This window comes from Odontesthes bonariensis, chromosome 11, assembly GCF_027942865.1.
Source record: "Odontesthes bonariensis isolate fOdoBon6 chromosome 11, fOdoBon6.hap1, whole genome shotgun sequence".
Lineage (NCBI taxonomy): Eukaryota > Metazoa > Chordata > Actinopteri > Atheriniformes > Atherinopsidae > Odontesthes > Odontesthes bonariensis.
Window position 1 is genome coordinate 36502592 of NC_134516.1, and position 288358 is coordinate 36790949.

The following is a 288358-nucleotide window of genomic DNA, read 5'->3' on the forward strand; positions in this document are numbered from 1 at the left end:
CAACAGACTGCAACTTGGCTCGTAACTCCCCGCTGATGGTGTGAGCGATGCTCTGCATGATCCGTGTGCCCCCTTCACGTGAATGATATGCACCTCCAACATTTACTCAGTAAAGGAACATCCACAGAATAGGAAGACATGGGAAGTGCCTGTTTGGTGTGGGCGACTGGACATTTCTTCTCGGCTAGCTTGTTTATTAGCAATGTTCTAGCTTCCGGTTTGCTTGTTTATTAGCAATGTTTTAGGGTGTCTGCCTCCCAGACTGGAAGCTGGTTCCACAGAGAGGGGCCTGATAACTGAAGGCTCTGCCTTACGAACAATATTACGAAGGTGAGAGAAGGCAGTCCGAGAAACCTGTTTTATATGCGAGTCAAATGATAAATTCTGGTCAAAAATAACTCCAAGGTTCCTCACTGTAGAACTAGAAGCCAAGGAAATACCATCAAATACCAGCAATGCAAAGTAACATTTAGTTTTGATACCAGTGCAACTGCCATTGTCTCGTTCTCAACGTGTGTTGTGGTGAGATCAGGTGACGTGCGTTGATGGTGGTGGCCCATCATGGATTGCGGTGGGCTTCTTCATATTGCGATAATTCATTTTTGCCGTTACCGCGACAGCCCTAACGTCACCCCTCTGTTCATTGAGCTCCACTGGCTACCCTTAGCCGCCCGGATCAAATTCAAGTCCCTGATGTTAGCCTACAGAGTCCTTAATGGAACGGCTCCCATCTACCTGAATGCTCTCCCAAAGACTTGCGTCACATCTCGGTCACTCCGGTCATCACAGGATTGTCGTCTAGCAGTGCCTACACCACGCTAAAGATAATCCAGACTCTTTTCATGTGTCGTTCCACGATGGTGGAATGACCTACCGAGCGCTACCAGAACAGGGGCGTCCCTGTCTATCTTCAAGAAAACCCAGCTCTTCAGAGAGCATCTCCTACCCTTGCACTGACCCTGTACCTCCCTCTATACCTGCACTCTATCTCTACCCTGTCACCTCTGACAGAGTCTGACTGGTGGTTTCCTTCTACGTAGCTTATTGTTAGCTTTGACGTTAGCTGTAATGTTATATCTTCATTTGTAAGTCGCTTTGAATAGAAGTGTCTGCCAAATGCATAAACATAAACATATAATCATGAGGCAGGGATTTGAATTCAAATAACATGTTTGTCAGTCTGTATCAGGTTCTTAGGTCCTATGTGCCATGTTATCAGAACATGCAACTATCTATAACGATCACATTAGTATCCGAGGTCTATAAAGATTTGCTCATTGGTATTGGGTCAAACGGCTTGGTCTGTCATTGGTTAAATGTGGCCAAGGACATAAGAAATATAATTTTACCCCTAATACAGAGTGAGATGTGTATAAAATATGTGGAACAAGAGTGGCAGTGACAAGTATTATGTCTCTCTAAGTACGTTAAACTTGAATGTGTGTGAGTGGAACCAAGAAAGAAAGGAAAACCAGATGGTGTGCACGTATCAACACCTTTTATTACTAAATACCTGTCAAGTCCCCAAGAAGTAGGGTTTAGTCAGATAGGGAACTCTGCTTTGTCTGATTTGGGAATGACGGTGGGGTTGCTCCCTCCCAGCTACCACCAACTCTATAAAACCGGTTCTTTAGCTACGAGAGCGAGCAGCACTCAGTCCTTATACTCCGCCGTCCTTGTGCTACACCGGTTAGCCACTGCTAGCCACCGCTAGCCGTCCTCCGCTCCAAGTAGCCTGAAGATCTTCCATGCTGCCCCCATCCGTCACACGGCCGCCACTTTGCCGGAAGCTCCCGCTGGCGACACCATGGACCTGGAACCCAAGGCGGCCCCCATCCGTCACACGGCCGCCACCTTGCTGGAAGCTTCCCCTGGCGTGGCATGGACCTGGAACATAAAAAGGGCCAGCAGTAGGGATGGGAATCGAAAACCGGTTCTTGTTGAGAACCGGTTCCCAGTGTTTTAATTCCTTGGAATCGTTTGGCGATTTTGCAAACGATTCCCTTATCGATTCCAGTGGGCGCGAATGACGTCACCACGCAACGTTGTGTGGTGTGGGAGAGAAATGTCATGACATGTCCTAATTACATCGTGTGCCTTGTTGACGGGTTCATATGAATATTGTTGATAGTTAGAATGAGCTTGTTTATGATAATGGTGAGAGCTAGGCGCCTCCAGAGAGGACCACGTACGCTTGTTATGATCCAAGGCAGTATAAAAGGGTGTCGCAAAATGAGTTCATTGGACATTTGTGAACATTCTGTAAGCACGTTTGCTGTGACGACTGTTCCAATAAATTCCCCAATGGAAGGCTGACCGACGCGTATTCGACTCCTTTTCTCCACAACATAATGGTGACCCCGAATTCGTGATATTTTGCATCTGGATCCCGGCGGAGCGTGTCCTCTGTGCCCCGACAACCGACATCAGCTGTGAAAAGCCGGCCGGCAGGTGGGATTTTTTTTTTCCTACCATCACACAGCGGATTTCTGTTGGTGGAGCACAGCTGACGGCTTTTTCCGGTTTCCCCAAATCAAAAGAGCACAGGAGAAAGGACCGACTCTGCATTTGGTAAGCATTTCATTGTTTTCCTCTGCGCAGGGGGGCTGCTGAAATTGTTTTGGAAATTTTGGGCCAAGAGGAGCCGAATGTTTGAATTGAGATAAAAATTGGGTAAACAGCAGCTTATGTGAGAGCAGACAGCTGTGAGCAGTTGGTCTGGCTAATGTGTTGTTGTATTTTTGTGGTAATTTAGAAGGGCTAGTTGCTAACGCTCCGGCAGGTAATGAATCGGATGAATTCAAACTGGATTAATGAATAAGCTTTAAAGAAGCGAACAGGTTGTCGAGCAATCGCTCATGGTGTTTCTTGCGGCCACCAGCCATCCTTCAATGCATTGGGGTGAGGAATACTGGCAGAAGTACGGGGCACATTATAGTCATTAAATATATGTGGAAATCATTTTCACTAGTCAAGGAGTAGACGAATACTGATAATTGATTGACTTGCAAACATGAAAGTTTGACGGTTGGATCAATAAGACTTTCTAGAAAACTCTGAAATGAAAAATCCAGTTCTATAGGGGCACATTTTAAATATATGTTTATATCATTTTATATTTGCTTAGAACTCTTTGGAGTTATCCGAGACCTCAGTATAAAGACATTTTGAGAAGAAAATTCAAATTCGTTCATGAATTGGCCACAGGAGATTATTATAAGAGGTCACAGGGAGGCTGAAAGTACACGTCAGCGTCTGTTGCTTTGGTCAGAAACCATATCACAAGGCTTGTAGAGAAAACACATTTTGTATTTCATATATTGCCGACACCAAAATCTCCTGAAAAATGAAAAGTCTAAATGAAAGAAATTGTTAATTTAAAACTGTAAGGATTTGAACGGTGACTGACACAAAACTCTGATCGACTGACGTGGTGTGTATGTGACCGGTCTTTGTCTGTCAATGTGTGTGAAATCCTGCTGTTTTATGTGAATCTAAAAAAAGAAGAAAAGAAAAAGGTATTTTGTGTGATAAATCAAGGTTCCAACTCATCTCATCCCTTGACTTTTGAGTATTTTTAGTCATTTTGAGTTAACACAACGTCTTACATATAATCTTAGGCTAAATAAAAGATTAAGCGAGTGCAGAGACACTCAGATTTGCTTCATTGTTATGATTTGCTTCATTGTCATAGTTGCCACATTGATAGTTTGTTGAAATAAGGTGGTGTTACAGTGATGAGCTGTGATTTTTAAACGCTGTGTGCTGATTTCTTTAATAGTGTGTATTGTAATAAGGTGTTGTTACAGTGATGAGCTGTGATTTTTAAACGCTGTGTGTTGATTTCTTTAATATTGTGAATTTTGGTTGAATGCATCTTATTATTATTGAGTTATTGAATACTGCTGTGATATGTGTTAGGTTTCTAAAGTTCTATTGTCAACAGGGTAGTTGAAGGTGTTTGGATTTCAGAAGGGAGAGAGCGAGGTGCTGCGCGTGCACGCTGTTCTGTCCTTGACATTCTTATGCTGTTCCACAATGTTCGTGTGTGATCACATTTTCTTTACTTTTTGTCTTTCAGGGCACTTTATGGTTGAACTGTAATAATTATTAGTTTTCTTTAGGTAATGTGCTAATTGCAGAGTTGTTATCAGTCGAGTAAATGAGGGTTTTGCAAACTTAGGGGAGAGTCTCTGTCCCTAAGCCGAGTGTTGGTCACGCCATTCGACGTGATTTTTGACATTCCTGATAAAGAAAGTTTTTCGCTTATGCATCGTTTCTGTATCTTTTGGTCTGTATTTCTCCCTGTCCACAGCGTGTTAAATTGCATTTCTTTCTCTTTCTTAACAAACGCGATTTTGAGTTGAAGAATAGTGCAGTTGTTATTTCTGTATTGTTTGGTTTGTATTTTTCCCTGTCCACGGCTGGTCAACTTGAATTCTTTCTCTTTCTTAATTTGTTACAAAAGTGTGACAAACGCCATTTTGAGTTAGGGTGTGGTTCAATTGTTATGTCTTGTTCATAAGATTACAGATTGGGAGGAGTTAATAAGAGCCTGGGAGGCAGGCTCAGAGGTGTGTTCATATTTGATTGGTTAGAATTCACGTGGTTCATTGGAGGCAGGCTTAGAGGTGTGTTCATATTTTATTGGTTAGAAGTTACGTGTCCCGACGTGTTTCATTGGAGGTAGATTTAGAGGTGTGTTCAGATTTCATTGGGCAAAAAAATTTTTCATGTCATTGGTCAGAATTGACGTAGCTGTGACGTGCATTGTATCATCTGGATTGGTGGAGAGACATTGTGTATGGATCGGATCGGAAGCATCCGGATGTGAGCAAAGGTTGGGGCAACGCCTTTAGCCTGAGTCACTTCAAACAGAGTAAGCATTAACTGAGCTTTCGATTAGCAATAAATTAACATTGGGTAGTATTAGTAATACAGCTTGTATTGATTAGCAAAAATTAGTATTGATCAGCAATAACTAGCATAATTAGCATTGATTAGCATTGGTTAACAAGGAAGCTAGTATTGATTAGCAATAAGTAGCATTGATTAGCAATAGTTAGCATTGGTTAACAACAGCAATAGCTAGGAAGCTAACATCAATTGGCATTGGTTAGCAAACATTAACATTAGCAATAATAGTAACCTAACTCCAAACTAGAAATCAAAATAGCAACAAGTTAAATTAGCCTAACATTGAATTAACATTGGTTTAATTTTAAAACCAACCTAGAGCATAAGCTTTCAAAGCTAACATAGGCTAACATTAGCATTAGCATTGACAATATCCAATCCAACAATTAACATAATTAGCAGCATCTAAGCTAAATTTAGCTGAGCATTAAATTAGCATTGAGTAGAGTTAGTTTAATTTAAATTGACTTTCAAGAGTTGTTAAAAAAAGCAAAAAAAAAAGGGAAAATAATAATAATAAAATAAAATTAGGAAAAATAAATAAGTAAATAAAAAAAGAAAAAGTCAAAAGAAGGGAACTAACTAGGTGAAACAATGGATGTAACACCAACAATAATCATCAGCGCCAAACATCCTGAACATTCCAAAGATATTAAAAAGATATCTCTAAAATGGGAAAAACGAACAAAAAATAATTTCTCACCCTGGCCAAAAGGTGGCACTTTTAATGGGGCTGCCTGTAAGATTATGGAACAAAGGATTAAAGGTTACAAACCAAAGGACAAAAGCAAAAAGAGACAGGAAAAGAGAGAGCTTGAATTAACAGTTTTACATTTCTTTGAAAATGCAGAGCTATATCCAACACTGCCAGGAGCAGTAAACATACAAGGAGATTCTGAAATAAAAAATCATAAAATATCTCATGAACGTCCAGAACCACAAATAGCTACATCAAGCAGTCATGGAGCTCCTGAGCCAGACGCCGTCTGTAATTCAGATCAGGCAAGGGGACAGCTCCCACAATACCAAAAATCACCAGAACTGGCACCTCCAGTTCAAAAGGCATCTCCTGAAGAACATAAGAGTCCAACAGCGTCAGCACCGAGTTTGATAGAAATGACGCAGGGACAGTATGTGCCGTGGCAGACGCTCGACCTAGGGGGGCTGGTTGCTCGATTGCCGGACATTCACACAGGTGCAAGTAGATGGATAAGAGCTTTTGAACAAGAAACTGTGGATAAACTGTTGACTGTGGGACACATTAAGGCAGTGTGGGCACTGTGTTTTGGAACTTCTACCATGGAGGGCATTTTGAGACACAGTGAGAGTGACTGGATGTTAAGCCACCGAGCTGATGGAACTGACTTTAATGCATATCGAGCTGCACTCTGGAGAGCGTTACGAGCTGAGTTTCCTGTAGGAGTGGACCTCGAAGCATTAAAGGGGGAACCACTGTCAGAAACAGAGAGTCCGGCTGTGTACATTGCACAACAATTGAAGAAATGGAGACAAGGGTCTGAGGGAGAAATCGAGAAGAGCCCAGCTTGGGTGTCATTGTTCAGAGTTTTCATCAAAGAGGCTCTGCCTCCCCCAGTTCAGGGGAGGCTGGAGGAGGTGGTGGGGTTGAATTCAATGTCACATGGGCAATTTCGAGACCACGTTGTGCATGCAGTAGACAAATACAGAAAAGAACTGAAACGGAAGGAGCAGGAGAAGGAGATGCAAAGGGAACTTGCACGGTTGCAGTTAGAAGAACTGCAAGCGAAGCAAGAAGTACGATGTGAGGCCATGACAGCCGGGGCCGCTGAACAGCCATCACAGGGGCAAGTCCATCGTCGACCCTGTCAAAGGTCAAGAAGAGGTGCACCTGGAGGACGAAGGTCCTCGGGGGCATGTTGGGCCTGTGGCGAGAGGGGACACGTTGTTTACAGCTGTCCGAGGGCACCGAGAAACCCGAGTGTTCGGCAGGACCGTGGCCAGTCCCTGCGGGGCGGAGCAAGTGGCCCGGCAGGTCCAAGGCGTTCCTCTGGCAGAGGAATCCCAGTATTGGTTTACATTGACATATAGAGGTAAGAAGTACACTTACATCAGACGTGCTCAAAAGGGTTTAAAAACCGCCCTCAGGTGTGTCACTATCATTATACAAAACAAAACAAAGTTTTTTTTTTTTAAATGTGTCACTATTACTATTACAAAACAAAATAAAGTTTCTAAATTTTAAATTAAAAGTGCCACTATTACAATATTTCTAAAATTTAAACAAAGCAAAGTTTCCAATATAAATTTTAGCATTGATAGCCTAAATTAGAGTATCTATTTATCCCATAGGGAACTACTGATATCTCTCCATCCCACGTGGAGGGAGGAAGTAAAGCGCCATGTCCAAAATAAATAAATGTATTAATAAATAAAATTAAAATAAAACAAGTATGATCTTCTTTTGGGAGGATTATGCAATAAAATGTGCTTCCTCTGGAAGGAATCATGAAAAATCCAAAGATCAAAGGTTGAAAGCACAACTGGAGAGGACAACCGAGGCTAAGTTAGCCTTTGAAAGTTTGAAACACAATTTGCAAAAGTCATCCAAAACGGGCAACACTAGACTATGAGAAGCCATTTTTCTTATATGTCTCCAATAGACACCATAAGATTTCAGAACTAATAAATCAGAGAAGGTATGTTCAAAATGCATTATTGCAGTTAAAATTAGCACTAAACACAAATAAAACGAAGTATATGTTTTTCACACGATCAAGAGCATGTCCTGATGGTAACTTAACAACACTTGATGGTACCTTCCTGGAGCGGGTTATTTCTTACAAATATCTTGGTATTTGGTTAGACCAAAAGCTCACATTTGAAGTGCATATCAATAATCTTTTAAGAAAGCTAAGGCCTAAGGTTGGTTTTTATTTTCGTATGAAAAAATGTTTTTCATTTTTAGCAAGAAAAAGGCTGGTCCAGAGTACTTTTCTCTCAGTGTTGGATTATGGTGATACAATTTATATGCATGCGCCCTTATGCTTCCTCAAGAAGCTGGACGCAGTTTATCATTCTGCATTGCGATTTGTAACAGGTGCCCCCTCAAGAACTCACCATTGTGATCTATACTCTAAAGTCCAATGGCCATCTTTGTATTTAAGGCGTAAATTGCATATGATACTTTTTATTGCTAAGGCATTGTTGGGTAAACTTCCCCATTATATCCGTAATTTATTGACTCTTCGCACTTCATCTTATGGTACACGTTCCTCACAAAAGTTGTTACTTCAGTCTTGCACTCCTCGTACTGAATTAGGAAAGACAGGCTTTTCTTTTTATGCTCCTCACCTATGGAATGAGCTGCAGAATATATTGTGTATGGATTCTCTGCCCTCTTTGGAGACTTTTAAGAGGGAAATTAATGCTGTTTACACAGAGGAATGTCATTGTTTTTAAACATACACCACATAACCTTGATCTGATGCTATGTTTTATGTAGGCCTAAGTTTATCATTATTATTTTCTCTCTTAATGTAGTTTTTGTAAGTTTATTTTCCTTATTATATGTTTTGTGTCTGTCTGCGTCTGGAACTGTATGTAAGCTGCCATTTTGACCAGGACTCCCTGGCAGAAGAGACTCTTAGTCTCAATGGGACAATCCTGGCTAAATAAAGGAAAAATAAAAAAATAAAAAAATGTTGTGACTCGGACAGGATGTTTGCAGGTTGTGCATCTTTTGACACGTCCAGATGTGAATACAGAAGTGTACTACATTGGATCCTACAGATGTCATTCCACGTGAGTTTGAAGGAGAACCACATGAGCGTGTGTCAGAAGCTGTGAGATACATTAAACTGAGACCTGACTTAGAAGCAACTTCACTTGTGCAGGCTGACGTCACTTATGTTGTGTATGGTTCATGGGGTGAGACCATTTGGGTAATCATGCAGGTTTTGCAGTTGTGAAACAGGACGGTGGAAAACTTTGTGACGGTGAAAGCTGAGAAGTGTGAACAGCCATGTTCGGCACATTTGGCTGAACTGAAGGCACTAACGGAAGCATGTCTACTGGTGTAAGGTAAGGTTACGAATGTGTACACAGATTCTGCATATGCTCATGATATTTGCTATTTGTTTGAAGCAGTTTTGAAGCAGAGAGGGTTCAGGAGGTCAGACGGAAGTCCAGTGCGACAGGAGGTCCAAATAAAGGAGTTGATTGCAGCCACGATGCTCCCTGCGAGACTGGCAGTGATAAAGTGTCAGATAATCGTAAAGGTAACGAAATGGTCGGTAAAGGTAATAACGCGGCTGATGAAGCAGCGAAAGTAGCATCAAAGTGCCAGCTTGCTGTTTTGGCACCAATGGTGTTACTGGAGCCAGAGGTCACGCCACAACATGGATATTGGTCATACATATTGGGTAGATAGTCGTAAAAGTTTTGGGTAAGAGAATTGATTCATCTGTTTGTCATTCCATCAGAGATTAGCTCAAATAATGGTTAAGTGTTTGCTTAGAGAGTTGCAAAAGGGCATTCTGCAGCAGCTGCGAATCAAGCAGCGCTGTGGGGCCGTTTATCATCCACAGAGTCAAGGGATGCATGAGAGGATCAAAGGAACCTGGAAAGTGAAATTGAATGGAATCTGTGCTTCAACTAAACTAAACTAGATGCTTTGCTGCTTGCACTAATGAGCTATCGTATGCAGACTCATAGAGTCACGGACTAACACCGCATAAAATGCTAACGGGTCGACCCATGCCGGCACCTCAGGGAGAGGTCCCTTTAAAGGGCCCCCACTTGAGCAGTTGAGAACAGAGTGGACAGTTTACATGAAGCAATTAACCGCAATCCACAGAACAATCTATCTACAGGAGGAGACCAGAGACTCAGGTCTCGAACAGTGCCAGTGGTTGGGGAAAATGTTGTACATTTATACCCGGGAACACTGCAGCTGATGGGACGTTTACAACGGTCATGAAGAAGATCAGAGAACTGGAAGAGGAGCTGACGTGTGAGGCTGGTGGAGGTGAACGGTGGTGGACTGGTCTGTTTGGGATTTTGGGAGAAGGGGGAGCGATGACAGTTAAAGCGGGAATAGCTATATTGTTGATAGTGATAATGGTTTCCCTATTGGTGTGTTGCATGCGAGACCAGGTCTGAGGACCAACGCATGGGAGAGCGGGTCAACGAATGAAGGTTACCAACGGACGGTTCACAAGATTCTTTCCTGGAGTGTGGAACCAAGTATAGTCTGATAGGGAGAAGAGATGCTGAAGATCTCTTTGATTGGGAGTGACGTACTGGCGACCTCTCCTCCCAGAGTTAGCTTAGCAGTTCCAGACCCAGCCGGACGGATGTTCGGCCAGAAGCAGACGACACCAGAGTACAGGAGATAGGACGGGACTGGAGGAGCGGCATTACATTGCATTTTATTACTATTGTTGTGTGATAATCCATAATTTTATGTATTGTACTTGGTACAAAACTGTGATTAATTGATTTGATGGTGGTGTATTCATTCTATGTGTATTATCAATCAGAACTGATCACTAATGTGTTCATTGCCAGTTGTGTTAGTCAACTTGCAAAGTGAATTTTTCACCAAAAGGAGGAAATACTACCAATATGCAATAACTATGAATGAATGATTAACGTCGATGAATCTGAACCCAGCAACGTTAGCAATGTTAGCATGTCCTCGGCTAACACTGCAGGTAACTAACTAACTAACAAACACTGCCTATCATGTTAGCACCATTTGCCTCATTGTAAAACCTGCTGTTAGTAACGGTTAAGGTTAAATGAATGCCTTCTCATGCATTACATTTAGATGAAATCATGAGAGACAGAGCCTGACTGGCTCAGAGCCAGAGGCTGGTGGTACTACCCCCAGTTCACCTCTACCTCCAGCTTCTCCTTTCACCAGAGCAGGGAAGAGTTAAATTACCCAGGCCATGATAGACCAATGTGGACCTCACCGTTGTTGGGTTTGTGAGGTCATGACTCGTGTTACTTCTAAACTAAACAAAGCTGATGCTAATCGACCGGTTTGTTGTCCTTTTTCTCCAAATGAGAATCGATAAGGGAACCGATAGAGAACCAAATCGTTAAGCAGAATCGAAAATGGAATTGGAATCGTAAAAATCTTATCAATTCCCATCCCTAGCCAGCAGTCTGCTCAACAAACACAGGATCGACTATCTCTGGTCTCAGGATCCTTCAGGCTACGGCTAAAAGTGTATCGGTCAACGACTCACAGCTTTCTTCTGCCACTTTGCGTCGAAGCCCTCCAATACACCGATGCTGACGGCTCCGGACGGCTCTCTCAGGACTCTTGTAGTCTTCTCCGCTCTTTCCTGCCCTGCTCCCCACGCTCTCCCCCACCTTGTTTGGTGTTTCAGCGTCCTTTAATAATAATAATAATAATAATTTAATATTAAGGAAACAGTCCACCCACATCCGGCTACCTATCAATTACTGTGTGGGCCAGCTCCCGGGCAGAGGATGCATTTGCTGCCTAAAAATCACAATTGGCCATTCCAAAACATGCATGTAAACTTAATTCAAAGGAAATAACCACACCAATAATAACCAAAAAAATGGATTAAGCAAAACATGCAGTTAACAAAATATGGCACATAATAGAAAACAAATATAAAACCAGCAGTAATGCATTCCACCTGACACGCCGCCTGACAGATTGATATCATGAAATGACTCTGGCATACTGGCCGATGTTTTTTCAGTGCTGTAGAACCAATAAAAGGGTGAGTCCCACAGTGTGTGGTCTGGTTAGGGGTCCCTATAATGCCATAAAGACAAGGATGTGTGTGTGTGTGTGTGTGTGTGTGAAAGAAATAGAAATCACAAGGCAACGCAGAATAAAAACAGCAAAATACAACCCAAAAACATCAGTGTAGCCACATAATCTAAACTTTTTAGATACACAGTTAAGCCAAAATCTTTCGTGAACTCTGTCTCACAACAGTCTATCCTTGATTTCATGACATGGACCTTCTCATCGAATTGTGTTCTGACATAAATACCTTTATCAAACTATAACTGCACTCCATTTCACACTTTTAGCAACACAGCACTTCAGCGAAATCATTCTTTAACCACTGCACTCTGCTCTGTCTCAGGGAAGCCTTTTCTCTTTTCTCATAGAAACACAGCTCACAGCACCCTCTGAAAAAGCACTTCCACTATGTCTCATTTACATAAACCTTAAATAAACCACTTTTAATTACATTTGCTCTCTTGTCATTCTGTTCAACACTATGTGTTTTTAGGCTGCATGTACTGAATCTATGTGTGTACTTTAGTCACATAATGAGGAAGGAAAAAGCCAGTGAGGAGAGTGAAGGGATGGAGGGAGTTGGAACCTTGATTTTTCACAAGAAAAACCTTCAAATCCACACACAGCAGCAGGATTTCACACGAGTTAATACAATCAAACCAGTTTACACACATACCAAGTCAGCTGTCAGTCAGGATTTACATAACTGCATAACTTTACATAACTAGTATTATTAATATTACACTTTTCAAGAGATTTTGCCATGGATATATGAAATTTATTGTGAAAATTGAATATGAATTTTTTATTTATTTATTTTATTATTATTTTTTTTCTCTTTCAAAAATATTTTTATTGAATTTTCCATATCAACAGCAATGTGAGGGCAAATCCAGTATAAAGAGTAGAAGTAATAATAAATAAATACAGCAAAATAAAAATGAAACAAACCCCTTGGGTACGCAGGTGGTAAAATAAAATAAACAACACAAACCCATTGGGTATATAGACAGTAAATAAAAAAATAAAAACACCTTGGGTGAAATGTTTCTTTTTTAAGAAATCGGAGGAAGCTTACGTGCCCTTTATTGGCTTCACATGTGACCTCTTATAATATCTCCTGTGGCCAATGAATGATCCATATATATATCAACATACAGATCAATACACAACCCTATAGAACTGGAATCAAGTTTTCTTGAATACAGCAGATTCAACCCTCCAGCTTTTTGTTTTTTTGCCCTCAGGATAACTCGGTATCATCAGTATCAATCGACTTCTCAGCTCATGAAAAATAAATTCCACAACCCACCCGTGGGCTATCCCCCTGCTGTGCACTGAAGGTTGGCCTCTGGCACCAAGACGGACGATTGACGTCCTCTGACTGCACCTTACTCGCTAAACAGCGTGCCCACAATTCCAGTACCCAAGATGATTGCCTTAAGGCGAGACACGGCAGGCAAAAACAGCCATTTTTCATGCAGTGGTCAATTTTGAGATTTTGGGCCAGTCTACTCCTTCAATATGTGTTCTTTCAACCTGCTATAAAGAATTTTAATACATTTTGTTTACTCGCGACAGAATACATTGAGCTTGTATTTTTTATTAATAAGATTATTTTATTCAATATTAGTAATACGAAGGGCCTGAGCATTTATTCTGTTTTTGAGCAATGGTTTCTTATACAAATGTATTGAATTCCCCTATTTAAATCTTTAAATGCCGTTTTCTCAAAATCAGTTTTTTGTATTTTTCCAGTATCAATATCTCAACCTATGGAGCACCTACTAACACCAAACTTTCCAGTTATACACTTAGCAGTATTCTGAAGATAATTACAGAAGCATTTGTTGATAAATCATTCCTGGCCTGATTTATGTGACATTATAATAAAAAAAACATGGCGTAAATTGATGTTTTTTAGGCTATGGACAGTATATTTTCATTTCCTATGAAATTAAAACAGATATCCTAAAATCCCTCTGTAATTTTCTTTTAATTTTGTGTGTAAACAAAATGAAAAAAGAATTTTGCACCTGGCTTTATCATACGTTCAGATCTATCTTCTGGAAATATACGCAAATGTGCGCATATTTAATGAGATAATGCCTCATTTGCATAATTAAACATACACATTTCTAAAACTTGTAATACATTTTTTTTCATACTTGTATAAGTAATCAACTGAAGAAGTTTCATGGTGATATCTATTATTCTAAAATATTACCCTATTCACCTGTTGTGTCTCGCCTTAAGTCATAGAAACACAACCTGCCGAAGCCAGTAGCCCCTTTCACACTGAGACCTGCTACCTTAGCGGGTCCAAATTGCACCTTGGACCCGCGTCGAGCAATGTGAACGCTTGGCGTGTCAGGGTGACCCGTGTCGCCTGAAGCCGAGTTCAGGGGAAGTTGCCTAGTGGCAGAGCGTCACACGAAACACATAAAATGCTGGGCGTGTACAATGACGTAGGCACAAGCCATGCGTCGGAGGTAGGGTGAAATACAGAGTGGCTTCCTCCCCAGATGGCGTGGCACATGTCAAAATATGGCTAGTCCAATCGCCCTCTGCCACTCCTGCCGTTGTGGTCATTAACCGCATATAACTTTTTCCTCATGGCTTTCAGTTTGTTGGTCACCTGCGTCTTGCTGCGTGGGAAACAGCGCTCTCCCATCTTTCTCGCCATCTTTCACCGTCCCAGACATGTGGCGGTAAATAACGTCCTCTGCTCGGAGGCTGAAGAGCTCGCGGACCTCCTTGTCTCGCCAGTTGGCCATCTTCAAAAATGTCTCGAACTTGATGTAAAACAGAGTGAAACTTGTCCTCACCTGTCACTGTTGTTCTGAATCAGCTGTCCATTCTGTCTTTTAAACTCCTCACGTCACGCCACACCCACGTCCGACCAGCGTCAATTGCTTTCACATCAAACTCGGCTCGGCAAAAAGACTAGGGTCCAACGCGAGTCGAAAGGCGAGTCAAAAGGCGAGTCAAAAGGCGAGTCGAGTTGACACGACAGCCCGGATCGTCAGTGTGAACGCAACAGCGGACACGCTAAATTCGCGAATTAAACGCGGGTTATTCCTGTGTGAAAGGGGCCAGTGACTAGTCCTTCGTTCACAGTTCACAGTGCCCTCACATGACCTCACATGACCTCACATGACCTCACGACCTCACATAGCAGCACGGCCGGCTTCCTTCACAGCCACCTCTGCAGTCCAGTTGCTTATTCGAGCTCTTATGATTACAAGTTAACAAGTTATGCTGTATGCATCTCCAGGTTGGTCCTTTACTGTTGATCAGAAAGCATTGTTTGCTAGCATCTGCTGCTAGCTTACAGCTACACTGCTAAACTATTTCCCTCTGTGATCCATAGAGTGCCTATCTGGTGCAGTATTTTTTATTTTACTTGAAGAATAGCTTCCTTATGTTTGGATTTACTGCATTAAATTGCTGAACTGGCTGGTTTTTGGTATTGCTAAGCTGTCTGAAGTTCGATCATGACTATGTCTCCATCTGCTCTGTGTTTGTTTGTTTATTCAGTCACTCATTAATCAACAAATGTGTTCAGTACAATCATAGCATTTTTTAAGTGACTGAAAAGGCACAGGCTGAAGCGTAATGCTTTTATTTAAGCCTGTCCTGTTGACCAAAATGAAGCTACCCATCAACCTATATTTTTACAAATACTAAAGTAAGAAGAAAAATAATAATAAAACGAGAAAAGACAAAAAACAGAATTGTATCTAATAAAGTAAAAAAATAGAAGAATAATGAAGCAAAATAATAAATAAACACAGAATCCTTCACAAATTATAAATACTTGTAACCCTCAAAAATTGCTTTGGAAAGCATCCTTTTGAAAACCAAAAATTCTTACATTTTCTTACATTCTTACAAGTTCTTACATTTAAATTAGCATAATTCCATAATGAAAGCCCAACAACAGATATGCATCTCCTTTTCATTTCTTTTTTGGCCTTTGGTGCAGTAAGTTTGTCTCTTAAATTATACTTTGTTTCTTGAGATGAGAAAAACCTTTCTATGCTGACTGGGAGCCACTTTGATTTAGCTTCATACATTATTTGCATTGTTTTGTAATATACCAGGTCATTGAATTTCATAAACAGTGGGGGAGTATGTGCATAGTAATCAACCTTATTAATATTTTATTAATGTGTGGTATGTGAATCAGAGAGGATTAAAGCTGTGGTTAATTCCTGTAATAATGACACGTGTTTACATGTCATAACCTTATCATTACGGTCACATTCAAATCCGTCGTTTGTGTATGGTATTGTGGGCATTTTTGCTGTACACATATATTAAAGTAATTGAAAATAAGCAGCCTAATTTTTGTTAGGTGCCCTAGCGTCACCCTAATTTATCCGTTGACATTTTTGGTGGCTTCTGGAAATGTCTTTAATCAGTCTTCAAAGAACTACAGCGAGTTTACACGTATGGCTGTGCATGTGCAGGGCTTGGATTGAGGTTCGTTTTTACAACATTGATGTTACATCCCGTAACCATAGGGAGCGCTTAAGAGCAAAGAGAATTAGCCAAATCCTCGAATTATACTTTTGAATAAAAGCTGAAAACCATTAGTCAGTTGGTAGAAAAGGACTTGATAAAAAAATCTATGTGCGTTTAGTCAGGATAACCAACATTATGTTTCTTATACATGCATTGTACATTATACACACAGTCTAATTTGTATAGAAACATAACCCTGTCCTGTCCATCATCACGGCAAGTAGAGTGAATGCCGAGCTCCCCTTGATGCTAAAAGTACATGTTAATGCCAAACCTGACAGGGAGAACAAGGAAAGGGGTAAAGGAAAGAAAGAAAAAACAACACAGAGATAGAAAAAGGAATAATATAAGAAAAACAAGACAAAATCAGACGACCAGCCGACGCATCTTTAGAGGGAACAGAATACAGCCTCTGTGGGGCTGAGAACCATCAGAAGAAAAATAAGACACACAGAGAAAAACACAAACAGCTCCACAATACCAGCAGCAAGAATATGAAAACAGAACTGTGGACAGTCCTGGTTCTGTTGGACCTCAGCGCTGTGTTTGATACTGTAGATCACAGAATCCCTTTGAGAAAGACAAGGAGAAACTCATCCATGCATTCATCTGCACTTTTATTGTCACTGTTACTTTCATTTTATTTTATTTTAGTATGACGAGGATAAGCCTGTCCTCATTTGCTGTCGCCTGTGCACTTTAATGTTTACTGTCATGTGTTACTTGTTGGTAAATGTCTTTTCCTGTCTTCACCGTGGGATAGTTAGGAACGCAATTTCGATCTCTCTGTATGTCTTGTATATATGAAGAAATTGACAATAAACCTGACTTTGACTTTGACTTTGATTTCCAGCAGACTTCATCACTATAACACTCTTTTAACTGGACTTCCCAAAAAGAGCATTAAACATCTGCAGCTCATCCAGAACGCTGCTGCTGGAGTTTTAACCCGGACTAAGAGATCTGAACACATCACAGCAGCTTTAAAATCTTTACTCTGGCTTCCAGTCAGTCACAGAATAGATTTTAAAAGCCTGTTGATGAAAATCCCAGAATGGTTTAGGCCCAAAATACATCTGTGATATGTTCAGAGAATATAAAGCCACCAGAGCTCTTAGATCCAAGGACTCAGGTCAGCTGGTCCAGTCCAGAGTCCAGACTAAACATGGAGAAGCAGCATTTAGCTGTTATGCTACAAACAAGTGGAACAAACTGCCAGTGGAGATTAAACTTTCACCAAATGGAGACATTTTTAAATCCAGGTTAAAAACATTTCTTTTCTCATTTGTCTATGCATTGTTTCTCTTTATATTCTTTTATGTACTTTTAATGCTTCTTCCACTCCCCGCTGCAATGCTTTTATTTTGTGTAAATCCCTTTGTTTTGTACATGAAATGTGCTACAAATAAAAGGAAAAAATAAAAAAATAAATTTGACTTTGATACTGAAGATTTGAAACCACAGGGTAACAGCTACTGTATAATAACAACCATGTGAGCAGAGGTGGGTAGTAACGAGTTACATTTACTTGAGTATGGTTTTGAAAAAATTTTACTTCTAGGAGTAGCTTTAAATCTCTGTACTTTTTACTTTTACTTGAGTAGATGTGTGCAGCAGAAGCTGTCCTCTTACTCCGCTACATTAGGCTACAATGAGATCGTTACTTTTCTTCTTCCCTCTTTGGTATTCTGCGCCTCATTATTTTTATCCCCCCGCGTACGCCTCATTTTAATGTTTTACTCTGACAGAGAGAGAGACTTTAGCCAAAGGCTCTACCACCTGACTGTGTTCCACCAATCAGACGCAGCCGTGCAGTCTGGTCACGTGACCATACTCAATCTTAGCGGCGGGACGGGTTAGCTTTAGCATTAGCAGTCGTAGCAACCAAAGAAAGAAACAGATGAAAAATGTCAGAATCAACGGTGGGAAATGAAGACGCAGACGAGGCCTCATACTGAAAGCATGTTTACCTTACAAAGAGTGCCAAACAGCAGCTACATTATGTGTCTTCTGTGTCAACCAAAACAAACGCACATTTCAGCAGAAACTCAACATCTAACTTGAGGAAACATGTAGCGGTAAGTTTCCTAAACTCGTTTTTTCCCCCATGGATAGGTGAATGTTTGTTTTTTAGGTTACATATGGGTTACATATGTTTTAAACATTTCCTAAGTCTCTTTTATTTTTTATTAAAGTACTTGAATTTACCTGGATTGTTTTAATTTAAGCTATTTTGTAATTGTTTAATTAATTTGAATTCATTTTATCAATTGGATGAACTCTAATTTGCCTAAAGATGATTATTTAGTATTTTTGTCCGTCTGATTGAATGCTTGTGTTAACAAATAAATCAGACGTTACTCAACAGTTACTCAGTACTTGAGTAGTTTTTCACCAAGCACTTTTTTACTCTTTCTCAATGACTCGATGACTACTTTTTACTTTTACTTGATTCATATTATTCTGAAATAACAGTACTTTTACTTGAGTACAATTTGGCTACAATGAGTACAATTTTTGGAAGTAGCTTAACGTAACAGAGTAAATGTAACTCGTTACTCCTGCTTCCCGCTTCTGAAGAGTGCAGACGTGTCTCTGCTTCCTCCTGCTGGATTTCGCTTTATTTGCTTTTAAATCATTTTACTTCTTTCCACAAGTCTTGGATATAATTTTATTCTTTTTCTTTTAAGTGAACCAAGACTTTTTAAAATCATTTGTATTCTTTTTACAACTTATCTGACGAGCCAGCAACGACAATCCTTTCAACATGCCCTGTGACAGCTGTCGGATATATCAACAAGAAATTTGGGCGCTACAAGTAAGGAGTTTTGCCTTGGAAACTGAAATGGGGCTTCATGAAACGCTCCCAATGGAATCCTGTGGTAAGAAGTCCACATTTACTTCCAAAGGAAAGGGTGAAAAAACTGCTACCTCCAACTTAAAGTTAAATGATACTGTGTATTTTCCAAGACTCTGTAAAGACACGTATGATGGACTTGGTTGCTAAGCCGAAGAATTGTCAAACTGTTGGTATCAACAGAGAATATGTAACATCACCCGGAATATAGTTAACAAACAGATTTTTCACTGTCAGAGCCAAATGTGACTGAGTGTAACAGACAGAGAGACGGTACAAAGCAGCAGATGGACAGAGAAACTGTGCCGAGTGTCAAGGTCAAAGATACTCTTGTGCTTGGAGACGGAGCCATATCTAATATAAACATAAACAGAATGGTTACATGCAGCTATCCAAGTGCCACTGTCTCTGACATCACAAAACTACTACCTGAGGTACTGGCAAAACACCAAGGGGTGAAACAGCTGATTGTGCACGTGGGTGCAGTGGACATCAGAGAGAATCAGTCTGAAATCTTAAAAAAAGACTTTGAGAAACTGTTTGAGAGTCTTGCTAAAGTGACAATACCAATATTCATAAGTGGACCTCTCCCAAACATCGACAGGAGGATCAACAAATTCAGCCGGCTGCTTCAGTTGAACACATGGCTGTCCAAAGTCTGTGAGTCCAGAGGACCTCATTTCATCGAGAACTTTAATCTTTTCTGGCAAAGAGATGATCTGTTTCAAAGAAAAGGCCCCCACCTGAACAGAGGGGGAGTGAGACGACTGACGGATAATCTTCTCCACGCTCTGAGGCATAAGAATGGGCCAGGGCCAGGACCAGGACCAGGACCAGGACCAGGACCGGGACCGGGTCCTGTGCTGCCGCAGAGAGAGAAGACGAGCCAGAGAAGAGCTCCTGCCTCGCCACCCAAGGACCCAGCAAAGGATTCAGCCACAGCAGCCACAGCAGCACCTCCAGCATCCCGAACACAGGATTCAGCAGCTCCACCATCGCCTTCACCACGGGCCTCACCACAGGCCAGGGACCCCCCTGCTGCATCTACACCCTCCAGAGATGTTTCACCATCGTTCTCTTCTCCACCATCACCCAGGAGATTTCCTGATCACCTTGAAAGCTTGGTGAAATCGGGGATTAAAATGGTTCCTCTCACGCCAAACATGGCAAGATCAAGAATTCTATCCTCAAAGAAGCATCGAGCCCCTCTCCCTCCCCAGCCTACTCCATCGACCAAAGCCCCCCCAGCTTGGCCCCCACCACCGGTGCCCACAGCTGTCATTTCCAACAGCGTCAATGCTGTTGTCTAGGACACTAAGGGCCTCTGTGTTGGTAAACACCATCTCAACCAGAGGTCCAAGGATGGAGTGAAGAGAGGGACAATCAGACTGTCCAATCAGAGAAATCTTATCCATATCCCTTGCAAGAACACAGCATCCAGTTCAACTATAACTAATCTCAAACACGCAGTCCTCAATGTCAGATCTTTAAGTAACAAATCATTCTTAATTAATAGTTTTATTTCTTCTCACAATCTTGATTTTATGTTTTTAACTGAGACATGGCTCGACAAAAACACAGCTAATGCAGTCCTGATTGAGTCTAGTCCACCTCACCTCAATTTTGTGTCTGAAACACGAGAAAACCGGAGGGGTGGGGGTGTTTGTGCCATGTTCAGGGACAATATACCCACCCACAAGTTGTCATTTGGGTTTTTTTCATCATTTGAGTATGTGTCATTCAAAATGGAGATAAAACAATCTTCCATACTTTATATAACCATTTATAAACCACCACAGAATTGTTTTATTGATGATTTTACTGAACTACTTTCAATTGTGTGCACTGCTTTTGACTGTTTAGTCATAACAGGGGACTTGAATGTGCATGTGGACGTAGCGCATAACAAGGAAGCTAAAGAGCTCACTGCTGTCCTTGAAATGTTTGGTCGAACTCAGCATGTGACTAAGCCCACCCACAACAGAGGGCACACTCTAGATGTGCTCATTTCAAGGGGTGTTGTTATTTCAAACGTGAATGTCGTCGATGTTGCTTTATCTGATCATTTCTGTGTTTTCTTCGACCTTTCTACTTTACCCAAAACACCAGCTGGGTCTGCAGTTGTTCGGGGAAGACTCATAAATGACAGAACAGGGACACAGTTTATGGAAATGATTAGGTTTGAGAACACCCTGTGTTCTGATGTTGATGATCTGTTGAACTCTTACACATCAAGTCTCTTAAATGTTTTGGATACCATTGCTCCTGTCAAGGTTAGAATGGTTAAAAGTAGGCAAAGGGCGCCATGGAGGAAAGAAGAGTCGGTCAGGGCACAGAAAAGGGAGTGCCGGAGAGCCGAACGGAAATGGCGCAAGTCAAAGCTCCAGGTTCATTTTGAGACTTACAAAGAAAAGCTATGTGTGTTCAACCAGACTTTACTTAGAACAAGGGAGAGTTATTTTTCTGAAATCATCAAAAACTGCAGTAACAACTCTCGTGTCCTGTTTGCTACAGTAAACTGATTAACAAACCCTCCAGTTTCACTGCCTTTAGGACTCATTTCTACATCCAAGTGTAATGAGTTTGGAACATTCTTTAATGACAAAGTTCAAGGCATTAAGAATGCAATAATTTCCACAACACAAATAACTACTCTGCAGCCAGCTGGACACCTAGAGCTGACACATTTCACACCTGTTACTGACAAAACAGTCGAAGAGACCATCTGCAGTCTGAGTTCATCAAAGTGCTGCCTTGATGAGTTGCCCACTAGATTCCTAAAGTCTGTGCTGAGCAGTTTTTTACCACAACTCGCTCATCTAGTCAACATCTCACTCCAGACTGGAACATTTCCAAAGGCCTTAAAAACCGCTGTCATTAAGCCCCTTCTACAGAAGAGCAATCTTGATGCCACAGTACTGAACAACTACCGGCCCATATCAAACCTGCCAGTCTTAGGGAAAGTCCTAGAAAAAGTTGTATACCAACAGCTTAGTGACTTTCTCCTGTCTAACAATGTTTTTGATACTTTCCAATCAGGCTTTAGGCCCCACCACAGCACTGAGACAGCTCTGATCAAGGTGACAAATGACATCCGCCTGAACACAGATGCAAGTAAAGTTTTTATTTGTTTTTTTTCTATTTATTTGATATGGACAGCAATTACATTGGACGTACCAGATGCATTGTTTAAATGTTATAGCACAAGTGCTAATTCTCAACACTTGTCCATAGGCAGCTTTGAGAGGATAGGACAGTTGAGATATAGGACAATAAAAATAAAAAGGAAAAAACAGACAGAAATATGAAGTCACTGTCTTAGTTCTGCTGGACCTGAGTGCTGCCTTTGACACAGTTGACCATGCGATCTTATTACAGAGGTTAGAAGACTGGGTGGGAATCTCTGGTCGTGCTTTAAACTGGTTCAAGTCCTATCTGGAGGAAAGGAAATATTTTGTTGAAATTGGTAACTGTGTCTCAGACCAAATGGCTATGACCTGTGGGGTTCCCCTGGGGTCAATCCTGGGACCCGTATTGTTCAATCTGTACATGCTTCCACTAGGCCAGCTAATACGCAGCTATAATGTGTCCTACCACAACTATGCAGATGACACTCAGATCTACGTGTCACTGACGGCAGGAGAACACGGGCCTGTAGATACACTGTCGCTGCATCGAACAGATCAGTGTGTGGATGCAAAACAATTTCCTCCAGCTGAACTCAGACAAAACTGAAATCATTGTCTGTGGCCCACAGAAACAGAGAAAGTGTTATCAGTCACCTTGAGACTCTCTCTCTAAAACCTAACTATCAAGTTAGAAATCTCGGGGTAATATTGGACTTAGACCTGAACTTTAACAGCCACATTAAATCTGTAACATCAACAGCTTTTTACCATCTAAAAAAACATTGCCAGAATCAAAGGAATAGTGTCTAAAGCAGACTTAGAGAGACTGATCCATGCGTTTGTCTCCAGCAGGTTAGACTGCTGTAACAGCCTGGTCACTGGGCTCTCTAAACGGGCTGTAAGACAGCTGCAGTACATCCAGAACGCTGCTGCTCGAGTCCTGACTAGAACCAGGAAATACGACCATATTAGTCCGGTGCTCAGGTCTCTGCACTGGCTTCCTGTCGCTCAGAGAATAGACTTTAAAACAGCTCTGCTTGTGTACAAGTCTCTTCACGGTCAAGCGCCAAATCTCTGACATGTTAGAGCCACATGAACCAACTCGGGCTCTGAGAATCTCAGGGAGGGGTCTCCTGCTGGTGCCCAGAGTCAGGACTAAACAAAGTGAGGCTGCGTTTCAGTTTTATGCTCCTAAAATCTGGAACAGTCTTCGAGAAGATGTGAAACAGGCCTCAACTCTGACAATGTTTAAATCCAGGCTGAAAACAGTTCTGTTTAGCTGTGCATATGACACCTGAAAGTATTTTATCTGCACTCTTCACTTTTTAATTAATTAATGATTATTTTAATGGGTTTTTATTATATTATTTTTATTTTATTTTTTATTTCTTTTTAATGATTTTATTGCCTTCTTGTGATTTTATGTAGCTGTGAAGCACTTTGAATTGCCCTGTGTATGAATTGTGCTCTATAAATAAAATTGCCTTGCCTTGCCTTGCCTTACTACCCACCTCTGCTTCCTAACTACTAACTACATAAGTAATAAATGTACCTTTTAGGAGACAACGATGAAGGAATCATACCTTTCTTACTGCAACCACAGATCAAAACAAAAGGATGTTGTAGCCATCTCGCAGGATTACTTTTCTGCCAAACAATTAATCCATCTTAATCCAGCATGGCAGCTGTGCGAGTGTGGCCTCCCACCGTGCCACTTTCTCTCCAACAGACAGAGCTGTAATGCAGCTATAATGAACAGTTGACATAGTTTGTTTCCTCACTCCTGTGACTCACACAGCCTGGAGACATGTGTGATTACACATACTAATGCCAGCAGCTTATGATTTTAGGTGATTAAACAAAAGTCCTAAAATCCAGGCAGTGTAACTGCTATATGCAGCGACTAATGGGCTGTTAGTGACCACAGGCAAGAGAGCAGAACGCTGTGAGGTGGAGGTCAAGGTCATGGACTCGTTTTGTTTCCCCACATCCCACCACAGGTGATTTGGAGTGGTTATACTGGTGGCACAGATTCATGTTTTCTTTTCAGGCACTTAGGCTGTGTTCGAAACCGTATACTTTTACTACTCCTACTACTACTCCTACTAACTTTTTGAGTTAGTATGCGAGTTTGAGTAAGCAAGAAGTTCCCGCATGCATACTAGATTTGCTGAAATATTGGGTATGCATCATGAGATTACTACTCATACTCAAACTACCCAAGATGCAACGTAACGTGATGTCGCCGATCGTCATTTCCTGTCAAAATGGCAGTTTCAAGTTAGATTCAGTGAGGGTAGGTTCCCTTCCTGTTTTCAAAACAAAAGCACCAATTGTATCGTGATGGATTTCCCTATGATAAAAGGCAACGGGTATTTTATTTTGTGAAAATAACCGGAAGTGCAACGAAGTTAAGTGAAACGAAGACACAGAGGTGGACAGTCAACCCATAGAAATTCCAGGTTCCCAACCCATATTGAGCTACCAAGACCTAATGCCCCTTTATAACTTTAAGTGATTCTATCCAGATTCCAACCCCACTTTAAATGAAAATATCTCAAGAACACGTCAGGACAGGACTTGAGGGGCGCATTATACCAATTCATCTGTCCATCAGATGCTCAAATTAAATAGGAGATAGGTGAATGCGAGGGATTGGCATGAAAAATGATTGACATCCTGGCTTATATGATGCGACAGAATAGATGGTATTACAGCACAGCTCTGTGACGGGCCCACATCAAGAGTGAACCCTGGCTTAGATATTTCCATGACCTGAGATCAGGGGAAAACTGTAGGCAACATCAGTCCGATTTCAGGAGCCTCATGGGTGACACGGAATACCTGTAGGGGCCTTTCTTTATGTGGGAAGCAAGTATCATATGCTGGTTGAGTTGGGCGTGGGGGAGATGCTGTTTTTATAGGAATAGAATTCAAGATAGAGATGAAGAGAAACGGTGATAAGTGCAAACCAAAAAAAACAAGGGTCATTTTCTTCAGCTGGTTTTAACATGAAGTAAACACTGGGGTAATTCATCTGCCCTGTGAGCAGGACAGATCACTGGCCAAATTTAGGACTCATCAGGAAGCTCTAATGATATAAGAGAGTTTCACATTGTTTTTAAAAAAGAATTTCAAGAAAGACAGAATTCAAATAAACAAATACATGATTGGTACTCTGTTAACTGATTGCTGTTCAGTCCGGGCAGTTTCAGGTTGTCAAGTTTATAATAACTATCTAATAACCGTTCTCTGGGCAGTCAGGGACTGCCCAGATAGTTATTATATTAGTTTTTACAAACTTCACAGCCTGTAACTGACCAGGACTTACAGAGGCAAGTCTGTAAGCAATGATTGGCCACTTCCTTTTGTCTCCGGCAGCACTCCACTGAACAAAAGTGGTAAGATATTGATAGTCGTAAAAGTGCCGCAAATCATTTAAGTTGAAGTTATCTCCAGCTAGTTTCCAGTTGTCCTTGAACTTCAAGCGTTCATCAAATCATAGCCTTTATCCCGTCAGCACATCATCCCGCCACAAACAACAACGAACGAAGCGCAAGATAGACATTCGCAAATGGCTGAAAAAGCCAGAAACTACACCATCGGCGGCGTCCCCGCCGCCTGGCAGCAGCAACCGGAGCCCCAGAGAAGCTGAGGAGCACCTGCCGACGCCAAGTTGTTTGGAGAAGGGGCCGCGGGTTCAGCCTTCAAGTGAGGAGATGGAACAGCGTGGCCGGCCGGGGCTGGCACCCCTGGGCCGGGTTCAGCGGGAGCGAAGAGCCCGCCGTGGCGCTCACAGCGATGGCAGCAGTTTGCATTACCAAAGGACCTCGGCGTTGACAAGCCAGGTCAGGTTCATCTCAGGCAGTTTCCAAAGAAACAACAGCATAATAATGACTGTAAACGTTCATTTTCGGGTAATTAGTACAATGAGAGAGACTGGCTTGAATATTCGCAGCAAGCACCGCCCCTCCTCGGTTTTCAGGCTATATGGAGATATACTGTGGTGAACTGTTACATTAAGTTTGTTGCTCTGTGTACTAAAAATAGTACACTGCACAATTGTTAGCTGATTAGCATTGCGTTTATGTTGGTACATGTGACTGCAGGCAGCACATAGTACATGTTGGTCAACCATTTGTGTCAATACGTGTGATTAAAGGGAATGCTTTGAGATTTATGTTCTCATAATGGATTAAAGAGGGGAATAAGTTTATTATTTTGTAATAAAAATTATGTAATAATATAAAAAATGTGAAGGAATTTTCTTCTTTCAGATTAACCCCTATCTAAGATAGGGGTTAATTTGATGATCCTTATTACAGAAACTCGTGATGAATGAATATATTTTGCTCATGATTTAAATCATAATGTCTGATATGTTATTGTTTTTGAATGAACCTAATGATTCATGAAAGGACACTTGATTTCTAGATTTTGAAGTTATTAAGCTTTAGTGTAATGCAAGGCCAGAATGTTAAAGATGATATTATCATTATACTTTAGTGTTATTGTTGTACAACTGTTAGATTGTTTACTTAAAGGTCCTCTTTATCAAATTAAACCCTTAGTCTCTATAGAAACATTCAGTCGGTTGGAGAGGATTCAGAGCCCTGGATGGAGTGATTCGGGATCATTCTGTGAACCATAGATGGCGAGCCTCCCAAAGATCCTTAAGAAGCTGGATTGACTCTTCGTCACTAACTCCAATTGGTGGTAGGGCCAGCCTGGTTGGCAGAGTTGCTACACACCCAAAAGAGTTGGCACGTGACTCTAATCACCCTTTTAGAAGAACATTTGGAAGGTCGGCCCCTGGCCCCTAGAGGCTGTGCAGTCTCTTTGTTGTTTTTTTTATGCAGATTCAAGTGTGGGAGCCAATCTCCGCTGATTAGCTGCCTTGGAGCTGCAGAGCACCCCTATTGGACCAGCAGGAGATGACAAGCCAATTAGTCGATGGTGAGGTCCACCTGCACTCTATAAGAGGCTGCAGCAAACAAAGTGGGGGATCAGCTGTACAACGTATAGCGCCAATGGGTTCAGGGGCCTTTTATAGACTGTTTTGGGAAACTTAAGTGGAATTTGTACTTCCACCTTTTGCTCTGCTTCGCAGTTTGAGTTAACTGACTCTAGTGTTTCTAACTACCCTGTTTGCCTCGATTATTTAGAGTTTGAATTATATTTGCTACTTTGGTTATTATCGGTTATTCTATTGCAAGGCTCTGTATATTATTTTATGTATTTTAATGATTCTTCCACTCCTTGCTGCAATACTTTTATTTTATGTAAAGCACTTTGAATTGTTTGTACATGAAATGAGCTATATAAATAAATTTGATTTGATTTGATTTATTGTTGGGGTTTCACCTTAGTAGTTTGTGTGGTTAAAGTGTATCCCCTGTCTAGTTTATGGAACCTTTTTCTTTGTAATAAATTATTTTAAACTTTACTTTTTCCTAGGGCTGGGCGAGTTAACTGGTTATTATCGCGTTAACTCGTTAATTATTTAACGGCGATAAATATTTTATTGCGCATTAACGCAGGTTTTATTTATTTAATTTTTTTAAAGTCTGTTGCTCACAGGCTTTTATTTTGTAAAAGTCTGCTGCTCATAGGCTTTTATTTTGTAAAAGTCTGTTGCTCACAGGCTTTTATTTTGTAAAAGTCTGTTGCTGTCTGCTGTGGAACCGGAAAAGAAAGTAATCGGCGGATCCACCAAACATGGAGAAGGGTACGGCACTTTTACTCGGCCATTTTCATTTTAAAGTTCTTCCAGACGGCGGAGTCGACAGAACCAAAGTCATCTGTAAACACTGCCAAGTTGAATTGTCTTCTCAGCGTAGTAGTTCCAGTCTAAAATATCACTTAAAGGCAAAACACACAACTGATAGCAGCAAGTCATTCAAGGAAACAGACAGTGGAGCAAGGCTTCTACATAAAAACTACAGAAAGATGCTGATGTTAAAAGTGTGTTTGCACTTTCATTCATATGGCAGTACATTTAAAATAAAACTAAATGCTAAAAGCTATACACTACTTTTGGATTCATTTTTGGATTTTGCGTGCAAATGCGATTAATCGTGATTAATCAGGGAAATCATGTGATTAATTAGATTAAACATTTTAATTGTTTCCCGGCCCTACTTTTTCCCTCTGGACACATTTATGTTACCACCCTGATCCCCTAGACCTGGGGTCGTAACAAACACAAACTAAACAGTACCGGTACTAATAAAAAACAAGACTCATTATTTCAAAGGCGCCAGTTTCTTTTCTTTATTATTTTTCATATCATTGTATGTATAAATGTTGTAAACTTTTGTTACGGTACATACTAAAAGAGTTTACTTTTGCAATTTACTTTGCGTTGGTGTTGTTCATTGTTGGGCTATTCAGGTCTATGGTAATAAAGCTCTTACCGAACCTAGCTATTCAGTATATCTACTATAAGTGGGTTACAGTGTCAACAGGTGAATCAAATCTTTTAGCGTGTTTTCTCTTCATCCCAGTCTTGCTAAAGTGTGTTACCCTGTGGACAGGGGTGCAGCCAGCCCAGGCTTTTAGGAGCTTGCTCACATGATCATACAGTAGAACCCCATTCAATGTGCAAATGGTACTTGGCCTCGCGCCACTCAGTTTTCCTAACACAGCAGTCTCTTGCCGCACTGACGTCATCACGTGCTGCATTCACGACAGTCGGACATTGGAGATTCGCGCTTGTAAATATCAAATTGGTCATGACACTCTTTTGATTTGTTGCTTCCATTCGTTTAGGGTGGCATTTGCCACCCTATGCCACTCCGGTAGATCCGCCCATGAGTACCGTAAAGGTGTACAGTCATACCCAAGACAGTTTACGATGATAAAGATGAGTTTTAAGGGTTTAATTCAATTCAATTCAATTCAATTCAATTCATTTTTATTTATATAGCGCCAAATACAACAAATGTCATCTCAAGGCACTTAGATAATAAAGTCCAATTCAAGCCAATTGGAATTCAATTAATTGTAATCATAATTATTCATAAAATAATCCAATTCGTTCATATAGAGCCAATTCAAAAACAATTTCCTAGCTAAGGAAACCAACAGATTGCACTGAAACTTTTTTTTTCGGTCCAATCTCCCGTCCTGAGCGTGCCTGAGGCGACTGTGGAGCAGAAATACCTGCTGGAGTGGGACTGTAAGCTTTCAAAGGGGATCAGGTCAGGATTCCTTTACTTTTTATGAGGGAAGGTGTCATGGGTCTATGTTTTACGTCATGTTTGGTTTTTAGATCATGTCTTAGTTTAGTTCTTAGTTTTCTCATGTTTTAGGTTCAGGTCTTGTTTAGTTTTTTTTTTTTTCATGTCATGCCATCCTCTCCTGCCCTGCCATCAGCCTCACGTCCCTCACCTGTGTTTTCCCCATTAGCTGCATTCAATCCCCGTCAACACCCTCCATGCCATGCCATGCCACGACCCAGTTAAGTGTTTTTTCCATGCTATGCCAAGTGTTTTGTTTTGTTAAATATTTTTCCACAGTTTAGGTTTTTGAATCCGGCTCAGCCGCGCTTTCTGTTGGTACTTTGTTTTTGTTAAATAAATCAAGTTTGCTTTTTTCAATATCCGCATCTGTGTCCTTTAACACCACCCAAACTGACAGAAGGCAGTGTGAAACATTCCTCTTTCATCATTATCATTCAATACAATCACTCAACAGCATGCAAAAACAATGCTCCTATTGTCTTTTTTAAAATACCTTTTTCATGTTTCACATGTTAGAGAATAAAACACTAACATTTATCACCCGGGGCAGATAAGTTTGATAAGAAAGCGTTTGGATCTTAGTTGTTTTACACAGAATATCCACAGAGTAAAGCATATTAGAATGTATACGCAACCGAAGTTCTGTTCTGTCATATGTAACTACACACAATAGAATCGTTGTTCCTTCACGTGAGCCTAAATTCCTTTGCATTGTCCTGGTCAGGCTGCCGTGCCTCAGCCACTGGCGCATGCGCCACCAAGATATAGTGTGGCAATATAAAAAAAAAACACCAAAAAACAAATATATATACATATTTATATATATTTCTTTTTTTAAACAGAAAGTACGGCGCAGGTCAGTGACGTAGAGATTAGCGCAGCGTCCATAGCAACCGCCTTAACAACGGTACAAAACGTTTTATTATTACGTTTTTTCAAGGAGATACTAAAATCTTCGGCAAAACTAATAGAACGAAAGATCGTCTACATTCCTTGAACAAAGATTCTGAAAATGTTATGCATAGTGCATTTGTATGCATAGTTTTCACTAGAAATGCCATCGAAATGCAGATGAGTTCATAAAATTTGATGTTTTTCACAGAAAATAGTTCGACAGTCGGCCAATTTCTGTTTTTCGCTGAGGGAAACTCGATAGTCACGTGACCTGGTTGCAAGGCAATGTCAACGAATAGGCCAAATAAAACGTGGTATTGTCCCAAATTTGGGGGCCAAATTGTGACAATACCACGTTTTCTCTTGTGGACCAACGTAGCTATTACACGTTTCGCTGTGAGACGGGGTTGCTTGTGGAGCAAATACACATCCTCAGCAATGAGACTGTAAAATATGTCGTCATCAATACAGAGATAACAATTTACCCAAACTCCAACCAAGCTAAATCCACACTTGTTACCGAGCATTCGCTGAGGAGACCCCATCCTCATCTTCATTCATCATCAAGAGAACTGGCTGCTCCTGAGGAATCCCATCATCATGCCTCAGCAGTCCCTTCACTGCCTTTATGTGTCTGATGGCTGGCCTGAGGCAACAGGAATCATCTGTGCTGAAACACAGAGGAGAAGAGGAGTCCTGGCACCTCCATTTCCCCCCCGGCCCCTGTCTTTTTGCATTTGATTACTGCCACTGTTTGTCTCAATCATCAGTTTGTCCTCAGTGAAGTATTAAACGCTCATCTTATGGTTCTGCCCGTCTGCAAGTCTGACAGTCTCTTCATTTTCCAAGAGCCTCTCATCCAAATGCATGCAATACACTGCTGGAAGTGGATCCTGCTTTAAATCTCATGCTGCATTTATCTGATGTAGATGCACACTGTACGCTGGCAGGTGTCTGTAAAAACATGTCACATACGATTATGGATGCATGACAGACTTATTGTTTTCATTTAGTGATACTCAGAGGTGGGTAAAGTAGCCAAAAATTGTACTCAAGTAAAAGTACCGTTACTTGAGAATAATATGACTCAAGTAAAAGTAAAAAGTAGTCATTCAAATAATTACTTGACACTGATATTTAAGCATGGTTATTATGTGGGACCATCTATGTGTATTGCATGTTCATGCACTCACACTCACACTCACACACACACACACACACACACACACATTACATTACATTACGGTCATTTTGCAGACGCTTTTAACCAAAGCGACTTACAATAAGTGCGTTCAACATCGGTAGGCAAAAGAACTTCAGGTCACAAGAAATCATAAGTGCATTTCCTTCTAATACCAAACAGCTAAGAGCAAAACTAGTGCTAGAGTAAGTGCGATAAAACAGATACCTCAGCCTCTCACCATTTGCACACCAGTCACAGCGGGGTGGGGATGCAAACCCTGGTTCGGGTAGGGGAAGAAATAAAAGAGGTAAGAAAAGAAGGAATGGGATACAAACCCTGGTTCGGGTAGGGGAAGAAATAAAAGAGGTAAGAAAAGCAGGATGGGGTTTAAACCCTGGTTCAGGTAGGGGGTACTGAAAATATAGAGGGTGCCAGTGGTGGAGGAAACAATAAATGCGTAAGGAACTAGGACACACACACACACACTCACATTCATTAGCCCAGTAGCATGCTCACTAAGCAGTTGTTGTACTGTCCTGTGGTTTAAGGTCACCTGTGTATTATATGAGATTGCTGCTGCTTGTGTTTTTTTGTTTTTTTTTGTTTGTGTGTTTGTTCTCTGCTTGTCTGCTTACAGGTGCTCCTGGTGCTTCTAAGGTTGGATTCCCCACAAAAGCCGTGAATCGTCTTCAGTTTTTTTTTTACAGGTGTAGCAGCTGGTTGTCGGATTTTTCATTGTTTTTTATGTTTGTCTCTTCATGTTTCTGTGCTTTTTTTCTCTTCTTCGCGTTCCCTCTCTCTCTGTCCACCGGTCCGGTTCGGCACTATTATCATATCATGTTAAATATTGTAACAAAAATAAATAAATAAAAATGAGGAGTTGATGGGCGTCAAGGGGAGCTTTACATTCATAAAGCTTCCCTTGGCATAGCAAATGTGTTCAGCATAAACGGTATTCACATTACAATTCTGCTGCCATAAAGCTGAACAGGAAAGGAAAAAAAAAAAAATAAAAATTACTTGAGTAAGAATAAAAAAGGGCTTGGTGAAAAAACTACTCAAGTACTGAGTAACTGTTGAGTAACGTCTGATTTATTTGTTAACACAAGCATTCAATCAGACAGACAAAAATGCTAAATAATCATCTTTAGGCCAATTAGAGTTCATCCAATCGATACAGAAAATTAAAATGAATCAATTAATTACAAAATAGCTTAAATTAAAATAATCCAGGTAAATTCAAGAACTTCAATAAAAAATTTAAACTGTAGGGCGAGTTCGATCATGGAATCGGTCAAAAATGGCACAAAAACGCACCTTCCATCCAAAATGGCCGCCTTCCTGTGGACGTTGGACCATGGGGGCAAGAGACATTTTTGTGCGTCTGGGCATGATGAATGAGTGTACCGAATTTTGTTGTCCCATGCGAAACTAACCCCAATGCGGGGACCATTTTTAAGCATCGTAGGGGGGCTACAGAGTCAATGAGCGACTCCCGAAAATATAAAGTTTAGATTCTTTCATGTCGTCGACTGGCAGGTGGTGCTCGCAAAATTTCATGAGTTTTCGAGTACCTTTTGCAAAGAATAAGAAAGAAAGAAAGAAAGAAAGAAAGAAAGAAAGAAAGAAAGAAAGAAAGAAAGAAAGAAAGAACAACTCCTACAGATACAATAGGATTCTTGCAGTTTAACTGGTCGGTCCCTAATAAAAGAAACTAAAAACAAACATTCACCTATCCATGGGGAAAAAACGAGTTCAGGAAACTTACCGCTAGATGTTTCCCCAAGTTAGATGTTGAGTTTCTGCTGAAATGTGCGTTTGTTTTGGTTGACACAGAAGACACATAATGTCTTTACACGCATATGAACTGAAGTAACATCCCATTGTTAATCCATAGAGTTTAATATGACATCAGCCCACCCTTTGCAGCTAAAACAGCTTTGCGTGTGAAGTGAATTCGATAGAGGAGAATCGCCGAACCGGTGTAAAAAATGAGTGATGAAGGAGTCTGCTGACAAGAACTCAGTCGAACAAAAGAAATCTTTATTTCTGTCGTCAGGTTCGTGTCTAATTTACAGAAAGATGCATCTTCTGGAGAAAGTCTGTGTCCAATAGCCCTATGAAATCCTTTCTGCTCTTGGAGAGATAGTCCCTTACTTTTAAAGAAGATTCAAGGCCACTGGTCCAGGCGTAAAGCCAAGAGATATGGTCTGACTGCACGAATGTCTCATATCAAATCTACCTTATTTGGTAAAATGTTAAGGGCTTGTTTTTCAGTGTATCTCAGTGTCTTGCACGGAGACGCGCGGAGACGTCTTGAAATTAACCAGCTATGGACTCATTAAACTCCGGTTCGTCCATTTTGTCTGTGGACTCAATGAACTCAGTTCAGATTTCCTCATGTGCTTTGGGCCCCATTTTGCCTGTGAGTCCATACACCTCACGTGCTAAGCTAGCTTCACCCCACATAATGTGCCTTTGACTTTGTTGTCCAATTAAATGAAACACTGCCATACTTTGCTTCATTTTATCGCTGTAGGCGACATCTCCTCTGGTCTGTTGCTTCTGCTATAGGTGTAGACTCCATCAGAAACGTTCGCTCCGCATCTCTGCGTAGTGAAACACAAGCCTCCTCCAAGCCGACACAAACAACTCTCAAGTAGTCGAAAATTTACTTAATTATGTTATTTGGACATAATTTTTTCATCGATTAGGCAAGGCAAGGCAAGGCAAGGAAAGGCAATTTTATTTATAGAGCACATTTCGTACACAAGGCAATTCAAAGTGCTTCACAGCTACATAAAATCACAAGAAGGCAATAAAATCATTAAAAAGAAATCAAAAAATAAATAAATAAAAAATAAATAAATAAATAAAATAATAATAAAAAATAATGATAATAATAAAAATAAAATTAAAATTAAAAAACCCATTAAAAATAATCATTAATTAATACATTTAAAAGTGAAGAGTGCAGATAAAATACTTTCAGGTGTCATATGCACAGCTAAATAGAACTGTTTTCAGCGTGGATTTAAATGACCTGAAAACACAACTTGAGCAGGATCATATTTCTTTTCTAAAACGTCTACACTTGCTGTACTTGATGAGGAAAATGAACAATGACATTTCCATCATGCAGTTTTCATGCTAATTCCGGTGACGACAGGCCATGGATGCCATAGTCAGAGGAGGACTGCGACGGGTTGCAGGTGAAGTTGTAATCCTGCTGAGCATTTGATCTGGCTTCACTCAGGCAGCTGTGACCTACCTCCGTCAGTCTCAGCAAAGTCACCCAGTCAATCTTGGCCAAGCCAGTGACTGAAGCCGAGATATACTTAAGAGGCGTGGAGGACACCCCCGACTGCTGAGGCTTATGATGTAGGGAGAGGGAATAAATGATGACGATATCAAAGGGAGGCCTGTCCTCTGTGCAGCTTTCAGCCTGGCTCTGACTCCACTTTTCAGTCCGGTTGTGTGTTTGCTTTATGTAACGTGATGAGAGCTGCTGATTGGAAATGGGTTTGGCCTTGATATTGAAAGGAATTCCTTTCATGACTTTAAAATCTTTAATGTCAGTTTCACATTTAGACAGTTGAAGGAGAAAGATCCCATCAGTCATTTACAGAAAACACTTGTCCCTTTGTGAATGGATGCAGTTGTACCAGTGTTCATCTGAGCACTGGGGCCATGAACCCAAACTGGGAGAGTGGCTCCAGTAGATCCCGTGAACAACATCAGACATTTCTGTCCAGAAGAGCGCAGTTACAGGAACAACTAAGATACTGTGTAGAAGTTGGGGGATATACACCTTCCTCAGTCGAATTAAATGCAATATGGGGGCACTGGAGACCCATCCAAGATGGCGGCCGCGCTGATCCGTCAGCTCCAATAGTCAGTCTATGAGGCGTCTACGTGTATTATGTCTATGGTTGAGACGGTCTGTCTCTGTACCACCACATAACAGGAAATACTAATATAAGCTGTTATTTTTCCCCATTTGTTTTGAAATATTATAGTTCTGATAAAAAAAAATAATGAGAATAAATATACATATAAAGACAGGCTATATATCCGATCCCTGATCGGGATTGAACGTCCGATTTCAAGTCTGAAACCACGTGATCGGATCGGGACATCCCTAAATATATCTATCTATATATATCTATATATATATATATATATATATATCTATATATATATCTATATATAGATATATATACGCAAAATCCAAAAATGAATCCAAAAGTAGTGTATAGCCTTTAGCATTTAGTTTTATTTTAAATGTGCTGCCATATGAATGAAAGTGCCATAACATTTGTTGTGCAAACACACTTTTAACATCAGCATCTTTCTGTAGTTTTTATGTAGAAGCCTCGCTCCACTGTCTGTTTCCTTGAATGACTTGCTGCTATCAGTTGTGTGTTTTGCCTTTAAGATGAAAATGGCCGATTAAAAGTTCCGTACCCTTCTCCATGTTTGGTGGATCCGCCGATTACTTTCTTTTCCGGTTCCACAGCAGCAGACTTTTACAAAATAAAATAAATAATAAAACAGGGGTGGTCCGTGGCATAGTGGGTTGAGCAGGCGCCCCTGTGCTGCGTGCTGTTCCCCCTCTCTCTACTTCCTGCTTCCTGTCTCTCTGAACTTTCCTATCCATTAAAGGCATAAGAGCCGCAAAAAATAATTAAAAAATATATATTAAAAAACTTCGTTAATGCGCAATAAAATATTTATCGGCGTTAAATAATCGACGAGTTAACGCGACAATAACGAGATTACTTTTAACCCAGTCCTACTTACGAGTAATTGTCAGTCCTGTAAATGTGTCTGGTGTGGGGGCTGGTGGGGCTGCAGGAACCAGCTGGTGATGGTCATGGTGGGCACAGAGGAAACTGACTCTTCTTCTGCATACCTCACTTTGGATCTAATAGAAATAAGAAATACATGCCACAGGTTTTACATTAACTGTATGAAAGTGTCCGTTTCCCCTCTCGGAATACATATATTGAATAAAATCCAAACAGAAAAAACACAAGATGGTTGCTCTTCCTGACGATGTATCACACCATCAGAACAGTTTGGATGTGTGGACAGACAATTCTTTGTAATCTGTTCTTGTTTCAGAATCAGGATCATACACCATGTTTCACTGTCCTATAGGTGAGATTTTGAAGGCTTGATTGTAGGGTTCCAACCATTCTTGTTTTAAAAGGATGTGAAATGAAAGAAACTTACTGCCTTTTCCGGTTGAATTTTCCCAGCATGCCGTCACTTTCAGAGTAGAGGCCCATTGTTGTCTCTGCTTTCTTGGCTTTTTGCCTAGCTTCCTCATAATCCGCTGCAGGCAAAGACAGTGAGAGGGAAGGAGACCTCTTAAAATTAAAGAATATATACTAATCTTTTTCTATTAAGTATGGATTAAATGTTTTTTTGGAGCTTTAGCTGAGAGCCAGATGTTTCTGTGGATGTCTGGTATGTCTATATTCAAGTAACAGATCTGGCAAACCCCCCCTGCCTGGTTGGGTGGGGGGCAATGTCACTTAACCAACTTCCATTACTTACTTGTTTTATAAAGTGAGCGAACGCCGTAAATTTCACAACTTTCATCTGGCTTTTCATGTCGCTGTTGAGCTCGTTTTATGATATTTGTAAAATCGATACGGGGGCGAGCAGCAGGCATCCTCTCCATTCATCCACATGCTGCTTACCACTTCCACTTCTTCCTGTCCCAAAAAAATCCACCACGTGAAAGAAAGGGGAGCTCCTCTGGTTGAATAAATAAAGTTAAAACACTTAAATTAATGGACACTGTAAATAAACAGATTTAAATGAAAACAGAAAAGGTTCAACAATTCTCTTTGAATTTCAGTACTGGCCTGACAGAGGTCACGAGGCCATGTTATCTAGTAGTAAAAGCAATACACAGTTATTGTCTATTCTAGAAAAAAAAAGATTAATGTTATATACAGCATATTTTCCAGACTATGAGTCACTTCAGTCAAAAATTGCCGGATGAAGAGGGAAAAAATTAAAAAAATTCACGTGTGTGTCGCTTTTGAACAATTTTGATAGAAGTCACACCCGACAATAAGTTGCAGGACCAGCCAAACTATGAAAAAAGTCTGACTAAAAGTCCTGAAAATATAGTATGTAACTTAAGAACAATTAACCACTGTATCAGTCTTCAATCACTGTGCAGTATCGTAGCTCTTTTTCTCGTTAACTAAAAAGTAGGGCTGGGCAACGATTAAAATGTTTAATTTAATTAATCACATGATTTCCCTGATCAATCGCGATTAATTGCATTTTTCCGCAGAATCCAAAAATGAATCCAAAAGTGGTGTATAGCTTTTAGCATTTAGTTTTATTTTAAATGTGCTGCCATGTGAATGAAAGTGCCATAACATTTGTTGTGCAAACACACTTTTAACATCAGCATCTTTCTGTAGTTTTTATGTAGAAGCCTCGCTCCACTGTCTGTTTCCTTGAATGACTTGTTGCTATCAGTTGTGTGTTTTGCCTTTAAGTGATATTTTAGACTGGAACTACTGTGCTGAGAAGACAATTCAACTTTTACAAAATAAAAGCCTGTGAGCAACAGACTTTTAAAATAATAAAACCTGCGTTAATGCGTGATAATATATTTATCGGCATTAAATAATTAACAAGTTAACGTGATAATAACAAGTTAATTCGCCCTGCCCTAAGTATTTTTTTATAAAAAAATAAAAATCACCTCAACTGCAACTTCAGCACATCAATTTCTTCATAAAAAGAACTGTACTTATACAAATCGTGAACATCAGCTCATGTACAGCACGTCCTTGTACATCTAACATTGCGCCCGGAAGGACGCGATCAACTGCCCTTCTTCACATAAAGCCAAACACTTTTCTAAAATGCAAAACTCGATTCAACATCTCTGTACATTTACAGTTGAATCGGATTTTTTTTTTGATAAGGTTTCAATATTGCTTAATCATAATCGAACTGAAAAAGTTACCCGTACACGTCCATCAATAGCATAGCATGCTAAGCTAACACATAACGGAAGTCCTCGGTCAAACAAAACAAAAGAAAGCGAACCTCCAGTCCCAGCGGTCTGGAACTGTGGTTACAATTTCAGAACAATTTCATGTAACAAATGAACAAGGAACAACCTGCGTTTTTTCTTGAAAAATGTCATCAACCTCACTCGTGGCTGTATTGTGGTCTCCCTAGCAAAAAGCTGTATTTTAGGGACTATGGTTGTTTCGAAAAGTTAAATACATTTCTACTATAGCCAACCTTAGCTGAAGAGGTGCAATGCCACAGAAGGTTTTCTGTGGCCCACAGTAAACCCATCCTTATCCCACAGAAGGTTTTCTGTGGCCCACAGTAAACCCACCCTTATCCCACAGAAGGTTTTCTTTTGCCCACAGTAAACCCACCCTTATCCCACAGAAGGTTTTCTGTGGCCCACAGTAAACCCACCCTTATCCCACCCACAGAAGGTTTTCTGTGGCCCACAGTAAACTCACCCTTATCCCACAGAAGGTTTTCTGTGGCCCACAGTAAACCCACCCTTATCCCACAGAAGGTTTTCTGTGGCCCACAGTAAACCCATCCTTATCCCACCCACAGAAGGTTTTCTGTGGCCCACAGTAAACCCACCCTTATCCCACAGACGGTTTTCTGTGGCCCACAGTAAACCCACCCTTATCCCACCCACAGAAGGTTTTCTGTGGCCCACAGTAAACCCACCCTTATCCCACAGAAAGTTTTCTGTGGCCCACAGTAAACCCACCCTTATCCCACAGAAAGTTTTCTTTGGCCCACAGTAAACCCACCCTTATCCCACAGAAGGTTTTCTTTGGCCCACAGTAAACCCACCCTTATCCCACAGAAGGTTTTCTGTGGCCCACAGTAAACCAATCCTTATCCCACCCACAGAAGGTTTTCTGTGGCCCACAGTAAACCCACCCTTATCCCACAGAAAGTTTTCTTTGGCCCAGAGTAAACCCACCCTTATCCCAAAGGAGGTTTTCTGTGGCCCACAGTAAACCCACCCTTATCCCACAGAAGGTTTTCTTTGGCCCACAGTAAACCCACCCATATCCCACCCACAGAAGGTTTTCTGTGGCCCACAGTAAACCCACCCTTATCCCACAGACGGTTTTCTGTGGCCCACAGTAAACCCACCCTTATCCCACAGAAAGTTTTCTTTGGCCCAGAGTAAACCCACCCTTATCCCACAGAAAGTTTTCTTTGGCCCACAGTAAACCCACCCATATCCCACCCACAGAAGGTTTTCTGTGGCCCACAGTAAACCCACCCTTATCCCACAGAAAGTTTTCTGTGGCCCACAGTAAACCCACCCTTATCCCACAGGAGGTTTTCTGTGGCCCACAGTAAACCCACCCTTATCCCACAGGAGGTTTTCTTTGGCCCACAGTAAACCCACCCTTATCCCATAGAAGGTTTTCTGTGGCCCACAGTAAACCAACCCTTATCCCACCGAAGGTTTTCTGCGGCCCACAGTAAACCCACCCTAATCCCAAAGAAGGTTTTTTGTGGCCCAGAGTTAACCCACCCTTATCCCAAAGAAGGTTTTCTTTGGCCCACAGTAAACCCACCCTTATCCCACCGAAGGTTTTCTGCGGCCCACAGTAAACCCACCCTAATCCCAAAGAAGGTTTTTTGTGGCCCAGAGTAAACCCACCCTTATCCCACCGAAGGTTTTCTTTGGCCCACAGTAAACCCACCCTTATCCCACAGAAGGTTCTCTGTGGCCCACAGTTAACCCACCCTTATCCCACAGAAGGTTCTCTGTGGCCCACAGTTAACCCACCCTTATCCCGCAGAAGGTTTTCTGCGGCCCACAGTAAACCCACCCTAATCCCACAGAAGGTTTTCTGTGGCCCACAGTAAACCCACCCTTATCACACCCACAGAAGGTATTCTCTGGCCCACAGTAAACCCACCCTTATCCCACAGAAGGTTCTCTGTGGCTCACAGTAAACCCACCCTTATTCCACAGAAGGTTCTCTGTGGCCCACAGTAAACCCACCCTTATCCCACAGAAGGTTTTCTGTGGCCCACAGTAAACCCACCCTTATCACACCCACAGGAGGTTTTCTGTGGCCCACAGTAAACCCACCCTTATCCCACAGAAGGTTTTCTGCGGCCCAGAGTAAACCCACCCTTATCCCACAGAAAGTTTTCTGTGGCCCACAGTAAACTCACCCTTATCCCACAGGAGGTATTCTGTGGCCCACAGTAAACCCACCCTTATCCCACAGGAGGTTTTCTGTTGCCCACAGTAAACTCACCCTTATCCCACAGGAGGTATTCTGTGGCCCACAGTAAACTCACCCTTATTCCACAGAAGGGTTTCTTTGGCCCACAGTAAACTCGCCCTTATCCCACAGAAGGTTTTCTGCGTTCCACAGTAAACCCACCCTTATCCCACAGAAGGGTTTCTTTGGCCCACAGTAAACCCACCCTTATCCCACAGAAGGTTTTCTGTGGCCCACAGTAAACCCACCCTTATCCCACAGGAGGGTTTCTTTGGCCCACAGTAAACCCACCCTTATCCCACAGGAGGGTTTCTTTTGCCCACTGTAAACCCAGCCTTATCCCACAGAAGGTTTTCTTTGGCCCACAGTAAACCCACCCTTATCCCACAGGAGGGTTTCTTTGGCCCACAGTAAACCCACCCTTATCCCACAGGAGGGTTTCTTTGGCCCACAGTAAACCCACCCTTATCCCACAGGAGGGTTTCTTTTGCCCACTGTAAACCCAGCCTTATCCCAAAGAAGGTTTTCTTTGGCCCACAGTAAACCCACCCTTATCCCACAGGAGGGTTTCTTTGGCCCACAGTAAACCCACCCTTATCCCACAGGAGGGTTTCTTTTGCCCACTGTAAACCCAGCCTTATCCCAAAGAAGGTTTTCTTTGGCCCAGAGTAAACCCACCCTTATCCCACCGAAGGTTTTCTTTGGCCCACAGTAAACCCACCCTTATCCCGCAGAAGGTTTTCTGCGGCCCACAGTAAACCCACCCTAATCCCACAGAAGGTTTTCTGTGGCCCACAGTAAACCCACCCTTGTCCCAAAGAATTTTTTCTGTGGCCCACAGTAAACCCACCCTTATCCCACCCACAGAAGGTATTCTCTGGCCCACAGTAAACCCACCCTTATCCCACAGAAGGTTCTCTGTGGCTCACAGTAAACCCACCCTTATTCCACAGAAGGTTCTCTGTGGCCCACAGTAAACCCACCCTTATCCCACAGAAGGTTTTCTGTGGCCCACAGTAAACCCACCCTTATCACACCCACAGGAGGTTTTCTGTGGCCCACAGTAAACCCACCCTTATCCCACAGAAGGTTTTCTGCGGCCCAGAGTAAACCCACCCTTATCCCACAGAAAGTTCTCTGTGGCCCACAGTAAACCCACCCTTATCCCACAGAAGGTTTTCTGCGGCCCAGAGTAAACCCACCCTTGTCCCACAGAAGGTTTTCTGCGGCCCACAGTAAACCCACCCTTATCCCACAGAAGGTTCTCTGTGGCCCACAGTAAACCCACCCTTATCCCACAGAAGGTTTTCTGCGGCCCAGAGTAAACCCACCCTTGTCCCACAGAAGGTTTTCTGCGGCCCACAGTAAACCCACCCTTATCCCACAGAAGGTTCTCTGTGGCTCACAGTAAACCCACCCTTATCCCACAGAAGGTTCTCTGTGGCTCACAGTAAACCCACCCTTATCCCACAGGAGGTTTTCTGCGGCCCACAGTAAACCCACCCTTATCCCACAGAAGGTTCTCTGTGGCTCACAGTAAACCCATCCTTATCCCACCCACAGGCGGTTTTCTGCGGCCCACAGTAAACCCACCCTTATCCCAAAGAAGGTTTTTTGTGGCCCAGAGTAAACCCACCCTTATCCCACAGAAGGTTTTCTTTGGCCCACAGTAAACCCACCCTTATCCCGCAGAAGGTTTTCTGCGGCCCACAGTAAACCCACCCTTATCCCAAAGAAGGTTTTCTGTGGCCCACAGTAAACCCACCCTTATCCCACCCACAGAAGGTTTTCTGCGGCCCACAGTAAACCCACCCTTATCCCAAAGACAGTCTTCTGTGGCCCACAGTAAACCCACCCTTATTCGACAGAAGGTTTTCTGTGGCCCACAGTTAACCCACCCTTATCCCACAGAAGGTTCTCTGTGGCTCACAGTAAACCCACCCTTATCCCACAGAAGGTTCTCTGTGGCTCACAGTAAACCCACCCTTGTCCGACCCACAGAAGGTTCTCTGTGGCTCACAGTAAACCCACCCTTATCCCACAGAAGGTTCTCTGTGGCTCACAGTAAACCCATCCTTATCCCACAGAAGGTTCTCTGTGGCTCACAGTAAACCCACCCTTGTCCGACCCACAGAAGGTTTTCTGTGGCCCACAGTAAACCCACCCTTAGCCCACAGAACGTTTTTTCTGGCCCACCGTAAACCCAGCCTTATCCCACAGAAAGTTTTCTTCGGCCCACAGTAAACCCACCCTTATCCCACAGAAAGTTTTCTGTGGCCCACAGTAAACTCACCCTTATCCCACAGGAGGTATTCTGTGGCCCACAGTAAACCCACCCTTATCCCACAGGAGGTTTTCTGTTGCCCACAGTAAACTCACCCTTATCCCACAGGAGGTATTCTGTGGCCCACAGTAAACTCACCCTTATTCCACAGAAGGGTTTCTTTGGCCCACAGTAAACTCGCCCTTATCCCACAGAAGGTTTTCTGCGTTCCACAGTAAACCCACCCTTATCCCACAGGAGGGTTTCTTTGGCCCACAGTAAACCCACCCTTATCCCACAGGAGGGTTTCTTTTGCCCACTGTAAACCCAGCCTTATCCCACAGAAGGTTTTCTTTGGCCCACAGTAAACCCACCCTTATCCCACAAAAGGGTTTCTTTTGCCCACTGTAAACCCAGCCTTATCCCACAGAAGGTTTTCTGTGGCCCACCGTAAACCCACCCTTATCCCACAGAAGGGTTTCTTTTGCCCACAGTAAACCCCCCTTATCCCACAGGAGGTATTCTGTGGCCCACAGTAAACCCACCCTTATCCCACAGGAGGGTTTCTTTGGCCCACTGTAAACCCAGTCTTATCCCACAGAAAGTTTTCTTTGGCCCACAGCAAACCCACCCTTATCCCACAGAAAGGTTTCTTTGGCCCACATTAAACCCACCCTTATCCCACAGAAAGTTTTCTGTGGCCCACAGTAAACTCGCCCTTATCCCACAGGAGGTTTTCTGCGTTCCACAGTAAACCCACCCTTATCCCACAGAAGGGTTTCTGTGGCCCACAGTAAACCCACCCTTATCCCACAGGAGGTTTTCTGTTGCCCACAGTAAACCCACCTTTATCCCACAGGAGGTTTTCTTTGGCCCACAGTAAACCCACCCTTATCCCACAGGAGGTTTTCTGTTGCCCACAGTAAACTCACCCTTATCCCACAGAAGGTTTTCTTTGGCCCACAGTAAACCAACCCTTATCCCACAGAAGGGTTTTTGTGGCCCACAGTAAACTCACCCTTATCCCACAGGAGGTATTCTGTGGCCCACAGTAAACTCACCCTTATCCCACAGGAGGTATTCTGTTGCCCACAGTAAACCCACCTTTATCCCACAGGAGGTTTTCTGTGGCCCACAGTAAACTCACCCTTATCCCACAGGAGGTTTTCTGTAGCCCACAGTAAACCCACCCTTATTCCACAGAATGTTTTCTGTGGCCCACAGTAAACCCACCCTTATTCCACAGAATGTTTTCTGTGGCCCACAGTAAACCCACCCTTATCCCACATTTGGCCCATGTGGGCATGTTTGCTGAGCTATGCTTAACCCAACAGGTATTTTGACCAACGCCTGTCTCATAGATCCCAGTCAGACCTCAGAAATTTGTTTTAAAAAAATGAAACTTTGAAATGATAACCACGAACTCCATTCTTTTTCTTCATTTCTTCTCTTTCCTCGCGCTCCTTTTTCTCTCATTTCCGGTGGCATGTGAGTGATGATGAGTCTGGGGGGCTGGTTGCTTCTGTAGCGTCCCCCTTGCAGCCGCCAGTGTCCACTGGACCCCAGGGCCATGCAGAACAATGCAAAGCAATGCAAAGCAACCAGTGCCGTAACCAGCATTGAGGACACACAGGTCATGACCTCGGTATTTTCCCCGTTTTTTTTTTAAATTTTTTAAATTTATTTTTTTTATTCAGAGAAATGTCAAATTAATATAAGATGAAAATCGTTCTGACTTTGATTGGTGGAAAGATCAGCATGCATTCTCATTTGTTTTTCTGAAAATAAAGTCCACATAATCCCTTTATCATCACGTTATATTTTAAAACTGAGCGGAAAAATGCCACCCGACTTCTTTTTTTTTTTTTTTTTACGCCACCCGGCATTGGAAACATGTTTATCATATTACGCAGCTTCGACGCGAAAGTCAGCTAGGAAATGGAAGCAAGATGAAGAAATCTACTAAACAAACTAAACTCAGCTTTTGAAAGCCAACTGGGCAGGGGAAAAGAAAGAGAGGAGGTGAGTTCATTTCGCCAATCGCCAGTGAGAATGAGTGACGGTTCATAATGTTCATATGCGTTCAAAGCGCGGCTAGGAATAGGAGGATGCTAGATCATTGTCCTCAGCATTTCAAGCAACAGTCACAAAGCCCCTTGGTTAGGATTTCGTTTTCCAGTCGGCACAAACACACTGCACACAAATCTCTCTCTCAATTCGATTTTCCAAAAAAAAAAGTAGCGACCTGTAATGAAATTATTGGGAATCGTGACACGGCTTGGGCTGTTAAGCTAACTTTTTTTTTTTTTAATCAGGGCTTGACAGTTTTGTGCCAACTGTGGCTAGTGGTCATTCAGCCTCACTAGCTACAGTTTTGTTCAGTGCTATATGGCTTCCTACATGTAAATAAAGCAGACTAATAGAAACTGGGTCAGAAACTTATATTTTTCATTTTACTTAAAACAATTGATGATGCACACGGGGCAAAATAACAGAATGAAATACCCCGTGTACTCTCTCATATGACACAATCTTGAGGTTAGTTGTGCTGCTCATGGTGTATTATGAAGCCAAGTTTTACCAGCATTTAGCTAGTTGTCAGGCCCAGCATGATACCTATGTCTTCTCTGTGTTGAGTGAATGGATTGAATTGAGACTATACATCTAAAATACAGCCAACATCTTGTGGTCTGTTTAGCACATTCTACGATGTTAATTTAGTTGGTGGATTCAACCAGTTACTTAGGTAAAATGATTGCATTTTTCCTAATGAACCATTTGGATTTTATTGCAAATGGTGTCTAAAATTTTGCACATCGGTTAGACCAATAACCCAACTCATTCATTTGACCTTTTAGTGGGTCATGCACATGCATGGTGATGATGGTGACAATAGTAATAATAATAATAATGTAATATTAATAATAACAATAATATTAATGGTGATGCTGATGATGATATTTTAAAACAGATGACACAGGAGAGGATGAGAATGAGGGAGTTGAAGAGAGAGAGTCAGTAGAGGAAGAAAGGGGAAGAACTGAGTCTCACTCACTCACTCACTCAAATACTCTACTTTTGTGATCACATTGTTATAATAAACTTGTTCACCTACATATTCACCTCCTTGATGGGCTTGTGATTTACCTCTGTTCATTCACATTTCCAAACTGTATTTTAAAAAGTCACCATATTAGGATGGTTTTTTTGTCAAATAAGATTTATCGCAATATTTGACCTCGGTATTTGAAAAATCCTGGTTACGGCCCTGAAAGCAACCCCCCCTCCATCACCGTAATGAGTGCTTGGTGTTACCGAGGCATCACAGCGGAGCCCCGGCAGCACGCGGGTTCCACGTCCCGCTCCTCGTGCCGGAGCTGCCACAACACAGCAGCTGGTTAAAGGTGATGGAGAGAATGCGGCAATCTATTGGCTGCGGGCTGAGTAAATTTCAGTCGGTGTAGTCCAATAGCGAGCCAGGGAGAGAGAGAGGGGGGAGAGAGAGACCTGGTTTCTCTATCACTAATCTCGTGCGCGCAACACACTCGCGCTATGAGAGCAATTAGACTCAGCAGCGTTCCGGTGCCTCTGCAATGACTCACTTGAAACATCTCGCGTGCTGATAGAGCCGCATCTCCATCCCTCCATCCCTCCACCGCGCGCGCACACACCGACACAGCTCGGCGGAATCCTGCGCGCACGGACCGCGCTTCTCACTTTGGATTGGGAGAGCAGCAGCAGCCTGGACGCGACTTTATTGTGTTGGTTTTTTTTTCTTCCATGGTGAGCACGTTCACCCGGCGCGAGGCAGGCGGCGGATGGTCCAGGCTGAGGTACGTGCGCTTCTGTGACTTTACCGGGAAACAGTTTGTGTTTAGAGAGATTTAAGAGGCTGAAGCGCTGCGCTCCGGGAACTGGCGGCTGGTCCGGAGCCGCGCCAGCCCGCGCGGATGTTAACTTCATCATTCTGAACATGAAAGCAGCATCTGGAGCCCCCCCACAGAAGCGCTGCCGCCGCCGCACTTTTCTTTGACTTTTCCCCTCCTTTGGCACGTTGGTGGCCGAATAAAAACCAGCGCCATACATATAAGATCAGCCATACATGTTAGAATAAAACACCACATTTTTTTGTTGTTGTTGTTAAAGCCTCATCCGCGTGCAGAGAGAGAGGCAGACTCGCGACACCAAACTCTTGTGTTTAAGTAACAGCCCAGTTAACGAGCCACACAATGCGTCACAGCGGGCAAGAAACGCTCATTTTAACGGTTTCCCTCTACCTGAGATGTAAAAAAAACAAACAAAAAACGCTTAAAGACCGGTCACATATGGGCTTGTCGTTAACTCAAGCGCGTGTGTGCGCGCGCGTGTGTGTGATGGTGACTGACAGCCTCCATCAGCTCTGCGCACATCTCGAGTCAAGCAGCCACAAGATGGTGGTGTGGATATCTGGATGTGGCTTTTGAGGTGGGGGAAGTAATAAATGGATAACTAAAGGTGGGCATGTGTCAGGGGTGGGTTCGTGCTTAATATCACCGGCACCGGGGGGTCTGCATCTGCACGCGGGGCTGACTTAACACGCGATGACGCACACGGGGAAAGCATGTACAGAGCCTTGAACTTTTGTGAGGCCCATGAACACAGACTCAGGGAAACAGGAGGTTTCTGGGTTTATGTTCTGTGAGATGTGTGCACGTGTCCAGCCCAGAATCAGGAGGTGGTGAGATGTAAAAGCTGTAAAACAGCTTTAAAGGTGCAGCCTGCTGTCCTGTCCTCAGCAGGCAGAGGGAAAGGTGTGCAGAACATGCTCATTTCTGCCCTCTTTCAATAACCTTTTCCCTTCCTGGCTGGTGATTACCCTGAGGCTCAAACTTCTTCTCTAAATGAACACCAACAGGCATTGACACACTGCCCCATAATCCATTTTACTGTTATTTTACAGTGCAGCTACTGTTATTCATTTTAACAGCATATTACCGTTTTTTGGATTACAGTATATGACCGTAGAATTATGGTAGGTGTTGTGCTTATTTTACAGTGCAGCTACTGTTATTCATTTTAAAAGTATATTACCGTTTTTTGGATTACAGTATATGACCGTAGGATAACTGTGTTTTAGTAATTTTACAGCGCATCTACCGTAATTTATTTAACAGTATAATAACGTATTTTGGATTTGGACAGCAATTCATTACAAACACTGTTTTATGCTGTTAAATTACAGTTATCTACTGGTAAAAAACAAAACAAAACTCTTCATACTGTAGATTTGTATATGCCTAATGTTGATTCACTATTTTATTTTATTTTATTTTATTCTATTCTATTTGCTTGTTTTCACTTTAATTGTTTACATATCTTTTATTGTATGCTGCTGCAACACAACAATTTCCCAAATTGGGATGAATAAAGTACTTATCTATTTTTCTATCTATCTATCTATCTATCTATCTATCTATCTATCTATCTATCTATCTATCTATCTATCTATCTATCTATCTATCTATCTATCTATCTATCTATCTATTGTTAAATGACTGATTTAAAGCAATACTATGTAACATTTCTACCTTAAAATAACAGCTTGAAAATTGTGCGGCTGGAATGAGTTTTAATATTACGATTGGCCTGTCTCCTATGCCCTTCGGGGGTCTGAGTTGGAAAAACTGCGCTATGTAACTTTGCTGGAGCGGCCCGGGAGCTGAGCGGAAGTACTTCGACTTGCTTTCTGGCACACCTACCGCAAAAACAAATAGACCCCTCTCACGCTCCCAGGTACATTTGATTACTCTCACCTTCTCGGTCGACATAGCTTGCACCTTCTGACTCCTCGCCGGTTCGTCAACAAACGTGAAACGTGAAAGGGTGTTGTATTTACGACAGTGTAACCGTACATTACCTCCAAGCCTGTAGGGGGAGCTCCATAGTGGGCTTTTTGAGAAGTTACATTGTATTGCTTTAACTGTTAATTTACATGTGAGGGATGAATATTCAACAGTATTTTACAATTACTGTAAAATACAGTCGGATACTGTTGTAAATCCCCCGTAAATCCACAGCAGTTGGTTACAGTGTGGTCCCTTGTGGTTTGGCTGACTGTGCTCTGCTTCCATAATGCTGAACACTGTCCCCGCGGGCCTCCTTTCACCAGCACAACCCCCCCACAGCTCAGGGATGACCTGTGGATGCTCAGCTAACTACATTCACACACATCAACAACTTATGTAAGGTCCGCTGACACATCCGAGCTAACGGATAACTGGAAAGGGCTTTTTTATCGTCATCATGTGGATGCCGTGAGCGGCCACTTCAGGGCTGTGTGCGTTAAACATCTGGAGCATCTGGGAGCCAGCCTTCCTTGGACTGGGCTGGTGGTGTTTCTGCTTCCATGCACAGAAGCTTTGCTTGGGACGTGTTAGCTTCAGCGGTTAGCTTGTTGTTCTGCTCCCTGGTCTGAGGAACTGGAAGCTGGGCCACAGGTCAGCTCGGCTGGTTGTCCCATTAGTGGGCACAAAGTATCTTATTGGCATTCGCCTGATGCTAAAGAGAAGACGTCTCTTCCCTGGCACATGCAGTAGCACTCCTACCTGCTAACCTGCCACACGAGCAGCTTCATTCCTGCTGTGTTCTGATTTTAAAGTTTTTTTTTTTTTTTTTTTTTGTCAGTTATTCAAGTCAAGTTTATTTCTTTTTTTTTGTACACCAGTTTTCTGTCCCTTTTGAATATATCACATGAACATTAACTCAGAATCCAAACTAGGGAGCAAACAAACAACATATATCAAACCTTGATCTCTGAGCAAATCAAATCGGGACAGGAGTATCACATATATCACATTTATCTAGTCATGTCTTCTATGTAATTCCAAAATACCCCTAAACCTGATTGAACAGATCTTCTCTCCCTCTACTACTGAAGGTTACCCTCTCATATAAGGCCATTTTTGTCATCAGCTCTGTCCATTCCTTAAAACAGCAGATGTTAGCTGACTTCCAATGCCTCAGTATTATCCTACATCCAGTTAAGGTTGCTAATCATATCCAAAGCCTCTGGTTTTTAAAGTTTTGAAAGTTTCTGAGCTCAGAGCTGGTGAGAGCTTGATACCAGGCTTTTCCCACAATGTTTGACTGGACAGGGACTGGTTGCTGACAGCAGGCTGGATGCTCCTTTGGCTCTTTGCTCCATTTCTTCCGACAAAGATCTGGAACACTGACCACAGCACACGTTTCCATCATGTGACGCTCCATCCCAGACGCCTCCGAGCCCAGAGAAGTGGACGCTCCATCCCAGATGCCTCCGAGCCCAGAGAAGTGGACGCTCCATCCCAGATGCCTCCGAGCCCAGAGAAGTGGACGCTCCATCCCAGACGCCTCCGAGCCCAGAGAAGTGGACGCTCCATCCCAGATGCCTCCGAGCCCAGAGAAGTGGACGCTCCATCCCAGACGCCTCCGAGCCCAGAGAAGTGGACGCGGGACAAAATAAGACCTTTTTCTTTGTTCATACTGTCTGCAATGCAGTTAAATGATGGAAAAAAGCCTATTTCCTTATTATTTGTCCTGGTAAATGATCTGTGAGTCACTGATTTCATTCTCTCGTTCGGAAGTAAGATCCGTGTCCAACTCTGGGCCGTTGTCTATGACCCCAATGCTGTATCTGACGCTTTGAGGTGAGACCAATGTGCTATTTAACCTTGTAGCACCCAAGCATATGAATAATCATTGAAAAAAATCTTTTTGGCTCTTCTTGCATCTTTTTGGGTGGGAATAAACCAATATTTTTGGAATTGGGCTATTTTTGATAATTTTAGGCAATGTTGCATATTTGCAACTGTGGGCTTTCCTGATTAATTTTGTTCACAAAACCAAGTCATTCTCTGCAGATCGTTTGGCAAAAAAGGTATAGTGAAATTTCACCAGTTACTGCTGCTACCACAATAATTTGTATATAATAGACCTTTATTGAACATTCTTAATACAAAGTGCGGAACACAACCATCATAAACTTTCCATTCAACAACAAATCAAACAGATTTCACAGATCTTTGTTGTGAAACAGTGAAGCACATATAAAATGCAAATAATGTAATGTAAATAAAAAAAAGTGCATATGAAGCTAATAAAAAAATGCAAAAAAATAATCATAATAATACAATTTGGAGAGCTGAGCTCCCATTACCGCTGTGAAAGGTGGACAAAGCAGAGCACACCAAACGAGAGCAGAACCAACTAGAACAGAGCACCGCAGAGCAGAGTGTAATTCACTGAGCCAAGAAAATGATTGCTGTGACAACTGTCGGCACATAAAATGTAATGTAAAGAAATATTACACATGAATGTAAATAATGTATGTAAATTTAAAAAGTCAAATAATGTAATGTAAATAAAAATATCATGTAAATAAATAATGTAAATAAATAAAAAGCTTGTTGCATATCTGCAACTGTGGGTGCTACAAGGTTAATGTACTGTGACATCACAGAATGGGAGTTAGGTGTGACGTAACGTTTCTCCGTCTTTATGGGCTCCCCTGAGGCTTCCCACTGGACAGCACTCAACTGTTTCTCTTCTGTGTTGTTGTCCAACTGCAGAAGAATCGATAAAACTCGTCTTAGTGTGCATTTATTGGAAGTTTCCCAACTTTCCCAGTAATAAAAACAGTTGGGAACTACACATCAAGGGCTTGCTTGCTGAGTCAAAACCACTGTGGGTGTGATAAAACTATATTAGGTAGAAATGGAAGTATTATTAACTTGTCCCACATCCAATCCTCTCAGGGATTCAGACAGTTGGAGCATTGGGTTTCATTGTTTAAGGGAAGAAAAACAATCTGTTTCCTGAGTCAGAGCCAGAAAAGCAGCTACAGAAAACTGAGAATGAGATAAAGGTTATCGTGAGTCAGCATACTCACTCTGAAATGAACATTTTGAACCACTGCTTCCAAGTTTTAATGGTCAAAGATTTGAAAGATGTGCTGAGCTTGGAATGTGATTTACTTGTGTGGTTTATTCTCTCTTTGAAAGGACACCGTGTAAATAAACCGAATTGGACTTGAATGAATCGGAATCAAATGCTGATTCAGATTCAGGAAATGCTGCCTCACCAGTTGAGAAAGGAGAGAGGAAGACATGACGCAACACGAGGAGAGGGTGACCGTCAAACTTTGTTGTCATCTTATGACTTTTTGTATAAAGTCGGGGGGGGGGCTGAAAACCAAGGAGGGGCGGTGACATGTGACATGATGCTGCATAGAATAAGAAAACATAGCATAGCATCGTATTTCCTTCTCTTTCCAGCTAGCTATGCATGCTAGATGCTCTTTTCCGTTACTGTGCCTCCTAAATCCCTTTGCCTTATCATTAGCGTGCTTCCAGTTAGCATACCCAGTTCTTGTGAAAACGGAGTCACTCCTTCCAAATTTCCTGCAGGGAAAACAAAAAGGCTCCATCTGCTTGCTGCAAATATTCAAGCCAGTCTCTCTCGTTGTACCAATTAGCCGAAAATGAACGTTTACAGTCATTATTACGCTGTCGTTGTTTCTTTGGAAACTGCCTGAGATGAACCTGAGCTGGCTTGTCAACGCCGAGGTCCTCTGGTAATACAAACTGCTGCCGTCGCTGTGAGCGCCACGGCGGGCTCTCCGCTCCCGCTGAACCCGGCTCAGGGGCTGTGGGCGCCAGGGGCAGGTGCTCCTCAGCTTCTCTGGGGCTCCGGCTGCTGCTGCCAGGCGGCGGGGACGGCGCCGATGGGGTAATTTCTGGCATTTTCAGCCATTTGCGAATGTCCATCCTCCTGAATTAAAATTAGGGCTGGGCAAGTTAACTCGTTATTATTGCGTTAATGCATTAATTATTTAACACCAATAAATATTTTATCGTGCATTAACGCAGTTTTTTTTAGATTAAAAAAAAAAAAAAAACATTTTAGGGGGCTTTTGTACTTTTAATGGATAGGAAAGTTTAGAGAGACAGGGGGCAGAGAGAGGGGGAACGACACGCAGCACAGGGCCGTATTATTGTAAAAGTCTGTTGCTGTCTGCTGCAGAACCGGAAAAGAAAGTAATCGGCGGATCCACCAAACATGGAGAAGGGCACGGAACTTTTACTCTGCCATTTTCATTTTAAAGTTCTTCCAGACGACGGAGTCGACAGAACCAAAGTCATCTGTAAACACTGCCAAGTTGAATTGTCTTCTCAGCGTAGTAGTTCCAGTCTAAAATATCACTTAAAGGCAAAACACACAACTGATAGCAGCAAGTCATTCAAGGAAACAGACAGTGGAGCGAGGCTTCTACATAAAAACTACAGAAAGGTGCTGATGTTAAAAGTGTGTTTGCACAACAAATGTTATGGCACTTTCATTCATATGGCAGCACATTTCAAATAAAACTAAATGCAAAAGGCTATACACTACTTTTAAATTCATTTTGGGATTTTGTGTACAAATGCGATTAATCGTGATTAATCAGGGAAATCATGTGATTAATTAGATTCAACATTTTAATCGTTGCCCAGCCCTAATTAAAATATAGCTGCTTTCTTGTGCTTCTTTCTTTGTTGTTTGTGGCGGGACGATGCGTCGACGTCTGACGGCATAACGTATCACGCTATGATTCGATGAACGCTTGATGTTCAAAGACAACTGGAAACTCGGAATTTGGAATTGCACAACTATACCCAGGCTGTTCATTTTGGTTTGAACAAGTCAGTGGAGTTTTCTGTTGTTTTTAACACATCATAGACTAAAAACTATTTTTAATAGGCGGGACAGTCCCCCCTCTTGACGCCCGGGACTGTTTGTAGCCCTTTTGTTTACCAGACTGCGTCCACAGACGGTACAAAAGGAAGCAGCTACACACATGATTATAGATTATAGGTCTTTGTACATTCTCTGCTGGATGTTCTAGCATCTCCCTGCCTCCTGATAAGCTGTGAGCTGCTCTTGATTGTGTCGGAGCTGTTGTTGGTCTTTTTTGCTTTGCTCTGCTGTGGAAAGAATAGAAGTCAGAGCGGATAAAGGTCTGCTTTGTTATGGAGTCAAACTATGTGGTATTTAATCCAGCTTGTCCCGTGGTTTTTCATATCTTTGATATTTATTCTCTTCCTTTTGTGAAATTGGTTGTTAGCGGCCCCTCGTGACTCGAGCTGGCTCCAGCTAACTTTCTACCCATCAGCTTATAGCGCTGTCTCCGCATCCTTTTTATTGGAGGAGTGGGGGTAAGAAAATGGTCATAAATGATATTGCTAATATGGGATGTCATACAGCTTCATGTCAAAAGAGGCAAACTATCCCTTTAAACTCTTAGCAATGGCCAAATGCAGACGATGGCCAAAACAGGCAAGTCTGACCCAGTTGTTGAGTTCGATGGCTCTCACAACATTGGCGCCATCGTAATACGCACAATCACCTAGGAGCTGTATTTTCACAGGTAATAGAAGAGACATTCCAATGTATAAAATCTCTTCCTAGGGTTAAATGTAATAATATAATAATAAAACAAAATGAGTAACGTCAATAAGCACAGTACTTACCAGTTAACTCAAGAATATTACCTTGTTTTTTACCGCTTAGATGAAAGAAATGATGAAAACGTACACAGCTTTAGGATTCCTTCCCAATGCGACCCTATTTTGACTCAAGGGGGGCGGCTGTAGCTCAGGGGAAGAGCAGTCGCCCACCAATCGGAAGGTCGGTGGTTCGACTCCGGCTTCCTCGGGCTACATGTCGAAGCGTCCTTGGGCAAGACACTGAACCCCACGTTGCCTACCGATAAATCCATCGGTGTATGAATGTGTGTGTGAATGATTAGAAAGCACGTAGTGTGTGTATAGACATAGACGTGCTGTATGAGTGTGTGTGAATGGGTGAATGTGGCATGTAGTTAGAAGCGCTTTGAGTGGTCAGCTAGACTAGAAAAGCGCTATACAAGTACAGTCCATTTACCATTTACCATTAAGCAGGTATAGAAAAAAGGCTGGATGGATGGATTTTGTGCATGCTGAAATCATGATGATACACGTGAATTTTCAATATATTGTGCAGTCCTACTGTCTATGACGGTTTAGCAGTAAAACACATCTTATTCAATCTTCTGGAAACCTGAAAAGTTTTCCATTTGCCTTGAAAAAGTCTTACAGCAAGTTTCTTTGTCACGAACCAAATGATGATCCGAATGCTTTTCATGTGGAATAAGAAAACACACAAGAGGTCGGCCCATCTCACAAGAAAAAAATTTAATATTTGATATTATATTAAGGCTCAGAAACTTTGAGATGGGACTTTTCTGTTGTTTTGTGCTACGAGGCATTCAGGTAATGTGATGCAAACCTGTAAATATGTACTTAAATATATGTACAAATTTTGAAAAATTAAAAGTTAGGTTGAATGGCCTGCTTTTCATGTGTGCCATAGTTGTGCAATATATCATTTTTGACAGTTTCCCACAATGCAGAACATAAGCATGTTACAGTTTATCAGCAATGTAGGCATGTTATGAAGCAGATGTAGACATATAATGATGTTGTAGCCCAGAGTGTTCAGGTATTTGAGCCATTATTGAGAAACTGCAACACTTTGCGCAATGAACCAACCCTGTTATTACACACTATGACGTGACACAGTAGTAGCATCATATATGTTTAATATTGGTTAATATGTGGTTAATATTGGTTATTATATTTAATATGTGGTTAATATTGGATAATATGTGGTTAATATTGGTTATTATATTTAATATGTGGTTAATATTGGATAATATGTGGTTAATATTGGTTATTATATTTAATATGTGGTTAATATTGGATAATATGTGGTTAATATTGGTTATTATATTTAATATGTGGTTAATATTGGTTATTATATTTAATATGTGGTTAATATTGGTTAATATATTTAATATGTGGTTAATATTGGATATTATATTTAATATGTGGTTAATATTGGATAATATGTGGTTAATATTGGTTATTATATTTAATATGTGGTTAATATTGGATAATATGTGGTTAATATTGGTTATTATATTTAATATGTGGTTAATATTGGTTATTATATTTAATATGTGGTTAATATTGGTTAATATATTTAATATGTGGTTAATATTGGATATTATATTTAATATGTGGTTAATATTGGTTATTATATTTAATATGTGGTTAATATTGGTTAATATTGGTTATTATATTTAATATGTGGTTAATATTGGTTATTATATTTAATATGTGGTTAATATTGATTAATATTGGTTATTATATTTAATATGTGGTTAATATTGGCTATTATATTTAATATGTGGTTAATATTGGTTAATATATTTAGTATGTGGTTAATATAGGTTAATATTGGTTATTATATTTAATATGTGGTTAATATTGGTTAATATTGGATATTATATTTAATATGTGGTTAATATTGGTTATTATATTTAATATGTGGTTAATATTGGTTAATATATTTAATATGTGGTTAATATTGGTTATTATATTTAATATGTGGTTAATATTGGTTAATATATTCAGTATATGGTTAATATAGGTTATTATATTTAATATGTGGTTAATATTGGTTAATATTGGATATTATATTTAATATGTGGTTAATATTGGTTAATATTGGTTATTATATTTAATATGTGGTTAATATTGGTTAATATATTTAATATGTGGTTAATATGTGGTTAATATTGGATATTATATTTAATATATGGTTAATATTGGTTAATATATTTAATATATGGTTAATATTGGTTAATATTGGATATTATATTTAATATATGGTTAATATTGGTTAATATATTTAATATATGGTTAATATTGGTTAATATTGGATATTATATTTAATATGTGGTTAATATTGGTTATTATATTTAATATGTGGTTAATATTGGTTAATATATTTAATATGTGGTTAATATTGGATATTATATTTAATATGTGGTTAATATTGGTTATTATATTTAATATGTGGTTAATATATTTAGTATGTGGTTAATATAGGTTAATATTGGTTAATATATTTAATATGTGGTTAATATTGGTTATTATATTTAATATGTGGTTAATATTGGATATTATATTTAATATGTGGTTAATATTGGTTATTATATTTAATATGTGGTTAATATATTTAGTATGTGGTTAATATAGGTTAATATTGGTTAATATATTTAATATGTGATTAATATAGGTTAATATTGGTTATTATATTTAATATGTGGTTAATATTGGTTATTATATTTAATATGTGGTTAATATTGGTTAATATATTTAGTATGTGGTTAATATAGGTTAATATTGGTTTTTATGTTTAATATGTGGTTAATATTGGTTATTATATTTAATATGTGGTTAATAGTGGTTAATATGTGGTTAATTATCGTCCACAGTGGTTTGAAATGCAGGCCACAGTCTATAGTTAGGAGGACAGTGTGTCTTTGACAGACTCATTTCATAAAGATAGAAATGCAAATGACAGAGAGTGCCTTGGTTGGTATTCATCAGACTTATCACATATAATCATTAAGCATGAGTACATTGTTCACAGTGTCCTGCATGCTTCTGCCAAGGAGAGCCACAGAGCTCAATCCACAAAAAGGGCTGTTTATCCTAAAACATCAAGTTATTGCAAATTCTGTAATAACCGTGTCGATTTATCACTGAAACATTTACAAGCAACTAAGCTCAGTTAACAATGAGCAACAATTTCATTTAATTTTCCTGTCTGATGCCTCCTGTGCTGCCGTGCGATGCAGCACCACTCTCCATTTCACAGTGATATATATATATATAGCATATATATGATGCTCTAATGGAAGCATACCTGCACAATATCCATATGTTGTTGTATATTTATAATCAATTAAAGATATTTTCATGGGTACAAAGTGTTCCAGCATAATTGCTTAATATGTTAAACAAGTGCAGCCACTTAATGAATCAATGGGCACTTAATATTTGTGGTCAAACAATCCTTGTGGTGTTAATTTGCCCAAAGCATTTAGGACACCAGTCTGCCTTGTTAATGTATGTTTAATGTGCGCCGTGCAGAAAGGATCAGGGTAAATATTAGGAGTCGTTATGCTCTGTTGTTGGCTTTTCCGGTAACCTACGATCACATCAACACTTAATTAAGAGACGCGTTTTCAGAACTTACTGCTGAAAATCATTTGGTGTTTGGAGGGTAGTTTAAAGCTGGCTACATGAAGACAGTGTGCCTTGAAAGGATCAAAACCAACAAAGTTTTAATCTACAATTGAATATTCTCCCATGGTTTATTAATGAGTGCGTCTATCTTCTGAATAGCTCACTGAAAACAGCTGGACCCTGTAACTTCCAGCACATGTAGAGCCATCACAGAACTTTATCCCCATTGTTGCAGAGGTCTGGACCCCATCCCAGCTGTCATAGAGCCAGAGGCAGGTAGCATCCTGGACACCAACCCATCCCACTGATTTCCTCATGTTTCATTAACATAAACATGTTAAACGGATCTTTTATTAATCAGTGAAGCGTATCATGTTACATCCAATTTGTAAACACAAAGATAACACAACAGAATCTAACATAACTTTACTCAAATTGCACAGGGGACAATAATGATTTGAGCTTTTTGGAAATTGTTTTCTCAAATCTTTTAAGTTGAAAGTCTGAAACGACACACAATCAGCAACACAAATTCAATTCAATTCATTTTTATTTATAAAGCGCCAAATACAACAAATATCATCTCAAGGCACTTAGATAATAAAGTTCAATTTAAGCCAATTGGAATTCAATTCATTGTAATCATAATTATTCATTAAATAATTCAATTCATTCATATAGAGCCAATTCAAAAACAAGTTCCTGGCTAAGGAAACCAACAGATTGCACTGAAACTTCTTTTTTTTTTTTTACGGTCCAATCTCCCGTCCTGAGCGTGCCTGAGGCGACTGTGGAGAGAAACGACTCCCTTTTAACAGGAAGAAACCTCTGGCATTGAATTCAATTCAATTCAGCTCATTTATACAGCGCCAAATCACAACAAATGTCCCCTCAAAGCGCTTCAATGATACAGTCCAATTCAAGCCAATTAGAGTCCAATTCATTATAATCACAATCCAATCAAATCCGATTAATTAAATAAAAAATTAGTCCAATTCATTACAAAGAGAGCCAATTCAAAAACAAAGGAAACCAACAGATTGCACTGAAACTTGTCTTCAGTCCAATCTCCCGTCCTGAGCGTGCCTGAGGCGACTGTGGAGAGAAACGACTCCCTTTGAACAGGAAGAAACCTCTGGCAGAACCAGAACCAGAACCAGGAAGGGTGGCCATCAGAACCAGAACCAGGAAGGGTGGCCTCCACCAGCTGGGGTTTAAGAGGACAGAAAAGAGGGGACAACAAACACTGTAACACCATTCAAAGGATACCTGTTGAGAAAGAGAAACAAGTTAATGACAACACTCAGTGGGGTTACATGGCACGGAAAGGATCGGACATAAATGTTCCTTGTAGGACATCCTTAACCATTACATATTTGCCATATCTGTCTTTAACACAGTCCTGCACTAAAAAAATGAAGCCACTTCTCTACTTCCGGAGGTTTATGAGAAGAAAACACTGGACTAAACCCTTCCCTTTTCTAACAGGACCCCTTTTATGTTCCACGTGCACAGATGTAAGGTGATACTCGCCATAGTCTAGTCTAACTCCATGTAAAGAGATATGACACTGAGCTGTGAGAGAAAAGAACACAACATGAGAACAAAAACAACCAAAGGGGACGTCTTCCTCATCAAGGCTGGACGTCTTGGAGACCTTACCATCCAACATTAAAACTAGTGTTGTGTGGTGGCTTCCCCGGGGGACTGAGAGTGTTTATGCTTCCCATTCACTGTCACCTTTAGTGCAGCCAATGCATTTTCTGTTGTATTGTATTTTGTATGAAAAGGCTTAATGTTGTCCAAAAATGATAATTATAATAATGGTAACAAAACTAAAAGTAAACTTAAACGATCTAAAGTCAAGTCCTGTTTTTGTGACTTTTTTCTCACTTGGTAATTGTGAGATTCTTGTGCAGGAAAAGGAGCTCATTGACCTGATCTGGTGTTAGGCAGCTGCTTTATGCAGTGATGATATCATCTGATGAGCGGAGTTTTACCTGCTTGTGCGCTTGAATGACAAGCGGATGTAAACGCGCCACTGTTGCATCACGCACGAGACTACTGGGGTTAACTTCATGGGAAGAAGAAAAAAAAAGAAAAAATCGATCTCATGCCCTACAAATCGCTTTTGCAAAATTTAAAATGAAATCGATTGAATCGATTTTTTTTTTACCCAGCCCTATTGGCTGACACATCCAGATGACGCAGTTGGGGATGAAATATCTCCGCTGGACTCAAATGAGAGATAGGAGCTCCGTACGGAGTGTTTTCATACAACCAAACCCTTTGTGTGTGTGTGTGTGTGTGTGTGTGTGTGTGTGTGTGTGTGTGTGTGTGTGTTAGATGACTGCATTCCTCTTTGTTCCTGAGTCCCAATGCCATGAAATGTAGCCGTTTACTTTTCTCCAAGAGAAATGGGCCGACATGACGGACCCCTGCACAGATTCATCCTGTCCGCCGCTGGTGCACGTTGGACTATCGTTCACTTTAAAAACCTTCCTTGCAAAGACGTGCGTATGCTTTGACCATGTTCGCAGCGTGCCACGCTTTTCATTCATATTTGATACCAGATGGGAGTCGCTGCTGGTCAGTCTGGGACTGAATAATTGATTTGACCTGACTTTCAGTGGCACGCGGTATCACCGAAGTGAGATGGGAACTAATCAACAGTTTTGGATTGGAGCAGTCAGGCATGTGATTTTCTCCGACCGTACCACTTAAGATATGCAAAGTACACAGTTAAAAAATGTCTCAAGACCTCAAGCAATGAAATGAGATTGAAAGCTATAACAGGAAATAGCATGAATAAGCAGCATGCCATCTGGTTTTAGCAGAAATGTTTATGAGATACCTCCAAACACGCAGTGCAAAGGGCTGCCCGGTCTCTGTGTTCAACAGACACCCCCTATATGTACATATGTAATTAGGGACCGAGCAGTGAAACTGCAAGGTCCCTATTGTATCTGTACTGTTTCTTATTATTATTCTTTGCAAAAGATACTCGAAAACTCATGAAATTTTGCAAGCACCATCTGCCAGTCGACGACATGAAAGAATCTAAACTTTATATTTTTGGGAGTCGCTCACTGACTCTGTAGCGCCCCCTACGATGTTTAAAAATGGTCCCCACATTGGGGTTAGTTTCGCATGGGACAACGAAATTCGGTACACTCATTCATCATGCCCAGACACACAAAAAAGTCTTGTGCCGCCACGCTCCCACGTCCACAGGAAGGCGGCCATTTTGGATGAAAAGTGCGTTTTCGTGCCATTTTTGACCGATTCCACGCCTTGCATATGATCGAACTCGTCCTACAGATTTAATGCTACAGACTTCAAACTTGGCCTGATTACTATTAAGACATGGGGGAAAAATCATGGAGAAACTTTTTCAAAACTTAAAGGGCGTGGCCGTGGCGACGCCTTAAAGTTCGATGACTCGCCATCACTCCCCACAAAAAATGAAGTCGCTTATAACTCCCACATACATTATCCAAACTGTCCCAAACTTCATACGGTGAATGCTGGACCCAAACTCAAACCAGGTCAGCTGAATGATGCCACCAAACACAGTTTTATAGTTGACATAATTTTCCTCCCTGTATATATGTGACTAGCATTTTGTGCACTGATATGTCTGTGCTCTCATCTACTATCAGGGTATGCCAGGGTGCATTTTTCACACTGCACATAGTCTCATTCTGCACTATCTCATTGATTGAGTTCACAAATTCAAAGGCATAGTTTTTGCTTGGCCAGCTTTCTGGTATACTCACATACTTTGCCGTGTGATTGTGGATTTGTTGAACTGACAGCATTGGTGCATTCATTTTGATGGCAATTAAAATATTGTCAATGAGAACTTTAACTTGCTTGGGGTCAGATTTTGTTTTGTGTGACAGCTCGTTGCGTTTCTCTCGGTCTTTTGCGCTCTCCCGCAGTAACATACCAATCCCCTGTCCCATCTTGAGTCTTCGTACAATTCCAACAGCTTTCAAATGACTTTTCCGCTGAATGTGACGCTTGAGGTAGTCCAACTTCCATTCAGTCCACATTTTTTCCCGCCAAAAGCTCACTTGGTACTTTGGCTTCGCTGCATGTTTTGCAGAGTAGACCTTTCTCACTCGAAAAAGAGAAAAATCTCCCCCAGTTTCACCGCTTGTTCTTTTGTTTGCACATACTCAGACAGCCATTCCATCCTCAAAGAACCGCATTTCTTTTTTACTTTGGCTTGGTGAGTGGATGTGTCGCTGGCGCTGCCCGTTCGTTTCGTTTCGAGGCTTTAACTAAACCGTATCGTGTCATTGGCTGAACACCTGTCACTAGGGATGGGAATCGAGAACCGGTTCCCAGTATTTCAATTCCTTGGTATCGTTTGCAAACGATTCCCTTATCGATTCCAGTGGGTGCGAATGACGTCACCACGCAACGATGCGTGGCGAGTCCAGTGCAGCCAGCAGTCAACAGTAAACATGGTGCCCAAGCGGTACAAACGCTCGAAAGAGGCTGGTGGTACTACCCCCAGTTCACGTCTACCTCCAGCTTCTCCTTTCACCAGAGCAGGGAAGAGTTAAATTACCCAGGCCATGATAGACCAATGTGGACCTCACCGTTGTTGGGTTTGTAAGGTCATGACTCGTGTTACTTCTAAACTAAACAAAGTTGATGCTAATCGACCGGTTTGTTGTCCTTTTTCTCCAAATGAGAATCGATAAGGGAACCGACAAAGAACCGAATCGTTAAGCAGAATCGAAAATGGAATTGGAATCGTAAAAATCTTATCAATTCCCATCCCTACCTGTCACTCACTGCGTTATTGAAAAATGGTACAGAAAAACACGTTATTGGTCTAATTAATTAGATTAGGTCTCGTAATAGATATTAATTAATACCTTTATGGTGAATTTTATTTTATGCGCTGCATAGATTTTCTGAGAATGCTGAGAATGTGCGAGCAGTGCGCAGGCGCGCAGCTTAGAGGGAACATTGGTCACTACGTCGATTTACGTAAAGACGTGACGGCATATAATCTGCGACACAAGCGGAACAACAACAACGTTTGGCACAGCGCCATCGAGCTCGGTTGTGCTTCGGATATCCGTTGCGCTGTGCGATGACGTCATATGCTCGACCAATCACCAGCTCGCAGTGCTTTGGCTCCTCCCCAAGGGAACCGGTCCTGTGTGCTAGGTACCCCAAGCAGAAGGGCTACAAAAATGGTAACAGGTACCATGAGACCCGTATGCTTTGGTGGTAGTGGAAACACTGAAAGAAGCGAACCGTTCTGAACCGACCCGTACCGGACTGCATAGTGGAAACGAGGCTATAATGTACATGGGAATAGTAATATTATACAGAGGATGACCCCCCTCAGTAGTATAAAATAATCCAGGATACATTCATTTCCAAGGTTGGCTGGACCAAAGCTGTGGTGCAAGCCCGATCACCGCTGTGGTTCTTCTGACATAGATGAAGTCATTTATTGTACATGCTCAAGTGGATAAACTCTCATTTCCCTTTTGTTGTTCTTTTAGGATACACCATCAAGCTGGAGTCCAGGTAACCTGAGTGTCCTTGGCTATTTCCTGGATAGAAGAGTCCCACAGCACCCATCAGTGTCCATGCACGCCCTAAAGATGGGGAGCTGTGAGCAAGCTGGTTGTTTTGGCTCCTTGGGCTCCTTCACGCAGCTCAAAGCCTGAGGAGAAAGCAGGAAGCATCTTGGAGGAGGGCAGAGGAGCTGCCAAGTACCCACAGGAGGAGCACAAGCACAACGTGCCCGGCCCAGGCTCAGCACAGCTGGAGTATGTCAGCTTTCGTAGGCCCTTCGTGGATGTGTCGCTCCATGGCCAAGGCCAGCCTCGTGCTGTCGATGCTGCTGGTTTCCATCTGTATGGTTTCTATTCACGCCCAGCAGCATCCTGTAGTCACCACCAATTATGGAAAATTGCGGGGAGTCAAAGTGACTTTACCCAACGAGATCCTAGGACCGGTGGAGCAGTACTTGGGAATCCCGTATGCACTGGCCCCAACGGGGGAGCGGAGGTTCCAGCCGCCGGAGCCGCCCATGTCCTGGCCAGGCATCAGGAATGCTACTCACTTTGCTCCGGTGTGTCCTCAGTTCTTAGAGGACCGCTTTTTACTCAACGACATGCTCCCCGTGTGGTTCACGGCCAACTTGGATACAGTAGTGACCTACGTGCAGGAGCAGAGTGAAGACTGCCTGTTCCTGAACATCTACGTCCCCACGGAGGACGGTAGGTGCTCCGTCTTCTTTCTGAAATGTCTGTCCTGAACTTTTTAGCAGCATTTGAATGAATTGAGTCCTTCTGGATTTGTTTCTTAATCTTTTATGGCATCATGCAGAGCAAAGATTTCCACTATGGCTTATCATCACATGGATGTAGACCCATTACTCAGCTGGTTGCTCCTTGTTTTTTAATCACAGAGTAGTTTACAGATTTCACTCTCATCTGTCGAGTTTGACTGCCGTTTCTCAGAGTGAGGGATTTACTGTCAGTGCCACTCATCGGTGCAAAAAGGTGGCAGATAGAAAAGGTCTGTGAACAGTATTTGTTAGAATATATACGTGACCACACTGCATTGCGAATGCATGAATATTTGCAACGTGATCCATTCACTTTTACTGGGGTTTGAAGATAGAATGATTGACTGAATTCACCCGTGAGTCTCTCCATGCCCTTCATTGGTGATCTGGAGCAATGAAACTCAGAGGTCTTCGACATTTGCCCTGATTCAGCTTGGGTTCGGACCCTCGGGCTACAGCACAAACCGTCTAAAATCTGTCAGAAACCCTTGGTCTCAGAGTGGAATCTGATGCCAGGAAGTAAAAGATGTGATGATAGGGATTATAATGGTAAAGAATTAGGTGCTGGATCTCTATCATACTTTTAAACTTCTGATAATATTATCTATTATCAATTCAGTGTTTAAAAAGTCAAAATGTGTACAATATGAAGATCTATCTCTTCTAAAATGACATTTGTTGTATTTTGCGCTATATAAATAAAAATGAATTGAATTGAATTGAATTGAATTGAATTTAATTGAATTGAATTGATGGTTTATCTGGAACATCACAGGTTAAATGCAGGTTTATACTAAACCATGTTTTTCCTCATAGCCCTAATTTGATGTTTTATCACCTAATCCCATCAAGGTATTTGATTGTCTTCCTGCCACCAAATGGAATGGGTGTGACCAAAGTTAGTGGGGAAAAAATCACCAGCGACAGGATTTAACACAGAATGAAACAGTGATATCCAGATTAAGAGAAGATTAGATAACACTTCCTCATGGGTTCAAACTGATGAAACTGACAGTCACTCATGAATTTATGAATAAATAGTAGGGCTGGGCAACAACTACAATTTTTAATCTAATTATTCACATGATTTCCCTGATTAATCACGATTAATCGCATTTGTACGCAAAATCCAAAAATGAATCCAAAAGTAGTGTATAGCTTTTAGCATTTAGCTTTATTTTAAATGTGCTGCCATATGAATGAAAGTGCCATAACATTTGCTGTGCAAACACACTTTTAACATCAGCATCTTTCTGTAGTTTTTATGTAGAAGCCTCGCTCCACTGTCTGTTTCCTTGAATGACTTGCTGCTATCAGTTGTGTGTTTTGCCTTTAAGTGATATTTTAGACTGGAACTACTACGCTGAGAAGACAATTCAACTTGGCAGTGTTTACAGATGACTTTGGTTCTGTCGACTCCGCCGTCTGGAAGAACTTTAAAATGAAAATGGCCGAATAAAAGTTTCTTACCCTTCTCCAGGTTTGGTGGATCCGCCGAATACTTTCTTTTCCGGTTCCACAGCAGACAGCAACAGACTTTTACTAAATAAAAGCCTGTGAGCAACAGACTTTTAAAAAATAAAATAAATTATAAAACAGGGGTGGTCCGTGGCGTAGTGGGTTGAGCAGGCGCCCCATGTACAGAGGCTATAGTCCTCGCTGCAGCTGGCCCCGGTTTGAGTCCCGCATCGGACGGCCCTGTGCTGCATGTCGTTCCCCCTATCTCTGCTTCCTGCTTCCTGTCTCTCTGAACTTTCCTATCCATTAAAGACACAAAAGCCCCCCCGCCAATTTAAAAAATAAAAAATAAAAAATAGATAAATAAAATCAAAAATATTTATCGACGTTAAATAATCGACGAGTTAACGCGATAATAACGAGTTAACTCACCCAGCCCTACTATAAAGTATTGTAAAAAAAAATATATATATAAGCAGTACTTGAGCAGCAAAGGGAACTTTACATTCATAAAGCAATGCAAATGTGTTTGGCATAACACGGTATTCAGATTACAATTCTGCTCTCCTCTCTTCAGTATTTACTGTGCACTTGTGTATTTTCTTGCCATTTTTGATACACCATCATAAGTCTGATCCCAGAGGCAAACAGTTTAGCAGTGTAGCTGTAAGCTAGCAATAGATGCCAGCAAACGATGCTTTCTCATCAACAGTGATGGACCAAGCCGGAGACGTACCCAAAAAATAATAATAAAAATAAATAAATGAATAAAAAACTGCGTTAATGCGCGATAAAATATTTATCGCCGTTAAATAATCGACGAGTTTGTTAAAAATAAATAAATAAAACCTGCGTTAATGAGCGATCAAATGTTTATCAGCGTTAAATATTAACGAGTTAACGCGATAGTAACGAGTTAACTCGCCCAGCCTTGGTACTTGGGCACCAAAAAACCCAAGAATGTACCCAAAAAAATAATAATGAAAAAAATAAATTAAAAATTAAACATATATACTCATGAAAATATGAGCTCGCCTTGCAGGATTGTATTAAAAGCGGAACTGTGGTCAGTAAAGAGCATGTAGACATAGTTGTTCTTAAGATTCAGGAGCTTCAGGGAGTTGTGAAGCAGCAGGGCCACTGCATCCTCTGGTGACCTGTCCCCACTGGTGTCAAACTGGTGGCACGATGCTTCTGATGTGTGACCTGTCCTCACTGGTGGCAAACTGGTGGCAACCTGGTGGCAAACTGGTGTCAAACTGGCGTCAAACTGGTGTCAAACTGGTGTCAAACTGATGTCAAACTGGTAGCAAACTGGTGTCAAACTGATGTCAAACTGGTGGCCGATGCTTCTGATGTGTGCCATGACCTTTCCTCACTGGTGTCAAACTGGTGTCAAACTGGTGGCAAACTGGTGGCAAACTGGTGGCAAACTGGTGGCAAACTGGTGGCACGATGCTTCTGATGTGTGACCTGTCCTCACTGGTGGCAAACTGGTGGCAAACTGGTGGCAAACTGGTGTCAAACTGGCGTCAAACTGGTGTCAAACTGGTGGCCGATGCTTCTGATGTGTGCCATGACCTGTCCTCACTGGTGGCAAACTGGTGTCAAACTGGTGTCAAACTGGTAGCAAACTGGTAGCAAACTGGTAGGAAACTGGTGTCAAACTGGTGTCAAACTGGTAGCAAACTGGTGTCAAACTGGTGTCAAACTGGTGTCATACTGGTGGCCCGATGCTTCTGATGTGTGCCATGACGTGTCCTCACTGGTGGCAAACTGGTGGCAAACTGGTGGCAAACTGGTGTCAAACTGGTGTCAAACTGGTGGCACACTGGTGGCAAACTGGTGTCAAACTGGTGTCAAACTGGTGATTTGTGCCATGACCTTCCTCACTGGTGTGAAACTGGTGTGAAACTGGTGTCAAACTGGTGATGTGTGCCATGAGCAGCCCCGAACGTTCAGCCGGTATGGGGGTGAGAGCCACAGGCCTATAATCAGTTCAGCATGTAACTGCAGACCTTTTTGGGCACTCTTATGGCGGTGGGTGTTTTGAACCCTCAGGGCACACATGACAGAGTAAAGGAACAGTTCAGAAATCTCCTGGTCAGCATAGCAACTGATCTATGACCTGACCCCCTTCCTCCTACCTCCTTTGGTGAAGTTGTTTGTGCGTCCAACATCTCACCCCAGCCTGCCTGGTGTCCACATCTCAGTGTCTTTGTGTCGTAGCATCAACACACTTGTTCCAAGGCTTCGTTTACCATCATCCACGTGGTTTCTGTTGGGATGACACAAGCTTACGAGCTGCCTCTGGAGTTGTTTTGTTGCATGAATTCAACACGTGACGCACAGCTCGGATGTGCTGCAAATTGCTGCCCGCATCATAAATGGAGTTATCTGCTTGTGGTGTAATTATCTGGGAACCATCTGTCCCATTCCTCGCTGCCTTGCATCCCAACCGATGCAATAGCCTTTAATAAAGACAGATTCAGCTTTACAAAGGCCCTGCATGTCTTGTTTTCAGATGAGCAGCATTTGTGACGTCCTCTCTTGTTGAAGTGAGGGAGTAGGTGTGATAAACCGTCGTCCGTTCGGCCCCTGCTGCTGCAGCTTTGTTCAGGACTCGTGGTGTAAAAGAGCACAGCAGGTTGAACATAACCTGCGGTCGTCGGGGATCAGGTGGAGCAGGCTGGCGCGCAGATAGGCCGCAGCTGGACTGATGGAAAGGCGCATTAATGTGTGTGACTGGCTGAGATCTTTGACAGCTCTGTGCTAAATTTAGTCTGAGCCCTTTAATACGTGGTAGATTAATAAATACAGGAAAGGGATAATCTGACAATCCCACATTCAGTGCACAGTTGGGAGCTTCTCTGAAGTAAAAAAAAGAAAAAAACAACATTGTAAGTAGGGACTCGGCACAACAAACTGCTGATATCTCTTCATCTAAAAGTCAGTCAGGCTCCTAACGGAATGAAACTCCGGCTTTATTTTACTCTGCGCTGACATTTCATTCAGTATGATTAGAGCTGATGATGCTTCGGTATTATAGAAGCTGCAGGAAAAGCATTGCGTTGGCCACCGAATCAATGCAGCTTAGTCAGCCTTTCAGATCGCAGTTAGAAATGAATAATAACTAACGCCGGGCTGCGGCTCATTGTTTGCATAAAGACAAAGAAGCTCTGTCATCACTGGTAAATATGCTGGGATAAATATGGAACTATTGACTCTTTTTTACAACAAGCAGCGCCGCTCTTTGCTTGGTTTTTCAGGGTGTTAATGTTCCTTTAAAAAAACAACACAGCCGCTATGATCGTGTCCATTAATCCAGCAGGGTTTGATGGGACGTCACCGGTCTCTCTCGTGGTTGAGGAGGAATCTCGGCCCACTCTTCTCTCCAGCGCTGCTTCAGCTCATTGAGGTCTGCAGCATTGGTTTCTGCACAGCTCTCTGAAGGTCCCACCACAGCATCTCAGTCAGGCTGAGGTCTGGACTCTGACTGGACCATTGCAACACATTGATTCTTCTCTTCTCCACACATTCTGCTGTAGATCTGCTGCTGTGTTTGGGATCTTTGTCCTGTTGATGAGCCAGTTTCAGCCCAGCTTCAGCTGTCGGACAGACGGCCTCACATCTGACTCTGGAACACTTTGGTATCCAGAGGAGTTCACGGTGGACTCAATGACTGCAAGGTGCCCAGGTCCTGTGGCTGCAGAACCAGCCCAGATCATCAGCCCTCCACCACCGTGCTTGACAGCTGGTGTGAGGTGTTTGTGCTGATATGCTGTGTTTGGTTTCCTCCAAACGTGCTGCTGTGCATTATGAGCAAACATCTCCACTTTGGTCTGGTCTGTCCAAAGGACATTGTTCCAGAAGTCTTGTGGTTTGTTCAGATGCAGATTTGCAAACCTAAGCTGTGCTGCCATGTTCTTTTAGAGAGAAGAGGCTTTCTCCTGCAGCCCTTCCACACAAGCCATACCTGTTCAGTCTGTTTCCAACTGTGCTGTCATGACCTTTAACCTTTAACATGCTAACTGAGGCCTGCAGAGTCTGAGATGTAGCTCTTGGGTTTCTGACCTTGGGGTGACCTTTAACCTTTAACATGCTAACTGAGGCCTGCAGAGTCTGAGATGTAGGTCTTGGGTTTCTGACCTTGGGGTGACCTTTAACCTTTAACATGCTAACTGAGGCCTGTATAGTCTGAGATGTAGCTCTTGGGTTTCTGACCTTGGGGTGACCTTTAACCTTAAACATGCTAACTGAGGCCTGCAGAGTCTGAGATGTAGCTCTTGGGTTTCTGACCTTGGGGTGACCTTAAACCTTTAACATGCTAACTGAGGCCTGCAGAGTCTGCGATGTAGCTCTTGGGTTTCTGACTTTGGGGTGACCTTTAACCTTTAACATGCTAACTGAGGCCTGCAGAGTCTGAGATGTAGCTCTTAGGCTTCTGACCTTGGGGTGACCTTTAACCTTAAACATGCTAACTGAGGCCTGTATAGTCTGAGATGTAGCTCTTGGGTTTCTGACCTTGGGGTGACCTTTAACCTTAAACATGCTAACTGAGGCCTGCAGAGTCTGAGATGTAGCTCTTGGGTTTCTGACCTTGGGGTGACCTTTAACCTTTAACATGCTAACTGAGGCCTGTATAGTCTGAGATGTAGCTCTTGGGTTTCTGACCTTGGGGTGACCTTTAACCTTAAACATGCTAACTGAGGCCTGCAGAGTCTGAGATGTAGCTCTTGGGTTTCTGACCTTGGGGTGACCTTTAACCTTTAACATGCTAACTGAGGCCTGCAGAGTCTGAGATGTAGCTCTTGGGTTTCTGACCTTGGGGTGACCTTTAACCTTTAACATGCTAACTGAGGCCTGTATAGTCTGAGATGTAGCTCTTGGGTTTCTGACCTTGGGGTGACCTTTAACCTTAAACATGCTAACTGAGGCCTGCAGAGTCTGAGATGTAGCTCTTGGGTTTCTGACATTGGGGTGACCTTTAACCTTAAACATGCTAACTGAGGCCTGCAGAGTCTGAGATGTAGCTCTTGGGTTTCTGACCTTGGGGTGACCTTTAACCTTTAATTCAATTCAATTCAATTCAATTCAATTCAATTCAATTCAATTTTATTTATATAGCGCCAAATACAACAAATGTCATCTCAAGGCACTTAGATAGTAAGTCCAATTCAAGCCAATTGGAATTCAATTAATTAATAATAATCATAATTCATAAAATAATCCAATTCGTTCATATAGAGCCAATTCAAAAACAATTTCCTAGCTAAGAAAACCAACAGATTGCACTGAAAACTTTTTGTTTTTCGGTCCAATCTCCCGGCCTGAGCGGCGTGCCTGAGGCGACTGTGGAGAGAAACGACTCCCTTTTAACAGGAAGAAACCTCTGGCAGAACCAGACTCAGGAAGGGTGGCCATCCGCCTCGACCAGCTGGGGTTTGAGAAGACAGAAAAAGGGGGGGGGAGGGGGGCAGGGGGCCACCGCGACGGCGGCACTGTAACACCATTCAAAGGATATCTGTTGGAACAGGGAAACACGAGTTAATGACCACAATAATATCACATATACATAAAGAGAGTAAAGTGAGGAAAGGTGTGTCAGATGAGGCCCCCCAGCAGTCTAGGCCTATAGCAGCTTAACTATGGGATGTTTCAGGATCACCTGAGCCATCCCTAACTATAAGCTTTATCAAAAAGGAAAGTTTTAAGCCTGGTCTTAAAAGTGGAAAGGGTGTCTGCTTCCCGGACATTTACTGGCAGCTTATTCCACAATTGAGGGGCCTGATAACTGAAGGCTCTGCCTCCCATTCTACTTTTAGAAACTCTGGGAACCTCAAGTAAACCTGCAGTTTGGGAACGAAGTGCTCTGTTAGGAAAATATCTTACAATGAGATCTTTAAGATATGATGGAGCTCGGTCATTAAGAGCTTTATATGTGAGGAGAAGAATCTTAAATTCTATTCTGAATTTAACAGGGAGCCAATGAAGAGAAGCTAAAACTGGAGAAATATGATCTCTGCTGTTAGTTCTCGTCAAAACTCTGGCTGCAGCATTTTGGATCAACTGAAGGCTTTTCAGAGAATATGTAGGACAGCCCAATAATAAAGAATTACAGTAGTCCAATCTTGAAGTAACAAATGCATGAATTAGTTTTTCTGCATCACTCTGAGACAAGATGTTCCTGATTTTAACAATATTACGAAGGTGAAAGAAGGCAGTCCTAGAAACCTGTTTTATATGCGAGTCAAATGATAAGTTCTGGTCAAAAATAACTCCAAGGTTCCTCACTGTAGAACTAGAAGCCAAGGAAATACCATCTAGAGTAACTATATAGCTAGACAATTTCTCCCTGAAACGCTCAGGTCCAAAGATAACGACTTCAGTTTTGTCTGAATTTAGCAGCAGACAGTTCTGAGTCATCCAGGTCTTTATGTCTTTAAGACATGCTTGTAGTCTGACCAACCTATTGGTTTCATCTGGTTTTATAGATAAGTACAGCTGAGTATCATCAGCATAGCAATGGAAATTTATGCCATGCTGTCTAATAATGTTACCTAATGGAAGCATGTATAAAGTAAAAAGAATCGGTCCAAGCACAGAACCCTGGGGAACTCCATGACTTACTCTGGTGTGTGAGGAAGATTCTTCGTTTACAAGAACAAACTGAAATCTATCAGATAAATATGATTTAAACCAGCCTAATGCAGTTCCTTTAATCCCAATAACATGTTCAAGTCTGTGTAATAAGATACTGTGATCGACCGTATCAAATGCAGCACTGAGATCCAACAGGACAAGCACAGACACAAGTCCGCTATCAGAGGCTAAGAGGAGATCATTGGTAACTTTCAGCAGTGCTGTTTCTGTGCTATGATGCACTCTGAATCCTGACTGAAACTCTTCAAACAAATTATTTCTGTGTAAATGATCACAAAGCTGAGCTGCAACTATTTTTTCAAGAACTTTAGACATAAAAGGGAGATTGGATATAGGTCTATAATGAGCCAACACTTCTGAATCAAGAGTAGGTTTTTTAAGTAAAGGTTTAATTACAGCAACCTTAAAAGTCTGAGGTACATATCCTGTCAACAAAGACAGATTGATCAAATCCAATATGGAAGTGTCAATTAAGGGGAAAACCTCCTTGAACAGTCTGGTTGGGATTGGGTCTAAAACACAAGTTGATGGTTTAGAAGAGACTATTGCTGTTGTTAGTTCAGAGAGATCAACTGGGCAGAAGCCGTCTAAATACAAATCAGGTTCTAAAGATACTTCTAAAGCTGCTGTACTTGATGATACATCACTGATAATAGTGGGAAGGACTCCATCAATCTTCTCTCTGATAGAAACAATTTTATTAATAAAGAAGCTCATGAAATCATCACTGCTGAGAGTTAAAGGAATAACTGGCTCAGCAGAGCTCGGACTCTTAGTCAGACTGGCTACAGTGCTGAAAAGAAACCTGAGATTATTCTTATTCTCTTCTATCAATGATGAATAATAAGCAGTTCTAGCTTTACGAAGGGCTTTCTTATACATTGTTAAACTATCTTTCCAGACTAACTGAGACTCTTCTAAATTAGAGGAACGCCACTGTCTCTCCAGCTTTCTTGCGGTCTGCTTTAAAGCACGCAGCTGTGAATTATACCAAGGAGCCAACCTCTTCTGACTGATTACCTTCCTTTTCAGAGGGGCAACATTGTCCAGTGCTGTACGCATTGAAACTATAGTGCTGTCAACAAGAGAGTCAAATGCTGCTGGAGTAAAGTTTATGTAGTCGTCCTCTGTCATATCTGCACATGGCAGTGAAGAAAAGGATGATGGAATTAATTCTTTAAATCTGGTTACAGCATCCTCTGATAGACACCTTCTATACGTAAATTTCTTCTCAGAAACTGTATAGTCAAGTAATGTAAACTCAAAGGTTATCAGAAAATGGTCAGATAAGACAGGGTTATGAGGGAACACTGTTAACTGTTCACTCTCAATGCCATAAGTCAGAACAAGATCAAGGGTGTGATTAAGGCAGTGAGTCGGTCCGTGAACACTCTGAGAAAATCCAATAGAGTCTAATATAGAATTAAAGTTCATATTCAGGCTGTCATTTTCAACATCTACATGAATATTAAAGTCACCCACTACAATGACTTTATCTGTACTCAGCACTAACTGGGATAAAAACTCTGAGAATTCAGACAGAAACTCAGAATAAGGGCCAGGTGGACGATACACAACAACAAACACAAGAGGTTTCTGGGATTTCCACTTTGCGTGGGAAAAACTGAGAATCAAATATTCAAAAGAGCTCAAACTAATCTTGGGTCTGGGACTGATGAGTAACCCTGATCTGAAAATAGCTGCCACTCCTCCTCCTCTGCCTGTGGTTCGAGGAACGTGAACATTTAAACAGTCAGAGGGAGTTGCTTCATTAATGCTAACATGATCCTCCTGCTGCAGCCAGGTTTCTGTAAGACAAAATATATCAATATGATGATCACAAATCAACTCATTCACTAACAGAGACTTCGAAAGGAGAGATCTGATATTCAGCAAACCACATTTAATAGTTTGATGTTTTTGTTCAGTTAAGTTAACATGCTAACTGAGGCCTGTATAGTCTGAGATGTAGCTCTTGGGTTTCTGACCTTGGGGTGACCTTTAACCTTAAACATGCTAACTGAGGCCTGCAGAGTCTGAGATGTAGCTCTTGGGTTTCTGACCTTGGGGTGACCTTTAACCTTTAACATGCTAACTGAGGCCTGCAGAGTCTGAGATGTAGCTCTTGGGTTTCTGACCTTGGGGTGACCTTTAACCTTTAACATGCTAACTGAGGCCTGCAGAGTCTGAGATGTAGCTCTTGGGTTTCTGACCTTGGGGTGACCTTTAACCTTTAACATGCTAACTGAGGCCTGTATAGTCTGAGATGTAGCTCTTGGGTTTCTGACCTTGGGGTGACCTTTAACCTTAAACATGCTAACTGAGGCCTGCAGAGTCTGAGATGTAGCTCTTGGGTTTCTGACCTTGGGATGACCTTTAACCTTTAACATGCTAACTGAGGCCTGCAGAGTCTGAGATGTAGCTCTTAGGTTTCTGACCTTTGGGTGACCTTTAACCTTTAACATGCTAACTGAGGCCTGTATAGTCTGAGATGTAGCTCTTGGGTTTCTGACCTTGGGGTGACCTTTAACCTTTAACATGCTGACTGAGGCCTGCAGAGTCTGAGATGTAGCTGTTGGGTTTCTGATCTTGGGGTGACCTTTAACCTGCTAACTGAGGCCTGTAGAGTCTGAGATGTAGCTCTTGGGTTTCTGACCTTGGGGTGACCTTTAACCTTTAACATGCTAACTGAGGCCTGCAGAGTTTGAGATGTAGCTGTTGGGTTTCTGACCTTTGGGTGACCTTTAACCTGCTAACTGAGGCCTGTAGAGTCTGAGATGTAGCTCTTGGGTTTTTGACCTTGGGGTGACCTTTAACCTTTAACATGCTAACTGAGGCCTACAGAGTCTGAGATGTAGCTCTTGGGTTTCTGACCTTGGGGTGACCTTTAACCTTTAACATGCTAACTGAGGCCTGCAGAGTCTGAGATGTAGCTCTTGGGTTTTTGACCTTTGGGTTAACTTGCTGGGACGTCCACTCCTGGGCAGATTGACAGCTGTCCAGAATGTTTTCCACTTGTGAATAATCTTTCTCTCTGTAGAACGATGGACTCCGGATAGTTTGAAATGGCCTTCTAACCCTTCCCAGGTTGATGGGCAGCAACAGTTGCTGGTGTCTTTCCTCCTTGGCATCGTGTTAACACACACCTGAATGTGTATCTCAGTTAGAGTTTCCTTCACTGCCCATCAGCCTAATATCCCCAGAGTTGGCCTTTTCAGGAATCCAGCGTCATGTCAAAATATTACTACTCCTACTGGCTCCTGAGGATCAGGATGGGATTTATGTTTTTTGTATCTCTTGCTGAACCCATTGTGCTGGCTGTGCCTCGGAGAGAGGGTGGAGTGTGTATGAATGAGTATTGCTGCATTGAGGCCATAAAGTTGCTGTTACTGGAAGCAGAGTTTGCATGCTGCTGCTCAGAGTGAAGAGGTTTCCTTCCAGAGAGAGATGATTAATCGTTTAACTCATCAACACTCAGCAGTTTGGTGTCAGCTGCTGAAACCTTAAGATGTTTTTTTTTTAACCAGAGACATTTCTGAGCTTACTGCGTGCAGTGGAGCGCGCCGTTAGGTAAACTGAAGGCTTTGTAGCAGCACTTTCTGCAGCTGCTGAGGTTTACGCTGAGAAAATGGCTCCGACTGCCTTTTCCAAGCTGCTGCAGTGGAGCTTTACTCAGTTACATCTGAACAAACACATGGAGTGATTATCATTCCCTGAATGCACACATTACTGGCTCCAGATGTGTGTTTGACTGTGATTGGTAGGCTTATGTCTTTATTCTAAAGGATAAGAAATCAAATAACCTGACTTTATTTCTATAAAACGTCTGTTTTTATGGTTCACAGTCAGATAGAGTCAAGTTCATATGTATTGGGCTGGAACTATATATTGTTCTATTTTATATTCTTCTCAAATTGATTAATTGATTTTTTTATTTTATTATTATTTTTTATTTATTTACTTATTTATTTATTTTAAATTTTAAAAAAATTAAATTTTTTAATTTATTATTTATTTAGTCATTTATTATTATTATTATTCATCATTATATCATTAGTATTAGTTAGTAGTAGTATTTTTTTTATTAGAATTGGTATTATTATTGTTGTTGTTAAATATTAATAATTTTTTGAGCTACTTGACTAATTTGAATTTCCCCCATTGGGGGATGAATAAAGTATTTTTCTATTCTATTTATATTTCTATAAAATAACTGCTGATAATCAGCGTTCATTAAATGGCTGGAACTATATGTTGTTCTATACTATGTTCTTCTCAAATTGATTGATTTTTTATTTTGATTTTTTTAGTCATTTATTATTATTATTATTAGTTTGTGGTAGTATTTTTATCAGAATTGGTATTATTATTGTTCTTGTTAAATATTAATAATTTTTTGAGCTACTTGACTAATTTGAATCCCCCCCATTGGGGGATGAATAAAGTATTTTTCTATTCTATTTCTATTTCTATAAAATAACTGCTGATAATCAGCATTTATTAATCAGAGTGTACTTTAACTCGACTACCTGTTCGGATAAAACTATCCAACAAGCACTCTTTGGCCCAAAAACCAAAGTTATTTATCAGCTCGGCTTTGATGAATCCTGCATGAGCGTCATAAGTCGTCGCTCTTGAATTCGAATGCATTCCCATCTGTTATCGTCTTGGTCCTGATTTGGGATCAGAGAAGACTTAAATAAATGAGGATATGCAGTGTGCATGTATAAATGTGGATATTCAGCATTAAAACCCTCCTCCCTCTGCGTTTCTGCGGCTAAGTACAGGTGCTGTGCCACAAGCTTTGTTTTTTAATTAATAAGGCGCCGTAATACATTTAAGTCAAGGCAAGTTGATTTGTTTGGCACGTTTCATACACAGAGGGAACTCAAAGTGGGAGGAAACCAGGAGAAAAAGGAGAAAGGTACAGCTGTGTTTAGTAAAAAATTGTCTAAAATTGAATTAAACATCTGGGGTGCATCTAATAATAATAATAATGATCATTCAGTCTAAAAAATGTATGGTCTTGAATCCTCAGAGCTCATCGTGTTAAGGGACAGAAATGCTGTCAGAAGCTCCTCTGTGAGGGGCAAACAAGCAATGTGCTCGTTGTCATTACCACACGGTACATAGAAAAGTCTTTCCGTCGATCTAATGGTACATTACAGTGTGTGCTTCCTGTAATCTTATAGTTTCCAATAGACTATGCAGAGTTTTTGTAACTCTGTGCCCCTGTTAGAACACCTTTTTCACCAGAAAACCTGCATACATGTGTTCGTTTCTGTTCAGGACTCCACTTCTGTCACTCATCAGACTGCTTTAGCATCAGCTAACACACGTTAGCCCCGCCTTAAAAATGTGCTAGAGGCAACCATATGGACAGGTAGTTGTGTGACTGTCACAGCTAGAGGAACATGAGGATTCGAAAGCAGACAGGTGAGACTAAAGTGAAATAATTTATTTACCGACAGCAGATTATGAGAGATGCTGGGAAAGCTGTAGGAAAACAGAACGTTAGTGTTTGTTCCAGGTTCCTGGGATCAGGTTCCTCCGTACTTTTCGTCCAGGTGGGATCCATGCTGGAGGAGAGGGTACGGGCTGTGTTGCTTGGCTCTGATTGGACAGCGGGGTAAAGACACTGGCTGTGTTCGAAACCTCCTACTCCCACTACTACTACTAACTTTAACTTTTTTTAAGTTACTAGATACTAGATTCTCCGAAATGTTGGGTATGCATCATGAGTTTACTACTCATACTCAAACTACCCAAGATGCAACGTAACGTGATGTCGCTGATCGTCATTTCCTGTCAAAACACCAGTTTCAAGCTAGCTACAACGAGGGTAGGTTCGCTTCCTGTTTTCAAAACAAAAGCACCAATTGTATCGTAATGGCTTTCCCTATGATAAAAGCCAATGGGTATTTTATTTTGTGAAAATAACCAGAAGTGTGTAGTATGTAGTATGCGGTATGTAGTATTCGACTGTGTTCGAAACCGCGTACTACATACTTCCATACTGCATACTCATCGATCAGACAGTATGCAGAGCGTTTACCCATAATGCATTTTGCTCCTGCCCGAGCCGAAATCAGCCGGCCTGAAGCTGATTTCGCTTAAAGACATGCTATGCAACTTTTTCATGGTCATAAAATTGCTTGGCAATCATCAGTTTGCTTGGCTGACACGTTCTGATGAAAACGGTGACATTTCCATCTCCATCTGGTGGCCCTAGCCCAAAACAGCGCTTGCAACTTTGCCTGTGGCGCCGCGTGCTTTGTTTAGCTCTGGAAGTCTCGCGACACACGAGAGCCGAGAACTACTGCTTCACGGCAGGTCGTAAAGGGCTCTGAGCCGAGACAAACATGCACATATGGTTTACAATTCATTCTTTGCTTTTATACTGCTTTGATAATTGCTTTTACTACATACCTTTGAAGACATCGCGAACCTCCGTCGTCTTCTCCAACTCTCTGCCGGTGTCTTGAAAAATAAACCGTAAATTGCCTCTGGTGGGTTTACGACAGTCTGGCTACACTGTCGCCTATTTTCTACGGAGCTCCCCCTACAGCTTTGGGGTGTGTATTGCATGCTAAACAAACCCCGTATTACTGAGCCCTGCTTTAAGCTCTAAACTCTGTAAACTTTAGCAACATTTGAAACATTTTCAGGCGAGAAAGTAGTCGTTTAGATCCCCAACGTGTTGAAAATCTGACCAAATAACGGCTATTTACAATTTTGTTCCCACGAATTCGGCGCTACTAAAGCTAGCCGCAGTGAGTAACGCACTTCCGGTTATTTTCACAAAATAAAATACCCATTGCCTTTTATCATAGGGAAAGCCATTACAATACAATTGGTGCTTTTGTTTTTCACAAAATGAACCTACCCTCGTTGTAGCTAGCTTGAAACTGCCGTTTTGACAGGAAATGACTATCGGCGACGTCACGTTACGTTGCATCTTGGGTAGTTTGAGTATGAGTAGTAACCTCATGATGAATACCCAACATTCCGGAGAATCTAGTATGCATCCGGGAACTTCTCGCATACTTAAACTCGCATACTAACTCAGTTAGTATGAGTAGTAGTAGAAGTATGTGGTTTTGAACACAGCCACAGTGAGACGAACAGGCTGGCAGGGAACCCAACCATGGAGGGTGGAACAGGTGTAATGAAGCTTGAACACGGAGGCTGGACAAGCTAGAGACAAACTCAGGTAAGGCTTTTGCTGGGAAGAAAAACTCACAATAAACAATTGAAGTGGGCTGAATTACCACTATAAGGTGAGAACAACCAGTCTCCGCCCAAGACTCCCAGGAGACCCGCTCAGCCCCGCCTAGGACCGCCTAGGACCGCCTAGGACCGCCTAGGACCCAGAAACCAAAGAATCATATAAAGAAAATACTGTCATTCCCTGCTGTTTTTACCCCGTTTCATTAGAATTTTGGCCACATTTAGTGGGGAAAGCTTTGAATTTTTTTCTTTGCTCTGATGTCGCTGAAGATTCAAATTTCCTGCTCGTTCTGAGTGAGTCATCTTCAGAGAAAACGACTCCGTTGTGACATCTTATGCGAGCCACCATTGTTAACGGCAGCGTAGCTCTGATCCTCTGGTCCTCTTGTCATCACTTAGTGGATTTGGAGTGCTCAAAGTGCTGCTGAGAGGCAGCTTTCTGACAGAGAGTCGTACACGGGGCGACGCAGAAGGAAATCACTTCAGGCTGGGTCACCACGTGGTGGCAAAACAGAGGAGGAGGATCTGTGTGTGAGATCTGTGTGTGAGCCGCCCCCCCAAACACACAGCAGATAAAATGAAACAACAGCAAGGATTTACCATTCCGAGCTGTCATCTGTAGACATGCAGCGCATTGTCACAATCATGCTGTCTTCAAGGTAGCCCTGGAAACATAAAGGATGTGACACTTAAAGCAGGCTGTCACAGCTGTTTTTTATCCAAATCCTATTTATTCATGTAGCTGACAGCAACAGCCCTCCCTTACACTTTCCTTTCTTTCCTTTTTTATTGGAGCTTTGCATGTTAGCTGGTGTGACCAGCTGTGGGTGTTCATGCTCAGTCATGCTATGCTAACATGACATTAGTCTGTGTTTGCAGCTTTAATGTGCAAACAGACCTGCCACATGCACTATTCAGTGATGCTGCAGCAAACACCATGCAGGGAGGAACTAAAAGGGGAACCAAAACGACACCTTCTGAACTGAGCTCAAGGACTACGGGGCAGCATGGATAATGGGCCACATTTTCTTCAGTTAAGGCTGTTTCATTCCATAGCTACTAAGGTTGTACATACAATCCCTGCATTGGTGAAGGAGCCCAGCACAGATAACAGATCTATGTTTCTGCATGAGAGAAACAGTGACAGAAACCTGAGAGAGATATCCAGACCATCATTCTCACATCTGTATGTGAAAGGCAGTGATTCTGATAGCCGAGCAGGGGAAGCATGTAGCTTCTTTTTAAGTGTCAGGACTTCACCAGGTCTTCGTTTATAACAGGACGAGGTCACAACATCTTAAAAGTTTGACACCAAGAAATATGCACATGCCAACTGGAGTGGAAACTATGGCTGTGTTCCAAACTGCATACTTCTCCTACTACTCCTACTACTCCTACTACTTAGTTAGTATGCGAGTTTGAGTAAGCGAGAAGTTCCCGGATGCATACTAGATTCTCCGAAATGTTGGGTATGCATCATGAGGTTACTACTCATACTCAAACTACCCAAGATGCAACGTAACGTGACGTCGCCGATCGTCATTTCCTGTCAAGACGGCAGTTTCAAGTTAGCTACAAGGGTAGGTTCACTTCCTGTTTTCAAAACAAAAGCACCAATTGTATCGTAATGGCTTTCCCTATGATAAAAGTAACAGGTATTTTATTTTGTGAAAATAACAGGAAGTGCGTTGCTCACTGCGGCTAGCTTTAGCAGCGCCGAATTCGTGGGAACAAAATTGTAAATAGCCGGTATTTTGTCAGGTTTTCAACACGTTGGGGATCTAAACGACTACTTTCTCGCCTGAAAATGTTTCAAATGTTGCTAAAGTTTACAGAGTTTAGAGCTTAAGGGAAATCAGCTTCAGGCCGGCTGATTTCGGCTCGGGCAGGAGCAAAATGCATTGTGGGTAAACGCTCTGCATACTGTCTGATCGATGAGTATGCAGTATGCAGTTTGTAGTATGTAGTATGCGGTTTCGAACACAGCCTATATTTTGACATCTGACTCTAGAACACTTTGGTATCCAGAGGAGTTCATGGTGGACTCAATGGCTGCAAGGTGCCAAGGTCCTGTGGCTGCAGAACCAGCCCAGATCATCAGCCCTCCACCGCCGTGCTTGACAGTTGGTATGAGTTGTTTTATGCTGATATGCTGTGTTTGAACTTTACTTTATTAATCCCAGAAATGATTCAAACAGTTAGTAGTCATCAGACACTAGTAAATGCTAAATGGACTGTACTTAACTGACCACTCAAAGCGCTTCTAACCCTACAGTTCACCCATTCACTCACACAGCACGTCAGTCTGTGCAGAACTGCGTGCTTCCTGCTCATTCACACACCTTTACACATCCGACATGTGAAGCCGGAGCCGGACCACCGACCCTCCGATTGGTGGACGACTGCTCTTCCTCCTGAGCTACACTTCCTGTTACTCTGTCGGCTCCAGGGGCTCCAGAGCAGCCCCCACAGAGGCACAAAGCCAGCCTTCTTTATCCGTTTGGTCAGTTTCTTTGAGTCTCTGGCTCTGATGCTGCTGCCCCAACAGATTTCATTCCTCTCTGTTTTGCCCATTAGAGAGTGCGTTTGCCGAATCAAGCTTATGGCACCTGATTTATGACAATAAACAAACTGTAGTGGTGTTAGCTCCTAAGCTAAGTCAATAGCTGGTCTCATTATGAAGTGGAATGGTAGATGGTATATGTATAATATATGCATAATAAATACTTGACTATACAAGATATACATACCATAAATAATATACTATGCATATGTTAATAGAATGCGCAAAAAGACAAGAAAATTGTATGAATATGATATATAATGTCAATACAGTTAATGTTAACACATATCACATATGATATATATGTCCCAGTATTTCCTGGTTGGCCCTTGAGTGTTAACACCAAGGCTATATTTTGCTATGTGCCTTTTCTTCCAAGTCTAAAAATAGACAGCGTTTGTTGCACCACTGTCATTTGTGTTATTAAAGTAAGACCACATATAACTAATGTGATTTACCTTAAAATTGCAGGAAAAAAATCTTAAGTTGTTAGTTTGGAGAGAAACCTTTATATAACAAGCAAAACATAAAATAACAGGCAATTGTCGTAATTTTACATACATTTGCACATAATTTAAGAAAACAGAAAAAATACTGTATAATTGTAATAGTAGTTTTCCTGAAAAAAATTTGAAATTACTGTAATTTGGCATTAATGGCATAATACATAAAATAACAGGTGGATTGTTAATTTGCAGATAATATCTCTTTTACAAATTTTTTTACACTATTTAAAAAAAACAAACAGGAAAACTACAGTAAAAAATTAGGGTAATTTACTTTAAAATTACGATTTTTATTTTGACAATGTAGTTACTGAGGGCAGATGGATGAGATTCTTCAGTCACCAGATCGAGGCCCTGGAACTGTTTTCTGACTCAGGCTAATGTTGACAAGATGCTGTAGAGTCCCACAAAGCCGTTGAGCTCAGGTCTGTAGGAGCCCGGGACCGACACCATCTGGACCTGCAGCCTTGTTCCGGTTCAGTCCCTCCTGAGACTGCTGGAAACAAACTTCTCTGCAGTCACCTTTGTGTTGTTGTTTGAAACCGTAGAATTTAAAATCAGCATGCGTTATACTAAGTAATAACAGTATATTACTAGGGCTGGGACACGATTAAAATGTTTAATCTAATTAATCACATGATTTCCCTGATTAATCACGATTAATCGCATTTGTACGCAGAATCCAAAAATGAATCCAAAAGTAGTGTATAGCTTTTAGCATTTAGCTTTATTTTAAATGTGCTGCCATATGAATGAAAGTGCCATAACATTTGCTGTGCAAACACACTTTTAACATCAGCATCTTTCTGTAGTTTTTATGTAGAAGCCTCGCTCCACTGTCTGTTTCCTTGAATGACTTGCTGCTATCAGTTGTGTGTTTTGCCTTTAAGTGATATTTTAGACTGGAACTACTACGCTGAGAAGACAATTCAACTTGGCAGTGTTTACAGATGACTTTGGTTCTGTCGACTCCGCCGTCTGGAAGAACTTTAAAATGAAAATGGCCGAGTAAAAGTTCCGTACCCTTCTCCATGTTTGGTGGATCCGCCGATTACTTTCTTTTCTGGTTCCTCAGCAGACAGCAACAGACTTTTACAAAATCAAAGCCTGTGATGAACAGACTTTTACAATAATAAAATAATAAATAATAATAATTAAGAAAAATAGTTTTTAATTTTTTTAATTTAAAAAAAAAAAAACTGCGTTAATGCGCGATAAAATATTTATAGCCGTAAAATGATTAGCGAGTTAACGCGATAATAACGGGTTAACTCTCCCAGCTCTATATCTTACCTAAAACAATTCTACGTGCGAAACATCTCTGAAACATCCACAAAGTGCACAGTGGAACAATTTCACGGCAAAGATTCAAAATTCATCAAATGACACAATCCTCACTTCCCACCACGTGTATAATTCATACCTACTTTCTATCTTTGCTGTCACGTCCTGTTGATTCGACCGAAGTAAAATATTTATGTTTAAGGTAAGAAATGTGGGGATGCTTGCTTGGCGCTCACCACGCTGTAAAGACGGAGCCCTGGACACACTGAAACATCCCCATCCGACAGTTCAGGAGACTCTGTAGTGACTAACAAAGGTATTACACACTGAGCGCAGCGGTTTCAACTTTCATCCCTTTGATTCAATCCTTCCTTTGAATGCTATTAAACGCTGTGTGCAACACGGCCAACACGAGCCTGAGTGCTTCCTGCCTGAGTGGTGGCTTTGCTTGGAAGGTGTATGACGGCAGCGTGGCCGAAGCTGCCGGGACCAGTCCATCCACACAGCTGTTGGCTCTGTTAAGATAACACTGTTGTGAGAAATACTTGATGCTCAGCAGTCCCTTCCCACTTCTTTTTCCAATGCTACTCCCCAACATTTGAACACATTGTTGAGGGTTTCTTTTTGCTCTTTGAGTGTCTCGTTGTCTTTTTTCCTCCTATTTTTTTTTTTAAATGTTCCCCCTTCTCCCCAACACCAGGGGCCATCCCAAAAAGGCAAGTCGCAGATTTCGACAGTAAAGATGGCAGTGAAACAGGTATTTTCTTCTCTTTTTTTCTGCTTTCCACCAAAGGAAAGATTTGTACTTGTGCATGATCTACGGAGCCCCTAAAGGCACATGGAGGGATTTATTTTTTTGCGAGATCTCGCAAAAGTTTTTTTCCCACGTCAGTGAACCGGAATTAAAACAGACACAGCGATGGAGGAGCCTACCCATCATCCGTGGGAGAAGTTTATTGATTTCTATTTTAGTATTGGCCTAACATATAAAGGCATCAAATCCATTCTTGCACGTAGACATGGCGCTTTGACATAAGTGAGAGACATCTGAAATCGCTGTGTCTGTTTTACTTCCGGTTCACTGACATGGGAAAAAAACTTTTGCGAGATCTCGCAAAAAAAAAAATCCCTCCATATCCCTTTAGGGGCTCCGTAATGACCCCCCACCTCAGCACACTCTCTTTTGTTTTTGTCTGGGAGCCTCTTAGCAGACAGCTATGACCTAAAAGAAGAGGCTCACGTGAATAGCATGTCGGGTCGCAGTATCTCAGCTGTTTCTGGGTAGATCTCTGATGTTGTTCCAGGGATCTGTTGGAGCTACTCTCCCACAGCTGACTACATATCAGCATACACACACCAGCAACGTGGAATTAGCTAATGAGTCAGATCAGCTCATTAAGAGCAATCAACCAAGACTTATGCAACAAGCTGGCAGTCAGCTGTCAGGAAACGTCTGGGGCGTCTCTGGGCGTCTGTCTCGCTTGTCTTATCCTTGAGCGCTGCACCGTCAGCTCTGTCAAACCACGTCAGGCCTGTTTTCAGCCGGTAAATCACCGTTGGGTCAGGCAGGGAGAGAGACACTGGATGGACTACAAAATCAAAGCATACCTGCTCAAACAATCCATATGATGTCTTGGTTTAAATTGAAACACACTTTCCGTTAGCTTAAACAGATTAAAAGCGTAGAACTGGGCTACGGGGTACGCCGTTAAACGCTTGTTCTTGATTGGTTAGGTGGATAAGAGCCGGAACACATGGCAGGTTAGCCTGAAAACTGCCTGGGGAAAAAGCTTGTTAATATTAGGGTGCTTAACAACAACTCCATGGCTATCATACAAGTCATCATCCAGTGAGGCAGATACAAAGGCGATGCACTGTGGCCTGGATAGGCCTAAAGCCTCTCAGCCACGTAATCACAAAGAGTAGAAACTGATACAGGTTTAAAACCGGACCGGCCCGCTCCTATACTTACATGCTGTGACTCATTGATAAACCTCAGCAGGCTCTAGGGAACATTAGTATATGTCGTAATGAGATTCAAAGGAAATCAGCCACTCCCTCTGGATGATATGATGCCCCCCCCCCCCCCCCCCCCCACACACACACACACACACACACACACACACACACACACACACACACACACTCTAACAGTCCAAAGATGGTGAGAACGAGCGGTGCTTTCTAATTCACGGCGTGCACATGTCATGCAAGATTGAAACAATAGCATTTATTGTCTTCACGGTAAAAGGGGTGGTGTATAAAGTGTAACTGTAACATATTGTATATTAAAAAAAAAACAAAAAAAAAACAACTACCAAAATACAATATTCCTTTTCTCTATTTAAAGTCTTATTATATGTTAATGAAATTCATGATCTCAATACATTTTTGGCTCAATAAGAATCTTTTGAAACCATCAACCAAAAGGCTTCTTAATCTGCAAATATATATTTTGCTAAAGATTACAAGAAATAAGGCATTTGTTGTGGATAATTTTTCAGTGGTGATTTAATCCATATTTGGTCTTCCAGTGAGTATTTCCTTCATGAGGATGACATAAATACGACTGAGATGAAAGAAGTTACAGCGTGTTTATTTTATGATAAAATGTAATAAAGGACAGTGTTTCCTGCAGGATTTCCTTGAAGGTGCGGTGGCAGGACCCCGCCAACCATGGAGACCCCCTGGGGGCCCCGACCCCCAGGTTGGGAACCAATAATTTCTATCACGCTGATATCACGATATAACACAATTACACATGTTTCCAGTTATTCTCTTTATTTACAACTGTCACTCAGAAATGCCCATAACGTAAAACAGTGTTGTGTTACAAAAAGTATCTTCTTCTTTCTTTAAAATGAATCTTTTTATTGTTCCTTTTTCAGATAAACTTAGTGTGTGCCTAATGACAACACAAAATGTTGTTAAATTATATTAAATTAAACATTTGCTAATGGATAAAATAAGTTTGTCACGAACAGACACGAGAGAGAGACAGATCAATGGCACATCTGGCAGGCTGGCTCAGAGCATTTTATTCTCCTGGGTTTCTGGAAGAACAGCTCTAAGGCCTTCTGATAAGGGAACTCCAGGACCGATATAAACCGTGCACAATGTTCAACAACTTGTTCACAAATATAAAATAATAATTGGGAAATAACATCAATTCAACGTCACGTACCTCTCTGATCCCGTTATCCAGTTAGAGAGCCGGCCGGTGTCAGATGAGAGAGGGCGGTGGAAGGCTGGTCAAGCGCGGGAAAGGCAGACGAATGCTTTGCTAGTTACTATGGCAACTTGCACATTAAAAGAAGGCTCCAAAAAGTCACTTCTCATCCCGTTATCCAGTCAGAGAGCCAGTGTCATAAATGAGAGAGGGCGGGGCGGGGGAACGCTGATCAAGCGCGGGAAAGGCAGACGAATGCTTTGATGTGGAAAATTACACAATAACACTACCCAGGCTCCGCCCTCGCAGTGACGCAACACCTTCGGCTCTGCTGCACTTACTCAGGCAAACTGCTCGTTCAGGTGGATTCGAGTTCCCGAAAAAATGGGAACTCCACCCACTTTGTCGGGAAGCAATCAACTTTGAGCAGCGCCAACGGCCCAGGGTAGAGGCGTGTTCAAGGTAGTGACGTGGTTGAACTGCCACTCAACCCATGGATTGTACACGGAAGCGCTTCATTCAATATCAACATGGAGCAGCGTCAAGCTTTTGACACTGCTGTAGATGCTGTAATGAAAGTGTTCGACGGGAGATTCTCGTTAAAAATCGAGCAAAGAACAGCCCTTGAATCATTTCTTGACAGGAAAGACGTTTCGCCTTGATACTAGCTTTGGTAAGAGTTTAATCTACCAGTTAGCCCCGCTGGTAGCTAAATCATACGTCAGAGGAAAGAGTGGTGTGATTGGCTTAAGCTTAGGCACAGCCTTTTCTGGCCACAACCAGTAGCAACCCGAGGGAGGCGGGTTGACCAGGCCATTTCGAATCGTATTCGTTATAGTCTTGGTCAGACCAGAATCTCGAAGAGATTTGAAAGTCTATGTTAATCAGGCTACAATAACACAGGGTTCCGAATTTATCCGAGGTGCGGCGGGCGATGACGAAGGTGCGGCGGCCCGCCGCAGTGAAATGAATGTAGCGCAAACCCTGAAGGAAGAAAAAAAAAAGAACGAGTGGGTCTCTAGAATGAAAATGGTTTAGTAGAGGTCAGAGGATGATAAGGAGGGTGAGGAAATATGCAGGACCCAGCCCCTTTGTGGGATATATAATCTAATATATAATCAGCAGATAGTGTAAATCAGTGGCTAACATCTAGAAATCCTACCAGGGACCACCTCAACCCAGCATGGTTTAGATGTGCCAAAGTCCTTCTGGAACTCACTGCTGAGAGAGGACTTTATGGGCATCCAGACTGGCAAACAGCTGTCGGGCATCCATCCATCCATCCATCCATACCCGCTGAATCCGTCGGTCGGGTCGCAGGGGGACATCCTTGTAGACATTCTTTTAAAGTATTTTTTTGGGGCTTTTTATGCCTTTATTGGACAGGACAGTGGAGAGAGACAGGAAGCAGGGGACAGAGAGAGGGGGAACAACATGCAGCAAAGGGCCGTCAGATGTGGGACTGGAACCGGGGACAGCTGCAGCGAGGACTATAGCCTCTGTACATGGGGCGCCTGCTCAACCCACTACGCCACGGACCACCCCCTTATAGACATTCTAAGTTTACAAGGATTTGGAAATCTCAGCTGGCAGTGATATCAGCTGATAGCGACATAGGATCAATGGGAACAGAGGTGGACCGTGAAGAGCAAAGCAGTCCTGTTAAGAGGGATGCGATCCTCAAACTGAACGAGTTGCTGCAGCAGATTTCAGGTACAACATCTAAATTAGGTTCCCAAACAATGCACAGAGTCAACAAATGATCCAAGCCTGAAGAGGACGCACACCACCCTCAGTGCTCTCAGTCTCACACCAGACACATGACCCTTTGGGGCGTTTGTCTGGTGGTTGCTCTCAGTTTTGTTCTTCTATCCAAGGCCTTTTGAACAAAATATCAGCTGTTTGTAATCAGGACAACGATTCACAAAAATATGCTGCCCAGATTAACCCAGTTTCTGTCAGATATCTGGGCTATAATGACGATATAATGACGACTCTAGTTACACTAAATCAACAAAATAACCGAGAAAGCAAAAAAAAAAAAAAAAATGAATACATGTTTATATATCCCACAACATTGCAGTGATGAGGAAGGAAACAGGTTGCCCAGAGGTATAATCTTTGCAAATTTTTGTATTTGGACACATTTTGTTGCACCAATCCTCGAGCAGGTCATAGCCGTTTGCCAATAGACTCCCTTTCTTTGATCCACCCGAGGTGCATCGGAGCGCACTCCCGTCAGAGCTTCATTTTTGTGATTCACCTCTTTTCTCTTTGTCATCATGTGAATCAGAGGATGTATTCTGAAGCAAAAGAGCACCTTAGAAATGAGGTCCCATTTTTTTTTTACTGACACTAATCTGTTCTGAATTAGACGATACATGCTACTTTCCGTCCTCTGATGACTTACATTCTCAAACTTAGCGTAATTCTACCTTTTTTTTGGCTCGGTGAAGCATGTACACTAACTCTGACAGCTTGTTCATCAGTGGCTTAAAGAAGACGTCTTTTTTCTTCTATTAACACCTTGGTTTTCTGCATGAAAATAACCACAGAGTGCCATTTTCTTCTCCACTGTGTTTGAAAAGCTGTTGGGACTGGAAAATGAGTGGAAATGAAAAAAAAAAATAACACAGGAGACGTGTCAGGTAAAGGGCACCATTTGTTTTAGCAAGTGCCAGAAAAAGCAGTGACATTTAAGAATCACATTATTATGGACAGTTTTTCACTTTTATGAATGTAGCTCAAGACGGAGATATTTTCCACCATCTGTATTTGGTTTTTGTACCCGAGTGTGGATCAAGCAAGCAGGTTAGAGCATTATAATAGCTAGTATTTTCTTATATAAGCTTTGGAAAACTATGTTCGTATATTGATTTAATTTGAACATCTTGCATGTAAAGCCTGGTGAGGGAAAAATGCAATTAGCCGAGTTATGGGCTTGATTTGTGTTTGTCTTTGGCGTGTGCAGCTCCAATACATATCTATCTATCTATCTATCTATCTATCTATCTATCTATCTATCTATCTTTCTTTCTTTCTATCTATCTATCTATCTATCTATCTATCTATCTATCTATCTATCTATCTATCTAGCACTTGTGATCTGATAGCAGTTGGAACAGTTTTTGAATTGGCTCTATATGAACGAATTGGATTATTTTATGAATAATTATGATTACAATTAATTGAATTCCAATTGGCTTGAATTGGACTTTATTATCTAAGTGCCTTGAGATGACATTTGTTGTATTTGGCGCTATATAAATAAAAATGAATTGAATTGAATTGAATTGAACATACAGATGATTGGGTGGTCCATTCCCATTGGTCAGGTTCATCCCATTGAGCCTGTTTGACCTCGTCCTCTGTTTCCCATGAAAGGATGGCAGCTACACAGGAGAGTGGAAGGATGGTGTCATATTTGGTGGATTCTGTACTGGTAAACTGTCATGAAGGAGCATCGGGCTTGACGTTACCAGGGGGATAGGAGATAGTGAAATAAAATCTTCCAGAAACACAGGACTCGAGGAGCTTGGCGAGTCTTTTGGTGGACTTACGGTAAGATAAGTTCTTATGGGCAGTCCATAGAATGAATGGATGCCTTTCCGCCATTCCTCCAAAGCGAGTAACTGTTAATTGTCCACATCCTCATTTCTTTCAGCCCAAGGATGGAAGTTCCTCCTTCCCCCTGAATTCTATAGCGGGATCAGGCTGTGTGTGAATGGGTGCAGAAACAAAACACGACTTTAAATAATTGAAAGAATGTTCTGCTTCAGTGGTCCAAGTGAAAGTGATCAAAGAAGAAGGGAATCTGTTCAGGGAACCCGCAATACTTCTGTAGTCCTTGATGAACTGCCAGTAAGAGTTGGCAAAAAACCCAAGAAGGATTGTAACTGCTTTCTTGTGGAAGGTGCTGGCCACTCGGCAGCCGCTTTTAGCCGGTCTGGATCGGTTTTGTTCCTGCCCTGCTGAATGATGCAGCCTAGGAAACTTACTGTATCAGTTTGAAACTCGACTCAACTAGACTTCCCTGTGGTGTGTAAGACACGGATAGATCCTGGTGGCGGCCACCACCAACCTCCTCTTGAACTCTAAGAAGTCTTAGACAGTTACTTCAACTTAGGTCTTCTTGTACAATACTTTAGTGCAATATCTCAATTCAATTCAATTCAATTCAATTCATTATTATCTTAGTGCCTTGAGTTGACTTTTGTTGTATTTGGCGCTATATAAATAAAAAAGTCCAATTCAAGCCAATTAGAATTCAATTAATTGTAATCATAATTATTCATAAAATAATCCAATTCGTTCATATAGAGCCAATTCAAAAACAATTTCCGAGCTAAGGAAACCAACAGATTGCACTGAAACTTTTTTTTTTTTCTCATGTGCAATATTACAATATTACAATATCACCTTGACACTTTAACTACAATGTCACTTTAATCACATTGTCATTTTAATTTGATCTACGCCTTATTTATTTATTTATTTATTTTTAAATTAATTAATTAATTAATTAATTTTTATTATTATTTATTTGCAAAAAAAATTATTTTTTTTGTCACCCCCTTTTGTGTTTTTATTTTCTTTGTGATTCCATTTTCTTGCTCTTCTTTTAATGCAACACTCTTCACCCTTCTAATTGCCCTTCGGGGATAAAATAAGTTTTTTCTGATTCTGATTCTGATAACAGTGGCAGCAGAGAGTGGCTCTCCAGCTGAGAACGATTTTGGCGAGACCCCGGCAGATGCGGTACAGTCTTCCCCTAAAGACAGGCGAGGAGGGATTGTGACAATGTACGACAATCCTGACTCAAACGTGAATATATGGAATAACTTAGCCAGTATTGTATTATTAAGGAGTACCAACTAACAGAGGAAAGAAAACTGGAGTTTTTAAGGGGCTTTGGCTGCAGAAACTATGATGGGTATACTTCATAACCACCAGTCAATCAAGCCAGATAATCCAAATTTTGGAAGCCACACTTAAAAAGCCACACTTAGAAAATAGGTTGATTTTTGACATTAATTCAATTCAATTCATTTTTATTTATATAGCGCCAAATACAACAAATGTCATCTCAAGGCACTTAGATAGTAAGTCCAATTCAAGCCAATTGGAATTTAATTAATTAATAATAATCATAATTCATAAAATAATCCAATTCGTTCATATAGAGCCAATTCAAAAACAATTTCCTAGCTAAGAAAACCAACAGATTACTGTACATTACTGTAAACCAGAACATGTGTGTTACTTTCAAACACACATGGAGCATTTTTACATGTCCTGGTGACTAGGCTGGTTCTTAAAACCATGTTGTGTATTTGTGGAAAAACGTTTTTTTCCTACCAGAAAAAACTGCGTTTCTTATATCCAGCCACCACCCCAGCCCAATCCCACCTTAGTAAGGCCCAGTTTGTTGGTTCATAGAGCTGACACTCGTTCCTGATCCCAAATTCATTTCATTCATTCGTGTCCCGAAAGTAAAAGAATGAATACATGATGCATACAGACTCTTAAAAAGACATAATGTATGTAAAAGATGTAGAAACTGTATTTACAGTATTTGTGCTTTATCACAGTATCACGTGATCGGAAATCGGGGTCGATCACGTGATTAGGAGCTATTTGTAAAGTTAGTTTTTGTTTTTTTGGTTCTAGTTGTAAATTTAATTAGCTAATTATGAGTAACTTTATTTGATTAATTTCAGTGCTTTATTTTTATTTTTTTTATATTTTTATTGAAATTTTCCAATTATACAAACAAAGAAATTAAACAGAAAACATAAACATCTTATAACCCTTCCCCCACCCCGAACACCTAGAGCTCACTCTGTCAGATCAGACAAAAACAAAAACATTTAAGTTTACATGTTATTTTTGACAAAATATAGGAAGGGTGACCACATATCTTTAAAGTCTTCAAGCTTCCCTTTCAATTTCAGTGCTTTATTTAGATCAGATTTGTTGCTAAAATTCTTTTAGTTATTTGTTTAGAATATTTTGGGTAATTGGGTCACACTGGGCACCTGAAGCTATTTGCGTAGGTAGGCACCTGGAGTACCAGCATGCACCTGGGTGGGCCAATGTTTTTTTACCAGGGAAAAGGAGAGAGCAGCAGGCATGGTTTTCTTTGTTCTTTGGTTGGTTTTATTGTTTGGAAATAAATCATCAGAAAACGCAAGAATTCATTTTGGACATTCATCTTCTTTTGCCTGCGTTAAACCACATCCCCCATGGTGCATCAGTGGCCTTTTGATTTTGATTGGTTTAAGTTTAATTTGTTTTTTATGGACAAATGGTCACTACAACGTGGTTTCAGACTCAATCGGAATCAGACTTCACATGCCGATCAGGGATCGGATATACATCTATATATGTAATTTATTCTCATTATTCATTTATTTTATCAGAACTATAATATTTCAAAACAAATGGGAAAAAACAACAGCATAGTATTTACTGTTATGTGGTGGTACAGAGTCAGACCGTCTCAACCAGGGGTCGGAAAAACGGTGACGGAAAAATCTGAAGGCCATCCGTCATTTGGACAGATTGCAATTCACACCCCTGACCACTTGGTGGCGAGTGAGCACATTAATTAGCAATTGTCTCTCTTGATGCGTGACCTCGTTGGCTTTCCTCGTTCAGAGAGTCTTGCCGACTTCTGATCACTTCAGAATGGAGCAACGGATTTGAAACACTCCTTTTGTTTCTGCTTTAACGTCCTTTCCTTACGAGGCATCTCTGCTGAATGAAATATGATTGATAAACTATAATCTAATGCATATAAAACACACACACAGTGACATTTCATACTTTTTTCAAGACATATACTGTATAGCTACGAATTTGCTCCATGGTGCTGATAATAAAGTAAAAAATAATGAAATGATGTAGAAATCCTGTATTTAAATGTATTTGTGCTTGACTATCCACTTTGCTAGGTTATAAAAGTTATATATGAATGCATATTATAAGTCATTTGTGCATATACAAATGTTATAAACAAGTACTGATTTGTTTAAATGAGAGGTTGAGAAAATTTAAATTCTTCTAATTATTATTGTCATTGATGTTGTATTTATACTAATATAGTCCAAAATTATGTGAATAAGCATGTACAGTGCATAGTTTTAGTGAAATAACCTATGCCTCATTGCCTCCAGAAACATCCTCAGGTTCAGCCCACAGCAGGTGAACTGTTCATATTTTAGGCGCAATCGTTTAATTTCATTGTTCATATGTAGCTACTGAGGCCACAGTCGGTGGTTTTGTCTGCTATTATTCTGCTTGATGTGTGATGGCGACGGTGTGGATTCTCAGTTTTCAGCTTGTTCGGACTGAATATTGAACTGAATGAAAGTGAAATGCTATTGAATTTGTCATTATTATCACAAGACAAATACAACTTGGAACAAGACCATTTAAACTTCCATTTAAATTCCTACCAAAGAATCTTCCTGGCAACTGGATTATTTTCAGTAATCACAGTTCTCTACCTCTTCTCTCCCGTTTTAAGATTTATAAAGATTTCTAAAGATTTATACAGCTAAAAGCTCTTTCATGGCCAAACATCCAATTAAATCTGTCTCCAAAATATCTAGCCATCCATCCATCCATCCATCCAGCCAGCCAGGCATCCATAACTCGCTTAATCTAATTCAGGAGGGTACTGGAGCCTACCCCAGCTGCCATAGGACTGGAGAGGGGGTAAACCCTGGACAAGTTGCCAGTCCATCGCGGGGCAATCTGCAGCCAAAGTGTTAGAGATTGACCCTAAACTGAAAGGAAAAACCAGCTGGAAACTGAAAATGTGTGAGTCGAACGGACAGACTGACAGGGAGGCATGCCGCACCCTCGATGATTTGACATTTAACCCCATTAGCTAACCTGGTATCATAGCACATCGTTAGAGTGCAAGTCACGTTTACAGGATGGAAGAGCAGCTCCAGTTTTTAGGTCACCTGCCAAGCATGCTATAGATTTAAAGGAATAGAGTATAGATTTTCTCACTTGGCTTGACAGGTCATTTTGTAGATATTGTCAACCATAATCTGTGTCCCGATTCCTCATATTTTCAATATTTTGCTTGTGTCATTGTTATCCGTTGCATAACTGTCCTTTATTATATGGACTGTGCTCTATATTTAACCAAAATGAATCAGTTTCCGTGGTAATTATCATAAAAAGTCAGTTTCAGGCCTGGAAATGTGCAAATGTGATGAACTGAAGTAACTAAAACCCAGAAAAGGCCCAACCCTGGCATTTGGTCTTGGTCCCCTGTATCTGACATGTCATTCGGTGAGCTGTTTGTCAGGGTTTCCAGGGTTTTCCAGCCTCCTTTCGCCTTTTTATTCAACTTCAGATGATGCTGAAGTTTAAACTCTCGCTGAACTCTTCCAGTCCACTTAGCAGAAAGAATAAACGAGCTAATAATGCTCCAGCGATACTTTATTTAATGTCTTATATCATAACAAGTCAATCTGACTTCTGATTGGTGTTCTTTGATTATTTCCCAGATGATACCATTAGTCATTGAAGGCCCCGGTAACAGTTGTTAATGAAACATTAGCCACAGAGGCAGCGGTTCCTGACGTTAGACGCTAAGCAGAACAAAGTAGAAGTCCAGAGGAGTTATGATGCTAGTTCTTAATGACGTTATTAACCAGCCGGCAGCTGTTGTGTTCGGTGGTGCAGAATGTAACGAGAGGGGTGGAGCGGAGTGGAAGGGGTCACTTAGACGGAGGTGTCATTGAACAGAAGAAAAGTAGCTACTCTGCTGTCACAGATGTGAAATTAGGTTACAACTCCCCGGTTACCACGGTTACCCTGCCGTGTCAACACAGCAACGCTCTAAAGGTCATCACCAAGGTGGCCGGCCTCTCTCTGAGGTCAGAATGGTGCAATCCAATCGTGGCTCTTTTGTTGGTTTTCTTGATTAAATAAAGATTGCCGTCGTTTTGAAAGATAAAATGTGCTTCTGTAGGCAGGAGGTGTCACGCTTTCTAAATTCAGCTTGTATTTGTTGCAGACATGGTGACATGCACACAGAAATATCTGGATTAAACGAGCAGAAACAATGAACGCTGCATGTTTAAGCATCAAACAGAGCAGCTGCAGCACACTGAACTGCCCCCGGGGTGGCAATAAGGATTACACTGAACAGCTACACCTTAACCCTCATTCCTGATTTAAAACACAACTTAATTTCTGAAAAGAGACATTTTTGTCTCCTTTTAAAACAACTTAAAAACATCATATATTAATATTTGTTTCCACTTTTTTTTTCATAAATCTTTTATTCCACTTCAGTTCCGATCATAACTACCCAGTTTTCAATTATTTAAAAAAAAATTAACCCTTTAGATGCCAATTTGAACTTTTTAGCCCAAATTTTAAGCCTTTTGGTGCTAGTATTTTCAAAATATGGAATGCAAAGTGGAATTATTGAGCGGGGATAATTATGGTCTGGGATATGTCAATGATTAGCAACAACATTGATTTTTAGGGATTTTTAGTTTTTTTTGTTATGCCTGATTTAAAAAAAAAAAAATCCTTAATTTCTGAAAAGGGACATTTTTGTCCCCTTTTAAAACAACTTAAAAACATCATATATTAATATTTGTTTCCACTTTTTTTCATAAATCTTTTATTCTACTTCAGTTCTGATCATAACTACTAAATTTTCAATTATGCCTTCCTTTCCTTGAATGACTTGCTGCTATCAGTTGTGTGTTTTGCCTTTAAGTGATATTTTAGACTGGAACTACTACGCTGAGAAGACAATTCAACTTGGCAGTGTTTACAGATGACTTTGGTTCTGTCGACTCCGCCGTCTGGAAGAACTTTAAAATGAAAACGGCCGAGTAAAAGTTCCGTACCCTTCTCCATGTTTGGTGGATCCCCGATTACTTTCTTTTCCGGTTCCACAGCAGACAGCAGCAGACTTTTACAAAATAAAAGCCTGTGAGCAACAGACTTTTACAATAATAAAATAAATGATAAAACAGGGTTGAGCGTGGCGTGGTGGGTTGAGCAAGCGCCCCATGTACAGAGGCTATAGTCCTCGCTGCAGCTGGCCCCGGTTCCAGTCCCACGTCCCAAAGTTTTCTATCCATTAAAGGCACAAAAGCCCCCCCCAAAAAAATAATAAATAGATCGTTAATGCGCAATAAAATATGTATCGCCGTTAAATAATTGACGAATTAACGCGATAATAACGAGTTAACTCGCCCAGCCCTATTTATAAGCTAAATAATAACCAAAGGCCATTAAGTTTCAGTTAAAACAAAAATGTATACTTTATTTTTTTATTATTATTATTATTATTATTATTATTATTATTATTTTTTAAATTTATACCATTTTTCTTCTTTTGAAAATTTGAAACAGGTCAATTTAACCCTTGAATACCATACAAGGTGTAGAAGCTAAGCCAATGCTTTAAGCCACTGAGGTATTTCGATATTAACCTAGTTGACGCGCTTGGACAAACAACTCCATTTATTTTGCCTCTCATGCTCTAAATCACATGTCTCATGGTTACATCCGCACGGACCACAAAGTGATGCTGCACAGCGGTCAAAAACTGTTTGGCTGTGTTCAAAACCGCATACTTCTACTACTCCAACTACTCATACTAACTTTAACTTTTTTTAAGTTCCCGGATGCATACTAGATTCTCCGAAATGTTGGGTATGCATCATGAGGTCACTAGTCATACTCAAACTACCCAAGACGCAATTTAACGTGACGTCGCTGATCGTCATTTCCTGTCAAAACGGCAGTTTCAAGCTAGCTACAACGAGGGTAGGTTCACTTCCTGTTTTCAAAACAAAAGCACCAATTGTATCGTAATGGCTTTCCCTATGATAAAAGGCAACAGGTATTTTATTTTGTGAAAATAACCGGAAGTGCGTTGCTCACTGCGGCTAGCTTTAGTAGCGCCGAATTCGTGGGAACAAAATTGTAAATAGCCGGTATTTTGTCAGGTTTTCAACGCGTTGGGGGATCTAAACGACTACTTTCTCGCCTGGAAATGTTTCAAATGTTGCTAAAGTTTACAGAGTTTAGAGCTTAAGCGAAATCAGCTTCAGGCCGGCTGATTTTGGCTCGGGCAGGAGCGAAATGCATTGTGGGTAAACGCTCTGCATACTGTCTGATCGAATGAGTATGCAGTATGGAAGTATGTAGTATGTAGTAGGCGGTTTCTAACACAGCCTTTGTTTTTCCGGAAACACCTGACGAGCCCCCAAAGATACGTGCAATATATAGGCCAATCACAATCCGACAATTACACACAACAGTTAACATGGATCTGCTCTTACCCAAGGGTTAAAGAAATGGCTAAAATATTCCTGTTGATACAGAACTAAGTGTAAGATATAAAGGTGTGAGTCATGTCCAGATTACACGAGGAAGACTGGAGGCTGACGGGTTCGGTGAAAGAGTTTCACACTGAAACACGAGCGAGGCCTGCCTGTGTTTTCAGGAGAGCACAGAATCAATGCGCCCTGACTGTTTGTACATCTGCAGAGGCAATGAATCCCTCCTGCAGCTCCCCTGTGGCTCCACCTGTTCCTCAGCCGCTGCTGCACTGCAGACAGCCTCTCACATCACATCATCAACGTGGGAAGGCTGCTCTTTACTAATGAATTCAATTCAATTCATTTTTATTTATATAGCGCCAAATACAACAAATGTCATCTCAAGGCACTTAGATAATAAAGTCCAATTCAAGCCAATTGGAATTCAATTAATTGTAATCATATTTATTCATAAAATAATCCAATTCGTTCATATAGAGCCAATTCAAAAACAATTTCCAAGCTAAGGAAACAAACAGATTGCACTGAAGCATTCAAATCAAAAATATCCTCAACGGTGGTGGTTTAATTACGGTGTTACAGCTGGAGAAGCTACTCAGGATTCTCCTGTAATTACCTTTCTCTTTGGAAAAGAAGGATGTGCTGATTTCAGAACTGCATACAGCACTGTATAAGTTAAGGATATGTTGTTGTTTGGCTCATGGGTTGAATGCTAACTCTCTCTGATCTTAAAAAAGTGCATTTTGTCTGTAGAAGAGCAGAGGAAGAAGGTTGCTGTGAGCTGGGATGGCAGCGGTACCCGCGGGGCCAGAAAACCTTACAGGAAGCACTTTACATGTCGTCCATTAACTACTTTCTTCTTCTTTTTTTTACTTGAAAGCATTGGGAAACTCAGATCCCTTCCAGACCCCAACCGCCAGCCTCCCTCAAACATCACCCCCTCCCTTGTCCCACCCCCTTGCCTATATAAAGATGAGTAATGTGGGCAACATGCGCAGCCACAGGAGGAATATATTATCCCCCGGCCCCGGTGGCAGTGATGAATGTCCACGACCGACTCGCTGCACAGTCACTGAGGCAGCTCTGCAGACTCCAGAGGCTTCAGAGAGCCCGACGCACATGCATGCATAGTGCAGGAGACACGGGGAAAAGAGCACCGGGGGCAGTTGGATTTCTTTGGTTTTCTGTCCACTGCTCGCTGACAGGACTGGGACACTGTGCTCGGAGGCCACGCTCTCCTTCCACAGCCCAGTTTCAAGCTAAAAGTAGGGCTGGGCAACGATTAAAATTTTTAATCTAATTAATCGCATGATTTCCCTGATTAATCGCGATTAGTTGCATTTGTACGCAGAATCCAAAAATGAATCCAAAAGTAGTGTATAGCTTTTAGCATTTAGCTTTATTTTAAATGTGCTGCCATATGAATGAAAGTGCCATAACATTTGTTGTGCAAACACACTTTTAACATCAGCATCTTTCTGTAGTTTTTATGTAGAAGCCTCGCTCCACTGTCTGTTTCCTTGAATGACTTGCTGCTATCAGTTGTGTGTTTTGCCTTTAAGTGATATTTTAGACTGGAACTACTACGCTGAGAAGACAATTCAACTTGGCAGTGTTTACAGATGACTTTGGTTCTGTCGACTCCGCCGCCTGGAAGAACTTTAACATGAAAATGGCCGAATAAAAGTTCCGTACCCTTCTCCATGTTTGGTAGATCCCCGATTACTTTCTTTTCCGGTTCCGCAGCAGACAGCAACAGACTTTTACAAAATAAAAGCCTGTGAGCAGTAGACTTTTACAAAATAGAAGCCTATAAAACGGGTGGTCCGTGACGTAGTGGGTTGAGCAGGCGCCCCATGTACAGAGGCTATAGTCCTCGCTGCAGCTGGCGCCGGTTCGAGTCCCGCATCAGACGGCCTTGTGCTGCGTGTTGTTCCCTCTCTCCCTGCCCCCTGCTTCCTGTCTCTCCAAACTTCACCATCCAATAAGCCCCCCAAATTTTTTTCTTAAATTTTTTAAAATTTAAAAAATTATAATAAATAAATAAAATAAAACATGCGTTATATTTATTGGCGTTAAATAATTGATGCGTTAACGCGATAATAATGAGTCAACTCGCCCAGCCCTTGCTAAAATGTTAGCTCAGCATGAAACAACCATCAAAAATGCACTCTTTCTCCATGGACACATGGTTTAAAGTAGAGTGCTGCACATGCAGATAGCGCAGGACGTGTTGCCTGGTAAGATTTGTTATTGGCAGACAACGTGTATAGAAGCAAATCGTGATCAAAATTCAAATTCAAATGCATTTGCAGAAATGCTTTTTCATTTTAAGAATGTGGCTGCATAAATAAAATTACTAATCAATCATCCTATTTGCATTTCAATTTTCTTCTTCAAGACTGCTCATTCTTTAACTTAATTAAAATGAAAAGGACAAAGACATTTGAGATTTAATTTTCAAAATATGTCTCAGCAAATAGATACCAAAATTCAATTTGAAATGTAAAAGTTGAAAATTCAAATGCATTTGCAGAAATGCTTTTTCATTTTAAGAATGTGGCTGCATTATTTGACTCATAAATAAAATCTTCTTCAAGACTGCACATTCTATGCCATAATCTAAAAGAAAACAAAGCGGACATTGCTTTTTCGTTTTCCTGGTCTGCATGCAAAATACTGCCCACAATTCGATAACCGCTGACCGTGCTACCCATCATGTAGGCCACGGTAGGGGGCAGTGTGCACATTTGCTGTAAGAATGCATCTCAGATCATGGCGCTCCCTGAGATTGCGCAAACATTGTTAGAGTTAGCTGCCCAGGTGGAGTCAAACAATATATCCGATTCTGATGCCCGTGACCGGGTTGAACGGGTCACAGAGAGCTTGGCTGCATACTCTGCCGTCACAGATTCAGAGGTTAGTGCAGCAATGGCTAGCGCGCCGCGGCCGCGGCCACGACCGGCCATGACTTTCTGGCCGCGGCCATTACTGAGGGAGCAGCCATTAATGAGGCTGAGACAGACGTTGCGAACAGGAGTCGGGGGATTACCTTTCACAGGTAGGATTCAACATTATTATTGGTTGTATTTTGTCAATAGAATATTATTGTACTGTATTTGTGTCTGCCGGCGAAATCGTAGCCAGCAAACGTTAAACTAGGATATGTTTATAGCCGGTGTTATGCCGAGAAGTGCACCTCCTGCTGGTCGTACTTTAAGGAGAGTCTGTGATGGAATGATATGATATAACTACATCATAAAAGAGAGAAATAAACCCGGCGCTCAGGTGTATCACAAACCGTCCAAAGTGGTGCTCTTGAGGTAGGGAAATCCACGATCAGAAAAGAAATAAGTCCCAGGCACTCAAAAGTAGAACAGGAAGAAGGTATAAAATATTATATAAAAAATAAAATTATACCTTCTTCCTGTTCTACTTTTGAGTGCCTGGGACTTATTTCTTTTCTATAACTACATCATAATTTGTTTACCTGATTGAATTAACGGATGCGAATCTCAACAAGTCCAAATTTGTATATAAAATTAAAATAACCAAATTTCATAGTTTCAGGTTCATTTTTATATCATTTCATCTGGGCTATAATGAGTTTAGATTGTTAATAGAAAATGTATCCAAAATGTATTTCGTGTTTACTACAAAAGTACTAGTCACGGCCCTTACTTTTGAATATATGTCCAATAATATAAAAATAGTTAGGAATAGGAATACTCTAAACTGTACAATTGTCGGATTATCATAATTGTACACGTATTATTAATTTACATGAAGAGATGTGAAAAAAAGATGCACGAATGAAACACCATTGTCAGCTCAATATTATTTTTTTTGTATAAATGCAATAATCCACACCTGAAACGGTTTACGCGCGCTCCGTGAATGGGAATGCACTTCTCGGCATAACACCTCTGTTCACACGGCTATTAGGCCAACGGAGACTTCATAAATCATATATTCCATAACACAGGCTTAGATTACAACTAACACAAGAATGCTACTTTTGAAATAATGCAAATGTTACTGTTATAACATTAACCATCAGATTTTACACAGGTTTATTAATGACGCTTATTATGCCTGTATTATTCACATGTAATTCTTTCATCCTAACAAAAGTATTTACCTCATGTCTCATACCCACCCCACAGATTGTCCGACCGAGAGTTGGTGTTATTCCCTCTATCTTCGGCTTACAGGTTCACCTAATAAGAGTAGGTGTATCATCATAAGGCTATTAGCATTCATAAATTGAAATATTATCAATAACAGGGTGGGGTGAAATAGCAGTCTTGAAGAAGAAAATTGAAATGCAAATAGGATTGATTAGTATTTTTATTTATGAGTCAAATAATGCAGCCACATTCTTAAAATGAAAAAGCATTTCTGCAAATGCATTTGAATTTGAATTTTGATCACGATTTGCTTCCATAAACGTGTCAAGCAAGCCTTGTTGTGCATTCGTTTGATAAGGTGAACTGCCAATCAGAGAGCCACTCGGTTTAAAACAGACGTTTAACCAAGTAGAGCGCGCTGACTGATTGTCAGCCTGATAAAGAAGGTCCTTAACCCTACCACCAAACCTCTTTCAGCAGTTACAGTAGGTAACCAAGCGTACCCGCTAACCGCTAACTCTGCATGGCTGTTTCCTTTTCCTGCTCGAGGTCACGACAACTTCTGACTCCACAGATGCACTTACACCCAAAAAACAGATGGGTAGCAACACTCTGTTTGCCTGTTTGTTTGATGGAGGGCCAGAGGACAGTTTTGTCTGAGCCCACAGAGGCCTGCAGCTACCATCAGACGCCGATCTGTTAGAGGCTATGACAACTTAATGGCACTGCTCTTGTTTTATGTGCATCTGCCTGCACAAGGTTGTTCGTGCCACCGTGGGGCTCCTGCTAATGTGGAACTGAATGACAAACAGGAAGTTATTGACACAACCCCCTGCCTTCCAGCCACTGTAGTCAGCAGTTATCTGTTTAATGACAGCAAACGGTCCGGCGTTTGTGCAGGTGTGGACCCCAGATCCTCCGCAGACCGTTTCACCCTTTCCCCGACGAATTAGAATCAGAATCAGAATCAGAATCAGAATCAGAAAAGATTTTATTGCCAAGTCATTTTCACATCACAAGGAATTTGTGCCTGGTCTGTTTGGTGCAATGAAACTAAAAATATAATAATAATAATATAATAAAATATAAAATGATAAAAAAAATAATAGATAAATAAATAAAAAAAATAATAAAATAATAAAAATAATTATACAAAAAATTAATACAAAGTTTTTTTTTAATTCAAAATAATGAACAAATTAAAATTAAAATATAAAACATTAAGAAAATAAAATTAAAACAATTTAAAATTAAAAAACAAATGTTTAAAAAAAATAAATTAATATCTGTACAAAGTATTAGTAAATCCCCTTCCCATCATGGTTTCTGGTGAGGAGTTGTGAAATAGAAGCAAAAGCATAACCCAACCTGGGTACAGTAGAGATTAATAGCCTCTCACTGGAGGCTGCCTCCACTCCTTTACCCTACTGTTTTCTTTTGTGGAGGAGGATGATACACTCCTCCTGCCTCATGCAGGCTGGGCTGTGTTGCTTTGTGCCAAACCTACTGAAGTGCAACGTATTAAGCACAGCCAGCTCTCCATTTACACACCATCCTCTCCACAGCCCGCAGCTACTGTAGAGGAAACAATAACTGGTGTGGGCATCCTTTTTTCAGGTTCCAGCTTTGAAGCCCCACTGGTTCTTTCTGTGTGGAATTTGCATGTTAAAACATGAATGTTAGGTTAACTGGTGGTTTTAAATCGACCTTGGTTGTTTGTCTCTGTGATGGACTGGCGACCTGTCCAGGTGTACCCTGCCTCTCAGCCAATGACAGCCGGGATAGGCTCCAGCCCCCCCCAAAAAAACCCCTGAGTTTGATTAAGGGGGCATAGAAAATGGATGGATGGAAGTATATAGATGGATAGATATTTAGTTAATGGAAAATTGTATGATTACAGATTTGCTCGCACAAATAACAGCAATAACATGAAAAAATACCAGACATAGATTACTAATAAGGTTTGGGTGGAAGTTCCTGCGCTTTTTAGGGATTACTTCACTTTGAAATATTTTCTGTCTCTCTGAGCCATGCTGACTTCTCTTTCTCCATTATGGAAGATACAGAAAGTTATGGAAAATCATGCTGCTGCATTTTCAGAAATCCTGGTTTCTGCATGATCTGGAACTGACAACAAGGGCTGGACTGGCATCTGAAAAGGGCCCGGGCACTTTTTGATCACTGAGGGCCCAGTGCGCGCATATATATACATACACACACACATATATATACATATATATACACACACACATATATATACGATGTCTGGAAGCATATACTAAAGAAGATTGTATGACTAAAGGAGGGACTAAAGGAGGGAAAAAAAGTTGCTGTGCACCCTCATGTTCCCTTCATCCTGCTTGTGAAGTTCTGAGTATCTTTGTTTTTGAGGATAAGAGATAGAGAGAGGAGGATAACTAACTTTATTTTCCAGATGATGAGCCCTGGCCAGTGAATCTCATTGTGAAAAAAGTATTCATACCATTTTCCTTCAGCAAAACCTGAAAATGGGTCCCACAGACCCAAGCCAGGGATAAGCAAAGCAATATTTCACCAACACACACAACACTGTGTAGAAAAGGAGCACCAGCACCACACACACACTATTGTATGTTTTAAGTCTTACTGAATCAAATTAAACATGTAGTTATAATTTCCTGGGTTAAATTATTTTATTTATTGCTCAAAATTGCTCCAGTCCACAGATACTGTCAGTGAGCTTACTGAATGGAATGTTAACCCCCGCCCCCCAGGCATAAACTGTAATGCAGCTTGAGACTGATCAAAAGAGCCTAAGATAGTGCTTATGTCTGTGTGTTTTGTTTCTCGGACACGTCATTTTTTTCACCACAGCAAAACCAAGTGACCGCTTCTTATTGCTTAGGCTTCCAACATAACTTGTGGAAGTTCCGTGTACAATACGCTTTGAAATCAAACTGCGTTGCCTCAACCATGAAGAAATTGAAACATCCATTGCTTTAATGCTTTCCACCAGAACAAAACGTGTTTGCATGGTAGGATAGCCTATCCGCCGTGACCACCACAGGAAAATTCAACTCATAAAGACACTATTAAAATATCAGATACACATTGCCAACAACAAAGTTAATCTACCATGTTTTTACAGCAGGTCATGCAATAAATTGGAGTGAGCGCGTAGCTCACAATCTAGGTCTGTGGCGTAGCTATCAGCGATTCCCAAACAGTAGCACACCACGGCTAGTCGGCTTCTTGGCTATCCCTCTACCATGCAAAGACTTAAGATAGTACGAGATGTCTTGATAATGACGTGGCATGCCATTACAGAAGGAAAAGAATACAAAATACATTCTGTCTAAAATCATAGTTGCACAACAAGACACGACAAGCAGTAGAGTAGAAATAAGAAATGTGTTGGATTTGAGAAAGTGAAAGGGGGGATGCCATAACTAACACGCACTAGCAATTACAGCACAGATCGTCCTTGTGACAGCTGACAGCCTGGTCAAGAGAAATGGAAGATTTCGCAACAATACAAGAAAAGTGTATGAAAATAAATCAAATGGGTATTTTTGACTGATTTGAGAGAGTGGGGACGACAACTTCAGTTTTAGTTTCAGGCAACACATGGGAAAAACGCCGAAGCGGTGAATAGCTAATTTTCCTAGCTAGCTACGGTAGTTCTTGAGGGCACTAGCAGAATTTAAACACACATTGACCTTGTGAAAGCTCAAGACAAAATGAAAGATTTATATATGCTTGCGCAACATTACAAGAGAATGCATGAAAATATACCAAATGGGTATGTTTGTGACTGATTTGCTGAAGTCAGGATGACAACTTGGTACACTGCATTGGCTAGCTAGCGGGTGTGTTGAGATGAATTCTAACCTCAATCTCTCCCTGCTGGGTCACGTCTCCTATCTCCGTCTCCTCCTCCTCTGGTTCCCCAGCTGGAACAACCATCTCCTCCGCCTCCTCCTCCTGTTCATTCTCCACCACCTGTGCGCTCGTTGATGTACCGGCGCCCCCACTGCCCCAACCTGAGGTCGAGCAGCCAGGTTCCGCATCTCCCTAGGCCCCACTAACCGAACCTGAGCTTGTGCTTTTAAACATGTCAGTGATTTTAGCGCATTTTACTGCGTCGTCTTTCAGTTTTTGTTTTCTCTTTTCCTTACGCTTGTCATGGCCACTCTTTTGTTTCTCCATTTGGCGTCCTCTTTATCCACCAGAGCTTTAGCCGAATATGGCCAAGTCAGCTAAACTTGGGGTTATAATGATGATGATGATGATGACTTGGGTCAAGTGGGCCTGTAGGGAGGGGCGGGCCTTTGGCAACGTTAGGCATTCTCATTGGACTAGCGCTCTGTGCCTCAGGAGAAACATCCAATGGGCCCCGACGTGTCATTTTTTTACCGTCGCAGTCAATAAAAAATAAAATATATACAGCATATGTATATTTTATTTATGGCCCTCGGAGGGCCCAAATCACAGGAGGGCCGTTCGGGATATGCCCGAACGGCCATATAGCCAGTCCAGCCCTGCTGACAACCTGGAGTGTCTGTTGTGCAAGCTTGGTTAGAAACCCTGTCCAGGGGTATTTCCCTGTTTCATCACCCTGCAAATACACTCGGCACACTATGTTTTGGATGTGTGAGAGGCTTTGGTAGCTTTTTTATTCTGTTTTATGACAGTAACAACTGTATCGGACTCAAAACAAGGAACAGTAAGCTGTCCAGACCTGATGCACAAACAAGTCTGTGAGCAGACATTACAGTTTCTCAGTAGTGCCTAAAATGGACACTATTAGTAAAGCTCACTGAACAAGACGCAGTGCCTACTCTCTCAACTGTTCACAGAAAAATAAGGCTTGATCAGACTGGATCAGATCTCTGGAGCATCAGCAGCTCTCTGAGATCTTTGTCACCAACACAGAAAACAATGATCTTTAGAATAAGCTCCACCAGTTAAACTTACTCTGTGTGAGACTATGGAGCTCTTATTGATGTTCCAGTACATAGCCCATATGTTTCACTTTATAACAATGATGACATGTTGTTCACTGAAGTTTAACCCAACATGCACATCTCAACCATTTCAACCAAGTTTATGTCATCTTCGCAGAAAGCCTGTTCTCAAAGCTCCAGCATTTAAGCTAATGCCTGTTAGCTGTATTCCTGCACGAGCAAAACCCAGCTCTCCAGATGCTATGTTAATGTTTTAGTGACAATATGCTGCGAAAGATAACTCTGTTAACTACAGATTAATCGATTTCACAAAGCAAATCGACACAGGTTTTAAACTTGAGAGTAGTAGATACATGCTAATCAACATACTACATACTACATACTACATACTGCATACTGCATACTACATACTACATACTACATACTACATACTCATCGATCAGACAGTATGCAGAGTGTTTACCCACAATGTATTTCGCTCATGCCCGAGCCGAAATCAGCCGGCCTGAAGCTGATTTCTCTTAAGCTCTAAACTCTGTAAACTTTAGCAACATTTGAAACATTTTCAGGCGAGAAAGTAGTTAGATCCCCAACGTGTTGAAAATCTGACAAAATACCGGCTGTTTACAATTTTCTTCCCACGAATGCCCGAAATGACGATCGGCGACGTCACGTTACGTTGCATCTTGGGTAGTTTGAGTATGAGTAGTAACCTCATGATGCATACCCAACATTTCGGAGAATCTAGTATGCATCCGGGAACTTCTTGCTTACTCAAACTCGCATACTAACTCAAAAGGTTTGTATGAGTAGTAGGAGTAGTATGCGGTTTCGAACACAGCCACGCTCTTTGAAGGCCACAGAATGAACTCCAACTATCATTCAGCCAGGATGTATCCCTGGTTGGAGCTACTTAATAAACTAAGAATTCTACAATGCACAGTTAGCATTAGTAGTGACAGAGAGAGGAGAGTACCGTACCGTTGGATAAATTAAGGAGGGGGATTTGACCCTGTGGAGCCCGAGGGCAACAATTGCACCCCGCCTACCTGCAGGCTACTGTGTTTGACAAGAAATCTGCCCAGGCAGTGGAGCCAGCCCACCTAAAGAAAGCTAACATGGAAGCCCAGATGGGTGGAGAGTGGCCTGTTTCAATCAGATCTCACACAGCAAGTTCTTCCCGGTTCCCGTCAGAAGTCTTTGGCAGCTTGGATCAGACATGGCGTTCCTTATTTGGATTAAATGTGTGAAACTGTGACCCTGCGTAGCAAAACTTTGTATTCTAGGGATATATCCAGATTGCTTTTCTGTTAACTCTAAGCATAAGACTGTGATCAACTTTGGCCTCCTGCAGGCCAGGAGGATGGTTGCTCTATCTTGGAGAGAGATTGAAGTATCCTCTACACAATCTTGGATTAGAGAGATGGGAAGGTGTGTTACATTAGAAAAGCTAACCTATGTAATTAGGGGTAAAGTGCAAGAATTTGAAGAGGTGTGGGCACCCTTAATGGACTTTCTTAAGCAACAATAGGTTATACTTATCTGTAAGGTTACTGAGTGTGACAATTTTATTTTATTTTATTTATTTACTTTGGATTTATTTATTATTATTGTTATTATTATTTTATATATATATATATATATATATTTTTGTATGTGTATGTATGCAGTGAGGTCTGCTTGTATTTCATTGTGCAACTAGTGTGGTATGTGTCGATGTTTTGTATGTTCTTATTGAAAATCAATAAAAACATTGTTAAAAAAAAATGTGTGAAACTGTGGTACGTGAGGCTGTGGTAGCAGCACTCAGAGTAGCTGTCCCATCTCTTTGATGGTGTGTCTTTCATTCAAAGACACACCAGACATTTGGTTTTGTCTGAATTTGAAAGCAGAATATTACAGGTCATTCTGACATTTATATCTTTTCAATATGGTGGTAGTTTAAGCACAACATGTGGCTTTCTGAAAAGAGCTGCTTGTCATCTGCCGAGTACATTTTAGGAGAGTTTCCTTTGATAATGAGCATAGAACAAAAGGTTTGGTTACTGAGTTCTTTTTCTGTGCTATGATTTACCTGAAACCCGCCCAACAAGCAGTTTCTTTGCATTGGCTTATCTAAAGACTGGAGAAAGAAAGAGGAGGCTGGATGGATGGAACATGGAACATGAAAAGCCATGAACTAATATGAAAGGATTGATTGGTTGATTGGGTCAGACAGCTGGTTGGAGCACCTCCAAGAGGGATCAACAAGAACCCGAAATGGATGTGCTGCAGCAAGTCTAATCAATGACAGCTTGAAGGGTCATTGTGGTTCCAGATATGACATTGCACCTCAAGAAATCTTGTACTGTCCATGCCTCAGAGGGTTGTAGCTAATTTGATAAATAATTGAGCAAAAACAGCAAATTAGGAAGGGGGGGTTGTCAGTTCGAGGCAACCAAAACTTTGGCATTTACTGCAGGAGAGGAAGAGCAATGTGATGTCGGGTTAAAAATAGAGAAATGAAAACATGGTTTTTGGTTCAGTTCTTTGTGGAAGTCAGCTGAGAGCTCCAGATGATGATACCTGATTTCATTTCAAAGTTTGTTGGAAGAATCTGCCCTTTCTCCCTCCATCTTCTTTAACCCAAACAACCAACTCGTGTTTTATGATCACCACCCACGCATGCACTAATCACCTCACCTAATCACAACCGGAGAGCTTTATAGGTAAGGTGCTCATCTGCCCTAACTGCCCTAACAGACTGCATGGAGAAAACGAGCTGTAACACCAACAATCCTTCTTATGTGTTGTATTGCTAAAATGAGGTTAAATTGAAAACAAAAAGGTCAAACAGTCGCAAAGTGTTTGCCTTTTTGATTTGGTGTCAGACACATGCAGAAGAAGTGTTGCATCTGCACATACAGTAGTAATCGAGCTTTGTTTCTTGAACAGTTACAGCACAAAATTTCTTGTGCGTCTTATACAACTGATCAAGGTACCATAGACAAGCTTTGTCTATTCCACATTTCTCCTAAAACCTAACTGAATTTAAAGTAAAAGGTCAGGTATGACTCTAATTGCTTTGCTTTCTTTGTAAAGTACCCTTGGATTAATTTTATTGTGAATTGGTACTGTATTAATAAACAAATTTGAACTGCAATTTATGTTTTTGATTGCATTTGAACCGTTTAACTCTCATCAGCTTAGGCAAGGCAAGGCAAGGCAAGGCAAGGCAAGGCAAGGCAAGGCAAGGCGAGGTGAGGCAAAACATGGCGAGGCTAGGCAAGCGAGTCAAGGCGAAGCAAGGCAAGGCAAGGCAAGGCAAGGCAAGGCATGGCGAGACTAGGCAAGCGAGTCAAGGCGAGGTGAGGCATTGCAAGGCAAGGCGAGGTGAGGCATAGCATGGCAAGGCAAGGCAAGGCAAGGCAAGGCAAGGCAAGGCAAGGCAAGGCAAGGCAAGGCAAGGCGAGGCATAGCATGGCGAGGCGCTGTGAGGCGAGGCAAGGCGAGTCAAGGCGAGGTGAGGCGAGGCAAGGCAAGGCGAGGCGAGGCGAGGCGAGGCATAGCATGGCGAGGCGCTGTGAGGCAAGGCGAGTCAAGGCGAGGTGAGGCAAGGCAAGGCAAGGCAAGGCAAGGCGAGGCGAGGCGAGGTGAGGCGAGGCATAGCATGGCGAGGCGCTGTGAGGCGAGGCAAGGCGAGTCAAGGCGAGGTGAGGCGAGGCAAGGCAAGGCGAGGTGAGGCATAGCATGGCGAGGTGAGACATAGCATGGCGAGGCGAGGCAAGGCAAGGCAAGGCAAGGCAAGGCAAGGCAAGGCAAGGCAAGGCAAGGCAAGGCAAGGCGAGGCGAGGTGAGGCGAGGCATAGCATGGCGAGGCGCTGTGAGGCGAGGCAAGGCGAGGCAAGGCGAGGCAAGGCGAGGCAAGGCGAGGCAAGGCGAGGCAAGGCGAGTCAAGGCGAGGCGAGGCGAGGCAAGGCAAGTCAAGGCGAGGTGAGGCGAGGCAAGGCAAGGCGAGGCGAGGCGAGGTGAGGCGAGGCAAGGCAAAGCGAGGCGAGGCGAGGCGAGGCGAGGTGAGGCGAGGCAAGGCAAGGCGAGGCGAGGCGAGGTGAGGCGAGGCAAGGCAAGGCGAGGCGAGGCGAGGTGAGGCGAGGCAAGGCGAGTCAAGGCGAGGTGAGGCGAGGCAAGGCAAGGCGAGGCAAGGCAAGGCGAGGCGAGGCGAGGTGAGGCGAGGCAAGGCGAGTCAAGGCGAGGTGAGGCGAGGCAAGGCAAGGCAAGGCAAGGCAAGGCAAGGCGAGGTGAGGCGAGGCATAGCATGGCGAGGCGCTGTGAGGCGAGGCAAGGCGAGTCAAGGCGAGGTGAGGCGAGGTGAGGCGAGGCAAGGCGAGGCGAGGCGAGGCGAGGCGAGGCATAGCATGGCGAGGCGCTGTGAGGCGAGGCAAGGCGAGTCAAGGCGAGGTGAGGCGAGGCAAGGCAAGGCAAGGCAAGGCAAGGCAAGGCGAGGCGAGGCGAGGCGAGGCGAGGCATAGCATGGCGAGGCGCTGTGAGGCGAGGCGCTGTGAGGCGAGGCGCTGTGAGGCGAGGCATGGCTAGTCCTGACTCTGGGCACCAGCAGGAGACCCCTCCCTGAGGTTCTCAGTCCCAGTTGGTTCATATGGCTCTAACATGTCAGAGATGTACTTTGAAGAGACTTGTACACAAGCAGAGCTGTTTTAAAGTCTATTTTCTGAGCGACAGGAAGCCAGTGCAGAGACCTGAGCCCTGGACTAATATGGTCGTATTTCCTGGTTCTAGTCAGGACTCGAGCACCAGCATTCTGGATGTACTGCAGCTGTCTTACAGCCCGTTTAGAGAGCCCAGTGAGCAGGCTGTTACAGCAGTCTAACCTGCTGGAGACAAACGCATGGATCAGTCTTTCTAAGTCTGGTTTAGACACTATTCCTTTGAATCTGGCAATGTTTTTTAGATGGTAAAAAGCTGCTGATGTTACAGATTTAATGTGGCTGTAGCTTAAACCTCTGCTGGTTTTGGAGTAATCATTCAGAGTTAAATGAACTCCCTCTGGGATCACACAGGAGAGATTACCTGTGGGACAAAGTTAGTTTGTGTTGATTAAATCCAAAAACAAATGTATAAAAACAGCAAAAAGGAACACTGAAACCTTTAAAAAAAATAGCTTTATCGCACTCTTTGTTCATGCTTCATGCAAACAAATTAATTGACTTCCTGCTTTACAAGATAAGGGGCCTTTGGGACCCCCGAGGGTCTGCTGTTGTGTGTTAGCTGGTGTGTATTTCACTTACTTAGCTTATCTATGAAGGGATCAGTTGTAGTCTTCATTTTATCTTCCTTTTCTGCAGCGTTTCCATTGAGGGATTAATAAAATGTCTTCTTTTGTATTCACCTCATCTTCTTAACTAAACTACGGAACTAAAACTGTTTTTTATCTCAACTCACTCCAACTTTTTAAACGTTACCACCATTTAAATGCAGATGCCAACATGGTCAGTCGTTTTCCTCTGGTTGTTTTGCTCCAAACAACCAAGTTGATTATCTTTATGTGGAATAAAGTTCTGATTCAAACGTTCTCCTGTCGCCCCCCTGCAGATATCCATGATGAGAATGGGTTAAAACCGGTTATGGTTTACATCCATGGAGGTTCCTACGTGGAAGGAACTGGCAACATGATTGATGGCAGCATCCTGGCCAGCTACGGGAACGTCATCGTCATCACGATCAACTACCGACTCGGAGTTCTGGGTAAGTCCTCCAGCCTCAGCCCTCATCTGACGGGAGAAAGTGTCTGGTTACAACCCAGTTTCACTGCAAAGTATCAAATCATTACGTCCAGAGATGTTATTTTACTGGAAATAAACCCGTCACATATCAGGACAAAGTGAGTATTGTTGGATCGGTTGTTGGGCAACTTTGAAAGTGACTTTTCTGCTGTTAAAGCTACCATTTTAGGCTCCAGTCACTGGTTCTTTGGACTCTTTGTGGCTGCTTTGTTGCAGGTTTAGTCATCGTGAACTAAAGTACTCGGTTAGGGTTAGGGGCTTGTGTTCCAACAGTCACAGCCGTCCCTTTCTTGGGCTGGAGCTGCCAACCTCACCCCTTCAGTGTGTTGGACACACAAACCACCCCGGGTGTTCTCAGTATTTAATGTTGTGCTGGTTCTAAATAATGAACGCCTTTGTTTGAAGGCATGCTGCCATCATTGGATACGTTGGAGGGTTGACTGAGGAAGCTTTCTTAAGCTCTTTATGATTAGATTTTTCATGGAGCGCTTTATTTATCCAAAACTGCAGGTGATATCTGATACTTTGCAGAGCCAGTTCAGGGCACTGAATTCGTTCTCACTCTCAGTTGAGCAGAGAGATTTGCTGCATCGCCCGCATGGTCTGTGGGCTTTTCTGCCTCCGGCTATCATGCATTAGTTCCTGGTGTCAGTCAGCTGCTAATGGCACCAAAGGCGATAGTGTGCATTTCCTGCATTTTCTCTCTTTACTTCAGCGGAGCCCCAAATGACTCCTACAGCACGAGATAAATGTCCGTCCATCCATTTTCTATAGTGATTTAATCCAATTCAGGCTCATTCAGTAGTATGGTAATGCTGTCGCTCGAGTCCTGAACTAGAACCAGGAAATACGAGCATATTAGTCCAGTGCTCAGGTCTCTGCGCTGGAAGTCAAGCACTGGGGAAATGGATTTCCAATGATTTTACCCGTGCATCTTATTTAGTTGTTGTTCTGAAGAATGCGTCTCAGAGGAGGCTGAAGGTGTAAAATGTTTGAAGTGCTTCCACCTGTTCCATCCAAGCTGAAACAGTCATGTTATATATCTGATTGGGCACAAAACAAAGAAGTAACTGTCTTTACTTTTAAAGGGAACCTCATTAAGATTGGACCGAAAAAAAAGGTTTCAGTGCAATCTGTTGGTTTCCTCAGCTAGGAAATTGTTTTTGAATTGGCTCTATATGAACGAATTGGATTGTTTTAAGAATAATTATGATTACAATTAATTGAATTCCAATTGACTTGAATTGGACTTTATTATCTAAGTGCCTTGAGATGACATTTGTTGTATTTGGCGTTATATAACTAAAAATGAATTGAATTTATTTCAAAACAATAAAACAAACCAAAGAACAAAGAAAACCATCCCTGCTGCTCTCTCCTTTTGCCTGGTAAAAAAACATTGGCCCACCCAGGTGCATGCTGGTACTCCAGGTGCCCAGTGTGACCCAATTACATACAGCGGTCTTAACAGAACCCGAAGACATGATGATGAGTGTTCTGTTGGTGACAAACTATGGGGTGATGTCGTAAAATGAATGACTTGTTCGACTCTTCAGAGGCTCTCCCTGCTTTCCGGTTACTGACGTCGATGGTGTTGACACCCTAAAAGAAAAAGGTGACGCTAACTCGGTATATTTCCCTTTATGTGGCACATCGGCAGCTTTCAGTTCAGTTGTTTGAAATCTTCCTTCATCTATTAAAAGGGGGGACACTGCAGGCTGTAAACCCAACCGTGAAAAGGCTGTTTTTCTATGCTATGCATGGGGTTTTCTCATGCACAAATGTATGAACTTTACTCACTCTTTTAGCTTTTTAATTATGAAATATCTGTCTCTGTAAAGCCCTTTCATCTTTCTGCTAAAGGAGTGCCTCGGATCCCTTTGTTCTCTTCATCTTTTGTGACCCTTACCCAACGGCACCTTCCTTGCACTCGTTTGATCCTCCGAAAATAACTTAGATTTTATCTTTAGTTTAATGAGCATTTTATCTGATAGGACCTAAGAGTTATTGTTATTTATAGTCTTACCATAGGATGCAGTCGTGGAGTCAAAGCTCTGTTCTTACAGACACTGATACAAAAGTATTTCATTTGGAAAAGAGCCAGAAAAGACCTTCTCTACAGCCTCTGCAGCCGCCTCTACTTTAACCTCTCTAGGAGCTGCTTTTGTTGACTGTAGTCTCGCCTAAAGCCCACTCAAAGCTGCCGGTAGAAGACCGCCACTGTGCTCCGGACACAAATTCTGACAATGGGACTTGAAGCCTAACAGGATAGATTCTGCCCTGCTCCAGTGGACCAGCTTTTTCCCACTGCACGCTGGCATATGATTATAAGATACTGCCTTTGAAATGACATAAAACAGACGGTATACCCTGACCTTAGAATAAGTTACATAATGTACTTCTTGAACGTCTCTGTTTACAGTATGGCTGAAAATATGCTGTATCTTACATGTAAAGTAAAACTGGTGTTGGACATTAACCCGTTTTACATCTCAAATTAAATTGAACCGATTAATATCTCAAACAGCTGGAGGACAGAGTAAAAGAACTCGACAAAACTAAGAAATGTAAATGTACTTTATTTCTACAGCCCTTTACAGACAATCCTTACGGTGTACCAAAGTGCTTTACAGCAGGGAATAAATAAAGAGAAGAAGAAGTAAAAACAAATAAAAACAATAAAAGAACAGTGAAAGCAATAAAATACAACAAAATCGAGTAAGGTAAAATAAGATAATCAATCAAACCAATCAAACTTTATTTATATAGCCCTTTACAATAGCCAACTGGTGTTCAAATTGCTTTACAACAGGATAACAACAACAATACATAAAACAAAACATAAAACACGATTCAGAAATGGTAAAAGTGCTAAAAATGCTGCAGGGCATTAAACGCTTTCCACAAGGGCAATAAAATGAATTGAATAAAATTTGTATAAAATTACGATAATTAAAAAAGAGCGGATAGAATGGATGCATAGTGGCCCTAATCAGAGTTGGAACGCCAGTCTAAAAAGGTGGGTCTTAAGCTTTGATTTAAAAAGGCCGAGATCAGTGATGGTGCGGATTAGAGGCCTGCGCGGGACAGAATTTACAGTCCCGCGCCCGCCCGCTCCCGCATTGTGCACTCCCGCTCCCGCCCGCTCCCGCAAAAAGATAGAATTTTCAGTCCCGCTCCCGCCCGCTCCCGCAAAAAGATAGAATTTTCAGTCCCGCTCCCGCCCGCTCCCGCAAAAAGATAGAATTTTCAGTCCCGCTCCCGCCCGCTCCCGCAAAAAGATAGAATTTTCAGTCCCGCTCCCGCCCGCTCCCGCAAAAAGATAGGATTTTTAGTCCCGCTCCCGCCCGCACCTGTCATATTTTGTCCCGCTCCCGCCCGCAATTCCCGCATGATTCAGACATTCGCGTTACTTCTCACGGAAGTTCTTGTCATTGGCTTGAGGAAAGAAACATGATCTTAGCTGCGCACACCACTGTCCGATCCTTCAGGTGGGGCACATAGTGCAGGAGCGCATCAGATGGCATTAGCAGCTGAGGCTTTACAGCAATAAGTCTACCCCAACATACCTACCAAAATCTACCGTGAATATTAAGAATAATACATTGTACATATGTTATATGCCACTCCTCACATTTCCATTCTTGGAAGTAAAAGTATATATTTTTAGTTAATATGATTTTAAACAGCGTGATGGAGCCCCGCCCCCTACTTTGAGTGGATTTGAGCATAAATATGTAAGCCTACAGGTCACGTTACATTGATTTAAATGCAAACAAGTGGAATGAAAACAATATGTGTTATTAATTACCCTACCTTTTCTAAACCCAGAATGTTGAAAATGTAACATGTAATCCAATTATTATTTAAGTAGGTTAACCATGCCCTGTCCCTCGTCGTTGTGCAATGCGCATCTCCTGAATAAAAGGAGAGATAGATCGCGCTTTTGAACTTCTTTTAGTTAGGCTTTATTTCTTCTCAGTTGTTTTCAGCAGCAGGAGATCATTATAGCTTTTATATTAAACACGTTTTTAGTTTGCGGGACTGCAGCTCCCGCCCGCTCCCGCCCGCTCCCGCCCGCTCCCGCCCCCTCCCGCCTTTTTGTGGTTAAACCAATCTAAGCAACACCATCGGTGCCACAGTTGGAGTTGTTGGAGAACTGTGTTTATTTGATAGTCTGTTGGATTCTGAATGGAATTTAGTGGTTTAACAGCACTGTTTTGTACTGGGCGATTTGGCCTAAAAATAAAATCTCGATTTTTTTTCGAACTAATGGACGATTTTCGATTTAAACCTCGATTTTTTTCTGTTTTTTTTCTGTTTTTCTCTAAACAAACCAGAACAAGGCAAAATTTGGCAACTGTGGCGAAATGCTTGCGGCTGGGCAGTTGGTCATTCGGGTCTGTCGTTTGCAGCATCTTAATGAACCCGTTTTTTTCCCCGCGGGGAATGTGATCGTATTGGGCAAAGTGGCTGAGTATTGCGCGCGTTCTGGAAAGGTAGAGAGTAGGCTACTACGGAGTCCCTTAAAGCAAGACAAATCTGCGGAGTCTAGAAATTTTTTTAATTGCCATTTTTCGGTTCAGCCATTTCAAAAACCGTAGGAGAATAAAATTGCGGTTTAATATTTAAACCGAAAAAATCGCCCAGCCCTAACTCAAGGATGTTCAAAACTTTCTATATTTTCGAGTTGCAATCATTGATCATTTATACACAGCAGCTTTTTCAACACATTTTTAACAGTGTTGCAGCAGCCTCCTCCATGTTTTGACCTCTCGATGAGACCACTGAAGTGACTGGCTGAGGTCCCGTTTACCCTTCAGCATCTGGTCGTGCACATGTACCAGAGAAGCAGATGCACTTACATTTGTTTCAATATGTTGTTTGCTCTGTACAGCCGTCAGCTTATTTCTACAGAAGAGACTCTGGTCCATCTTTGTTGTACTTGATCGTGCACAGACCACAGCACATGATTCACATCATTTTCACGGTTATCAAACCATTCTGCTGCCATTCATCCCCTGTGGAAGGAGGGCTGTGACAACACGGCACAGCCCACTCCCATCGGGATAGAAGTGATGCATCGTTCAGAACAACTTTGCATTGATTTGTAGTTTCATTGGCTGTGTTCGAAACCGCCTACTTACATACTTGCACACTGCATACTCATCGATCAGACAGTATGCAGAGTGTTTACCCACAATGCATTTCGCTCCTGCCCTAGCCAAAATCAGCCGGCCTGAAGCTGATTTCTCTTAAGCTCTAAACTCTGTAAACTTTAGCAACATTTGAAACATTTTCAGGCGAGAAAGTAGTCGTTTAGATCCCCAACGTGTTGAAAATCTGACAAAATACCGGCTATTTACAAGTTTGTTCCCACGAATTTGGCGCTACTAAAGCTAGCCGCAGTGAGCAACGCACTTCCGGTTATTTTCACAAAATAAAATACCCGTTGCCTTTTATCATAGGGAAAGCCATTACCATACAATTGGTGCTTTTGTTTTGAAAACAGGAAGTGAACCTACCCTCGTTGTAGCTAGCTTGAAACTGCCGTTTTGACAGGAAATGATGATCGGCGACATCACGTTACGTTGCATCTTGGGTAGTTTGAGTATGACAAGTAACCTCATGATGCATACCCAACATTTCGGAGAATCTAGTATGCATCCGGGAACTTAAAAAAAGTTAAAGTTAGTAGGAGTAGTGGGAGTAGTGGGAGTAGTAGGAGAAGTAGGCGGTTTCAAACACAGCCCTTGTCAAAGGGGTCCAAATTCTGCTAGGATGCTAACATGCTAAATTCTGCTGGCATGCAGCAGCAGCAACGTTTTGCCAGTCATTAATCACCTGTTGCCAGACTTATCGTGGTATTAAATTCACCTGCATTGTTTCCCTCTTTGAATGGTGTGTGCGCCGTGTGTTTTTTCTGTTTTCTGCGGTTCATTGTCTGTTGAAGTTTGGCTACAGCGCAGCACATCCTCGTGCACAGGCCTCTGCAGAGCCGCCGCTCTGCTCTGCTCTGCTCTGCTCTGCTTACCATTCGTTATAAGGCCGAGCTGTCTGCACCAGTCACTATATTTAGTTGCCTGAGAGCCAGGGGGAAAAGGTGTTCTGGAAAAAGTGTGCACTGCAGAGAAGAGGAAAAAAAGACAGCGAGAGAGAGAGAGAGAGAGAGAGGGAGAGAGAGAGAGAGAGAGAAAATGCAGATGAGAACTCGAGATAAAGACAAAGAAGGAGAAGGAGCTGTGGAGAGGCAGAGGGAGCTGACTGGAGCTGGGAAGATGGCCGCCTAACAGGCTGCCTTTAATGTCATTATCTTGATTTACACACCGGCAGTACATGTGAGATTAAAATCAGAACAGAATTGTACACTAAAGCCAGCATATCCCTGCACCTCCTCCATCACCTCCTCCATCATCACCTCCTCCATCACCTCCTCCATCCTCACCTCCTCCATCACCGAGTCACCTCCTCCATCATCGAGTCCATCCTCACCTTCTCCATCATCACCTCCTCCATCACCTCCTCCATTCTCACCTCCTCCATCACCGAGTCCATCACCGAGTCCATCCTCACCTCCTCCATCACCGAGTCCATCCTCACCTCCATCATCGAGTCCATCCTCACCTCCTCCATCACCTCCTCCATCCTCACCTCCTCCATCCTCACCTCCTCCATCACCTCCTCCATCCTCACCTCCTCCATCATCAACTCCTCCATCACCGAGTCCATCCTCACCTCCTCCATCACCGAGTCCATCCTCACCTCCTCCATCATCGAGTCCATCCTCACCTTCTCCATCATCACCTCCTTCATCACCTCCTCCATTCTCACCTCCTCCATCACCTCCTCCATCACCTCCTCCATCCTCACCTCCTCCATCACCGAGTCCATCCTCACCTCCATCATCGAGTCCATCCTCACCTCCTCCATCACCGAGTCCATCCTCACCTCCTCCATCACCGAGTCCATCCTCACCTCCATCATCGAGTCCATCCTCACCTCCTCCATCACCGAGTCCATCCTCACCTCCTCCATCCTCACCTCCTCCATCACCGAGTCACCTCCTCCATCACCTCCTCCATCCTCACCTCCTCCATCATCGAGTCCATCCTCACCTCCTCCATCACCTCCTCCATCCTCACCTCCTCCATCATCGAGGCCATCCTCACCTCCTCCATCACCGAGTCCATCCTCACCTCCTCCATCACCTCCTCCATCACCGAGTCCATCCTCACCTCCTCCATCACCTCCTCCATCACCTCCTCCATCCTCACCTCCTCCATCACCAAGTCCATCCTCACCTCCTCCATCACCTCCTCCATCACCGAGTCCATCCTCACTTCCTCCATCACCTCCTCCATCACCTCCTCCATCACCTCCTCCATCCTCACCTCCTCCATGACCAAGTCCATCCTCACCTCCTCCATGACCAAGTCCATCCTCACCTCCTCCATCACCAAGTCCATCCTCACCTCCTCCATCACCGAGTCCATCCTCACCGAGTCCATCACCGAGTCCATCACCGAGTCACCTCCTCCATCACCGAGTCCATCCTCACGTCCTCCATCACCGAGTCCATCCTCACCTCCTCCATCATCGAGTCCATCCTCACCTCCTCCATCATCGAGGCCATCCTCACCTCCTCCATCACCGAGTCCATCCTCACCTCCTCCATCACCTCCTCCATCACCTCCTCCATCCTCACCTCCTCCATCACCTCCTCCATCACCGAGTCCATCCTCACTTCCTCCATCACCTCCTCCATCACCTCCTCCATCACCTCCTCCATCCTCACCTCCTCCATCACCAAGTCCATCCTCACCTCCTCCATGACCAAGTCCATCCTCACCTCCTCCATCATCGAGTTCATCCTCACCTCCTCCATCACCTCCTCCATCCTCACCTCCTCCATCATCGAGGCCATCCTCACCTCCTCCATCACAGAGTCCATCCTCACCTCCTCCATCACCGAGTCCATCCTCACCTCCTCCATCATCGAGTCCATCCTCACCTCCTCCATCACCGAGTCCATCCTCACCTCCTCCATCACCTCCTCCATCATCGAGTCCATCCTCACCTCCTCCATCACCTCCTCCATCCTCACCTCCTCCATCACCTCCTCCATCACCTCCTCCATCATCGAGTCCATCACCGAGTCCATCCTCACCTCCTCCATCAACTCCTCCATCACCTCCTCCATCCTTACCTCCTCCATCACCTCCTCCATCCTCACCTCCTCCATCACAGAGTCCATCCTCACCTCCTCCATCACCGAGTCCATCCTCACCTCCTCCATCATCGAGTCCTCCCTCACCTCCTCCATCACCTCCTCCATCCTCACCTCCTCCATCACCTCCTCCATCCTCACCTCCTCCATCACCTCCTCCATCACCGAGTCCATCCTCACCTCCTCCATCACAGAGTCCATCCTCACCTCCTCCATCACCTCCTCCATCCTCACCTCCTCCATCACAGAGTCCATCCTCACCTCCTCCATCACCGAGTCCATCCTCACCTCCTCCATCACCTCCTCCATCATCGAGTCCATCCTCACCTCCTCCATCACCTCCTCCATCCTCACCTCCTCCATCACCGAGTCCATCACCGAGTCCATCCTCACCTCCTCCATCATCGAGTCCATCACCGAGTCCATCCTCACCTCCTCCATCACCGAGTCCATCCTCACCTCCTCCATCAACTCCTCCATCACCTCCTCCATCATCGAGTCCATCACCTCCTCCATCCTCACCTCCTCCATCACCTCCTCCATCACCGAGTCCATCCTCACCTCCTCCATCACCTCCTCCATCACCTCCTCCATCCTCACCTCCTCCATCACCAAGTCCATCCTCACCTCCTCCATCACCAAGTCCATCCTCACCTCCTCCATCACCGAGTCCATCCTCACCGAGTCCATCACCGAGTCCATCCTCACCTCCTCCATCACCAAGTCCATCCTCACTTCCTCCATCACCTCCTCCATCACCTCCTCCATCACCTCCTCCATCCTCACCTCCTCCATCACCAAGTCCATCCTCACCTCCTCCATGACCAAGTTCATCCTCACCTCCTCCATCACCAAGTCCATCCTCACCTCCTCCATCATCGAGTTCATCCTCACCTCCTCCATCACCTCCTCCATCACCTCCTCCATCCTCACCTCCTCCATCACCGAGTCCATCCTCACTTCCTCCATCACCTCCTCCATCACCTCCTCCATCCTCACCTCCTCCATCACCAAGTCCATCCTCACCTCCTCCATCATCGAGTTCATCCTCACCTCCTCCATCACCTCCTCCATCCTCACCTCCTCCATCATCGAGGCCATCCTCACTTCCTCCATCATCGAGTCCATCCTCACCTCCTCCATCACCGAGTCCATCCTCACCTCCTCCATCACCTCCTCCATCATCGAGTCCATCCTCACCTCCTCCATCACCTCCTCCATCCTCACCTCCTCCATCATCGAGTCCATCCTCACCTCCTCCATCACCTCCTCCATCCTCACCTCCTCCATCACCTCCTCCATCACCGAGTCCATCCTCACCTCCTCCATCATCGAGTCCATCACCGAGTCCATCCTCACCTCCTCCATCACCGAGTCCATCCTCACCTCCTCCATCAACTCCTCCATCACCTCCTCCATCATCGAGTCCATCACCTCCTCCATCCTCACCTCCTCCATCACCTCCTCCATCCTCACCTCCTCCATCATCGAGTCCATCACCGAGTCCATCCTCACCTCCTCCATCACCTCCTCCATCACCGAGTCCATCCTCACCTCCTCCATCATCGAGTCCATCACCGAGTCCATCCTCACCTCCTCCATCACCGAGTCCATCCTCACCTCCTCCATCATCGAGTCCATTCTCACCTCCTCCATCACCGAGTCCATCCTCACCTCCTCCATCAACTCCTCCATCACCTCCTCCATCCTCACCTCCTCCATCACAGAGTCCATCCTCACCTCCTCCATCATCGAGTCCATCCTCACCTCCTCCATCACCGAGTCCATCCTCACCTCCTCCATCACCTCCTCCATCACCTCCTCCATCCTCACCTCCTCCATCCTCACCTCCTCCATCACCTCCTCCATCCTCAACTCCTCCATCACCGAGTCTATCCTCACCTCCTCCATCATCGAGTCCATCACCGAGTCCATCACCTCCTCCATCCTCACCTCCTCCATCATCGAGTCCATCCTCACCTCCTCCATCATCGAGTCCATCACCTCCTCCATCACCGAGTCCATCGGTGTACAGGACCTGTACTCCTCAAGGATCTGTCCAAGTCTCCAGGACTCTGACCAAGTCTCCAGGACTCTGACCAAGTCTCCAGGACCTGTCCATGTCTCCAGGACCTGTCCAAGTCTCCAGGACCTGTACTCCTCAAGGATCTGTCCAAGTCTCCAGGACCTGTCCATGTCTCCAGGACTCTGACCAAGTCTCCATGACCTGTCCATGTCTCCAGGACCTGTCCAGGTCTCCAGGACCTGTACTCCTCAAGGATCTGTCCAAGTCTCCAGGACCTCTCCATGTCTCCAGGACTCTGACCAAGTCTCCAGGACCTGTCCAAGTCTCCAGGATCTGTACTCCTCCAGGACTGAGGCATGCAGGGAAGGTTGCAGCTGAGCCCTCCTGGGGGGCTACTCTGGTACTAAACCTGGCCTCATAAACACCACCAGAGACCCCCCACCCAGCGCCCCCTGCACGTTACATTCATCTCCAACAGTCCCTGTACGTATTCCATTGTTTCCCTTCCACTTTTACTTCCTGCTCTTATTTATAGTTTTATTTAAAGCGCCAGCACAGCACAACAGATCCCTCGCATGTGTAAACCTAGCTGGCAGTAAAACTGTTTCTGGTCCTGTCTCTGGTCCTGTTTACCGTCCCTGTTAAAGGAAACAAAGCAAACCTTTTACTTCCTTTCACATCACTTTCACTCATTTAAATGTTTGAAATATCACAGTTACGCTGCTCACATTGCTTTGACCTTTCACACCTTGATGCTCCATTTAAACTCGATCAGAATCTGTTTATATTTTCTGTTTTTATCCTCCGTGAACAAAACGGGGTCAGAAGGATGTTCCACTGCTGAACATCGCTAACCCCAGCAGTCTGTGCGGCTGCTGGGGTTCCAGTGATTTAAATAGATGTCTCCAGCTGCTGCTCAGGAGGAGCTAACACCAAGCCACAGACGAGTGAACGGCGTGAAGCCGGGCCGAGGCCGACATCTCGTGTGAAAGGGTGTCGGAGCCGGGAGGCTGATGGGAGAGCAGCGAGGAGCCGGCGGCCCTCACATATTGCCGTTTTGCTAACATGGCGGAGCTTCTCTGAGTCCTGGGTATAGCTGTGCTGCTGCAGCCTGTGGATCCTGTGATCAGTGTTTCCCAACCCTTTTTGGCCTGAGTACCCCCTGAGCCTTCTTGTCACACCACGAGTACCCCCTCACACATACAACGCGTGCGATGATTCTCCAAAAGTAGAGCAACACAGTGGTTATTACATGAAAATAATTTTATTTAATATCCTTAACTTGAACATAAAATTTTCAGGCTTTCTCTCTCTTTTTTTTAACCTCAGTTGAATTCAACATAAGAATAAAAAACATTTTCTTGAAATATAAATAAATAACCAAAATAGAATAAATACTAAATCAAAATAATCTTCCTTTGTTATCTAACTTAAACAAGTAACATTTCTCTTTTTTTTAAGAATACATGAACATAATTCATTTCTCTCTCTTTTTAAGAATACATTAACAGGCCTAACTCCTGTAATATCCATCACAAAACTGGAGTCTCCTTCATTATTACTAAATTCCACAGCAGACATTATTTTGTCCACATATTACGAGCTTGGGACTAAACACTTTTGTGTGACGCCTTAAAAAAAAAATTAAAAATTAAAAAAACTCACTGTGCGCCACGTACCCCCTGCAGTACCTCCGCGTACCCCTAGGGGTACCCCCGGTTGGGAAACACTGCTGTGGATGCTGCAGCTGTTTTCGTGTTTGATCCTGATTTTGGGAGTTATTGATCTTCATATTCTGGGATATTATTTAGTTTTCTACATCCTGTTGCCTTTGCAGTCTGCGACCTTTGCTTTAGTTTCGTCTCAGTGGGGGGGGTTTTCTTATTATTTATTCCCTTTTCTGAGACTTTGTGAGATTTTGGATTCTTTTGGGGTTTCTTTCCCTCTTTTAGCTTAATTGGGGGCCTAGCAGCGAAGTTATTGGAGCTTTTCCTGTTATTATTGATCCGTTTCATGGCAGCCCCATGAATGCTACGGTAAAAAGTATTCAGCCCAGTGCCAAAGACAACGTCAACAATTTTCATTCTCTAGCGCCACCACCACGTTGATCATATGCAAGGCGTGGAATCGGTCAAAAATAGCACAAAAACTCACTTTCCATCCAAAATGGCCGCCTTCCTGTGGACGTGGGACCATGGCGGCAAGAGACTTTTCCACGTCCACAGGAAGGTGGCCATTTTGGATGGAAAGTGAGTTTTCGTGCCATTTTTGACCGATTCCACGCCTTGCATATGATCAAACTCGTCCTACAGATTTAATGCTACAGACTTCAAACTTGGCCAGGTTACTCTTAAGACATGGGGGGAAACAAATCATGGGGAAACTTTTTCAATCCTCAAAGGGCGTGGCCAGCTGCATAACTTTGGACCCCTTTAACAAATGAGGCATCCATTGAATCCTTGGATCCTGACGAGTCCAACTCATCATTGGCGTCATTGGTGCCACGTTGGGTTTTCCCAACGTTTTGAATTTTATCAAAAAACCTTCCAAAAGCATTTCAGGTCACGCAGATTGTTCGATTTTCACGAGACTCGGCACACGGAATCGTCAGACCAAGCCGCACAAAAGTTACCATGTGGAACTTTTCATTCCGCTTACGTTTGCCCGTGGCAGCCAATCAAACGTCGACGCCGACCCGCCAACCAGGAAGTGAGGGTGTATCTCTGCGATGCATTGATGTATCGATGCCAAACTTGGGGCATGGACTCGTGACGCCTTCTTGAGCAGCCATAGCTTGCCTCCTTTGCAGCTATGCTGCTAGCCCCCCCCCCCCCCCCCCCAAATCGCTGCTTGCAGCTATATTTAGGGACCGAGCAGTGAAACTGCAAGGACTCTATTGTATCTGTGAAGTTTATTATTATTCTTCCGTCCGTCCGATTCTTTGCAAAAGGTGCTCGAAAACTCACATGAAAGAATCTAAACTTTATATTTTTGGGAGTCGCTCATTGACTCTGTAGCGCCCCCTACAATACTTAAAAATGGTCCCCGCATTGGGGACCACATATTCATCATGCCCAGACGCACAAAAAAGTCTCATGCCGCCATGGTCCCACGTCCACAGGAAGGCGGCCATTTTGGATGGAAAGTAAGTTTTGGTGCCATTTTTGACCGATTCCACGCCTTGCATATGATCGAACTCCTCCTACAGATTTAATGCTACAAGCTCCAAACTTGGCCAGGTTGCTCTTAAGCTAGGGGGGAAGAAAACTCTTGAGAAACTTTTCCAAACTCTGAACGGTGTGGGCGTGGCCAGGCGGTTATTATGTGCTCATACGTACGCAGAGGGTATCGTGCGTGTGGGCAGAGCTGCGCGACTACAACGTCCAGCGCATGCCCCAACGTGCGCACATCTCGGTCCCGCTCAAGGTTGCTTGCAGCTTTCTAGTTGTCTTTATTATTGTATATAATATGGGGTGTGGGTTGGAGCAGCTGAGCTGTTGTGGTGAATAAATGTTAGCTAAGGGCAGTTATGCCAAACACAGAGCCTTCTTCCCTGCTAAATGGTCCCCAGTCTGCATCCTGCTCTGACACTGCAGTGGTGAGGACAGATGGTCGGGGTCCTGCAGACGCCTCTGCTGGATAAGACAGACAGTTGTCTGGCCTCAGGAAGCTGTCACATGAGCCTGAGTGATGGTGAGGCACAGGCAACCCCCCCATCCATACCCAAAGTGGACATGAGGTGACGAATGATGGCTTCCTGATGGAGATTTGTTGCTGCTCTGCTCTCCATCTGCTCCAAATAAGCTCACCAGCCATTTACTCACTTTATTTTTAACTACACATACACCACATGAAGTAATATATTGATATTCAAACATGTTGTTGGCTATTTGACAAGGTGTACAGTAACAGTTAGTAACTGGCTGATGAACCAAGGAGCCACACCAAAGCAGAGCCAGGAGGACCTAATGAAGGCTTCACATTCATCATGTTGGCAGCAACACTAATGAATGCTAATGACACTCTGTGTCTACTGGATGTGTCGGAAATGAACTTTTTTTGCCTCGTCTTGCTTATGAGATAATAACGTGTCAAAGTCGTGTTCATGGCATCGCACCAAAGTGGTGAAAAATTGGTTAATGCACCTTTATATTCATTTGTCGTGTTCATTTAGATGTTTTATCTCTCGTCTGTTATTGATCTGTGTGCTGGAAGACGTTCTGGGGGAGGAGGGAGGGCATCAAACCTTGGCTCTGTATGAACAAATTGGATTATTTTATGAATAATTATGATTACAATTAATTGAATTCCAATTGGCTTGAATTGGACTTTATTATCTAAGTGCCTTGAGATGACATTTGTTGTATTTGTTGTATTTGTATATAAATAAGAATGAATTGAATTGAATTGAATCATCATTATCGGTTCCCTCCAGCTGTGCAGTGATGAAAGCCCATGGTGCATCGCTGTAGTCATGCCTTGGGTTAGGGTTGGGGTTAACCCATGCCTTGGGTTAGCTGCCATGCCTTGGCAGCGGTTAGCAGCAGATACCTCCTCTGGTTGTGAGCGTGTTCAGTCTGAGAGCTGCAGCAGGACTCAGAGCATGCTCTTCGTCTCAGTAGTGGGAGGAGGGTGAGCAGAGTCCTCTGTCACTTTGGCAAAACAGTCATTTGCATGATGAATGGTGCTCAGTGTGTGCTGTTGACAACGTGTTCCATTGCATTGGTGCTAATAAGCAGTTTCTACTAGCCCTCATTAAATGTGCCCTCCTCCTTTTCTTTAATGTGTGTTTTTCTCTCAGATGCAGATGATTCAGTTAGAAAGATAAATATGTAAACCAGTGTACTGAGACGAAAGAAAAAGAATTAAATTCGTGCATTAAAGGAATAAGCAGCCATTCTCACCTTCAGGGGCGGATTGGCCGTCTGGACTTCTGGGACTTATCCCGCCAGGCCGGCCGGCCTAAACATAATGTCAACGGCCCTTGTAAGCCGACTGGCAGCCCGTAGTACTTAGTACTTGTGCACTGAAGTGTTCATGTTTTAGTGTGTATGGCATATTAATTACGCACTAAAACATAGTGCCCGAAGTGCACAAGTGCGCCATCTGAGATTCAGGCCTAGTCTACTCAAGTGATGGCAAGCATCTAGGTCTGTTTCTGGCAAGTCCTACTCCTGCAGTTCTGGAGTCAAGTGCAACATGGAAGGCAAACGGAAAGAAAAAGGAGGTGCTGAAAAAGCCAGGATTAAAAAGAAGAAAAAGTTGGAGGAGGAGGCATCTGTGCTCAAAAATTACGGATTTATTCCACAATCCACGCCAGCAAAGTATAGGTAAATGACATTGTTGCATTGACATTGGCGTGTGCTAGTCAGGTTAGCACACAAGCTAGTTTAATTGTGTGTATTTAACATGATGTGTTAGGACCTAAATACTCAATGACACTTGGATTTGCGCATTTGTTTGTTGGTACGAATTAGCTATGTTCAATTTCCTCTATAATGTTAGCATTGCCATTGCCAAGTCAAATAAGCAAAGTTATGAAAACAGCGTCGTGTCACCAGAGGAGGAAAATTGGCTAGCAACAGAGGACGAAAATTGGCTAGCAGATGAAGGCAAGCAAGCAAGGTTCATGCAGGCTAATGGTTTAAAATATTTTTTTTCAAAAATGCATGTTCACTTGTTATATCCGAATTGAGCTATTTGAATATTGAATGGTTTCAGGAGAGTTGTTTTGATCTAAATGGGCTACATTTGGAACGAAAATGTATTGCTGCAACTCAATGTTTCAATCTCCAGTTCTCCATTTGAAAGACATGTTCTGTTAGTCATGCCGTTACGTAAGCACGAGCACAGCTGCTAGAAAGTCAATTGATGGAAATAGCGTCCAAAGCCCTCAATAGCAGAAGCATTGTAATGTGCACGGGAGAGCAAGGTTTATTATAGACAGTCGTGTGCTTTTGCCACCTGGTGGTAAACAATTGACCAAAATTTTTTTTTGGTATGAGGCCGGCAAGGGAAAAATTGTCCCGGTGGAAAAATACTTCCCAATCCGCCCCTGCTCACCTTTGCTCTGGACTCTGACAGACTGATCTGTTCCGGAGCTGCTCCACAAAGGTGATGAATGCAAATGTTTGCATATTCATTCTGGACTTTTTGTGGAGGGTTTCCATTCAGACTAAATAAAATGTGCAAGCATGGCAGCGGATGGTGATCCACGCCTCTCGCCTTGCTACATTTCAAGATTTCCAAAGCTGATTTTTATTTTCTCATCTATTTCTAACAATAATTGATGGAGCAGTGGTGTAATTTCCCTTCTGGGATTGATTAGGTATTATTGAATTGAACTGAATAATTTGTATATTTTCCACTTTTGGATCTGTCTGCTCATTGGAAGCATCACCTGCTTTCCTCAAGCTAAATCCAAGCCAACCTACCAGAAACCCAAAGGAACAGTCCAGCGGTTCAGGGGTCCAATCCACTCCTTTCCATTTTGAATCTCAATGTGTTTCGAAGAAAACACAGCAGTTCATTCCCAGCTTCATCACTGCAGGACGTTCTGCCTCCTATGGACAGGAGTTCTCCCGGTTTTCCAGTTGTGAGAGCAGACATTTTCTTTCCCGTGTGGATGTATGAAAATTAACTCTAACCCTTTGAACCCTAACAATTTGGACCCTAACCCTTTGAACCCTAACCCTTTGAACCCTAACCCTTTGAATCCTAACCCTTTTAACCGTAACCCTTTGAACCCTAACCCTTTGAATCCTAACCCTTTGAACCCTAATCATTTGAATCCAACCCTTTGAACCCTAACTCTTTGAATCCTAACCCTTTGAACCCTAATCCTTTGAATCCTAACCCTTTGAACCCCAACCCTTTGAACCATAACCCTTTGAACCCTAACCCTTTGAACCCTAATCCTTTGAATCCTAACCCTTTGAACCCTAACCCTTTGAACCCTAACCCTTTGAATCCTAACCCTTTGAACCCTAACCCTTTGAACCCTAATCCTTTGAATCCTAACCCTTTGAACCCTAACCCTTTGAACCCTAATCCTTTGAACCCTAACCCTTTGAATCCTAATCCTTTGAACCCCAATCCTTTGAACCCTAACCCTTTGAACCCTAACCCTTTGAATCCTAACCCTTTGAATCCTAACCCTTTGAACCCTAACCCTTTGAACCCTAACCCTTTGAATCCTAACCCTTTTAATCGTAACCCTTTGAACCCTAACCCTTTGAATCCTAACCCTTTGAACCCTAATCATTTGAATCCAACCCTTTGAACCCTAACTCTTTGAATCCTAACCCTTTGAACCCTAATCCTTTGAATCCTAACCCTTTGAACCCCAACCCTTTGAACCATAACCCTTTGAACCCTAACCCTTTGAACCCTAATCCTTTGAATCCTAACCCTTTGAACCCTAACCCTTTGAACCCTAACCCTTTGAATCCTAACCCTTTGAACCCTAACCCTTTGAACCCTAACCCTTTTAACCATAATCCTTTGAACCCTAACCCTTTGAACCCTAATCCTTTGAACCCTAACCCTTTGAATCCTAATCCTTTGAACCCCAATCCTTTGAACCCTAACCCTTTGAACCCTAACCCTTTGAATCCTAACCCTTTGAACCCTAACCCTTTGAACCCTAACCCTTTGAATCCTAACCCTTTGAACCCTAACCCTTTGAATCCTAACCCTTTGAATCCTAACCCTTTGAACCCTAACCCTTTGAACCCTAACCCAGAAAAACTGTCAGACACAGTGAGATCTTTCTCGTGGTCTTCTAACCCTACCAAAGTCTTCTTAATGCCTGAACCTAAACCAGGTCATTTAAGTTTGAAAGATGTGTGGTCAGTTGGGAGTCAAACACAGGTTTCCTGGAGGCACCGTCCCACTGTTTTATATATTGATTACTACAAGGCAATAACATGCAGATAGACCACACTATATGGTATTTCTACACACACACACACACACCAGAGAATTGACATCACTGTTTGTGTGTTTGCAGTTCAGGACTCTGAGGACTCTTTTCGCTGACCATCCGATTAGGTTGAAAACAATCTAACACCCTTGAGACGAGTCACAGAAAAAGGTGGCGAGAACACCCACTCCCCTTTGATGTTCCCAGCGTCCAATAACACGACAGAACACAGAGAGAACCGGTGGAGCGAAACAGCCAGCTGTCTTCAACCACCAGGTGTGCAAAACGGATTCAGTCAGAAAGAGCTGCTCGCATCATGTAATGTTAATAACGACAGACAGACTGGAGCTGCTCGATAAAGGTCAGACAAATGAGTTCGGGGGTTAATTCGGACTAAAAGTCTTGCAGTGTGGGACCCCCTGTTGCAGATCAGTTGTGTAACATAAACACACAAGAGAAGCATTGTCTGTTTGTGAGAAGAAAACAACGTTTAACCTCCCGAGTTATTTAATTTTGGATTTGAAAGAGTGTTTTTGGTATTAATGCTGTTATGTCTTCTTCAGATGTTGTACATCTGTACATAAAGTACATAAAGGTCCTCTCTCTGAACTTTCCTATCCATTAAAGGCACAAAAGCCAAAAAAAATAATGCTAATAAAATGCGTGATAAAATGTTTATCGGAGTTAAATAATCAACGAGTTAACGCGATAATAACGAGTTAACTCGCCCAGCCCTAGTATCTATACTTTACTGGAGTAATTATTTTTCAGCCGACTTTTTACGTTCAAAAACATCGAGTGAATTTGATTGCGATTGGATGAGAAGTATAAACACATACCATCCCGACACACTGTTGGTCTGTACGTGATCCATCGCCCCCCGCACGTTACAAATACCGTCAGACGCAAGCAAGCTTCGAAGCAGTGGTTGTATGGAATTATAGTTGTGGGTCTGAAGCACGTTTCGAAGCTTCACTTTTGCTTCGTCCCCCTGCCAGGCTCACCTGCTCCATTTCAGATGTGGTGTGCTTCCTCCCACCATCCAGAAACATGCATGTTAGGTTAATTGGTGTCTCTAAATAGTCCTTAGGAGTGAGTGTGGTTTTGTGTCAGCTTGGATAGGCTCCAGCCCCCTCCGCGACCCGACCGACGGATTAAGCGGGTCTAGAAAATGGATGGATTATAGTCATTATGGCCTTTAGAAAAATGGCCCCCGGGCCATTTTTTTTTGGGGTAGCGCGCTATAGACCCCTGTGTTGTGGAGCCTATAACATTTTCTTCTTCTTTACATTACTTTTAATTTTGTACTTTAAGTAGTTTTGAAGTCAGTACTTTTATACTTCTACTTGAGTAAAAAGCTTGAGTTGAGTCTTTTTAAACTCTAGTCTCTATCTATACATCTTTTTTTTTCCAATGTGTTTATTTGTTTTTTCTTTAAAGAACAATGAGAGCCATGCAAATGTAAAACGTAAAAATGAGACATTTGCACACTCACATACACATCAACACAATCCCACACACAAAAAATTAATAATAAAAATAAATAACTAAACAAAAAATAATTAAATGAAAGGTACAAACAATGGTACAGGTAGTAGATAGTATGGGAGTTTCTTACACCAGTTTCAGTTCAAATAGCAGTATTCCATTCAGATTCAGTTAAAAGTAGAGGCAGTGGATGTCAGTCTAGCACCAAAAGAAATTGAGGACCTCCAACAAATTCTAGAAAGGATGACCACATATCTTCAAACACAGAGTATTTTCCTTTCATGGAGTAAGTCATTTTTTCCATTGGCAAAACTTGTACAATATTCTCAAGCCAACCTTTCACACTCGGACTCAATATAGATTTCCAGCCTTGTGCTATTGTCCGTCTGGCCTGTAGTAAACAGAGGGTGACCATCTTCCTGTTGGCTGAGTTGAGCTTAATGTCCTTCAGGAATAGTCCTAATATACACAGTTTAGGATGGATAGGGACGTCCATCTCTTAGTATGTATACTTCTACTTGGGTAACGGATGTAAATACTTTTGACACCTCTGAAAGTAACTTGATGCTGCGTGGTCAAATGTTTCAGCATGTTGGAGCGCTTCTGCCTCAACGCCATGTTGGAAACATTCTTTTATTTTATTTTATTTTTTTGTGCTTTTATGCCTTCAAGAGGGACAGGAAGCAGGGAGCAGAGAGAGGGGGAATGACATACAGCAAAGGGCCGTCCGATGCGGGACTCGAACTGGGGCCAGCTACAGCCTCTTGTACATGGGGCACCTGCTCAAACCACTACGCCACTGACCACCCCGCCATGTTGGAAGCATTCTGAGACAAACTACGAAGCGTGCACATGATGTCATCGCGCAAATGCGTCAGACGTTAGCAGAACCAATAAATGTGATTTCCATCCCTAGATACAACTCTCTAAGGAGCTTTCTTGTCTTGTCATCAGTGGCTTCTATTTCCTTCTTTGGCCAGGTTATTACACCAGTGGAGTATCTGATAACTGGCAGGGCACATGTGTTGATGGCTCAGACTTTGTTCCTCTGAGTCAGCTGACTTCTCAGAACCTGCATTACTCTTTGAAGGTACTTCACCTTCTTATGATTGCCATTTGTCTGTCGGATTCCAAGGCATCTGCAGTTTGCTATGTTTCCTACTGTTAGTTGAGTTGTGATCATCTTGCCTCTCTTTGATACCATTTGGACCAGACCTGAGAGCTCAAAGTTTCTCTGCAGCATGAATCTTGTGGCCCTGATTGTATAACTGTAAGTTGAACTGCAAAAACATTCCTGTTTTGGGTATTTTCATGTGGAGTCTGCATGTTTTCTCTGTGATGGACTGGCAAACTGTCCGGGGCCTACCTCACTGCACACCCAATGGATGCTGGGATATGTTCAGTCCTTTGCAACCCTGAACAGGATAAAGCAGAATTACTGAAACAATGTCCATATATTCCTGAACCTGACTGCATGTCTGATATTCTTTGTTTTATGTTAACCTTTTCCAAAGTGCCTACTTACTGGTGCTCAGCCACCTATGACAGTCCAACTGAGAGGCACTCCAGCTGGGAGCTATGTGTGCGGGGTGGGGGGGGCCGACAGAGGACCCAACCAATGTGAGGCATATAAGAGAGAATCCTAAGTTTTCCAAAACTCTAAGATTATTTGTTTTGCATATATAATTCGCACTGTTATCTAAAGGGATCTTGTGTGGACAATGGAAAGTGGAAAGTGGAAGAGGCGTTCCACACCTGCCTGCCTGTAAATATCAGATTCTTAGTTAGGCCACTGACCCTCGTTGCTCTGGGTTTTTCTCCCTGTGCATCTCGGTGTTTATTCTAATAACTTGTCAGAAAGTTTCTGAGCGTCCATGTTTTCGAACTAAACCTGGCTTTTAAAGGTCAGCGTTGTCACAGCCCTTTGCTTGGTCTTCTCGTGATTCCGAACATAGTAGCAGCCTTTGTACACATTCACTTTAAAGTAATATGTTCTCCCCTAACCAGAAGGGATGGAAACAAATGTTGATTTGCAACTAAAAGCCATTTAGAGGAGTCATCCTGAGTTGATGAAATGTAACAGTCTGCATGGAGCTAATTCCCATACACTGGCAGGATTTGGAAGGCTTGATAATATTCCGGAGAGCAGATGAACTTCTCTGCCAGCCTAAACCTGCATATTGACACGACTATATGCCCATACTAAGCGCGGCTGATAAAATGCCTAATGATAGATTTGTATTGACCGTCTCCCCCACAGTCAGCAGCTTAGTAAATGCCCATAATCTAGGGCTGTGTTGTTTTTAATATCTCTGCTCAGCCCTCTGATGTCGGCTGATAGCTGCAGCAGCAGCAGCCACTTAACTTGCCCCATAACCTCGCAGAAAATTTGTGAAATGCTTTGCTTAGAGTAAATGCTATAACAAGCAAAATATAGTCAAAATAATTGCATCCTGCAAATGAATTTTCTGCACTAACTGTGAGAGGAGATAGCAGGCTTATTTTGCCTGAGCAGTGCAGCAGGTTTGGACTATTATAAAAAAAAGGGGGCAATTTAACAGAATGATTGTGAGTGGGAGGAGGAGGAAGCATCGTGGAAAGATAATCCTCTGCATGGCATGTGCCACTGATAGATTGAGGAAGTGGCTGATATAAAGAAGTGCTATCAGTGATAGAAAAGGCTGGTCTGAAAGACAGCACAGAGGCGCCAATTAATGGCAGCTCAAGAACAGGCCCTGAGCACAAGAGCAAGAGAGAGCAGGGTCTACCATCCCAGACAGGACCCCAAGTGCAGGCCGTGCAAAGAGGCCTCCGGGACAGTCCAGCACATATAGCAGGGTATAAAGATGCAGGCAGGTACGGCACACATGGAAAGCCATCAGGGGCGGTCCTAGAGGCGGGCCGACCGGGCAGGCGCCCGGGGCGGCATCGCGGGGGGGTAAAAAAAAAAACGAGGGTGAGGGGGGGTATACGTTCCTACGTTTCGGCCACAAAGGTTTTTCGGCAGAGCGGCGCCCCCATCTTCCGCTCTTCCCCTTGGACGGACTCAGATCACAGATCACACATCATCAATACACGTTTCGGCCACAGTTGTTTTTCAGCAGAGCGGTGCCCCCATCTTCCCCCTCCCCTTGGCTTGTCCCATGGTGGGAAAGCGCGCATCTGGACGCCTGTACAATCCACTGTCCTCTATCTGTCATCATCACGCTCTGCTTATTGTATATTTCTAATAAAGGTTTCCAAATTCTCTGCATTCCCATTAGGTTTGTTTGATTCTGGGTTGTGTATGATGAACCGAATAAATTCCCAAGATATGGTGGTAGGTAGTCGTGGTGGTCAATTGGTCAAGACAAGTTCAAATGGCTCAGTGACAGTCAGTCTCACCTCTTGCGTTACGTTAGGTGAGCAACGCAGCACAGTGCAGAGTTTGTGCAGGGGGGAGGGGGGGATGATTCAATATTTGGACGAGGAGGAGGTGTTCGTGAGCAGTAGGGGGGTTGGGGGCGTCAGCACCGGGTTTCGCCCGGGGCGTAAATCAATGTCGGACCACCACTGAAAGCCACAACCAAGAAGTGGGGAGACAGGAACATCTGTGCTGAGGATGGATTGGACACCTGCAAAGGTGTTGGTGAACGTCTGGTGATAGCTAACCAACTGGACGCAGTGGTGGTGTCGACCACGACAGAGGAAGGCCGAAAAAGGAAGTTTAAAGACGCAGGAAGGGGATCTCTTGAATGGTAATGGAAAGAACTGTGTAGCCTGAGTGTGTGTGTGAATGTGACTGTCACGGTTCGGTAGCGGAGGTGCAGACGCAGAGCAGGAGGCCCAAATGATTTGGAAACTATTCATTTTAACCAGGCCGGAACGCACAAAACAACCAGGGAAAACAATGCAAAGAAAACTGCAGACTAGAGTTGAGGAAAGGTTAGAAAGGGTTTACAAAACGGTGAGGATCTGACAAATGGTGTGGGGAGAGGGGTTAGGGAACAAGTGCAGCTGAGGATAAGTGAACACGGGTGAAGGCTGGACTGGAGAGAGACTGAGGAAGTGAGTGAGGAAGTGACAGGAAACAAGAAACAGAACGGAAACAAGCAGCAAAACAACATGGAACATGACAGAACACAACATCAGCTTAGAGTTGTCAGCTAAAGTCGAAATGTGCTACAGAAGCGTGGCTCTGACGTCTCTTTAAATGCTGTAAAAATAAAAACATTTAAAGACAGAAAGCATCCTGTTCCATCAGATACGTCCCATTTATTTGCCCAGTTTAAGATAGCCCAGACCTTAGAATCTGTCCGAAACGTAGCACAAAACATTCAACAGCAGATTTGTTCTACACGTCTCAGAAGTGTGAATATGCAGCCGTCACTGTGCTATTTATAGGCCCTCCGTCTGAGTTCTGGCTAAAGAGCAGGTTGTCTGCACAAAGCCTCGACTTTACATTCAGATCCAGACATCAGAGACACAACGGGCCAAGCTGCCATCAGACCATATTATTGCTTTTATTGTCTCAGCTGTCAAGTCTTACGTTAGGTATGGAAATTAGACTAACATGGATCAGCATTTACTTATCAAAGCAACTGCGATAGAAGGGTTATCAGCTGTTGAACACGACCTAAGTCTGGACAGTCAGTCGTTGGTGGGATGAGGCTCAACTGCCTCAGAAGCGTCTGCCAGCCCAGCTCAAGTGTGGGATTTGCTTTAATTAGTTAAGTGTCAGAATCAACAGCGAGAGGAAATTATGCCAAGTAGAAAATTATATACATTATAAGATACAAATGTAGTGAAATAAGTACTTTCTCTGACAACCAGACACGAAGAAGAGTGGAAACAATCCACGTCTTTCTGACTGAGCATTCGATTCCAGCGGTTCTCTGAGCGTCTGCACTTTGCAGAGAGAGGACGGAGTTCACCTGGTAATGAAACGAGAGCAGCTCAAGTTCACGGGGGAAATGGAGTCCCTTTCCTTTGGAGTGCAGGGTGCCAGGAGCCCATTTAGCCTCTTGTTTGACAGCTGTGACACTTCCAGCCTGTGTGTCCTAAACTCCAGTCAAAAGAGATAGAAACACAGAGAGTTTTATATGTTTTAATTACTACTGCTGCACTAATATCTGGAAGTAAAGAAGGATTTTGTATATTAAAACTAGGGCTGGGCGATTTAACTCGTTATTATCGCGTTAACTCGCGTTAATTATTAAACGCCGCTAAATATTTTATCGCGCATTAACGCAGGTTTTGTTATTTATTTTATTATTGTAAAAGTCTGTCGCTCACAGGCTTTTATTTTGTAAAAGTCTGCTGCTGTCTGCTGTGGAACCAGAAAAGAAAGTAATCGGTGGATCCACCAAACATGGAGAAGGGTACGGAACTTTTATTCGGCCATTTTCATTTTAAAGTTCTTCCAGACGGCGGAGTCGACAGAACCAAAGTCATCTGTAAACACTGCCAAGTTGAATTGTCTTCTCACCGTAGTAGTTCCAGTCTAAAATATCACTTAAAGGCAAAACACACAACTGATAGCAGCAAGTCATTCAAGGAAACAGACAGTGGAGCGAGGCTTCTACATAAAAACTACAGAAAGATGCTGATGTTAAAAGTGTGTTTGCACAACAAATGTTATGGCACTTTCATTCATATGGCAGCACATTTCAAATAAAACTAAATGCTAAAAGCTATACACTACTTTTGAGTTCATTTTTGAATTTTGCATACAAATGTGATTAATCAGGGAAATCATGTAATTAATTAGATTAAACATTTTAAAGGTTACCCAGCCCTAGTTGAAACCCATCCACCCAATGCAAACTGGGATTCACTCAGTGGAAGAAGACTTTAAGCAGAAGTCTGGTCTTTAAACGGTCGTTTTTGGATTTTGCGTACAAATGCGATTAATCAGGGAAATCATGTGATTAATTAGATTTAACATTTCAATCGTTGTCCAGCCCTAATTAAAACACATTCTGGTCAATTCAAATAAGGGATGAACCAGACTGCAACACAGATTCTTCAAATGAAGGCAAAGCTAAGATTGTTGAGGTATTTCTATGACAGCACATATTCGCAGTCAGTAATCTGCGAGGAGCTTTAAACAGCTGACTTTACCGAGTTGTTCCAAAAAAAGCATTTCTCTAATAAGAGTGTTCGACACCCAGTCCAGTGTGTTCTCCAGAGCCTACGCTGACTGGCGTCTGCCTGTTAGCCTGTTAGCTGTTAGCCTGCCCTAATCCTCCATGACATGGAGCTGGATGAGATGCAGAGATTTCAGTGTTACACCAAACTTTATGCACGTTGACAACAGGGCTCATGGTGTTCCCATGTTCTGCTGGATTCTCTTTTAAAAGCCACAATCGCAAGCCTGAAGACTTCATTCAAAAGGCTGTAGTGACCGGAGCTGTGAGTAACCCTCAGATACCTCATGAGTCCAGAGAGAAGGTCGCTTTCCAGTTCCATCTATGTGGAAACCCACACAATGGCTGTGTTCGAAACTGCATACTACATACTACATACTACATACTACATACTTGCATACGGCATACTTCCATACTGATTACTCATCGATCAGACAGTATGCAGAGCGTTTACCCACAATGCATTTCATTCCTGCCCTAGCCGAAATCAGCCGGCCTGAAGCTGATTTCTCTTAAGCTCTAAACTCTGTAAACTTTAGCAACATTTGAAACATTTTCAGGCGAGAAAGTAGTCGTTTAGATCCCCAACGTGTTGAAAACCTGACAAAATACTGGCTATTTACAATTTTGTTCCCACGAATTCGGCGCTACTAAAGCTAGCCGCAGTGAGTAACGCACTTCCTGTATGAGTATGAGTAGTAACCTCGTGATGCATACCCAACATTTCGGCGAATCTAGTATGCTTCCGGGAACTTCTCGCTTACTCAAACTCGCATACTAACTCAAAAAGTTAGTATGAGTAGTAGAGGAAGTATGCGGTTTCGAACACAGCCAATGTTTATGTTTATGCATTTTGGCAGATGCATTTATTCAAAGCAACTGACAGGTAGGGTAAGGGGGTCTTGCCTAAGGAGTAGTAGTACCTTTCTTGGAGGGGATTTGAACCCAGGTCACCAACTATACTATCCAGTCCAGTCCAAACATCCAGACTGTTACCCGAAGTGAACTAAGGGTGAAGATGTACATTTTCTGCGGCTGTGAGTCAGCTGGAAATCCAATCTTACGCAATGGTGAAGCATTCCAGCTGCCAACTACTGAGCAGCAGACCACCGGCTTGCATCAGGCCACCAATAAACAGGGGTGGGCTCATTTGCATGATATCTGTGGGGCAGAACACTCCCCAGATGCAAAGCTGATTAAAGAGTTATGTCGCTCGACAACTTCAGGGCAGAGGAAAAGAAGAGTGAGATGGCCGACCACCAAATGGGCCACGGCTGCTTTGATGTTCTGAGTGTGGAGGCGGCGGCTGCTGCTTCTCTCCTTAATTACCCCATCTGAATCCTAATGAGTGCGCATGAATATCAGCTTCTTCACTCTCCTCACACGAATTCTCAAGTCACTCTTTGCAGACGCACCGTGACTTCCAATGCGCGGTAATTTGTTCTACTTTCAGTGAAAAAGAAAGCACTCCTTCTTTTTAATTCTATGCTTTTACATGTCATGAGAAAATATAATTACATCCCCACCAGGTCTAAATGAGGAAAATCCACCATTTTTAAGGGTAAGTATAGCCAGCTGCTGCTGATCAATGCTCTGATTAACTGATCATCGACTCTATAAAAGCAGAAGTTGTGTCAGTTTGCTGCTGTGCAGCATTCAGGTGTGTGTTAACACGATGCCAAGGAGGAAAGACATCAGCAGCTGTTGCTGCCCATCAACCTGGGAAGGGTTAGAAGGCCATTTCCAAACTATCCGGAGTCCATCGTTCTACAGAGAGAAAGATTATTCACAAGTGGAAAACATTCAGAACAGCTGTCAATCTGCCCAGGAGTGGACGTCCCAGCAAGGTCACCCCAAGGTCAGAAACCCAAGAGCTACATCTCAGACTCTGCAGGCCTCAGTTAGCATGTTAAAGGTTAAAGGTCACCCCAAGGTCAGAAACCCAAGAGCTACATCTCAGACTCTGCAGGCCTCAGTTAGCATGTTAAAGGTTAAAGGTCACCCCAAGGTCAGAAACCCAAGAGCTACATCTCAGACTCTGCAGGCCTCAGTTAGCATGTTAAAGGTTAAAGGTCACCCCAAGGTCAGAAACCCAAGAGCTACATCTCAGACTCTGCAGGCCTCAGTTAGCATGTTAAAGGTTAAAGGTCACCCCAAGGTCAAAAACCCAAGAGCTATATCTCAGACTTTGCAGGCCTCAGATAGTATGTTAAAGGTTAAAGGTCACCCCAAGATCAAAAACCCAAGAGCTACATCTCAGACTTTGCAGGCCTCAGATAGTATGTTAAAGGTTAAAGGTCACCACAAGGTCAGAAACCCAAGAGCTACATCTCAGACTCTGCAGGCCTCAATTAGCATGTTAAAGGTTAAAGGTCATCCCAAGGTCAGAAACCCAAGAGCTGCATCTCAGACTCTGCAGGCCTCAGTTAGCATGTTAAAGGTCACCCCAAGGTCAGAAACCCAAGAGCTACATCTCAGACTCTGCAGGCCTCAATTAGCATGTTAAAGGTCACCCCAAGGTCAGAAACCCAAGAGCTACATCGCAGACTCTGCAGGCCTCAGTTAGCATGTTAAAGGTTAAAGGTCATGACAGCACAGTTAGAAACAGACTGAACAAGTATGGCTTGTGTGGAAGGGCTAACAATGTCCTTTGGACAGACCAGACCAAAGTGGAGATGTTTGCTCATAATGCACAGCAGCACGTTTGGAGGAAACCAAACACAGCATATCAGCACAAACACCTCACACCAGCTGTCAAGCACGGTGGTGGAGGGCTGATGATCTGGGCTGGTTCTGCAGCCACAGGACCTGGGCACCTTGCAGCCATTGAGTCCACCTTGAACTCCTCTGAATACCAAAGTGTTCCAGAGTCAGATGTGAGGCCGTCTGTCCGACAGCTGAAGCTGGGCTGAAACTGGCTCATCAACAGGACAAAGATCCCAAACACAGCAGCAGATCTACAGCAGAATGTGTGGAGAAGAGAAGAATCAAGGTGTTGCAACAGTCCAGTCAGAGTCCAGAGCTCAGCCTTATTGAGATGCTGTGGTGGGACCTTCAGAGAGCAGTGCAGAAACCAATGCTGCAAACCTCAATGAGCTGAAGCATTGCTGGAAAGAAGAGTGGGCCGAGATTCCTCCTCAACCACGAGAGAGACTGAGGACGTCCCACAGGAAATGGGGCGAACTGTTTTTCAGCATTTTGACTATTATTGTTAAATAATTGATGACAGTATAAAATTGTTCATCTGAGTTTACATTTAACTCTTTTCAAGACCTGGTGAATACCAGATGGCTTCTTCTTATGTCCTGATACATAAAACATAAGAATGGGAGAGCATGTGCTTTCATGCTCAACACAGAACTAAAGACACCAAAACGACCGTTTAAAGACCAGACTTCTGCTTAAAGTCTTCTTCCACTGAGTGAATACCAGTTTGCAATGGGTGGATGGGTTTCAACTAGGGCTGGGCAACGATGTTAAAATGTTTCATTTAATTAATCACATGATTTCCCTGATTAATCACGATTAATCGCATTTGTACGCAGAATCCAAAAATGAATCCAAAAGTTGTGTATAGCCTTCAGCATTTAGTTTTATTTGAAATGTGCTGCCATATGAATGAAAGTGCCATAACATTTGTTGTGCAAACACACGTTTAACATCAGCATCTTTCTGTAGTTTTTATGTAGAAGCCTCGCTCCACTGTCTGTTTCCTTGAATGACTTGCTGCTATCAGTTGTGTGTTTTGCCTTTAAGTTTTATTTTAGACTGGAACTACTACGCTGAGAAGACAATTCAACTTGGCAGTGTTTACAGATGACTTTGGTTCTGTCGACTCCGCCGTCTGGAAGAACTTTAAAATGAAAACGGCCGAGTAAAAGTTCCGTACCCTTCTCCATGTTTGGTGGATCCGCCGATTACTTTCTTTTCCTGTTCCGCAGCAGACAGCAACAGACTTTTACAAAATAAAAGCCTGTGAGCAACAGACTTCTACAATAATAAAATAAATTATAAAACAGGGCACAGGCGCCCCATGTACAGAGGCTATAGTCCTCGCTCCAGCTGGCCCCGGTTCGAGTCCCGTATCGGACGGCCCTGTGCTGCGTGTCGTTCCCCCTCTCTCTGCCCCCTGCTTCCTGTCTCTCTGAACTTCCCTATCCATTAAAGGCACAAAACCCCCAAAAAATAATACTTTTTTTTTTCTTTTTTTAAATGACAAAATATTTAAAAAAAATAAAAACCTGCGTCAATGCGCAATAAAAATATTTATCGCCGTTAAATAATTAACGAGTTAACGCGATAATAACGAGTTAACTCGCCCAGACCGAGTTTCAACCTTTATTCGCTAAAGGGGTTTTGGAGCTACAGAGGCAACAATGACACACGGGAGGGGAGAATCACATTTCTTTTTTGGGCACCAGTGTCCTTTATTCCAAAGCTCCTTGGCAGGAAATGGGGGCATAGAGAGGGGATGCATGCAGCAAAGGGCCTACCAAGCATGTTTTTGGGGGGTGGGAGGAAGCCATAATGACTATATCCTCCCCTGAATAACAGCTAAAAGAAAAGCCAGAAACAGGCCGTCACAGACATTTTCAGAAGCGACTGATTGTTCTTGAAGGGTTCAGGGGGTGTACAAACAATTAAAGTTGCTGCAATAACACATCATACCTCGTGGCGTCCCGAATGATTGACTTCTTAAATTATCCCACTCCCTCCTGGTGCCGCTGCACTTAACCACATTCTTATGTGTTAACACAAAAGCAGCCATTACAGCCCCACTCAACAAGCATTTGAGTCATCTCAGATTTAAGGGCAAAGAGAAACTGCTTGTTCTTTCTCACAATGGGAACTATGACAAGTTAAGTGCATTCAAAATGGCCGAATGATCCACGTCAGCTGTTTGGATCCTTCTTGGTGATCAAACCCATCAGCTGCTCCAGCTGCTCTGCCATGTGTCATACAGTCAGTGGGGTCACATGGCACTGAAAGGATCGGATAATTGGTTAAATTACAATAAGAATGAGTTGAGCAAGGGTAATTCTCCTTGGATATATGGCGGTGAATATATGATAGGTGGCGCTGTACCCATTCCAACTGTTGCTAATAGAGCCACTTCCTGTTGACCTCTTCACCACCAACAACAACAACAAACTCAGGCATTGGAGAAAGACGGCGAACGAAGAGCAAGAAGAAGTTAGTGTGACTTTCAACCCAGTTATCTCGGGGTCTTGATCCAATCCGATCCAGTTCTTAGTCAGATTAAGGTGTCTACGTGCACTTAATAACTCAGTCTGATTGTATTTTATGTTTATGCATTTGGCAGACGCTTTTATCCAAAGTGACTTACAGGTAGGCAGATAGGGTAGTGGGGGTCTTGCCTAAGGACCCCTACTTTAGGTAGTACCTTTCATGCAGGGGATTTGAACCCAGGTCACCCACATGAAAGGTGGCAATCTTACCACTACACTATTCAGTCCCATCATCCCCCCATTTAGCCAATTATCTGATCCTTTCAGTGTAATCCCACTGAGTGTGTGTGTCTTGTTGAACTGTTCTTTAGGCTTTGAATGACTCCTTAAGCCTCTTCAGAGTTCAGCTCACCCACTTCTGTAGACTTGGCCCGATGTTTTAGGTGGTGGAACGAAGCCCGCAGAGCAGGAGCCGGGCATCGACAGCAGGGTGTAATCACAACAACCGTGGCCTCGGGGGTCACGTCCGTGCGTTATCTCAGATATGGATTGTTTATTATACAGAATTTCTCCACTCTCACTCTCCACATGAATCTGTCAGAGCTCGAACACTACATGGATGAAATTAGCTTTGGGTCCCCCAGAACTGTTCGGCTGGTGTTAAAACAGCTATAAACCAATAAAAGCAGGAGAATGCTTGGGTGAACAAAGTGTCTGCTGGTGCTCTTTGCCTCCAGCTTTGCTATGAAGGTCAGATTCCTCATTTCCTTTGATTGATTTTTTTTAAAGTGAGGGTGAGCGTCAGAAACAACTGATGCATGTTATGGTGGAGCTGACAGTAGATTTCTCTAGCCCCGCTAACATGGCTGTTCTGATTCCTCCTCATCTCTTTGATGTATGCTACCAGATCTTTGTCTCTCAGACTCTGGCTGTGTTCGAAACCGCATACTACAAACTACATACTACATACTGCATACTACATACTACATACTACATACTACATACTACCAGGGTTGGGGAGTAACGGATTACATGTAACGGCGTTACGGTAAAAGGATACAAAATAAAAGTAACTGTAATCCGTTACAGTACAAGCAAAAACGATGAACTCAGATTACAGTTACATTCAGTGAGAATGGGGGTTACTTAACAGGATTACAATTTGTGCGAGGTTGCAGTGACAGAAGTACAGAGCGGCAGGGTCGGACTGGGGAAAAAAATCGGCCCTGGCAATTTTCCCTGGGACCAGCCCCCCCTCAGTATTAATTAGTATCTCCAATCTAATTAAATAAAAATAAAAAAAACGAGCACAGACCGCTCATACAGTCAATGGCATGTACCCATAGAAAAAATACACACTCACACACACATCCTGACTATCGACTGCTAACAACCATGATCAGTAACCTACACAAACCCAGACACATAATGGCTCGGCGGCCAGCAATCGGATTAACCAATGAAGTGAATCAATCCTGTGAAAGAATGAAAACAAGTGAATGAAACCTGCACTCACCCATTATGAAGTTAACTCTGCCAGCCCCATACCCTTGCCCCTGCTCAGCCAACTCCTTGACGTCGGGTATGGTTGGTAACGTTACGGCGGCTAGCATTAGCAACGAGGCTGCTAGGCTTGCTAAATCGGTAAGCATTAGGCTACTGAAGAAAGCTAGTCTTTTTAGCTACGTTATATTATCATCTTTCTTCTCGGCTAAAAGTTAACCTTTGTTTACGGCCACTGGCCCTAACCTAACGCGCTAGCTGTCAAATCACCTGGAAGTTTTCACCGGAAGTACTGGCGCACACACACAAGCAAGGGTGTGCAAAGAAAAATAAAATGTGATGTAAAAGTCTTACTTTGCTTATTTATTACTAAAGTAGAGCACTTCATTGTCATTGCACATGTATTAATGAAATGCAGTTTGGCATCTTATCAAGTGTAACGCGTGCAGATTGTATAGCATGCAGTATTTAGAGATAAAATGCAGTTATTTACAGCTAGTGTAAGGAAAGATGGTTAATAGATATGTGCAGAATAGATCAATTACCAAGGGAAATGCATGTATGTGCAGAGAATGTATAATGTAGTTATGGCAGTACAATGAAAAGAAAAATAGCATGGTATAAATAAATGTGATAAATACAGATGGAATCATACAGATAATATACAGATTATCCTATACCATAAATAGGTAAAAGTAATCCAAAAGTAATTAGTTACATTACTTTTTTTAAGTAATCCAAAAAGTTACACTACAATTACATTTTAAACAAGGTAACTTGTAACTGTAACGGATTACATTTTTAAAGTAACTTACCCAACACTGCATACTACATACTGCATACGACATACTACATACTTGCATACTGCATATTGCATACTGATTGATCAGACAGTGTGCAGAGCGTTTACCCACAATGCATTTCGCTCCTGCCCGAGCCAAAATCAGCCGGCCTGAAGCTGATTTTGCTTAAGCTCTAAACTCTGTAAACTTTAGCAACATTTGAAACATTTTCATGCAAGAAAGTAGTCGTTTAGATCCCCAACGTGTTGAAAACCTGACAAAATACCGGCTATTTACAATTTTGTTCCCACAAATTCAACGCTACTAAAGCTAGCCGCAGTGAGCAACGCACTTCTGGTTATTTTCACAAAATAAAATACTCGTTGCCTTTCATCATAGGGAAAGCCATTACGATACAATTGGTGCTTTTGTTTTGAAAACAGGAAGTGAACCTACCCTCGTTGTAGCTAGCTTGAAACTGCCGTTTTGACAGGAAATGACGATCGGCGATGTCACGTTACGTTGCATCTTGGGTAGTTTGAGTATGAGTAGTAACCTCATGATGCATACCCAACATTTTGGTGAATCTAGTATGCATCCGGGAAATTCTCGCTTACTCAAACTCGCATACTAACTCAAAAAGTTAGAATGAGTAGTAGGAGAAGTATGCGGTTTCGAACACAGCCTCTGACTGTTATGAGACATATTTGGCAAATGGTTGGGCACTCAAAGCCCTTTTTCTCCACAAGCCACACTTTGCACACCCTCGTAGGGGAAGGGTGAGTCCATACAAGCTCTTAATCTATGACACCCACACTGATGGACGCATTGGAGGCATGAAACACTAACTGGTTGAGTCTATACTGGAAGGCCTTTATTGTGTTACCAGAGAAATACATGAATAGGCTTACAGACATAACCTTAAAGGGATAGTTTGCCTCTTTTGACATGAAGCTGTATGACATCCCATACTAGCAATATTGTATATGAACATTTTCTTACCCCCTGCTGTGTACTGTGAGCCGAGTTCCGGCCTCGTTTTGGCGTTGATGAAGGTAGTCCGGGATGTCATACAGCTTCATGTCAAAAGAGGCGAACTATCCCTTTAAGCAAACATGTCACCCATTGCTTGTTTGAATGATGAGTTTTACGGTTTAATTATAGTTGGAGGTGGAAGATGAAGAATGTACGGTGGCTGAGAAAGCGAAGCTAAAGCTATCAAATGCAGACCAAAGAGTGTTTTCATACGACCGGAGTAACTGCAGATTAATCATACTGTGCACGGACCTTTCTGAGCAATAATTAGCAGGTTCGTAACGTAAGAAGAAACGGGAGAAACCATCTCTCTCTGCACCCTGAGTCTGAGGCCATCAGTGTGGGTTGTGTTCCCAGCTCTGACTGGCTGCGGTTGGCAGCAACACGGGCATTATCAGCTGCTTGGTTCATCTGGCAGCTCTGTGGGGGTTGGCCGGTGAGACCCTGATGGATTTAATAGCCAGGATTTTGGAGGACAGATGGTATGTGGTGAGGTGACAGTAGTGGGCTGTTGTGCATGTGCCCCCACCCTCATGTATTCGTGTGTAAGTGCAGCTGATGAACATGGGGATTTAATGCCATGACCCAGATCTTGCCTGATCGGTGATGTGTGTCCACTGTTCAGGGCTGTAGTAGAGGGTTTGCACATGGCTCCCCATGCTGCCGTCGCCGCCCAAATATGCAAACACTCCTCTGTGTGGAGCGATTTAAAGAGAACCCTCACTGTCTCATAGCTGCCTGCTGTCTGGCCAAACTGTCCCTCCAATGGAGCCCCCTCCACCAGAGCCCCCTGTCACCTATTATACACCTCTGAAATATGGTCCGGAGAAGTGCACAGCAGAAAGCCTGTTCATTTCCACCAGTTTTCTTTGTGCCGTCTGCTGTTTCTTCAAGCTACACCTTACAATTCCACCTGAAGGGAGGTCTCGCCATCAAAGGAGACGAGGAACCTAACAGAAATGGAAAGAGGCAGGGATAGAGTACTGTTAGGAGAAAATGTGTAATGCTGCAGCCAAACGTGGGCTCACTGCACTCTGTTGTTCCACACTGTCGTGATTTCATGGAGCGTCACATGAAACAGTTACAGGAGGTGTCTTCATCCAGATAAACACGTGTGAGGAGGTGGGATGGAAGGGCAGATGCACACATCCTAACTTGGGCTGTAGCGATACACTAATCTCACGATACGATACACGATATTCAGCCTTCGATTCGATACGATTCGATACGATACGATACGTTATGATACGATACGATACAATATTCAGCCAACGATTTGATACGATTCGATACGATACGATTCGATGCGATTCAATACGATTCAATATGATTCGATGCGATTCGATACACTTAAATAATTTTCTGGGGGAAAAAAGGGACAGTGTGATTTGACATGAATCGTCGCTGATTGAACCGGTGTTCCGACCTTTGAACCTGAAGGACGACACCGCCAGACAAACAGAAATAAAATGAACATGTCAAAAATGTGAGAGCTGTGCACTTTATACAACATTTTTATCAACTCATTTATCACTGTTTTGTAGAATGTGACCACCTGGCATTGTATTGTATTACCTCAATGTTCTGTGTTTTCACTAATTGTAACGTCTAACTTTTCAATAAAGTTTCTTTAAAAAAAAAATCACAGTATCAATAAAATTGCTCAGTCCTAATCCTAAGCAACCTTCTAACCTTGTTGTGACTCTTACTTGCTCAGGTTTAGTTATCATAAAAAACATGTCAGGGGTAAGGGGTTATCTTAGGAAATACACTGCCCTGAAGAAGGCACTCATGCCGCTACGCGTGGGCCTTGTTTTTAAGATGTCCAAGTAGGACTTGTCAAGTAATAAAGACATTTTAATTGGGAGTGCCTTAGTCAGAGAATTTTTTTTTTTTAACTTGGATATAAGAGATAGGGTTAGGGTTCTACACAAGCATTAATATTATTGCTTGTGTTTTACAATTATGTCACAGTTCTGGAGCCTTTATTAAGACCATAGCACAGTTTTTGTATTGTGGACCATCTACAGTATGACTTTTCAGTAGTTTTGGGTGTTCAGAGAGGCTGCATCGGTGATGGAATGTTCCATCGGACACACATGTACGTGGTCAAACATGGTCAGTTTGGCACATTTCATTTGGACTAAAATTGGAAAAGCTGCATTTGAGAAAAAAAACTGTGAAGATGTGGTCAGTTTTATGGCTACAGGTGATATAATCTGTTAGGAAAAAAAACAAAAATACATCTTATGAGACTAAAATTTCCATTTAGATTTGCTTTAAGAGAAATTCTGTTGGAGTAGAAAGATTTGAACTGGACTTTGGATGTTTATTTCACTCTGCTTGTGCACTTCATGCAGATCACGCCACATTTATTTCGATGATACCCGTGTTTTTATTTTATATTAACATAACTTGAGTAAAAATTATCATACGACAGCATTTTACATTATCATCCACAATGTTGTAGGTATATTTTAACAATGCATTTTAAATCCAACAAAAAGGGACTTTGTACATATAATTCTGCTCACCTCTCATCAGAAAAGGAAAAGAAGGACCAACGTATCGAGCCAAATTGAGAGGGTGACAGAAGAGGAGAAGAAAGGGGGATGTAGAAAGGAAGCACAGGAGAGGGAATGGGTGAGGAAAGAAACAGGAGATGAAAAGAGAAAAAAAGCAGAAAAAGAATGAAAAATAAAACGAGCACAGGAAGCAGCAAACGCCACACTTTTTGTTCTTACTGGTGACTTTGGGAACAGGGTAGGAAAAGCCTCAAACTGTTGAGATCAGTTCACATGCATCCTGAGCAAAGAGGGACTTAGACCTAACCCTAACTCCTGAGCAAAGAGGGACTCAGACCTAACCCTAACCCCTGAGCAAAGAGGGACTCAGACCTAACCCTAACCCATAAGCAAAGAGGGACTCAGACCTAACCCGTGAGCAAAGAGGGTATCAGACCTAACCCTAACCCCTGAGCAAAGAGGGACTCGGCCCTAACCCTAACCCCTGAGCAAAGAGGGACTCAGACCTAACCCTAACCCATAAGCAAAGAGGGACTCAGACCTAACCCCTGAGCAAAGAGGGTATCAGACCTAACCCTAACCCCTGAGCAAAGAGGGACTCGGCCCTAACCCCTGAGCAAAGAGGGACTCAGACCTAACCCATACCCCTGAGCAAAGAGGGACTCAGACCTAACCCTAACCCCTGAGCAAAGAGGGACTCAGACCTAACCCTAACCCGTGAGCAAAGAGGGTATCAGACCTAACCCTAACCCCTGAGCAAAGAGGGACTCAGACCTAACCCTAACCCCTGAGCAAAGAGGGACTCGGTCCTAACCCTAACCCCTGAGCATAGAGGGACTCAGACCTAACCCTAACCCATGAGCAAAGAGGGACTCAGACCTAACCCATGAGCAAAGAGAGTATCAGACCTAACCCATACCCCTGAGCAAAGAGGGACTCAGACCTAACCCATACCCCTGAGCAAAGAGGGACTCAGACCTAACCCTAACCCCTGAGCAAAGAGGGACTCAGACCTAACCCTAACCCCTGAGCAAAGAGGGACTCAGCCCTAACCTTTACCCCTGAGCAAAGAGGGACTCAGTCCTAACCCTAACCCCTGAGCAAAGAGGGACTCAACCCTAACCCTAACCCCTGAGCAAAGAGGGACTCAGACCTAACCCTAACCCCTGAGCAAAGAGGGACTCTAGACCTAACCCTAACCCCTGAGCAAAGAGGGACTCTAGACCAAACCCTAACCCCTGAGAAAAGAGGGACTCAGACCTAACCCTAACCCCTGAGCACAGAGGGTATCAGACCTAACCCTCAGACGTTCCATTAGGGGCGTGACGTGACGTGACGCCCCCCCCACCTAAAAGTATCCCATCCAACTCCGCCACATGATGGAAGGAGAATGGGAATGGGTGTTACGACAGGGACATAACTGCAGGGGAGTGCAGCCTGTTGGCCTTTTCTGTTAGAGATTCTCCAAGAAGACGAGGCTTTGATGATACGGGTGAGCCGACTGCCACAGATGGAAGTAAAGGGGAGGAGGGGGGACTCAAACTAACATGGTCAGAGACTGCTGACATTTCGGAGGTGGCACACACTCCATGCATCGCACTCCGTGCACGGACGTGATCAAACACATGTGCTGTTTGTTGTCTGAGGTGTGTTTCTCATGCCGTCCCTGTGGTTTGAACAGTGCCCACCACCAGACAAACAGCCCATAATAACACGTTACTGCTTCATGATGATGCTGCCGACAATCCAGTGGAAAGGAATCCCATTTCAGAGCAGATTCACCACATTTTGTCTGTTTTTGGATGCAACAGGACTTAGATGCAGATGGAAACAAGCTTAACGTTATGAATGAAAGAAGCTGACTTGAACTTTTAATAGACTCCTGCCTTTAGCAGGTTTAAAATGTGCTTAAATCCATACAATGAGACCGGATCCTTAAGATTCCAGTGATTTAGGAGCTGATTCCAAGCAGAGAGAGCAGCGTTTTTTAAAGGCCCTTTTCACAGCTAAGTACGGCATTGGGATGAGATAAAAGTAATGATTTGATGATATGAAATGTATTTTCTCTAGGGCTGGGTGAGTTAACTCGTTATTATCGTGTTATAACTCGTTAAATATTTTACGCCAATAAATATTTTATCGAGCATTTACGCATGTTTTGTTTTTTTATTTAAAAATTTTTTTGGGGGGGGCTTTTGTGCCTTTAATGGATACGAAAGTTCAGAGAGACAGGAAGCAGGGGGCAGAGAGAGGGGGAACGACACGCAGCACCCCTGTTTTATTATTTATTTTATTATTGTAAAAGTCTGTTGCTCACAGGCTTTTATTTTGTAAAAGTCTGTTGCTGTCTGCTGCGGAACCGGAAAAGAAAGTAATCTGCGGATCCACCAAACATGGAGAAGGGTACGGAACTTTTACTCGGCCATTTTCATTTTAAAGTTCTTCCAGACGGCAGAGTCGACAGAACCAAAGTCATCTGTAAACACTGCCAAGTTGAATTGTCTTCTCAGCGTAGTAGTTCCAATCGAAAATATCACTTAAAGGCAAAACACACAACTGATAGCAGCAAGTCATTCAAGGAAACAGACAGTGGAGCGAGGCTTCTACATAAAAACTACAGAAAGATGCTGATGTTAAAAGTGTGTTTGCACAACAAATGTTATGGCACTTTCATTCATATGGCAGCACTTTTGAAATAAAACTAAATGCTATACACTACTTTTGGATTCATTTTTGGATTCTGCGTACAAATGCGATTAATCGCGATTAATCAGGGAAATCATGTTATTAATTAGGTTAAAAATTTGAATCGTCTCCCAGCACTGATTTTCTCATTTTAAACATAAATAGATATATATTGAAATAAACAAATGATGATTACTGTTGTAGAAGAGGATCAGATTAAAGTAAATAATTCCATATTTTCTATTGTCTCATCCAATTACAGGATGAAGACGTTCAAATGAATGTTGAAACATTTCTCTCTTCAGATATCAGGGGAAGTTGATGATGAAATACAGATCATCATCTTAAAAGCTCGCCTTCGGAAGCCTCCCTGCTGACACAGCAAAAGATCTCCTGTCGTCTCTGAATGACGGAGACATTTGTTCTTATTACAGAGTCGTAAACAGAGAAAATCTTCCCTTTTTAGGCAGCGGAGCTGCTCTCCCCCCTGCTGATTGTTGACAGTGCCGCGCTCTAAGTGAGCCACGGTTTGCTGATAGCTGTGCTGCATCTCCAACCGGGCTAAAAAGGGGCATCACCACTTTAATTGTAGTTTTATTTTTGGACTTGCACATCCAAGCAGTTTTTATTGGCTGTTTCTATGAGGAAAAAAAAGAAAATTGTTTTTAAAGGGTTGTTTTTTCCTCATCCAGATCCGGTGACTTCACAGCGAACGAGCCCAGAAAAGTCTGGGATTTAACTTTCCGTTTCTTTGGCGAATCAGCAGTCGGGGTGCTAACAAAGAGTGAGAAATATCGGCTGTCAAGCCTACTTATATTGTTCAAGGTGGAGAAAAAGCCCAAACTATTTTCATTACGCGTAAAGGCTCGGCTAATGAGACATTTCAAGTCGAGTTAAGTCCCTGGCTTTATTTACTTAGCGTGCATTAGCGCGCCTGCTGTAACAGCATCTTTTCCCATTTAAATCGCCTGTAGTGTGTACGCTTGCTTGTGCCTGTGACTTGTTTGTGCAGTTCTGCAAGCTGTGAAAATGCCTCCCTGCGGATGTCAAATAGCTCCTAATTAGCTCTGCAGAATTTAATGAACATGCGCTGGTGGATGAGTGAGGTGGTGCCCCGGCTGGGTGGATGTGGAACCAATCTCACTTCTCCACGCCTGAGAGGGGCTCGCTGCAGCCAAACACCTCTCTGACACGCACGCGCTCACATTTCACTCTTTCACGGCTTTCACTCGGCGTGTTTTCCTGGGAATCGTTTAGCTGGGCACTGAGCAGGAAAATTGTTTCATTGTTTAGAATCTATAGAATGTGTTCATTTGATTTTTGTCTTTCTTGTTGCTTTCACATTGATTTACTCTAAAGAAACACATCTTTGGTTCTTGAAACCTGTCCCCACCAGCATCAGCTCCAGTTTCATTCCAGAAACATGGCTCAGAGATACATATTACCAAAAGTATTCACTCACCCATCCAGAGTTTAATGCAGGTGTACCAGTCACTTCCATGGCCACAGGTGTATAAATCCCAGCACCTAGGCATGCAGACTGCTGCTACTAACATCTGTGAAAGAATGGCTCTGTTAGAAAGGGTGGGTGCGAGGCGTGGAAGGACACGGACGCAGACTTTCAAAAACAAGACTTGATTTATTTTCACAAAGAGAACAAGGTTAACATAAAGCATAAACATATGAGCCGGATGACAAGAACTAAACTGTGAAAACAAAACAGGATCATGAAAAAACAAAAGACGTGACTTGACTTGACTTGACTTGACTTGACTTGACTTGACTTGACTAGACTTGGAGTGACTTGGAGTGACTTGACTTGGATTGACTTGGAGTGACTTGACTTGACTTGGATTGACTTGGAGTGACTTGACTTGGCGTGACTTGACTTGACTTGACTTGGCTTGGCTTGACTTGACTTGGCGTGACGTGACGTGACGTGACGTGACGTGACTTGACTTGACTTGACTTGACTTGACTTGACTTGACTTAGCTTGACTTGACTTGACTTGACTTGACTTGACTTGACTTGACTTGGCTTGGCTTGGCTTGACGTGACTTGACGTGACTTGACTTAGCATGACTTGACGTGACTTGACTTGACTTGACTTGGCTTGGCATGACTTGACTTGGAGTGACTTGTCTTGACTTGGCTTGACTTGACTTGGCGTGACTTGACTTGGATTGACTTGACTTGGCTTGGCGTGACTTGACGTGACTTGACTTGGAGTGACTTGACTTGACTTGACCTGACTTGGCTTGGCTTGACGTGACGTGACTTGACGTGACTTGACGTGACTTGACTTAGCATGACTTGACTTGACTTGACTTGGCTTGGCATGACTTGACTTGGCGTGACTTGACTTGGAGTGACTTGGCTTGGCGTGACTTGACTTGACTTGGCGTGACTTGACTTGACTTGGCGTGACTTGACTTGGAGTGACGTGGCTTGACTTGACTTGGCTTGGCTTGACGTGACTTGACGTGACGTGACTTGACTTGGCGTGACTTGACTTGGAGTGACTTGACTTGACTTGGCGTGACTTGACTTAGAGTGACTTCACTTGACTTGACTTGACTTGGCTTGGCATGACTTGACTTGGAGTGACTTGACAGCTGAAGTGAAAGAAGGTCATGGATGAGCAACATGGGGAAAACATGGCTAAACTAAATACTGGACTGAACTAAGAAACTAAGGCATGAGGGAAAACTAAACCATGGCAAGACAAGGAACTAAAAACATGTGGAAAAAGCCCATGTTCCCACAGGCTCGCTGTCCTAACAGAGGAACAACGTTGGGATGTTCTCGGAGATTTGATCACGATATAAGAAAATCTAAATGCTGTGGTCCTGGGAACATTTATTTACAGACATGAGAAATCAGATTTTACTCTGCCTGGAGGAATCTGATCATGAATTTTCAGAAAATGTTGCACTTCATTTCCTTCTCTTCCTAAACAGCATGTTGCCCCCACACACATGTGACGTTTTTAGCTGTGTTCAGGCCCCTTTCACCCCCCCCACACAACGCTTTACGACCAGAAATGCAGTGTCACTGCTCCTTTATATCCGAGCATGTTTGTTATTGTGTGACCCCGAAACGATCAAGATGCAAATATTTGTGTGTAAACAACACGAATCCCAGCTTGTTGTGTTTAATCAGGGCTGTGACACAGAGAGCCTCAGATGCTGCCTGAAAGTCAGTACAGTGGGCACAAAGCTACCATGACCTCTGTTTTACCCTGAAAAAGATCTCCCTTATTACAGAAAACAACAAGGAGAACACTTAAGCCTTGTTAATGGGACAGACATCACATCTCACCCAAGGCTTTCGCACTAAAAATGAGTATTTTTTAAAATCCAGATCACAAACGTATGATGAACAGATGGAAATACCAAAGGTCCAAAATAAATGTCTGGCTAGAAAACTGTTAGATGCATATCACACCACCCGTGGATCTATTGCCCCTCAAGTCTACCATTCACTAGGTATATGGGCTTTGCTTTGTGGCAAATCATCAGCCCCCCCCCCCCCCCCCCCCCCCCCCACTCACTTGAACATGATTCTTTCTTAGTCTGGCGTGAGAAAGGTATTGTCTCATTTAAAGATCTCTACATAGCAGATATGTTTGCCTCATTTGACCAGCTCAGAGCTAAATTTGATTAGCCAAAAACACATTTTTTTTAAGATTTTTACAGGATTGGTAACCACATTTTTATTTTTATTTTTATTTTTATTTTTATTCTTATTCTTATTCTTATTTTTATTTTTATTTTTATTTTCTATATTTTATATTTTATATTTTATACTTTATATTTCATTTTATTTTATTTCATTTTATTTTATTTTATTTTATTTTATTTTATTTTATTTTATTTTATTTTATTTTATTTTATATTTATTTATTTATTTATTTATTTATTTTACTTGTCTGTATGCTGCAACTGCGAAGTAATTTCCCAGCTGGGATGATTAAAGTACTTCTATTCTATTCTATTCTATTCTATTCTATTCTAAACCAGATCATTTCCTGCAATCCCTGAACAACAGCCCATAGATACTCTGTTCCCAACAGATCTATCTCACAAAGGCATAATATCTATTATGGATATGAAACTCTCATCTTTTCAGACAGCATCTCTTGATGCATTGAGAGAAGCGTGGCAGGCTGATCTATGTTCTGATATTTCTGCATGTCTGATGTATCATTTTCAGTTGTGAAAACCAATAAATAAAGGGGGGGGGGGAAAGAAAACTGTTAGATACATGATTCAGTTCATCAGGATGAACTAGCCTAATGAGAGGTGGGCTGTAAGCACATCACATGGTCTTATCTTATCTTTCTTAGAAAAGACGAAAAAACTTATGAGTTTGAAAAACGTTTGTCCGATTGAAACAAGCACATAGGTCATTTGTCCACATGTTTAAATGGGATCCATAATAGTGTGCAGTAGTACAGCCCCTACAAGTGGAAAGTACCATGGCACAATCATGCACAGCCATACACCTCTGTGGATGTAAGATGGAGATGTGAGAACTCCAGGGGCCTCGTGCGCAAAGAATCGCACGGATTTCCTACTGAAACATGTTTTGGAAGTCCAGCACTTTACCTTTACAAGATTTGGTTTGGGAGTTTTTACTCATTAGTCTCCCTCCTACGCAACTGGAGAGCTGGCTGGTAGTGCTGCGTGTACTGTCATGTTTTTCAAGTGACTCAGGAGGCTGTGGGAACACTTTGTGCGATTGGAGATGTGCTGAATGTTCGCATAGAGGAGGGGGTGTAGAGACGGGGGCCATATAAGGTATTCAAAAGTATTTTTCTTATACATGTTGGTCTGGGGAAAGTGGGTCTTCGGGTTAGGGCTGCGGTCCTGTGACCTTAGGTTGAGATAAAGTGGAGTAGGGAGGGGATATGAAAGAAAGGAATATTTTAGTTTAATTAGTGGGAAAATAATTTTTTCAAATTTTTTTTATTAACATTAATTTTTTATTATTTTTCTAGTAATGGCCCTGGGGAAGGATTACTTATACAAGTATGAAAAAAAATCTATTACAAGTTTTAGAAATGTGTATGTTTAATTATGCAAATTAGGCATTATCTCATTAAATATGCACACATTTGCATATATTTCCAGAAGATAGATCTGAACATATGACAAAGCCAGGTGCAAAATTCTTTTTTCATTTTGTTTACACACAAAATTAAAAGAAAATTACAGAGGGATTTCAGGATATCTGCCTTCATTTTCATAGGAAATCAAAATATGCTGTCCATAGCCTAAAAAACATTGATTTTCGCCATATTTCTTTTATTATAATGTCACATAAATCAGGCCAGGAATGATTTATCAACAAATCCCTCTGTAAATATCTTCAGATACTGCTAAGTGTATAACTGGAAAGTTTGACTGTTTGACTTAGGGTTAGGACTTCTGGTCCTGCGACCTTAGATAAGGGCAAATGGAGAGGTGTCTAAAATGGAGAAAATGATGTTTCTGTTTGGGATGAAATAATGTGCTCACAAAAATTTTGATTATTGAGGCTTATCAAATTGTTCATTTAGAACTTTGTTGTCTAAATGAGTTAGGCTGTGAGTCAGTGTAAAGATTTGCACAGCTTCTTAATAATCTCTAGTGTAATGACTCCAATGTAATGATCCACTACTGTAAGTATTAATTACCTTGTAAAAGGGAATTATTTTAACTTAAATTACACTAAACGGTCATCAAGGAGTGCATCCGAAATACTAAGAAAGGTACAAAGATTGTTCTGAGAGCTTGGTAATCGAAAAGTGATAATCCTGTCTTTAAAGCATAATAGGCTACCAATTTTTTTTTTATTGATTTTTTTTTTTCAAAATTTTTGTTAGAAAATGGTTTTGGTTACATTCTTTCTACAACATGACCATCAGCGTCGTATTGCTGGTTGCCTTGGTTACATGTCAAAGCACTTCCTGGTTTTGTTTGGCCTATAATTGCATTGAGTTCATTTATCCAGCACCAGTTGATTACAAAAACTATTTGAAGCACTTGAAAGATAGTTTAATTAATTCCAATTCTCATCTCATTTAATCAAAATTGATCATGTATAATTTTATTATGCAAATTAGTCAAACAGATCATAATTGTGTTCATGTAATTTGAGTTCATAAAAGTTGTGATAGTAAGGAAACAACAGATCTTACTGAGTCTTGTCTTTGTTTCAGTCTCCTGTCCTTAGGAGAGGAAAACTGTCTTTTAACAGGAAGAAACCAAAACCAGTAGCTTGGCTAACAAAAGCATCATCATTTGGGCTAAACCTGACCATCACCCCTTTACAGGGCAAGTGACTGTTTTTGATCACTTGTTACATAGATATGTATAGAAGGGCTAGATGTCTCGTCCGCGTTGCTGGTCAACGGAGTGGAACGTCCGCAGATGGCGGCCATCTTACCACAGGCAGCTCTCTCGCCGACAACATTGTGTTGATGGTGAAACATTTAAACATTCAAGACATAACTTGCTTAATTCTCAAACGTTTAGGTTATTATAAACATCAAAGTAGTAAGCTAATTATCACACTACAGACGAAGTCCATATTTATTTTTTTAAATAAAAACGTAAATATTTCACGTTTATTTGCCCCATGACTCAACTTTATTTATCCCTTGGGATGACTCCCTCAGGGAAATTCAAGTCCTCAGTAGCTCCAAACACACACGTAGGATCTCTATAAATCTAAAATACAGTATAATATAGAATAATTAATATAATATATAATTAAAATATAATTAATATAGAATAATCTAAAACAAAGTGTAAAAAAAGAATATAGGCTATACAGGATATACAAAGTAAAGAGAGTTAAATAAAATAAGTTATAGCACTATCGTTGAGTTATTGCCCATATTGCACTACACTTGTGTTAATTACACATTGTATGCACATAGTCTGACCATAAATAGATAAGATATTACACAGTAGTGACGTGAATTATTGCACAGATGACCAAATAAATAAAATATCGCACAGGGTCTTTTAGTATGTAAAATAGTGTAAAATCGTGGAGATTTCTGCGAGATAAGAGTAATAGCATCAGAGCAGATCACTTACCGTAACTATGGTTACCTCAGGTTTGACTGTCTCCCGGACATCTCACCCTGTGGTAAGATGGCCGACTTGTGCGGATGTTCTAAACTCAGACGTAACACATCTAGCCATTCTATACATATCTATGACTTGTTACATGCCTATGAAGTAAACTTCACATGCAGTTGCTCCCACGGCCACTAGAGGTCCCATATTCGCCGAACAGATGGTTTTCTCTATCTGAGGTACTGTCGTGGTTCACAAACTGCAGAGGTTGTATTTTGTTGCGAAGAACACAATGTCTTGATGATGTTTGGTGATTCAAAAACAGGCAACCCTTCCTGGATTTAAAGACAGTTCTTATCTGAAATCATCTTCAGGTCTATTCATCCATCAGTCCAAAATAACAGACAGTAACGTCAAACAGAATTGAATTAAATTACATCTACTTTGATATGTTTTAGCATCTGAAAATCCAAATTTTGAATAATATCAATAAGGTGATGCTTATGTCAGCCGCTGAAATTGCACCTGCAGTTCTCTGAATGCAAGAAGTAACAAAACGAGTTGTTTTACTTCATAAATGTCTCAAATGTAGGAAGTTATTTACTTTAGAACACGGCTGGAAAACACAAGGAACAACTAGCACTTTTACTGGGAATGCACAGGAGGCACAGAGGTGATTACTGTTGGCTAGCACCTCGCAGGTATTCATTATGAAGGCTGAAGGAAATGCATTCTGATACATTTAGCCCTCAGATTTGTCCTGTGATCTTACGGCCACCAGGGGTAAGTGCATTTAAAGCACCCTTTAAATATGTCTAATCTTCTGGGACAGGCTGGTCCACCACAGCTTCTGTGGCAGAAGTCGTGTTTTACAGTCATTACCATGGAGCCAATCACAGTTTGACTCATTGGTCTGCTGTCATCCACAATCTGCCACATGATGTGACCCTCTGATGTCTCACTACTGCACCATCACTCAGGGGAGGTCATTAACACCAGGCCTGCCCCATGTGGGCAATAATACTCTCTTCTAATTACAGCCGTCCGTCCGTTAGAGCGTTCCGCAGACTTGGATGGAATTCTCTTCCTCTTCCTTCGTCCCTGGAGCTGCTTTGACCTGCCCTGTTATCTGAAGTCTGAACATGGCTGCTGCTGAGCTTCTTAAGCTTATCCCAAGCCTTTCCACTCTTGTTAGTCCCCTTGATAATGAACATTTCTGATGCAAATCCATGATCATCTGGACCGAGAATCCACATCTTGAATTTGTGGAGGAAGTAAATGCTCTTTAGTTTTTGGGATACAGCAGAAATGCTGGAGAGGCGAGGCTCCATCTACACTAGGGCTGAGAAATTTTATCAATACGGCGATATATATCAATTAGGGCTGGGCAACGATTCAAATGTTTAATCTAACTAATCACATGATTTCCCTGATTAGTCACGATTAATCGCATTTGTACGCAGAATCCAAAAATAATCCAAAAGTAGTGTATAGCTTTTAGCATTTAGTTTTATTTTAAATGTGCTGCCATATGAATGAAAGTGCCATAACATTTGTTGTGCAAACACACTTTTAACATCAGCATCTTTCTGTAGTTTTTATGTAGAAGCCTCGCTCCACTGTCTGTTTCCTTGAATGACTTGCTGCTATCAGTTGTGTGTTTTGCCTTTAAGTGATATTTTAGACTGGAACTACTACGCTGAGAAGACAATTCAACTTGGCTGTAAATGTGTAAATTAGTTTTTTTAATATTATTTTGAAATACGTGCTTTTATGTTGAAACAAGTAAAACAGGAAGTAGCGCCGGTTAGCTCCGTGAGCTTCACACAGAGCACCTGTAGCGGTGATGTCCAACTTTAAAATGAAAATGGCCGAGTAAAAGTTCCGTGCCCTTCTCCATGTTTGGTTGTTCCACAGCAGAAAGCAACAGACTTTTACAATAATTAAGCTTTATTAAAATATATCTAAAATATTTATCGGCGTTTAAAAATTAATAAGTTAAAGCGATTATAACAGTCCTAATATCAATATTTCGTTTCCCGATAAAGTATCGATTTTTCTGCCGCAAGTATCGAGTTTTCTTTTTTTTTTTTAATCTATTATAAAAATTTTTTTTTAAAGCAAACTTTATTGAAAAGTCTGACTTTTCAATAAAGTTTCAATTAATAAAAACACAGAACATTAAGGTGATACAATACAATGCCAGGGGGTCACATTATACAAAACAGTGATAAATTAGTTGATAAAAATGTTGTATAAAGTGCACAGCTCTCACGTTTGTGACATGTTCGTTTGTTTCTGTTTGTCTGGCGGTGTTGTCCTTCAGGTTCAAAGGTCGGACCACCGGTCCAATCAGCGACGATTCATGTCAAATCACACTGTCCCTTTTTCCCCCCAGAAAATGATGTAATCGTATCGAATCGTATCGAATCGTATCGAATCGTATCGAAACGTATCGAATTGTATCGAATCGAATCGTATCGTTGGCTGAATATCGTATCGTGAGATTAGTGTATCACTACATCCCTAATCTACACTCCACTTTCTCTTCTTCTACAGTTTAATGGCACCCAAATAGATAATCAGAACCCGCAATCTCAAAAAAACAACATCTAATATTTTCATTACAATCATGGATCAGAACAAGCATTCAGATTATCTGATTGTATTTCATTGTATTTCGGAGAGTAGCTGAAGTGTTTTTTTTTGTGGGCAAGCATTCATTTACCAACAATGGGCACCAGAAAGGAAAGGGTGACACTTACTGGATGCACTATGCAGTTTGGAAGTATTTTCCTAGAAGAAGAGCGCTGACCAACATCCTGAGGGAAGCAGCTCTTCTGATCAGAACATTCTGAATGAAATCAAAGTGAAAACAGGAGGATTTGTTTGACTCAAGTCAGTTTCACTTGAAGTTTCATACTGTCCACATTTAAAATATTATTTAAATATGTAAATATTTAAAAAAATGTATTTTAAATTAGTTGGTACCAATTCATAACAGAGGTCTTCTCAAGGCACTTTACGAAAAACGGAGAGATCCATCTTCTGCACCCGCTTAATCCAGCTCAGAGTTGGAGTGTACCCCAGCTACCACTGGTCAGGAGGCAGTTCATCCCAGTAGCAACACAAAGACAGACGAGACAAGCAATCACACTCATACTCACTCCTGAGGTCATTTTAGAATCACATATTAACCTAACATGCATGTTTTTGGACTGTTGGAGGAAGGTGAGAACCCACCCATACATGGGGAGAACATCAAACTCCACACAGATAGAACCCGACTGAGACTCAGACCATGAAGCAGGAACTTTCCTGCTGTGGGGCGACACTGCTAACCACCACACCAACCTGCAGCCCTGCCTGGATTCAGGGAAAGAACATTTTCTTTTCTCAGAGGAACATTAACCGTTTCAAAATACTTTGTCTTGTCTGGCTACAAAGACGAATATAACTGGCTGTCATCTGCATAAAAAAATGGAAATTCTCTTAACAAAGGAAGGACCTGTGCCAAAGTGGAACACACAGCTCTTCGTGGCATTCAGCCAGGTCCCGGAGACATTTCCCTCGGTCGTATGCGTCACTCATGCTGCGCTGCCGCCGTCTGCTGATGACACTCTTTAACATTAGACTGGGTGCACTAATATGCCGTGGCATTTTGATAACACTCTGATGGCATTTTCAAGACTCTCCAATGTCAGCTCAGATGTTCTGTGCACAAGTAATTTCAGCTGGAACACCTGTGGAGTGACTCGGGGTGTTTAACTCCTCAACTGGGTTTAGAAGAATCCCTTTATAAGACTGACCCTAACCCTAATCTAACCCTAACCCCTTTACAAGACTGACCCTAACCTAACCCTTTACAAGACTGACCCTGACCCTAACCTAACCCTAACCCGTAACAAGACTGACCCTAACCTAACAAAGAGGGTAGGTCAGAGGGCTTCGGCGTTCAATTCAGTTGTGCGAAGGTGCTCTTTGGTTAGACTTATTAGTCACAAAGGTATGAAGATATCCAAGGCACTGTTCTCTTTGCGATGCCTTTTATGTCGGACGCACCAAAAGGTGCTTGAAGGACCGTGTGGCGGAACACAAATATGCAGCGAGAAGTGGCAATTGCGATTACGCCATTGTAAAGCACTTTACAGAAGCACATCCCAATGGACCTGCTACTTTCACCGCAATAGGCATTGACCACATCCCCATAAACACAAGAAGAGGGGATAGACAAAGACTTCTTAACCAAAAAGAGAGCAGATGGATTCATAATTTAAAAGCCATGTCGCACCCGGGTTTAAACGATAGCATTGATATGATTGTGTTTCTTTGATTAATATTATGTATGTATTTCTAGTAATTGTTTTAGGAATTTGTTGTGATGTATTTGTTTCTTGAATACTGTGGTAAGGGCAGTAATGTGCCCACTATATTTGATTTGGGTACCTACGCAAGCACCGGACTGGAGAGGGCGCGCACGTTTCACAGGCGCGCATGATCTGGAGACCTGGCGACGCACACCTGAACATGATGTTCACATGCATATAGGGAAGTGGGTGGTGTTTTTTGAATTTGTTTGAAGCCCTGATGAAGGCCATTGCAGGCCGAAACATGTTAGCAATTTTATCTGTTCTGCTATGAACTAGCTCAGTTTAATTAAAAGCTTTTTAACAAAGAAGAAGAGTGCCTTGGATATCTTCATGACCCTAACCTAACCCTAACCCTTTGCAAGACTGACCCTAACCCTAACCCGTAACAAGACTGACCCTAACCTAACCCTAACCCCTTTACAAGACTGACCCTAACCCTAACCTAACCCTAACCCGTGACAAGACTAACCCTAACCCTAATCATTTACAAGACTGACCCTAACCTAACCCTTTTATAAGACTAACACTAACCCTTTACAAGACTGACCCTAACCTAACCCTAACCCTTTGCAAGACTGACCCTAACCCTAACCCTTTTATAACCCTAACCCCTTTACAAGATTGACCCTAACCCTAATCTAACCCTAACCCCTTTACAAGACTGACCCTAACCCTAATCTAACCCTAACCCTGCCCTACCCCTAACCCTAACCCTTATCAACAATAATCTAGCTATGGGATAGCCAGTGCAGCACCTTCAGATGCGGTCTAATGAGAGTGAGTCGAGGCTCTTTGATGTTCCACTTCATGCATTGGAACTCTGATACTTTGCCTTTCACATTACTGGGCACACTGGGCTACTGTACATTTTACTATTGAAGCCACGTGCAGTTCGTATGTGTTTGAAGTTTTATTTTTGCTGTTACGATGAGAAAAATATTCTTGGTTGAACTGCTTTTCAAGAATAAATTATGAAATTCTCCTTTTGTTCTTCCTATCTGATGCAGCACAGCCGCTGGTCAGGGGATGATTTATTAAGATGGTTTTCTTAAATGTGAAACGTATTTCATCACTTTATTAAGTATTCATTCTTCTCTTGTTGATAAAAAACAGTGGCGGCAGATTTCTGCTGTTCCAGAAACGCTCTCCCTTAAGATTTTACTTTAAATAGTTCAAGGGCTTGAATGATTTGCAGATCTTTTTGATTCAAATTCCAGCCTAACTTTCTGTGAAACAAAGACGACACCAAGCAGATATTCTGCTGCTCATGCTGGGAATTTCACTGCCATTTCTCCAGTGTGTAAATATATTCTTTTCTATTCACTCAAATGGTTTACAGTGTTTTGTTCTTCATTTCTACTGGACGTCATAACAGAGACGTTTTAGAAACTTAACATCAGCATGATCTGTCTGACAGGTTCTGACCAGGTTCTGACCCACGCAACAGTGTTGAAATCCGTCAGGGAGGCCATTCAGGGAGGCTGTTCAGACTTGTGGCTGGTTTCACTCTGTGCTTTGTCATGACTGACCTACATTACGCTTCCTGCCCGTGAAAGCAGCATTTATGCAGAGAGGGGAGGGAAGCAGTGAGTCCTGCTGCTGATGGGTCTCCTCTGGCTGTCACTGACAGCCTTAACCCTTCCTGTTGTCTAGCGGGTCAAAAGTGAGCTACTACCATGTTTAGCTGTAGAAAAAAATACCTTAAACTTTTCCTAAAGGGACCCCATCATTAAGAAAAAGTCATACTTTATTTCTGTTTATGTTTCCATGTTGGCTGTACACCACTAGGGTACAAAGATTGTCTTATGCGTAATTTTTGACCCGTGAATTATAAAAACATTTAAACACCAGAAAAAAGTTCACTGTTTTTTTCCCTTTCAATATAATTAATTCAGAAGTAATGACTTCACATTTATATAATAGCAATAATAAACCTTTATTATGTCAAAGAAAACTGAGAAAACAAGAAAACTGTTGGTCCAACTGACAGTTGGTTTTATGGTAAAAAAAAAAAGAAAAGTGTAATCCTGAAAACTGGTGATTGTCTTTTTGTATTGTGTAACAAAAAATACATGATAAAAAATGTATTGAATTGAGTTGAATAGATAAATAACAGGTGGTTTCATCATACAAAATAGATTTTGGATTTAAAATTCAATTAAGTTGCTTTATTTTGGGGCTTTGGTAGGGCGGCTCATTTTTTACCCGTAGGACAAGGGGAGTAAACACAATGTTAAGACCGCACAAAGGGTTTAGAAGACCCAACAATGAAGCAAAAAGAAATCTGTAATGGCCATTAATTAACCATTAACCGCTGTTTCTTGTGCTCTACTGACCCTAACATCCAGAAGATTCCCCACATCGCTGCTTTAAATGCTTAAATTCAGCTCTGCTCTTCTTTAACCACCACCTCCAACTTCTCATTGGAAAATAACACGAACCTGACACCCTCCTCACCGTCTCTGGCAGCTGTTCCGCTTTCCAGTTAAAACACCGAAAGGCCTTCAGGAAGCTCACGGTCCATTTTGGGAATTACAGCATGAAGGGAGAGGACGTCAGACTCACGGAAAAGGATATTTCCATATCACCGTGTCTGTCTCTGTCATAATGTTTTCCTAACTTTCACCTCTGGTTGAAAATGTGTCTACTTTCTCGACATGATTCTCCCCCTGAGGCGTGTTTTCAGCCAGCAGAGCTTTTCCATTTAAGTGCTGACAGCCCCGCTCTGATAGAAACCGCAGGAGGAAAAATATCCTCCGCATCTTCAGATGATGCTTTGGTCGATCTCTGGTACTGGTGTTTTTCTTTTTATCTCACTCCGTGCACTGATATCACACATGTATCAGTGATGTTGAAATGTAAAGAAAAGTCAGGAGTAATGTAGCCTGTAACACAGGTGATACAGACTCTTAAGAGAGAGGCACATAGGCCAGAGGTGGTACAGTCACAAACTGCCATGCTAAAGTTGGATTGACCTTTTCGCTCTCATATTGGAGGTATAAATCTGTGCCGTTCTATTTACATAGTGCCAGTTTACATGAAGTAGAATGAAAAAGTAGGGCTAGGCAACGATTAAAATGTTTAATCTAATTAATCACATGATTTCTCTGATTAATCACGATTAATTTGTACGCAAAATCCAAAAATGAATCCAAAAGTAGCGTATAGCTTTTAGCATTTAGTTTTATGTTAAATGTGCTGCCATATGAATGAAAGTGCCATAACATTTGTTGTGCAAACACACTTTTAACATCAGCATCTTTCTGTAGTTTTTATGTAGAAGCCTCGCTCCACTGTCTGTTTCCTTGAATGACTTGCTGCTATCAGTTGTGTGTTTTGCCTTTAAGTGATATTTTAGACTGGAACTACTACGCTGAGAAGACAATTCAACTTGGCAGTGTTTACATATGACTTTGGTTCTGTCGACTCCGCCGTCTGGAAGAACTTTAACATGAAAATGGCCGAGTAAAAGTTCCGTACCCTTCTCCATGTTTGGTGGATCCGCCGATTACTTTCTTATCAGGTTCTGCAACAGACAGCAACAGATTTTTACAAAATAAAAGCCTGTGATAAACAGAGTTTTACAAAATAAAAGCCTGTGAGCAACAGACTTTTACAATAATAAAATAAATAATAAAACAGGGGTGGTCCGTGGCGTAGTGGGTTGAGCAGGCGCCCCATGTACAGAGGCTATAGTCCTCGCTGCAGCTGGCCCCGTTTCGAGTCCCGCATCGGATGGCCCTGTGCTGCGTGTTGTTCCCCCTCTCTCTGCCCCCTGCTTCATATCCATTAAAGGGACATAAGCCCCCCCAAAAATTATACATATTTTTTTAAATAAAATAAATAAAACATGCGTTAATACGCGATAAAATATGCGATATAATGAGTTAACTCGCCCAGCCCTATGAAAAAGCCAACAGTTTAACCTGGAAGGTCAGGTAAATCCCTGCAGTTGCCCACCAACTCGCCCTTTCGTTCAGAAATCCTTTCATTTCCTGTTTTTAGGCATCTCGTGTTTTTGTTACAAACACCTTTAAGGCTGCCACTGGCCTTGTAAGCCTCTGCCTCCCCATGACCAACCGGATCAAACAGCCACAAGCCGCCGCTCCGCTTTTCTCTCCTTTTCTTACTCGGTGGTCTTCGCCCCAACTTTGGTCTCGGTCAGCTTGCAGAGAAGCAGCCGTCTCTGCCTGCTTTGGCAGCAAAGTTCTCTGGCCTGGCAGTGAGGTGCACCCAGCTGCCCAACTGGCAGCATTTAGAAAGCCACTTAATGGGTTTAGGCATATTTGCTAATTTGTCAACAAGTTGTGGGATAAGGAGGTTGCTGCCAAGCGGGGTGGTCTGGGTGGAATTTGTACTGGGCAGACAAATTCAAAGGTCTCTGCATACTTGACAATTTGCCCCTTGTGGCGCACGGAGCAGCAGAACTGTATTTATCCATTTTATTGTCTTTCTTTCCATTGGTACGGAGCCCCTAAAGGGATATGGAGGTATTTTTTTTTTTATATAAAGTATTGCAAGATCTCGCAAAAGTTTTTTTCCCACGTCAGTGAACCGGAAGGAAAACCAGACACAGCGATTTCAGATGTCTCTCACTTATGTCAAAGCCATGTCTACGTGCAAGAACGGATTTGATGTCTCTATATGTTAGGCCAATACTAAAATAGAAATCAATAAACTTCTCCCACGGATGATGGGTAGGCTCCTCCATCGCTGTGTCTGTTTTACTTCCGGTTCACTGACGTGGGAAAAAAACTTTTGCGAGATCTCGCAAAAAAAAAAATCCCTCCATGTCCATTGGAGATTACATTTGAAGGATTTTTTTTTTCACACGGCAGAAAAAGGAAGATCCAGTAAAGGAAACCTTTTGATGTAAATGTGGTGTTCAAAGGCCCCCTTCCTGCCTTTGAAGACGCTGATGCAGTAGTGTTGCGTAAGACGCAGGAGCCCCTCCGTCAGTCAGCTCATTTCCACTTCAACCTAGGAAGGGGCTACATTTGGATGTAATGAATGAACGTAATCATTTAAGGAATATGCACACTGTAGGGCAGGAGGAAAAGTCGTGGGTTGGGTCGTTGGGGGTTCATTCTCTGGATTTTGGAGGTAAATAATGAACTGCGAGGTGCCTGTGAGTGCTCTGTAACTACAGTCCACTCACACATCAGCCAGTGTTGCCAAACTACTCCCACTCCCCTCAGTGTCCAGCTGGGATCACATTTATGGCCGTCGTCGATACAATCTGGGACAACTCGTTCCAGGATGACAGGGTCCGACAGCCACGCGAGCGCAGCAGCTGTGTTTGCCCCTAAATGGCCCTTTGAGTGTATCTGTGAAAGTGTTGTCCAACAATAAATGGTGCTCTTTATGGACAAATGCATTGTTAAATGGAGACATTTTGGTTCGGGCTCCATTACACTGAAAGATAAATGATGGACTGTAATTAAATACAGCTTTTCTAGTCTGGGTGACAAGCCACATTCACCCATTCACACACACTCATACACTATGAGTGTCTACAGTCAGTTTTTCCCTCTTTCACACACATTCACACCAATGGACAGAGGTGGGTAGAGCTGCCAAAGATTGTACTCAAGTAAAAGTACTGTTACTTCAGAATAATATGACTCAAATAAAAGTAAAAAATAGTCATCCAAATAATTACTTGAGTAAGAGTAAAAAAGGTGAAATAACTACTCAAGTACTGAGTAACTGTTGAGTAACGTCTGATTTATTTGTTAACACAAGCCTTCAATCAGACGGACAAAAATACTAAATAATCATCTTTAGGCAGATTAGAGTTCATCCAATTGATAAAATAAATTAAAATGAATTAATTAATTACAAAATAGCTTAAATTAAAATAATCCAGGTAAATTCAATAACTTCAATAAAAAATAAAAGAGACTTAGGAAATGTTTAAAACATATGTAACCCATATGTAACCTAAAAAACAAACATTCACCTATCCATGGGGGAAAAACGAGTTTAGGAAACTTACCACTACATGTTTCCTCAAGTTAGATGTTGAGTTTCTGCTGAAATGTGCGTTTGTTTTGGTTGACACAGAAGACACATAATGTAGCTGCTGTTTGGCACTCTTTGTAAGGTAAACATGCTTTCAGTATGAGGCCTCGTCTGCGTCTTCATTTCCCACCGTTGATTCTGACATTTTTCATCTGTTTCTTTGTTTGTTTGCTACGACTGCTAATGCTAAAGCTAACCCGTCCCGCCACTGAGATTGAGTATGGTCACTTGACCAGACTGCACGTCTAGTCTGATTAGACGTGCACGTGCAGTCTGGTAGAAGGTAGAGCCTTTGGCGGAAGTCTCTCTCTCTGTCAGAATAAAACATTAAAATGAGGCGTACGCGGGGGGATAAAAATAATGAGGCGTAGAATACCAAAGAGGTAAGAAGAAAAGTAACGAGCTCATTGTAGCCTAATGTAGCGGAGTAAGAGGACAGTTTCTTTGTTTTTCGTTGCTGGTTTGTTGGGAGCTGTGTTGAGCAGCGGATGAACTCACCTTTGGGTTCCTCTTCCTGCAGAAAGCGCAACCAGCTGTGTTCAAACAATGTCTCCAAGTCAAGCCACTGAAACATTGATGGAGGAAGTTTCAGGCCTTGAAACAAAAGCAAAAGCGCCTCCGCTCTCTCCACAGTGAAACGAGTCCCGTTACGTTAAGCTCAGTGCCCCCAAAAAAACGGTTGAAAAGTTCAACTGAGATCTGCTCTCTCTTTGTGTATTTTCATCAATCCAGGTTTCCTGAGCACGGGAGACCAGGCGGCCAAGGGCAACTACGGTCTGCTGGATCAGATCCAGGCTCTCAGGTGGATCAAAGAAAACATCCAGGCCTTCAAAGGAGACCCGAAGAGAGTGACCATATTCGGCTCTGGTGCCGGGGCGTCGTGCGTCAGCCTGCTCACCCTCTCACACTACTCAGAAGGTTCGTGCTTCTGCTCACACACTGGAAAAAATCAAAGTCTTACCAAGTATATTTGTCTCATTTCTAGTCAAAATATCTCATTAAACTTAATATCAGACACAACTGCCTAACAAGTACCATTTCAGCCAGATATAGGGACTTGTTTGAAGACAATACATCTGGAATATCTTGTTAAATGAAAAAGTCTTGAAAACAAATTGTTTTGACTCACATATCATATGAAACAAGCTTTTTTTTTTTTTACATTTGAAGAGGTTTTTAAGCTAATTTCAAGATCACTTTTATCTCAAAAGTCCTAAATATCACATTTTATTTCAAGAAATCTTGACAAGCGGATTTTGTTGCTTATTTCAAGCAAAAACGTTTCGTATTTGTTGTTTTTTTTAACTTATTTTTGGAGTGGCATTTTTTCCAGTGCAGCCAGGCTGAACGCTCAAAGCAGTCCTTTCTTCCCTCTTCTTCTTTAATTCATGCATGCTTTCAATCTCCACACACATCTTCCTCTTATGTAAATGTAAATGTACTTTATTTATCAGAGATGGGGACTCGAGTCACTGTGACTTGGACTCGAGTTGCTGTTTTGATGACTTGTGACTTGACTTGACATAAAATAAAAGACTTGAGACTCGACTCGGACTTGGAAGTTAAAGACTCGGCACTTGACTTGACTTGAGACACAATGACTTGAATGACTTGAGTGTTAAGCATCTAGCATAACTTCCAACTTTGTTCGTCATTTGAAGATCAATTCTGACCAGTAAGTGCTTGTCAAATGAGCTAATATTAACCTGTTAGCCTAGTCGGCAGTTAGCTAACGTTAGCTTGATATGATACGGGGTGGACAGGTTGGACACATTGGCCAATGATGTTTACTGAAAGTTACTTATATCTTTGTGTTTTCACTTTATTAAGATAGGATTCTGCAGGTTAAATTGCAATAATAAGGTGACTTGACTTTGACTTGACTTGACCAAGAAAAAAATACTTGGGACTTGAAAGCTAAGGCTTGAGACTTGCACATGTGTGACTTGGTCCCATCTCTGTTATGTCTACAGCCCTTAAACAGACAATCCTTACGGTGTACCAAAGTGCTTTACAGCAGGTAATAAATAAAGAGAAGAAGAAGTAAAAACAAATAAAAACAATAAAAGAACAGTGAAAGCAACAGAATACAAGAAAATCCATAAAGATAAAATAAGATAAAAGTGTCATCATACTACTGGGTATTAAAAGCAATAAGTAGATTTTTAGCCCAGATGTGAAGAGGCCCAGGTCAGAAATAAGACGCAGCTGGACGGGGGGCTTATTCCAGAGCCTGGGGGCAGCTTTGGGAAAAGGCTCGGTCACCCCAGGGTTTGTATTCTGACCTGGGCACTTCCAGCAGAAACTGATCTGCTGACCTCAGAGCTCTACCAGGACTGTTAAAAGCTCAGATAAATACGACGGGGCGAAATTTAAAAGCAAACATTAAAAGTTTAAAATCAGTTCTATAAAGGACAGGAAGCCAAAGGAGGGAGTTAAGAACAGGAGTGATGTGCACACGTCTGTTGGTGTTGAAAGACGGGCAGCAGCGTTCTGCACCAGCTGAAGGCGGCTGAGAGAAGACTGGGAGACGCCAACATAAAGAGCATTAAAATAGTCTGACCTTGAACTTATTAGGGCATGAATGGCTTTCTCAAGGTCATGACGACTTAAAAACATTTTAACTTTGGCCAGGAGACGCAGCTGGAAAAAACTAGTCTTGACAACATTGTTAATGGCTGTGTTGGAAACCGCCTACTACATACTTGCAAACGGCATACTCATTCGATTTACCCACTGCATTTCGCTCCTGCCCGAGCTGAAATCAGCCGGCCTGAAGCTGATTTCGCTTAAGCTCTAAACTCTGTAAACTTTAGCAGCATTTGAAACATTTTCAGGCGAGAAAGTAGTCGTTTAGATCCCCAACGTGTTGAAAACCTGACAAAATACCGGCTGTTTACAATTTTGTTCCCACGAATTCGGCGCTACTAAAGCTAGCCGCAGTGAGCAAAGCACTTCCTGTTATTTTCACAAAATAAAATACCTGTTGCCTTTTATCATAGGGAAAGCCATTAGGATACAATTGGTGCTTTTGTTTTAAAAACAGGAAGTGAACCTACCCTCGTTGTAGCTAGCTTGAAACTGCCGTTTTGACAGGAAATGACGATCGGCGACGTCACGTTACGTTGCATCTTGAGTAGTTTGAGTATGACAAGTAACCACATGATGCAAACCCAACATTTCGGCGAATCTAGTATGCATCCGGGAACTTAAATAAAGTTAAACTTAGTAGGAGTAGTGGGAGTAGGCGTTTTCGAACACAGCCAATGTTTTTGTCTAACCTCAGATCAAAGGTCAAAGGTCACTCCCAGATTTCTGACGGTTGAGCTAAGTTTTGAAGACGAGGTGCCAAAGCCAGCCGTCACAGTGTCCCCAAACACAATGCATTCAGTTTTATCATCATTTAAATGGAGAAAATTTTGGGCCAACCATTGCTTAATATCAGCAACACAATTAAACAAAGAACATTGTTACTATTTGGCTTCAATGGTAGATAAATGTGTAAATCGTCTGCATAACAGTGGACAGAAAGGTTGTCCCTGGCTATAATTGACCCGAGTGGTAGATGTACTCATGTCCAGCTGCAGAGATAACGCTGTTACTGCCACAGCTGCTGCTCAGGGCAACAAAGCCAAAGAAATCCTGGGAACCCAACACAAATAATTAATGATAAAATAATAACCCCAGCTTGGTGGCTGGAGAGACTAAATTAGTTCTATTGCATCAATGTGCTTTGTTGCATTTCACTATTAGAATCAAATTCTATCAGTTCGTGCAGCCTTTGGGCCATATTCACCGGAGAAGAAGGAGCGGAATCTGCATTCTCATCATGCATTTTAACCATTCTGTGCATGTACACAATACAGAAAAGAGCAATAAGGACAATAAGGATAAACCAAACAGGACACAGAGACCACACAAACCCACTGTTCATAAAGTCACATATATTGAAATTTGTGGATCTGGTCAAATTCAGAACGGCACAATTAATGTACAAAGCGAGAAATGATCTATTGCCAAAAAACATACAAGGAATGTTTAGTGACAGGGAGGACGGATGTAATCCTACATTTTAAAAAACCAAAGGTCCGAACAAATATGAGCTGTGGGCGACTCTGTGGAACAGTCTGGAGACAGAATAAAAAAGTGCAAATATAATTCTGTTTAAAAAAAAGTTTTTATGTTAACGGAGGACGAGGAGGGATAAATATATGAATAGAATAGAATTGTTATATTGTAATTGAATTAGTATATGGTATATATTTATTTATGGGGATAGTGATATATATATATTCATATTTACAATTATATTTACAAGGATATGTGTGTAGTATATATTTATTTTTGTGATTATATATTTATCCCTCATACCTGATTTAAAACACAACTTAATTTCTGACCCAAAAACATCATATGTTAATATTTTTTCTGCTTTTTTTTCATAGATCTTTTATTTCACTTCAGTTCTGATCATAACTACCAAGTTTTCAATTATTTTCAAACAAATTCAAACTTGGTAGTTATAAAGGCTATAGAAATATATATTCATATTTACACTTATATTTACAAGGATATGTGTGTAGTTTATATTTATTTTTGTGATCATATATTTATTTAGATATTTAGGAAGTGTATATATGGCATATATTTATATAAGTGTATTGTAGTTAGGATATTTACAAGGCAAGGCATCTTTATTTATACAGCGCATTTCATACCACAGGCAAATCAATGTGCTTTACATAAAGACAAGGCATTTAAAAGAACAGCATAAAAACAAGCAATTTAAAGAGAATAAAAAAATAGAATAAAAATTAAAACACAGTTAAAAGCAATCAAAGAAGAGGGGAAAAAGAAAATTATAAAACAATTAAGAGGATTTATAGCATTATGCTTTAAAAATTATTACAAACTTTATTAAAAACTGAAGAGTAGTTAAAAAGGGAAACTAAAAAAGTGTTGTACTTCTTCCCATTCCTTTTTCGAACAATGTGCGGTGCTTGTTATGTGTTATGTATTAGCACTTTATGTGATTCATTTTTTTTTTATTTCTCTTTTTCTTTCTTTTGTATGTACAAATAGTTACATACATTTTCTTTTTTATACATGTTCGAAAATAAAAATCTATCTATCTATGTACTATTAGAATTAGTGAAAAGTCAAATACAGAGCTTCTGATTGGCTGATTCCCCTTCCCACCAGATAAACATGGCTAAGCTGCTCAGACGCTGGCTTTTATCCAGAAGAGCTCACTTTTATAGAAGGACATCAGACGAGACGATCCTCTTTTGGTCTTCTGTCTCCGCCTTTTCTCTCCTTTCCCATTTTTCTGCGTCGGGTAATGCAGGAGCACAAAATGTCTCGCTTTACATTTAGATAAAAGTGTTCTGAAGGGGCAGCAATCATGGCGGAGGCAGTAAACAAACTGGTTGTGTAATACAGGTACTGTGGCTGCAAACAGCAGCAGCATCAGCTCGTACATGGAGGCTCACAGAACCTCGGTGACTCTGAGCTGAGCTTTAACTGATGCTCCACATGACCAGAAGCAGCTGCAGTGAAAGCGTGTGTGCAGCACCGGGCCTTCAGGGAAGCGCCTCCTCTGTGCTGAAAACACACTCTGCAGTCGGCCTGGTTGAGTCACCACCACTGCGTGTTTGCGCGGGTATTAATAGAACTCTCTGAAAACACGAAACAAACGCAGATAATTCCTGTGTTCCTTGTGAATTCTGGCCTACTTGCTGATTGGCAGCCCGTGAAGTTGTACTAACAATATTCCAGCATGAGGATGCTGCCTGCGGGGATGTTGGTATAAATAGCGAGCAGCAAAGTTTACGTTCCAGTTAGTTCCAGTTTATTCATTCGTTCCTGAGGCACAGTAGCCCTGCAACATATTCCAAAAAAAGGAAAGATTAATGATGAGGTAAACATATATATATATATTAGAGCTGGGAGAGTTAACTCGTTATTATCGCATTAAGGCGTTCATTATTTAACGCCGATAAATATTTTATCGTGAATTAACGCAGGTTTTATTTATTTTTTTATTTAAGAAAAAATGAAAAAAAATTGGGGGCTTTTGTGGATAGGAAGCAGGAAGCAGGGGGCAGAGAGAGGGGGAACAACATGCAGCACAGGGCCGTCCAATGTGGGACTGGAACCGGGGCCAGCTGCAGCGAGGACTATAGCCTCTGTACATGGGGCGCCTGCTCAGCCCACTACGCCACGGACCACCCCTGTTTTATCATTTATTTTATTTAGTAAAAGTCTGTTGCTCACAGGCTTTTATTTTGTAAAAGTCTGTTGCTGTCTGCTGTGGAACAGGAAAAGAAAGTAATCGGCGGATCCACCAAACATGGAGAAGGGTACGGAACTTTTACTCGGCCATTTTCATGGCAAAACACACAACTGATAGCAGCAAGTCATTCAAGGAAACAGACAGTGGAGCGAGGCTTCTACATAAAAACTACAGAAAGATGCTGATGTTAAAAGTGTGTTTGCACAACAAATGTTATGGCACTTTCATTCATATGGCAGCACATTTAAAATAAAACTAAATGCTAAAAGCTATACACTACTTTTGGATTCATTTTTGGATTCTGCGTACAAATGCGATTAATCGCGATTAATCAGGGAAATCATGTGATTAATTAGATTAAACATTTGAATCGTTGCCCAGCCCTAATATATATTATACATGTATTTGGATTTCAAACAGACGATGTGAACATGTGATTGTAGTGATGCTTTGGTATGAAGAAGCATACATGAAAGGCTTTCAAAGTCTTTGAGGAGCAAAGATGGGCAGAGGATCTCCAGTTTGTCACCAAATGTGTTGGGAAATCATTCACACGTTTTATTCAAACAAGGGATTACTGTGGGAAACCTTTGTCCAGCACCACGATCCAGAGTTCCATTCCCAGACTTTACTGTGCAGAGAAGAAGCCTGATGTTAGCCTGATGTTAGCCTGATGTTAGCGTGATGTTAGCCTGATGTTAGCCTGATGTTAGCCTACTGTTAGCCTGATGTTAGCCTGATGTTAGCCTGGTCCAGAGGCGGCGTCAACTTCTCTGGGCTCGGAGGCGGGATGGAGCGTCCACTTCTCTGGGCTCGGAGGCGTCTGGGATGGAGCGTCCACTTCTCTGGGCTCGGAGGCGTCTGGGATGGAGCCTCCACTTCTCTGGGCTCGGAGGCGTCTGGGAAGGAGCGTCCACTTCTCTGGGCTCGGAGGCGTCTGGGAAGGAGCGTCCACTTCTCTGGGCTCGGAGGCGTCTGGGATGGAGCGTCCACTTCTCTGGGCTCGGAGGCGTCTGGGATGGAGCGTCCACTTCTCTGGGCTCGGAGGCGTCTGGGATGGAGCGTCACACGGTGGAAACGTGTGCTGTGGTCAGAGCCATCAGTGTTCCAGATCTTTGTTGGAAGAAATGGAGCAAAGAGCCAAAGGAGCATCCAGCCTGCTGTCAGCAAGCAGTCCCTGCAGCCAGGCTCTGGGATGGGATGGGCTTGGATCAGGGCCCCAATGAGCAAAGCTCATTTGCACCTCTGGCATGGCAGCATTAATGCAGAATAGCTCACTGAGGTTTTACAGCAACATGTGCTGCCTTCAGGAACACATCTGTTCCAGGGACGTCCGTGCATTGTTCAAGCAGACCTTGGAAAAGCACATTCTGCACACGTTCCAAAGGCCCGGCTGAGGAAGAAGAGGGTATCCAAAACAGTCCAAAACTCTCCATCACTTGGTATCCTCAGTGACAGAATGAGCTTTAAGTTTTGTCCTGTTTTTGGAATGTGTTGCAGATCTAAAAAAAATAGCAAATGAATGTATTGTCAACAAAAACTAAAGGTGATGAGACAAAACATGGCATGCCTTTGGGTTCATACTGCAGTGAAATGAATAAACTGGTGAATAAAATGTTAATTTAGAGTGAATAAAGAAGAGTCTGATGTCACTTAAAATACGACATTTAAAGGTGGGGTATGAGATGTTTTCTGGAGCATTTTTTATCATATTTTCTGAAAACCTCCTCACGACCCCATTGCACCCACTAAAATAGAATGTTTGGGAAAAAATAAATTTTTAGTCCATTGTAGAGGGTGTAGCAAGAGGAAATGTCTGACCAATAGAAGTAATGATGAGAGTTACTTATATTGGATTCTGACATGCCAATCAACCGTCAGCCCCCCTCACCCCTCCCCCCTGCGCGTTCACAGACTCGTGACTCGTTCATGTGTTTTGAAGGCGTGGTTTCGAGGGGTGGGCTGAAGGGAGAGGCAAGGTTGTGTATTTTCAAAAATATAGCTTGCAGGAACCGTTTTTCCAAGATCTCATACCCCACCTTTAATGAGAGTTAACTAATTGGGGAAAAAAACAAGCTTATCAGGATTTTTGTGTTTTGTTTGTTTGCAATTAAAACCTAAGATTTTTAAATAAAAAAATGATTAGCATTCCCCTGGAATCATTAAATGCCGTTTTCTCAAAATCAGATTTTTATATTTTTCCAGTATCAATATCTGAGCCTATGGAGCACCTACGAACACCAAAATTTCCAGTTATACACTTAGCAGTATTCTGAAGATATTTACAGAAGGATTTGTTGATAAATCATACCTGGCCTGATTTATTTGACATTATAATAAAGATATATGTCGAAAATCTATGTTTTTTAGGCTATGGACAGTGTATTTGGATTTCCTAGGAAATGAAAGCAGATATCCTGAAATCACTCTGTAATTTTCTTTTCATTTTGTGTGTAAACAAAATGAAAAAAGAATTTTGAAAGGAAGAATCTCTCTTCCGGAAATATATGCAAATTTGCGCATATTTAATGAGACAGTGCCTAATTTGCATAATTAAACATACAAATTTCTAAAACTTGCAATACCTTTTTTTCATACTTGTATAAGTAATCAACTGAGGAAGATTCATGGAGATTTAAATAATTTTTTTTAAATAAAATTATTTTATTTTTAAAAATTTAATATTTTTTTATTTTTAATTATTATTTAAAAATATCACCCCATTCACCTGTAGTGTCTCGCCTTAACACTCTCCTGCCTGCACTTTGCAGTTCTTCTTGTGTGCTTTACTAATACCAGTTCAAATTCTCAGATCTCTTTCAGAAAGCCATCATCCAGAGCGGTACAGCACTGTCCAGCTGGGCGGTCAACTACCAGCCTGCAAAGTACACCCGTTCTCTGGCTGAGAAGGTGGGCTGCAACATGCTGGACACCATCGACCTGGTGGAGTGCCTGCAAAAGAAGAACTTCAAGGAACTGATAGAGCAGTACATCACACCTGCAAAATACCACATTGCGTTTGGGCCTGTGATCGACGGCGACGTAATCCCGGACGACCCCCAGATTCTTATGGAGCAAGGGGAGTTCCTGAACTATGACATCATGCTGGGGGTCAACCAGGGCGAGGGGTTCAAGTTTGTGGATGGCATCGTGGACAGTGAGGATGGGGTGTCCGCCAATGATTTTGACTTTGCTGTGTCAGACTTTGTGGACCATCTCTATGGCTACCCAGAGGGTAAGGACACTTTGCGGGAGACCATCAAATTCATGTACACTGACTGGGCAGACCGGGAGAACCCAGAAACTCGACGTAAGACCCTGGTGGCGCTGTTCACCGACCACCAGTGGGTGGCACCAGCTGTTGCCACAGCTGATCTCCATGCCCAGTATGGCTCACCCACCTACTTTTATGCTTTCTACCACCATTGTCAAAGCGACATGAAGCCCAGCTGGGCCGATTCTGCCCATGGCGACGAAGTACCATATGTGTTCGGCATCCCCATGATTGGACCCACAGATCTTTTCAACTGCAACTTCTCCAAGAATGATGTGATGCTGAGCGCCGTCGTCATGACCTACTGGACTAATTTCGCAAAAACAGGGTAAGTTTTCTCTTCCACTGCTGTTTTATTGTCCTTGTCTTTGTTTTTTCCCCACAGTGTATGTCACGATACGTATTGGATTCCCCCTTTGCCAGAAGTAATGTCTTTAATCTTGTTGACATGTCCATGAGATGTTTTCATGTTGTAAGACAAACCATGAGGAAAGTAAATGCGACGTCTGGGGATTTCTGCATTGAATCTGCAGAACACCACACACATTCTCAGAAAGGCAGAGATTACATAACCTGCAGTCTAAGATTGGAGAAACCAGTTCTGACTTCCTGTGGGATGAGCCTACACAGCTACTTTGCATGCACTGTAAGGAACAGAAGAAATGAGAACCAACAAGGAGAAGCAATTAGCCACGGGCTAGCTGGGCTAGGTAGGTTAGCTGGACTCACAGCTAGCGCCTGCTTGGTCAGCACGGCAAAAAAGCCATCAAGACCTGGACCAATCTCAAGCTAGCTGGCTTTAACTGCAAACAGCCAAAACCTTTGACCCAAACTCTATAATGAATTGAACAACAGGAACGTTCACAGAGTCCCAAGTGGATGGCGTACGTGGCCAAGGTTACAAGGTCGAGAATTTGGCTTGAGCCACCCAGTTAAGTCCAACTTAATATTTGTATTGTCCTTAGAGGACAAAAAGTGATGCTCTCCATGATATTTCTTTCACATGTGTAGTAAACACAGCTGTTACCATGTCTCAGACATGTAGATAAAGCTGTGATTCAGTTGGGTTTTTGCTGCATTTGGATGCTTATCAGGTGATCCTCGTTTACAGCTTGAACAGGGCCTGCTGGCGGTTTATGCTCTTCAAACAGAGTAGATTTACCAAAAGAAAAAAAATGGACCGTTCAATTATGTGGACAGAACCGTTTATCCATGAAAATAAGAATTTCTGCGATCGCATGAGTAATTCTTAGTGAAGACAATGCAGATTAAGTTTATGTATCCTAAAGCGTAAAATCAGTTAGGACCAAATTAGAAATATTAATTCATGTAACCTAAATGTCTTTGAAATATTGGAAATATCTGGAGCATTCGATCAAATGCCGAACACCCGATAATATTTACTGTGTATGACTCCACTGACATGACGAGTGAAAACACATCTTAAATCTTATTCAGGGCTGGGCGAGTTAACTCGTTATTATCGCGTTAACTCATTAATTATTTAACGCCGATAAATATTTTATCGAGCATTAAAGCGGCGCTATGCAACTTTCAGTAATACGGGGTTTGTTTACCATGCAATACATACCCCAAAGCTGTAGGGGGAGCTCCGTAGAAAATAAGGCGACAGTCTAGCCAGACTGTCGTAAACCCACCAGAAGCAATTTACGGTTTATTTTTCAAGACACTGGCAGAGAGTTGGAGAGCCGTCGACAGCTAATGGAGAGGGGGTGTGTCTTATCAGGCTACCTGGCTCGGCTCAAAGCACGCGGCGCCACAGGCAAAGTTGCAAGCGCTGTTTCGGTCTAGGGCCACCAGATGGAGATGGAAATGTCACCGTTTTCATCAGAACGGGTCAGCCAAGCAATCTGATGATTGCCAAGCAATTTTATGACCATGAAAAAGTTGCTTTGTGCCGCTTTAACGCAGGTTTTATTTAAAAAAAATGCAGGGGGGGGGGGCTTTTAATGGATAGGATAGTTCAGAGAGACAGGAAGCAGGGGGCAGAGAGAGGGGGAACGACATGCAGCACAGGGCCGTCCGATGTGGGACTCGAACCGGGGCCAGCTGCAGCGAGGACTATAGCCTCTGTACATGGGGCGCCTGCTAGACCCACTACGCCACGGACCACCCCTGTTTTATTATTTATTTATTTAAGTCTGTTGCTCACAGGCTTTTATTCTGTAAAAGTCTGTTGGTGTCTGCTGCGGAACCGGAAAAGAAAGTAATCGGCGGATCCACCAAACCTGGAGAAGGGTACGGAACTTTTACTCGGCCGTTTTCATTTTAAAGTTCTTCCAGACGGAGGAGTCGACAGAACCAAAGTCATCTGTAAACACTGCCAAGTTGAATTGTCTTCTCAGCGTAGTAGTTCCAGTCTAAAATATCACTTAAAGGCAAAACACACAACTGATAGCAGCAAGTCATTCAAGGAAACAGAAAGTGGAGCGAGGCTTCTACATAAAAACTACAGAAAGATGCTGATGTTAAAAGTGTGTTTGCACAACAAATGTTATGGCACTTTCATTCATATGGCAGCACGTTTAACATAAAACTAAATGCTAAAGGCTATACACTACTTTTGGATTCATTTTTGGATTTTGCATACAAATGCGATTAATCGTGATTAATCAGGGAAATCATGTGATTAATTAGGTTAAAAAAAAAATTTTTTCGTTGCCCAGCCATACTTATTGATAATATAATATGTGACCCGCTCTGGCGAAATGAGTCAGAAGTCGCAACATTCTATTTTGAGGTACGGGCAGATAACGTGAAAAAACAATGGATTAAAGAAATTTTTTTTTTTTAGCTAATTTCAAAGAATAGACATTAAAAAACAATCTCCCAAAGTTGTATAGTCCATATAATTGAGGAAAGGCACGTAAATTACAATTTAAATTGACTTGCAAGTTGTATTAAATGCGTTAAAATTTAACAGGTTGAAGAAATTCATCGACTCCTCTTCCGTTAACGTCTACCGTTCCTATTACCTCTGAGGATTTGCCTTTACCTCTGAAACGTCTCTATCTCTGCTTGCTTCATAAAACCAATCAAAATGCTTAAAAATGTACACAAACAGTGACACAAAGGCCCACAATAGGCGGGAAGTCACATTTCGAGTGACTGGTGCACGCGATTGGTCCAGCCATCACTCAATGTCAAACTAGCTATCTGTGTTGGTGTAGCCTAAACTAATCGTAGAAAGTCTCTCAATATTCGTCATTGTCAAAAAAGTCATCGTCTTGTATTACAATATTAGTATCGTGTAGTACTGTAGTATAGTGTAGTGTGTTGATCTGTGTTTTTGTTTTAAAATGTCATTTGCTAAAGAAAGTAGAGTCGCGAAACCTTTAAACTCTCGTGGCGTCCAATTTTAGCTCTGCTGCTGGACAGCAAGACTTGCTAGCGCTAGTTACTGATTTTTTTGGAGCTGAGGTGATATCTTCCGAAGAAGAAAATGACAGCGATGTCAAAGACTCGGATATGGAAAAGGAGCAAGAATTCATCACTCATGTGGAAGATGACGATGAAGTCATTGAGCAACCTGTGACTGATATTAATGAGGTGACGAGGGCTATGTCGAGCTGTGAAGCAGTGTGTGTGGGAACAAAAATAAATATTTTCTAATCATTTGGGCTTCAGTCTGGTTTAATACCATTTTATATGTGTACAAATAACTTTGGTAAAATTAAGCTTTAAGATAAAGAGTTTATCCCTTTAAATTCACAGGATTTTGAAAGATATCAACAAAAAAACGGGCAAAAAACTTTAAACGCAATTTTCTCAGGTTTTCAATCGTAAAAAGAGGGTGGAAGATCATAAATCAAATGGCCATATTTTGAAAACCATCCAACGTATGACTTTGACTATGGTATCATTTTAAAGCTTATTTCCATTCCTTTCTTTTGATACCAAAATCTCAATTTTGACATTTGGGTCACTGTGACTCATTTTGCTGGATCAGGTCACATATAGGTTTGTGACTGTCTCAGTGGCCTGTACAGAAGAAGTTAAATGCTTAGGGTTTATGGTTTGGTCTTTAAAAATCTGTTTATCTCTGTAAAACGTACCATCGGGGCTTTCAGGAAGTACTCAGTACTCCAGACATAGATTTTAGGGTTGATATAACAAAAAGAAAAAGAGCTGAGCTTACAGATTCAAACATAAAGCTGTGAATCAGGTGGAGGTTAGAAAAACATGTTAAATCCTCCCCTGGTGCCACCACAGCCCTGGATTTGATGAAATAATTTGCTTGCTCTTTATATTTGGATCCCATTTTTGCCACACACCGTGGAATAAGGTATGTTTGCTGAACAGTCACTGAAAACTCACTCACAGGGGAATAAATAAAGTCTTGATCAGTATCATAGGCTGCAGTATTTAGTCGCTGGCTCACTGGGAAATGGCTTCTTTAGACATTTTGGGACTTCATTTTCAAGGAAGCATTGATTTAGAGAAAATTCCCCATTGTGATCATGGTCGCTTCTCAGTCTGTCTCCCCCGCTAACTGCGACCTCTCCCACTGCGACCCGTTCCACTGTGACTCACTGAAACCTCTCCCACTGAGACTCACTGCGACCTCTCCCACTGAGACTCACTGCGACCTCTCCCACTGTGAGTCACTGCGACCTCTCCCACTGCAACTCACTGCGACCTCTCCAACTGTGACTCACTGCGACCTCTCCCACTGCGACTCACTGCGACCTCTCCCACTGTGACTCACTGCGACCTCTCCCACTGTGACTCACTGTGACCTCTCCCACTGGGACTCACTGCGACCTCTCCCACTGCAACTCACTGCGACCTCTCCCACTGTGAGTCACTTCGACCTCTCCCACTGGGACTCACTGCGACCTCTCCCACTGCGACTCACTGCGACCTCTACCACTGCGACTCACTGCGACCTCTCCCACTGCGACTCACTGCGACCTCTCCCACTGCGACTCACTGCGACCTCTCCAAATGCGACTCACTGCGACCTCTCCCACTGCGACTCACTGCGACCTCTCCCACTGCGACTCACTGCGACCTCTCCCACTGCGACTCACTGCGACCTCTCCCACTGCGACTCACTGCAACCTCTCCCACTGCCACTCAGTGTGACCTCTCCCACTGCGACCTCTCCCACTGCGACTCACTGCGACCTCTCCCACTCTGACTCACTGCGACCTCTCCCACTGCCACTCAGTGTGACCTCTCCCACTGCGACCTCTCCCTATGCGACCTCTGCTACTCTGACTCACTGCGACCTCTCCCACTGCGATTCACTGCGACCTCTCCAACTGCGACCTCTCCCACTGCGACCTCTCCCTATGCGACCTCTGCTACTCTGACTCACTGCGACCTCTCCCACTGCGATTCACTGCGACCTCTCCAACTGCAACCTCTCCCACTGCGACTCACTGCGACCTCTCCCACTGCCACTCAGTGCGACCTCTCCCACTGCGACCTCTGCTACTGTGACTCACTGCGACCTCTCCCACTGCAACCTCTCCCACTCTGACTCACTGCGACCTCTCCCACTGCCACTCAGTGCAACCTTTCCCACTGCGACCTCTGCTACTGTGACTCACTGCGACCTCTCCCACTGCAACCTCTCCCACTCTGACTCACTGCGACCTCTCCCACTGCCACTCAGTGCAACCTTTCCCACTGCGACCTCTGCTACTGTGACTCACTGCGACCTCTCCCACTGCAACCTCTCCCACTGTGACTCACTGCGACCTCTCCCACTGCGACTCAATGCGACCTCTCCCACTGCGACCTCTCCCACTGCGACCTCTCCCACTGTGACTCACTGCGACCTCTCCCACTGTGACTCACTGCGACTCACTGTGACCTCTCCCACTGTGACTCACTGCGACCTCTCCTACTGTGACTCACTGTTGACCTCTTCCACTGTGACTCACTGCGACCTCTGCTACTGCGACCTATCCCACTGCGACTCACTGCGACCTCTGCTACTGCGACCTCTCCCACTGCGACTCAATGCGACCTCTGCTACTGCCACCTCTCCCACTGTGACTCACTGTGACCTCTCCCACTGTGACTCACTGCGACTCACTGCGACCTCTGTCACTGCAACCTCTGCCACTGTGACCTCTCCCACTGTGACCAACTGCGACTCACTGCGACCTCTGCCACTTTGACTCATTGCGACCTCTCCCACTGGGACTCACTGCGACCTCTCCCACTGTGACTCACTGCGACCTCTCCCACTGCGACTCACTGCGACCTCTCCCACTTTGACTCACTGCGACTCACTGTGACTCACTGCGACCTCTCCCACTGCGACTCACTGCGACTTCTCCCACTGCAAGTCACTGCGACCTCTGCCACTGTGACCTCTCCCACTGTGACTCACTGCGACCTCTTCCACTGTGACTCACTGCGACCTCTCCCACTCTGACTCAATGCGACCTCTCCCACTGTGAATCACTGCGACCTCTCCCACTGTGACTCACTGCGACCTCTTCCACTGTGACTCACTGCGACCTCTCCCACTCTGACTCAATGTGAACTCTCCCACTCTGACTCAATGCGACTTCTCCCACTGTGAATCACTGCGACCTCTCCCACTGTGACTCACTGCGACTCACTTTGACCTCTGCCACTGCGACTTCTCCCACTGTGACTCACTGCGACCTCTCTCACTGCGACCTCTCCCACTGTGACTCACTGCGACCTCTCCCACTGCGACCTCTCCCACTGCAACCTCTCCCACTGCGACTCACTGCGACTTGTCCCACTGCGACTCACTGCAACATCTCCCACTGCAACTCACTGCGACCTCTTCCACTGCGACTCACTGCAACCTCTCCCACTGCGACTCACTGCAACCTCTCCCACTGCGACCTCTCCCACTCTGACTCACTGCGACCTCTCTAACTTCGACCTCTCCCACTACGACCTCCTCCACTGCGACTCACTGCGACCTCTCCCACTGTGACTTCTCCCACTGTGACTCACTCTGACCTCTCCCACTGTGACTCACTGCTACTTCTCCCACTGCGACTCACTGCGACCTCTCCCACTGTGACTAACTGCGACCTCTTCCACTGTGACCTCTCCCACTTTGACTCACTGCGACCTCTCCCACTGTGACTCACTGCGACCTCTCCCACTGTGACTCACTGCGATCTCTCCCACTGTGACTCACTGCGACCTCTCCCACTGTGACTCACTGCGACCTCTGCTACTGCGACATCTCCCACTGTGACCTCTCCCACTCTGACTCACTGAGACCTCTGCTACTGCGACCTCTCCCACTGCGACTCACTGTGACCTCTCCCACTTTTACTCACTGCGACCTCTCCCACTGCGACCTCTCCCACTTTGATTCACTGCGACCTCTCCCACTTTGACTCACTTTGACCTCTCCCACTGCGAATCACTGCGACCTCTCCCACTGCGACTCACTGTGACTCACTGTGACCTCTACCACTTTGACTCATTGCAACCTCTCCCACTGCGACTCACTGTGACCTCTCCCACTGTGACCTCTCCCACTGCGACTCACTGCGACCTCTCCCACTGTGACTCATGGCAGATTTATGTTTTGAAATGTATGACCAAAAGAACTGGACAGTTTCACCGTAATCATGATACAACTAAGTGTTGCTATGGTAACCTGCAGTACAAGTCATGCCTTTAAAGCTATATTTTGGATGAGTCTCATCCTCGTTTGCATTTCCTCGCGTCCTGCGTCCGATCACTTCCTCAAACGCTGATCACATCTTTGTCGTCAGTGTGCCGCACCATCCCAAACACACGAATCCCGATTACAGTGGAAACCGCTTATAGTGATCACGTTGGTCCAGAGCCAATTTGAACACTATAAGCGGTTGATTACTAAAACCGAATTTGTAATTATTTTTTTTTTTTTGCTATTTTATTTTTTACTCCCTTGATTCCTTTCTGGACTTCTGCTTCTGCCTCTCTAGCTAATGTAACGAGTTCACACCGGGCAGCAAGCGCGAATCATGGCTGGAAAAAGGAAGTAATTTTCTCTGAATGAAAAACGTAGTCTCCTCGAGGTGTATGACGAATGACGAAATACGAGCCAACGAGATGCTGCGGCGAAGCTTGGCATTCCGGTGCTGTCAGATGCACCCCCTCGCGGGAGCGAGCGCACACTACTCGTTTGTTCAGAAAGTGAAGCATTTCGCCTAAAAAACGTAGTTTTAAAATTATTTTTGCACATTTACATTCATAAAATGGCCAAAAATGAACATTATAAGCGGATTTCTTGATTACTATAAACTAATTATTTAAACAGCATTTGAATAGAAATGATTCTGTCCCAAGCCTTTTGATCTATATAAGCGGTTGATTACTATATCCGTGACCACTATAAGCGGTCTCCACTGTATAAAGAAAACGATCGGAAGGTTTGCAGAATAATTTGGTGCCCAGTTTTTAACGTGTGCTGGTCAGATGGCAGCCGCATATCTGAGCTGGTAGTTTGGAAAAGGAAGAGGAACTTTATCTATGAAACAGGGCTCAGTGATTAATTCCAGCCTTTTTTGCTGCTCCTCTTCATCTCTGACCTTTTCATTTGCATTTGTAAGATGATTATAAGAGAAGGTTATTGGAAAGGATAAAAATAAGATAAAAAAAAACTCCCAGTCATGTGTAAAAGCAGTTCGGAGGCTTCCCTCGGGGGGCTTTTGTTTGAGGCAGACCTGTGCATTAGTAGAAACTCAAACAGCTTTGCAAATTGCTTCTGACCTGCCAAAGATTAAAATGTTGTGACTCACTAATTGTTTCCAGTCTGAGATGGCAGACAATACAAAAATAAGCATTTTTCTTCTAGGCCTTTTTAAAAAGAGACACATTTTGCTGGTAGATGGAGACCTGGCTCACTGGAAGCCAGTGGAAGCCACTGGAAGCCACTGGAATATGCTAAGATCTGTCCCAGCTATGAATTCAGACCTCTGAAGTGTTTCAGGAGCCTCTTCTTCTTCAAATCTGAACAATCCTTTCTCTTATTTTTTGTTCTGCAACTCCCACAAACTCCCACGTCTTATACCGATCCCTCATGAGTTACTGAAGTTTTAAATGTGAATGAAAAGAGTGTCTCTGACATGTATATTTCGGATTGGAAAGCGTCTGTGTGAGCTGCACAGCCGTCAGATGGTGCGAGGCCTCACTGAACACATTACAGCTCATCCAGCTACATGAAAGCATCTGTTGCACCGCTCTGTGGGCCGCTTTGGATTCTCACTTTGCATGCCCCTGCACACTAAAAGGGAAGAAGATGCAGCGATCCGACATGTGGCGATAAACAGGCTGAATATTTGGTGGAAACATATGGAATTTATTGAACTGCTGTTTAATAAGCATGGAAGGCCTTAAGCATTGCGTCTACTTATTCACAGCAGATTCAGTGGCAGAGGAGTGGCAAACTGTTCCAACATATGTTAGAAGTAAGATGACAGACCTTAAGTGAAATCCCACCACATGCAGTGCAGTTGTACGGCTCCATATGCAGCCGCCAGCTGGAGGGCAGGCCTCAGAGCTTTCTAATGAAAAGCCAGCGGCACAGGTAGCATTGTAACACATAATTACAGTAAATATGTAATACATGGACTATTTAAGTTCCCGCTCTCGATCCAGCAACTCTTCCACTTACTGATGAATGCATGTTTCTTATGTGAAACAACAGAACTAGGGCTGGGCAACGATTCAAATCTTTAACCTAATTAATCACATGATTTCCCTGATTAATCACGATTAATCTCATTTGTACGCAGAATCCAAAAATGAATCCAAAAGTAGTGTATAGCTTTTAGCATTTAGTTTTATTTTAAATGTGCTGCCATATGAATGAAAGTGCCATAACATTTGTTGTGCAAACACACTTTTAACATCAGCATCTTTCTGTAGTTTTTATGTAGAAGCCTCGCTCCACTTTCTGTTTCCTTGAATGACTTGCTGCTATCAGTTGTGTGTTTTGCCTTCAAGTGATATTTTAGACTGGAACTACTACGCTGAGAAGACAATTCAACTTGGCAGAGTTTACAGATGACTTTGGTTCTGTCGACTCCCCCGTCTGGAAGAACTTTAAAATGAAAATGGCCGAGTAAAAGTTCCGTACCCTTCTCCATGTTTGGTGGATCCGCCGATTACTTTCTTTTCCGGTTCCGCAGCAGACAGCAACAGACTTTTGCAAAATAAAAACCTGTGAGCAACAGACTTTTAAAAATAAAATAAATAATAAAACGGGGGTGGTCCGTGGCGTAGTGGGTTGAGCAGGCACCCCATGTACAGAGGCTATAGTCCTCGTTGCAGCTGGCCCCGGTTCAAGTCCCACATCGGACGGCCCTGTGCTGCATGTTGTTCCCCCTCTCTCTGAACTTTCATAGGCACAAAAGCCCCCCAACATTTTTATTGTTTTAGTTTATTTTTTAAATAAATAAATAAATAAAACCTGCGCTAATATGCGATAAAATATTTATCGGCGTTAAATAATTAACGAGTTAACGTGATAATAACGAGTTTACTCGCCCAGCCCTATTCTTTATGCAAAACACTTGTTTCCACATCAGATAATAACTTTGATTTAGAAGATAATAATGATACAAATTCGGGTTAAAATAAAGCATAAAGCATGACCCGAAGTTGACATTCATGACATTCTTATGCATCATAAAAGCCCTGGAGGCTGTGGTTTGGAGAAGGTCACGGTTTAGCTTGAAATACACACATGTGCAATGTGGACATTTTAATGGGTTACAAACTGACACAGAGGAATCAACTGTTACATGAAAACAGTGTAAAGGACTTGAGCAGACTGGTGAAATCTGCAAATTGTTTGTAGATTTAAATCAACCGTTTGACCTTTGCTCTGAAAAATGGTTCAGTTTGGTCTCCAAAGATATCTATATCTTGGGCACCCTTCGGTTTTGTGCCTTGTTAAAGGGATAGTTGAGGTTTTTGAGTGGGTTTGCATGATGTATATTGTGTGAGTAGGCAGCCCCTGACATGCAGAGGGCAGCAGTAAGAGCGCTCTCTGTTGGGAGAAGCAAGAAGGAACCAACCGCTGTTTTCTATTTGCTCAACCGAACAGCATCCGTGGGACTCCGCATCACTGACTCACAGTATCACCGATCTAATCCCAAAACAACAGGGACAGTTTTTAATCTAGTTCTGCTGGTGAAATTCACGATCACCACCAGTTAGCACAGATTTTTGCACTCCCTTGCGTACATGCCTTTGTCTTAATTGTGTCTTATGGCTAATACGGCTCTAAATTTAGAGCTATTTTGCAGATATGGGGACTGGAGTCACTGTGACTTGAACTCGAGTCGACTTGAGTCGCTGTTTTGATGACTTGTGACTTGACTTGACAAAAAATAAAAGACTTGAGACTTGACTCAGACTTGGAAGTTAAAGACTCGGCACTTGACTTGACTTGAGACACTATGACTTGAATGACTTGAGTGTTAAGCATCTAGCATAACTTCCAACTTTGTTCATCATTTGAAGATCCATTCTGACCAGTAAGTGCTCGTCAAATTAGCTAATATTACCCTGTTAGCCTAGTCGGTAGTTAGGTAACGTTAGCTTGATATGATACGGGGTGGACAGGTTGGACACATTGGCCAATGATGTTTACTGACAGTTACTTATATCTTGTCTTTTCACTTTATGAAGATCAGATTCTGCAGGTAAATTTGCAATAATATGGTGACTTGTCTTTGACTTGACTTGACTTGCCCAAGAAAAAATTACTTGGGACTTACTTGAGACTTGAAAGCTAAGACTTGAGGCTTACTTGAGACTTGCACATGTGTGACTTGGTCCCATCTCTGCTATTTTGTGCATAAGAAAATGATTGTTTAACTCTTATAGGGCCATTATCCTATGTTCCATCTAATCCTACACTGAACATCAACTTTCATTTTCTACTTTCAGGGATCCAAACCAGCCCGTTCCACAGGACACAAAATTCATCCATACAAAGCCTAACCGGTTTGAGGAGGTAGCCTGGACCAAGTATAACCCCAAAGACCAGCTCTACCTTCACATTGGCCTCAAGCCTCGAGTCCGAGACCACTACCGAGCGACAAAGGTGGCGTTCTGGCTGGAACTGGTTCCGCATCTTCACAACATAAATGAGTTTTTTCAATATGTGTCCACCACTACCAAAATACCGCCGCAAGACACCACCCCCTATCCTTACACCAAGCGCTTCCCAGGGAAAAACAACTGGCCATCCACCACGCGCCACCCGGGGGTTCCCTCCGCCAACACCAAACAGACCACGGATCAACAGAAGAGCGGTGACCTGACCGACGAGTCCACCGTGGTGATCGAGACCAAGAGAGACTACTCCACCGAGCTCAGCGTCACCATCGCCGTGGGGGCGTCACTGCTCTTCCTGAACATCCTCGCATTCGCCGCCCTGTACTACAAGAAAGACAAACGGCGGCACGAGTCCAACCGACGCGTCCTGACCCCGCAGCGAAACTCCGCTCCGGCCAACGCTCCGTCCACAGCCAACGACGTGGCGCATCTGCAGAGCGAGGAGCTGATGTCGCTGCAGATGAAGCAGCAGCAGCTGGAGCACGAGCACCACCACGAGTGCGAGCCCCTGCAGAGCCACGACGCGCTGCGGATCACCTGCCCACCCGACTACACCCTCACCCTGCGCCGCTCACCCGACGACATACCCCTGATGGCGCCCAGCACAATCACCATGATCCCCAACTCCCTGGCTGGCATGCAGCCTCTGCACAACTTCAATACTTTCGGCGGCAGTCAGAACAGTACCAACCTGCCCCACGGCCACTCCACAACACGGGTATAGCTCAGCTTGGCCGGGACGGCGCCGGATCCAGCCACGATCCTTACAAAAAGGCGAATATGTGTGACTGACTGTGTAAAGCACAGACTCCAAAGTCTAAGCAAATGTTATTTTGTTACCACGCCTTCTTGGAAAAGATTAAAAAAAAAAAAAATTTTGATCATAAACTTGTGAAAAAAATTCCAAATGAATGTTACTTTAGTAATGACTCTTTTTGGAGGAAGGTTTTACCAAAAGAGGAAGCAACCAGTTAATATTCAGACTGTTAATATTCTTGTAATACAAAACGGGCAAATGAGCCTTGAGGAGGCTTTTGTGCCATAAATACACTGCAGGAAGCCAGTGGCAACAACGGAGCATCATCTTCTCATGATCAGACACCGGACCCGAGCACAGAATCCTACATCCGGAAATGTATTTATGAAAACTTAAAAAAGAAGAGGAAAAGGTATACAGTTCGTGTGTGGAAATTTAAACTATTTAAAAGAAAAAGAAAAGACAAAATAACATAACTTCTATTCTTGTTATTTTTTTTTTTCAAATTTTTGGCTGAGATCCTTCGGGTTTTTCGCTTTATGTTTGCGTGTGTAAATATATCCAAACGATTTTCAGTATTTTTCAGATTTCAACTTGTGTTTCATTAGTTTTCTCACAATGACCAAATTGCAAACGCAGCCCCATCCCATCCCAGGAGAGGTGCACTATGTGCTTCTTTGGGTCGTCCGGTACCGTCCCATCCCAGGAGAGGTGCACTATGTGCTTCTTTGGGTCGTCCGGTACCGTCCCATCCCAGGAGAGGTGCACTCTGTGCTTCTTTGGGTCGTCCGGTACCGTCCCATCCCAGGAGAGGTGCACTATGTGCTTCTTTGGGTCGTCCGGTACCGTCCCATCCCAGGAGAAGTGCACTCTGTGCTTCTTTGGGTCGTCCGGTACCGTCCCATCCCAGGAGAGGTGCACTATGTGCTTCTTTGGGTCGTCCGGTACCGTCCCATCCCAGGAGAGGTGCACTCTGTGCTTCTTCGGTTCGTCTCATCCGGTACGGTCTCGCACCTAGGAGAGGTGCACTATGTGCTTCTTCGGTTCGTCTCATCCGGTACCGTCCCGTCCCAGGAGAGGTGCACTCTGTGCTTCTTCGGTTCGTCTCATCCGGTACGGTCTCGCACCTAGGAGAGGTGCACTCTGTGCTTCTTCGGTTCGTCTCATCCGGTACGGTCTCGCACCTAGGAGAGGTGCACTCTGTGCTTCTTTGGGTCGTCTCTTCCGGTACCGTCCCGTCCCAGGAGAGGTGCACTCTGTGCTTCTTTGGGTCGTCTCATCCGGTACCGTCCCGTCCCAGGAGAGGTGCACTCTGTGCTTCTTTGGGTCGTCTCATCCGGTACCGTCCCGTCCCAGGAGAGGTGCACTCTGTGCTTCTTTGGGTCGTCTCATCCGGTACGGTCTCGCACCTAGGAGAGGTGCACTATGTGCTTCTTTGGGTCGTCTCATCCGTTACCGTCCCGTCCCAGGAGCGGTGCACTCTGTGCTTCTTTGGGTCGCCCGGTACTGTCCCGTCCTAGGAGCGGTGCACTCTGTGCTTCTTTGGGTCGCCCGGTACTGTCCCGTCCTAGGAGAGGTGCACTCTGTGTATCTTTGGGTGGTCCGGTACCGTCCCATCCCAGGAGAGGTGCACTCTGTGCTTCTTCGGTTCGTCTCATCCGGTGCCGTCTCGCAACCAGGAGAGGTGCACTCTGTGCTTCTTTGGGTCGTCCGGTACCGTCCCATCCCAGGAGAGGTGCACTCTGTGCTTCTTCGGTTCGTCTCATCCGGTACCGTCTCGCACCCAGGAGAGGTGCACTCTGTGCTTCTTTGGTTCATCTCATCCGGTACCGTCTCGCACCCAGGAGAGGTGCACTCTGTGCTTCTTTGGGTCGCCCGGTACCATCCCGTCCCAGGAGAGGTGCACTCTGTGCTTATTCGGTTCGTCTCATCCGGTACCGTCCCGTCCTAGGAGCGGTGCACTCTGTGCTTCTTTGGGTCGTCCGGTACCGTCCCGTACCAGGAGAGGTGCACTCTGTGCTTCTTTGGGTCGTCTCATCCGGTACGGTTTCGTACCTAGGAGAGGTGTACTCTGTGCTTCTTTGGGTCGTCCGGTCCCGTCCCATCCCAGGAGAGGTGCACTCTGTGCTTCTTTGGGTCGTCCGGTACCGTCCCGTCCCAGGAGAGGTGCACTCTGTGCTTCTTTGGGTCGTCCGGTCCCGTCCCATCCCAGGAGAGGTGCACTCTGTGCTTCTTTGGGTCGTCCGGTACCGTCCCATCCCAGGAGAGGTGCAATCTGTGCTTCTTTGGGTCGTCCGGTACCGTCCCGTCCCAGGAGAGGTGCACTCTGTGCTTCTTTGGGTCGTCTCATCCGGTACGGTTTCGCACCTAGGAGAGGTGTACTCTGTGCTTCTTTGGGTCGTCCGGTCCCGTCCCATCCCAGGAGAGGTGCACTCTGTGCCTCTTTGGGTCGTCTCATCTGGTACTGTCCATCGCTTCATGTCCACTTTTAGACGTTGCATGTCCAGGAAGAGCTTTCAGACATATCTGTGAACGAGGACTGACTGGATCCCATCAGCTGCTGCCATCCTGTTATGCTTTTGATAGTTTTCATCGTGGGCTTTTTCTGTCTTGCAATCTCAGCACTGCCTGAGCTTACAACGTGACCAGCAATGTATTATTTAGAAATAAAAAAAAAGGCAGTCAATTTTTGTAATAAAATTAGTTGGATATGTTTATAAAGAAATATATGTTAGATATTTCAAATTGTCATATGCTAGCAATATGTAAAATATTGTGCCAGACTTGTGATATTTTGGGTTACAAAAGCAAGTGAATGAGTGTAAATATTAATGATATTAATTACTATAAAATTTCAACATAAGTTACCATACCACCTTCCATTTTGCATCCTGTAACAAAAAAGAATGGAAACACATTCAGAAAATTTTAAGCTACATTTGTAAACTCTATAAAAGATAAATTCTTGTCATTTGGTCCCGGAACCAATCAAGATAACAACGGTTTTTAATGTAGAATTTTTGAAGTTTGTCTTCTCTTTCTTTGCAGTTTTGCCTTAAGTGACATTAGACATGTTTCTGGCTGGACACCTGTATAAACTTTTTCTGCGAAATTTTTAATAAAAAAAGAATCTCAGTATTTTCTAAAAAAAAAAAAGTAAATAAAAGAAAAAAGAGAGAAAAAAGAAAGAAAGAAAGATGTAAGGTGTGGTGTGTGCATGCTCAGAAACTGTGCGTAGACAGGCTTCCTGGACCCGGGAGGGGGCCCCGGGCAGACCCAGAACTCGCTGGAGGGATTATACAGTATGTCCCTTCTGGCCTGAGAAGGCCTGGATCCCCCAGGAGGAGCTGGAAGGTGTCGCCGGGGAGAGGGATGTCTGGGTCTGTCTCCTAAAAGGGATAGTTCGCCTCTTTTGACATGAAGCTGTATGACATCCCATATTAGAAACATCATTTATGAACATCTTCTTACCCCCTGCTGCGTCCTGTGAGCCGAGTTTCAGCCTCGTTTTGGCATTGATGAAGGTAGTCCGGCTAGTTGGCTGGAGACACAAAAATAAAGCGTCTTGCTTCTCAAAACAATATGCGTTCAAAAGAGTGATACATTTGCATCACAAAATCGTTGTCCAGGAAAAAGTCAGACCTCACATCGCTTGGCGCTATTTTTGCCTCCCTTGATATCAATGCATCCAATGTAAACTGTGCAGACCGAAGAGCAGACCGAGCAGTCCCCTGCTTCCGAGCAGCAAACACCGTAGGTGGCTGTCGCTAGGTGGCTGGACGCATTGATATCAAGGGAGGCAAAAATAGCGCCAAGCGATGTGAGGTCTGACTTTTTCCTGGAGAACGATTTTGTGATGCAAATGTATTACTCTTTTGAACGCATATTGTTTTGAGAAGCAAGACGCTTTATTTTTTAAACCCCAGCCAACTAGCCGGACTACCTTCATCAACACCAAAACGAGGCTGGAACTCTGCTCACAGGACGCAGCAGGGGGTAAGAAGATGTTCAGAAATGATGTTGCTAATATGGGATGTCACACAGCTTCATGTCAAAAGAGGCGAACTATCCCTTTAACCTCGGACAAGTGGAAAACTATGACGCTCCGAACTGGAGGACTCAAATGCATGAATCCAAAATCAGTATAGGTTTAATCAGTCCGAGGTCTGGTACACGGGCAGGCAAAAATAGACAAGGCAAACGTACAAAAAAAGCAAAATCTCTGGTCTTAAAACATGCAAAGGGGTTGAAAACATGAAAACTAGACTTGATATAAATGCTTGGACAAACATACAACGAACAAGACAAAGATTGGGGTATAGATACAGTAAACAGAGGGGAAGATAATGATGCACAGGTGAGAATAATTAGGATGAACAGAGAAAGGAAAAACAATAAGGCTGTGCTCGAAACCGTATACTTCTCCTACTACTCCTACTACTCATACTAACTTTTTGAGTTAGTATGCGTGTGTGAGTAAGCGAGAAGTTCCCGGATGCATACTAGATTCGCCGAAATGTTGGGTATGCATCATGAGGTTACTACTCATACTCAAACTACCCAAGATGCAACGTAACGTGACGTCGCCGATCGTCATTTCCTGTCAAAATGGCAGTTTCAAGCTAGCTACAACTAGGGTAGGTTCACTTCCTGTTTTCAAAACAAAAGCACCAATTGTATCGTAATGGCTTTCCCTATGATAAAAAGCAACGGGTATTTCATTTTGTGAAAATAACCGGAAGTGCGTTGCTCACTACGGCTAGCTTTAGTAGCGCCGAATTCGTGGGAACAAAATTGTAAATAGTCGGTATTTTGTCAGATTTTCAACACGTTAGGGATCTAAACGACTACTTTCTCGCCTGAAAATGTTTCAAATGTTGCTAAAGTTTACAGAGTTTAGAGCTTAAGAGAAATCAGCTTCAGGCCGGCTGATTTCAGCTCGGGCAGGAGCGAAATGCATTGTGGGTAAACACTATGCATACTGTCTGATCGATGAGTATGCAGTATGCCGTATGCAAGTATGTAGTATGTAGTATGCGGTTTCGAACACAGCCTAAGACTGTGACAGGAAGTGACTACCAAAATAAAGCAGGAACAAAGAACATACACGTAGACCTGGCTTGACAAAGACAATGGATGGATGAGCTTTGCTTTCCCTTGGAGTTTATGCACTAAATGACTCGCTTAGGTTTAGGCATAGAAAACACATCGATTCATATAAGGAATTTGATCTGCTTCGTCGGGTCATGGCAATGTCAGGACTTGCCTTAAAATAGATCCTCCCCATGTGTAAAATGATTTCTCGCCAAATTCGATCTATTTGTACAGTACTGCATCCTTCATATAACCTATAGATTCATGTCACTCCATGTTCTTCCCAATCATTTCTAATGCCCCAGTCAATTTTTTGATAACCGTTAAGCAACTACGAATCAAAATAAGGAACGAGTTCGATTATTGGATGATGAAACATTATTTGGGTTTCGTTTCTGGCTTGATTCGACTGTCACATCAGGGATATTGTGGGGGAATATTTACAGTAGTCAGGAGATTGTGTTGAATTAGATGCATGTGAAGTTTAAAACTTCCATTTTCAGAGAAGGTGGACGGACTCTTGTTGCAGCACTGCAGCTCTACGGTGCCCGTTGAGTTGGAATCAATCAATACTAGCAATCTAGCATTTGAAACTTTAGAAACAGCGAGTTGCATCTCCAGTCTGGGCTTTGCCACCCAAGCTGAATTCACCCGACTGTGAGGGATAATAAGGATGCACTTCTGAGCTGAATAGCAAACAAAGCTTCTGCCATTTGAATTTGAGTGCCTCCCTTGACACTCAAATTCAGGCTCTGTGCATCCTTGATACGGTAGAAGTGTCTCGAAATACCTTCCCCAGCACGACCACAACCTTTCCTTCATTCTCACGATTATTTATTGATCCCCTTCGTTACGAGACAAGCAAATGAGCTTTTGACTTAAAACTGAAGTGACAGGGGGAGAAATTGAAATAAGTAATCCAATAATCCAATAATTAATAGTAATCCACAGTTACTGAGATTCATTGGATATGTCCATACAATCTCATGTAATATTTACACTAGAGACGCCATATGCATAGAACACGAAGAGAACTTTCTTTCATGAGCAGAATTGTTTGATCCATAATATATGATCCTGCAAATAAGTTTTTACAGATACCCAGATGCGTGTGTGTGTTTTGAGACTCGTGTGCAAACAAAGGCAATGTGCAGGCAAGTCTTTTAATTGGCGGGTTGTGTATGCTTGGGGTAATGGGGTGGAGGTGGGGATGGAGAATAGAAAGTCGCTGCTGGTGGGTGCTGAATGCGAATGCCGAAGACTCAACTGGAAGTTAATTAAGCTGGCAGCAGTGCTCCATCACTCAGCCGTGGTCCCAGAACTGTCATTCAAGGGAGCCTCTTTCCAGGCAGCCATTACCAAGGAATATCGATCGCCACGGTGACAAGGTAGCACACCGAATTGGAGGGGGCAGAGATAAAGGCAGTGTGTGAGTGTATTGTTTGGGGGGTATGGAATAGAAGGGTGAGGAGACTCTTAGCACAATGAGTGCAGAACAAAACCTGCAGTGAGTTGGCTGTTGTTCCTCAAACATGAATTAAAATGCATGTAAATACCTCAGCTGGAGAGTCAGTTGATTGCATTTCCCTCCCTGGGTACCTGAAGGCTAAACAGATGAATATGAAATCTTCAGAGTCAATATATGTGCAGGTAAGTGATGAGGAACCATGGTAGCATTAATGGCAAACCGCCTTCTCAATGGTATATTTCATCAGTCGCAGTTTGGGGTGACCTGAAGAGTTCTCCACATTACTCGTCCATGTGAATGCGGGACTCTGAGCTGTTGGTAACGAGCTGAGTTTCTACATTGCCTGCTGCCACAGCATTTGCCTCCACACATTTTTCTAAAAATAGGAGTCTGGTCTCAGGGAGAGCCGCAATGGATTCTTCTGCTAATAAGCTTCACGATCGCAAGAGCTGGAGGATTCTGGAGATTTTAAAAATACATTCACATGATGATATGTTAGGAAATCTGGGATGCAGTCAGATTCGCTCTGTTGGAACAATTCAGCGACTGGACCATTCAAAGTGATTTCAAATTAAAGAAAAAAAATAGGGCTGGGCAACCATTTAAATCTAATGATCTAATTAATCACATGATTTCCGCGATTAATCACGATTAATCGCATTTGTACGCAAAATCCAAAAATGAATCCAAAAGTAGTGTATAGCTTTTAGAATTTAGTTTTATTTTAAATATGCTGCCATATGAATGAAAGAGCCATAACATTTGTTGTGCAAACACACTTTTAACATCAGCATCTTTCTGTAGTTTTTATGTAGAAGCCTCGCTCCACTGTCTGTTTCCTTGAATGACTTGCTGCTATCAGTTGTGTGTTTTGCCTTTAAGTGATATTTTAGACTGGAACCACTACGCTGAGAAGACAATTCAACTTGGCAGTGTTTACAGATGACTTTGGTTCTGTCGACTCCGCCGTCTGGAAGAACTTTAAAATGAAAATGGCCGAGTAAAAGTTCCGTACCCTTCTCCATGTTTGGTGGATCCGCCGATTACTTTCTTCTCCGGTTCCGCAGCAGACAGCAACAGACTTTTACAAAATAAAAGCCTGTGAGCAACAGACTTTCACAATAATAGAATAAATAATAAAACAGGGGTGGTCTGTGGCGTAGTGGGTTGAGCTGGCGCCCCATGTACAGAGGCTATAGTCCTCGCTGCAGCTGGCCCCGGTTTGAGTTCCGCATCAGACGGCCCAGTGCTGCGTGTCGTTCCCCCTCTCTCTCCCTTCCTGTCTCTCTGAACTTTCATATCCATTAAAGGCACAAAAGCCCCCAAAAATTATACATATATTTTTTAAATAAAAAACAAATAAAAAAAAAAACCTGCGTTAATGCGCGATAAAATATTTATCGCGTTAAATAATTAATGAGTTAAAGTAATTATAACGAGTTAACTCGCCCAGCCCTAAAAAAAAAAAAAGTCAAAATCAGTCAGTTTAATGATTGAAATGCAGCAGTGAACAGAAAAGTATTAAGTTTGAGTTGACACTGACCTGACACTGACCTGCAGTTATCTGGGAGTTAGTTCCACGTTTGTGATACATAAAACCTGAAGGCAGCTTCTCAGACTGAGATCACTTCAAGGTTAAAACATATCAGATGATCTGATGGGTATTTTGGTCATTTTGAAAATAAACTGTCTTATGGACAGGAGGCAATGTAGAGACCTCAGGATGCAGGGATCAGGGACACAGATGTCTGGTTTGGTTTGGTTTGTGGTTCTTAACGTAACAAACTGAAGTTGAGCACAGACTTCAAAGCCCTTCGTTTGTCTTTGTTTGGCTGAAGAGAATTCTGAAACATTCACTCCAAGGTATTCAATAAGGATTATAATCCCTAAACAATGTGTTAAATATCGTTTGCATAACTGTGATCACATTCTTTGTGACAGTCTGAGCCAGTGGAGGCATGCAAATATTTAATAAAAGAGGTCCAAGAGTTGAACCCTGAGGAACTCCACGCCATGTTTGTCCACTGAAATGTGGGATTAAGTGGCTTTAAACCAGGATAAAACCAGAATGTGGCTGATAGTCTAACCCAGTTTTCCAGTCTATGGAGCAGTATAGTATCGAATGTAGCACCGAGATCCAATAATACAGCATTTTCTGTCACTTTGGGAAAGGGACGGTTTGATATTGGCCTGAAATAAGTCTTTTGTGAGGATTTAAATAGTTTATTGTTAATAGTGGCTTACAGACAAGCCTTTGGACAACCACAATGCCTTTAGCAGATCAGTAAGCTGTTCCAGGCTGTTAATTCAACAAGTCATCTGTATCGTAGCTTCAGTACCTTTTTGATCTTTTGAAACATGACCTTGCCAGGTGATCAACCAATCGGTAAGATGCTAAGCTCTGAAAGGCCAACCCATTATTTGCATATTGAGGCAGAACTGCATCCAGGAATGTAAAAATCAGAGGTAGGGAAATAAATGGAGTAAATACACCTATGAATTTAAAAAAAAAAACATTTGAATTAATTAAATGTACAGTGAAATCAAAATTTAATTAAAAAATGTATCATTCTGAGCAAAAAAAATAGATCAAGACGGTATAAAGTAAAAGTCAAATCAAAACAAATCAAATTTATTTGTATAGGACATTTCATGTACAAAACAATTCAAAGTGCTTCACATGAAATAAAAGCATTGCAGCAGGGAGTGGAAGAAACATTAAAAATACATAAAAGAATGTAAAGAGAAACAAATAAAATTATTGAAATTAATTTAAAAACAAGCAACAGTCCAGATAAGTTCAAAGATATCGTGCAGATTTCATGCATAGACACATGAGAACAGAAATGTTTTTAACCTGGATTTAAAAATGTCTACATTTGGTGAAAGTTTGATCACCACTGGCAGTTTGTTCCACTTATTTGCAGCATAACAGCTAAATGCTGCTTCTCCATGTTTAGTCTTCCCACCTTTCCTCCCATTTCGGCATTTATCCATAAAACTAAAATAAAACAGAAATAAATATTTCAATGACAAATAAGCAAAGAAAGAAATGAAAAAAGTGACTAAATAGCAGCATTAAAACAAGCTTAAATGAATGCAGTTAAAAATCATTACATCATTTATTCATCATCACATAAAGTCATCTTTTTAGCCATTTATATTTTGTTGTGTTTGTGTTAGATTTTGGCAATTTCAGTCGTCCAAAGTCCACCGATTCTTGCCTTCTGGTAACTATAAGAGAAAATGTTCTGTTGCTTTTAGGTTTCTTTGTGAGGAATCATCGTGTCTGTCATTAGAGCTGAGTTCACGGCACAGATGTTTTGTCTTTTCAGTCCCAGTGTCTAAATGAGATCAGCTTTATTGGGAATATATTATTAAACACAGATGGAACTATGAAGCATGTGAAGAGCGCTCTGACCCCTTTGAGTCTGGCTGAGTGCTTAGAAGCAGAGTGATTGGACCCCAAACCACAAGATCTGGGTGTGTTAGTCAGGTTTTCACTGTCTAGTTTTGGACTCACACAATCTTTTTTTTGCTTATTTTTCTAGTGTCAGTGTAAAGGTTTGGGGTTCGGTTTAGAGTCCTGTAAATGGTTTGTTCATGCTTTAGTTGGAACTGTTAATGGTTGCTTAAAGCTAAGGCCCTTTTTACAGTAGCACAAAGAGTCCATGCAGTGATTTCCATGACAGAATTATCTGTTTTTAATGAGTTAAAGAGATAGACCACCTTTATCAGCACCAAAACGAGGCTGGAACTCAGCTCACGGGACGCAGCAGGGGGTAAGTCAATGTTCATTAATGACATTGCTAATATGGGATGTCACACAGCTCAAAAGAGGCGAACTATCCCTTTAAGTGTTGGTTTCAGCTTATTCCCTCGTTTCTAAAGATTCGCTGAATATCTCGATGTTCTAACTTCATCATAAAATTCAAAACATGTAGGGTGGCTGTGGCTCAGTGGTTAGAGTCGGTTGTCCAATAACCAGAAGGTTGGCAGGTTCGATTCCCACTCTTGCCACTCAAAAACATTGGTGGAACTGACAGCTGGAGGGGTGTCAGGCCACCTCCTTGTCATGGCCAAGGTGCCTTGCCTTAAGCAAGTACCCCCCCAGGCACTGGCTGCCCACCACTCCAGGTTGGCATCTGTCTCTATGATTGTGTGACCCTGTGCATGTCAACAGGTGCCAACCCGGAAGGGTTAAAAGCGGAGGACAAATTTCGTGTGTATGCATAACCAATAAAATAAATATTAAATATCTATTTCAAAACTGAATTTATTCAATTCATTTTTATTTATATAGCGCCAAATACAACAAATGTCATCTCAAGGCACTTAGATAGTAAATCCAATTCAAGCCAATTGGAATTCAATTAATTAATAATAATCATAATTCATAAAATAATCCAATTCGTTCATATAGAGCCAATTCAAAAACTATTTCCTAGCTAAGAAAACCAACAGATTGCACTGAAAACTTTTTGTTTTTCGGTCCAATCTCCCGGCCTGAGCGTGCCTGAGGCGACTGTGGAGAGAAACGACTCCCTTTTAACAGGAAGAAACCTCTGGCAGAACCAGACTCAGGAAGGGTGGCCATCCGCCTCGACCAGCTGGGGTTTGAGAAGACAGAAAGGGGGGGGGGGGGGGGGGGGGGGCCGCAGCGGCGGCGGCACTGTAACACCATTCAAAGGATATCTGTTGGAACAGGGAAACACGAGTTAATGACCACAATAATATCACATATACATAAAGAGAGTAAAGTGAGGAAAGGTGTGACAGATGAGGCCCCCCAGCAGTCTAGGCCTATAGCAGCTTAACTATGGGATGTGTCAGGATTACCTGAGCCATCCCTATTCAAGGTAAACACAAGAAACTTGTGCTAACGAAAAAATAAATAAATAAATAAAGGACCAGACTCAGTGAGTAATTCCCTATACTCCCTATATAGATCTGCTCCTCACAGCACAACAACCATCTTTTTACAGCCACAAGCTACCTCAGCCTCTCACCAACTGCACACCAGTCATAGCGGGGTGGGGATGCAAACCCTGGTTCGGGTAGGGGGAGAAATAAAAGAGGTAAGATAAGCGGGAATGGGATTCAAACCCTGGTTCGGGTAGGGGGTAATGAAAGTATAGAGGGTACCAGAGGTGGAGGCAGAACAAGACACACTAGCAGATACACTATCAGATTCAACAGACCTAACTATAAGCTTTATAAAAAAGGAAAGTTTTAAGCCTGGTCTTAAAAGTGGAAAGGGTGTCTGCTTCCCGGACATTTACTGGCAGCTTATTCCACAATAGAGGGGCCTGATAACTGAAGGCTCTGCCTCCCATTCTACTTTTAGAAACTCTGGGAACCTCAAGTAAACCTGCAGTTTGGGAACGAAGTGCTCTGTTAGGAAAATATCTTACAATGAGATCTTTAAGATATGATGGAGCTCGGTCATTAAGAGCTTTATATGTAAGGAGAAGAATCTTAAATTCTATTCTGAATTTAACAGGGAGCCAATGAAGAGAAGCTAAAACTGGAGAAATATGATCTCTCCTGTTAGTTCTCATCAGAACTCTGGCTGCAGCATTTTGGATCAACTGAAGGCTTTTCAGAGAATATGTGGGACAGCCCAATAATAAAGAATTACAGTAGTCCAATCTTGAAGTAACAAATGCATGAATTAGTTTTTCTGCATCACTCTGAGACAAGATGTTCCTGATTTTAACAATATTACGAAGGTGAAAGAAGGCAGTCCTAGAAACCTGTTTTATATGCGAGTCAAATGATAAGTTCTGGTCAAAAATAACTCCAAGGTTCCTCACTGTAGAACAAGAAGCCAAGGAAATACCATCTAGAGTAACTATATAGCTAGACAATTTCTCCCTGAAACGCTCAGGTCCAAAGATAACGACTTCAGTTTTGTCTGAATTTAGAAGCAGACAGTTCTGAGTCATCCAGGTCTTTATGTCTTTAAGACATGCTTGTAGTCTGACCAACCTATTGGGTTCATCTGGTTTTATAGATAAGTACAGCTGAGTATCATCAGCATAGCAATGGAAATTTATGCCATGCTGTCTAATAATGTTACCTAATGGAAGCATGTATAAAGTGAAAAGAATCGGTCCAAGTACAGAACCCTGGGGAACTCCATGACTTACTCTGGTGCGTGAGGAAGATTCTTCATTTACAAGAACAAACTGAAATCTATCAGATAAATAGGACTTAAACCAGCCTAATGCAGTTCCTTTAATCCCAATAACATGTTCAAGTCTCTGTTATAAGATACTGTGATCGACCGTATCAAATGCAGCACTGAGATCCAACAGGACAAGCACAGACACAAGTCCGCTATCAGAGGCTAAGAGGAGATCATTGGTAACTTTCAGCAGTGCAGTTTCTGTGCTATGATGCACTCTGAATCCTGACTGAAACTCTTCAAACAGATTATTTCTGTGTAAATGATCACAAAGCTGAGCTGCAACTATTTTTTCAAGAACTTTAGACATAAAAGGGAGATTGGATATAGGTCTATAATGAGCCAACACTTCTGAATCAAGAGTAGGTTTTTTAAGTAAAGGTTTAATTACAGCAACCTTAAAAGGCTGAGGTACATATCCTGTCAACAAAGACAGATTGATCAAATCCAAAATGGAAGTGTCAATTAATGGGAAAACCTCCTTGAACAGTCTGATTTCAACAGTTTATGCTTTGTGCTTGTACCATTTTAAAATAAATACAGGATTTCATTATTTGTCACGGATCCTAAGAGCTCAGGGAAGCTGGACTAAAGAAGAACACCAGAAAGGTAAAAGGCTTTTTTCAGTAAGAGATGGTCGTTGGTTTAGATCCCCAACGTGTTGAAAACCTGACAAAATACCGGCTATTTACAATTTTGTTCCCACGAATTCGGCGCTACTAAAGCTAGCCGTAGTGAGCAACACACTTCCGGTTATTTTCATAAAATAAAATACCCGTTGCCTTTTATCATAGGGAAAGCCATTACGATACAATTGGTGCTTTTGTTTTGAAAACAGGAAGTGAACCTACCCTCGTTGTAGCTAGCTTGAAACTGCCGTTTTGACAGGAAATGACGATCGGCGACGTCACGTTATGTTGCATCTTGGGTAGTTTGAGTATGAGTAGTAACCTCATGATGCATACCCAACATTTCGGAGAATCTAGTATGCATCCGCATACTAAAACTCGCATACTAACTCCAAAAGTTAGTAGGAGAAGTAGGCGGTTTCGAACACAGCCTCTGAAAGTGAGAAAATTGAGTGTAATAAACCAGTTAGATAGCTACTTACATTCATCTACAGCTACTTGGAACACAGCAAGTAACTGTAGTTGCTTTTCGCGTTAGTTACTCTAGATGGTATTTCCTTGGCTTCTAGTTCTACAGTGAGGAACCTTGGAGTATTTTTGACCAGAATTTATCATTTGACTCGCATATAAAACAGGTTTCTAGGACTGCCTTCTTTCATCTTCGTAATATTGTTAAAATCAGGAACATCTTGTCTCAGAGTGATGCAGAAAAACTAGTCCATGCATTTGTTACTTCTGGATTGGACAACTGTAATTCTTTATTTATGGGCTGTCCCACATATTCTCTGAAAAGCCTTCAGTTGATCCAAAATGCTGTAGCCAGAGTTTTGACGAGAACTAACAGGAGAGATCACATTTCTCCAGTTTTAGCTTCTCTTCATTGGCTCCCTGTTAAATTCAGAATAGAATTTAAGATTCTTCTCCTAACATATAAAGCTCTTAATGACCGAGCTCCATCATATCTTAAAGATCTCATTGTAAGATATTTTCCTAACAGAGCACTTCGTTCCCAAACTGCAGGTTTACTTGAGGTTCCCAGAGTTTCTAAAAGTAGAATGGGAGTAGGGTGACCAGATGAGGTTGGCTGAAATTCGGGACAGGGCGCGCGCTAGCGCACGCGCAGGTGGGCTGACTTACATGTACAGTAATAAATTGCTTTGTCGTCGGTGTTCTAGGGTAGATTGGGTATAATTGCAATAAAAGACGCACACTCCGGTAATATCATGGCAAGTTCCAGTGTATTGGTATAACGTCCACAGTCCAAAATTCCGGGGTTCATAAAATTAACATGAAAGTTAAAATTAACTTTAACTTTTAACATGACGAACTGAACGTACAACACCTTAAATTCATCCGTCAATGCATTTGTAAGCCATGAATATTTGCCCTCCCATTCCTTCCTGTACTTGCATTGTCGCTTTTGTTTTTTTGCTTGGTGGTGTGGCTCTTCGTCTGCCATTTCGCTAGCTATTGTGTGTCAGTGAAAGTGAATTTTCGTGCCGGTCATTGTTCGCGCTTACTGTTGCAATGGAATGGAATTAGAATGTCCTAAAGATAACAAAATAGATACATTGTAGCCGGGGCAGCACGCAGCCACTTAACATTTGGGGCTGCGCAAGCAACCAGCCTCTAGATGGCACAGACGGCAGTAGCATTAGTTTGAGATGTGTACTTTACCTGGGGTTAAAAAGTAATTATTTGGCATAAGTTTACTTTTCGGGACAAGTACAGCCAGATTCGGGATTCGGGACAAAAGCTTAGAATTCGGGACTGTCCCGAATTTTTCGGGACATCTGGTCACCCTAAATGGGAGGCAGAACCTTCAGTCATCAGGCCCCTCTCTGTGGAACCAGCTGCCAGTTTGGGAGGCGGAGCCTTCAGTTATCAGGCCCCTCTCTGTGGAACCAGCTGCCAGTTTGGGAGGCAGAGCCTTCAGTTATCAGGCCCCTCTCTTGTGGAACCAGCTTTTTCCCCCGTTTAATTTCTCAAATGATATTATGTACATGAGACATTATTGTGGTCATTAACTCGTGTTTCCCTGTTCCAACAGGTATCCTTTAAATGGTGTTACAGTGTTTTTTCTCCTCTTTTCTGTCTTCTCAAACCCCAGCTGGTGGAGGCGGATGGCCACCCTTCCTGAGTCTGGTTCTGCCAGAGGTTTCTTCCTGTTCAAAGGGAGTCGTTTCTCTCCACAGTCGCCTCAGGCACGCTCAGGACGGGAGATTGGACTGAAGACAAGTTTCACTGCAATCTGTTGGTTTCCTTAGCTAGGAAATTGTTTTTGAATTGGCTCTATATGAATGAACTGGATTATTTTATAAATAATTATGATTACAATGAACTGAATTCCAATTGGCTTGAATTGGACTTTATTATCTAAGTGCCTTGAGATGATATTTGTTGAAATTTGGCGCTATATAAATAAAAATGAATTGAATTGAATTAAATAAGAAAGATAAGTATTTCAACCCTCCCTCCAATCTGTTATTTGTACCTCTTTTAGGGGGGATGAAGTCGAAATTGGGGGGTCAAACCAAAGATCAATAGAATTCAATTCAAGACTGTTATTATCCAATTAATTTTAATGCATTCATAATAGAATAAAATCCCTTCCATTAAAATCCAAATTTAAATCAGTTGTCTGGATGACGCTGTGACTTTGCGGTAAGACGTGTTGCATCACTTCCTGTTACCTTGCTCGTGCACTGTGGAATTTCTTGCTCCGCTTGGAGTACTGATAATCACTTTATTTCGATCTATAACTTACACAATTTTGCATAGTTAAACTCTATAGCTTACTGTTCTGTTCTAACACACTCCTACATATCTTTATTGTCACTTTTTAACGGTGTGTCTGGTTCTCTAGCGTAGCATGGCTACTGGTTCTCTTCCTCCTTCTCCTGCTTTCACCTGCTCCGTGTGTCAGATGTTTAGTTACTCCTCTGCCTCCTTTAGCGATAATGGTACATGTAACAAATGTAGTCTTTTTGTAGTTTTGGAGGCGAGGTTATCTGAATTGGAAGCTCGGCTCTGCACTGTTGAAAATCAACCGATAGCGAGCCAGGTCCCTTTTGCCAGTGTGGAGCCACCTAGCGTAGCTAGCTCAATTAGCCTCCCCCTAGCAGAACCTGAGCAGCCAGGATTACAACGTGGCTGGGTGACTGTCAGGAAGAGGCATAGCTCTAAAGTCAAGCCCGTTGTTCACCATCGACCTGTCCACGCTTCTAACAGATTTTCCCCACTCAGCGACACACCCGCTGAGGACAAAACCCTGGTAACTGGCAGCTCTATAGTCAGAAACGTGGCATTAGAGACACCAGCGGCCATGTCAAATGCATTCCAGGGGCCAGAGCGGGCGACATAGAATCCTATTTAAAACTGCTGGCTAAGGATAAACGTAAATATGGTAAAATAGTTATTCACGTCGGCGTTAATGACACCCGGTTACGCCAATCGGAGGTCACTAAAATTAATGTTGCATCGGTGTGTAATTTTGCCAAAACAATGTCGGACTCCGTAGTTTTCTCTGGACCGCTGCCAAATCTGACCAGTGATGACATGTTTAGCCGCATGTCGTCCTACAATCGCTGGTTGTCTAGATGGTGTCCAGCAAACAACGTGGGCTACAGAGATAATTGGCAATCTTTCTGGAGAAAACCTGGTCTGATGAGGAGAGACGGCATTCATCCCACTTTGGAAGGAGCAGCTCTCATTTCTAGAAATATGGATGAATTTATTTGCCACCCTAAAACATGACAACCCAGGGTTCAGACCAGGATGCAGAGTTGTAGTCTTACACACTTCTCTGCAGCTTCCCACCTGCTGCTACCCACCCAATCGATTAACACAAAAGGAGCAAATCCTCTTGATCAAAAAGAAATTATTAAAACAAAAACTTTAACTGAACAAAAACATCAAACTATTAAATGTGGTTTGCTGAATATCAGATCTCTCCTTTCCAAGTCTCTGTTAGTGAATGAGTTGATTTGTGATCATCATATTGATATATTTTGTCTTACAGAAACCTGGCTGCAGCAGGAGGATCATGTTAGCATTAATGAAGCAACTCCCTGTGACTGTTTAAATGTTCACGTTCCTGGAACCACAGGCAGAGGAGGAGGAGTGGCAGCTATTTTCAGATCAGGGTTACTCATCAGTCCCAGACCCAAGATTAGTTTGAGCTCTTTTGAATCTCTGATTCTCAGTTTTTCCCACGCAAAGTGGAAATCCCAGAAACCTCTTGTGTTTGTTGTTGTGTATCGTCCACCTGGCCCTTATTCTGAGTTTCTGTCTGAATTCTCAGAGTTTTTATCCCAGTTAGTGCTGAGTACAGATAAAGTCATTGTAGTGGGTGACTTTAATATTCATGTAGATGTTGAAAATGACAGCCTGAATATGAACTTTAATTCTATATTGGACTCTATTGGATTTTCTCAGAGTGTTCAGGGACCGACTCACTGCCTTAATCACACCCTTGATCTTGTGCTGACTTATGGCATTGAGAGTGAACAGTTTTCCCTCATAACCCTGTCTTATCTGACCATTTTCTGATAACCTTTGAGTTTACATTACTTGACTATACAGTTTCTGAGAAGAAATTTACATATAGAAGGTGTCTATCAGAGGATGCTGTAACCAGATTTAAAGAATTAATTCCATCATCCTTTTCTTCACTGCCATGTGCAGATATGACAGAGGACGACTACCTAAACTTTACTCCAGCAACACTTGACTCTCTTGTTGACAGCACTATAGTTTCAATGCGTACAGCACTGGACAATGTTGCCCCTCTGAAAAGGAAGGTAATCAGTCAGAAGAGGCTGGCTCCTTGGTATAATTCACAGCTGCGTGCTTTAAAGCAGACTGCAAGAAAGCTGGAGAGACAGTGGCGTTCCTCTAATTTAGAAGAGTCTCAGTTAGTCTGGAAAGATAGTTTAATAATGTATAAGAAAGCCCTTCGTAAAGCTAGAACTGCTTATTATTCATCATTGATAGAAGAGAATAAGAATAATCCCAGGTTTCTTTTCAGCACTGTAGCCAGTCTGACTAAGAGTCCGAGCTCTGCTGAGCCAGTTATTCCTTTAACTCTCAGCAGTGATGATTTCCTGAGCTTTTTTATTAATAAAATTGTTTCTATCAGAGAGAAGATTGATGGAGTCCTTCCCACTATTATCAGTGATGTATCATCAAGTACAGCAGCTTTAGAAGTATCTTTAGAACCTGATTTGTATTTAGACGGCTTCTGTCCAGTTGATCTCTCTGAACTAACAACAGCAATAGTCTCTTCTAAACCATCAACTTGTGTTTTAGACCCAATCCCAACCAGACTGTTCAAGGAGGTTTTCCCATTAATTGACACTTCCATATTGGATTTGATCAATCTGTCTTTGTTGACAGGATATGTACCTCAGCCTTTTAAGGTTGCTGTAATTAAACCTTTACTTAAAAAACCTACTCTTGATTCAGAAGTGTTGGCTCATTATAGACCTATATCCAATCTCCCTTTTATGTCTAAAGTTCTTGAAAAAATAGTTGCAGCTCAGCTTTGTGATCATTTACACAGAAATAATCTGTTTGAAGAGTTTCAGTCAGGATTCAGAGTGCATCATAGCACAGAAACTGCACTGCTGAAAGTTACCAATGATCTCCTCTTAGCCTCTGATAGCGGACTTGTGTCTGTGCTTGTCCTGTTGGATCTCAGTGCTGCATTTGATACGGTCGATCACAGTATCTTATTACACAGACTTGAACATGTTATTGGGATTAAAGGAACTGCATTAGGCTGGTTTAAGTCATATTTATCTGATAGATTTCAGTTTGTTCTTGTAAATGAAGAATCTTCCTCACACACCAGAGTAAGTCATGGAGTTCCTCAGGGTTCTGTGCTTGGACCGATTCTTTTCACTTCATACATGCTTCCATTAGGTAACATTATTAGGCAGCATGGCATAAATTTCCATTGCTATGCTGATGATACTCAGCTGTACTTATCTATAAAACCAGATGAACCCAATAGGTTGGTCAGACTACAAGCATGTCTTAAAGACATAAAGACCTGGATGACTCAGAACTGTCTTCTGCTAAATTCAGACAAAACTGAAGTCGTTATCTTTGGACCTGAGCGTTTCAGGGAGAAATTGTCTAGCTATATAGTTACTCTAGATGGTATTTCCTTGGCTTCTAGTTCTACAGTGAGGAACCTTGGAGTTATTTTTGACCAGAACTTATCATTTGACTCGCATATAAAACAGGTTTCTAGGACTGCCTTCTTTCACCTTCGTAATATTGTTAAAATCAGGAACATCTTGTCTCAGAGTGATGCAGAAAAACTAGTTCATGCATTTGTTACTTCAAGATTGGACTACTGTAATTCTTTATTATTGGGCTGTCCCACATATTCTCTGAAAAGCCTTCAGTTGATCCAAAATGCTGCAGCCAGAGTTCTGATGAGAACTAACAGGAGAGATCATATTTCTCCAGTTTTAGCTTCTCTTCATTGGCTCCCTGTTAAATTCAGAATAGAATTTAAGATTCTTCTCCTCACATATAAAGCTCTTAATGACCGAGCTCCATCATATCTTAAAGATCTCATTGCAAGATATTTTCCTAACAGAGCACTTCGTTCCCAAACTGCAGGTTTACTTGAGGTTCCCAGAGTTTCTAAAAGTAGAATGGGAGGCAGAGCCTTCAGTTATCAGGCCCCTCTATTGTGGAATAAGCTGCCAGTAAATGTCCGGGAAGCAGACACCCTTTCCACTTTTAAGACCAGGCTTAAAACTTTCCTTTTTGATAAAGCTTATAGTTAGGGATGGCTCAGGTGATCCTGAAACATCCCATAGTTAAGCTGCTATAGGCCTAGACTGCTGGGGGGCCTCATCTGACACACCTTTCCTCACTTTACTCTCTTTATGTATATGTGATATTTTTGTGGTCATTAACTCATGTTTCCCTGTTCCAACAGATATCCTTTTAATGGTGTTACAGTGCCGCCGCCGCGGCAGCCCCCTCCCCCCCTTTCTGTCTTCTCAAACCCCAGCTGGTCGAGGCGGATGGCCACCCTTCCTGAGTCTGGTTCTGCCAGAGGTTTCTTCCTGTTCAAAGGGAGTCGTTTCTCTCCACAGTCGCCTCAGGCACGCTCAGGCCGGGAGATTGGACCGAAAAACAAAAAGTTTTCAGTGCAATCTGTTGGTTTTCTTAGCTAGGAAATTATTTTTGAATTGGCTCTATATGAACGAATTGGATTATTTTATGAATTATGATTATTATTAATTAATTGAATTCCAATTGGCTTGAATTGGACTTACTATCTAAGTGCCTTGAGATGACATTTGTTGTATTTGGCGCTATATAAATAAAAATGAATTGAAATTGAATTGTCTGGCCAATGAAACCAAAAGACTGCACAGAAACTCCCTTTTGATTCAATAACCCGTCCTGAGTACGCAGTGGAGAGCAAAACAAATTTTAATAGGAAGAAAGCTCCTGCAGAATCAGACTCAGGAAGGTAGGTGATCTGCCTCGACCAGTTTGGATCTAACAACATTGTTATTTCATAGGAATAATTAGATAAAAGGGAAATAGATTGAAGTTTTTCATCTATGGTATGTAGTTGTTGCAAGAAGGAAAACTCTGACTGTGGTTTGTGCACATGGACCAAGCCGTTAAGGGGGGGGGGGGGGGGTGTAGTAATTAGTTACTGATTACTTCTCCAAGAAAGTAATCCATTTACTTTACTCATTACTTATTTTCAAAGTAATTAGTTACTTTAATAATTACTTTCCTTGGTTACTTTTCAAAAACATGATGCACAACCTGAGTATGCTATAAAGCAACAGACCTTTCAGCCTAATTCTATTCTTTCTGCATTTTCCATCATATAGAATTGAATCAAATGAAACAGTCTCCTGTCGCTCTTCAGTCTGTTTTCACCTGTTCAGCAGCAGAGGGGCCGTCGGAGGTTTGTCCGGTGGAATTGGATGTGGTAGTCGCAGTGGTCATGTCAGTGGGGGGATCCGGGGGTTTCTCAATGAGTTTCACATTCCTGTGCCGGCTTGCTAGGTGCTTGCTCAGATCTGAGGTGGAATTTTTCGCTGTAGATAAAAAATTCTTCCCATGCAGAGTAGGGCTGTAGCGATACACTGATCTCACGATACAATACGATTCGATAGGATAGGATAGGATACGATACAATACAATACAATACGATACGATACGATACGATACGATACGATACAATTCCATTCGATACAATACAATTCGATACGAAACGATACGATACAATTCCATTCGATACAATACCATTCGATACAATACAATTCGATACGAAACGATACGATACAATTCCATTCCATTCGATACAATACAATTCAATACGATATGATACGATACGATACACTTACATCATGTCAAAAGGGACAGTGTGATTTGACACGAATTGTCGCTGATTGGACCGGTGGTCACAGCCAGACAAACAGAAACAAACGAACTTGTCACAAACGTGAGAGCTGTGCACTTTATATAACATTTTTATGAACTCTTTTATCACTGTTTTGTATAATGTGACCCCCTGGCATTGTATTGTATTACCTTAATGTTCTGTGTTTTCACTAATTGTAACGTCTGACTAAAAAAATAAATAGATAAATCAATCAATACTTTATCGGGAAACGGAATATCGATATATATCGCAGTATCGATAAAATTGCTCAGCCCTAATGCAGAGTGTACAGTGGAAGCTAATGTTTTTGTCACTTTTTACCAAGTCAAACTCAAAGTAATGTCGGCACTTCCAAGCATTAAACGCTGCATGGTCCTGCTCTCTCCCGAGCTCCATGTTATCTCTTGTTGATCCACTGACGTCACACCGCTCATACGTGATTGTTACGAGATTTTCTTGCAATTGTAATCCCTTACAGTACTTGTTACTTGAAGAAAGTAATCGGATTACAGTATCGCGTTACTTCTAGTATCACTTTTCCTCAGCATCAAAAAGAGTCAGCGGAGGTGGTTCGGACATCTGATTAGGATGCCTCCCGGTTGCCTCTCTTTGGAGGTTTTCTGGGCACCACCAACTGGGAGGAGACCTTAGCACTTAAGAAGGTTGCTAGGAGAGGGATGTCTGGGTTCCCCTCCTGGTCCTGTTGCCACCACAGCCTAACATAGAATGAGGTATGCATTAGTTTTTTTTCTTTCCTCTCTCCCTCGGTGCCTGGACCAGGCTTATATTAGAGGTTGCCTTTCATTTGTTTGTGTTAACTCCAGCCCTCACCATAATTTAAGCCAAATATTTATCTGAGGAAACGTACTTGGGTTTTTCTTTTCTTTAATTAAATACACATTTTAATGAATGACAAAAGCAGCAATACACAGTGAAGGAAGCCAGATTTTAAAAAGACCTCCATCTAGTGAAAGAGATTTGCCAAAACACCACCCTGTGAATTTCTGTAATCAAATATGTTTTAAAAAATGCTTTTACCAGCACATTTGGTTCGTAATACTCAGGAGCTCCATTCCATCCATCAATAATATGTATTTATAAAAATGTTCCATTTGAGCCTTACTAGTAGGGAGGCAGGTTAATAAAGCTGTGGGGCATCCCCAATCAATCCAAGTCACATATGCATCACACCTGCACGTGCACAGTAGTGGCACGCATGCCAAGAGATGCAAGACAGCTAACTGGGTGAGATGGACCCAATCACCACTGTAAGTTCTCAGCTTCCCTTACACATTAACATGGCTATACTAACAGACAGTCTGCCATGGGTATACCTGTGTGTCTGTTTGAAAAATCATCCAGAGGTCAACTGAAATCAAGTAGGTTTTGCACTCTGATTTAAGGCCTCGGTATGCTTCTCCGTCGCTCTCCATCAATCCGACTCCGTGGTCAGAAAAACCTTTCGAAGTTCTCCGTTGGGATGTCGGATACGATGGTGACCAATGGTGACGATTTGGCGGACGTTACATAACAATCAAGTGGTGCCCCTTGACACCAAAAAAGGAGGTAAAGGGACAAATATCCAGCTATCTGCTGTGTTTACGGAAGGCAAAGCAATTCTGGACGGTTGCTCCGGATCCTTTTCTTCCATATGAGACAAGTTTTAGTCTCACTTTAAAATGTTATTCCCTTAAATAATTTGTTCCAGCTTGTTTCCGTAATCAAATAAAAGAGATTCAGTACAAGAGCGTACTGGATAACCCATATATGAGAAGTGATTCGAGCAGATTTGACTGGAAATCCCATAGTTGTAAACATTATGTCCTTATTTAGATTCCTTTTTTTTTTTTACTGTGTGCACATTGCAGCTCATTAAATGCCAGCCGGGAACCAGAGAAGATTATGAATACTCTTGCACATCCTTTTGTTGTACGGCATGCAGTTAGCCTGTGGATACCAGCAGAGGATGAGGGCACGTGACTTCCTCTGATGGAAATTATAGTATGTAGGACGTGGAGGTCAGCGCCAGATGATATTTTGCCCTGGTGCTCCGTCGCCAGATGAAACAGCAAAGATGATTTATGGTGGCAGGCTGTACGGCAGCAGTGGAGGGAGCAATGTTTTCACTGGCCCCAGCAGACACAGACAAAATTGGGTTACCAACTAAATGTACAGAGTCTGCCTGAGACTAGCAAATTTAATCATGGCCATCCTCCCCTGCTGGTTGTTTTAGTGCTACTGGATTACAGAGGTCTCCCTTCTGTCCCTGTTTCTTTATGGCAGACACCGATGTAATCATGTCAGTGTAGCAAAAATACACAGGATTCTCTAAAGATGGTTGGGATGCTCGGCATAGAACATACTTCATACACCTCACCGAGTTCACCCTGCAGAGAAGAGACTGCTGTCAACATTACATCATAACTAGGGCTGGGCAACGATTAAAATGTTTAATCTAATTAATCACATCATTTCCCTGATTAATCACGATTAATCGCATTTGTACGCAAAATCCAAAAAATGAATCCAAAAGTAGTGTATAGCTTTTAGCATTTAGTTTTATTTTAAATGTGCTGCCATATGAATGAAAGTGCCATAACATTTGTTGTGCAAACACACTTTTAACATCAGCATCTTTCTGTAGTTTTTATGTAGAAGCCTCGCTCCACTGTCTGTAAAAGTTCCGTACCTTTCTCCATGTTTGGTGGATCCGCCGATTACTTTCTTTTCCTGTTCCACAGCAGACAGCAACAGACTTTTACAAAATAAAAGCCTGTGAGCAACAGACTTTTACAATAATAAAATAAATAATAAAACAGGGGTGGTCCGTGACGTAGTGGGTTGAGCAGCCGCCCCATGTACAGAGGCTATAGTCCTCGCTGCAGCTGGCTCCGGTTCGAGTCCCATATCGGACGGCCCTGTGCTGCATGTCGTTCCCCCTCTCTCTACCCCCTGCTTCCTGTCTCTCTGAACTTTCCTATCCATTAAAGGCACAAACCCCCCCCCCAAAAAAATGTTTTTTTTTAATGAAAAAAACTTTAAAAAATAAAACCTGCGTTAATGCACGATAAAATATTTATAGGCGTTAAATAATTAACGATTTAACTCGCCCAGCCCTAATAATAAGACATCTGTGTGAGTATAAATATTCATTTCAGCACAATGTTTATGCCAAAGAGAGACAAAGGTGTGACTTGTATTCTTTTCAGGCTTTTAATAAAATGAAAGTTCAGTAGAAAAAGGTGTTACTGGCATCTGGCTTCAGGCATATTTGCTCCTGTTTAGCCAAGGTTCACCTTGATATCAGGAGATAAGTCTGTGCCCTCAATCTGGCGACCAGGCTGTCACTGGGCAGACTCGTTGGACCTCTTTTACCAAAGTAGATCTTGGCCGTTCAACCACCGCTTTGACCTTTTCCGGGTCTGTCTTCATCTGCTCGTCTCCCAGAGACGTAATCCAAAAAGCTAACTCAGCGTGAAACTCACATTTTACGGCCTTGATGAACGGTCGATTTTCAAGGTCTTTCAAGGACTTTGCAGACGCGAGTAACATGGTTGGACTGCTTTTGGAGAAAAAATGAGGATGTCATCCAGGTGGACAAACACTAAGAAGCATGTTATTAACCAGTACTTGGACAACTGTGGGGGCATTTCTAAATGTTCAAAATGACCCAGAGGTGTGTTGAAAGCAGTCTTCCATTCATCGCCCTCCCCAATGTGGACAGCGCTGTCCATTATGGAGATCTAGTTTGGTCAAGATGTTTGCGCCTTGAAGGGCATCGAAAGCAGAATCTATGACTGGCAGAGGGTATTTATTGCTTGTTTAAGCCCCTGTAGTCAATGTATGGATAAAAAAAAAAGGGGGATAACGAGGGTCAGATAATTCGAGAATTTAACGACTCATTGATGTACTTTTCCAGAGCCAATTTTTTCCGGTTGTGACGGGTTGTAAATATCATTGCCAGGCGACGGGGCACCAGGTAACGGATCAATAGAGCAATCATATGGTCTGTGAGGAGGTAAGGAGAGAGCCTTGGATTCATTCATCGTATTCCTGAGGAACAAAGGTCATGTCGGGTCTTTTAGATCCACTCAACATCTGAGTTAGGCATGGCTGATTTTAAACATGACTGGTGACATTTACTGCACCAACTGAGAATGGATCCTGCCTCCCAGTTTATTGTTGGAGATTATAAGAAGCTAACCAGGGGTGGCCAAGAACTAAAGGAGCTCAGGTGAGGAGATAAGATTTAATTTGATAAACTCAGAGTTATTTCCTGATAGCTTTAATTCCACTGGAACGCTGGAATGGATCAAAGCAATGACCGTCCAAAGCGTGAGCCGGCAAAAGTTCTAGCAGTATATCTGCATCCAGTGCTAATTGTTTGTAGATGAAATTGGTCTCTGCCCCTGAGTTTACCCGAGCAGGTGCCGAGAGAGTTTGTTTGTTGAACATAAGACTTGCTTCAAATTGTAGGGGTAGGGGGAAGTAAGGCTGGTTTGGTTTGGCTTGTCAGGATCCCCAGTCTCACTGACGAGCCCCGTTTTTTAGCCTAACAGGGCATGATGCACAAAAATGTCTGCCCCCCATAATAGAGACGTCCACCAGCCTTCTACCCTCTTAGACGTTGAGCTTGGGAAAGATGTGATCTTCCCAGCTGCATAGGCTCCTCATGGAAGGTGAGTTCACTTTGATGGGGAGACGGCAGTGTGAGGTACCCTCCTTTCTCTGCGTCTCTCTTATCTATTTTAATCGTTATCGAAAAAAAATCCCCAAGAATCTTCGGTGTGTCCCGAGTGGTAAGTTTGTCTTTGATAGATTTGTTTAAATAACTCTACGAGTGCTTCATTATTCCACCGGGAGTTGGCTGCTGGGGTGCAGAAATCTACAGAAAACTTGGCTAAATCAAAATCAAATCAAATCAAGTTTATTTGTATAGCACATTTCATGTACAAAACAATTCAAAGTGCTTCACATGAAATAAAAGCATTGCAGCAGGGAGTGTAAGAAGCATTAAAAATACATAAAAGAATATAAAGAGAAACAAATAAAATAATCTAAATTAATTTAAAAACAAGCAACAGTCCAGATAAGTTCAAAGATAGCGTGCAGATTTCATGCATAGACACATGAGAACAGAAATGTTTTTAACCTGGATTTAAAAATGTCTCCATTTGGTGAAAGTTTGATCTCCACTGGCAGTTTGTTCCACTTGTTAGCAGCATAACAGCTAAATGCTGCTTCTCCATGTTTAGTCTGGACTCTGGACTGGACCAGCTGACCTGAGTCCTTGGATCTAAGAGCTCTGATAGGTTTATATTCTCTGAACATATCACAGATGTATTTTGGGCCTAAACCGTTCTGGGAATTGTAAACCATCAGCAGGCTTTTAAAATTTATTCTGTGACTGACTGGAAGCCAGAGTAAATTTTAAAGCTGCTGTGATGTGTTCAGATCTCTTAGTCCGGGTTAAAACTCCAGCAGCAGCGTTCTGGATGAGCTGCAGATGTTTAATGCTCTTTTTGGGAAGTCCAGTTAAAAGAGCGTTACAGTGATGGAGTCTGCTGGAGATGAATGCATGGATGAGTTTCTCCTGGTCTGTTTGGGAGAGGAAACCTTTAATTCTGTTGATGTTTCTGAGGTGGTAAAAAGCTGCCTTGGTGACAGCTTTGATGTGGCTGCTGAAAGTCAGATCTGAGTCTATCAACACTCCGAGGTTACCAACTTGGTCAGTGATTGTAAGGTCCCGAGTCTCAAAATATTTACCAACGCTGACCCTCTTCTCTTTACTACCAAACAGAATAATCTCAGTTTTGTTTTCATTTAATTGTAGAAAATTCTCTCTCATCCAGGTGTTTACTTCCTCCAGACACTGACACAGTACGTCTGCTGGGCAGCAGTCGTCCGGTGACAGAGACACATAAAGTTGTGTATCGTCTGCATAACTGTGATAATTGATGTTAAAGTTCTGTAATATCTGACCCAAAGGGAGCATATACAAGTTAAACAGAAGAGGTCCAAGAATTGACCCCTGGGGGACTCATGGCCACTCGCTCAGATTCACTCCGACACTCCGATCCCCCCGACGAAGAGTCCTCAGACCACTGGATGCTTCCCTCCCTCTGATGAGATTATTGAAAACTTTTTTCATCTCATTCAGAAAACCAACATATGAAAAAGAATTTAAAGGGACAGTTTGCCTCTTTTGACATGAAGCTGTATGACATCCCATATAAGCAACATCATTTATGAACATTTTCTTACCCCCTGCTGCGTTCTGTGAGCCGAGTTCCAGCCTCGTTTTTGTGTTGATGAAACGCTAGTTGGCTGGGGTCGCAAAAATAAAGCGTCTTCTTTCACAAAACAATATGCGTTCAAAAGAGTAATACATTTGCATCACAAAATTGTTCTCCAGAAAAAGTCAGACCTCACCATCGCTTGGCCCTATTTTTCTCTCCCTTCGTATCACTGCCTGCTGTGTAGACCGAGCAGACCAAAGTGCAGACCGAGCAGTCCCCTGCTTCCGAGCAGCAAACACCGTAACAGGCGCTGCTGTCGGCAGGTGGCTGAACGCATTGATATGAAGGGAGGCAAAAATAGGGCCAAGCGATTGTGAAGTCTGACTTTTTCCTGGAGAACGATTTTGTGATGCAAATGTATTACTCTTTTGAACGCATATTGTTTTGAGAAGCAAAACGCTTTATTTTTTAAACCCCAGCCAACTAGCCGGACTACCTTCGTCAACGCCAAAACTCGGCTCACAGGACGCAGCAGGGGGTAAGTCAAATTTAATAAATTATATTGCTAATATGGGATGTCATACAGCTTCATGTCAAAAGAGGCGAACTATCCCTTTAATGGACGAGTGTCCAAAAGTGCCTCTCCCGAGGTTAACCCTCTAACCGCCAAAGTCGCAGAATTGCGACATGACGTCAGCATAAACAAAACAGTCTGTAGATAAAATAAACGGGCTTTAAGGTGTTCAGTCCTCCTACCACTAGTTGGCAAACATGTTACCCTTTCAAACAAGACCAAGCTCACGTCATTTTGTAGTCATTTTGTAGTCATTTTGTAGTTCACAGTGTTTTTATAAGGCAGTGCAAAAAAGCCGCGCGAGCTCAGACACGGAAGCAGTTATTCAGAGCTTTTCTGTAGAGACGTGCGAGTCGAATTTTTATTGTCAGCGAACTATTAGTGAGTTTTTAACACCATGGCTTGTAAGAAGTTGAACCGTGCGGAAGTATTGAGCATGCTATTTGCCGATTCCGACTCCGAAGGAGAGTTTTTACCTCGTGAGGAGGAGGATCGGACGAGCACTCATGCTTCCCACCGTGAAACTTCCGAAGGCAATGGTGCCGGCATGCGAAGCGAGGCTGTTCTCCAAGCACACACACACACTCCAACTCATTCGGTGCCGTTATCCAACCTCAATGGAGTGGGTGGTAGTGGGGAACGCGGTCGCAGTGTCCGTAGAGGTGTTGGTCGAGGAATCAGGGGTGGGAGAAGTGGGTCTGGTATCTTTAGCATGCGCTCTCTCCACCCAGCCCCCGGTGCCGCGGCGCACCTATCCGCCAGCGCAATGATCCTGACATTTTACCACTTGTTTTATTATTGTATTCCTCATTCCTGATCATTATGAATAAGGTTGAACAGGTTAAAAAAAAATAAATCAATTTAATGTCTTCCACTTCTTGCATGTGTTTTCCTACTCTATGGTAGCCTAATGATGACAGTATTTTACCACTTTCTCCTGTTTTATTGTTGGTTTCCTCCTTATGAATGATGGTAAAAGACAGAAAAATGAAAATAAGTTCAAACACCAAGTCAATATCCACCATTTCCTGAAAAAATATAGGCAACTTTTCGCATGTTTTCCTACTATATGGTAATGATGATATAGTAATATTTTACTACATTATTTGGTTTTATTGTTGCTTTCCTGTTCCCTGATTATTATAGATGATGATAAATAGACAAAAAGAAAAAAAAAGTTTTAAAAAAACAAGTTCATAATCACTCAATTCCAATATTTCCTGAACATAATGCGATTCAAAATGGCTGCCACCTGATGACGTCATAATATGCAAATTAGATCAATAATTTCATACCCCACATAAACTATGGATCATGGGCAACATTTTTCTAATGTACAGTAGGCATCTATCTTTAACCCCCTTTCAGCCACCAGCTTTTGAAATATTAATGTCAAAATCCAGTATTTTCTAAAAACAATCTTGGCGCCTAAATGGTTAATGCTCTGGAGTTTAACAAACTGATTACAAAGGATATCTTTGATCTATCAGAGGAGTAGATGAGTGGTTTCTGTTCAAAAGCCAAGGAGCACTTTGGTGAGAAACCCCTAGATTTGCCAAGATCTCCTGAATGAGGCTAGAGATCAGGAACAGGAATAAATTCTTCAAGGGAGACAAGGACAGACTGGGTTAGCAGTAAGCTTAACATGAGCAACATATAACAACGAGGGAAAAATGACACTAAAGGGAAAAAACACACCTGATCCCATGTCACAGGCTGAACTTCCATATCTTTACTCTGTTCAGCCTTACTTGTCATGTTCATACAGGCCTATTTCTGTTGCAGAGTGGTGTTCGATTATCTAGAGAAATAATTTAGCTGCTCAGAAAGAGTCCATTTTCTCATATAGAACCATAAACTGCATACCATTCATAGCCATTTATTTAATTTACAATAAACTCGACCCATTTAAATGGTCAGAAATCACCAAAAGTAAGAGAATAATCGGATGTATTTCAGTTATATTGTATTTAGCAATTTGGGTGAAGTTTACACAGTTTAAACTCTGAAAACCTGTGAAACCACAGAATTACAGCTTGGAAGTCAAATAAAAGTAGCCCATATTCTGTGATCTGGTGCTTGCAGGTCAGTGTCTGAGAAAGGATTGTTTGCAGAGTTGGTAATACAAGCATACTGAAGGATACGAGATGGGATCTGAATGTCAGGCGGCACAGCTCAATTCGGTGTTCAAAAACACTTTAACCCCTTCACACCCAGCCAGCATGTCCATGTGGGGCCCATAAGGTTTCAATTTGGGCTGCAGATAAGGGTCCCAAGTGGGTTTGTCCGCAGTTTCCACGGTGGCCTCACCTGTGTTTGCCCATATGGGTTTCAAAGTGCAACTTGAAGGGTTAGGGGTTAGGGTTACCCTAAGCCTTAAATTATTCCAAAGGCAATACAGATAAACACATCACACAAAGTAAAAGAATGTTCACATTCAAATTGGCTAAATGCAAAGTCCAACTAAAGCAGGGCTACCCAAATCCGGTCCTCGAGGGCCGACGTCCTGCAGGTTTCAGATGTTTCCCTACTTCAACACAGCTGATTCAGATGAAATTGAGCTCTTCAAAAGGTTGTTAAACCAGCTGATGAAGCATCGATCTGTATCAGGTGTGATGGAGCAGGGAAACATCCAAAACCTGCAGGACGTCGGCCCTCGAGGACCGGATTTGGGTAGCCCTGAACTAAAGCACACAGCAACTTGAATCCCATATGGGCCACCCCCAAAAAATTCAGTTTAATTTAGTTTCATTAATATAGCACCAAATCAGAACAAATTACATCTCATGGAACTTCAAAGATAAAGTCCAATTCAAGCCAATTATAATCAGAATAATTGTAATACAATCACAATCCAAAAAAATCTATTTAACAAATAATCAAATTTGCCCAACTTATACAATACTGATTATAAAAGCAGCTGCCTCGCTAGATTGCATTGCCAAGTAAACATGCATTAGGTGACTGTAGAGAGAAAAAAACTCCCTTTTAACAGGAAGAAACCTCCACCAGAACCAGAACCAGGGCAGCCATCTGCCTCGAGTAGCTGGGGTTAGCTGTTCATAGCATTTGACAACCTACCTTGTCTTAAAGTCCTAAAACAGCCAATGAGAAAAGGATTCCCCAGAGCCAACAATCTCCACAGAAACTATGCAATCTCACACAAAAGATAGCAAGAGGGATTAAAGACAACATGAATTCTGTTACATTTCCCTTTCCACGTAAATGATGGTTTGGGATCAGACCTGATTGAACTGACTGCTAGTAAAACAATTTTGAAAGTGGGATTGTTGTCAAATGCCCCTTTTCCACCGAACATTTTTGTACCAACACAGCTCTACACGGTCCCACTCTACCCTGATTGGGAGCTTTTCCACCGCGGGTTGAAGGTGGGACCCGTTACAATTTTTAGCCCCGGCAAGTACCTACTTCAGAGGTGGGTCTAGTCGGTACTAGTCGGTGCTAAAACATCACGTGATCAGTGCTGTCCACTGATTGATCAGGTGAAATTACGTCATACACGCAACGAAGCTCGGGGAGCTTTAAATAATCACCCGCCATATGAAAACACACCTGCGAGAGCAACAGAGAGTAAACAGAATTGCGAAGATGGAAGACCAGAGAAGGAAAGCCAACCCATGGACCATGAGCGAGGTGCAGACCTTTCTATGTGTGGTGGCCGAGGACCGCATACAGAAGGAACTGGACGGAGCGACATGAAATGAGAAGGTGTTCCAGGATATAACCAAGCTGATGGCTAGCCATGGCTATCACCGGAATTCTCAGCAGTGCCGAGACAAACTGAAGAAGCTGAAGAGTGATTACCGGCAGGTAAAGGACCACAACAGCCGGAGTGGGTTAAACCGAAAGACATGGAAGTGGTTCGACCAAATGGACGGCATTTACGGTCACCGCCCGGCGAACGGCGTGGATTCGGCGACGTCTTTGTTGGAGGCGATGGAAAATGGTAAGTGTTGTTCTTATCCCCTTGGTGCAACGCTTATATCTTAACAAATGCATGTTTTATATCGTAACAAATACATGTTCAGTCTTTAACTTGTGTAAAAAGTTACACGGGTGTCTCATGTAAGTTGTTCTGAGTGAGCTAGCAAACAACGCTGTTTTGGAAGGCTAGCACTCACCTATGCGGTTTATGTGTATGTGTTTCGTATGTTCACACTTTTTTATTTTTTTTTCCCTCAAGACTCGGTTTGTTCAACCGATGAGTGTTAGGTTGCTGAGGTCAGCGAAGATCCTCCAATCCCGCAGGCTTCAGAACCGACACTGGCATCGCAATCTGCAGCTGAGGCAACAGCTGCTATCTGCATTCCACCGGCACCAACACTGGCGTCACCGCCTGTATCTGAGACAACTCCTGCTGTTCACTTTTGTACTGTCTTTTTTAATAAAGAGCTTGGTTTAACTAAACAACATGAACTGTCAACTGCATTACACATTACACTCCATCGTTGTGTTTACTTTTGACTAACCGCGGCGTGACACTTTGTAGTCACCTGAAACCGACGTCACGTTAGTGGTGAACGGGCCGACTCCGCCCACTTCCAGGTCACAGTTTGGGTGGAAAAGGAAATGTTACTGGTGCCGTGTCGTGTGGTGTAGTGTTGGGCTATATCGAATCGAGTAGAGTAGGGCTAGCTTGGCGGTGGAAAAGGGGCAAAAGATGACATGTAATGCTGAACCTACTGGCATGATTGCTTCAGAATTAATCTGGACAGATTTAAGGTAAACCCAAGAAACTTGTGCTAAAGAAAAAAAAATGGACCAGACTCAGTGAATAATTCCCTATACTCCCTACATAGATCAGTGAGCAGTGCTGACCAACATGTCATTGGGATCATCAGGTGGGAACCTCCTTTCATCAGTGTTTCGTTTAGTTGGGCCCACGACACCTTCAGGAGGCTAGACAGTGATCACTGGTGTCCCAGTGTCACTCCCCTAAAAACTGCACACCAGTCACAGCGGGGTGAGGATACAAACCCTGGTTCGGGTAGGGGGTAATGAAAGTATAGAGGGTGCCAGAGGTGGAGGCAGGACAAGACGCACCAGCAGATTCAGCAGACAAAATCACCTTAACAGTCCTACAGTCACTAAGAATGCCAGCAAATGCAAGGCCATACAACTCACTCAAAGCCAACTCACAAAACCAAGAGAAAAGGGTGGATTTGGACTGCCATGCTTTCAGCATTATTACTGGGCAGCGAACCTTAGAGCTCTTGCTTACTGGGTTGAAGGTTATAACCCTGGCGTCTCAACAGAAACCCCAGCCTGGGTTGCCATTGAAAAGGCTGATGTTAAAGACACCTCACTCCCAGCTCTTCTTTTCTCAACTCCTAGTCTTCCCAACTCAAAATTGAATAACCAAATAATTCGTAACTGCTTGAGAATATGGCAGCAGATTAAGAAATGTTGCGAACTACCTGGTACCTCTGTCTATGCCCCTGTGTGTCATGATCATGCATTTTCACCTTCACTGTCTGATGCAACTTTTTACAGTTGGAAACTAAAAGGCATAGTTGCTCTAAAAGATTTGTACATTAATAAGCATTTTGCTTCATTTACTCAACTGCAACATAAATTCTCCCTCCCAGCAACACATTTCTTTAGGTACCTGCAAGTTAGAAACTATGTAAGCCAAAATGTACATCATTTTGAGACCCTCCCTGAGGAAAGTAAGATTCATAATCTTTTGCTTGGCCCACCAGATTCTAGACACCTGATTTCAAACTTTGTTAAGATATTCTTTGAACAAGTGGACTGTGCCACCCAGTCTTTGAAGACTGCTTGGGAAAAGGAGTTGAATATCCAGATTGACGATATTGTCTGGGGGGAAGGTCTCAGTAGAATACAATATTGCTCCATTAATGCTAGACACCACCTTATTCAGTTTAAGGTCATGCATAGACTCCACTACTCTAAAACTAAACTTCATAAAATATATCCCACTGTTTCCCTTTTGTGTCAGAGATGTAAGTCTGCAGATGGTACCCTAGCCCACCTTTTCTGGTCATGTCCAAAGCTGTATGACTTTTGGTGCAGTGTATTTCAATGGTTCTCTGAGATGTACAATTGTGTTTTCAAGCCTGATCCACAGGTGGCACTGTTTGGGTACTCAATGTTTCTGTTGCCGCAAAGCATGCGTGTACAGCACACCATAATGTATGGAATGGTAATTGCAAAAAGACTCATTTTAATGCTTTGGAAGTCAGAGGCAGTGCCCCTTTTCAAGACATGGCTGTCTGAACTCACATCCCTATTGCACATGGAGAAAATCAGGTACAATCTGTCTAACAATCTGAGAGGATTTTATAAGATCTGGCAGCCATTCTTGGACCATCTTGAAAAATTTGATGGAGACCTTGAAAATATGTGATGCTACCTACCTCTTACTTTTTTATTTTTTCTGTTAATGTTGGCACTAGTTAAGATAAGTCATTGCCTTAGTTTGTACGCCCTGTTTGTTTTGTCTTTGTGTGCGTTTTCCCACCTTAATCTTTTTGTAATTCCTCTTACAGCATAATATGTGGTTTTTTTGTTTGTTTTTCCTCTTTATACCTGGACATTTGTACAAACATTCTTTGAAAAACTTGAATAAACATACTGTTAAAAAAAAAAAAAAAAGCCAACTCACTCAAAATAGCCGCCTGGTTTCAAAAGGCTCATATGGGCCACATCCTCCACTTAAATATCTTGAATACAGTATATTCTCAATTGGAGCACAAAATGTTGGTTTAAAAGAAGATCCCTAAGTACCAGTGTAGTCAGGGCCTAAATGGTACCAGGTCTGTTTGAATTGACAACCGCATCCAATGACAGTATCAGCAGCCTGCCAGCTTCACAGGGATAGTTTGAGATTCTTAAGTGGGGTTGCAGAGGTATGATTTGTTAGGTGTAGGCATCAGTATGGATTGGATTATTTTATGAATTATGATTATCATTAATTAATTGAATTCCAATTGGCTTGAATTGGACTTACTATCTAAGTGCCTTGAGATGACATTTGTTGTATTTGGCGCTATATAAATAAAAATGAATTGAATTGAATTGAATCAGTAAGAGCACCTTGAGTCTGGAGAAATAAGAAAGGTGTCACTAATGCGTTAGACCAGGGATTACCAAAGTGTGGTGGGTGCGGTAGCTGCCGCTAGGGGGCGCACCAGATGAAAAATGTAATGGCTGTCTGATGATTACACAATTACGAGAGGGAGTCAGGAAATGAGCCGGAGGAAACCGGAAAGGAGGGACGGAGATGGCAACAAGGCAAAAGAGGTGAAGAGGGTGAACACCAGATGGGGAAAAAAAGAAGAAAATATGACAAAAATGATCTGGGTTTGGGCTTCACTTGGATTGGTGATACAGACTGCCCGAAGCCGAAACTTTGTTTCAGATTAATTCAAATTGTTGTGATCGAAATTATTTTATTGTGTGTTCTGGTCACTTGAGCATGATTAAACAGGCTGCAGGACTGAGAGGTTCAGGAGGTCCTTTGTTCCCACAGCCAGAAAGCTTTTTAACAGGGACTGCTGAGTTCTTCTCAAATTTATTTATTTATTTATTTAGTCATTTATTATTATTAGTTAGTAGTTGTATTTTTTAGAATTGGTATTATTATTGTTGTTGTTAAAATACAATCATTGTAAATATTTATAATTTTTTGAGCTACTTGACTAATTTGAATTTCCCCCATTGGGGGATGAATAAAGTAGTTTTCTATTTCTATTTCTATTCTATTTAATAAGGCTATAAAAAAGCTAGTTGCATTTTATTTTTTTGAAAGTGTGGGGGATTGGGGGTGCGTCAACCCGGTTGGGACATAGAAGGGGATGCGCTGCGTTAGACCTTTGTTTACTTTGTCACTATTTCCTCAACGAAACGATATCTGTGTTGCCTGCATCACTGTGCACTGTGGCTGCCCAGCGTACCCTGCCAGAAGTTAAATCAGACTTGTTGGATCTCTTCCTCTTGGAAATTACTTCTGCTCTGTCTCTCTGTTACGCATCTCTTATCAGCAGTTCTTCTTCTGGCTCATACAGATATCCTCTTATCTCACCCCCCAAAACAAGCCATGTCATTGTCTTAGCTTTCCGAATAACTCATTTTTATTATCTCATAGTTGTTGTTTCGGAATTAGACCGGCAAACTGTGAGTCACAGCTGATCGGCAGCAGGATTCAATTCACTTCATATATGTAGCTCCAATTTGTAAAATATAACAATGACACGGGACAGCATTGTGGGACACGTAGTCCAATATACCTGCTACTACACCTCCTCCTTTTAGCTGAAGTCATTCTTCAAAGTAAACAAGAATAAAGTGACAGCTTCAACTTTAAAGTGCTGTATACTCTTTTTAGCTTTTAGCATATCAAAAATTCTTATTCTTTTTTTTTGTTCATGTAAATGAACAACATGATATCATTCACAAAACCAATCTACCAGATCGGGTAATAGTCCCTGTAGGTCTAAGGTGCCTCCTGTTTCTCCGTAGAAAACCCCTATCAGTCTCTACCACATAAGATCTGGAGGTGTTGGCGGGTTTAATTACTTCTCCTGCCGTCCCTTCATTTGTAATCCAACCTTTCTGTCCAGGTGTTAGTCTTGGGAGTGGTCCGGCACGGTGTCTCCGGTTGTAGTGTTTGGCCTGCTTACACCTCCCCTCCTCATCGTTCTTATGAAAGGCTAGCAGGTCCGGCCACCTTTGTCCACAGGTCTTTGATGGTGGGAACAGCACGCTCGGCCTCCTCGTTGGCCTGGGGGTACCTGGGGCTGCTTGTGACATGCGTGAACTGGTGCTCCTTTGCAAACTGTTTGAACTGGTCTGATGAAAACTACGGCTAGTTATCTGATACCAGAGTCTCTGGAGTTCCATGCCTAGCAAAAGGCTTCCTTGACAGCTTTGATAGTGACCTCTGCTGACGTATGTGTGTTATAACCTTAGGAGGGACTGTAAACTCTTTAATTCATCCATAATAAGTAAGTTAACTTTTTCTTGTGTACCAGGCTGCTTTTTGCTATACGTTGACTGCTAAGTAGGCTTGCTGCTGGTTTAGTTTCACTGTGTGATAACAGCCCCCATTGAAAGTAGTTGTCTCGGTACCTAACTTACTGCACTTACTCTAGCACTACTTATGCTCTTAGCTGTTTGGTTTTTGGAAGGAAATGCACTTATGATTTCTTGTGACCTGAAGTTCTTTTGCCTACCGATGTGGAACACACTTATTGTAAGCCGCTTTGGATAAAAGCGTCTGCAAAATGACCGTAATGTATGTTTGAGCTGTGCCACTTCAGCGTATCTCGAGAAAAAGCCAATCATCGAAATGTACTGTTTTTTTTGACCACTCGAAAAGATCCATTCCAACCTTCTGCCATGGGCGGTCCAGAAGTGGAGTGGACAACAGCGGTTCGTGGTCCTATAGCCTGTGTTTTTTACATGAGCGCCCTGGGAATCAAGACGTACCCACGACGAACACCACTCTGTAGGCTCAGTGACTTCTGAAATAACTCCCATCTATTTCATTCTGGTCCACTCTTCCCTGACTGCACCTCTGAGGGGGAGAGGAACACGTCGTGGGGCAGCAAGAGCTACAGGTATGGCTCCCTATTCTAGCGCTATGTGGTCAGGCTCTTTCAACTTGCATAGACCCTGAAACTCTGGGTATGCTGCTCTGAAATCTGTCTCGGTTTCTGTGACTTAGTCCACTCTGTCCACCAACCCCAAAGCCTCACAGGGTGGTCCGCTTAACAGTGGCTGAACTAGATCTGACGCTAGGTAGACTTCGACAAACAACTGTGCTCCAAAGCAGCCTTTTACTTTGAGTGGGTAACTACTTGGCCCAAGAAGTTTCTTTTTGGGTGCCTGTACTTTGCCATCAGTAGCTTCACTACTGCGACAAACTACAGCAAAAGGCCCTTTTTTCTGACATTTCCCACACTGTGCGTCTATGGTTGGACAGTCTTTGCATGAGTGTTTATTCTTTCGACTCTTTGGCAACCCGCTTCACCGGCTTTTGTCCCTAGGAGTTTTTCCTTTCTTCACCTTTGCCATCTGTTGTGTAGAGTTAGCCCTGTTTAATCAATCAAACCTTTTTTAAAGGTACATCCTGAATGTCATAAAAGCATTTTATGATCCCCGACCTTTGGGATCATAAAATGGTGAACCATGTTGCCAGTCCAATTTTATTTATAAAGCACTTTACAACAACCTCAGTTGACCAAAGTTCTGTACAGAAAAATAAAAACAAAAAATTAAAAGAATAACAACAGCTATATAATCTAAAACAATAATATTACTGAAATAAATAAAAATAAATTAATAAATAATAATTAAAAAAAATCATCCATCATCTTCAAGCTGGAGAGGAAGTCTCACTGCATGGCTTCCCAAACAAGGTTTGTCATATTGTGATGTCACACACCTTTAACTCTGCAAAGACTGAGTTGTGTTGTTCCGTGCATACATTTTGTCGTATAAATGTACCTTCCTCTAATTTCTTAGTTAATCTTTTGCATTTCTTAATGTCTTCAGGCTTCATTAGAGGACACAGAGCATTTCCTTTAGTATTTGTCACAGCTTTTAAAGCCAGGATAGTCATAAAGTCATAAAAAAAAAACACCACGCTGGTTGCATTTTATTTTATTTGCTGTGAAATTGACTAAGTTGTTTATCCTATAAGTCGACTTGGTTTCTGTCACTGCTACACTGGCTGGAGTTGCAGTCAAGCAAACACCATGATAATCCAATTTCAGCAACTTTAATAGCAGTAAAACAAGCAGTGAATAGCAGAGGAATACTGTGATAGGGACTTTCATCCGGGTAAGCTGCTTGGAAAAAGCTTTTTATAATGCATCAGTTTACCAGCACAAGTGGTTTCTCTATGAATTGGGGTCCCTTAAGCAGGAACATGTAAATGCTATGATGACCACATGACCATGTCTGCAAGACTGTATGAGGAGCAGAATGGTGTGAAATAATCAAAAGCCTTTCAGATTCTTCAGGGACTGACCGTATTTCAGAACAGTGGATTTTTATGAGCCCTAGTAGCTTTTGTTCAACCGTATGTAGACAGCACAGTGCCCTAAGACTTGAACCCAAGGTCGGCTGCATGGAGGAACTACAGCCAAAATAACTCAACCAGTTGAGTTACACAGCAGAAAACCTCCAGCTGTGATGTGCTGATGTGGCAAAAGAATGAATCAAATTGTTAGCTCATGCTTCTGAACATCTCTAGTGTTCAGAAGTGAAAACAGCTTGCCATTAGCAACAGCTAATATCAATGTTTCGATATTTTGATAGAGGTATTTTTCCAAAAGAAAGCAGCCGTTTCATTGTTGGTCTGCCTCTTTTGTGTCTTTGTTTTTTGAAATAGAGCAACAACAGTTTCTGTCAGAGTTGCAGAATGTGCTCGTTGTCGTTCTTCCGAGCTTAAAACACTCGGACAAACCATCTCGCCAGAAGCATTCAGATTCATTCAGAGTCATTCTTCTGTCTGCAGCAGTGGCGGCTGCTGACTTTTAAAACAGGGGAAGCCCATATTACGCGTTCAGGGTTGTAGTGGCTCGTGCCATCCCAAAGCAGAAGATAGCAAAGTTAAAAAGAATTAGTTATAACATAGCTGTGTCTAGTTTGACAAGTATGCCCAGCAAATACACAGAAAGAAGGTATAGACTTTGAAAATTCACACAGCAAGGCCAAATCAAGTATGATCGAATCTAAGGCCTGTAAATGGCTGGATCTGTGGCTGGATCAGAATCTGTGGAGCATTTTTCCCTTTCATAATGAATACTTAGAGTTTGATGGTGGTGGTAAGTATTCTTAAAAAAGGTAACATTTGTGAATGGGCAGCATGAATTCTGGAAAGAAACAACTAAAAGTATTACAGCACTTTCACAGACAACCAGTCTTTTTCGTATCCGCTTTGGGACTGAAGTTCCAGCGTGCTTCTCCCCGCTTAAAAATTCGGCTGCCACAGAATCTCTCATGATGGACAAACACTAACTCCAATCATCACGACACAGCCCCTCATATTGACACGCCCACGTCTAATCTACCCCCAGAGACGCCGAGCAGCCTCGGAAGTGATGAGCTTTTGTCGATTTAGCCAATGATAACCTAGAATTGTAGAAAAAAACTTGACTCTCCCGCCCCCTCCTCAAAGCCGGCCAGCCCTCGGCTCGGAAGCCTGGCTGTTAGTGGCGGCTTCATGACATGATTTCCTCAGTGAATGGCGGCGATTTCAGAACAAATCACTTCATTAAGCCACAGGACAACATGTTGTAGTCATGAAAGTAAATGCAGTATTGGGCATATCTTGTGTTTTGTGAATAACTGTTTTATCGTCAATTTAACATTGAAGATGTAGCAATTTCGCCATAGAATGGGAGAGGCTGTCAGGCTTCCCGTGTTGTCTCTGAATAGCCGCGGCTGGTCTACAGCAACACTCTCAGTCGTTTTACATGTAAAACAGAAACCAGTCAAGTAAAATAACAGATGGCTGGTATAACCGTGGTTGAACTATTCTGCCACATATTCCCGTAAATGTGTTGTTTACATTTTCGTTATCACTGTATGAGTGGAAATATGGCTATTTCTGATCAAAATGAGCTAATTAAAAGATCTAAATCTACCTTGTGAATTACACGTTAACATATGCAATGCAGCCGTGTCATTTCCAACAGGGAGAGCCTGTTTTGCTTGGTGACATGTTCATGCCGGAATGGCTTTTATTTGATTTGTTGTGAAGGAATGAAACTTACATAATCATTAGTAAAAAGGAAAATACATGGTTTGATAAATACATTCGTTTGCCAAGAAACAAATAATTCAAGCAATCATTAATGTCTAGAATTTGAAATAAATTGATTCTTCTGCTATAATTTCCATCTGTATTCATTTAAAAAGTTTATTTACTTTGTTGTATAAAAAATAAATTTCCCTTTTTGATTTGATCATTTATTATCAATTCATGTAAACATTTATACTTTTATCCCTGAAATGATTTGTCCTTTATTTTTCCTTTCCTTCTTACAATTTAAACAATTGACTAAACAATTTAATACCGATTGAATAACGCAGAAGATGTGATTAAAGTCCCTGATCTATACTTATCCTGCTTGTCTGTCAGTTTTCTCTGACAAACAGAGCTTCTGTTGTTATAGATAACTGCCCCAGGTTTACATTCACAGGAAAGTAACATAGACAATAGCAAAAAAACAGCAAACGACTTCTATTCTTATCATGTTAAATACTCCCCACAACAAAGAAACATATAGCATCTGTTAACCACACACCGCTGGTCTGTGTGGATCCTTTGGGAGGAAGATCACGGCATCTAAAACAACTCTTCCTCTGTCTTGATCTCTTAAAAACTACTGGACCCCAGCATCCAGACCAAAGTCTGGTGGTCTTCATTCATCCTCCAGGTTGTCCCTCCAGGTCAGCATAGCTGTCCCCAGAGTAGATTTTATGTTTTGTTCAAAATAAAACATAAGATCTCTTATGAAGAAAAGAAGATATTGGCTGTGTTCAAAACCGCATACTTTAATACTGCATACTACATACTCATCGATCAGACAGTATGCAGAGCGTTTACCCACAATACATTTCACTCGTGCGTGACCCGAAAACAGCCGGCCTGAAGCTGTTTTCGCTTAAGCTCTAAACTCTGTAAACTTTAGCAACATTTGAAACATTTTCAGGCGAGAAAGTAGTCGTTTAGATCCCCAACGTGTTGAAAACCTGACAAAATACCGGCTATTTACAATTTTGTTCCCATGAATTCGGCGCTACTAAAGCTAGCCGCAGCGAGCAACGCACTTCCTGTTATTTTAACAAAATAAAATACCTGTTGCCTTTTATCATAGGGAAAGCCATTACGATAAAATTGGTGCTTTTGTTTTGAAAACAGGAAGTGAGCCTACCCTCGTTGTAGCTAGCTTGAAACTGCCGCTTTGACAGGAAATGACGATCAGCGACGTCACGTTATGTTGCATATTGGGTAGTTTGAATATGAGTAGTAACCTCATGATGCATACCCAACATTTTGGCGAATCTAGTATGCATATTCTGGCTTACTCAAACTCGCGAGTGGTGGGGGTAGTAGGAGAAGTATGTGGTTTCGAACACAGCCATTGTCATCAAACCTATATTTACCTTCCTTCCGTGGCGGATGTTAAACTGACTGGTGTTTTGTGATATAAAATCATATTTTTATGCAAAGCATTGGCTATAGATGATCTATATATCTTGACTGAATGGGAGAAGCGGAGTTGTTTCATTGCTAAGTTAGCCTAGCTAAATGACTATTAGCTAGAGAGAGATGATTTAGCTATCTCCCGTCCTGAGCGTGCCTGAGGCGACTGTGGAGAGAAACGACTCCCTTTGAACAGGAAGAAACCTCTGGCAGAACCAGGACCAGGAAGGGTGGCCATCCGCCTCCACCAGCTGGGGTTTGAGAGGACAGAAAGGGGGGGGACAAAAAACACTGTAACACCATTCAAAGGATACCTTTTGGAACAGGGAAACACGAGTTAATGACCACAATAATGTCACATGTACATGATATCATTTGAGAAATTAAACAGGCGAAAAAGAGAGTAAAGTGAGGAAAGGTATGACAGATGAGGCCCCCCAGCAGTCTAGGCCTATAGCAGCTTAACTATGGGATGTTTCAGGATAACCTGAGCCATCCCTAACTATAAGCTTTCTCAAAAAGGAAAGTTTTAAGCCTGGTCTTAAAAGTGGAAAGGGTGACTGCTTCCCGGACATTTACTGTTAGCTTATTCCACAAGAGAGGGGCCTGATAACTGAAGGCTCTGCCTCCCAAACTGGCAGCTGGTTCCACAGAGAGGGGCCTGATAACTGAAGGCTCTGCCTCCCAAACTGGCAGCTGGTTCCACAGAGAGGGGCCTGATAACTGAAGGCTCCGCCTCCCAAACTGGCAGCTGGTTCCACAGAGAGGGGTCTGATAACTGAAGGCTCTGCCTCCAAAACTGGCAGCTGGTTCCACAGAGAGAGGCCTGATAACTGAAGACTCTGCCTCCCAAACTGGCAGCTGGTTCCACAGAGAGGGGTCTGATAACTGAAGGCTCTGCCTCCAAAACTGGCAGCTGGTTCCACAGAGAGAGGCCTGATAACTGAAGGCTCTGCCTCCCATACTGGCAGCTAGTTCCACAGAGAGGAGCCTGATAACTGAAGGCTCTGCCTCCCAATCTGGAAACTTATTCAACAAGAGAGGAGCCTGATAACTGAAGGCTCTGCCTCCCATACTGGCAGCTAGTTCCACAGAGAGGGGCCTGATAACTGAAGGCTCTGCCTCCCAAACTGGCAGCTGGTTCCACAGAGAGGGGCCCGATAACTGAAGGCTCTGCCTCCCAAATTGGCAGCTGGTTCCACAGAGAGGGGCCTGATAACTGAAGGCTCTGTCTCCCAAGCTGGCAGCTGGTTCCACAGAGAGGGGCCCGATAACTGAAGGCTCTGCCTCCCAAATTGGCAGCTGGTTCCACAGAGAGGGGCCTGATAACTGAAGGCTCTGTCTCCCAAGCTGGCAGCTGGTTCCACAGAGAGGGGCCTGATAACTGAAGACTCTGCCTCTCAAACTGGCAGCTGGTTCCACAGAGAGGGGCCTGATAACTGAAGGCTCTGCCTCCCAAAGTGGCAGTGGCTTCCAAAGAGAGGGGCCTGATAACTGAAGGCTCTGCCTCCCAAACTGGCAGCTGGTTCCACAGAGAGGGGCCTGATAACTGAAGGCTCTGCCTCCCAAACTGGCAGCTGGTTCCACAGAAAGGGGCCTGATAACTGAAGGCTCTGCCTCCCAAACTGGCAGCTGGTTCCACAGAGAGGGGCCTGATAACCGCATGTCGTCCTACAATCGCTGGTTGTCTAGATGGTGTCCAGCAAATAACGTGGGCTACATAGATAATTGGCAATCTTTCTGGAGGAAACCTGGTCTGATGAGGAGAGACGGCATCCATCCCACTTTGGAAGGAGCAGCTCTCATTTCTAGAAATATGGATGAATTTATTTGCCACCCTAAAACATGACAACCCAGGGCTCAGACCAGGATGCAGAGTTGTAGTCTTACACACTTCTCTGCAGCTTCCCACCTGCTGCTACCCACCCAATCGATTAACACAAAAGGAGCAAATCCTCTTGTGCAAAAAGAAATTATTAAAACAAAAACTTTAACTGAACAAAAACATCAAACTATTAAATGTGGTTTGCTGAATATCAGATCTCTCCTTTCGAAGTCTCTGTTAGTGAATGAGTTGATTTGTGATCATCATATTGATATATTTTGTCTTACAGAAACCTGGCTGCAGCAGGAGGATCATGTTAGCATTAATGAAGCAACTCCCTCTGACTGTTTAAATGTTCACGTTCCTGGAACCACAGGCAGAGGAGGAGGAGTGGCAGCTATTTTCAGATCAGGGTTACTCATCAGTCCCAGACCCAAGATTAGTTTGAGCTCTTTTGAATCTCTGATTCTCAGTTTTTCCCTCGCAAAGTGGAAATCCCAGAAACCTCTTGTGTTTGTTGTTGTGTATCGTCCACCTGGCCCTTATTCTGAGTTTCTGTCTGAATTCTCAGAGTTTTTATCCCAGTTAGTGCTGAGTACAGATAAAGTCATTGTAGTGGGTGACTTTAATATTCATGTAGATGTTGAAAATGACAGCCTGAATATGAACTTTAATTCTATATTGGACTCTATTGGATTTTCTCAGAGTGTTCACAGACCGACTCACTGCCTTAATCACACCCTTGATCTTGTGCTGACTTATGGCATTGAGAGTGAACAGTTAACAGTGTTCCCTCATAACCCTGTCTTATCTGACCATTTTCTGATAACCTTTGAGTTTACATTACTTGACTATACAGTTTCTGAGAAGAAATTTACGTATAGAAGGTGTCTATCAGAGGATGCTGTAACCAGATTTAAAGAATTAATTCCATCATCCTTTTCTTCACTGCCATGTGCAGATATGACAGAGGACGACTACCTAAACTTTACTCCAGCAACACTTGACTCTCTTGTTGACAGCACTATAGTTTCAATGCGTACAGCACTGGACAATGTTGCCCCTCTGAAAAGGAAGGTAATCAGCCAGAAGAGGCTGGCTCCTTGGTATAATTCACAGCTGCGTGCTTTAAAGCAGACTGCAAGAAAGCTGGAGAGACAGTGGCGTTCCTCTAATTTAGAAGTCTCAGTTAGTCTGGAAAGATAGTTTAATAATGTATAAGAAAGCCCTTCGTAAAGCTAGAACTGCTTATTATTCATCATTGATAGAAGAGAATAAGAACAATCCCAGGTTTCTTTTCAGCACTGTAGCCAGTCTGACTAAGAGTCCGAGCTCTGCTGAGCCAGTTATTCCTTTAACTCTCAGCAGTGATGATTTCATGAGCTTCTTCATCAATAAAATTGTTTCTATCAGAGAGAAGATTGATGGAGTCCTTCCCACTATTATCAGTGATGTATCATCAAGTACAGCAGCTTTAGAAGTATCTTTAGAACCTGATTTGTATTTAGACGGCTTCTGCCCAGTTGATCTCTCTGAACTAACAACAGCAATAGTCTCTTCTAAACCATCAACTTGTGTTTTAGACCCAATCCCAACCAGACTGTTCAAGGAAGTTTTCCCATTAATTGACACTTCCATATTGGATTTGATCAATCTGTCTTTGTTGACAGGATATGTACCTCAGACTTTTAAGGTTGCTGTAATTAAACCTTTACTTAAAAAACCTACTCTTGATTCAGAAGTGTTGGCTCATTATAGACCTATATCCAATCTCCCTTTTATGTCTAAAGTTCTTGAAAAAATAGTTGCAGCTCAGCTTTGTGATCACTTACACAGAAATAATCTGTTTGAAGAGTTTCAGTCAGGATTCAGAGTGCATCATAGCACAGAAACTGCACTGCTGAAAGTTACCAATGATCTCCTCTTAGCCTCTGATAGCGGACTTGTGTCTGTGCTTGTCCTGTTGGATCTCAGTGCTGCATTTGATACGGTCGATCACAGTATCTTATTACACAGACTTGAACATGTTATTGGGATTAAAGGAACTGCATTAGGCTGGTTTAAATCATATTTATCTGATAGATTTCAGTTTGTTCTTGTAAATGAAGAATCTTCCTCACACACCAGAGTAAGTCATGGAGTTCCCCAGGGTTCTGTGCTTGGACCGATTCTTTTTACTTTATACATGCTTCCATTAGGTAACATTATTAGACAGCATGGCATAAATTTCCATTGCTATGCTAATGATACTCCCAAACTGGGAGCTGCTTCCACAGAGAGGGGCCTGATAACTGAAGGCTCTGCCTCCCAAACAGGCAGCTGCTTCCACAGAGAGGGGCCTGATAACTGAAGGCTCTGCCTCCCAAACTGGCAGCTGCTTCCACAGAAAGGGGCCTGATAACTGAAGGCTCTGCCTCCCAAACTGGCAGCTGCTTCCACAGAGAGGGGCCTGATAACTGAAGGCTCTGCCTCCCAAACTGGCAGCTGGTTCCAAAGAGAGGGGCCTGATAACTGAAGGCTCTGCCTCCCAAACTGGCAGCTGCTTCCACAGAAAGGGGCCTGATAACTGAAGGCTCTGCCTCCGAAACTGGCAGCTGCTTCCACAGAGAGGGGCCTGATAACTGAAGGCTCTGCCTCCCAAACTGGCAGCTGCTTCCACAGAGAAGGGCCTGATAACTGAAGGCGCTGTCTCCCAAGCTGTTAGCTGGTTCCACTGAGAGGGGCCTGATAACTGAAGGCTCTGCCTCCCAAACAGGCAGCTGGTACCACAGAGAGGGGCCTGATAATTGAAGGCTCTGCCTCCCAAACTGGCACCTGGTTCCACAGAGAGGGGCCTGATAACTGAAGGCTCTGCCTCCCAAACTGGCACCTGGTTCCACAGAGAGGGGCCTGATAACTGAAGGTTCCGCGGCAGACAGCAACAGACTTTTACAAAATAAAAGCCTGTGAGCAGCAGATTTTTACAAAATAAAATAAATGATAAAACCTGCGTTAATGCGCGATAAAATATTTATATTTTATTTATTAAATAAGGAACAAGTTAACGCGATAATAGCGAGTTAACTCGGCCAGCCCTAATTTCAATGAATCTGATTTTAGTTGGACTGTAGAATGTGATGTAAGAACATATATGGTTTCTGCCTGAGCGACAAGATTCAAGATACAACTTGATGTCATCATAAGCTACATCAGTCCTCAGAAACCAGGAGATTCTGAGATATATTATTAAAGAGATCTTGCTATGGCGCAGGCTTTCAGTCGTGCTGGCCAATAACTGAGAAGAAACTCCCCTGTAACCACACAGCAACGGATATTAAAGGGGCACCTGTAAAACTGCTGACTGCTCCAACTGCTTTCTTTAAATATATATTTTTTATCTATATGTTCTATTTTTAGGCCCTTTTTGCCTACATTGGAGATACAGAGATGAGCTAAGGAGCTACAACAAAGGACCAAACAATTATCTTAGGTCAAGTCCTGCAGGTTTTCATACTCACAACAAAGCAGGGTAGGAGCTGCCAGAGAATCTCTGCATCTCATCCCAGTCACTGTTCCAGTGATAGGCTGAAGCCAAAATTATACCGCTGACTTTGGGATGAGATAACTGGATAACTAGCCATAGCTACTAGTCTTGTTAAAAATACTGATAATTAATACATGTAAATTGTATTCAGTGTTACTGTCTTTAAATCCTGCCAGCAGTGGCTCTCTGACTTTTTTCTCTATATTCCTTTTGGATGGAGCTCAGATTATATCCAGGCACATCGGGCCAAAATGAAAAAGCTGGACAAAGTCACAGGCCAGTCCTGATATTTATTGAGAAAATGTCCAAAATTGAGGAAGTTTTTCCTTCTCTTCAGATAAAACAATGAACCTTTTCATATGGAAACCAACTTAACCACAAATAAGCTGAAAGTTTCGTCTTCCATCAAAATTTCAGCTTGTTCTGCTTTTTTTGTTTGTTTGCTTTTAGATTTTTTTAGTTAAAAGTTCGGACACACATTCCCGAACGTGTTACTGTGTCTGTACTGTGTCAGTACTGTGTACTGTTTTTCTATTAGCTTTGGACCCAAACATTTCCGTTGTTGTGCTTGCATTAATAATCTGTACATAAATGTTTTATATTATATTCTTTTTATTCAAATAAAACCTTGAATGAAGTAACTTTGCATTTTTACATTTATCTCGTAAATCTGAAAAACACAAAACAAAAGTACTATTTTTCATACTGGTAAAGAAAGATGTAGCTGGTTGTATGTTGTGAATGAATGTGCTTGACCCGACCCACTGATGGAGGTTTCTACCACACCTTCCTCTCTGCTACACCTCACCGTTCTACGTGTCTGTCAGCTGGTTTATATGTTATTCTGTTATCTATCTGTAAGAAGACTTTCATGATGATTAATGCAGCAGCAACATAATTGCCATTCTCCCTGAATGAATTGCACACTTCACAGCGATCTCGTGCCGCACACCCCTTAAAAACAAATTATTCATTGGCTACCTGTGGACAGAAGCAGCAACACCACCATTTTCAGACCAATCGGGATAAAAGACGGCGCAGTTAGTTTATTTGGCCTAATGTCGGGCACCAGACTTACCAGAGCTGTGCCCCCCGGGACATGCATCATAATGCATCATGAAAATGATGTTATTCGCCTGTTAATATTTCAGAGTAAAGGTCTTTGTGAATGACGGTGGGGTTGCTCTCTCACAGCGACCACCAACTCTATAATACCGGTTCTTTAGCTACGAGAGCGAGCAGCACCCAATGACCCGAACACCAATTTTATACTGAGACTTTTATTCTTTTTAGATATGGTCTAAAAAGAATAAAAGAGTTTGGGCAATGTCTTTTCTTAAAAAAAGGGGGAAGGCTTCCTTTTAAAAGTCAGTTTAAGAACAATATAAAAACTAGGTTACTCCGAGCTCACGGCCACGCTCCAGTCCTTATACTCCGCCGTCCTCTTGCTACACCGGTTAGCCACCGCTAGCCGTCCTCCACTCCAAGTAGCCTGAAGTAGACCTGCTCCCATCTGCCACACCGCCTCCACTTTGCCGGAAGCTCCCACTGGCGACACCATGGACCTGGAACCCAAGGCGGCCCCCATCCGTCACTCGGCCTCCACCTAGCTGGAAGCTTCCCCTGGCGTGGCATGGACCTGGAACCCAAGGCGGCCCCCATCCGTCACTCGGCCTCCACCTAGCTGGAAGCTTCCCCTGGCGTGGCATGGACCTGGAACCCAAGGCGGCCCCCATCCATCACTCGGCCTCCACCTAGCTGGAAGCTTCCCCTGGCGTGGCATGGACCTGGAACCCAAGGCGGCCCCCATCCGTCACTCGGCCTCCACCTAGCTGGAAGCTTCCCCTGGCGTGGCATGGACCTGGAACCCAAGGCGGCCCCCATCCGTCACTCGGCCTCCACCTAGCTGGAAGCTTCCCCTGGCGTGGCATGGACCTGGAACCCAAGGCGGCCCCCATCCGTCACTCGGCCTCCACCTAGCTGGAAGCTTCCCCTGGCGTGGCATGGACCTGGAACCCAAGGCGGCCCCCATCCGTCACTCGGCCTCCACCTAGCTGGAAGCTTCCCCTGGCATGGCATGGACCTGGAACCCAAGGCGGACCCCATCCGTCACTCGGCCTCCACCTAGCTGGAAGCTTCCCCTGGCATGGCATGGACCTGGAACCCAAGGCGGACCCCATCCGTCACTCGGCCTCCACCTAGCTGGAAGCTTCCCCTGGCATGGCATGGACCTGGAACCCAAGGCGGCCCCATCCGTCACTCGGCCGCCACTTTGCCGGAAGCTCCCGCTGGCATGGCATGGACCTGGAACATAAAAAGGGCCAGCAGTCTGCTCAACAAACACAGGATCGACTATCTCTGGTCTCAGGATCCTTCGGGCTACGGCTAAAAGTGTTTCGGTCAACGACTCACAGCTTTCTGCCAGAAACTCCTGCTTCTGCCACTTGGCGTCGAAACCCTCCGATACACCAATGCTGCGCCCCTTCCTGCCCAGCTCCCCGCGCTCTCCTCCACCTTGTCTGGTGTTTCAGCATCCTTTAAAGGAAACAGTCCACCCACATCCGGCTACCTATCAATTACTGTGTGGGCCAGCTCCCGGGCAGAGGATGCATTTGCTGCCTAAAAATCACAATTGGACATTCCAAAACATGCATGTAAACTTAATTCAAAGAAAACAACCACACCAATAATAACCAAAGAATGGATTAAACAAAACATGCAGTTAAAATATGGCACATAATAGCAATCAAATGTTGGAATCCTCTGCATCTTACGTGATTCAAACAATATTTCAACTCCGAGCTCCTGTTTCATTCACACGTGACACAGCAGCCACCGATTACATAAGCTGGCGCCTGCTGCTCCCTTAAAATGCAAAGCAACTGTACCTGACGCAGGTTGTAACGCAAACAAACGAGCTGTCAGCCTCTGCAGATGGCGGACCTGAAGCCTGAAGCGCAGCAGCCAATCACGTAAATTACAATCAATCAATCTGCCAATCATTCACAGATCCAGGCCGCCCCGAACCGGCAGAGTGCAGCGACACCTTCATCCTTAAAGCTCGTCAGAGCCTACTGTGGTGGCGCTCTGGGGGGGGGGGGGGGGGGGGGGGGGGGGGGCACGGCTTGTAAATGACGCAGTGATAAATTAGTCCCACTGGGACACTGGCAGAGTGGGCTGTGCGCTCAACCAGCAGCAATAATAAGAGTAGAGGCTGAGTCATAATGCGGCCATCCCTCGGCACCGCACGCTTGCCAGAGCCCATCTAAACCCCCCCCCCCGCTATAAGCACCTTCTTAATGTTTTATCTGTGGACAGTTGCCCAGTTCTGGAGCACATTGTCGAGGGTTTAGTTATGTAAATGCATGTTTACATTGCTTCCAGTTAACATTCAGCAGGGTTTTCTGTTTGATCAATCAGTTTGGATTCACCGCTTGCACACAGAGTAAAACATCAGTGAGTGTTAAAAAGTGAGGTTCGTACAAACAGATTGATCCTTTGAATTACTATTTTCATTTCTCCTCACTGGGCCAGGTGACACGGCTGCATGGTTTATATGAGAAGCCCTTTTATTGGGAGGCGCTGTCAAAATGCCGGCCAGCAACAGGTGGCTAATATAATCCACCCGACAGCTAACAACATTTGGGAAGCGCAAGTGTCTCTTTGTATTACTGTCTCCATCTTCATGTGCAAGACTCTGCTGTGGTCTGTGTGCGAGTTCCCACTTTGTTGGTTGCCCTGACAACAGTGAGGACTTCAAGCCTGCAAAGTGGCAGATGATCTGTGATGTGATGATCTGTGCTGTTATGTCTTCACGGGCGTTCAAAAACACATAGAGGGCACAATCTTTTGAGTGGTTTAGTGAAACATGACACGGGGGAAAATAACTTAGACTAAAGGGTTAATAACTGCACTGTAAAAGGTACCAGAACTGTAGATTTAGGCTGTGTTCGAAACCGCATACTTCTCCTACTACTCCTACTAACTTTTTGAGTTAGTATGCAGGTTTGAGTAAGCGAGAAGTTCCCGGATGCATACTAGATTCTCCGAAATGTTGGGTATGCATCATGAGGTTACTACTCATACTCAAACTACCCAAGATGCAACGTAACGTGACGTCGCCGATCGTCATTTCCTGTCAAAACGGTAGTTTAGAGCTAGCTACAACGAGGGTAGGTTCACTTCCTGTTTTCAAAACAAAAGCACCAATTGTATCGTAATGGCTTTCCCTATGATAAAAGGAAACGGGTATTTTATTTTGTGAAAATAACCAGAAGTGCGTTGCTCACTGCGGCTAGCTTTAGTAGCGCCGAATTCGTGGGAACAAAATTGTAAATAGCCGGTATTTTGTCAGGTTTTCAACACGTTGAGGATCTAAACGACTACTTTCTCGCCTGAAAATGTTTCAAATGTTGCTAAAGTTTACTAGGCATGGTACGGTTTTGGTGGACGCTCCGAACCGTACGGTTTGCTTCTCGCGGGGCGTGTGCAAACCGTACGGGGTCCACGGTTTAATTTTTTTTATTTTTTGTGTCCAGACGTTCGACGTTCGCATTGTAGCCCGTATGTTAGCACGTGGTTTCAATTTGCGTCGAAGAAGCGAAAGCGAAGAGGTGTGGCTGCGTGCACAAACACGGCAAGTGGAAGTAGTGAAGTCGGGCCGATGCTGGCAACAAAAGCGTGGATCGAACGATTACGACATGCAAGCATTGCAAAACCCGTCTTGCATACGCTAGTGGAAACACTTCAATTATGTTCGGCCATTTGCGCAGACATCACCCAAGTGTGTCAGTGGAGGGGAGGAGAGGAGAGCCTGCCAAAAAGCTCAGCGCTGCATTTAAACAGCCTCTGGCTGAGGACACCGCAAAAGCAAAATCAATTTCCAAAGCCATTGGTTTATTCATTGCGAAGGACATGCAGCCCTATAGCGTGGTGGAGGCTGAAGGCTTTAGAAACATGTTGAAGGTGCTGGAGCCACGGTATGTCACTTTTTTCCCATTTCTATTGTGGTTGTCCTGTAGATGCCACCAGATGGCAGCAAACATTCCTGACACTTTTTTTGAGTAATAAATAGTAAAACATGTTGAAATCATCCATTGTCTTCCCTCTTTCTCTCTCAAAATACTAGCTTTCTGGTAGTAAAATCTTTTCAGGGATTATTACAGTGTTCCACTGGTGTAATGGTGTGTATTATGGGGCTAAAAGTTAAAAAAAGTTTAAAAAAATAAAAAAACGTACAAAACCGTAAACCGTAGACCCCAAACCGGGATACACACCGAACCGTGAGTTTTGTGATCCGTGCCACCCCTAAAGTTTACAGAGTTTAGAGCTTAAGAGAAATCAGCTTCAGGCCGGCTGATTTCGGCTCGGGCAGGAGTGAAATGCATTGTGGGTAAACGCTCTGCATACTGTCTGATCGATGAGTATGCAGTATGCAGTATGGAAGTATGTAGTATGCGGTTTTGAACACAGCCAAAGAGAAGTTTCAGTCCAATCTGTTGGTTCCCTTAGCTAGGCTACTTTTGAATGTATAAATTGGACTAATTTGGACTTTATTTATTTTATTTGATTAGATTACGTCTGTATTACAATGAATTGGATTCCAATTGGCTTGAATTGTATCTTTGAAGTTAGCTAAATATATATCCAATCTCCCTTGTCTAAAGTTCTTGAAAAAATAGTTGCAGCTCAGCTTTGGGATCATTTCCACATAAATAATCTGTTTCAAGAGTTTCAGTCAGGATTCAGAGTGCATCATAGCACAGAAACAGCACTGGTGAAAGTTACCAATGATCTCCTCTTAGCCTCCGATAGCGGACTTGTGTCTGTGCTTGTCCTGTTGGATCTCAGTGCTGCATTTGATACGGTCGATCACAGTATCTTATTACACAAACTTGAACATGTTATTGGGATTAAAGGAACTGCATTAGGCTGGTTTAAGTCATATTTATCTGATAGATTTCAGTTTGTTCTTGTAAATGAAGAATCTTCCTCACACACCAGAGTAAGTCATGGAGTTCCTCAGGGTTCTGTGCTTGGACCGATTCTTTTCACTTTATACATGTTTCCATTAGGTAACATTATTAGACAGCATGGCATAAATTTCCATTGCTATGCTGATGATACTCAGCTGTACTTATCTATAAAACCAGATGAACCCAATAGGTTGGTCAGACTACAAGCATGTCTTAAAGACATAAATACCTGGATGACTCAGAACTGTCTGCTTCTAAATTCAGACAAAACTGAAGTCGTTATCTTTGGACCTGAGCGTTTCAGGGAGAAATTGTCTAGCTATATAGTTACTCTAGATGGTATTTCCTTGGCTTCTAGTTCTACAGTGAGGAACCTTGGAGTTATTTTTGACCAGAATTGATCATTTGACTCGCATATAAAACAGGTTTCTAGGACTGCCTTCTTTCATCTTCGTAATATTGTTAAAATCAGGAACATCTTGTCTCAGAGTGATGCAGAAAAACTAGTCCATGCATTTGTTACTTCAAGATTGGACTGCTGTAATTCTTTATTATTGGGCTGTCCCACATATTCTCTGAAAAGCCTTCAGCTGATCCAAAATGCTGCAGCCAGAGTTCTGATGAGAACTAACAGGAGAGATCATATTTATCCAGTTTTAGCTTCTCTTCATTGGCTCCCTGTTAAATTCAGAATAGAATTTAAGATTCTTCTCCTAATATATAAAGCTTTTAACTCATTGGCTACCAGCCATTTTCAGTTCAGAGCCACCCATACTGCCAAGTGTTTTTCAGTATTTTGACTGATTTTCCAAGACCCACAGAAAAGTGTGTCTTATGACTATGTACACACCGAAAATACCAAAAGAAAGAGTAGACTCTCTTCTTTGATCAGGAAAAAACGTTTGTTTCTACCATTTTCAGTCTTTTAGTAATAGACAGTAGAACATAGGTTGGTTTCACCAAAAACAGCTGTTTGACCCAAAAAATGGAGAAAACGAGCTCTTTTTTTTGTGCATAGTGGCACTGCTGCCACCTTGCGGGTAATTTTGCCAGTATATTCTCTGTTTAGTGTTTACATGCCTAAGATTTAGTGACAAACTCCGCTAGATTGTTCCCCAGCCCGCTCCGTTAAAAAACGCAATTGACGTCGATAGACGTCAATGGCACCGAAAGAGTTAATGACCGAGCTCCATCATATCTTAAAGATCTCATTGTAAGATATTTTCCGAACAGAGCACTTCGTTCCCAAACTGCAGGTTTACTTGAGGTTCCCAGAGTTTCTAAAAGTAGAATGGGAGGCGGAGCCTTCAGTTATCAGGCCCCTCTCTCAAACTGCAATGACCGAGGCGTCTCTCAAAAGAGGTCAGCGAAGATGCTTAATAGGATCAGTTCTATCAGAAAGGGCAAAAAAGGGCACCGAGTGTTTCTCAGTTAAAAGCCTATTTTAATGCTTCTGTCCTCTGGCTTCTGCAGGAGATTGGTTTTATCAACTGGCTCTATTCCATTCATCTTGTTCGTTAAGGTTAGCCCCCTTTGAAAGGATAATAGATGGTTTATCAAATCATTTGCTAAGTCCTTTTTGAAAGTGGTTTTTCAAGCTGTTTCCAATGAAGATTTCTGCAACTGTTACCCAAAATGCATCACAAAAGAGAGGCAGACAGGTGATTAAAGCCTAATAAAACATGTCAGGTGATATAAAATGGTCCAGAAATTAAACAATACTCAAAGTTCAGAGACCTAAAGAAGAGACAAACAACCTGGCAGGAGAGCAATTTGACTAAAATGTCAAGACGACCGGACACACACACTCAGGGCACAGGAAATAGGACCAAATGAAAACTAATGAAAAGCTGAGGGAGCTATATCCTTTCCAAAGGAATCCAATCATCCGGGTCAATGGCAGGCTGCCGGTGGGAAAAGAAAAGTCATCCACTCGTGTCTAACTCAGCAGCTACTGAAACAGCTACTGGCTCGGTGGGATATTAGCACATCTCAGCTGGCAGCTAGCACGCTAACGCTCACAGTCCCACTGCCCTGACTGGCAATCCATTCAACCAGCTACAATCCAAGCTCTGCACTGGATTAATGACTTCTTTGTCATGTTTTTACAGAAGCTTTCAAGGAGAGCTGCACTACCGTCACTTTCTGGAGTTGTTGAAGCTCCTACACTTTCCAGTCCAGCATCTTCTAACAATCAGTCCTGTAGTCATCAATCGGCCGATCAGGCAGTTCTTAATGGAGGAGTAAAAATGCCAAAATTAAATAGTCAGTGGGCGGATTCCTAACACCTGGTTGGTTACCCTGCACATCAAGTCAAGCCAAATCGATTCCAGATATTGGATAGATGCAGAGCTGGTGAACACATTCCCATACACTGGGTGGTACTATTCTCCTCTACGTTGGTACGTTGGATACTCTATCAAACAAAACTTTATTTGCAACCACTAAAACCCAAAATGTCTCTCTCCAACTCTTGCGGAAGTTCATCAAGGTCCTCCATCGTCTCCCTCCAGGCATGCTACTTCAGACCCAGACCAAAGCAATGGATCAGACTGGATGAGCGTTAGCCCCGCCCACTGACTTTGATGGGCGAGTTTCACAGATAAAATAAACTAATGATGCACTGCAACACATGGACCATGAAATAATTAGTTATATATGGGGGGTTTTTTTTGCATCAAATTAATTGGCATTTTAATTATTTAGTGATGTGTTTATTTATTTAATTCTTCTCTCTATCAGAACTTCCACTCTAAAGTTGCATTAAAGGGTTAATGGCAGAGCCTTCAGTTATCAGGCCCCTCTCTGTGGAACTAGCTGCCAGTTTGGGAGGCAGAGCCTTCAGTTATCAGGCCCCTCTCTGTGGAACCAGCTGCCAGTTTGGGAGGCAGAGCCTTCAGTTATCAGGCCCCTCTCTGTGGAACCAGCTGCCAGTTTGGGAGGCAGAGCCTTCAGTTATCAGGCCCCTCTCTGTGGAACCAGCTGCCAGTTTGGGAGGCAGAGCCTTCAGTTATCAGGCCCCTCTCTGTGGAACTAGCTGCCAGTTTGGGAGGCAGAGCCTTCAGTTATCAGGCCCCTCTCTGTGGAACCAGCTGCCAGTTTGGGAGGCAGAGCCTTCCGATATCAGGCCCCTCTCTGTGGAACCAGCTGCCATTTTGGGAGGCTCCCATGATGCACCTCTTCTCCCTCTGCTCTCTTAACTCTCCATGGACATATGAAATGATTGTTGTCATTAACTTGTGATTGTAATTGAATTATTCTGATTGTAATTAGGTTGAATTGGATTTTATCTTTGAAGTAACTTGAGATGAAATTTGTTGTGATTTGGTGCTATATAAATAAAGCTGAACTGAATTGAAAATACATATAGATATATACATAAATACACACATATGTACACATACATCTATTTAGAGTATCTATATTTAATATTTCCTCAACCGTCTGAGGTGATATAGTCGCTCCCGAGACTTCTTCACCAGGGTGGAGATGTGGGTGGTCCATGTCAGGTCCTCGGAGATGTGGACGCCGAGGAACCTGTAGCTGCTGACTCTACCGGGGTCCCATACATCCAGACAGGGGTGTCATGGCTCCTCTGCTTCTCCCTCCTGAAGTCCTAGATCATCTCCTTGGTTTTTGGAGACGTTCAGGTCCAGGTTGTTTTGCTGGCACCATGACAACAGCGCATCCACCTCTTCCAGATAGGCCGTCTCCCTGTTGTCCGAGATCAGGCCTACCACCACTGTGTCATCCGCAAACTTAACAATGACGTTGGAGGGGTGAGTGGCTTTGCAATCATGGGTGTAGAAGAAATAGAGCAGAGGACTCAGGACGCAGCCCTGGGGGGCGCCAATGTGGAGGCTGCGTGGGCTGGAGGCGTGGCTTCCTATCCTCACTGCCTGTGGTCTACCTTGGTAACCAGTCTGTGGGGAACTATGGTGTTGAATGCAGAGCTGTAATCCATAAACAACAGCTGCATGTAGTTCCCTTTTCCTCTTTCCAGGTGGGTGAGGGTGGCGTGGAGGATGTGATTTATGGCATCGTCTGTGCTCCTATTGAAGGGGGTCAAATGAGGTGGCCAGTCTTTCAAAGCACTTCATGACTACCGAGGTGAGTGCTGGTTGGAAGGTTTGTTGTTTTTTTTTGGTCAAATGTACTTAAAAAACTGGACAACTTATTAAAGCATACCTAAAAAGAATGTACTGATATTGTTTTTTGGGGAAATAAATGGAAGAAAAATCCTAGAATCTTCCGTTTGTTTTAAGAACTTTAATTGCTTGAGGCATGGACTTTAAAAAAATGAGTATTTCTCATAAATCAGGTACCAGTTTTTCTGTATAGAAGGGTGGGGTCATCATACAACAAAGAGGGTGGCTGCATAGCGGCACTTTAGCCTTAGTTTTTACTTGATCTGAAAAAATATGCCCGACATTGCAACGGTTTTAGTTTTTTTAGTGTTGTATATATACGTATGGACTGTAAAACAACTGAATTAGCATCTTTAAAGGGGCTTATAATTCACTCTTAATTAAATCTAAGCGGATACATGGGTTCAGATATGACTTTTATTCTTTTTGACCACAGTAAATCCCACAAAATCAAAGTTTGGGGTATGTTCTGTACGGAGTGGCCCAAATGTTGGAGATCGAGTCTGTTCTTTCACCAACTGGACTGAAAACGTTGGATAAATGGGAAGGTTAACAAGTCATCTGCAGTGACTGACAGCTTTAAGTGAACAGAACACTGTCAGCATATCTGATAATTGGCAATTGTTGAAGGGAGCAGTCTGAAGGCGTGCATTTTAGTGCGTGTGCACATGTGCTTGGTGGGCGAATCGACTAAAAGGTGGGGGCGGTGAAGACTCTGCTTCCTCCTTGTCTTTATTTCCTGTCACTTTCTGGCAAGGAGCCCTTCCTCATTTCATCTTCATCATTCCCCCTGACCTTTCTGTTGAATGATCGCCCTCATAGTATAGCCTCATCCTCCAGGAAAGCTGGCAAATCTGCATTAAACTCACCATTGAAGCCCCCTTCCCCCCTTAAAGCCGCCTTCAAACACACACAAACACACCCACACAAGTGTCAGATGCTGTAACCGTCAGACCACGGCAGCTCTCTGTGTATCACACGCTCATTAATTTAAATTACTCTCAGCGGCTCTCGATGACTTCGTCAACATGACAGGCACATCATTATTACGGTACCAGTGACGGGTGATGTAGCGCTTTAGCTTGGCTAGTTGTGCAGGTACTGATGGAAACGGATGAAACCAAAAGAATTATTCAAGGTGAAATCACAGCTCAGCAACTACACATGACTCCACATTAAACATTAAACAGACAGATGTGGACAATGTGGGCCTAAAACAAACGGGTGAAAATGGATCAAATTTGGGAATAACTTTGGGGTGTTACATCACTTTCCTTTGAAGTCATTTTACAATTTGAAATGCTCTCTGTGTCTGTGGGCATAGTCTGATGGAGGCTGTGGAAATAACTGTGCTTTTTGTGAGGAGTGGAGGGCAACAAGACCAACGAATTAGTGCTTCGACAAGTTGGTTCAGGAACTCATTAGCTCGGTCAAGTATCTTCACCGCCAGGCAGAGGTGGGTAGTAACAAGTTACATTTACTTGAGTAAGTTTTTGAAAAAAATTGAACTTCTAGGAGTAGTTTTAAATCTCTATACTTTTTACTTTAACTTGAGTAGATTTGTGCAGCAGAAACTGTCTTCTTACTGCGCTACATTAGGCTACAATGAGCTGGTTACTTTTCTTCTTACCTCTTTGGTATTCTGCGCCTCATTATTTTTATCCCCCCGCGTACGCCTCATTTTAATGTTTTATTCTGACAGAGAGAGAGACTTCCGCCAAAGGCTCTACCACCTGACGGTGTTTCACCAATCAGACGTAGCCGTGCAGTCTGGTCACGTGACCATACTCAATCTCAGCGGCGGGACGGGTTAGCTTTAGCATTAGCAGTCGTAGCAAACAAACAAAGAAACAGATGAAAAATGTCAGAATCAACGGTGGGAAATGAAGATGCAGACGAGGCCTCATACTGAAAGCATGTTTACCTTACAAAGAGTGCCAAACAGCAGCAACATTAATAATAATAATAATAATAATAATACATTTTATTTACAACGCACTTTACATTTACAATAAAATCTCAAAGTGCTACAGTGGGATAAAAGACAGATATTAGGTTCAAAAGCAGGGACAGTAAAATGCAAATAAAATACACAAACAAAGTAGTGAGTTCTTTAAATGCAAAAACAAAATAAAAATTGGACAGAGCATTTAAAGGAAGATCATTAAAAACATTGGGTAAAAAGAAAGGTTTTCAGGCCTGTTTTAAAGTGTTCCACAGTCTGTGGAGCCCTCAGATGTGGAGGCAGAGCGTTCCACAGCCGAGGGGCAGCGCAGGAAAAGGCCCGGTGTCCCATGGTGCGGGAGCCAGTTCTGGGAGTGTGAAGAAGGTTGGTGTTGGAGGAACGGAGAGAGCGTGAAGGACAGTGAAGGGTGAGAAGGTCTTTTAAGTAAGATGGAGCATTACCATGCAGGCAGTGGAAGGTGAGCAGAGAGATTTTGTAAGTGATCCGGGCAGAAACAGGAAGCCAGTGAAGAGATTGGAGAACAGGGGTGATATGTTCATGTTTACGCACTCTCATCAGGATCCTGGCAGCACAGTTCTGAACATACTGTAATCTCTGTATGTTCTTGCCAGGAATCCCAACGAGAAGTGCGTTGCAACAGTCAAGTCTGGAGGAGACAAAAGCATGGACGAGCCTCTCTGCATCAGAAAGAGAGAGTAAGGGCCGAAGTTTTGCAATATTTCGGAGGTGAAAGAATGAAATTTTGCAGATATGCTTAATATGGCTTTCAAAGGTGAGCTGTGGATCAAAAATAACACCAAGATTGGTGACCATACTGGAAAGAGAAATGTTCTGGCCAGAGAAGGTAATGTTGAGAATTTTTTGTTGTTGAATTTGATGTAAGGTACCAATTTGAATCATTTCAGTTTTTTAACTGTTAAGATGGAGAAAATTTTGCCGCATCCATGCCTTTATCTCCTCCAGACCAGCTGTAAGTGTGGAGAGAGAGGATAATTGGCAAGGTGAGGGGGCTGGCAATGATGAAGATGGAATGGGTTGGGTCTCAGGTACATTGCTACCTAACTTAAGGTAAAGCTGAGTATCATCAGCATAGCAATGAAAAGAGACCCCATAGCTGCTGATAATGCGCCCAAGTGGGACCATATATAGATTAAAAAGAAGAGGTCCAAGAACTGATCCTTGGGGCACACCACAGGAGACAGGATGGCTCAGTGATCTGGCACGACCAATGGAGACAAATTCGGATCTGTCCATCAGGTATGATCGGAACCAGTCCAGGGCCGTGCCAGTGAGTCCTGCAAGGTGCTGTAGGCGGTGGAGAAGGATGTGCTGATCTACAGTGTCAAAGGCTGCTGACAAATCAAGAAGGATGAGAAGTGAAGAAGAGCCACGATCAGCAGTCATCAACAGGTCATTTGTGACCCGGACCAAAGCTGTTTCAGTACGGGAGCAGGTCGTTTAGGCCATTGCCGTTTAGGCCCCCAGTCGTTTAGGCCCCCCTGCAGTCGTTTAGGCCAACAGAGGAGTCGTTTAGGCCAACAGAGGAGTCGTTTAGGCCACAGGGAGCAGTCGTTTAGGCCCCCCTGCAGTCGTTTAGGCCAGACGGGAGCAGGTCGTTTAGGCCATTGCCGTTTAGGCCCCCAGTCGTTTAGGCCCCCCTGCAGTCGTTTAGGCCAACAGAGGAGTCGTTTAGGCCACAGGGAGCAGTCGTTTAGGCCCCCCTGCAGTCGTTTAAGCCAGGCTACCTGAGCAGCTGAAATCTTTATTCGTTTTTATAAGATATAAGTCAGCTCTACTGGTCTGTCTGGGTAGCCTACATATCTAGTTTTTATAAGATATAAGTCAGCTCTACTGGTCTGTCTGGGTAGCCTACATATCTATGGTAAATTATTTAATAACCAACTTCCTACATATCTATGGTAAATTATTATTTAATAACCGACTTCCTACATATCTATGGTAAATTATTTAATAACCAACTTTAGTGTGGAAACGTTTTTTTTATTTAATAAATGGTGATTTATAAATTCATAAAATTGTGCTTTGCCACATTCATTGGACAATAATGCTGTAATTATTTAGAAGCCCGTTACATTCGTTGGACAATAATAATAACCAACTTTAGTGTGGAAACGTTTTTTTTATTTAATAAATGGTGATTTATAAATTCATAAAATTGTGGATATAATCATCCGCTTTGCCACATTCATTGGACAATAATGCTGTAATTATTTAGAAGCCCGTTACATTCGTTGGACAATAATTATTAATACCTAATAATTTTATTAATACCTAATAATTTGTTATTCAAAAGCCAGTTTGATTCGTGGTTTGTGAGAATATTTTTGGAATCCTGATCACATAATAGATAGATAGATAGATAGATAGATAGATAGATAGATAGATAGATAGATAGATAGATAGATAGATAGATAGATAGATCGATCGATAGATACTTTGTTTGTGAGAATATTTTTGGAATCCTGATCACATAATAGATAGATAGATAGATAGATAGATAGATAGATAGATAGATAGATAGATAGATAGATAGATCGATAGATACTTTGTTTGTGAGAATATTTTTGGAATCCTGATCACATAATAGATAGATAGATAGATGGATACTTTATTGATCCCGAAGGAAATTCAAGCATCCAGTAGCAGACATAATAAAACAGTAAAAATGTTTATACAATAATAAACACTTTAAAAACAATCTAAGAATTTAAAAAACTGTTTAAGAATATAAAATATAAAAATATAAAGTGACCAGTGAAGTGACATGAAAGTGAAATATAAAGTGATCCGTGAAATTCCGAAGTGCCATCACTGAGGCTATGTACACACGTAGCCGGGTATTTTTAAAACCGAATGTTTCCCCCCCTCCGTTTATAAAATAATCTGTATCCACATTACCTCGTTTTCGAAAAAAACACCTTCCACACATAACCGAACATCTGCGTTTTCACCTGTCTTGACAACCCAAATGCATTTGCTGTTTAGCGCAATCTGCCCTTGTCAGCTAAATAATAAAGTGTGCACGCAACTTTTTTGAGCACACTGACAGGTGATCGCATGACAGTGGACTGCCCCTCGATATGAGGACGTAAGAATTCTGACAGCGACAGGACTGAGGACCGGGACATGCGAAATTGTCACGCCATTCCTCTGGGAGTACGACTTGGGCGTGTAAAATCAAGGCAGTAAACAGCGCCTGCACAATAATAACCACCATAGTTTTCAAGGCATCCATGCTTCTTCAGTAAACAAAGGTTGCACTTTAGACTTTAAAGCAGATTTGTTGTTGTTTTGGCGCATATTGTGACGTTCGAAAACGCAAAACTCCGGTTATCTCTGTCTACACGCAGCTGCATAAACGGAGTTTTCAAAAATCTTCACTTTGCCCGGAGTTTTTAAAAACATTCGTTTACGATGCGTTTTTATGCGTTTTCATGTGGATGACAGGTCCAAACGTAGAAAAATATATTCGTTTTAGCAGATACCCGGCTACGTGTGGATGGGGCCTGAGAGCTGTTGTACAGCCTGATGGCCAGAGGAACAAAAGAGTTTTTGAGTCTGTTGGTGGAGCAGGACTGAGACAGCAGTCTGCCACTGAACACAGGGGAGGGGGGTTGAAATGTCCGTGGGTGTGGCGGGTGGGGGTGTTCTGCCGTCTGAGGTGATGATGGTCGTGATGGGGGTGTGAAGTGGGCAGTCACTGGCTGTGGGAGCTGGAGAATTAAACCTGTTAAAAAACAGGTTTAGCTGGTTTGCTCTCCCAGCATCCCCCTCTTCTGTGCTGCTGCCCTTCTTCTTGCAGCCTGTGATGGTTTTCATGCCATCCCAGACCTCCCTCATGTTGTTCCGCTGCAGCTTCTGTTCCACCTTCCTCCTGTATTCCTCCTTTGCCTCTCTCAGCCGGACCTTGAGTTCCCCCTGTACGCGCACCAGGTTATGGTCAGACTTTGGCATACAGGCATAAAGTCCTGTTCTTCCTAAGATGGGACGTGGCCTTTGGTTTTTTTTATGCCCCTACCTGCTCTGCATCCAACAGGCTAATTCGATAAAGTGAATATAAAAGGAATATGAAAGGAAAACAGCAGCATATCAATCAAAATCAACACTTTATTTATCCCAAGTAAGGAAAGAAAAGGCACAAAGTGTAGGGAGCCCTAGGCTGTACAGGCACACACACACAAACACACACACACACGGCTACTCCACCTCTACGTTGCTTTACATTTAGGCCCAACTATAGCCTTGAAAGACGGTCAATTTTGTATTGCATTTGGTAGGCCTATTGCATGATATATGCCTACACCAAGAAAATAATCCCTACAGTAAGTAGACTATTCATTATAGCGATCAGGAGATTCAGTAGGCAACAGCCAACGTTGAAGATACAGTTGTGACGAGAATGTAAGGGGGAAAATGCATTAATGACATGCCAGATAAGCAACTTATAGCTTAAAAAAATAAAGACTCGGGACCTTACAATCACTGACCAGGTTCGTAACCTTGGAGTGTTGATAGACTCAGATCTGACTTTCAGCAGCCACATCAAAGCTGTCACCAAGGCAGCTTTTTACCACCTCAGAAACATCAACAGAATTAAAGGTTTCCTCTCCCAAACAGACCAGGAGAAACTCATCCATGCATTCATATCCAGTAGACTCCATCACTGTAATGCTCTTTTAACTGGACTTCCCAAAAAGAGAATTAAACATCTGCAGCTCATCCAGAACGCTGCTGCTGGAGTTTTAACCCGGACTAAGAGATCTGAACACATCACAGCAGCTTTAAAATCTTTACTCTGGCTTCCAGTCAGTCACAGAATAGATTTTAAAAGTCTGCTGATGGTTTACATCTGTGATCTGTTCATAGAATATAAAGCCAGCAGAGCTCTTAGATCCAAGGACTCAGGTCAGCTGGTCCAGTCCAGAGTCCAGACTAAACATGGAGAAGCAGCATTTAGCTGTTATGCTACAAACAAGTGGAACAAACTGCCAGTGGAGATTAAACTTTCACCAAATATAGACATTTTTAAATCCAGGTTAAAAACATTTCTGTTCTCATGTGTCTATGCATGAAATATCTTTTAACTTATCTAGACTGTTGCCTGTTTTTAAATTCATTTAAATGATTTTATTTGTTTCTCTTTATATTCTTTTATGTATTTTTAATGCTTCTTGCACTCCCTGCTGCAATGCTTTTATTTTATGTAAAGCACTTTGAACTGTTTGTACATGAAATGTGCTATACAAATAAATTTGATTTGATTTGATTTGATTTTTAATGCTTAATGTTTATATCCTATGAATAACTGCAAAATAAACATGGCCAATATTTACCATAGATATGTAGGCTACCCAGACAGACCAGTAGAGCTGACTTATATCTTATAAAAACGAATGTACAATAATAAAGATTTCAGCTGCTCAGGTAGCCTGGCCTAAACGACTGCAGGGGGGCCTAAACGACTCCTCTGTTGGCCTAAACGACTGCAGGGGGGCCTAAACGACTCCTCTGTTGGCCTAAACGACTGCAGGGGGGCCTAAACGACTCCTCTGTTGGCCTAAACGACTGCAGGGGGGCCTAAACGACAGGGGCCTAAACGGCAATGGCCTAAACGACCCGTATCCTTCAGTACTATGGGCAGCACGGAAACCAGATTGAAATTTGTCCAGAATTCTATTGTCATGGAGGTGCTCTTGAATGTAAACTGAGACTAATTTCTCCAGAACCTTAGCGAGAAAGGGAAGGTTGGAGATGGGTCTGTAGTTTGCTAAGTCCTGGGGGTCCAGGGTAGGTTTTTTAAGGAGGGGTTTGATTATGGCAGATTTCAAAGTGGGGGGAATGTGACCAGATTGAAGGGATGTATTTACTATGGTAGTGATGAGGGGATTGAGAGAGGCAATATGGGCCTTAACCAGGGCTGTTGGGAAGGGGTCAAGGGCACATGTAGAGGGTTTCGTGGCCCTGACAGTGGCCTCAACTTCTTTCACACAGACCTCTGGAAACGAGCAAAAGGGGGGAGAGCTCCTGAGCCGTAAATTGGTTGTAGGGCTAAGTGCTGGGGGGAGAGTGGTGAGGGCTGATCTGATTGTCTGGATCTTATTATGGAAAAAAGAAATAAATTTATCACATAGGTCATTAGTCATCATAGAAGCTGTTCGTGGCTGAAGGAGTTGAGTGATGGAGGAAAAAAGTACTTTTGAGTTACCAGGGTTATCTGAGACATCAGATGAATAAAATAGTGATCGGGATTTCTTGAGAGACCTTGCATACATTGTGCGGTGCTCCTGATAAGCTAGTTTGTGGACTAGCAGACCAGAGGCTAAAAAGCGTCTCTCGAGCACTCGACCAGCTGTCTTCATTTTCCTCAGCTCAGGGGTAAACCAGGGGGCTGAGCGTGAAAAGGTAACTGTTCTCTCTCTAACAGGAGCATGATGGTCCAAGATGTTAGCGAGGCTGGTGTTATAAAAGTCAACTGCATTAATGGATACTGGAAGGGAGACAGGAATATGAATATTAAGGTCAGTAGCTAGAAGTTCAGAGTTGATCTTTTTCAGATTTCTAAAAGAAATCTTCCGCTTTGGATTAATGGCACGGTCCAGAAAGGGAAGCTCCAAATGAATAACTTTGTGATCAGAGACTCCCATGTCATAAACAGAGAGATGTTGCACAGTTAAGGAGTTTGTGATGACAACATCCAGAGTGTGTCCACGAGAGTGTGTTGGCAATTTGACATGTTGTTCCAAGTTCAAACAGTCCAGAAGATGAAAGAATGCAGCTGCTTGATGATTGTTGGGAGTATCAACATGGATGTTGAGATCTCCAAGTATGAGTGTGTTGGAATTTGTGGAACAGAACATTGACAGAGTCTCAAACATCTCAGAGAAAAAGGAGGAATGAGGTTTGGGGGGCCTGTAGATGAGGAGCACTGTCATTGAATATGGTGGTTTGGAGCAGAAAGCCAAGCACTCGAAGGAGGACAGCTCAGGCAGAGTCACTGGAGAAAGGTCAAAATGATCTTTAAAAATGACAGCTAAGCCGCCACCACGACCTGAGCTCCGTTTTTCTCTGGAGATATTTATGTCCAGGAGGACAAGCCTCATTGAGAGTAAAAAAGCTGTTTGGCTGATGCCAGGTCTCTGTAAGGCACATGATATCCAGATCCTTATCCTGGGTGTGCTCTTGGATGAGGCATGCTTTATTGGACAAGGATTGCACATTGAAGAGTTCGATTTTAAGACGAGACTCAGACATGTGTCTTCCAATAGGCCTGAGAAGGTTAAAGTCCACTCCGCGTTTATTATCCGGCGCCCAGAGAGAAGTAGGATCAGCTGTAGTCGCGTGAGGACTACAAGTCCGAAGAGCCGCAGCGCTCTGATGACGTGCACGCCGTGCGCCAGAGCGCCCAGCTGACCAGATGACCGGCACGGATGATCCAGTCCGATGGAGAATAAACTTTCTCCGGGAGCTTCTGTGAACATAGCGAGGTCGCCGTAACAGGCCCAACCTTTTGATGATGGAGATGTCCAGGGGAACGTCAGATACGTTGCCGTTATTGAGGCTCAGCAGCTCCGCAGCCGAATAGCTTAGCATCATGCTAGCCGAGGAGGGAGATTCAGCGTCACACAGTGGCACCTGGATGTTGAAGTATAATGTCCCCCGAACGGTTAAACCAATAACCAGGAACGCAGCGAGGTTCAAAGACAGCAGAATGTGTATCGCACACAATAAAATTATACAAACATTATGTGTCTTCTGTGTCAACCAAAACAAACGCACGTTTCAGCAGAAACTCAACATCTAACTTGAGGAAACATGTAGCGCTAAGTTTCCTAAACTCGTTTTTTTCCCCATGGATAGGTGAATGTTTGTTTTTTAGGTTACATATGGGTTACATATGTTTTAAACATTTCCTAAGTCTCTTTTATTTTTTATTGAAGTTCTTGAATTTACCTGGATTATTTTAATTTAAGCTATTTTGTAATTAATTCATTCATTTTAATTTATTTTATCAATTGGAAGAACTCTAATTTGCCTAAAGATGATTATTTAGTATTTTTGTCCGTCTGATTGAATGCTTGTGTTAACAAATAAATCAGACGTTACTCAACAGTTACTCAGTACTTGAGTAGTTTTTTCACCGAGCACTTTTTTACTCTTTCTCAAGTAATTATTTGGATGACTACTTTTTTACTTTAACTTGAGTCATATTATTCTGAAGTAACAGTACTTTTACTTGAGTACAATTTTTGGCTGCTCTACCCACCTGTGCCGCCAGGTGACCACAGCTAAAAAAAGGCAGATAATTATCTTCTTAAAAGATGTTTTCTGTGCCGTTCATTTATAAATTCTCATCCAGCCATTGCTTGCCAAGTGATCTCATCTGATGATCCTTACAGGAGTAAAATTACATGCTTGGTGACAGGGCAATACTCTAGGATTATATCACCGCTCAGCAGCTGCATGACAATAAATTATTACCAATTCTATGTGTTTTTTTACGCTGCTATGCGCCTAGACTGTTGCTCCGATGATGGCCACACTTCCTGAGTCTGGTTCTGCATGAATTAAGATCAGATTTTCATGCATACACACAAAATTTGACCTCTGCTTTTAACCCATCCAGCTTGGCACCTTGAGTGGTGAGAGTGGGAATCGATCCACCAACCTTCCAGTTATTGGACGACCGACTCTAACCACTGATCCACGGCCACCATTGGACTAATATCTTTAAAGTGCCTTGAGATGACATTCGCTGTGATTTGGCGCTCTATAATGATAAACCTGAATTGAACTTAATTCATCTCATAACCACCAACCACCTCCAGGACATTGAACCCATGTCCCAATAACCCATATTATTAGAACGGTCCACCTGGAATTCCGTTCTAATAGCTGCCCTTCCCCAGGGGAACTGTTTCAGTCTGCATTCCCACATGAGTCGGACCTGATAGGGACTGATGGGACGCAACCGTCTGCGACAGCGATGTGTTACTTTAGCGCCACATTCAACAACAAAACAGAACAAAACAAAACCCGGTAAAAGTAAGGAGAGAAGAAAAAAACATCACCAAGAAGCTAATATGGAGAGCAGGGAGGCAACTGTGTTCATGGTCTGCATGATGGTGATATTAATCATGGACGATCACATCAGGCGTCTAACATGGAGGCTGGAAGAGCTCACAGAGAGAGTCAGGAGACGAAGGATGGAGCGCAGGCCATACTTCTTGGTTTCATGAAGAAAGGAGAGCAGAGCGCCGCAGACAAAGGAGACCACGTGGAGGTTTAACTTATTAAACACGCCAAGGTTGTGTCCGTGTTGTAGGAGGAAACATTTCAGCCGTTATTCTACTGTTTGATATGTGTTATTATTAGTGCTGGATGAGTTATTATCGCGTTAACTCGCTAATTATGTAACGCCAATAAAAGTTTTATCGCACATTAACCTTGTAGCACCCACAGTTGCAAATATACAACATTGCCTAAAATGATCAAAAATAGCCCAATTCCAAAAATATTGGTTTATTCCCACCCAAAAAGATGCAAGAAGAGCCAAAATGATTCTTTTCAATGATTATTCATATGCTTGGGTGCTACAAGGTTAAGGCAGTTTTTTTTTGGGGGGGGGGCTTTTGTGCCTTTAATGGATAGGAAAGTACAGAGAGACAGGAAGCAGGGGGCAGAGAGAGGGGGAACAGCACGCAGCACCCCTGTTTTATTATTTATTTTATTATTGTAAAAGTCTGTTGCTGTCTGCTGAGGAACCGGAAAAGTAATCGGCTGATCCACCAAACCTGGAGAAGGGTACGGAACTTTTACTCGGCCATTTTCATGTTAAAGTTCTTCCAGACGGCGGAGTCGACAGAACCAAAGTCATCTGTAAACACTGCCAAGTTGAATTGTCTTCTCAGCGTAGTAGTTCCAGTCTAAAATATCACTTAAAGGCAAAACACACAACTGATAGCAGCAAGTCATTCAAGGAAACAGACAGTGGAGCGAGGCTTCTACATAAAAACTACAGAAAGATGCTGATGTTAAAAGTGTGTTTGCACAACAAATGTTATGGCACTTTCATTCATATGGCAGCACATTTAACATAAAGCTAAATGCTAAAAGCTATACACTACTTTTGGTATCATTTTCGGATTCTGCATACAAATGCGATTAATCGCGATTAATCAGGGAAATCATGTGATTAATTAGATTAAACATTTTAATAGTTGCCCAGCCCTAATTATCATGGAACCCAGAACAGACCCAGCTTTGGAGAAGGAGCTAAAATGGTTCCAGGAACTGAGGGCCATGGTCCCTACTTCCTGTATGTCCGAATGCGGGAAAAAAAGTTCAAACCCGTTCCTGAAAAGGTTCTAGGAAGGAACTGCAAAAGGTTCCTACAGTGGGAATGCGGCTAATGTGAGGCAGGCCAGGACAGATTCAAGCAACTCGGACAAGAAATGGTAAAGTATGGATCCAATTAGGCGGAACACCTGAGGAGGCCAAAGTTGTTTGCTGATTGGGACAGATTTGAATTATAGTTGCTGCCAGTAATGACACACGTCTTTATTTTGAACAATTAGGACTCATTATTCAGTCGTGAATATGATGAAATGACAGAATCCCACAACATCAGGAGAAACACTGAGCGCAGACGGTGTAATGCTGAACATGACACTGATCCTGAAAACCACCTCTATTATAATATGTTGTGGCAATTTGTGAAAGCCGGCTAACTGATAAACTAAACAGCGTGTTCCAAATGAAAGACTATGATCAATATACAACTAACAGGACAACAAGGAGCGGCGGTGGTGTGGCTCTTTGGATCGTGTCTTGCGTTCAGTGTGAAATTGTTGATAGCACTTCATTTGAAATTGAAAATGTAATAACAAAATAATAACAAACAATGCAAAAGACTCAATCATAAGCTGTGTTTATAAGCCCCTGGTACTAACACAGATGCCTTTAAAGGTAAAATGTCTGAAATTTGTGATGTCATTAGCAATTTGAGGCCATTTTTTGTTTGGGGGGATTTCAACATTGACCTTTTAAATCCTCATGGGAAAGCTCAAACATCTGAATTCATCTGTTCTGTGTTCTGTGTGAGACTCGACGCCTCATCACATATCCCAGGAGGATAAATGGAAACACTGCCGCACTAAGTGACAATATCTTTACAAATGTCACCGAAGGAAACATAACTGGGGGTCTTATTTTAAGCTATGCGAGTGATCCTTTGCCTGTTTTGTTTTTTCCTTTTTTACCCCCTTTTTTCCTTTACTTTTTTTCCATTATTTTTTATTTTTCCCCCCCTTTCCCCCCCTTTTTTTTTCCTTTTTCCCTTTTTCCCCCCTTTTTTTCCTTTGCCTGTTTTTGTTGCTTCTGACTCATGACTGATGACCTTCTTAGGAAAGACCTTTTAATTCAGATCTGGAACTAAATTTATGTTGATGATGTTTATAAAGCATATGATTAGATTAGATTTTTAGATTAGATTCAACTTTATTGTCATTTCACAGAGTACAAGTGACAGTTCTGAACCTACCGGTCCGGGAACGGAGGGCCCTGTAGCGCCTCCCAGAGGGGAGGAGTTCAAACAGCCTGTGGCTGGGCTGAGAGCCGGTCTTCCCGATGCTGTGCACCCTCCACAGACATCTTCTGTGCTGGCCAGCCTCAATGGTGGGGAGTGAGGGACCGGTGATGCGTTGGGCAGTTTTCACTACTGATGATGAGATGAAGCCTTATCATGAAGCACCGAAGCTTTCCGTAGTTCAAAAATGGGCCGAAGGTTCATGGCGCTTCATTTGCTTGATTGCACCATCAAGTGGACAATAAATGTAAAGCAGGTGGTGATTGAAATGACAACAACTATGTCGTCCACCATAGTAGTAATAGTAATTTATACAATTTTATTTATTATATTTAATACAAATGCTACAATAACTTGCTACAATAACCCAGAATAAATAGCTATGCTACAATAACTTACTACAATAACAATAACTTGCTACAATAACACTAGCTATGCTACAATAACTTGCTACAATAACAGTAGCTGTGCTACAATAACACAGAATAAGTAGCTATGCTACAATAACTTGCTACAATAACAGTAGCTGTGCTACAATAACCCAGAATAAATGGCTATGCTACAATAACTTGCTACAATAACAGTAGCTATGCTACAATAACCCAGAATAAATAGTTATGCAATAATAACTTGCTACAATAACAATAACTTGCTACAATACAGTAGCTATGCTACAATAACCCAGAATAAATAGCTATGCTACAATAACCTAGAATAAATAGCTATTCTACAATAACTTGCTACAATAACAGTAGCTATGCTACAATAACCCAGAATAAATAGCGAAGCCTTCCTGAACTGGTCACGTGGTACGGCCGGTTTGCGAGGCCTCTAACGTCACCACATACGTCATCGACACACGCCTCCATACGAGCTTCACAAAATACATACTAAATTACTCGACGCACGTTTCGAAGCCTCGACACGAACGGACACATCACTAGTTGTAAACTGGGTTGGACTTTCTGGAGCGGTCCTTAACTGGTTCAGGTCCTACTTATTTTGTTACAATTGGCAGCTATGAATCTGAGGGAGTGGCCATGACTTGTGGAGTCCCCCAGGGGTCAATTCTTGGATCTCTTCTGTTTAACTTGTATATGCTCCCTTTGGGTCAGATATTGCAGAACTTTAACCTCAGTTATCACAGTTATGCAGACAATACACAACTTTATGTGTCTCTGTCACCATGACGACTGCAGCCCAGCAGACGTACTGTGTCAGTGTCTGGAGGAAGTAAACACCTGGATGAGAGAGAATTTTCTACAATTAAATGAAGACAAAACTGAGATCATTCTGTTTGGGAGCAAAGAGAAGAGGGTCAGCGTTGGTAAATATCTTGAGACTCGGGCCCTTACAATCACTGACCAAGTTGGTAACCTTGGAGTGTTGATAGACTCAGATCTGACTTTCAGCAGCCACATCAAAGCTGTCACCAAGGCAGCTTTTTACCATCTCAGAAACATCAACAGAACCTCACAGTGCTATGTATCGCAAAGAAAACTATTCTCATGAACTGGAAAGCAAAGAGGAATCTGTGTATTAACCAGTTTAGAAATTTTCTTTTAGATTATATTAGCATGGAAACAATGTCTGCCTCCTCAAAAGATCAACTGGCTGAATTTCATTCTCTCTGGTCCCCGCTGATTAGCTTTATCACATAGTGGGGGTGGTGTGTTGCTGTCCTGCCGCTCTGGGCGGTCGGTTGTGTGCTGGGGGGGCTGTGTGGCTTCGGGTTTCTGGTGGTCTCTCGGGTTGTGGGGGCCGGGTTGATCATTGCTGGGGGGGACTGTGTGTCTGGCCTGGTTGACAGTTTGGGGGACTTGTGGGTGGAGCTGTCTTGCGGTGTTGGGCGTGGTCTCTTGGTGGGCATGGGGGGGTGGTCGCTGGCTCTGGGTCGGGTGGCCGCGCCGCTCTGGCATGGGTTGTAGTGCTGGGCCTGGGTCCTGGTGTCTGGGCGCTGCCTTGCACCCCGGGGGGTGCCCTGCCTGTGCCCGGGGGGGTCTGGTTGCCCTGGGCACGCCGCCGTGAAGGTGGGTCGGTGCAGGTCCTGGTGTCAGGCTGGTTGCTCTGGGGTCTCTGATGTGCCTGCAGGCTGTTCTTTGTTAGGGTGGGGTGGCGTGCGGTGGGGTGTGGCGGTGCTTCTCCCCTGTTGGGGGCGGCTTGGGTGGGCCTGGGTGATGGTGGGTCTCAGGCCCGGGCTGTTATGACTGGAGTGATTGTGTGGTTTGTTTGTTGTTTATTTGTTTTTGTTTGTTGTGTTCTGTTTTGTTTTGTTTTGTTTTGTTCTTTTCTTTATGTGTAGGGGCCGTCTGGGGTGGGGCGTGTGGGTGCCTTCGGGTTGCCAAGTGGCTCCCCGAATACGCTGCGGGCCCCGGACCTGGTGAACATCGAGCCCTCCTGCTCTGTGGCGGATCCCAGGAAACAGGGGTGCCTATTGCAGCCATTTCTTGGCTGCCCTCTCCGAGGGAGCCTCTCTGCCCCGGTCTTCTAGATCCCCATACCCCTTTCCCTTCTATCTCCTGTACAAACCACACATTCACACACGTAGGGTTTGAGGGCGGGTGTGTTCTGTGGGGGGCAGCGGATGGGTCCACGTAGGTGGTCCCATTTGCTGCGCTCTGCAGCCCCCCGCCCTTGTTTTAATTACACCTTAGACATTACTAATGATGAGAATCACACACACACACACACACACATTAGGTTTTGGGGGGCGATAGCACTGAGTGGTCTCTGGTGGGCGGGGCTCTTTGGGTATGTAGGCTGCCCGGAGGGCCACGCTCCCAGTTCCACAAGGTTGCTTGCCCCTCAATTTTAAATGCTCACTATTAGAAAATATCAAAGAGCCAGAGGGGAGAGGGGAGGGGTCTTCCCGCACCCCTGTTGCCTGGTTGCTGCCTGGGGCGGGGGGGCCAGGAGGAGGAGTTGTCCTGCTGGTTCGGGGTCTGTGGTGGCTGGGGGGCTGCTGGCCCCCAGATGTGCCCGCTACGCCACACTCCAGCGGAGGTGGGGGATGGATGCATGTGCTGTGCGAGTGTTTGTGGATGTGTTTTTATATATATATATATATATATATATTTTTTTTTATTTTATTTTATTATTATTATTATTATTTTTATTATTATTATTATTATTATTATTATTATTATTTTCTCTTATATGATTTATGGGGTGACTGGGTCTGGGTCCTGCTGTCCTCTGGCCTGCTTGTGCTGTTCCTGATGGGGGGGGGGGGGCATTGCTTCTCCCCGCTGCTCGCGGCCTCACCCACCTGTGGGCACGTCTTGACTCCCGGGGCGCTTGCCCAGGGGCACTGGGGCAGGCGCTGGCCCACTGCGGTTGGCTGTCTGGGGCACCTGGCCCTCTCGGGTGTTGGGCAGGGCCCCTGCCGGGGGGTTTTGGTGGCGCTCGGGCTCGCGGGGGCCGGTTCCGGCGCGCGGCCCATGTCTGGGTGGCGGGGGCCTGGCGGGGCTGGTAGGCTGCCGCCTCTGGTCGCCGGGGGGGCTCTGCCCGATGCTTGTGGGGGCTCTGTCTGGGAGCTCCCTCTGCTGTCTTCTGGGGGGATGCGTGGTCGTCCCTATGATGGGCTTCCCGGGTTCTGTGCTCCTTGGGGGCTGTTGGTAGCCTGGGTCTGGGGGCCCTCTCGGCCTGCTTCTGATTGCTGGGGGGGGGATTGTGCCACTATACATTGATATTTAAGCATGGTTATTATGTGGGACCATCTACGTGTATTGCATGTTCATGCACACACACTCACACTCACATTCATTAGCCCAGTAGCATGCTCACTAAGCAGTTGTTGTGCTGTCCTGTGGTTTAAGGTCACCTGTGTATCATATGAGATTGCTGCTGCTTGTGTTTTTTTTGTTTGTGTGTTTGTTCTCTGCTTGTCTGCTTACAGGTGCTCCTGGTGCTTCTAAGGTTGGATTCCCCACAAAAGCCGTGAATCCTCTTCAGTTTTGTTTTTACAGGTGTAGCAGCTGGTTGTCGGATTTTTCATTGTTTTTTATGTTTGTCTCTTCATGTTTCTGTGCTTTTTTTCTCTTCTTCGCTCTCCCTCTCTCTCTGTCCACCGGTCTGGTTCGGCACTATTATCATATCATGTTAAATATCGTAACAAAAATAAATAAATAAAAATGAGGAGTTGATGGGCGTCAAGGGGAGCTTTACATTCATAAAGCTTCCCTTGGCATAGCAAATGTGTTCAGCATAAACGGTATTCACATTACAATTCTGCTGCCATAAAGCTGAACAGGACAAGGGAAAAAAAAGAAAAAAAAGAAACATCAACAGAATTAAAGGTTTTCTTTAATTTTGCAAGGTGTGTGGGATGTGATGAATTCGTTGCTATTGTATTTAACTTGTATGACAAAGATTTCCCTTCTTTTGGCTAAAGTAGTTGTAAGTGCAGGAGTTGTTTTTAATTTATTTTGAAATACATGCTTTATGTTGAAACGGGAAAAGACAGGAAGTAGCGCCGGTTAGCTCGGTGAGCTTCACAGAGACCGAGGAGCACCTGTAATGGTAATGTTACCTGCTTGTGATGTATGAAACTTGAGTCATGAAAGAAGTGATGCAAAGGTTGAAGTGTCCTGATTTGGCCGTGGAGATTGCCTCTGAGGAATGACACTGCCGTTGATTGAGAAGCAGGCTAAAGTGGTTAGTGTTACTTTGGTTATTTGTTGGTACCGGCGACGATGCTGGGAATGTTGTTTCTTTAGTGATTACAGAAACTGATGTTGTCTTTGCTTTTTTGCTTTAACATTTAGTTCTACGGTGTTGATGCGATTAATAAACATCTGTGAAAGGAACCGGAGTCTCGCGTATGATCAATGAGCGGCATAATAGTAAAGAATAAATATGTCACAGAAAACTAAAGATCTAAAGAAAATGCTTGAAATAAGAAAAATGTTTTATATAAAAGATCATTGGAAGGCAAACATAAATACAAGTTTTAAAAATAAATTGACTAGTATTTAGAGATAAAGTAGGAAAATGCGTTATAATAATGTCCTGAAATGAATAGAACTGATGTGAACAATAAGAAGGTGCTATAAAAGAATAAAACCAATAGAAACTTCATTTATACTCTGATCATAAAACTATTTGTGATAACAATGAGATTTCCAATAAATCTAATGAATATTCACAACTTCCCCCATACCTTTATGCCCTAAGGTATGTATTTTAGGCATTTATCCAGATGACTGTTCTTTATGTTGTAAGGAAAGAAAAATGGTCGACCTTTGTTTATTGCAGAAGAATGTTGGTTGCCCCTCTTTTACCTGCTGGTTAAATAACTTAACATCGAGTTTGGCTCTTGAGAAAACTGACCTATATTGTTAGAAAGAGGGCTTCTGAATTTTATGATATTTGGAGGATCTTTCTGGAACTGTTAACCCATTGACGCCGGATGTTGCTTAGCGCAACATTGCCCCTCGCGCCGGTTGTTGCGTAGCGCAACATTGTCCCTAACGCCGGTTGTTGCGTAGCGCAACATTGTTCATTTATCATTATTTTCAAGACGCATGCAGCATGTAATGCACAATAATTGGTTCAAATACACATGAGGTGGGTGTTTTCGATTAGCCTGTTCTGCAATAGTGCGTTTGTAGCTAATTTGACAGCTCGGCTACAATGGCTGCGGTTAACGAGACATACTGTGACAGCGATGGAAGTGATGTGGAGTTGGCGCGGCCACACACCATCCAACTTGAAGTGGAGCCCCGTGTCAAAGCAGGAGATGAAATCTTTCATCGGTCTCTGCCTAACTTTTGGAATAATCAAACTACCAACTCGCCGGGATTACTGGAGGCAGAGCAAGTGGCTGTATCAGACAAATGTAGCCCGAGTGATGGCACGAGATCGTTTCGACATGATGTAATTATTTATTCTTGCGCTGCATTCTGACGACTTCTCATTCTTATTTGAGTGGCGTTGCCCTTATGTAAAAAAAAAGAGAGCCCGGTGCGAATTACTGCAGTATGACAACTATGATGTTTTAGAAGTCGTGTCACTGAAGTTTACAGTATAACTGCACAATGCAAGATATATTGCAGGGTTTTTTTTATCATTCATTATTATTGCTGATATTATGATTATGATTTAGTTATAGTATAGTAACAGTATAGTAATAGTAGTATAATAAATAGCAGCATTGGGTATTATCCTGAATCATAAAGCAAAACTACATGAACCAAATGTCCAACATTGATAAAAAAAAAAGTATTACAATCCAGCCAGCGAAAATTTTAAAAATTTTTCTTAGGTGTTTTCAATGAATTGTTTTTAGTTCAAAAAACCCTCAGGCATTGGGGACCTTTTCTAAAAACTGGCTTAGGCATTGAGCAGCCTTTTTTGCAGGTGCCTTAGGCGCCAATGGGTTAAGATGATGAAAATGATTTAATTTGTTGTTGGGAGTGCAAGCTGTAACCTACATTTTGAATACTTTTTAAAATTTATTATTATTATTTTTATTTATATATGTGTTTATTTACTTGTTTATTTTTATTATTTTCATTATTTCATATTCATTGCACAGTAATTTGCTGACTAATTACTGCGGTTTTAATATATATTTTTTAATCATTTAATTATTATTTTCTTTGCTGCCATATGTTTTGGATCTTTAAATTGTTGGACGTTGTTATATTAACATGAAAAACCAATAAACATATGTTTTAAAAACAATAAATAAATAAATGTAATGAATATTTTGTTAAAGTAAGAACTCCATCGTATCTCCTATTGATGCTGATGGTGTCAACAATGTCATCAACATAAATACTCGTTCACTTTATCGTAAAGAAACCAATGAAAATTAAATTAGTGCCATTGCACATGAATTCAATAAAAATAATTAGATTTTTTTCTTTTCTTTGTGAATGATGAGTTTGATTCAACATTCATCGGGTGTTGGTTTTCCATTTCTATCATTCCATCTGCTTCATGTAAGCAGCTGTAAATATTCCTGCTGTACATGTTTGAGCTCGTTTTCCTGGGATTCGGATACACCTCAGACACCATTCATCTGGGTCAGCTGCAGCTGATCGCTCTTGGTAAAGCATGGCAGTGAAGAATTGGTTCAGACAGCGCTGTTATTTGCATATCTCAACCTGTCACATTCTCTCGAACAGCTGATCATATTTTAAATGAACCCGCCTTAGAGTGACTGCAGTAGTTTACAGTTGTGCCATGTTTAAAGCGTTATTTATGTCCAACCTTGTAAGATATCTGTCATGCAACTGCTATGGAAAAACACCGGGGGTATGACACATATATAATATAACACATTCACTTCTCACCAGATTAAAGAAAGGACCTTAAAAGACCCTGAAATTCAAACTCATCACAGTTTTTCCAAAGACTTAAAATGTTGCTCAGTGATGGAATAAAATTAGGGCTGGGTGAGTTAACTCATTATTATCGCGTTAACTCGTTAATTATTGAATGCCGCTAAATATTTTATCGCAGGTTTTATTTTAAAATATATATTTTTTTAATTTTTGGGCTTTTGTGCCTTAAATGGATAGGAAAGTTCAGAGAGACAGGAAGCAGGGGGCAGAGAGAGGGGGAACGACACGCAGCACCCCTGTTTTACTATTTATTTTATTATTGTAAAAGTATGTTGCTCACAGGCTTTTATTTTGTAAAAGTCTGTTGCTGTCTGCTGCGGAACCGGAAAAGAAAGTAATCGGCGGATCCACCAAACATGGAGAAGGGTACGGAACTTTTACTCGGCCATTTTCATTTTAAAGTTCTTCCAGACGGCGGAGTCGACAGAACCGAAGTCATCCTGTAAACACTGCCAAGTTGAATTGTCTTCTCAGCGTAGTAGTTCCAGTCTAAAATATCACTTAAAGGCAAAACACACAACTGATAGCAGCAAGTCATTCAAGGAAACAGACAGTGGAGCGAGGCTTCTACATAAAAACTACAGAAAGATGCTGATGTTAAAAGTGTGTTTGCACAGCAAATGTTATGGCACTTTCATTCATATGGCAGCACATTTAAAATAAAACTAAATGCTAAAAGCTATACACTACTTCTCGATTCATTTTTGGATTTTGCGTACAAATGAGATTAATCGTGATTAATCAGGGAAATCATGTGATTAATTATATTAAACATTTTAATCGTTGCCCAGCCCTAAATAAAATGGCTTAAACTTGGAGGCATATGCAACAATTACATGGAAAGATGAACCATTCCACTCAGTTTTGATGTGGTGCAACTATTCTCAATGGAACTGAGTACAGAAACAAATCACAGGTGAATTGAAGTTGAGACTTTAAATTGCTAGTGGGTGTGAATTGTTGTCTGCCAGCCTTTTAATGGACCGGCGACCTGTCCTGGCTCTGTGTCAGCACCTTGCAACACTGCAGAGGCTAAGTAGATAATGAAAATTGAAAGGCAGTTGGATACCAAAAGCCAAGAATAGAGAGGTTCTGAGGCTCAAGAGGCAGAAGAAAAGGACAGAGCCAGTCAGCATCGCCATGACAACACAAAGCATGTCTCATTCGAGCACAAAGGGGAGTGATGTTCACAGATGGATGTGGGACAAATGATTCTGTTCGTAATGGATTTTGTTTTCAGTTCTCGCCCATTAATATTTCCTAACAGGTGAATGTAAAAGTTATAAATGTTGATCTAACTCCTGGTAGGTAGAAACAGTTAGTGGGGTTCTGTGCTCTGTAATGTGAACAAGTACAAGTCTGACAATCCCATTCCATTGTGAGGGACACACATCGAGTACATATGCCCTTATGTTTGTAGTTAAAAGGCTATTTACTTTTTAAATATCATGTTGTTTGGATTAAAACACTGATGGGTTGCATGGTCGTGTGGTGGTTAGCACTGTTAGCAGCAGATGCTAGTAAACAATATTTTTTCCACACAGCTGCAGGTTGATGAGTTACAGAACAGAACCGTTCAGCTAGAAAGCTTCAGCTAACAAAGTAATGTGGGAACAATAATGGCTGTGTTCGAAACCGCCTACTTCTCCTACTATTCCTACTAGTCATACTTTTTTAAGTTCCCGGATGTACACTAGATGCATACTAAATTCGCCGAAATGTTGAGTATTCATCATAAGGTTACTTGTCACACTCAAACTACCCAAGATGGAACGTAACGTGACGTCGCCCATCGCCATTTGAACGGTCAAATTCCGTTAACGGGACGAGAGCAGTCAAAACGGCATAACCGGAAGTGCGTTGCTCACTGTGGCTAGCTTTAGCGCCGAATTCGTGGGAACAAAATTGTAAATAGCCGGTATTTTGTCAGATTTTCAACACCTTGGGGGTCTAAATGACTACTTTCTCGCTTGAAAATGTTTCAAATGCTGCTAAAGTTATATATTTACAGAGTTTAGAGCTTAAGCGAAATCAGCTTTTCAGGCCAGCTGATTTCGGCTCGGGCAGGAGTGAAGTGCACTGTGTGTAAACGCTCTGCATACTGTCTGATCGATCAGTATGCCGTTTTCAAGTATGTAGTATGTAGTAGGCGGTTTCGAACACAGCCAATGTTCATCTTTCAGAAAGGAACAGCAATAACTCCTTAGAAGCTGGTGTACGTCACCTTCATTAGCTAAGCTGTTAGCGTTAGCTGCTGCTAAAGGAGAAATGCCAATGTGGGAACAATAATGTTCATCTTTCAGAAAGGAACAGCAATAACTCCTTAGAAGTTGGTGTACGTCACCTTCATTAGCTAAGCTGTTAGCGTTAGCTGCTGCTAAAGGAGAAATGCTAATGTGGGAACAATAATGTTCATCTTTCAGAAAGGAACAGCAATAACTCCTTAGAAGTTGGTGTACGTCACCTTCATTAGCTAAGCTGTTAGCATTAGCTGCTGCTAAAGGAGAAATGCTAATGTGGGAACAATAATGTTCATCTTTCAGAAAGGAACAGCAATAACTCCTTAGAAGCTGGTGTACGTCACCTTCATTAGCTAAGCTGTTAGCGTTAGCTGCTGCTAAAGGAGAAATGCTAATGTGGGAACAATAATGTTCATCTTTCAGAAAGGAACAGCAATAACTCCTTAGAAGCTGGTGTACGTCACCTTCATTAGCTAAGCTGTTAGCGTTAGCTGCTGCTAAAGGAGAAATGCTAATGTGAGAACAATAATGTTCATCTTTCAGAAAGGAACAGCAATAACTCCTTAGAAGTTGGTGTACGTCACCTTCATTAGCTAAGCTGTTAGCATTAGCTGCTGCTAAAGGAGAAATGGTAATGTGGGAACAATAATGTTCATCTTTCAGAAAGGAACAGCAATAACTCCTCAGAAGTTGGTGTACATCATCTTCATTAGCTAAGCTATTAGCGTTAGCTGCTGCTAAAGGAGAAATGCTAATGTGGGAACAATAATGTTCATCTTTCAGAAAGGAACAGCGATAACTCCTTAGAAGTTGGTGTACGTCACCTTCATTAGCTAAGCTGTTAGCGTTAGCTGCTGCTAAAGGAGAAATGCTAATGTGGGAACAATAATGTTCATCTTTCAGAAAGGAACAGCAATAACTCCTTAGAAGCTGGTGTACGTCACCTTCATTAGCTAAGCTGTTAGCGTTAGCTGCTGCTAAAGGAGAAATGCTAATGTGAGAACAATAATGTTCATCTTTCAGAAAGGAACAGCAATAACTCCTTAGAAGTTGGTGTACGTCACCTTCATTAGCTAAGCTGTTAGCATTAGCTGCTGCTAAAGGAGAAATGGTAATGTGGGAACAATAATGTTCATCTTTCAGAAAGGAACAGCAATAACTCCTCAGAAGTTGGTGTACATCATCTTCATTAGCTAAGCTATTAGCGTTAGCTGCTGCTAAAGGAGAAATGCTAATGTGGGAACAATAATGTTCATCTTTCAGAAAGGAACAGCGATAACTCCTTAGAAGTTGGTGTACGTCACCTTCATTAGCTAAGCTGTTAGCGTTAGCTGCTGCTAAAGGAGAAATGCTAATGTGGGAACAATAATGTTCATCTTTCAGAAAGGAACAGCAATAACTCCTTAGAAGCTGGTGTACGACACCTTCATTAGCTAAGCTGTTAGCGTTAGCTGCTGCTAAAGGAGAAAATACATCAATGAATAAACCAGGAGGAATTATTTCTCAGATGCTTCCATTTCCCTGCTCTGAAGTTCAGGCTCTGAGAGTTGGAACTGATCCCTCTTTGTGGCTCAGTTTCTTCAGTCCAGTTGTTAAAACAGTGGGATTAAAAGTGGCTGCTGCACATCCACAGTCTTTAGCTAACTCTGCTGGAACATTAGCCTCAGATAGAGTTCATCCACTGTCTTAAGCTAACTCTGCTGGAACATTAGCCTCAGATAAAGTTTATCCACAGTCTTTAGCTAACTCGGCTGGAACATTAGCCTCAGATAGAGTTCATCCACAGTCTTTAGCTAACTCTGCTGGAGCATTAGCATCAGATAAAGTTTATCCACAGTCTTTAGCTAACTCGGCTGGAACATTAGCCTCAGATAAAGTTTATCCACAGTCTTTAGCTAACTCTGCTGGAACATTAGCCTCAGATAGAGTTCATCCACTGGGCTCTGATATCCTCTGAGGCTGCTGCTGGATGGAAGATGCATGCAGTGTTGCCAAAAAAATAAATCACAAGAAGTCGCTATTGGCTCTCTGAAAAGTCGCTAGAAGTCGCTAGATTGCGTCATGACGTCATAAGTGACGTAACCACGCCCATATTATATATTTTCGCTCCTACCCGAGCCGAAATCAGCCGGCCTGAAGCTGATTTCAGCTCCAAACTCTGTAAACTTTAGCAACATTTGAAACATTTTCAGTCGAGAAAGTAGTCGTTTAGATCCCCAACGTGTTAAAAACCTGCCAAAATACCGGCTATTTACAATTTTGTTCTGACGAATTCGGCGCGACTAAAGCTAGCCGCAGTGAGCAACGCACTTCCGGTTATTTTGACAAAATAAAATACCCGTTGCCTTTTATCATAGGGAAAGCCATTACGATAAAAAAGGTGCTTTTGTTTTGAAAACAGGAAGTGAACCTATCCTCGTTGTAGCTAGCTTGAAACTGCCGTTTTGACAGGAAATGACGGTATGCCGGGTTGCCGCCGTCCTGCAGTGCTTCTGTCTCGGCTTGTATGGTGTCGCGGGGCAACTGATTTGTCACTCACAAAACAAGTTAAATTGTCGCTAGATTCAGCCAGATTGAGCCCGAAAGTCGCTAAGTCGCTAGATTATTTTTTTTGTCGCCAGAGATGGCCAAAAGTCGCTAAATCTAGCGACAAAGTCACTAAATTGGCAACACTGGATGCATGCTCCTCAGTGCAGCTGATAGCAGAACATTTCCACCGTCCAGCAGGGTGGATTTGAGTGGGCGGGGCTTAGCAGAGGAGGCGGAGTCAACTTAAGGAGGGACGTACTTTGGAAATGAAAAATGGTTTGACTCGTTAAATGAGAAAGAAAAGGGAACAAAACAAATGTCAGGTTTATGTTTTTGTATGCAAGTTCCCACTTTGTTGGTTGCCCTGACAACAGTGAGGCATTATTTACCCAGTCCCGGAATTACCTGGACCTTATAAAACATTTACACTTGAACAAGGTTTTATTTCTTTCATGGTTTCCGCACCAAAATCACAACCACATGCAATGCAACAGTACACCTGTCATCCCTAAAATGAGTGGTGGGAAAGAAACATCAGGTCCATGCCTCGGCCCCTCCTCAGCTGGGATTGAAACTTTTCTTATTGCCTTTTTCAAGCCTGTTTTAAGCTGCGCTCCCATGGCCAGACAGCAATTATCTCAGGATCTGTGGAAATAGCAGTGGTTACGCTGAGGGTGCCATGGTGTCTGCGCTGGTCTCGCTGTCAGCTCACATTCATTAGCTGCCATTTGACACAATGACACAATGAGTGGCTATAGAAAGGCAGTGATATGCACGTAGGGTAACTTGTGGTGCTTCATTGCAGATATTAAACATACATCACTTCTACCACTAAATTTGAAACGAGCAGCTCAAGCTATCCAAAGTAAAGCTAATAGCTTTCATTTGTTACTGTCACATACAGGGGCGTTGTGGGTAAAGTTAATGTCAAACTTTATTTGAATTATTACTCTTGTTACCGTTCTGATTTCTGTCTCTTCAGTTTAGATTGGGGTTTGGTTTTATATTGGATTGATATGACACTTTTTTAATGGCACAGCTGTCAGTGGCATTTCTTTGTGTTTACTGGACCTGAGAAAAGCATTTTTTACGGAGGTAAAAACCCTGGACACGTGCACATTTAACCGGATTTCTTCAGGAACATAATCAGGAGCCTCTGTTCAGTGTCCTGTGTGTCCTCTGAACGAGCATCACACCAGCCCAAACACTTCATTAAAGATCTTCTGGTTTAGTTTAAGCGATCAAATGAATCCATTCTGGTTAGAAAACTAAAACTAAAAGCTCATGGTTAGGGTTAACATGCATTATCTCTCCCACTTGTAAGGGAACATTAATTCTTAGATGCATTGTATTGAGTGTTACTGTCACAAGGCCAGCGTCGTGACAGTTTTTGTGCTTGTTTGTAGTGTTTTCTGTTTTGTCTTTGTCTCCTGTTTGTATGTTTGTTACCTTTTCCTTCCCCTTGCACTCTGTCACCCCTGGATCTGCCTACCTGCCACTCCACGCCTGCCCTGCTGCTTCAGGCCCCGTTTACACGATAGGAAGACGCAGATATTTTCCTGCGGTTTGGCCTCTCATTTACACCAAAACCCCGTTTTTATCACAGAAAACGATTATTTCTAAAACCTCCAGCCAAAGTGGAGATTTCTGATAACGCCGGTAATGTGTTGCCGTGTCAACTGGGAGAAACGGCATTTTAGGCTCTTAAATGTCACATTATGCGCCAGAAAATGCTTAACGTCATGCGAGCGCCTTATGTTTACAGTTTGTTTGGCTACTGATCAGGATTATCATAGATGATGTTAAAGTTCTACTAATTTTTACGTTTGTCCAAACGATTCTGGCCTTATTGCATTTGCCAGCCCAAACCTGCTCGCACAGTTCAAAATAGAGGAGCACCACTCTTCCGTGGCCGCTCCTGCGTCCAGTATCCACTGACTGTCTATATTTCCCTCTTATTGCCTTCAGTTTTGTTGTGATATTTGCTCGCGTTATCTCCTCCTTCACATGAGGAAATGTAAGGATTTTGATTGGCTTGCATGGCTTTATTCCTTTCCCAACACTGCCGCCAATAGGTTTGGCATAGTTATTATGGTGCTTGACGGCGTATTTATGCGGGTTGATGTAAATGAAAAGTTTTTTTAAAACGATGTTGTGTGCACAATGTTATTATTGAAAACGGAGGGGGGGGGTATTCGTTTCTCTAAATACCTGGCTATGTGTAAATGTGGCCTCAATCAAGCCACCTGGTTCCCATCAGCTCATCACCCAGTCTGCATCTAGTTCCTGTCCTACCTTCAGTCTCTGCCGGATCGTCATTCTGTCTCACGGTTTGTCAGAAGTGACTTCTAGCCGAGCACAGTCGAGTACTCTATCTATTGCTAATATAAATCTGTTTTTGTTCAGTTTCCGGATCTGCCTGTGTTCCTGCCAGCTCGCCTGCCAGCTCGCCTGCCAGCCCAGCCATTCCATCAAACTAACCTGCAGTTATTTCCCCCTGGACCCAGCGGCGTCGAACAGGGGGGTAAAGGTCAGACTGATTCACAGGGTCCAGCCTACAGGGGGAGCCCTGGGGGGCTCCCAAGGGAAATTTTCTTTTGTTTTTTTTTGGCGGACTTTTGATTGCACATGCGCAATAAATTTCACTCACTTCATTATTAGGCATTAAACGCAGCAACCGGCACATGAAAGATGTCATCCAAAAATAAAATCAGGCTTTCAGAAAAGAAAAGAAAGGCAAGAGAGACATAAGAAACAAAATGAAGGAAAGCAACTGCTGACTGATTTCTTTCCCAAGAAAGGTGAGCCCAAATGTCAAAATTACAGCCTACAGTAACTGATTATCCCATTCCCATTCCGATGCATTCCACTGTGATAGCAGCCGAGGTCAAATAATTCAAAAATAATCGCTCATTTTGTTGGCTACCACATAATTGTGATGTAGAAGCCATATTTGTCTTAAATGTATTTATTTTCATAATAACTATTAGCCTATACAAGTGTCCCAAAAGCCTAACATAGGGTCGATGTTGGTTCAAATGTGCATGGTAGTGGTTGTTCCTGGGGCCCCAAATTTGGTGCTACGCCCCTGCCTGGACCCCCTCTCCAGCCCATACCCCCTTGGACCAGAGCCCCACCTTCCCACACCATCCTTTATAAATAAACTTGTTCTTTGTCAGTTGGTGTCACATTTGGGTTCCTAGCAGAGGCGTGAGAGTTAGTGTGTATAACCTGTAATAACCTCCTGCAAAGACACCAACCTGTTTTTCTCTCTTCCTTCCATGAGAGCATTGTGTGCTCGTTATATGGTAAAACAACTTTAAGGAGGATAGTAGGGAAGATGGTACGTGTCAAGGTAGCCTTGGCTGTAGTTAGGGAGTGAAAGTAGATAAGAACGCTCAACTATATCAAAGAAGCGATGACGCAATAATCTGCATTATAACTGAATTGTTTTTGCCACAGTGGTCAGAGCAGCTCTGTATTTTGTACTGTGCTTTGTTCTCGCTTGCAAGATATTATTAAAAGCATCTTATCTCCTCGGAAACTAACTGACTCTGTGCCTTACTAAAATTTCCACCACACACTCCACTCTCATGGGAATGGACACTAACTCAAATTCAGCTGATGTCAGGACCACTGGAGGTTGGTGAACTCTCAACAAAGCAGAATTATTCTTTTCTTACATGTAGGAACAATCATGAGGGTCACTTTTTGGTGTAGACACCCTTTGTATTGTGTTTGAATTCGGGCTGGGCAACGATTAATGATGTTTAACCTAATTAATCGCATGATTTCCCTGATTAATCACGATTATCGCATTTCTACGCAAAATCCAAAAATGAATCCAAAAGTAGTGTATAGCTTTTAGCATTTAGTTTTATGTTAAATGTGCTGCCATATGAATGAAAGTGCCATAACATTTGTTGTGCAAACACACTTTTAACGTCAGCATCTTTCTGTAGTTTTTATGTAGAAGCCTCGCTCCACTGTCTGTTTCCTTGAATGACTTGCTGCTATCAGTTGTGTGTTTTGCCTTTAAGTGATATTTTAGACTGGAACTACTACGCTGAGAAGACAATTCAACTTGGCAGAGTTTACAGATGACTTTGGTTCTGTCGACTCCGCCGCCTGGAAGAACTTTAACATGAAAATGGCCGAGTAAAAGTTCCGTACCCTTCTCCATGTTTGGTGGATCCGCCGATTACTTTCTTTTCCGGTTCCACAGCAGACAGCAACAGACTTTTACAAAATAAAAGCCTGTGAGCAACAGACTTTTACAATAATAAAATAAATAATAAAACAGGGGTGGTCCGTGGCGTAGTGGGTTGAGCAGGCCCTGTGCTGCGTGTTGTTCCCCCTCTCTCTGCCCCCTGCTTCCTGTCTCTCTGAACCTTCCTATCCATTAAAGGCACAAAAGCCCCCCAATTGTGTTTTTTAAATAAAAATAAAAAACATGCGTTAATGCGTAAATAACTCACCAAGCCCTAGTTTGAATAGAATGACACTCCAAGCACATTTTGCATGTAACACAGCAGGATTTTTTGTGTGATTCACATTCCATTTCAGTGTAATGAGTGGGCGGATGATGGAATGGGACGAGTAAACCATGCAGCCCAGTCCTTGGAGCGCTCTGGTCCTCTGCTGAAGCTCATAGGAATAATTCACATGATACAACATAAAGTGAACAAGAACCTGGGAACTCTGTGGGTCCACTGGCTACAGTTTACCAGCACGTGTTGCTACGGTGACCCTGGCTGTGACTATAGTTGTGGGATGAGGAAAGGAATGTGTGTGACTGTCCAACTCTTGCAACCATTGCCCAGTCCCACCCTAAGTGCTGAGAAAGCATGCTTAAAACAATTATTATTGTCTCAGTCTGACCAAAAACTAAATTTCAAAATGCAAGTAATCAAGTTAGCCTGACTCAAACTATATGAGGCCAAGATTCATGAGGCCACAGCCAACTAGTGGTCACTTAAAGCATTTCCAGGCCGTTGCTCTGCTCTAATAAAATCCTGATTTTATCACCATTAAAGGAGCTTACAGACAGCATCTGTGCAGTGAATTCAGCTGGACTCCCACAGAGGAGGTTAGGAGGCTGCAGGAGGTCTCACAGGCAGCAGCATCACAGTGTGGGACATACTTAAGTCAATAACTCCATTCTGCTCTCATGAATATTCACTAAGGGCAAGTATGAGGGCTCTGTTAATGGCCCAGTCAAGCTGTAATCGTTGCTCAACTCAACCAAGCATGTAAACCTCTGCACCTCTGCAGCAACTCCCACCACTAGCCCTCCTCTGTCCCCCATCTCTATAGCCCCTTTCACACTGAGGAATAACCCGCGTTTAATTCGCAAATTTAGCGTGTCCGCTGTTCCTTCCACACTGACGACCCGGGCTGCCGCGTCAACTCGACTCGCCTTTCGACCCGTGTTGGACCCTAGTCTTTTTGCCGAGCCGAGTTTGGTGTGAAAGCAATTGACGCTGGTCGGACATGGGTGTGGCGTGAGGAGTTTAAAAGACAGAATGGACAGCTGATTCAGAACAACAGCGACAGGTGAGGACAAGTTTCACTCTGTTTTACATCAAGTTCGAGACATTTTTGAAGATGGCCAACTGGCGAGACAAGGAGGTCCGCGAGCTCTTCAGCCTCCGAGCAGAGGACGTTATTTACCGCCACATGTCGGGGACGGTGAAAGATGGACCTCTGCTGGAAGGGCTGGCGAGAAAGATGGGAGAGCGCGGTTTCCCACGCAGCAAGACGCAGGTGACCAACAAACTGAAAGCCATGAGGAAAAAGTTATATGCGGTTAATGACCACAACGGCAGGAGTGGCAGAGGGCGATTGGACTGACCATATTTCGACATGTGTCATCTTGTTTATTTGTTTATTTATTTAGTCATTTATTATTATTATTATTATTAGTTTGTAGTAGTATTTTTACTAGAATTGGTATTATTATTGTTGTTGTTAATGTACAATCATTGTAAATATTTATAATTTTTTTGAGCTACTTGACTAATTTGAATTTCCCCCATTGGGGGATGAATAAAGTATTTTTCTATTCTATTCTATTCTTTCTATAAGGCTTTTTAACAGTGACTGCTGAGTTCTTCTCAAATTTATTGATTGATTTTTTTAATTTATTTAGTAATTTAATATTATTATTATTATTATTATTAGTAGTAGTAGTAGTAGTAGTAGTAGTAGTAGTATTGTTGTTGCTAATCATCGTAAATATTTACGTAGATATATAATTATAATATCAATATAATTAATATAATATCAACATATAATTTATATAATATATTTATAATAATTATATATATTTATATATATAATATATTTATATGAAATAATAAAATTGATAATATAATTATTATAAATATATAATAAAAATAATCATAAATATAAATCTTTATTTGATACATATCTTATTTTGATATGACAAGATGACTCAAATTTACTGTCAAAAGGTCACTGATAATATCTACTTATACTTTTTTGATATGATACTTGACTAATTTGAATTTCCCCCATTGGGTGATGAATAAAGTATTTTTCTATTCTGTTATTTTGTAAACGTTATGAACCAAGGTTCCAATTCAAGTGCTTTCAGTGCTGTCTTAAACCTATAAAGAAGTCCCAGTGGTCCCAGGACAGATCTTAACACTCCAACAGCTTGGTAAAGGCTCCCACTGAAAGGTTCACCAAGGTGCAGCAACACAAGTGCCAGAATCAATTATTCAGCAACAGATGAACATTTCACACACGCCGGGAATATTGGTCATGCTCTGCGAATGTTTGCAGGATAAATATTTGATTATCAATATTTTATGGGTTTGAAAGACAGCAGCGTTCAGGCCTCGGGGAACAGGAAAATACAGATATTAACTTGGAGCAAAAATCCTGGAGCAGCTGTTTTCTGCTCCTGAATTAAACATCTGGAGCAGTCTGTAAACTCAGAGGCTCCTTCAGCCATTTGTGTTCAGAATGAACAACGGAAAATCGGGTGTTCTTTTTAAATCCAACACCTGTTCTTACAAATGAAAGAAGGGCGAAAATCTTCTGGCTTTTCTGCCTCGTTTGGCTTCGTCTCAGGTTTCGTGTCACCTGATATTGGACAGGTGCTGGGAGATTTATCTGCACAAAGTCATGCAGATCCTCACCTTCAGACTTAATTAAAAATCTAATTGATCGGATCAAGAGTGGATGGGCTTGTTGAGCTGGAAGTAATCTGGATGGACACACAGTTTCATGGGTTATGTGTTTATTTTCCCACTCCGTCTCATGTGCCTTGATCCACTTCTTCTTCTAATTTCACATAGAAAAGCAGCCATTCTTTAGTTTCACTAGCTGAATGGTTTGTATTTCCTTACCTTGGAGGCTGAGCAGGTGGGATAGGTATTTATAGGTATTTACAGGTATTTACAGGTGTTTCTGAGAAGCACTCAAGAACAACTACCTTTGCAACAAGTGTAAAGTAGTATATGTTTTATAGCCCCTGTACAAAAAGCCTTCCACATATAATAAGCTAATATATTGGTTTAAACAGTCATTTTCTAAGGATAAGAATACTAAAATTATATTCAAAATGTGTTTTCATCACAAAAACATGGCACACCTGTATTTTTTATGTGGAAAAAATTGGAACCGTTCATAGTCATTTCATCCCTGTCATGTTTATATACAAGACAAACATGTAACAGGTACATGTTACCATATGTAAGCGGTTTAAACACGTTTTTAAAACTGTAAGAAGTTGTTATTGGCTCGCAAGCTGTAGATGATTTGAGATGATATTTTTGACAGTTTAATACCGTTAACACTACTTTATTTTCCATTGTAAATAAAAACATGTAACAGGTACCATATGTAACATGTTTAAACAGGTTTTTAAAACTGTAAGAAGTTTTTATGGGCTCGCAAGCTGTAGATGATTTGAGATGATATTTTTGACAGTTTAATACCGTTAACACTACTTTATTTTCCATTGTAAATAAAAACATGTAACAGGTACATGTTACCATATGTAACATGTTTAAACACGTTTTAAAACTGTAAGAAGTTTTTATGGGCTCGCAAGCTGTAGATGATTTGAGATGGTTTTTTTAACAGTTTAATACCGTTAACATGACTTTATTTTCCATTGTAAATAAAAACATGACTTTTCTATAAATGTGACATTTTTAGCTGCCTTCAAGCAGAGACACTTTAAGAAAGACCAGCGAATCACAGCTTCTTTGGTGCTTCAAAGCACAGAAAACAAATTATATCCGACGGTCATGTTTGACTTTCATTTCTTAGTTTAGAGGACTTTGTTGAATAAATATACTTTTATCTCAGCTCTAGTGCATGTCAAAGCTCTCCATCACAAGGATGCAAATATTTATGAATAAATTGGAAAATAGATCCTCATTATATTGTGTCTAAGCTGTGTTTGGATAAAGTTTTTAGTATCTTTATCTTGTGTGTTCTTGTTGTTTATTGCGCCAGCCTGGGCAGACATGGTTCGTGCTGACCTTGCAAGTGATGAATGTGGCCATATATCACCAGTAGATAGGGTTGCCAACCGTCCCTTGAAAAACGGAATCATCCCGTATTTAGAAACAAATGTACGCGTCCCGTATTGAGCTGGAAAGGGACGCACTTTGTCCCGTATTATCGTGAGAATCAAAAATAGTCCATAAAATGTCAGTGGAATAAATGAATAACACGGCGCTTTATATGAAAATGTAAGGTAAACTTGCTCCCTGGCCCTCTCCTGCTCTGTGACCAATGAGCTGACAGCATATTCATAAAGGAGTATGACAATACGGAATCCCGCTCATCTCATTGGTCGAGGTTGCCTAGCTGCGAAGAAGATAGCGGTCAAAGTAGCGTTGAGTTGCGCATTAAGTTCATAAGTTCTATTTTTAAATATGTTTACAAGTCTGTTTGCACTTTTGTTATTGTCTATCTATTGTTTTATATTTATTTATACAGTTTTAAGTTTAAGGCAGATTTCTGTTTAAGAAAGATATTTATTTTATTCAGTTTATTTTGTTATTTTGTAATAAAGTACATTTCTCGTTAAACATTTGTTTTCCATGTGTTTATATCACTCAAAAATATGCATTTAATTCAATTCAGGTTCGAGTCAAATAGTTAAAAAATCATTTCACTTACAAAAAAAGAGCCAATAAAAAAAAAATCACCGCACCAGGAAGGGTGAAAGCAATCGGGTCGGCCGTTCCTGCCAATGAGGTGTCCCTTCTTTTTTTTTTCAAGGAGTTGGCAACCCTACCAGTAGATGAGAGCGTTTTAATGTAAGAGTTTAAATGCTGCTCAGGCCCTTTCACTCGACACACAGGCTTCATTACATTTCTTCTGATGGTGGCATGTGTAACAGAATAGATTTGTGCCTATTAAATGATGGCAAAAGAGGTGCAACACCGCAATCTATTGGCGTAGTGGTTGGTTTGGGTACTGCACAGAGAAAAGAGGATTTTACTGTGGTACTTATATGGTCCGGGATAATTCATTATTTTATATTACGTTTCAGATGTTTATTCTTTATAATTTACTGTGTCATGTACTCACTGGGACCTTTGCTAACTGTCCAGAGCGCTTACTGAGAGTTATTAGACCATAAAAGTATGTTTACAGAGTTGTTAATGTTGCTAAGCTAGCTTAAATTTTTTCCCTCGTGTCAGGTGTTGTTGATTGTCCCGAGACTGTGACGCTAACTTTCCCACACCACTGCGGTGCTATATGCTGTGTTGCAGGAAAAGAGCTGTAATAAACACCCCATTATCCACCTGCGGTCCATTTCACGAAGCAGGTTTAGTGAAAACTCTGAGTTTGTTAACCCTGACATGAGGGAAACCCTTAGTTTTCCGTTTCACAAAGGGAGGTGACTCAACCCCGAGAAAGAGGGGTAACTCTAGCCTGTTTCACGAAGAGAGGTAACTTAAGCTCTCGGTCAGTTACCGTAGTAACAGACTCTATGAACCTAACCTGGTCGGGACCAGGGCTGTGTTCGAAACCGCCTACTACATACTGCATACTTGCAAACGGCGTACTGATCGATCAGACAGTATGCAGAGCGTTTACACACAATGCATTTCGCTCCTGCCCGAGCCGAAATCAGCCGGCCTGAAGCAGATTTCGGCTCGGGCTCTAAACTCTGTAAATATATAACTTTAGCAACATTTGAAACATTTTCAGGCGAGAAAGTAGTCGTTTAGATCCCCAACGTGTTGAAAACCTGACAAAATACCGGCTATTTACAATTTTGTTCCCACAAATTCGGCGCTACTAAAGCTAGCCGCAGTGAGCAACGCACTTCTGGTTATTTTCACAAAATAAAATACCCGTTGCCTTTTATCATAGGGAAAGCCATTATGATACAATTGGTGCTTTTGTTTTGAAAACAGGAAGTGAACCTACCCTCGTTGTAGCTAACTTGAAACTGACGTTTTGACAGGAAGTGACGATCGGCGACGTCACGTTACGTTGCATCTTGGGTAGTTTGAGTAGGAGTAGTAACCTCATGATGCATACCCAACATTTAGGAGAATCTAGTATACATCTGGGAACTTAAAAAAGTTAAAGTTAGTAGGAGTAGTAGGAGAAGTATGCAGGTTCGAACACAGCCCAGGTTTTATTCAAGAAACCCATGAGTTTCTCTCTGTCTCCGCTCTCTTTCAGCCATTTGATTTCCTCATTTATTCAGTCAGCAGAGCGAGTTCTTCTACTTCTAGAAGTCCATTAGGCACAGTAGGAGGCGACTTTTCCCACCAGCATGTCCTTTTGACAACGATCCCATGGATGAAGGAGCAGCATTACTGCGCAGAGAATGAAATATTCGTCGGGAGATGGTTACAGACCGTGCATAGATGTTTTAGCATTTACAGACAATTATCTTTTGTTGGGACAAAAGAAAAAAAGACAAATAAATATGTTTAAATAAATATCTTTATATATATATATAATTATGTATAATTAATGTATAATTATAATATATAAATATCTTTGCCATTGCTGCTCCTAGACTGTGGAACAAACTGCCCCCTGACATCCGCACCATCACTGATCTCGGCCTTTATAAATCAAAGCTTAAGACCCACCTTTTTAGACTGGCGTTCCAACTCTGATTAGGGCCACTTTGCTCATTCTATCCGCTCTTTTTTAATTATCTTAATTTTATACAAATTTTATTCAATTCATTTTATTGCACTTTTTTATTGCACTTTTGTTTAGTGCTGCAGGGCTTTTAATGCTTTTATACTTTTAGCACTTTTACCATTTCTGAATCGTGTTTTATGTTTTGTGTCATGTATTGTTGTTTATATCCTGTTGTAAAGCAC

At 42.4% G+C, this 288358-nt stretch overlaps 1 protein-coding gene across 1 annotated transcript; it reads left to right on the forward strand.

The window, feature by feature from the left end:
• The first annotated feature begins 46617 nt into the window (after window positions 1-46617).
• Window positions 46618-192978, forward strand: nlgn4xa (neuroligin 4 X-linked a). The gene is made up of 6 exons (XM_075478105.1): window positions 46618-46908; window positions 63747-64469; window positions 113415-113567; window positions 171318-171503; window positions 179693-180482; window positions 192080-192978. The coding sequence occupies exons 2-6, from the start codon at window positions 64019-64021 to the stop codon at window positions 192972-192974; spliced, it is 2475 nt and encodes an 824-aa protein (XP_075334220.1). The 5' UTR covers window positions 46618-46908; window positions 63747-64018; the 3' UTR covers window positions 192975-192978.
• The last annotated feature ends 95380 nt before the right edge of the window (window positions 192979-288358 follow it).

Bases quoted from the DNA above. Each gene is read 5' to 3' on its own strand.
- nlgn4xa (XM_075478105.1), top strand. From the start codon at position 64,019: ATGTCAGCTTTCGTAGGCCCTTCGTGGATGTGTCGCTCCATGGCCAAG. The intron at 113,568-171,317 runs GTAAGTCCTCCA...TCATCAATCCAG, and splicing joins CTACCGACTCGGAGTTCTGG to GTTTCCTGAGCACGGGAGAC. The intron at 180,483-192,079 runs GTAAGTTTTCTC...TTCTACTTTCAG, and splicing joins ACTAATTTCGCAAAAACAGG to GGATCCAAACCAGCCCGTTC.